General features: G+C 43.8%; 1 protein-coding gene across 1 annotated transcript; it reads right to left on the reverse strand.

Annotated features, from left to right (window-relative positions):
- Nucleotides 1–26,755: 26,755 nt before the first annotated feature.
- LOC144783247 (growth/differentiation factor 3-like) lies at nt 26,756–171,650 on the reverse strand. The gene is made up of 5 exons (XM_078662327.1): nt 171,463–171,650; nt 113,243–113,403; nt 95,717–95,791; nt 67,419–67,573; nt 26,756–29,990 (listed from the first exon to the last, which is right to left on the reverse strand). The coding sequence occupies exons 1-5, from the start codon at nt 171,648–171,650 to the stop codon at nt 29,877–29,879; spliced, it is 693 nt and encodes a 230-aa protein (XP_078518453.1). The 3' UTR covers nt 26,756–29,876.
- Between the last annotated feature and the right edge of the window lie 31,509 nt (nt 171,651–203,159).

The following is a 203,159-nucleotide window of genomic DNA, read 5'->3' on the forward strand; positions in this document are numbered from 1 at the left end:
CTGATACCTATGGATCAGATCCTGTTCGAGAGGACTGGAGATGTATTTGCATTGAGGGAGTTCTATGGGGATAGTGAGTTACTCTTCCTCCTTGTGACACTTCTCTTTTTATTGCCGCCTGGCTTAGAACAGCAATGATGCTCACTGAACAAATACCTAAAGAGCACCTACAAAAGGCCACACGCTCTACATATGGGCAATAATTACCGATACTTTCACATGGATCAGACTGAGTTTCTTCAGACACCTGATAATTTCTTTTGAAACCTGCATCTTCCGAGCTAAGACATGCAAGTCATGGTTATTCCAGACATTGCTATTTCTTTGGTTAGGAAGTGCAGGAAGAAATCCGTTTCTGCCTCATTCGCCATGGCCCTGAGAGCATTCCATAAGGTAAATGTGCGTGGCATGTCACTGACTGCTGAGAATTCTGAGTAACTATGCTATGTAGTGTCAAGAGTTGAAGTGCTGAGAGATGCAGGGCTCTATAGAATTAAAAACAGATCTGGACTCTTCAGTGTATTCAGACCGGCTCATGGCTTGCAGGATATTATGATACAGAGTTAAGTGAAGTATATCATCCTCCACTGAAGTAATTAACAATGTACATGAAAAAGATCTAACAGGAATCATCTCAAGCCATTTACAGCCTGTAAATTGAAGTGTACATCCCACTAAAAAATAAAATGGAGAACAGGTGTCATTTCTCTCTCAGCACCATAATGGAGTGACCTATACATATAAAAATAAAAGATACAAATATGAACAAACCTTAGTTGAGCAGTAGTTTTGTTTTTTTAATAAAAAAATACTATGGAGGATGACTTATGGGGCTGAACTAAATCAGAAGGTGTCTTTGCAAGTAGACCATAATGCGTTTGATACTTTGTAAAGATCAGGTAGATGAAAATGCCTATTTACATTAAAGGGCCAAAACTAGATTTTTGTTTTAGCGCTTTTACACTGATACAACCAACAGACAAAACGTCAGCAACAAAGAATATAATTGAATGATATAAAACATGGACCTTTATATAAAACAAAAAAGCCAAGTTTGAAACGTGTTAATTTGTTGATTGTCCTAAAAAGAATTCCTTGCCTGACAAGTCTTTCTATGTGTAGAAGTTGAAGAAAATAGTCCAACAAGTGGAACAGTGCAACACTCCCTGGTCTACACTTGCTCCCAACGAATGTAGGGCTTCAGACACGATTATGGAAGATCTATTCGCTGAAGGTCCTTAGTGTAACAGGTCCAAATGAACATAATTCATCCAATTTGCATTGGAAGATCAGGTCAAAAGTCCAGACCCGCTCCAACACTCCATATTTAAAAAGCAAATATATTACACAGTCCTTGAAATAAGATCCAGGTAGGAAGTCCAAAATGTGTGATCCTGGGACGCGGAAAGTTAGACGGATGATGATCATCACCCTTTTCTCTCTCCCTTTCTCTCCTTTCCTGCAAGACAGATGTTTTCCTGACGGGGTTGGTGGAAATTCATGGTCCGCAGCGACATTCTTGATTCATTTCAACTGAGCGAAGCATCAACCCTCTGCCTGGGTCGAGGTAGGCAAAGGGCGTCAATGAAGTTGTTACCGGACAGCAGTTCACCTAAAAAAAAAAGGAACAAGGGGTGAAATTAAAAGAAGATAACATATCAAAAGCAGATGTCCTTTCTTATGATTTTACAAAAGAGCTCAGTCTAAAAAGATTGACTTTTAACTCTTGGATCAGCATCTTAACCTAACAAATGTATCCTAAAAGAGAGATCGTTTTCCAGTCCTGATTTCAGCCTGAATTGTCTAAACAACTTGCTTAACTTGCACAGTTTTCCTTAACAACGCGTATCTTTGATATAGATAACATTCTTTTCAAGTTGGTTTTCCTAAAACTCAATAAGCTGTGACCTAACTGACACAACCATTTTCTGAATTGTTTTTTTACACTGATGATAGCAATATCTAATTAATAACACCAAAAGCTATTTAGATGCACACACTGCCTGAAACGTCATAGCTCTAAGCAACATAGGAAAGACACCTTTAAAAGGATACTGCACTTGAAAGGTTAGAAATGACACCTCTTTAAGGAAAACATGGATCTGGATTTTCACGCAATTTAGGCAAGACAAGAAATGGCAGAAGTAAATCTTTGCACATACAGAAATAGGAATTCAAAGATTAGTATGGGATAGAAAGCATGGTATGCCCAGAAGATGCTTCTGGATACCCAGTGCTGAGCTCTGGATTCCCCAGTGAGGGTGTTGATATCTCCCCCACTTGATGTTGAGCAGGAGTTCGCCCGCCACAAAAATGTCCTCCAACCTCACACAAGTGTTACATTCTTACATGCACAGAAATGTGTACTAGATATAACTAACATTCTGAACTCATCTCGAATCAGCAGCAGTAATGTGGAACATGTGCAGAGCTACACCGCTTGGCTTTGCTCAATGATATCCTTAGAGGACCCACAGCACTGATGACCTTCATGCTTTATCCCAATGCTCTCTTGTACTCTCACTAACCAGCAGCAGTTCTGGTATCATAAGGAGTAATTGCTGCTGAGAGTTTCCAACCCCCATCTCATGCAGTCACTTCGGAGTTAAAATAAGCAGCATGATGTTGACTCATTCTCAATTGAGTCACACCATAAATATCAGTATTACTAATAGAGGAATTAGGATCATAGAATATGTACTCCCCACCCCGATAACATATGTTCTGCTACAAGAGAGATATTCACCAAAGGAACAATTCTCATCAATGCTGTGTGCAACTCGTGCCCCTCTACAGAATGACAAGGTCAGTGGTCTGTGGAAATTATGCAAACCGTTAGTCGTGTGACGGATATTATCACTTCCTCTTCCTCATCATTCTTTGATTTAGCTAAACAATAAGGGTCTAGCACCATATACTATGGTAGCTGCCATAAGGATCTAATTCTATATACTACACTAATATAAATTTGGAGTATATGTCTCAGTTTACACAATAAGAATTACCTCATTCAAACTTTCAAGACACATAGGTGACCCTAGACATCACTCCTTAGCAAAAGAGGTTTTAAGTAGCTACAGTCTGTGCTAGTGCTTAAATTATCAAAGGGTTCTACTCTGGGGACAATTACCAACACCCTGAAGATAAAACAGCGTACTCCCACCCCTTCAAAAGAAAAAGATTGCTCAAAATATAAGTTGCAACTTATTGCACAGCAAGCAATCAATGAGGAAACAGATAAACGCAATCTCGTTTGCCTGCTTCCACAAGACCTTGACATGGCACCCAGTCAACATCAGAAAGACCGTCACAGAGGCCTTCGTCACCAGCAGGCTGGACTATGGGAACACACTTCTACATAGGAATCACCTCACAGCTCCTGAAGAGACTACAGACAATACAAAACATATCCTCCACCTCCTCAGATGGGCCTACATCACACCTCACCTCAAGAAGTTGCACTGGCTCCCGATTCAGGAATGAGGTCAAGTCAAGATGTTCATCCACGCATACAAAGCCATCATACATCAACAAACGCACTCCCTTCCACCAATCAACCAGACACCTACGATCTGCCTCCCTCTTCCTCGCAGACCGAGATCCGCCGAAGCAACAGTGAACGACACTCCTTCTCACACATGGTGACCAAAGCTTGGAACTACCTTCCCCTGCACCTCAGGATCACCCCATCGTTCCGGGAATTCAGGAAAGGACTCAAGACCTGGCTGTTTGAATGAACACATAGCCATGAGGCAGTTAGCTACTCCAGCCTCTTTAGGCCCTTACATGTGATTTGCCGAACTTTATAAATCCCTGATTGATTGATTAAAAACAATCAAGACTTTTTCCAGTTTTCACTATCTATTTTTTTGCATCGCCAAAAGAGAGTTCTGTTGCATCTGATGGAGTGAGGTGGAAAACCAAAATTTTGTATACACCTCATGAAGTCACTTTCTCATAACAGTAACATGAACTAATTGAGTGGTTTTGAAAATTAATCAACATAGAATAGAATGCACACACAAGAACACGTGGGAAACTAATTTGCGTATGTTGCAACAATAATCGAAGAACTAAGTGATGTTGTTATGTCTAAAAATGAATGCAGCAGCTATAAACTAACCAAAAGCGGCATGATTGTGCTTTCTGTTTGTTTATTTGTGGCAAAAACATGAAGACTGGTGAGTAAATCAAGCATATATGTTGCTTTATCTGCTAGGTAATAACTAACAGGGAAACCTTAGTCAGGGCCGTTTCTACCACTAGGCAAGACTAGGCGGCCGCCTAGGGCGGCAAAAGGGGGAGGGCGGCAAAAAATATGAGTTCATAATGATGGTAAATCAAAAATAAAATGTTTTCAGGATTACAAATAACCAAGTGCTATCAGCACATTATGCCAACCATCAGGGAAAGGTACGAGCTTGCCAAGGCTCAATTGATGGAATATGTACCGTGCTGGTGATTGCTGCTGTTTCTGATCAATGCTGCTATTTGCATACTTTTGTACAAAATGCTAATTGGTACGGCGGAGAGGCGGATATAAGGTGATAAATAAATCAGTGGAAAACATTTGTTCTCTAGGTTTCAGTTTCCGTAGTGCATTTACTGTTTATATAGATAGCTTTGGAGTCGGATTAGAAATACGAGCTATAAAACTCCAAAAAGTAATTAGCAAAATGAGTTCTCCATGATTTCTGTTTACCTGTTTTCTAAATATACACGGCACATCATTGTTTTCAATCAGATGAATTGGCAATCACATACACAACTTGATTACATATATTTATCATCCCTCCCTTTCACTGCGACACAACAACACACCAACAGTGAACAGGGCAAAAAGAGTTTCTAGGCTTATAGCTGGCAAGTTTTTTTTTTTAAATAAACTGACAGTTTTGTTATTTCTGATAAAATCTGCTTTATATGTCAAAATGCGTTCACAAAAATCTTTCCTTACATATAGTGTGGCCTAAATATTTTCTACAGAACTAGTGCCACGATGAGTTTGGTTTTCTATTTTCAACTTGAATGGGAAGATATTTTTGTAAACGGTCAGAACACAATATTTATGCCTGGAGATGTTTTTGTTGACATGTTCTAATGTATAATGCAGGCAATATTTGTTCCATGATGTTCATTCAGGCACCATACCCTTCCCTGAGATGTCCGCTATTGTGAAAACAGAGTGTGATGTGTCTGAAGAGTTCACAGCATTCATTCCAAGGTGTTTGCATTGTATAGGTTGAGTTATTTTGGATCTGATTTACCAAGATGTTGATGTGTGTAGGTGTGACTTACTCTTAGAGCTCTCATTGTTTACTCCTTTGTTCCAGATGAAAACCACGAATACTATTTGGTGCTAGAATAAGCCAACGTAAGACAGGAGTAGTATATGAGCATTTAACAGTACAATCGTTCTGCATTTGGCTCAATATTTGTTTCCCCCCCAAAAACAAAATGTGGGTGTAGATTAATGTTCCCTGTACCTACGTTTGCGTTTAAACGCACAAACAACCTAAAAGATGTGCTCATACACACAAGACCTAAGAACCAACAGATCAATACACAAAGGTCATTGTGGGATCTACCACCAGTTGTAGGACACCACCCCTGTGGATCTTGTTCAGTGAGTCCTTGCACCATGTCACAAAAGAGATGGGGTCACTTGGCATTGTAAGAAACATACAAACTTCAACACCCCTAACTGTATCTATGTATTAACTTGCCTATGTGGACTCCTATACGTGGGGATGACCACGAGGCCGGTAAAAACCCATATCACAGAACACAGGAGTAATTTCAGATGTCATAAAACTAACACCAAGATGACAACACATTTTGAACATCAGAAACATTCACCCAACTCAATCAGTTGGATCATTCTTGAAGCACACCCTGGTATAAACAAGAACTCACTGTTCCGCATCGAACAGAGATGGGTACCGAGACTAGCCTCTGACAAGGAGGGATTGAACAAAGAGATCCCTTGGAGCCTGTTGACTTGATCACCAGAGATCATGTTACACCATGTAACCAATCAACCACATCTGATTTCTCTAGCCTTCCAACCTGATATGGAGAATGGGGCATCTCCTCCTTGATAAAATGGAATCTTCACACCCACTGCTTTTATAAGGGACACGACATGCGTGAAGGTACCATCTAACATCTTCAATTGCCAGCACCGGGACATGACCAGATCTAGAGATGTTCCCACAACACACTCTGACCTGTATTACATTCTCAGTTGCACTTTATTAAAATAACATCTCAATGAGTGCACCCCCGACCCCCCTTTGTGAACTGCACATTGGAGTATTACTCTGCCCATGATGCACGTGAGACACTAACAAGAATAGATACCTAGCATCCAATCTTAAACACAATCCATTTGGCTTACTTTCCCGAGTACTTTGAACTTAAGACTACTATGACTCACGAGCTAATATACAGGGAACACACAGCGCGTACTTCTAATATGGGATCCACTGTTGTCAAGGGCAACACGCTAGCTCCCTGGAGCCAGAAAACGGAAGTTCTGCCTCCCCAACTAAGCATACCAGGGTAACTCATGAACAAACCGACATGGGATGATCAGTGTGTACTTCCAAGATGGCACCCAATGTGTTTTGGGTTGGCGCGCTGGCTCCTTGTAGCCAGTAACCAGAAGTCCCTCCTCCACAACATCGCAGACCGGAGGTATAACTACGCAACTCCGAGTACGAGCTGAGATCATCCGGGACCGGCAAGGTGTGGGGTAGGTGACCCGTAGCAGACACAGAGTACACTACGTAAGTACACAACGCTTGGGCTGTTTTTAACCGTTGCGGGATGGCCCTAATCCCTTCAACTCGACATAGTATCTGGTGGGTTAACGGCACCTGAAAGAGGGCGCCGTTTGGTTAGCTGTGGTGGGCGGTGAACTTCTTTACCCTACCCCGTCTAACATGACACTTTATTAGGAGACATCAAGCATGATGGACTACTGGTTATACCTGGACGGGAACAGAAGTGTGCTAGTCCTGGCCAGTGACGCACATGGACTCTTTTGTGGGAGCGTTTATTTATGCGATGACCTATGTGCTATTTGAAGCTCCGTGTGAGTTTTGGTGTCGGTTCTGTGGTGTGCCTGCTCCTCCCTACCTGACACTCATTGCTGGGGCCGGGTGGAGTTGAGGATGCATACTGTGTAGAGCCCCCCCCTTTGGACCTCGTGGCAGATATATGCAGGGGACACTTGCATCCACTTTCTAAGTTGCTGATTATTTGGGAAAGAGGGTCAATACCAATACGGGCCATCCCTCACTCCAGTCAGACTTGAGTAACTGCCTACAGGCTATTATACCCTGAATACTCATGAGTTTATTTCTTTATTTGATCTCCTGCTTCCATTTACTGTCTTTTTATTAGGACACTGTACAATCCAGTGTGTACATTTGCCGGTACACGTTGCTACACACTGCAGACCGAAACTGGGTGAGTTCTTAAACATGTGAGTACACACACAGCATTCCCAGCTATATATGTTGTTTTAGATTTATATTCCTCGCACATAAGCACAGACACTTTAGTGTGATGCATGCTTCCATGCACTTTGTTTGGAGTGCTGCACTAATGTATATACACTGTAAACTGTTGGATAATGACGTAGTAATCAGTTTGAGTTTTTCTCCTTTACAGGTGATATTGTAGATCTACAGGTACCACTTTTTAGGATGTTGTATCGGTGGTCACTTGAGTTTGACATTCTAGACCACCACCAAATGTGTAGATAGATCTTGCATAGTCCCTGAAGAATTGCTGTCCATTTGACATAGGGCAAGAAACATGTTAGTCTAATTTCAAAGCGCAATACCCTGTAACCTTAGAGCAGGGGCATGCACACTATTGTTTTTAATCAGGATAGGGGCCACATTCATTAAAATAGTTCTGAGTGGATCCCTAACTCCTGTTTTAACCTCACAATTTTCCACATCTACACTCACTACGACCCTCGCTCGCACTGCACCCAACGGCCAGGAAAAAAGATCTCCGCTAAAAGGCCCCATCAAGGGAGCCGATCGGGTATTGCAGCGCCTACCCGACGAGGAGCAGACCCAATGATGAAGCAAGACACCTTATCTTATTGGGTCTGTGAGGGTCCCTTTCTAAAAGGAGGATATCTTTCTCCTGCCATAGTGAGCACACTACGAGTGCTTGCTTCATTTACTACTCACCTGTACCACACAGTAGGAACGGCATACCACTTTGTTTTGGATTGCATTTGGGCTTGTATGCTGTACCTAGTCAAAATTGGCCCTTAGTCCCCCCCTTTCCTTGGAACTCCTGTAGATTAATGTTATCCTTCAAGTTCCTTCATACCAGGGGAACACAGTGATGGTAGTAAAAGGGAGGGGGCGGCATTTTCAATTCTCGCTAGGGCGGCAAAACACCTAGAAACGGCCCTGACCTTAGTAAGGGGAGGTAAACAGAAGGGTTATAATTCAACAATTAACGTTTGATTGTATTTGTTTCTATAATAGTTCCCGTTCTGGCCTACGAGGCGTAAAAAAAAATGGACGTTTCTGTGACTCCGAGATTAAAATACAGTACGCATGCGCATGGTGAAATGAACTGCAAATGAATATGAGCTGCCTGTGACTGTGTAGATTGGGTCAAGGACAGTGTGCCCTGAAAGTCCAGCTGAGTGCCAACAAAATGGACATCCGTGCTGAGAGACGTGGGAAAGAAGGCAAAAATTACAAGTTAAAGGACATGAGCGAAGCGAATATAATTTTTGCAAAGACCATTTTCATTGAGCTGATCATGCGGAAATTAAACAATAAGATGATGAGGTTATGCTCATCCACCCCTCGGATTGACCAATCAGAAATGTTAAAAGACACTGATAGTGGTCGGGGGAAAACATGGCGGCCGGCTAATCAGCGGGTCGCGGATGTCGGGATAGTGGTGGTGTCAGTCTAATGCGTGAGGCCGATTATCGACTGCTGGCGCTTGTACCTTGCGAGCGCTTACCTTGTGGGAATCACGGCGAGCTATCGGAGGATATTGGAAGCCGTTTGCCGGCTGAACACGGGAGACCTGCAGCAGCGGCAGCGGCGGATGGCGGAGAACGCAGAGCAACAACCCGCCGAGATTGAGATTGAGGGGGCGGAGTCGCGTTACCTGCCGGCTGGGAGTTGGGAGCGAGCGGCGCTGGGTGTCTGCAGAGGCCGCCGAGTGCTTGCAAAAATCGGCACTCCAACAAGTGGAGGAAGGGGCCGAGGGCTGGAAGCGGCTACGAGCAGCCTCGAGCTTAAGAGTGTATCGCAGCGGACTGTTGCAAGACAAGTAAGCAAGAGGGGGAAGGAGGGAGATAAGCCCACAGGATATCAACTGAGGAGCAAGAAGTGGGACAAAGAAAGTCTTGTGGGGATAAGTAAAAGTGTTAATACACAAGTGGAACAATCAAATAATATTGAGTCAGAGGAAAGTGCTTTCCCTAGTTCTACAACATATAAACTTAAGATCTCACCGTCAAAGGGGGGAAAGAAAAAAAGACAAAAGAAAGAGAAGGCTGTGTTTAAGACCCCTGTAGCTCCCTCACTTAACCTATATTTTAAGCCAGTTCCAAAAGTGTTGGTGCTGAAACCGGATTCTGTCTCCCAAAATAGGGCTGGCAAGGTAGTAGAGTCTGAGTATATGGAAGAACGTGAACAAGATTGGTCAGCTCTTTCAACACCTAACCCATTTCAGGTTTTGGATTTGGATATAGAGATGGAGGGGGACAAGGGAGGAAGTTGTGATGTAGAGCCACCTACGGAGCAGATAGTTCAATCTAACATACCAGTTATATTAAGTGAATCAGCTGAAAGCTCACCTATTGATGCTATGGAAGATAAGGCGGAAGAAGATATATTTACAAGGAGAGAAGAAAATTCTATGAATAAAGCTGAGTCGACTTTAAGACAGCAAGAGAGTTTTGCCTCAACAGATGTCTCTGTCATGGAACTTTTAAGAAAACTTGAACAAGATATCCATTTAGGATTCGAAGCCTCTAGAAAGAATCAAGAGCGCATTAGTGCTACATGTGTCCTGCTAGAGGATAAGATAGATAAACTAACGATACGTGCAGGAGAGATGGAATCTGCAATGAAAACTGTGCAGGGAAGAGTTCAGGATAATCGAAAGGAGATAGAGACTTTATATTCTCAAGATAGGCAAATGGATGATAGGTTAGAAAGGCTTGAAAATATGCAAAGGCGTAATAATCTAAAAATTCTTAAGCTTCCAGAAGGAAAAGAAGGGACAGACATAAAGACTTTCGTAGTGCAGTTACTGAAGAAAGAGCTAGCACTAGAAGAAGAGGAGGAAAGTTTGGCCCGTGATATACAACGAATACATCGAGATCCTTTTAGGTTGAATCCTGACCGGGCTAAGCCAAGGAAAATTTTGATTAATTTTGCGACCTACTCATTAAAAGAAAAAATTCTGTCACTGGCTTTAAAAAAAAAATCTATTGTAATAGATGGAGTACCAGTTGACATTAGGTCAGATCTGTCACCGGCCACAGCAAATAGGCAATGGGAGATGGGAAAGCGATTGACACCACTAAGGGAGATTGGAGCCACGGCTCAATTAAAATTTCCCGCCTTTCTAAAAGTTATGTGGCATAACAAAATGTATAATTTCCGTACTGTGGACGAGGTTGATGCTTTCTTGGATGTTATTCACGATGTAAAGAAATAGGAATATCGGCCATAACAATTTGTAAAAATAAGAGATACCACCACTAAGACATCCACAGGCCTAGGCCATGGGAGTAATGGTTGGGTTTTCCAGGGTGGGAAGTGAGTGTAGGGGATGGGGTGGGATAGGGGTAAGGGAGAAAAATATAAAAAATATTCCTCATGATCAGTCTTGCTGTGACTTAAACAGGAAGAAAAGATGGGCAGCATATGGCAAGCACGATGAGTATGATGAGTGGGGCCAGAGATAAGGAATTAAGGTTCCTCACATGGAACGTTAATGGGCTCCGAGTCAAATCTAGAAGACAGCTGATTCTGAAATACTTAGAAGACTCATCCGCACAGATCATCATCTTGCAAGAAACACATTTAACACAAAAGGAAAGTAAAGAGATATTTACCACTCAAAAATGGATTGCAAGCGCTTTTTTTACATCCCAAGATCTGGTTACGAAGGGGGTGGCTATTTTGATAAGAAAAGGATCTGACATAGTAGTCGAAAAAAGTGTAGTAGACAGTAGAGGAAGATGGGTGATTTGTAGTTTGAGACTTTCGAGTGAAGTGTTGACAGTGGTGGGTTACTACGGTCCGAATATAGATGATCCCACAGTCTTAGAGAAAGTTGAATTGGAGTTATTAGATTTTCCTGGTAAGGTAATTATGGCAGGGGATTTTAACACAGTATTGGATGGGAAGATGGATAGAGCGGGTAACAATAGAGCAATAATGAACACTAAAATGACTGCCAAAGTTAAGTCAATGATGGGGCAACTTGGACTTTGTGATATTTGGAGATGTAAATTTCCACAACTGTTAGGATTTACTTTTCATAACAAAAAATATAAACACAAATCACGGATAGATTTTTTTTTTTGGTTGATAATAGATTGAAAGGGAGAGTTACAGGGGTAGATCATGTAGGGGCGCATCTATCAGACCACTCTGGGGTGAGTTTAAATTTGAGTTTGGAAGGAGAAGAAGTTACCTCAGTTTGGAGATTAGATCGGACAATTTGAGGTGACCCAGAAATCTTAGAGATTCTCAAAGAAGAGATACAAGTATTTTTAGAAGTAAATGTAGGCTCAGCTAAGGATGATATAGTGTGGGAAACGTGTAAGGCATTTATGAGAGGTAGAATGGGAGCTCAGGGTGCGAAAAGGCGAAGACTGTATTATAGTCAGGTTTCAAAGTTAGAAAAAGAGATTCGAGAGTGCGAAATGAATCGGACTTCCCAGGATGCGACTACCTTAGATGGCCCTTGGGAGAGAACATTTTTGGAATTAAAGGTTCAGCTTACTGCGTTACTTGCACAGAGAGTTAAAGAGAGATGGGAAGCCAGTCAGCTGGCACATTTTTCATATGGAGAGGGATGTGGCAAGTTATTAGCTTGGAAAGCCAAGAAAGATGTTGTACGGAATCATATTAAAGAGATCAAGAAACCAGGCATAGATCACACTATAACAGAAAATAAATTGATTGTTAAAGCATTTCAGGAATATTTCACGAATGTTTATGCAGAAGATCTTTGTCCGGATAGGGTTGAGATGGAGACCTGGCTATCTTTAATAAAACCACTTTCAGATGGGGACATGTTAGGGCTTAATAAGGAAATTACTCAAGAGGAGCTGATGAAAGTTATCAAGGACAGCAAAAGGGGAAAAGCCCCTGGACCGGATGGTCTACCCGCAGAAGTCTACAAAGCTTTTGATAATACGTTGGTCCCCACTCTTTGTCACTTATATAATAAAATATTTAGGGGGGAAGAGAAAATCCCAAGCTCTTGGAATGAGGCAAACATTGTTTTAATACTCAAACCAGGGAAATCTCCCAAAAATATGGATGCGTACAGGCCGATTTCGCTTTTAAATTGCGACTATAAATTTTTCACAAAAATTTTGGCTGACAGGCTTAGTAAAATCATCCATAAATTGATACATGAAGATCAAAGAGGTTTTGTTAAAAAGAGGTATTTAAAAGACCTTACCCACTCTCTGATAGGCATGATAGATTTAGCTTCCAAGTATGATTATCCCTTGGCAGTGATAGCATTAGATGCTGCCAAGGCTTTTGATCGTGTTAATTTTGTTTATTTAAAAACTCTTTTGCAACATCTTAATTTAGGAGATAGATTTACACAATCTATTTTTTCACTATATTGTGCTCCGACTTCACGTGTACTTATAAATGGCACTCTTACATCCGCTATTAGGGTAATGCGGGGCACCCGGCAAGGATGCCCCTTATCACCTTTACTTTTCAATATATATATAGAACCCTTAGCCTGTAAAATCAGGGCTTCAGAAGCGATACCCCCTTTTGCTGTGATGAACTGGTCAAGGAAATTAGGTTTATATGCGGACGACATTATTGTTTATTCTACTAGTTTAGTTAGCTCTTTGGAAAATCTAGTAAAGATAACAAAGGATTTTGGTAGGATTTCTGGTTACCAGCTAAACCAAGAAAAGACCGAAATAATGACCTGGAATCTTAACACAAGAGGAGTAAAAACTACAGCAGAAATGAGATATCTTGGAGTTAGGATCACACAGAAGACTGAGGACTTGGCTAAAACTAATCTGGACAGAGTAAAAAAAGAGGTTGGTGATATGCTAAAGGGCTGGATGAACATACCTTTGTCAATATATGGGAGATCTAATCTTGTAAAGATGGTGATCATACCAAAAATTACTTTTTTGTTTGAAGCTATTCCGCTGTGTTTTAAAAAGGAATGGTTGGTAAAAATACAAAGTATGATAACTTCATTTATTTGGGCATCAAAAACCTCTCGAATTTCATGGAGGAAAATACGAAGAAGTATAAATAAAGGAGGATTGGCGGCTCCTGATTTACAAATATATGCATGGGCTTTTTGTTTGAAAAATTGCAGGATGTGGTTGGGTTCTCTTGTTCATTCTCAGATCGGCGAACTTTTTAAAATAATGCTGAAGATATCAGGTTATCATGAGTTTGGTTATTTATATAAGTTTGGAGACCCTAAGTTTTTCAAAAAAGTGAAACTCAAGACTCTGAAAGATTTGGCCGAGACTTGGTATAAAATAAGAAAAACAACTAAGATCCCTTATCTCAGTTATATGGCTCCGATATGGGAATCGCCGGGAGCTCCGACCTGGACAAGAGATGCGTTAGCTTTAAATTTGACAAAGGAGCCAGCCCTACAAAGATGGAGAGATTTATTTCAGGATGGAAAACTGATTCCCTGGAGTTTATGTCAACAAAACTGGGGCCCAGTTTTCTCAAAATACAAGTACTTGCAGATTCAAAGTTGGGCAAACCATGCAGGATCAGGGATTGGACAGGAAAACGATTTTGAATTAAAACTGGAGTTAACGGCTTTTAAGAAGGAGGTTGCTTGCTGGTATTGGCGAATATTGGAAATGGAGGATGGGATATTTGATCTACCTGAGACCCTGTGGAAGAATAGCTTGCCAAGGATTGCTACAGAAGACCAATGGCAAGTAACTATGAGCATGCTATATAGAATTGTTAAACCTGCCAATCTAAGGCGAAATGTTTTATTTACTATCCACAGGGCATACTGGTCCCCGTACAGGCTTTCTAAATTTAAAGAAGGAGGATTGGTGGAATGTCCAAAATGTAAAGCCCCAAATGTCGATGACTTACACATGTTCGTATCATGCCCGAATATCAAACAATTTTGGATTGACGTGAGTAACTCCCTCTCCAAATCATTGAGCCAACCCATTGAGGTAAGCCCTGAATTAATTATTTCTGGGAGATATGACTTACAAAATAGAGCTTTGGGTAACAATGTTAGACTTATTTTTTATGCTATGTTATTAGCACGTCGTGAGATATGTAAACTATGGGTTTCACCACTCAGTCCTACCTTATTGGACTGGGTATTAGCTATGAGATACATAGCAAAGTTAGATATGTTAGATTGTTCTAAAAGAAATAGAGGTTTTTGGATACCCTTCCTGCAAAATTTTGGTTAAAGTTATAGTTATGTTAAAAATCCAATGATTAAGCCCGAGCCTGTCTCGCTGGAATTTGGATTCGATATCGAGGAATAGAGATGGTGGAAGACACACATCTTGGGTCAGGTGGTCAAGGAGGAGTCTCGAGAGGGGATCAGACTCAAAAATATGTGTTGTCTACGCCCCATTACTCTAGACCAGCCTAAGAGACAACAACAGCCCAGAGGTTGGAAAGGATTAAGGATATGGGCGGCAAGACGGCAAATGAGGATAAAAAAAAAAAAGAAAAAGAAAAAAAAAAAAAAAAGACACTGATAGTTACTTTAGTAGATAGATTAAGTAGTGAAAAAGGGTATAAAAGAATATGTCCGGACTTAAGAAAAAAACTCTCTTCTTCGATATCCATCTGTGTATTCTGAAATGCTGTTGGAATGCTGAATTTTCCTGAGGCGTGAGAACTTTCAAATTGTTCTGAACTTTAACTTTACTTGAATGAATACGGAGTCTTGAGATGAGGTTAATAGCTAGAGAGAATAGGGAGATGAACTTTGGGAACTATTATGTCTTTTGCTAATATCCATGTCCTATAATCTCAATAATAATGTGCTTATTTCTGAGCTTTGAAATTAAATGAAATATAAACTTATGAGTTAAAATTCTTTCTTTTCCTCAAATCTATTTTGTATTAAACAGATTTATAAATGAATAAATACAGGTCATGCTAGAAGATTTTCTTTAAATAAAAATTAGATAAATGAAGAATTAAGCTGGTCTTGTTCATCCTTAGCCTAATTTTTTACTAGCAGATCCATTGACAAATAATGGTGGTGTGTCTGAATAAATTGTCTCATTGATAGAACCATGGTAAAAACAATTTAAACTGCAGATGTACATATTATAAATATTTAGCTTAATTTAGACACTCCGCTATGATCCAGCAGCTCTCCTTTGATTCACACCAATCAATGAAGTAGAGAGAAAGTGTGTATGAGTGACTCGCAGTGTTATGGGCCTCATTGATGAGTAAATGCATGATTATTACTTCAGGGAAAGGTGATGAGGTTTTAGAAGTTATTTCCGGAGTAGTGCTGCATCAGTAATTAACTTGGTAGCAGAGCATTGGTTGCTATAGAATTAGCTAGGATAATGTATAAAGCGATGTATACAGGATTTGATGTACAGAATTATGACTAACATCTGTTGAGTTTGTATTATGTTATATGTAGTCTGGAAAAGGCTTCCGGAAAGTGTGGGAAGCTGGTAACTCCGTCTGCAGGCAGAGGAAGTGTGGCAAGTGAAGTCGCACCTCGCATAGTCTGTTTCAAAAAGTAGTGGTATCGTCGTATATCACAAGTTTAGGGACTTTACGTGTGAAAGGATAAATGTACAGTCTACAAAATCTTAGCCTTCAAGTACAGGGATCATTGTGTATCCTATTTAAAACTTACTGCTGGGAGAGTAATAGAGCTTAACCCGAGCTTGAGAGAAGGGTAAGGTAGAGGGATGTGCTACTTTATCGGCGAGTTTAAAATTCTGTGGTAGAGAAGAGGTAAGCGCTGTTTACTGGTAATACAGAATACTTGTGCGTTTGAGAAAACTATCACTTTGGTTTAGCGAAGAGTCGAATGGAGTTGTTTTATGTAGTTACTAACCGATTCAGTTGTATAAAAGTGTAAATACGGCTTCTCGATAAACCTTGTAAAGGAGGGGTCAGTCGAAGCTGCAGAAGCCGGAGCAGAGCGGAGGGATTGGTCCTTGTGACCAAGTCAAAGTAAGGGCTGATTGGTGCATCAGTAAAGCAGCGAGACTATTGGTGAAGCACTAAGATAACGTATCTTGTTCTAATTGGTGCGATAGTGTGAACCGCGCTGTGATAGGCTGGTGTTACAAAGCAGTATCTGGAAGAGTGCGCAATCTTTTGAAAGACGGGAGATTATCAGAAAAATTGAGTTTTATTACGGAGAAGAAAAGGAGAAACCTTCATGGTTTAAGAAATTGAAAAATATATTCAAGAAAGGCAAGGCGATAGTATCAAGAGAGAGAAAATTACTCCCTCCGCCAAAAACGCCTGCTTCTTACATGTTATCGAAATATGGCTATCATACATGCATTTGGCTAGAAAATTGGGCTAGATATACCAATAATGATGGTGCGCTAGCATTTCCAGAAGTAGGATCTTTTAGTCTGGCAGTTTTGCGAAATTTGAGAGAAAAGACCTAGACCTACTCAATTTGAAGCACTAGTTGAGTGGGAAGATGAGATGCACGAGTTAGAGCGAGAGAGGTTGGAAAATCATCGAGTACCAAGAGGTAGATTACATGGATTATGGGGAGAAACACATGAAAGTAGAATGCAAAGTTGGAGAAATGCTGATATGTGTGATGGAATGTACCCAGTTAGATTGGCAGACGAAATAGAAGGGCGAAAATGCACAGAGAAAAGGAATAATGTGGAATCAGGAAGAAAAATGATGGAGGTGGTGTTCTCTTGTTCATTCTCAGATCGGCGAACTTTTTAAAATAATGCTGAAGATATCAGGTTATCATGAGTTTGGTTATTTATATAAGTTTGGAGACCCTAAGTTTTTCAAAAAAGTGAAACTCAAGACTCTGAAAGATTTGGCCGAGTAGTGCTGCATCAGTAATTAACTTGGTAGCAGAGCATTGGTTGCTATAGAATTAGCTAGGATAATGTATAAAGCGATGTATACAGGATTTGATGTACAGAATTATGACTAACATCTGTTGAGTTTGTATTATGTTATATGTAGTCTGGAAAAGGCTTCCGGAAAGTGTGGGAAGCTGGTAACTCTGTCTGCAGGCAGAGGAAGTGTGGCAAGTGAAGTCGCACCTCGCATAGTCTGTTTCAAAAAGTAGTGGTATCGTCGTATATCACAAGTTTAGGGACTTTACGTGTGAAAGGATAAATGTACAGTCTACAAAATCTTAGCCTTCAAGTACAGGGATCATTGTGTATCCTATTTAAAACTTACTGCTGGGAGAGTAATAGAGCTTAACCCGAGCTTGAGAGAAGGGTAAGGTAGAGGGATGTGCTACTTTATCGGCGAGTTTAAAATTCTGTGGTAGAGAAGAGGTAAGCGCTGTTTACTCGTAATACAGAATACTTGTGCGTTTGAGAAAACTATCACTTTGGTTTAGCGAAGAGTCGAATGGAGTTGTTTTATGTAGTTACTAACCGATTCAGTTGTATAAAAGTGTAAATACGGCTTCTCGATAAACCTTGTAAAGGAGGGGTCAGTCGAAGCTGCAGAAGCCGGAGCAGAGCGGAGGGATTGGTCCTTGTGACCAAGTCAAAGTAAGGGCTGATTGGTGCATCAGTAAAGCAGCGAGACTATTGGTGAAGCACTAAGATAACGTATCTTGTTCTAATTGGTGCGATAGTGTGAACCGCGCTGTGATAGGCTGGTGTTACAAAGCAGTATCTGGAAGAGTGCGCAATCTTTTGAAAGACGGGAGATTATCAGAAAAATTGAGTTTTATTACGGAGAAGAAAAGGAGAAACCTTCATGGTTTAAGAAATTGAAAAATATATTCAAGAAAGGCAAGGCGATAGTATCAAGAGAGAGAAAATTACTCCCTCCGCCAAAAACGCCTGCTTCTTACATGTTATCGAAATATGGCTATCATACATGCATTTGGCTAGAAAATTGGGCTAGATATACCAATAATGATGGTGCGCTAGCATTTCCAGAAGTAGGATCTTTTAGTCTGGCAGTTTTGCGAAATTTGAGAGAAAAGACCTAGACCTACTCAATTTGAAGCACTAGTTGAGTGGGAAGATGAGATGCACGAGTTAGAGCGAGAGAGGTTGGAAAATCATCGAGTACCAAGAGGTAGATTACATGGATTATGGGGAGAAACACATGAAAGTAGAATGCAAAGTTGGAGAAATGCTGATATGTGTGATGGAATGTACCCAGTTAGATTGGCAGACGAAATAGAAGGGCGAAAATGCACAGAGAAAAGGAATAATGTGGAATCAGGAAGAAAAATGATGGAGGTGGTGAATCAGAGGATACGGTGTTGGAGGAGATATTAAATAGGAGACCACCACCATATCATCGGGTTCTATATGGACCACTCCAAATGCTCCACCAGTAGAGGATAGATTTGCGGAAACCCCAAAACGATTTTAAAATTTTAGAGACCTTCCAGAAAGGGTAGACATGAGATATGATTCAAACACCCCAGTGGTAGAAACTAGAATTACCGGTACTCCTAAGCAAAATGATGACATCAGAAGAAGTGTAGCAAGAGTAGAGAGACGAATTGAAGAACACCAAAGTACTTCTGAATATATACGTTCTACAAATTAATTAACCGAAAGGATACAGGAAATTACTAAAAATATAGAAGCTGTACCAGTCCCAGTAACAATAGGTCCTGTAATTCCAGTGTTCGAAAATCAGAAAATAAAAGAACCAACTTTGACGATTCCTTTAAACCAGAGTTTGCAAAAAGTAAGAGAAAAGATGTATCCAGATTTGTCTGAAATTAGGCGAACAAGTAACATAATACCGCCTGACTTGACTTTTAATCAGAGCCTACCATACAAGTTTCCAACAGGAGCAGAATCTGATTCTGTGACACCCGAAAGAAATGTAGAGAAAATAGATTTAACACAAAGCCCAGTAGGACCATCAGAACAAGAATTAAGTGATTGGCCTAAAACTCTGAAAGTAAAAGAACATGAACCTAAAGTATTAGATGTGGCTAGACTAAAAGTTGATATGGAAGAATTAATTATTGGAACAATTGGAACAGGTAGGCTAAAAACATATCATGTGTAAAAGTATTACGTGGAAAGCAACATCTATACATGACCAATTGGAAGGATTAGCAAGTGAATTAGATATAGATTTTGTGAAGAATAAAACATTACAGAAACCCTAGAGAGTAGATTTTACAGAAAAGGACATTGAAAATATGAATACTGCAGGAAGATTAACCCAAATAAAGGAGCTAATTGTTTTACTAAGAGATGGGGAGATGTGGATAAATGGAAAGCAAAATGGGCAAAGAAAAGAGAAGAAGCGAGTGATAAATCTACATTAGTGTTTCCTGTGAGAGAAAAAGAGACAGTAGTAAATGAATTTCCTATGAGAGAAATACCGGGAGGAGGATATGTACATGTTCCTTGGACTAGACAGGACATATTATCATTTACTAAGGATTTCCCCAGATTAAGAGAAAAACCAGTAGAATGGTATCAACAGGTGGATCGATTTGTAACGGTTTCAAAGGTACTATGGGAATATCTAGATGGATTATTTGGCATAGTAGTACCAGCAGACCTATGGTCTGAGTGCAAAATAACAGTGAACTGGCCGAAAACTGAATATCCTCGAGACAAAGTGACAGGTGCTCCTTCGCCTGAAGTGATGGGAAAATATGAACACGTGATAGTGTTTTTGAAAAACAAAATTCCACCAAAAGAGACAGATTGGGTCAAAATTGACAGGACTTTGCAAGAATCGAAAGAATCTGTACATGTATTTTATGAAAGACTGTTGTTAGGGTTTAAGCAATATGGTGGATATGAGGAACTAAATTAAAAAGATATGAGTCATTTTGTGAATCGATTTGTGTTTGGATTAAGACCAGAAATAGGAGACATGATTAAGCCTAATTTGATGGGATGGCAATCATGTTCTGTAGATGAGGTATTGAGACCTGCAAAATACTGTAGTGATGAAATTGAAGTTAAGCAGAAAAATCTCAAAGAGAAAGCCATGTGGGCACAAGTGAAGGTATCAGAACATCAAGTGGCACAAATGGAAAACAAAAGTACAGATGGGAGTCAAGGAAAAATTAAGGGAAATTCCAATAAATCTAAATTAGTAGGGAACATAGAGGAGCTTAAGAAAAAGTATCCTTGTCATAATTGCGGCAGGATAGGGCATTGGAAGAAAGAGTGTAAGGGTCCACCAAGAGTTAATTCAAAAAATACATAATTGAATCTGCAGGTGCAGAATGAGGTGATTCAACAACCATCGCAACAGCAGCAGGTAGTTACTCAGCAAAACGTCAAGAAAGGAATGTAGTGCTATTCCTCAGGTAGAGATTGTGAAAGTCACTCGAGAACTAGGGCCCACTGTGTCTCTCTAGGATTTACAGAGGGAAATCCATTTGTTGGATTTTAATGCCCTCACACACCTTTGCAGGTGTCATGCTTCATCATATGGGCTGCTCCTTGTCGGGTCGGCGGTGCAATACCCAACGGGCTCACCTCAAAGAGGGGCACTTTATCGGAGATCTTTTATCCAACAGCCGTATTGTGAAGTGCGGGTATGGGGCCAGAAAAGTGTAGATGTAGTGGTGAGTCTAAAATGGGGCTGGGAGTACCTGAAAATATTTTTATTCTGGTGGGTCTCCAGCCTCAATTACAAGCAGTGTAACCGGCACTTATTAGGGTATAATGTCCCTTATTAATGTGTCAGTTATTGAGAATTAGTGATAACGGTCAACATGTTTCTCGCGTGTGCGTCAATTGACTCGCAAATCTTCAGGAGCATAAGGGAATGAACTATCTACACTAAACAAATTGTATATATGTTTAAAGGTTCATCTGTAACACAATGAAAACATTTCAAAAAGTGTCCATGTACCTGTGATGAACTGGATCTACCTAATAGTGTCAAGATTCCAGGCATCAACAGTACCCGGCAGTCCACACATCAGGTTTGTACTCCCATATAAGTAGAGGTTTTGAAGACCTGTGTGGAGATCTCTGACCTACCCACACTGCCTTGGACTCTGCAGTGTGGATACCCACACTGCCTCTGACTCGGCAGATTTTAAAGAAGTCATTAGAAAGTTTGAGCATGCCTGGAGAGTCTGTATTGGTTCAATATGTTGATGATCTGTTAGTGGCAATACTTAGGTCATAAGATTGCTAAAGGAACTAGGCAAGTCACTGCAGAAAGAATCAAAATGATACAAGGAATGCAACCACCAAAAATACAAAGACAAGTTAGAATGTTTTTAGGAATGGTGGGTTACTGTAGACAGTGGATTAGTGGATTTTCACTAATAGCAAAACCCTTGCAGAGACTAACCAAAGCAGACATCAGAGACCCTATTGTACTGAATAAGACTGAAATGGAAGCGTTTGAACAGCTAAAAACTAGTTTATGTGAAGCTCCAGCTTTAGGAATGCCTGATTATAAAAAAGAGTTTGAGCTGTATTGCAGTGAGCGAGAAGGATGTGCATTGTCAGTACTAATTCATAGAAAAGGAAAACTGAGGAAACCAATTGCGTATTTCTCAGCTGTTTTGGATCCAGTTGCAAAAGCCTTGCCAGGTTGTCTGAAAGCAGTAGCAGCTACAAGTGTGAGTTTGGAACAGAGTGAAGGAATAGTGATGGGATTTCCTGTGAGGGTATATGTACCTCATTCTGTGGAGATTCTCCTCAGTAGGACAAAAACACAGTACCTTACTAACAACAGAATGACAAAATATGAGAAAATAATTCTAGGTGCAGATAATGTGACAATTTCACGATGTGTGAATATAAATCCATCTACACTGTTACCTGATGCGATGGAAGCTGAATTTAAAAATGAGGTTGATCACAAATGTTTAGATGTTCTTGAGTACTGTACCAAACCAATACCTGAAATCAAGGATGAACCGTTGCCTGAATCTGATTATGTGATGTTTGTTGATGCTTTTTGCTTGAGAACAGAGGAGGGTGCTTTGAGTGCTGCATATGCTGTGTGTACAGTGGCAGATGTCCTGGAAGCATCTTGTCTGAAAGGAATTCATTCTGCTCAAATAGCAGAATTGATTGCTTTGATTCGAGCATGTGAACTAGGAAAATAAATAAGTTACCATAGTGACTGACAGTCACTATGGATTTTGGGTTGTCCATGACAACGGGCAATTGTGGTCCCAAAGAGGTTATTTAACTTCTGCAGGATCCCCCATCAGAAATGCTGAATTCGTGAAAATGTTGATTGATGCTATTCAGTTGCCTGATAAAATTGCAGTGGTAAAATGTGCTACACACAAGAAAGGAGATGACTACATCACTAGAGGCAATAGGTATGTCGATTTCATTGCAAAATACTGTGCCAGAAATCTTGCATCCATAAATCGGGACAGAAAAGAAGAACATGTTTCAAGCCCTTTAATGTTAACCACAGTAACTGAGACTTGGCATGAACTTCCCCATCTTTCCTGAAGTTGTGCATTGGGCTACTTATAGTCCGAGCCCCCAGCACTATTTGCACTGTAGATGGTGGGCCTACACTCCACGAGTGTTCCATGGGCTCGCTTCTAGCATTCCTGCTTGAGGCTCCTTTGCAATCCCTGGTCCGTCAACTGGTGGGTCCCCATGAAGGTAACTCTTCTGTTTCTTGGGCTTTCCTGGTTGCTCCAGATGTGCCCTGTCTCCCCTCCAAAGGGTGAGTCCCTTAGACCTTGCTGGTCTGAACCAAAGCCAATCTTTGTTTTCTGTGTGGGTTGCTGTTGCCATGGCTTGTTGGGTCCAATCTAGATACCGACACCACAGCACTCAACATCCTTTGTGGGGCAGCTCGAATCCAGCACCTGGTCATCAACGACACCTCCTGGTCCTCGTGGCTGAAGAGTCAAGCTTCACCTTCTTCACCTGAAATCACCCGCCATTGGTTGGAATCTTCTCCTCGCCTTCCTGTTCACTGGCTAGTGACTCAGACTCTCTCACCTCTGCTTTCAGGTTCTTCATATCTACGATCCACCCTTCGATCCACCCGGACACTTTTTACCTGGACGCCAGCAGCACTTTGCAGCAACTCTCCATTGAAATCGACGACGAAACCCGACACGAAAAGACACCTATGCACCCGGCTTCCCTGGGTGAGGTAAATTGAGTACTCTGGTACTCCCCTGGGTGATGAATCTAGAACCTCCTAGTTCTAAAGGGGTTTGTTCCTAGTCCTCTTCTAAGTGTCTTAAATCTGTAATTTTCCAACCGCGACTTTCCCCATAGAAGTTAATGGTGATTCACGGCTGTGTTTAGACACTGCACGCGTCCCCCGTGGGTCCCCTGTGTCACTATCTTGGGTGGTTCCTGGTGGCCCCAGCGGTTCTGAAGGCTCTAGGCCTTGTATCTATGTCAGTCGTGGTTCTTATACCACTTTCTTAGTATATGGTTTGTGACGTCCCTAGGGCTAATCATATATTGTGCTAATTTACTGTGTGCTAAATAAGTTTACTGAATGTACTTTTGCCTCTAGCCTCATAAAGAGACTAGAGGGATGTGTTTAGAATAAATACATATATTTTATATATATACCTGGTGTGGTTCTCCTTTCATTTGATCATTTCATGAGATTATAGACTGGTAAAACAAGCTGCTTTACATTCTTTCAAGACTTAGTCTGAAGGCTGCTCTCCACAGCTACCACTAGGATAGCTTTCTATAAGGTTGTCTTTAACCTACCATCAATAAGAGGTCGTTTGGACTGGTGCAAGGTGCCCACTAGAATAGTGGACGGCATATGCCAGGCCAACTTCTCACACTGCGGATAGCCTAGACGTAATTGGTGACCTGGAGAATGGCAAAGCGACTACGCAAGCTCACCTAGACTATTTCAACCGCCTCACGCCCAAGGGAGTGGATAAACTTATCTTGTCTACCAAGTCAAGATCCCCATTGGATGTATGACGTTACAACGCATACATTCACAACGCATACCATTACAACGAAACTTTTACAACGCAGGATCCATTACAACGCATGCAATTACAACGCAGCTGCTATTACAATGCATGCCATTACAACGTAAGTATGGGTAAGTATATATATTTTTTTAATTAATGGGAATTATAGTGTAGGGGTTAAAATTACTATTCTAACTCTAGGGGGGTGTAATAGTAGGGTAAGTGTTGGATAGTGTAGGGGTTAAAATTACTATTCTAACTCCAGGGGGGTGTAATAGTAGGGTAAGTGTTGGATGGGGTAGGGGTTACAATTTAATTAAATACTTACCCATACTTACGTTGTAATGGCATGCGTTGTAATAGCAGCTGCGTTGTAATGGCATGCGTTGTAATGGATCCTGCATTGTAAAAGTTTCGTTGTAATGGTAGTGCGTTGTTTTAGTTGCGTTGTAATGGATGTTTGCCTCCGCCTTGGACCCCTGCCCGGATATGGTTCTCCACTTGGTACCAAGTACCATAGCTGGCCACTTAGTACCTCTTCTAAATAATATTTTAAATGCCGGATCTTTCCCAAGCATCTGGAAAAAATCACTGGTACGGCCACCTTGAAAAAACATTTAACCCTCTAAGGTAAAAAATTATCAGCCAATTTCCTGTTTGCCGTTTCCTTTTAAAATTTTGGAAAAAGGACTCAACGAATATTTACTTGACTGATTGGAGTCAAATGATAAAATGGACCCGGAACAATATGGATTTCGGCCTCTACACAGCCTGGAGTCAGCCCACATTGTAGCCACCAAGGAGATTCGCATTCAGTTGGATGGAGGAGGGAAGGCAATACTTATCTTGTTAGACCTCTCAGCCGCATTCAACACGGTAAACCATCAAGTGCTTATTCGGCGCCGATCCAAAATGGGAATCACAGGTGCAGCCTCCAAGATATTAAGATCATTTTTAGCAAACAGAAAACAAACTGTTATGATGGGGGGACACAAATCACATCCTAATGCCCGTCATGCGAACTGCCCCAGGGATCTTCGTTATCCCCAGCCCTGTTCAATGGTTATGGTGCCCCTCTTGCTAAACTCGTACGCTCCCACGGTTTCACCGCTGTCTGTTATGCAAATGACACACAAATAGTGGTGTCATTATCATCAAATCCTAGTGACATGGCAAAAGAATTTAACAACTGTATGGTCCACATAATCAGTTGGATGCGCGACAACTGCTTGAAATTAAACACCGATAAAACAGATGTGCTACATTTTGGAAAAATCACTGAACTGAGGACTATAAGAAAAATCCAACCGTTTATCCCTATGGATCTAAGGAAAACAGTAATTGTGACCCTTATGCTATCAAGGATTGACTACTGTAATGCCCTTTATTTAGGTGCAAATTAAGGGGCATACGGAAAATTCAATCACTTCAAAATGCAGCAGCACGACTGTTACTTAAAATATACAAATTGAGGTCAGTGTCCAAAGGGTTCCGAGAGCTGCACTGGTTGCCGGTCCAGGCGAGGGTACAATTTAAGTCCTTGTGCATTGTCCACAAGACCCTTAATGGGACAGGAACTGCATACTTCAACAATCGAATCATATGGCACATCCCACAACGCAGTCTCCGATCATCGACTGCCTCTTTGTTGGTCATTCCCAGGGTGAAGACCGTAAAGTTCGGTAAAAGAAGCTTCTTCCATCTGGCCCCTAAACTGTGGAATATTCTGCCACTCAACCTGAGATGCCAAACCAACAGCCAACTGTTCAGGAAGGCGCGGAAAACTCGGTTGTTCACGCCCAATTCCTAACCTCAGTCTACCCCCTCTGCTCAGGCTATGACAGCTCCAGCGCTAAGACACATCGGCATAGATGCGCTTTACAAAATCTCTATTTCATTTCATTTTATTTCATAACAGGAGGACGTATAACCACTATACCCAAATAATTCAACTGTTGAACATTATTTTTAGGTTACGGAGCAAACTATGTTTTAATCTAATTGGTTTTAATGTTTTCATTTGATAATGTTTCTTGGGAAACCGGGGTATCAGAAGAACTATTTCATTGCATTATGTTGAAATACATATACATATATTTTATTCTCACCCAGAGTTTGCGTGTCTCTACACAGAGCAATGACAGGTTCTGAGTTTGTGTTTTTGCATAAGTGTATTAAAACAGCTAACTGCCTAGACAAAACTTCCATCACTAAGTGACCCGCAACACAAATAGGACTAAAGTAACCAAAATATCAGACTGAACAGTACCTTATTTATGCATATGATAATTCCCCTGCAATTATAAGCATAGAATAGCAATGCAAACATGAACACATGCACAACATATCAGAACTGTTCTGAAAAGAAGATACATTTCATATTTATTGCCACACATGAAACTCTTTTGCAAACAGAGTATATTTGATCCAAAATATTAGAATTACATATTTGTGTGAAAAATGTGATTTACACGAAAATATAATTATGTACAAAGTGGACAGATGTCCTCTTAAATATCAGGAAGAAACATTTTTGCATAAAGAAGAAATTTGTCCCAAAATATTGTGGTGTATATTGGCAGATATGAAAAATATGATAACTTCAAAATAATATCTTTGTACAAATACCATGTAATTCTTCACGAATAACAGCATGTGATTCTAGATAATGGTTCCGTCTTAATGTATGTCCTTTAAAGAGGATCTACTTGTCTCAACACAAACATGTGATACATAAGCAAACTGGATACAGTTTTAAGAAATACCAGGCACCAATTATCTTTTAAAAAATAGCAGGGATTTTGACAAAATGTCATCAGGAAATAGTCTCGAATTTGCTCCCAGATATTCTAATAAAATATTTCTGAATGCGGAATGCAGACTTATCGGTGTATTTTTTTCCCTTAAAATAGAATAAAGTTAAAATAACCTTTTGGCATGAATAGTTTTTTCACAGTGGCTGCATTTCACAAAATGGTATGAAATATTTATTGAAATCAGAAAATAATTTGCTAAATTATGGGCATAAAATGTTTCTGGATATTGGTAGAATCTTACATAAATAAAACGATGCCTGTTTTACATAGCTTAAATGACTTTTCCCCGACCTAGAACATAAACTGTTTAAACAAATAAACATGTAACAAAATTATTTTATACACAGGGTGGAAGAGTTCTCTCAGTTTCTAAATTTATTTTTGGTAACTGGACATATTAACTAGCCAATTTTAGTTTGAAAGGTTTATCCCAATGCATTGGATTGATCCCAAAATATAAAGTTGTTACGATTCTGAATGTATGTGGAATTTAAGCCAAAATATCAGTCTGACTTATTCACGCAACCAACTTGAATTAGTCTGACTATATGAGACAATATACAAATATGAAACTAAGATTATTGTGCCCAACTATTAGTATGAATCACAGCTGTACTAAGGGAAAATGTACTTATCCATACAATATTCATGTTTAACCCATATGCCCACTAAGGAAAGACTGTGCTGAGTGCATTAAGGTTGCTCTCATTAGAAGATGTTATATAACCAGATTGGAAGGCCCCTCACTATTGAACTCAGTAGGAGTTGAAGTCATGAGCTGCTCTTTCTTTGCTGATAGTTTGCACGTGTTTTGTTGCTAAGGTTAGTCCAAGAGTCAAACCTGTTTTTCACCTGCTGCACACTGCCATGCCTCCATGGCATGCCCATAGAGGGCAAATATAGGTTGAGAGGGCTGTCCTAAGCAGTATGGACCTACCGATGCGTCAAAGGTTGTGACCCTGTGGCAGATCATTCACGGCTTCGACTGTCAGCCGGCAGAGCTAGCAGCAAATTCTTCACTGAAAGCCATCTGCTATTCCTTCACCTTCAAATGAAGTATGGCAATCCTGAGCTTGATAGGGTGGGAGAAAAGTTGATTGATCGAAGTTCACCTGTCCCAACAAGCTCTACATGACCCCTATTGGTTTTTATTTACTACTTCCTGTGAACATTCTTATGGCAGGTCATGGAGTCTGTGGTTGTAGAAGACTGATACCTATGGATCAGATCCTGTTCGAGAGGACTGGAGATTTATTAGGATTGAGGGAGTTCCATGGGGATAGGGAGTTACTCTTCCTCCTTGTGACACTTCTCTTTTTATTGCCGCCTGGGTTAGAACAGCAATAATGCTCACTGAACGAATACCTAAAGAGCACCTACCCAAGGCCACACGCTCTTCATATGGGCAATAATTACCTATACTTTCACATGGATCAGACTGAGTTTCTTCAGACACCTATTAATGTCTTTTGAAACCTGCATCTTTCGAGCTAAGACATGCAAGTCATGGTTATTCCAGACATTGCTATTTCTTTGGTTAGGAAGTGCAGGAAGAAATCCGTTTCTGCCTCATTCGCCATGGCCCTGAGAGCATTCCATAAGGTAAATGTGCGTGGCATGTCACTGACTGCTGAGAATTCTGAGTAACTATGCTATGTAGTGTCAAGAGTTGAAGTGCTGAGAGATGCAGGGCTCTATAGAATTAAAAACAGATCTGGACTCTTCAGTGTATTCAGACCGGCTCATGGCTTGAAGGATATTATAATACTGAGTTAAGTGAAGTATATCATCCTCCACTGAAGTAATTAACAATGTATATGAAAAAGATCTAAAAGGAATCATCTCAAGCCATTTACAGCCTGTAAATTGAAGTGTACATCCCACTAAAAAATAAAATGGAGAACAGGTGTCATTTCTCTCTCAGCACCATAATGGAGTGACCTATACATATAAAAATAAAAGATACAAATATGAACAAACCTTAGTTGAGCAGTAGTTTTGTTTTTTTAATAAAAAAATACTATGGAGGATGACTTATGGGGCTGAACTAAATCAGAAGGTGTCTTTGCAAGTAGACCATAATGCGTTTGATACTTTGTAAAGATCAGGTAGATGAAAATGCCTATTTACATTAAAGGGCCAAAACTAGATTTTTGTTTTAGCGCTTTTACACTGATACAACCAACAGACAAAACGTCAGCAACAAAGAATATAACTGAATGATATAAAACATGGACCTTTATATAAAACAAAAAAGCCAAGTTTGAAACGTGTTAATTTGTTGATTGTCCTAAAAAGAATTCCTTGCCTGACAAGTCTTTCTATGTGTAGAAGTTGAAGAAAATAGTCCAACAAGTGGAACAGTGCAACACTCCCTGGTCTACACTTGCTCCCAACGAATGTAGGGCTTCAGACACGATTATGGAAGATCTATTCGCTGAAGGTCCTTAGTGTAACAGGTCCAAATGAACATAATTCATCCAATTTGCATTGGAAGATCAGGTCAAAAGTCCAGACCCGCTCCAACACTCCATATTTAAAAAGCAAATATATTACACAGTCCTTGAAATAAGATCCAGGTAGGAAGTCCAAAATGTGTGATCCTGGGACGCGGAAAGTTAGACGGATGATATCATCACCCTTTTCTCTCTCCCTTTCTCTCCTTTCCTGCAAGACAGATGTTTTCCTGACGGGGTTGGTGGAAATTCATGGTCCGCAGCGACATTCTTGATTCATTTCAACTGAGCGAAGCATCAACCCTCTGCCTGGGTCGAGGTAGGCAAAGGGCGTCAATGAAGTTGTTACCGGACAGCAGTTCACCTAAAAAAAAAAAGTAACAAGGGGTGAAATTAAAAGAAGATAACATATCAAAAGCAGATGTCCTTTCTTATGATTTTACAAAAGAGCTCAGTCTAAAAAGATTGACTTTTAACTCTTGGATCAGCATCTTAACCTAACAAATGTATCCTAAAAGAGAGATCGTTTTCCAGTCCTGATTTCAGCCTGAATTGTCTAAACAACTTGCTTAACTTGCACAGTTTTCCTTAACAACGCGTATCTTTGATATAGATAACATTCTTTTCAAGTTGGTTTTCCTAAAACTCAATAAGCTGTGACCTAACTGACACAACCATTTTCTGAATTGTTTTTTTACACTAATGATAGCAATATCTAATTAATAACACCAAAAGCTATTTAGATGCACACACTGCCTGAAACGTCATAGCTCTAAGCAACATAGGAAAGACACCTTTAAAAGGATACTGCACTTGAAATGTTAGAAATGACACATCTTTAAGGAAAACATGGATCTGGATTTTCACGCAATTTAGGCAAGACAAGAAATGGCAGAAGTAAATCTTTGCACATACAGAAATAGGAATTCAAAGATTAGTATGGGATAGAAAGCATGGTATGCCCAGAAGATGCTTCTGGATACCCAGTGCTGAGCTCTGGATTCCCCAGTGAGGGTGTTGATATCTCCCCCACTTGATGTTGAGCAGGAGTTCGCCCGCCACAAAAATGTCCTCCAACCTCACACAAGTGTTACATTCTTACATGCACAGAAATGTGTACTAGATATAACTAACATTCTGAACTCATCTCGAATCAGCAGCAGTAATGTGGAACATGTGCAGAGCTACACCGCTTGGCTTTGCTCAATGATATCCTTAGAGGACCCACAGCACTGATGACCTTCATGCTTTATCCCAATGCTCTCTTGTACTCTCACTAACCAGCAGCAGTTCTGGTATCATAAGGAGTAATTGCTGCTGAGAGTTTCCAACCCCCATCTCATGCAGTCACTTCGGAGTTAAAATAAGCAGCATGATGTTGACTCATGCTCAATTGAGTCACACCATAAATATCAGTATTACTAATAGAGGAATTAGGATCATAGAATATGTACTCCCCACCCCGATAACATATGTTCTGCTACAAGAGAGATATTCACCAAAGGAACAATTCTCATCAATGCTGTGTGCAACTCGTGCCCCTCTACAGAATGACAAGGTCAGTGGTCTGTGGAAATTATGCAAACCGTTAGTCGTGTGACGGATATTATCACTTCCTCTTCCTCATCATTCTTTGATTTAGCTAAACAATAAGGGTCTAGCACCATATACTATGGTAGCTGTCATAAGGATCTAATTCTATATACTACACTAATATAAATTTGGAGTATATGTCTCAGTTTACACAATAAGAATTACCTCATTCAAACTTTCAAGACACATAGGTGACCCTAGACATCACTCCTTAGCAAAAGAGGCTTTAAGTAGCTACAGTCTGTGCTAGTGCTTAAATTATCAAAGGGTTCTACTCTGGGGACAATTACCAACACCCTGAAGATAAAACAGCGTACTCCCACCCCTTCAAAAGAAAAAGATTGCTCAAAATATAAGTTGCAACTTATTGCACAACAAGCAATCAATGAGGAAACAGATAAACGCAATCTCGTTTGCCTGCTTCCACAAGACCTTGACATGGCACCCAGTCAACATCAGAAAGACCGTCACAGAGGCCTTCGTCACCAGCATGCTGGACTATGGGAACACACTTCTACATAGGAATCCCCTCACAGCTCCTGAAGAGACTACAGACGATACAAAACATATCCTCCACCTCCTCAGATGGGCCTACATCACACCTCACCTCAAGAAGCTGCACTGGCTCCCGATTCAGGAATGAGGTCAAGTCAAGATGTTCATCCACGCATACAAAGCCATCATACATCAACAAACGCACTCCCTTCCACCAATCAACCAGACACCTACGATCTGCCTCCCTCTTCCTCGCATACCGAGATCCGCCGAAGCAACAGTGAACGACACTCCTTCTCACACATGGTGACCAAAGCTTGGAACTACCTTCCCCTGCACCTCAGGATCACCCCATCGTTCCGGGAATTCAGGAAAGGACTCAAGACCTGGCTGTTTGAATGAACACATAGCCATGAGGCAGTTAGCTACTCCAGCCTCTTTAGGCCCTTACATGTGATTTGCCGAACTTTATAAATCCCTGATTGATTGATTAAAAACAATCAAGACTTTTTCCAGTTTTCACTATCTATTTTTTTGCATCGCCAAAAGAGAGTTCTGTTGCATCTGATGGAGTGAGGTGGAAAACCAAAATTTTGTATACACCTCATGAAGTCACTTTCTCATAACAGTAACATGAACTAATTGAGTGGTTTTGAAAATTAATCAACATAGAATAGAATGCACACACAAGAACACGTGGGAAACTAATTTGCGTATGTTGCAACAATAATCGAAGAACTAAGTGATGTTGTTATGTCTAAAAATGAATGCAGCAGCTATAAACTAACCAAAAGCGGCATGATTGTGCTTTCTGTTTGTTTATTTGTGGCAAAAACATGAAGACTGGTGAGTAAATCACGCATATATGTTGCTTTATCTGCTAGGTAATAACTAACAGGGAAACCTTAGTCAGGGCCGTTTCTACCACTAGGCAAGACTAGGCGGCCGCCTAGGGCGGCAAAAGGGGGAGGGCGGCAAAAAATATGAGTTCATAATGATGGTAAATCAAAAATAAAATGTTTTCAGGATTACAAATAACCAAGTGCTATCAGCACATTATGCCAACCATCAGGGAAAGGTACGAGCTTGCCAAGGCTCAATTGATGGAATATGTACCGTGCTGGTGATTGCTGCTGTTTCTGATCAATGCTGCTATTTGCATACTTTTGTACAAAATGCTAATTGGTACGGCGGAGAGGTGGATATAAGGTGATAAATAAATCAGTGGAAAACATTTGTTCTCTAGGTTTCAGTTTCCGTAGTGCATTTACTGTTTATATAGATAGCTTTGGAGTCGGATTAGAAATACGAGCTATAAAACTCCAAAAAGTAATTAGCAAAATGAGTTCTCCATGATTTCTGTTTACCTGTTTTCTAAATATACACGGCACATCATTGTTTTCAATCAGATGAATTGGCAATCACATACACAACTTGATTACATATATTTATCATCCCTCCCTTTCACTGCGACACAACAACACACCAACAGTGAACAGGGCAAAAAGAGTTACTAGGCTTATAGCTGGCAAGTTTTTTTTTTAAATAAACTGACAGTTTTGTTATTTCTGATAAAATCTGCTTTATATGTCAAAATGCGTTCACAAAAATCTTTCCTTACATATAGTGTGGCCTAAATATTTTCTACAGAACTAGTGCCACGATGAGTTTGGTTTTCTATTTTCAACTTGAATGGGAAGATATTTTTGTAAACGGTCAGAACACAATATTTATGCCTGGAGATGTTTTTGTTGACATGTTCTAATGTATAATGCAGGCAATATTTGTTCCATGATGTTCATTCAGGCACCATACCCTTCCCTGAGATGTCCGCTATTGTGAAAACAGAGTGTGATGTGTCTGAAGAGTTCACAGCATTCATTCCAAGGTGTTTGCAATGTATAGGTTGAGTTATTTTGGATCTGATTTGCCAAGATGTTGATGTGTGTAGGTGTGACTTACTCTTAGAGCTCTCCTTGTTTACTCCTTTGTTCCAGATGAAAACCACGAATACTATTTGGTGCTAGAATAAGCCAACGTAAGACAGGAGTAGTATATGAGCATTTAACAGTACAATCGTTCTGCATTTGGCTCAATATTTGTTTCCCCCCCAAAAACAAAATGTGGGTGTAGATTAATGTTCCCTGTACCTACGTTTGCGTTTAAACGCACAAACAGCCTAAAAGATGTGCTCATACACACAAGACCTAAGAACCAACAGATCAATACACAAAGGTCATTGTGGGATCTACCACCAGTTGTAGGACACCACCCCTGTGGATCTTGTTCAGTGAGTCCTTGCACCATGTCACAAAAGAGATGGGGTCACTTGGCATTGTAAGAAACATACAAACTTCAACACCCCTAACTGTATCTATGTATTAACTTGCCTATGTGGACTCCTATACGTGGGGATGACCACGAGGCCGGTAAAAACCCATATCACAGAACACAGGAGTAATTTCAGATGTCATAAAACTAACACCAAGATGACAACACATTTTGAACATCAGAAACATTCACCCAACTCAATCAGTTGGATCATTCTTGAAGCACACCCTGGTATAAACAAGAACTCACTGTTCCGCATCGAACAGAGATGGGTACCGAGACTAGCCTCTGACAAGGAGGGATTGAACAAAGAGATCCCTTGGAGCCTGTTGACTTGATCACCAGAGATCATGTTACACCATGTAACCAATCAACCACATCTGATTTCTCTAGCCTTCCAACCTGATATGGAGAATGGGGCATCTCCTCCTTGATAAAATGGAATCTTCACACCCACTGCTTTTATAAGGTACACGACATGCGTGAAGGTACCATCTAACATCTTCAATTGCCAGCACCGGGACATGACCAGATCTAGAGATGTTCCCACAACACACTCTGACCTGTATTACATTCTCAGTTGCACTTTATTAAAATAACATCTCAATGAGTGCACCCCCGACCCCCCTTTGTGAACTGCACATTGGAGTATTACTCTGCCCATGATGCACGTGAGACACTAACAAGAATAGATACCTAGCATCCAATCTTAAACACAATCCATTTGGCTTACTTTCCCGAGTACTTTGAACTTAAGACTACTATGACTCACGAGCTAATATACAGGGAACACACAGCGCGTACTTCTAATATGGGATCCACTGTTGTCAAGGGCAACACGCTAGCTCCCTGGAGCCAGAAAACGGAAGTTCTGCCTCCCCAACTAAGCATACCAGGGTAACTCTTGAACAAACCGACATGGGATGATCAGTGTGTACTTCCAAGATGGCACCCAATGTGTTTTGGGTTGGCGCGCTGGCTCCTTGTAGCCAGAAACCAGAAGTCCCTCCTCCACAACATCGCAGACCGGAGGTATAACTACGCAACTCCGAGTACGAGCTGAGATCATCCGGGACCGGCAAGGTGAGGGGTAGGTGACCCGTAGCAGACACAGAGTACACTACGTAAGTACACAACGCTTGGGCTGTTTTTAACCGTTGCGGGATGGCCCTAATCCCTTCAACTCGACATAGTATCTGGTGGGTTAACGGCACCTGAAAGAGGGCGCCGTTTGGTTAGCTGTGGTGGGCGGTGAACTTCTTTACCCTACCCCGTCTAACATGACACTTTATTAGGAGACATCAAGCATGATGGACTACTGGTTATACCCGGACGGGAACAGAAGTGTGCTAGTCCTGGCCAGTGACGCACATGGACTATTTTGTGGGAGCGTTTATTTATGCGATGACCTATGTGCTATTTGAAGCTCCGTGTGAGTTTTGGTGTTGGTTCTGTGGTGTGCCTGCTCCTCCCTACCTGACACTCATTGCTGGGGCCGGGTGGAGTTGAGGATGCATACTGTGTAGAGCCCCCCCCTTTGGACCTCGTGGCAGATATATGCAGGGGACACTTGCATCCACTTTCTAAGTTGCTGATTATTTGGGAAAGAGGGCCTATACCAATAGGGGCCATCCCTCACTCCAGTCAGACTTGAGTAACTGCCTACAGGCTATTATCCCCTGAATACTCATGAGTTTATTTCTTTATTTGATCTCCTGCTTCCATTTACTGTCTTTTTATTAGGACACTGTACAATCCAGTGTGTACATTTGCCGGTACACGTTGCTACACACTGCAGACCGAACCTGGGTGAGTTCTTAAACATGTGAGTACACACACAGCATTCCCAGCTATATATGTTGTTTTAGATTTATATTCCTCGCACATAAGCGCAGACACTTTAGTGTGATGCGTGCTTCCATGCACTTTGTTTGGAGTGCTGCACTAATGTATATACACTGTAAACTGTTGGATAATGACGTAGTAATCAGTTTGAGTTTTTCTCCTTTACAGGTGATATTGTAGATCTACAGGTACCACTTTTTAGGATGTTGTATCGGTGGTCACTTGAGTTTGACATTCTAGACCACCACCAAATGTGTAGATAGATCTTGCATAGTCCCTGAAGAATTGCTGTCCATTTGACATAGGGCAAGAAACATGTTAGTCTAATTTCAAAGCGCAATACCCTGTAACCTTAGAGCAGGGGCATGCACACTATTGTTTTTAATCAGGATAGGGGCCACATTCATTAAAATAGTTCTGAGTGGATCCCTAACTCCTGTTTTAACCTCACAATTTTCCACATCTACACTCACTACGACCCTCGCTCGCACTGCACCCAACGGCCAGGAAAAAAGATCTCCGCTAAAAGGCCCCATCAAGGGAGCCGATCGGGTATTGCAGCGCCTACCCGACGAGGAGCAGACCCAATGATGAAGCAAGACACCTTATCTTATTGGGTCTGTGAGGGTCCCTTTCTAAAAGGAGGATATCTTTCTCCTGCCATAGTGAGCACACTACGAGTGCTTGCTTCATTTACTACTCACCTGTACCACACAGTAGGAACGGCATACCACTTTGTTTTGGAATGCATTTGGGCTTGTATGCTGTACCTAGTCAAAATTGGCCCTTAGTCCCCCCCTTTCCTTGGAACTCCTGTAGATTAATGTTATCCTGCAAGTTCCTTCATACCAGGGGAACACAGTGATGGTAGTAAAAGGGAGGGGGCGGCATTTTCAATTCTCGCTAGGGCGGCAAAACACCTAGAAACGGCCCTGACCTTAGTAAGGGGGAGGTAAACAGAAGGGTTATAATTCAACAATTAACGTTTGATTGTATTTGTTTCTATAATAGTTCCCGTTCTGGCCTATGAGGCGTAAAACAAAATGGACGTTTCTGTGACTCCGAGATTGAAATACAGTACGCATGCGCATGGTGAAATGAACTGCAAATGAATATGAGCTGCCTGTGACTGTGTAGATTGGGTCAAGGACAGTGTGCCCTGAAAGTCCAGCTGAGTGCCAACAAAATGGACATCCGTGCTGAGAGACGTGGGAAAGAAGGCAAAAATTACAAGTTAAAGGACATGAGCGAAGCGAATATAATTTTTGCAAAGACCATTTTCATTGAGCTGATCATGCGGAAATTAAACAATAAGATGATGAGGTTATGCTCATCCACCCCTCGGATTGACCAATCAGAAATGTTAAAAGACACTGATAGTTACTTTAGTAGATAGATTAAGTAGTGAAAAAGGGTATAAAAGAATATGTCCGGACTTAAGAAAAAAACTCTCTTCTTCGATATCCATCTGTGTATTCTGAAATGCTGTTGGAATGCTGAATTTTCCTGAGGCGTGAGAACTTTCAAATTGTTCTGAACTTTAACTTTACTTGAATGAATACGGAGTCTTGAGATGAGGTTAATAGCTAGAGAGAATAGGTAGATGAACTTTGGGAACTATTATGTCTTTTGCTAATATCCATGTCCTATAATCTCAATAATAATGTGCTTATTTCTGAGCTTTGAAATTAAATGAAATATAAACTTATGAGTTAAAATTCTTTCTTTTCCTCAAATCTATTTTGTATTAAACAGATTTATAAATGAATAAATACAGGTCATGCTAGAAGATTTTCTTTAAATAAAAATTAGATAAATGAAGAATTAAGCTGGTCTTGTTCATCCTTAGCCTAATTTTTTACTAGCAGATCCATTGACAAATAATGGTGGTGTGTCTGAATAAATTGTCTCATTGATAGAACCATGGTAAAAACAATTTAAACTGCAGATGTACATATTATAAATATTTAGCTTAATTTAGACACTCCGCTATGATCCAGCAGCTCTCCTTTGATTCACACCAATCAATGAAGTAGAGAGAAAGTGTGTATGAGTGACTCGCAGTGTTATGGGCCTCACTGATGAGTAAATGCATGATTATTACTTCAGGGAAAGGTGATGAGGTTTTAGAAGTTATTTCCGGAGTAGTGCTGCATCAGTAATTAACTTGGTAGCAGAGCATTGGTTGCTATAGAATTAGCTAGGATAATGTATAAAGCGATGTATACAGGATTTGATGTACAGAATTATGACTAACATCTGTTGAGTTTGTATTATGTTATATGTAGTCTGGAAAAGGCTTCCGGAAAGTGTGGGAAGCTGGTAACTCTGTCTGCAGGCAGAGGAAGTGTGGCAAGTGAAGTCGCACCTCGCATAGTCTGTTTCAATAAGTAGTGGTATCGTCGTATATCACAAGTTTAGGGACTTTACGTGTGAAAGGATAAATGTACAGTCTACAAAATCTTAGCCTTCAAGTACAGGGATCATTGTGTATCCTATTTAAAACTTACTGCTGGGAGAGTAATAGAGCTTAACCCGAGCTTGAGAGAAGGGTAAGGTAGAGGGATGTGCTACTTTATCGGCGAGTTTAAAATTCTGTGGTAGAGAAGAGGTAAGCGCTGTTTACTGGTAATACAGAATACTTGTGCGTTTGAGAAAACTATCACTTTGGTTTAGCGAAGAGTCGAATGGAGTTGTTTTATGTAGTTACTAACCGATTCAGTTGTATAAAAGTGTAAATACGGCTTCTCGATAAACCTTGTAAAGGAGGGGTCAGTCGAAGCAGCAGAAGCCGGAGCAGAGCGGAGGGATTGGTCCTTGTGACCAAGTCAAAGTAAGGGCTGATTGGTGCATCAGTAAAGCAGCGAGACTATTGGTGAAGCACTAAGATAACGTATCTTGTTCTAATTGGTGCGATAGTGTGAACCGCGCTGTGATAGGCTGGTGTTACAAAGCAGTATCTGGAAGAGTGCGCAATCTTTTGAAAGACGGGAAATTATCAGAAAAATTGAGTTTTATTACGGAGAAGAAAAGGAGAAACCTTCATGGTTTAAGAAATTGAAAAATATATTCAAGAAAGGCAAGGCGATAGTATCAAGAGAGAGAAAATTACTCCCTCCGCCAAAAACGCCTGCTTCTTACATGTTATCGAAATATGGCTATCATACATGCATTTGGCTAGAAAATTGGGCTAGATATACCAATAATGATGGTGCGCTAGCATTTCCAGAAGTAGGATCTTTTAGTCTGGCAGTTTTGCGAAATTTGAGAGAAAAGACCTAGACCGACTCAATTTGAAGCACTAGTTGAGTGGGAAGATGAGATGCACGAGTTAGAGCGAGAGAGGTTGGAAAATCATCGAGTACCAAGAGGTAGATTACATGGATTATGGGGAGAAACACATGAAAGTAGAATGCAAAGTTGGAGAAATGCTGATATGTGTGATGGAATGTACCCAGTTAGATTGGCAGACGAAATAGAAGGGCGAAAATGCACAGAGAAAAGGAATAATGTGGAATCAGGAAGAAAAATGATGGAGGTGGTGAATCAGAGGATACGGTGTTGGAGGAGATATTAAATAGGAGACCACCACCATATCATCGGGTTCTATATGGACCACTCCAAATGCTCCACCAGTAGAGGATAGATTTGCGGAAACCCCAAAACGATTTTAAAATTTTAGAGACCTTCCAGAAAGGGTAGACATGAGATATGATTCAAACACCCCAGTGGTAGAAACTAGAATTACCGGTACTCCTAAGCAAAATGATGACATCAGAAGAAGTGTAGCAAGAGTAGAGAGACGAACTGAAGAACACCAAAGTACTTCTGAATATATACGTTCTACAAATTAATTAACCGAAAGGATACAGGAAATTACTAAAAATATAGAAGCTGTACCAGTCCCAGTAACAATAGGTCCTGTAATTCCAGTGTTCGAAAATCAGAAAATAAAAGAACCAACTTTGACGATTCCTTTAAACCAGAGTTTGCAAAAAGTAAGAGAAAAGATTTATCCAGATTTGTCTGAAATTAGGCGAACAAGTAACATAATACCGCCTGACTTGACTTTTAATCAGAGCCTACCATACAAGTTTCCAACAGGAGCAGAATCTGATTCTGCGACACCCGAAAGAAATGTAGAGAAAATAGATTTAACACAAAGCCCAGTAGGACCATCAGAACAAGAATTAAGTGATTGGCCTAAAACTCTGAAAGTAAAAGAACATGAACCTAAAGTATTAGATGTGGCTAGACTAAAAGTTGATATGGAAGAATTAATTATTGGAACAATTGGAACAGGTAGGCTAAAAACATATCATGTGTAAAAGTATTACGTGGAAAGCAACATCTATACATGACCAATTGGAAGGATTAGCAAGTGAATTAGATGTAGATTTTGTGAAGAATAAAACATTACAGAAACCCTACAGAGTAGATTTTACAGAAAAGGACATTGAAAATATGAATACTGCAGGAAGATTAACCCAAATAAAGGAGCTAATTGTTTTACTAAGAGATGGGGAGATGTGGATAAATGGTAGGCAAAATGGGCAAAGAAAAGAGAAGAAGCGAGTGATAAATCTACATTAGTGTTTCCTGTGAGAGAAAAAGAGACAGTAGTAAATGAATTTCCTATGAGAGAAATACCGGGAGGAGGATATGTACATGTTCCTTGGACTAGACAGGACATATTATCATTTACTAAGGATTTCCCCAGATTAAGAGAAAAACCAGTAGAATGGTATCAACAGGTGGATCGATTTGTAACGGTTTCAAAGGTACTATGGGAATATCTAGATGGATTATTTGGCATAGTAGTACCAGCAGACCTATGGTCTGAGTGCAAAATAACAGTGAACTGGCCGAAAACTGAATATCCTCGAGACAAAGTGACAGGTGCTCCTTCGCCTGAAGTGATGGGAAAATATGAACACGTGATAGTGTTTTTGAAAAACAAAATTCCACCAAAAGAGACAGATTGGGTCAAAATTGACAGGACTTTGCAAGAATCGAAAGAATCTGTACATGTATTTTATGAAAGACTGTTGTTAGTGTTTAAGCAATATGGTGGATATGAGGAACTAAATTAAAAAGATATGAGTCATTTTGTGAATCGATTTGTGTTTGGATTAAGACCAGAAATAGGAGACATGATTAAGCCTAATTTGATGGGATGGCAATCATGTTCTGTAGATGAGGTATTGAGACCTGCAAAATACTGTAGTGATGAAATTGAAGTTAAGCAGAAAAATCTCAAAGAGAAAGCCATGTGGGCACAAGTGAAGGTATCAGAACATCAAGTGGCACAAATGGAAAACAAAAGTACAGATGGGAGTCAAGGAAAAATTAAGGGAAATTCCAATAAATCTAAATTAGTAGGAAACATAGAGGAGCTTAAGAAAAAGTATCCTTGTCATAATTGCGGCAGGATAGGGCATTGGAAGAAAGAGTGTAAGTGTCCACCAAGAGTTAATTCAAAAAATACATAATTGAATCTGCAGGTGCAGAATGAGGTGATTCAACAACCATCGCAACAGCAGCAGGTAGTTACTCAGCAAAACGTCAAGAAAGGAATGTAGTGCTATTCCTCAGGTAGGGATTGTGAAAGTCACTCGAGAACTAGGGCCCACTGTGTCTCTCTAGGATTTACAGAGGGAAATCCATTTGTTGGATTTTAATGCCCTCACACACCCTTGCAGGTGTCATGCTTCATCATATGGGCTGCTCCTTGTCGGGTCGGCGGTGCAATACCCAACGGGCTCACCTCAAAGAGGGGCACTTTATCGGAGATCTTTTATCCAACAGCCGTATTGTGAAGTGCGGGTATGGGGCCAGAAAAGTGTAGATGTAGTGGTGAGTCTAAAATGGGGCTGGGAGTACCTGAAAATATTTTTATTCTGGTGGGTCTCCAGCCTCAATTACAAGCAGTGTAACCGGCACTTATTAGGGTATAATGTCCCTTATTAATGTGTCAGTTATTGAGAATTAGTGATAACGGTCAACATGTTTCTCGCGTGTGCGTCAATTGACTCGCAAATCTTCAGGAGCATAAGGGAATGAACTATCTACACTAAACAAATTGTATATATGTTTAAAGGTTCATCTGTAACACAATGAAAACATTTCAAAAAGTGTCCATGTACCTGTGATGAACTGGATCTACCTAATAGTGTCAAGATTCCAGGCATCAACAGTACCCGGCAGTCCACACATCAGGTTTGTACTCCCATATAAGTAGAGGTTTTGAAGACCTGTGTGGAGATCTCTGACCTACCCACACTGCCTTGGACTCTGCAGTGTGGATACCCACACTGCCTCTGACTCTGCAGATTTTAAAGAAGTCATTAGAAAGTTTGAGCATGCCTGGAGAGTCTGTATTGGTTCAATATGTTGATGATCTGTTAGTGGCAATACTTAGGTCATAAGATTGCTAAAGGAACTAGGCAAGTCACTGCAGAAAGAATCAAAATGATACAAGGAATGCAACCACCAAAAATACAAAGACAAGTTAGAATGTTTTTAGGAATGGTGGGTTACTGTAGACAGTGGATTAGTGGATTTTCACTAATAGCAAAACCCTTGCAGAGACTAACCAAAGCAGACATCAGAGACCCTATTGTACTGAATAAGACTGAAATGGAAGCGTTTGAACAGCTAAAAACTAGTTTATGTGAAGCTCCAGCTTTAGGAATGCCTGATTATAAAAAAGAGTTTGAGCTGTATTGCAGTGAGCGAGAAGGATGTGCATTGTCAGTACTAATTCAAAGACAAGGAAAACTGAGGAAACCAATTGCGTATTTCTCAGCTGTTTTGGATCCAGTTGCAAAAGCCTTGCCAGGTTGTCTGAAAGCAGTAGCAGCTACAAGTGTGAGTTTGGAATAGAGTGAAGGAATAGTGATGGGATTTCCTGTGAGGGTATATGTACCTCATTCTGTGGAGATTCTCCTCAGTAGGACAAAAACACAGTACCTTACTAACAACAGAATGACAAAATATGAGAAAATAATTCTAGGTGCAGATAATGTGACAATTTCACGATGTGTGAATATAAATCCATCTACACTGTTACCTGATGCGATGGAAGCTGAATTTAAAAATGAGGTTGATCACAAATGTTTAGATGTTCTTGAGTACTGTACCAAACCAATACCTGAAATCAAGGATGAACCGTTGCCTGAATCTGATTATGTGATGTTTGTTGATGCTTTTTGCTTGAGAACAGAGGAGGGTGCTTTGAGTGCTGCATATGCTGTGTGTACAGTGGCAGATGTCCTGGAAGCATCTTGTCTGAAAGGAATTCATTCTGCTCAAATAGCAGAATTGATTGCTTTGATTCGAGCATGTGAACTAGGAAAATAAATAAGTTACCATAGTGACTGACAGTCACTATGGATTTTGGGTTGTCCATGACTACGGGCAATTGTGGTCCCAAAGAGGTTATTTAACTTCTGCAGGATCCCCCATCAGAAATGCTGAATTTGTGAAAATGTTGATTGATGCTATTCAGTTGCCTGATAAAATTGCAGTGGTAAAATGTGCTGCACACAAGAAAGGAGATGACTACATCACTAGAGGCAATAGGTATGTCGATTTCATTGCAAAATACTGTGCCAGAAATCTTGCATCAATAAATCGGGACAGAAAAGAAGAACATGTTTCAAGCCCTTTAATGTTAACCACAGTAACTGAGACTTGGCATGAAGTGAGACAGATGCAGGAAGAAGCTAGTGAAGAGGAGAAAAACATTTGGCTAAAAGCAGGGTGTAGACAAAGGGAAGAAGATGGAATCTGGGTTTACAAAGATGAAAGACCAGTAATGCCTGATAACATGATTTCAAATATGGCCCAAATGTACCATGGTCAGGCTCATGTTCGGAGGGATGCCATGATCCAATTGTTCAGACATACATGGTATAATCCTAAGTTTAGGATGATCGCTGAAAGTCTGTGTCAGAGGTGTCTAGTGTGTCAACAGTTTAATCCAAGAAGAAAAACAGTTGTGAGCTTGGGAACCATAGGACAGGAGGGAGGTCCATTCACATGAATGCAATTGGATTTCATCAAACTGCCACCATGTAACAGACTCAGATATGTGCTTGTAATCATTTGCCTGTTCTCTCGGTGGGTAGAAGCGTTCCCCACCCGGAGAAATAATGGAGTAACTGTTGCAAAACTGCTTTTACGTGAGATCATACCACGATACGGTTTTCCAGTAACAATTGAAACGGATCGTGGGAGCCATTTTCACAATGAACTATTACAAATTATTTGTGAAGCACTGGACATTCGTCAGAAACTGCATTGCTTCGGGGGTAGTTGAACAAGTGAATGGAACAATAAAAAACAGAACTGCAAAAATGTGTTTGGCAACAGGACTGAAATGGCCGGACGCATTGCCACTTGTTCTAATGACCTTCAGGAGTATACCTGACAAAAAGACTGGACTGAGTCCACATGAGATTTTGATGGGCAGAGTGATGAGACAAGCATTTGTACCAGTTGATAAACTGTTAACTATTAATGATGACATCATACTGGATTACTGCAAAAACCTGTCTGACGTGGTAACTTCTGTGTTCCATCAGGTGGGAACTGAGTCAAACACGAAAGAGAAACATCCAGCTCATGATCGAGTTCCTGGAGATTGGGTTCGAATAAAGGTACACCGAAAAAGAAACTGCGTAGTGCCTCGCTGGCAAAGACCAAGACAGTTTATTTTGGTCAGCACGACTGCAGTTAAATGCGCTGGAGTAAAAAGATGGGTGCATGCCAGTCACACCATCCGTGTACCTGAGCCTGAAAATCCACAGGATTAAGGTGAAAGCACAGCTGATTCTGATTCTGAAGGAGAACCAGAGAGAAATCCAGATACTGAAGCTCGACAAGAACATCAACATCTGGAGGTATCGGATGCTAGTTTGCATCTGATTGAGAAGGTGAAACTGTTGAAATACCAAATTTTGAAGATCGACCTAAAAGTCAAGATTTGGTAACAACTGATACCAGTAAGGACATTGAACAATGTGGCGATAAAACTGGTAATCAAGAGAATACTGAAGTACAGCCAGAAAGCTCTGAAACATGAACCAAAATCCTGACACTGGAAAAGAGGAAAAAACTCACGACAAGGATGAGATTCCAAGTACCAAGTATGGAGATGTTCCTAACAGAGTGAAAGTGCTGGGTAAAGAGAAAACAGATTCTGAAAAAGAAACATACATTATAAAGTTCATCATAGATGAAACTGTTGAAGATACTGAAAGTGAAACTGATGACAGTGGAGATGAAACTCAATTAAGAAAAAGTTCAAGGAAAAGAACTTGGAGAGTGGAACATAACACTACAGAGCCAAAGACAAAAAGAGCTCGTAAAGGAGATAATTGGCCCAGAGAAAATAATGGACTGAAATTCAAACTGGTTAACAAAGCAAGAAAACCAGAAGATCAAGTAAATGAGATAAAAAGTCAGAAAGAGTTGTTGGGAAAGAGAATAGAGGTTGTTCAAAGGCCAAAAAGAGTGAGGAGACCATACCAGAAATATAAATCACCTGAATGGACATAGATGTTTTTGCCTCCTATTGAGGAAGTAAACAGCAGCCAAGAAAACCTAAATCGTCTAGGTCAAGGGAAAGAAAGTGAGTAAAAGAGACTCAAAGAAAGAAAAAGAAATATTTGATTTGAAATTGCAAAGCAAAGGCAAGACTTGAAACATTGGTATAAGAAAAACGCTATGAGCGTAAAGTGAAAGTCTATCAGAGACAAAAAATCTGAGTAGAGAATACTGTGAAAATCGCTGTGTAAAAAGAAATGGCAACTAATGATGTAACTACGAAATGTTCTATTTTTAGAAAATGGTATAGAATGTGGTTAATATGTACTGGACTATTAATGTTAGTATGGTTGATTTTAGCTATTATTATTCCCTTTAGAGAAAATGTTGAGAAAATGAAAACAAATGGGACTATGAATGGACGTAATAATGAATTAAAAACTGATAAAGTACATGTGTTTAAGCCAGAAATTCATCAAGATAAATCGATTAGCGATTTCTCAAAGAACACTTTTTCAAGGTTATTATCTGAGTATGTTAGAACCATGGACGCTAGTGATTGCTACGTCTGTGTGAAATTGCCAGCATGAGTGTCAGAGGGGGTGACCTACCACCATCTTCCGCTTACATATGGATTTACATGTAGTGTAATAGCAAGTTTGTTTTACAAAACAGGCAAATTAGAGTATTATTATTCAAATTCTGATGATGTTTTTGCAAAATTGGAAGTTATAAATGAAATGAACAAAGTTAAGCCTGCAAAAGTTATGGGAGAATTTTTCTTGGAAACTCAAGAATAAACTCATGATTATGCTTTTAGACATAATTTGACTTGTAAAATGAGAAATGAAGAAAAAGCATTTTTAGATATGGTTGAGGAGAGGAGAACTGTATATAGAAGAAATGAAAAAGTGAAGCATGCTAAATCTAAATATTGGGAATAAGAAGATGAAAAATTGGATGGACGAAATGTAAATGTGGCCATAAACATAGATACCCCATCATTAGGAAAATGTTGTATTCGTAGAGACAATACTGTATATGACAATTATTTTGTGGGAGCGAGTCAATGTGAAGATACTTATCGTATAATAGGGGGTTGGGGATTTAAAGGTGGTAATGACCCGTTGCCACTCTCGTTAATGGGGCGCTTGGCCATCGCAAAAATGGTGATGCTCCCACGAATGCTATATACTCTCCAGAACTCATTGTGCCCCCTCTCCCCGAGGGTCTTTAGAACCCTTAACACCCTGCTTACTTCCCTTTTGTGGGCGGGACGGCGCAGCAGAGTGGCCCTTAGCCCCGTCGTGCGCTCCTTTGAGGAGGGGGGATTGGAGGCCCCACGATTCGACCTCTAATATTACGCGGCACAGCTTCTCCCGGCAGCCAGATGGTTTGCAGGCATTGAGGGATGGGAGACGCAACTATTAGCGGACGCGCCACAACGCAGGAGCTCCAGCTGGCATTGATGCGGGGGTTGTGGGCTCCGGCGGACCCTCCATATGTGGTACGGCACGTGGCTAGCGTGTGGCAGCAGTTTGTGGAACGGGTACTGCGTTCGGCGCCGTTTCACAGGGAACTGCCAATTTGGATTTTGGCCCCTATGGTGGAAGTGGAGAACCATATGTCCCTCCGTGAATGGAGGGCAGGGGGCTGTGAGCTGCTCACGGATTTATACCCCTCGGAGAGCTTCCTCACTTATGAACAAGCGGAGGAATCTTTTGGTCTCGGCGGTGGGCATTTTCTTCAATACCAGGGCCTGCGTGCCATTGTGCGATCGGTGTGGCCGCAGTGTCCGGAGACACCCCAAACGACCCACACGCTTCATATCATATTGTCCTGTGGCAGGGGACGTAAATTGGTTACTTTATTGTACGCGGCAATGAAACGTGATTCAGCCCCCCCGGTCCCACCGTCATGGGTGGCCTGGGAGGAGGACCTGGGTATGCCCCTGGACCAGGGATGGCGGAAGCGTATAGGGGCCTTGATGAAGCGAGTGTCTTGCAATGCCCGCTTCAAGCTCATTCATTACAATTTCTTTCATTGCACCTATCTTACCCCGATAAAGATGAGCCGTTATTAGACAGACAGGCAGGATAACTGCCCCAGATGTGACACCGGGGAGGGGGGGGGGGGCGGGCTTTCTCCATATGGCCTGGGAGTGTTCGCAGGTGGGGAGCTTCTGGGTGGGGGTTGTGAGACGCATAGCGGCTACTACCGGTCTCCGAATTGAATTGTCCCCCTTGCACTGCATGCTGAGATTGGTACCCAAGCCCAGAAAAAGGAAACTTCTGTACAGGTTGTTGCAGTTGATGCTGGTATTGGCAAGGCGCAGGGTGGCTATTACGTGGATGGGACAAAGGGCTCCTGAGGTGGACACTTGGCTCAAAGATGTACGTGAGTGGGTACTCGCAGAGGAAACGCACATGCAACACACCAGAAAAGATGACAAATTGCAAGAGGACCTGTTGGCATGGCGTACAATGTGTATGGCAGGTTTTGGCATGGAGTCCCTCTCTGACTCGGAGGGGACCAGCGGCGAGTTATTCTCCTCGTCTGAATCGGGCCTAGAGGGGGAAGGTGAGGCCGACTTATGAGTGATTGATTGTGGGGTGCATGCTAATGGACTCGGCCTGAATTCCTCACGTGTTTTGTAATGTGCTGATGAATACACTGCTCTGTCGCATGGAGGTCCTTCCTCACGGTTGTGGTCTTGATCCAGGGAGTGCCATAATGAGTCCATCTATCTGTGCAATGCTGATTTAATTGACGCCTATGTGGGGGGAGGGGGATTTGACTGTTGTATGTTGCAAAAATTGGAAAAATAAAGTAAAAAAAAAAAAAAGGTGGTAATGACCCAGTTTTTCCTGGAATTTATTTCATTTGGGGGAACAACGCTTACTACAAGTTGCCTGATCATTGGTACGGGACCTGTTATGTAGGTCTGGTTTTTCCTAAAAAATTTCATGTAGATAGAGGTACTAATGGGATAAATGAGATATGTAAACTTTTAAGTCGTAGAAAAAAGAGGGAGTGTAATAGAAATAATAGGTGATGTTTTTGGAGCACCAGCAGTGGGGATATCTTTTAATGCAAACAAAATTCAGAAATTGTCAACGATAGTAGATCGTTTGTCAACAGACACTGCAGGTGGATTTTTAATGGTAAACACTGAACTTGCTGCTATGAGAGCTATGGTGATGCAAAATCGTCTTGCTCTTGATATCATTTTAGAAAAAGAGGGAGGAGTTTGTGGAATTTTGGAAGTACAACACTGTTGTACTTACATTCCAGATAAAAGTCAAAACATTGAGAGATATATTAAAAATATTACAGAATTGCACAAAGAAATTGAACCACTGGAGGTTGATGATGTCCTTGAATGACTTGGTAGAAGTTTTTTCAGCAGTTAAACATTAGTTACATGAAATAGGTGGTTCTATTATAGGTAAAGTATTAATTCCAGTAACAATAATAATAGGAGTGATTTTGATATTAAGATTATGTTGCGTGATTAGAAAGAGAGGAAATGTTAAAAGGTCAATAAAGAAGGTGATTAAAGAAAAACGAGAAAGAGAACGTGAAAAGGGTTATATAGAGATGGAAGAGTTTCAAGAGAAACTCTATCAAGACAGCAGAAAAATGGAAGATACTTGAGTATAATCAATACTAATCAAAAGAACTTGAAACATGTTAAGATAAAATTTGCAACATTTTGGGAGACATTTGGTGATAAATCACCAAAGGATGGAGTTGATGGAGCGAGGTGGAAAAACAAAATGTTGTATACCCCTCATGAAGTCACTTTCTCATAACAGTAACATGAACTAATCGTGTGATTTGAAAATGAATCAACATAGAATAGAATCCACACTCAAGTACACGTGGGAAACTAATTTGCTTATGTTGCAACTATAATCGAATAACTAAGTGATGTTGTGCTTTCTGTTTGTTTATTTGTGGCAAAAACATGAAGACTGGTGAGTAAATCACACATATATGTTGCTTTATCTGCTAGGTAATAACTAACAGGGATACCTTAGTAAGAGGGAGGCAAACAGAAGGGTTATAATTCAACAATTAACGTTTGATTGTGTTTGTTTCTATAATAGTTCCCGTTCTGGCCTATGAGGCCTAAAACAAAATGGACGTTTCTGTGACTCTGAGATTGAAATACAGTACGCATGCGCATGGTGAAATGAACTGCAAACGAATATGAGCTGCCTGTGCCTGTGTAGATTGGGTCAAGGACAGTGTGCCCTGAAATTCCAGCTGAGTGCCAACAAAATGGACATCCATGCTGAGAAACGTGGGAAATAAGGCAAAACTTACAAGTTAAGGACAAGAGCGAAGTGGATATAATAAGGACAAAGACCATTTTCATTGAGCTGATCATGCGGAAATTAAATAATAAGATGATGAGGTTATGCTCATCCACCCCTCGGATTGACCAATCAGAACTGTTAAAAGACACTGATAGTTTCTTTAGTAGATATATTAAGTAGGGGAAAAGGGTATAAAAGAGTGTGTCCGGACTTAAGAAAACAACTCTCTTCTTCGATTTCCATCTCTGTATCCTGACATGCTGTCGGAATGCTGAATTTTCCTGAGGCGTAAAAAACTTTGACATTTTTCATAAATTTTACTTTACTTGAATGAATACGGAGTCTTGAGATGAGGTTAATAGCTAATGAGAATAGGGAGATGAACTTTGGGAAATATTATGTATTTTGCTAATATCCATGTCCAATAATCTCAATAATAATGTGCTTATTTCTGAGCTTTGAAATGAAATGAAATATAAACGTATGAGTTAAAATTCTTTCTTTTCCTCAAATCTATTTTGTATTAAACTAATTTATAAATGAATAAATACAGGTCATGGCAGAAGATTTTCTTTAAATAAAAATTTGATAAATGAAGAATTAAGCTGATCTTGTCAATCCTTAGCCTAATTTTTTACTAGCAGATCCATTGACAAATAATGGTGGTGCGTCTGAATAAATCGTCTCGTTGATAGAACCATGGTAAAAACAATTTAAACTGCAGATGTACGTATTATAAATATTTAGCTTAATGTATGATCCAGCAGCTCTCCTTTGATTCACAACAATCCGTGAAGTAGAGAGAAAGTGTGTATGAGTGACTTGCAGTGTTATGGGCCCCACTGATGCGTAAATGCATGAATAATACTTCAGGGAAAGGTGAGGGGGTTTTAGAAGTTATTTCCGGAGTAGCGCTGCATCACATCCCAGTTCAATAAGTTCAGATCTCCTCTGGAAATACAAATCAGCCAGCAGCACTAATCACCAGGTTGCAGGTGATTTCCTCCGCATCCTGGATAAAGAAGAGATTTGCCTTCTAATCTCTATGTGTGTCTCCGTGGCATTTTACACAGTGGAGCATCCAGCTCTTCTAAGAATTGTAAAATATTGCTTTCTACAAAAGACTTGTTCTCAAATGATTTATTTATTTCCTCCCAACTGTGATCACCTAGTGAAAATATAGGACTATATTGCCAGACATTTACAACAGAATATGAATCTTTAAAGGGTGGATAATTTCTCAACATTACTATTGAGTCCTCAGGGAATGACCTGGAAATAACCATTCACCACTATTGAGAGAGGTATTCTGCTTTATATAAAGGTCATGGACAAACAATATGTCTTTGACCTCACTGACTGCCTAGATAATTAAGAGATGAATGTATCAACATTATCTGAAAATCTGCCTTTCAATGACAGAATTCACACTCCTCTCCTCCTCGTCTTCTGACACTTCAAAGCAGAAATGAATGTTACGGACCTTGGGCTCTCTCAAACTTGGGTCATGACTTTCAAATCACCAGGCTATATTCTGGGTAGTATGATGCAACTCGATCTACACATCAAAAATACAGTTGTGTTTACCCGATTTCAACTTCACTTGAGGAATAATACAAATTAGGTTTCAAAATCAGACTTCTACTAGAGGTTCATACCCTAGTTACCTTTTGCTTATATAATAGTAACTCTCTTCTAAAAGGCCTGCGAAAAACAACTGAGTAAGATGCGACTGCACAGCACCAGGACACCATGACTATCACAAGCTTTTGTTAGGCTTGGGACATAAAATTTGATGGGGCACTCCTAACCATTTGGCACAGCAAACTTGATCAAAACTATATCTTTCCAAAATTATTTCTACCATCATCCTTGACAATCCCTTAACTTTCCCAATCCTATGTCTGCCTTCTCTTTAGATGGACTTTCATATCTCCATTGACCACCTTTCTTTGCCTCTTGTAGTTCCTTAAACTTTTACAACTCAATCCACATCACTCGGCATTACCGTCAAGTGGTTCCTACATTGTCATGTTTGACACCTTCAGCCATTCCGGAGTATTTAGCTAATAACCATTTGTACCTTCAAACTTGCAGTTTTGCTCAGTATATGTATAAGCTTGAGAATCCCACTATGCAATGTGAATGAATGAATAAATGAATAAAACTTTATTTGTGGTTACTCAAAACCATTAAATAAGACACCACGCAACAATAAAACATTAATTGTCAAGCCAAGGGTAAGGGAGAAAGCTTAAAAGTTAGTGAAAACATAAATATAATTAAAAACTTGGTTCGTTAGTCCATTTCTACCAGTCTTGAAGGTTTAAGAATCATTGTTCCAGGATGGTGACCTATCTATGTGGGATCATCAGTTTCTGGCATGCCTGTTGGATAAATTTACTGAACACAGCCATGTCCTTCACTGTTTCCATTGTGAATAGATGGTAGACGGCCTCCTTTATAGATCTAATTCCGTGTCTAAGTAAAATTGGCTTTAAGTAAAGGTTGCGCTCAAAAGACAACCCCGGGCAGCAAAATAGGATATGTGCAAAACTCTCTTGTTTATATTTGCATAGGCGGCACTCCGACTGCCTTGTCGCAGGTAACCTTATGGGATAAAGTTCTTTAAGGGGGAGAGGATGTAATCTAAGCGCTAAGATCCTATTTACCGCTTGTTTGCCCACTGCTTGCGTAAGATGGGGTTTCGAAGTCTGTACTGTCTGCGGGAGTGTTAGGGAATCATGGAAGCCTTTTGCTTCCAATGCTTCCAAGTCAGTTGAGCGCGAACAAAGCCGAACCTGTCTTTTTGTCGCGCTTTTAATGGCAGCGTATTTAATTAACTCAGGGTCCCAATTATCCACTGCAAAATTCAAGGCGTCTTTGGCGGCGGCAAGGCTGTTTGACCACGGATTTCCTGCTTCCAGAAAAATATTCTTTATGATAGATTTCAGGGAATTCTCTGGTGCCGCTGTAGTGAGGTAAAAGTATTTGCTCATTAGGGCCAGTTTTTCTAATTTTCGTTGCCTCAGCCCAAATTCAAGCTGCACTAAGGTGTTTCTGGTGCAGGAAGGTAGATGGAATAGTTTTTTATAAGCCGAGCAATGTATTTTTTCCAAGGTGCTAGATAGTTTTCCCGGGAAAGCCTGCTGTGCGTAGTTCAATGACGGTATTAGCTTCGCCCTTACTACTCTTTGAATTGCTGTTGTTGTTGGGCTATGCAAATTTGCAGGCAGCTTCCCAAGGGCGTATGAGATGCGTTTCCCTTTTGCCCGTATTTTGTCCAGATGAACTCCCGGGCCCCCTGTCTCGCTTAGCCAAACTCCCAAGTAGTTGTATTGTTGTACACAGTCTAACGTCAGCCTTCCTATCCTTCATTTTGTCAGGTTTTTTTTTGGGAAAAGGCCCAAATATTATTATTTTTGATTTGGCTGCGTTCACAATCAGTTTGTTTTTTGCGTTGTAATTGTCCAACGACGTTAGCGCTTTTTGAAGCCCGGTTTTAGTATGATCTAATAATACCAGGTCGTCGGCATACTGTAATAATTGAATCTTGGTATGGGCAAGCCGAGGTGTTGCTAGTGATGCTCCTGTCAAAGCTTTTCCCATGTCTGCGGTGTATAGGTTGAATAACATCGGAGCTAAGACGCATCCTTGCTTCAGGCCGCGATTGGTGTCGATTTTTTCTGTGGCTGCTGTATTTGAGAGTTTGATTCTAACCCACGTTCCTGAGTATAGAGATATGATGGCTTTTAATAGAAGGGGGTCGATGTTCCAGCTTTCCAATTTTTGCCACAGAATGGAGCGGTCAACGCCATCAAAGGCCGCTGTGTAATCGATAAAACAGGCAAAAATGGGAAGAGATTTTCGTGCACCGCCTTGTGTGTTAGATATGAGAGAGCTATGATAATATCCACTGTGGAGGCTCCTGGTCTGAACCCAGTTTGGTAAAAGGTCAGAAGGCCCTCCTTGTTGACCCAGATTGAGAGGTCCGCTAGTAGGGTGCTTGCGTAGGCCTTTCCCTCAATATCAAGGAGAGCAATCATGCGGTAATTTTGTGGGTTAGATTTCGGCCCTCTCTTCTAAATGGGGTGCAGGAGCGACCCTCGCCAAGAGTCCGGGACGTTCCCCGTCATTCGGCATTCGGTATATAGTATCGTCAGGTTTTCAGTCCAGAAGTCTGTATCTTGCCTGAATAAGGAGCCTGGCAGGCCGTTGAGCCCTGGCGCCCCATTTGGTCTAATTTTTTTAGAATTGTGTTAACTAGCTTTTTTTCTGAAAGGGTCCCCTGGCTCATGTTTTTTGATAAGTTGATGGAGTTAGTCAATTGTATTGCATTGGCCAGGTCTGTACTCGGTACACTTAAACTGCCTTCCTCTTTGTACAAGGATTTCACATGGGCTGTCCAAGTGTCAGAGTCAATTGAGTTCTCCCTCTGTGAAATCCCTTGATTCAAGTTGTTAAGGTATTGCCAGAACTCTTGCGATTTGCTGGGGCTCAATAATCCAAAAATCTTTATCCATTTTGCTTCAATTTGCTCCCGTTTTTCGGCCCAAACTTGCTTCGAGTGTAATTTTACTTTTTCTTGAAGGAGTTTTTTGGCCTGGGTTGTTCCCGTTTTCAAGTAAACCCTCGTTTACTTCGTACTTGCTTCGCACTTTCTCTGATAGCGGGGATATGACCAAGGTTATGCTTAGGATATAGTTTGACTTTGTTTGTTTGGATTTTATTTGTTTTTCCTCCTTGTATATGTAATACTAGATTATGAGCAAGCTGATCCCATTCTTCGATTGTGCCCCTATATGTTTCCTTTAATGTACCATCCACCCATGCTTTTTTCCATTCATCAAACTTGTTCGTAGGAGCTGTGCCCCATTTGATCCTTCTCACCAAGATATACTGTTCGACACCGTTTGTTAAACCAAATTGATTTAAGGTATAGTGGTTGTCAGCTGTGGAGTTTAAAGTCGTTATTAAAGCTGCATGATCGCTTTCCTTGCGCTGTTCAACTTTATACCCTATCATTAGCTTCTGTAACCGACAGCTTAATAAGATGTAATCTATTGTGGTATGATTATTATACGTTGGCAGGCAGAGAATTCCTGGAGAGTTCTTTAGTAGTAAAGAATGAGCTGATGACAGTTGATAGGCAAGCAAAAGGGCGTTAAATGCTACCGTTGCGGGAGAATCGTTACATTTGGCTGACTTTACCCCGATGTTATGGGTATTGAAGTCCCCGAGCATTATCAATTCCATGTGGGCAAATTGTAGGAGGAGATTTTCAATATCGACTAGTAACTGGGAAAGTTTATCCTTTGCTCCCTGTCCATGTGGGTTGTAATAAACATTAATTAGCAATATGGTCAGTGGGCCTTTGCTTGATGATAGGCCTTTCAGAATGCCGGCCATGTACAAGTTTGATGTTGTTTTTATTTCCCGAATTTGTAGCTTCCGAGTGAGCCTGATGTATACTGAAATGCCTCCTGACGGTCTGCCAAAAATATTCTCCTTAACAGCTGGTTTATGATATTCCGCAAATCCCGTTATTGAAACTGGTTTGATGGCCCACGTTTCTTGTATACAGATTATGTCTATTCCTTCGTGGAACGGGGGGGTCGCCGGATATTGTAATAAACTTGCGACCCCAGCTACGTTCCAGGACATAATAGTCGTGTTCTGTCTGCCAATTATCTCCATTTTCTTTATGCCTAGTAAGTCTGCCTGCCGGTGCAGTGTACTATTCTTAATTTCGACGGTACCGTGGTTAGGAGTTGTGTATTAAGGCCCTGGGCACCCCAGTCTACAATAGGGTTGTTTTGTATTGAGCAACTCCGACTGCCTTTACCCGGATTTGTGGTGACTTTAATTAGCCCATCGCTTGTTAATTTACTATTTGTTCCACTGTTGCTCCCGTGTAATATGGAGACTGTTTTTAGGGGTGGATGTGGTAATTCCACTAAAGGCATCTTCCTTTGTGTGACAAGGGCCCTAAAGGCGTTTGGTTGCTTCGGGAAGACGTGTTTCAGCTGCATGGGGTATTTTGTCTCCGGCCGACTCATGATCGTTATGCCCCAGTCTTCCAATAGTTTCTTGTTTCTTTTTAATGTTAAAACCGTGTCTGGGTTGGAGAAGAGTAATTCTGTCGGTTCGTTGGTGTCGCCTGGGCCTTTAGTGAGAAAGGAAACAGTTTCAATATCTGTTGACTTTATGCTTTCTAGGCCTGGGATATTTGCAAAAAGTTTTAATATATTACTGCGATTAAGTATGTCCCATTTGCCCTGCGAAACGTATTCCAGGTGAAGGCATAATTTCAGATCATCCTGTGTGTAGGGACTCAGGGTCTTATGTGTCCCGTTTGTGGATGAGTCTTGGTGAGTTAGATCTTGTGGGATTTTCTGTGCCAAATTATTGGCATCATCCTTTACGTGACTTGTGGTGGCTGTAGACCAGTGGTTTATATTGCCCGATTTTGATGTCGGGGGAGGGGCTTCCCTTACTCCATGTGCTACAATCGTGGTGGAGTCCTCGGGGTCCCATAGACCTACGCCCTGGTTGACTTCCTTTATTGAGATTCTGGTTGTATTATGCCGGGCTTTATCCACCGCATTAGTCAGTGGGAGGCTCTCTAGGTATGGGGCCTGAAATCCTGGCAAGGTGTGGCTGTCAGCCTGAGTCATCTGTTCCTCGTGTTGGTTAGAGTGCCCGCTGATCCTAGCAGCGCTTCTATCCCAGGTTATGGGCCGTTGGCCTATTTCTTCATTTATATTGTCATCCCGGGGTGATTCAAGATTGGTTTTATCTGGGTTAATCGGCCAAATTACTTTTCCGTCTAGGGATGAAGGATTTTGAGGGGTGTTGGACTCTGAGTTGTTCTTTCTGTCAATGGAAGCCTCTTTGGTTTCCGGCAATAACCACATCCTAATTGAGCCATTTTGTTTGGCATTACATTTTCTTTGTTTGTTTAGCTTTTTTAGTTTTTTCTTATTCTTCCGAGATAAGTGGCCAGTGTCTTGGCTTGTGGCCTGTGAAGTATTTAAAATTTCTTGTTCTTTGACAATGGTACTGCATGCATCTGTAGTTGTTTCGGGCGCCCTGGTTCATTGCTCTAGCGTCACCCTTGTGGAGTCCTGCTGGAGTTCTTTGCCGGTGGGATGGAGGGCCGGCTGTATTCCAGGTAGGATGGATTCCTTGTTTATTAACTTCGGAATTTCGTTGCTCCTATGCCTGCTGGTTTCTGCCTTTAGGTCTTCAATTAATGTATTCATTATCCCAGGCAATTTTTCCAAGCTGCGCAGCACAGGACTGCACCCGCAATCGGTTGAGGTGTAACAGTGGTATTTGCCTGCGCATGCTGGATTAGGGAATTCAGATCTTCCAGTTTGGATTCTATGCCTTATATCAGGCCGGCAACTGTATGAAGGAGACTTATCTGGACATCCAGTTTATCGGCATGCATAATGGCAGCGTTTACCATTGAGGTCAAGACATCATTGATTAACACAAGGTGGTCATCCAGTTTAACCGACTGCCGCTCCGGTAAGTGATCCTCCCCCTGACCTTGTAGGCTGTGTCTGGTGGCATTATTATCAAGAGCAGGGCTACCTAAGTTTAGGTGGTGTGTTGCTGATGTTTGGAGTGGTTTTGCGTGTGCATTGAGGGTGAGAGTGTTGTTTGTGTTGTTGGTGAAACAGCCAAGGAATTTGGTGGGGGTGTTTAGCCATGCAATACTTGATGTTGTTGCACAAAGGATGTTGTGCTGGATAACTAAACACTTATAACGTCCCAAAGGCGAGACCTATTGGCTATGTCAATGCTTGTTTTACTGGGGGCGGACTGGCCATTAATTTCATTAGGCATTTCTCCCTAGAGCTAAAGCCGTTGAAGGCACAGCTATCCTAATGTATGGGCATGCTGGGCAGTTGCTGGAGACCCCACGAGCATAGGGGCCCCATGCAGATCAGAATTTAACAAAATGTTCAGTTGGACATTTTTATTCCTGAGAGTGGTTATGTATGCAGAGCCCAGTGCACTGTTTTGCCCCCGGGCCTATAATGCTGTTAAGACGGCCCTGGTTAAAGGCAGGTTTTTGCAGGCCAGTTGCCACTGGTAGTATATAGGCTATTCTCTCTAGCTCACTGTGGTTTGTTCTAGAAGTTGGGGCAGAGGGAGGTTAGCAAGGGTGGAAAGAAAGAGAGAGGATGGACAGAGATTAGAAAGAGAGAAGGAAGGAGAGAAACAGAGGATGGACAGAAAGAGGGGATGAAGGGAGTGATAGGAATTGGCACAGTGGAATTCTCTCCCTATGCTCACTTGTTCGGCACTAAGCGGGCTGGTTTGAACAATTTTGTCAGGGCGGCTTTTGATTCAAAGTCTGGTCCTGTTTCCCTCGAGCTCTGGGGTTACACAGAACAATGAAAATTATGTCCTCCCATGGCTGTTTTATTCGGAAGTAAAGTGATGTATTGAACTGTAACAACTTCAAAAGGTAGTGCCTGCAAAGTCATGTGACAGCCACCGGCTAAGCTCCTTTTTTCCTAGCCACACGGAAATAACAAGGTCATGGGCGGGACTTGTTATTGTCTTTTTAGAAAGCTATTCTTCTTCTACCATCCAGCTGTGTGAGCTAGAGTGTGAGGCCTTGTAAAAGCGTTGGAGCTGGGTAGATTAGTTGCAGCTATCCTTCATAGTGACTCATGACAGCAGTCCCAACTATGTTACCCTGATTTCGTGCAAAAGTATTGTAAATGTAAATTTGTTTTATAAAGTGCACAATTACCTAAAGGTGTCTTAATGCTAGCGGTAAATTGGCAGAAGTCAGTACAGAAAAATGGAGATCATTGAGCTTACCTAAGTGATTAAGCGAAGGGCCATGTTTTTAGCTGTTTCCTAAACTCAATCAATCAATCAATCAAGCAAATTTATATAGCGCGCTACTCACCCGGGAGGGTCTCAAGGCGCTGGGGGGGGAGAGGTCCGTTACTGCTCGAAAAGCCAGGTCTTGAGTTGCTTCCTGAAGGAGAGATGGTCCTGGGTCAGCCGTAGGTGGATGGGGAGGGAGTTCCATGTCTTGGCCGCCAGGTAGGAGAAGGATCTTCCTCCGGTGGTGGATCTGCGAATGCGTGGTACGATGGCGAGGGCGAGGCTGGTCGATCGCAGCTGGCGGGTGGGCGTGTAGAAGGTGAGGCGGTTGTTGAGGTACTTGGGGCCCATGTCGTGGAGAGCCTTGTGGGCGTGGGTGAGGAGTCTGAACGTGATCCTCTTGCTGACGGGGAGCCAGTGCAGGTCTCTCAGGTGGACGGAGATGTGGTTGTGGCGGGGAATGTCCAGGATGAGTCGTGCGGAGGCGTTCTGTATGCGCTGGAGTCTTTTCTGTAGTTTGGCAGTGGTTCCTGCGTAGAGGGTGTTCCCATAGTCCAGTCGGCTGGTGACGAGTGCCTGGGTGACCGTCTTCCTGGTTTCGGTGGGGATCCATCGGAAGATCTTACGGAGCATGCGCAGGGTATTGTGCATGTGCAGCATATTGGACTGGGATTTCAAAGTTAAAGGCAAGGAGTTCCAGTTTACCAGTGCCGACGGCGAAGGTTCTCCCACCCCAACTAGCTTTATTTATTCTGGGAACAGTTGCCAATCTGGCTGAACTGGATCTGATGATCCAATTGGGACAGTGCCATGGGAAGATTGTTTGAAAATATTCAGGCCCGGCTTGTGCAGGGCCTTGTGAACCAGACATAGTGCCTTAAACTTGAAACCTGTTCCTCGTTGGAAGGCAGTGTAGCCACTGCAACGCTTGAGCAAAAGAGGCAACTTCGGGGACTTTCAAAATCAATCTGGCTACTGCATTTTGCAGGGATTGGAGTTTTTTCACCAGTTGGTTTTGAGTGCCAAGGTAAAGGGCATTGCAGTAATCTGTCCTTGAGATGACGAGTGCCAATGTCACAGTTTTTTGTAGCTCCAAAGAAATGTACGGTAAGAACTTCTTTAACGTCTTGAGCAGGAAAAAGCATAACAAAGTAGTTTAGTTTATTTGCTCAGACAAACACACTTTTGTATAAAAAATTTACGACCACATTTTTGGCTTTTTGTGCAGGAGCAGGAAGGGGGCCAAGATCAGATGGCGACTGTTAGACCTGACACCCTTGGCGTGATTTTCCCCCATCTTTTTGCCTCTGTCTCCTGTATTTTTGATGCTGTGCTGGATTTCGTTTTTGCTGGTTTAGATGCTTTGGACACTCTGCCACTGCTGATCAGTGCCAGAGTGTAAGTGCTCCCTATGTAAATTGTCATATTGATTGGGTATACCTGATTGGCATATTTGTATCACCATGAAGTCCCTAGTAAAGTGCACTGTGTGTGCCAGGGCTGGTGATGACAGATGCTACTAGTGGGCCTGCAGCGCTGATTGCGCCACCCACATAAGTAGCCCTAAAATGGTGTCTCAGGCCTGCCACAGCAGTGCCTGTGTGCAGTCAGTGAACTGCCATGTCCGCCTGGCCAGTGTCCCCACTGGCTGGGCCTAACCCTTCCCTGTCTGTGCACATCAGTCACCCCTATGGAAGGCTCAAGGTACCCCCCTGGGCAGGGTGCAGTGTATGGGTAAGGTAGAGCATGTACTAGTGCAGATAACATGCTCTGGTAGTGAGCAGCAGCCATTTTGTGTGCTCACTGCTGCAAGGTTATCTTGCTCCATAGACTAACATGGGGGAGGCTGGTCCCAATGGATACCAGCCTATCTTCCCATAGGAACAAGATGGGACATTAGTGATTGATATCCCTGAACTCAGAATTTAATAACACATCTTTTAGGCAAGGTTGTTTTTACATTCTGTGTTTGAGAATAGTACTTTTAGAAAGTGGCTGTTCTCTTGTCTAACCTTTCTGTGTGCCTGGGCCTGCTTGTGGATTGACTGTCTGGTTTGAGGGTGACAGGGGCTGCAGAGCCCCCAGGAGGTTGTCTGAGTCAGCCCGTGGATGAAAGGCTGCATCTGCTGCCAGGGAAGTGGGAGGAGATAGCACCTGGGAGTGAATAGGGCTGTGCCTACCTGACCACAATGCTGGCTCCACCTCCCGCTGGGCGACTGTCACCTCTGTCCCTGACACTGAAAGAAAGAAGGAAGCCAGGAAAGCCCCAGTGCTCCAGCAACACCCAGAACTGGTTTAGACCGGGCTCAGGGCCCACTTGCACAAAGACTTCAAAGAACTTCAAAGACTTTTAGGGGTATAAGAGAAGGACCCCTGACAACAGAAAAGGAGATTCTACAATCAAGAGGAACCTTTGCTGGAAGAAGGACTGCTGAAGAACTAAAGGATGATTGCCTTGCTGTGTGCTCTAAGGGCTGACCTGTTCTGCTGACCAACTGAAGCTGAGGAGAAGAGGGACTTTGCTGTGTGCTGTGTCCCTGCTTGATTGAACTACAGAGACATTGCTGTGTGCTGTGTCTTTTAACTGAATCTCCAAGGGCCTGAGAAGAGCTGGCCTCCTGTCCTGGAACCCAGGGTCAAAAGGTTCCATTGCAACTGAACTACGCCAGGAAGATCGTGGTTTAACTTCTGCTGAGAGCGTGACTGGCAACTGTGGCCGTGGAGGAAGATCGCCCTGTTCATCGGCACGTTTTGGCAGAGGAGCAGAGGTTGGTTGTGCTTCCCTCCGTGATCTACTCCCCGGCAAGAGTGGTGGCTTCACGAGCACTCTGCCTGCCTCTGGCTCCGTAAAAATCACTTGCCGCCTGTTCACCGCCGCTGCCCGGGCTTGGAATCCTCAAAGCGACATCCTCAGCGACACGGAGCCGCGGCCGAGCAGTCGAAGGGTCGCGCTCCGATTGGTTGCCAGCAAGAGGCTTTCCCGAGGCGCCGCGCTGCCATTGGCGGGTTCCGGGAGGCTTGTCTGGCAAAGCCGCGAGGTGATTGGGCCATTTGAGTGAAGCCGCGAAGTCACGAGGGGGCTCGTCTGCAAGGCCGCGACGTGTTTGGGCATCACAAGTATCACCAGAAGCAGCCGCCGAGAGCCGTGTTTCAAGTGCCGAAGCCGGGGAAGAGGGACCCGACCTCGCCGAGGGAGCAACGCAGTGCTTCCTGCCCCTGGCCTGTTTGTCCCCGCTCGGAGCGCCGAGCTAGCTCCCCGCCGCTCCCTGAAGTGCTGAGAGCGGGCGGAGGGCTGCTGGGACCAGCCGGGGCTGGGAGCGAGTCTGTTCTGCTCGGCACGGGAGTGCTTGATATCATTGGTGAGGCGCGCTCGCATTGCTTGGGCGCAGTAGTTTGAAGAGCTGATTCGTGAGGTTAATTACACGCTGGCATTGCTTTGACAGCTCATTTAAAGAGCCGAATTGAGAACAAATCAGTATTATTATTTTCTTTTATATATATACTGGTTTACAGAGACTTGAGACTATCCTTATATATAAGAACTTCCTAAATTCAAGTACAACCATCAAGATTAAGTGCAACCTTTTACCAGAGAAGCAACTATAGTGTACTGTTGATTTTTATTGCTGCAACTAGATAAAGTTATATTTTTATAAATATACTTACCTGTGTGGTCTCAGTTTGTGGTGGATGGGGAGTCATTGTTTGTGTTAAGTGCATTTATTATACACATTGCCTTGGCGATAAGGATGTCTGCTAGAGCCAAGCTACCTAGAGGGTGAGCAGGGGTTATCTACTGTGTGTATTCCTTCACCCTGACTAGAAGCAAGGGTCCCTACTTGGTCTATGGTATTTACCTCTGCCAATTAGAGACCCCCAGATCTAACAGCGACCATGAAATGTTCCAAAAGGAGGTGTGATTCCCAAAGAGCAAAACCTCAGTTTTATCTGAGTTCAGCTTCAGGTAGTTTTCCTGCATCTACTTAGCTGCTTGAGAAATGCAGCAGAAGAAATGTATTCCTTCCTTTTCAATGTCAGTTGATATAGACACCACAATTTGCGTATCATCAGCAATAGGAAAAACAGCGAAGCCGTAACTGCGAATGAGATTTATCAGAGGAGTGATATTCTAATTGACCATCCCTGACCTACAAATCCCTTTGTGGAAAGGCTCTGCAATATCTGGCTCGCTCTCAGTCTCTGGACAGTGCAAGGATCCCAGCACAAAATAATCTACACTTCAAATTTCTCAAGTTCAAGAAGTAGCAAAGCATTAGACAACTCTTCTCTGGTGTTACCAAATTAACTCGAACTTTCTCCCCAGAACTGTGCCATGCCCCATAACTCTTGTATGGAAAAGTACTCCAGACTTTCTGTTCACACACACAAATATGAGACTTCAACTATCCGTGAATTTGTAGACCTTAGGGTGGCTTAATTCGCTGGTAACTGGAGATAAGCAACTTTCTTCTGAGTGTACTTGGGCCACAGCCAGCTGGATTTCCAATCTTCCACTGTCATTCCCATCCGCTTATATTTCCCAACACTACCATTGGATCCTCACTCTCAATGGGCAATTTCCATCCAACCTACAAATGCTGATGCCTTAGTTGCTTGCATTGTTCCCATCAGTGTGTTCTGAACGAGTTATATAATGTTTCATTGCCTCCATCTCACAGATTCTCCAGTCCACCTATACAGCGGCCATTGCATGATCGTAAGGTGGTTTGCACTTTTGCACACAATCTGAAGACATGCCTACCCAATCCCTTTCATATATGATGGGATTATACCCCAATAGGGGTCAGGTAGGGGAAGTCATGCTCTAGGCCCATCTGCAAGCACCACATTTGCCCTCTCCCCTCCACAGTACTGCACCTCAGCCCCATATTACCCGAGGCAGGTGTTGAGGTCCTACTCAAAGTTAGTTCTATCCACTATCATATGTACAATAGTTAGTTATAGATGCATGTGCAGACACTTACTCACTTGCATGGGCAGGGATCTCACTGTACCTCGCGCCGCATGCTTTGCAGAGGATGATTATATTCCGATCCAGCTTTGGAGTACTCAAGATCCACAGATGTCTTGTTATTTTACGTAAAATATTTAACACTTAAGGTTCATGTACCATGCTCATACACACTGCGGCTTATACTGATCTTCTTAAAATGTGTGAATAAAGTAAATAAAATAGCTTATGTACTCTCCAAGTCAGTGGTTGAAATTGATACATAGATGTGCAGTCACCCACTATCCCAGCACCTGTTTGCTACTGAGAAGTAGTTTAAGAAAACAAGAGCAACGAATGTTTTAGGGGTGGTCGGATTCACAGACCCTCTGTAGCATGTGTTCAGCATTGTGTTCCCTCTAAACCTGACTTGCATGTTTTTAGGCGTCCCCTTAATGAACTCCCAATGTTCCTTGTGCCCTGTCCTGTACTTTTGAGACGATCCCTAGTGAACTGAAAAGGACGTCTCTCACGTGAGTCCACGCTTGGCTTACTGATTCTGATTTGACCATGCCCCCTTTACCTAGCGTTCGCTCTTCGTGCTTCGTGGAAGCTACCGGAGGCTTTGTTTCCCGATTTCTTCCTGTTCAAGTTCCCGATATTGATTCCTGGCCATCGTTTTGGATAGAACTTCTTTACCTTGTTGTCTATTCCCTATTTCCCCTGACACCCTCTCCCTCTCACGAGGGGTGGCGTGTCTTGGCCCCGCAATCCTTCACTTCCGGGTTACGCATTATTCTGGGTTATGACTTTCTCATCTTTAACTGGCATTCCACTGTGTTCGTGAGTGTTGTCATATCGTGTGTGTATGTGTTCCGCTCCGTCTTTAGTTTACGAGCCGGACAGCACTTCCTCTTGTCTCGAGTGAGTCCGTAACATTCTGTCTATTTGAGAGCCCCGTACCACACTGTCTTTAGCTTAAGAGTTGGGCGGAGCTTCTCATTCGTGTTTGTGTTTTGTGTACACCCGTTACGCTCTGTCTTTAGTTTAAGAGCCGGACGTGGTTTGTGTACACCCGTTCCGCTCTGTCTTTAGTTTAAGAGCCGTACGTGGTTTGCTCAACTTATAGTCTAGTACGTTTCCTTCCCGCTCTATCTTTGGTGCATGAGCCGGTAGGAATTCCCCTGGTAGTGAGTGTTTACTTCACTTCTGTTGCTCTGGAAGCCGGGTGAAACTCATATTCTGCGTTAAAATCTAAACTACAACGCCGGCTAGCAGAACTACATTACCCGGCTCTCCTAGCGCGGCGCGGAGTAATGATGTCACACACCATGGTGACGCCGCCCGCGTAAACAATGAAAATGGTGCGTCCTCTTCCCGTCGGTACCTCCCCAACAGACAGCCCAGAGGGACGTCCGGGGTACCGACGGAGAGGTCAGTACTAAGCGTGCAGCGTGTGAGTTTTGCCTTTTTGTTTGTTGGGTTTATAGCATGTTAAAATGACCGACTGGTGTTTTCATTGACATAGCATTCAATGGGTCTAGCTTTCGCGAGCACACCGATTGAGTTGCGGAGTTACTGGACCCTAAAATCACTGTGACTGAAAAATCCAAACTCCAATTACATTTGAAAAAGTAACTGAAGTGAGTGCGTAATTAAAACCTCACTTTGCCTGAATAACTTGAACTCCAAATTTCCTTAAAAATGTAACTGCAGCGAGTGAATCGGCATTCCGTCATTAATTACGCTACTTAGATTATAAACGGAAGCAAGCGATTCTGTTACACACCGCTTACCCCGCTCCTAAGGGCTTCTATAGGCTGCATTTTAACTCAGTGAACTGTCACAAGAAACAGCTTTTGGTGACAATTTGGCCACTTTGTGAAATATGGAGAGCACTCTATACCGATTGGTTGGCTGTTTTAGACAGTGAAATCAGTACAGTTTAACGGTGTTGTATTTCTTGATTGTAAATACATGTTTATTCACCCGCCAGAGCGGTGCTCCATGTACCTGAGCTGAAGCCAGGTGAGGTGGGGCTATACCTTCCTGCCAATAAGGTGAGTGAGCAGGAAAATGCTATGACAAGGTTAAATGTCATTAGTGGCTGTCATCAGACTAGCCTAAGGTTGAAATCATATTATCTGTATGATTCTGGCTTATACTAATAATGCCATATATGTTCTTCTTTTGTTTCTTTCGTATGTATCTGGTACTCCACCTTGGATGATTGCACCATGAAGTTTGGAAGATGGTAACTGATCACGTTTAAGGTGATATTAAATTCATGTTGTTTTAGCAGTAGCATATAATGGTCCTGAAGAAGCAGCGGGAGACCACCTGGCTCCAACAATCTGCAGAAACATGTCGACCTAAAATACTCCCTAGTAGTTATTTTGTTATACTACTATTGCACTGATTTTTATGGTTTGGGATTGAAGGGGTATAGAATAAATGTTGTTTTCCCCAATCACTACCCAATTTTAATACTCATTCACTAATTCACTATTTTTGTTGCACTGCTACTCAGTCTTCCACAGACACCTAGTCCTCTTGAGTTTGTCATAGATTAGGCTAAAAAAATCTCAGCCAATCTATTGTGGAAATGTGACGGTCCCCAAATGATGAAGGGCGGTCTCGTGAGTTGACTGATGGGAACTCGTACATTCAGATGATGTCCCACTGAGTAGATTTTCCTATCCAGATACATACTTAAGTTTCATATAATTTGTGTTTTGACTTACTGCTATCTAGTGTTGGTGTTATTGACTAATTAGGGGTTATAGCAGTTTTTAAGTCAGTAAACCTCCCCTAGGGCCCTTCTCCCTCAGTGTTTTTTGAAACTCATATTCTCCCACGTTCTTGCAGTAGCCCCTTTTCTGTGTGAGTCCGCTGCTGCTGTCGGGGTACATAACTTTCCTGGCGTTATTTCCTCTCTGGAGTTTTCTGGTGACACTTCATTCAAGGTCTGACTCTCACTATCGTGGGGTAAGTGGAACTTCATGTTGAACACATGTATATAATTCTTGTTGTGTCATTGTAGTTTAGACGCACTGTGTATTTTTTGCAGCCTTCTCCTGTCTCCGTATCTGCAGCCACAACGTCCAGCTGGGGGAGAGTTGGTACACTCCTTGGATTATTCCCCCCACACTTTTTGGGAGCAGTTGGCATTGAGTGTGTATATATCCCACTCTTGTTGTTGCTTTTTGGAAGTGTGGAGGACTTTCATCTTTGCTTCTGTGGAACTTGGCCTCTCCCTATTAGGGGAATCGTGACAGAATGTCCATGTGAACATGGGTTTAAAGACTAAACTTGGAACAAGTGTTTACATGGAAGACATTTAAAGAACAGTATATTATAATAGGGTAATCCTGTATTGAAGCAATCAAGCTGGATAGTGTTCAGTAAGACAGAAGGATTTTGTTGTGAATTATTCTGAGCAAACAATCATTTAAAAGTCAACCATTGTTTCTCATACTCAATTCATCCGAATTGAATTTTATTTCTAACAATCATATAGAAACGCATAACACAGTCAGGTGAGTGGTGAGAGAGTTATTCAACAGAACCCCAAGTGAGAAAAACCATAACCGAACAAAGTAAGAGAAGTGATCAAATGTGTGACTATAAATGGTATACTGCTATACAGCAAAAGATAGCCAATGCTATTATATATAGTTAGCCACACCATGGGTAGAACCTGCTGTATGGTTAGATCTAAGGTCCGTCTTTAGATGGCGTTTTGACGCGGTGTGGGTTATGAGCGTCTCATCAGGGTTGAGAATAACCTGAGGAGAGATTTTTTCACTTCTCTTACTTCGTTAGGTAGCTTGCATGTTACCTGCTGTTCCTGATGCTGAAAGGTCGATGTGTCAACCCTGCAAATCTCTGGCTCAGTGGTGGAGGTGACGTTGACGCCTTCGCCACATGGGCAGCCCATGCAGTCTGTGAAGAAGAAGAGCTTGGGATGGATGACCCAGCTGTCCCAACCAAGATCTGCAAAACACATGACACAACATGGATTCGGTGTGAGGGAGGAGATCACTCACATATTCACTGTAGAAGGCTGGATTACTATATGGTGCTCACTTATGTAAGTGTAGCACCCTGTACTAATCTAGACACCCCTTATGGTGATTTTAGTGGTTTTAGACAACCTTAGAAAGCTCTCTAAGTGGTAGCTGTTGAGAGCACCCTACAGGCTTAGCCCAGAAGGAGTGTAAAGCAGCTTGTTTTACCAGCACTTAATCTTATGGTATAGGTTAAGTGAAAAAGAACCACACAGTGTAGTTATAAAAAATATGTATTTATTATTAACACTCACTAACACATTGCAATACCTCCTGCAAGGAGATACAATCACAATACAACCAATACTCTGTCAATAGAATACGTAAGCAGCCCAAATAACAGGGGGAGACCAAACCACATACTAAAATAGTGGAATGCAAAACACGTCTTAAGTTGAGACTGGACCCAGAAGACATAGAAGAGCCAAGGAACAACCCAAGCTGAGTATCTAGGAACCCCAGGGAAGTTGTGTGCAGAGTGGTCAATGCAATTTTAAAGAAGAACAACCCTTCCCAGCAGACCCTGAAGAAACCCATGGAAGATGGAAGGCTAGAGAGTCACCCCACCCATGGATACCCCAGGAACCAGGATACCTACACCAGAGAAGCCGTGTGCATAGGTGGAAAATGACATCGGAAACCGCTGTAGACCACAATGGAGGAGAAGGTAAAAGTGTCCAGTGCAACCCAAAGGTAGATTTAAGATGAGAGGTACCTTCGAACAGAGGGGACGGAGTCTATGCCACTCAGGTGTGACCAGGAGGCACGGAAGACAAATGCCCACCAATGTCGGGGATGCAGGAAGTTGATGGTGCCCTTGAAGTTTCAGCTGTACGGACCAGGCGAACCTGAGGAAGACCAGGAGCCATTCATGAGCTGTACCACGTCAGAAGTCAAGAGCCAAGGGGTAATTATCCGGCAGGAGCACCAACAAGTCTTGGCAGCGGCAATCAACACAGTTGTCAAAAAAGGTGCAGTGTCGGGACCAGCAAGGTCCAAGTTACTCACCACGAGCAGGTAAGTCAGAGTAGGGGAGCTCACTGGAGCCAAAGAAGACCCTCAAGACGACCCACAGGCTGGAGGCACAGGAGCCACAAGAGGACCTCAAGCAGTCCACCAAAGGATGAAGGCCCAGGGTTCAAAGGATGGGATGCAGGCAAAGATCTTGGCTGCAGGAGATTCTTGAGGATGGAGCTTCTTGGAACCCGAAGATCTTTGGAGGAGAGTCAACGGGCCTTGGCAACTGCAAGTCGACGTGGTGCACCGGGGTACTGCTCCAGCGATTTCAACGAGGAATACTGACTTCAAACTTGCTGTGAAGACAGGGCAGGCCTCGAGGTAGCTGCAGAACCACAGTACCTTGTTGAAGCTCAGCTACTCATTGCTTCTCTTCAGGCTGTCATTTCCCTTTTTTTATTTTAGTAAGCCATAGCCATTCAATAAACAATTACAGATGCTTTGTTTACATACAAGGGGCAATTCAGGAGGTATCATGATTATATATATATATATATATATATATATATATATATATATATATATATATATATATATATATATATGTATGTATGTATGTATGTATGTATGTATGTATGTATGTATGTATGTATATATATATATATATATATATATATATATATATATCTCCGCAAAAAACTCCTTCACAAGAAAAGAAGCAGAGACCCAGGAGGAAACGGTGGGAAGCCTTTTTTAATTTTTACAATGGCGAATGCATTTCGGCAGACTCCTGCCTTCTTCAGCGCCCAAAGCTTCCAAACGGTATTGCCACAAGCTGCTGGCAAGTCCCACCTTCTTATACTATGCAGTCATAGGCCCGCTCCACCCCCTGTAGATTGTTAGCACACCTGTGTGGAGTCCCGTAGGTGAAGGGAGACTCCATATCCCAGAATCCAGCATCATGGATCCTCGAAGGTGGTGCATGGGGGGACAAAGTGATGACAAATGTCAGTGCGGGGTGCAGGGAACAGCGCGTGCCCAGTGGAACAGAGGGATATAATATCCTGCTTTGGTATCCAAATTCAAAATTGCTTCCTCTGGTCCTCCATACTACCTCAGCCACGTATCCCAGGAGTCCTTTAAGCAGGGGCCAATGTAACAGTGTACATTTACCCAGCGAGAGATTAATAATCCCCCAACTGCCTTTCTTCCTCCCGGTGATCGCGGCGGGATCCTGACTGTCCAACAACATTGTAGAGAAAAGCGAACTGCAACAGTTCCATACCAGTACAGTCAGGTTCCCAGAGCGAGGCAGGGGTCTCTGTAATGCGTCTCTGGTTGACGCGACGAATATCCACAAGAAACTCCTTCATAAGAAAAGAAGCAGAGACCCAGGAGGAAACGTGGGAAGCCTTTTTTTAATTTTTTCAATGGCGAATGCATTTCGGCAGACTCTGGCCTTCTTCAGCGCCCAAAGCTTCCAAACGGTATTGCCACAAGCTGCTGGTAAGTCCCACCTCCTTATACTATGCAGACATAGGCCCGCTGCACCCCCTGTAGATTGTTAGCACACCTGTGTGGAGTCCCGTAGGTGAAGGGAGACTCCATATCCCAGATTCCAGCATCATGGATCCTCGAAGGTGGTGCATGGGGGGGACAAAGTGATGACAAATACATAATTACAGTACATAACACAATACGAAAAAAAGAAAGAAAATGAAAAAAAAACAAGATCATTGTATAATCAATCTGCCTCAGAGCAATTCTAGTTCATTCAGAAGAAAAGCCATTATAATATACATTTCTAGTCGCCAAACCTTAGAGCCAGCCAAATCTTGAATCCAATACATAGAAAGCACAACAATTATGCTATATCATGATTATTTAAAATATTCTGTGAGCGTCCCCCATATTTTTATGCCTAGCCTACGCTTATGGAGCCCTTTTAAGGCATACAAACTAAATTCTAAATTATATATTGCATAAAGTCTGCCCCTCCGCATTACAAAGGATGGTGGCTCTTTCTTCCTCCATAATGATGCAATACATAATCTAGCTACTGCTACAGAGATAAAAATAAGATATCTATATTGATATACCCCCGTTCCATTAATGAATCATCCAGTAGCCCCAACATCAATACCTTCAGGGTAATCACAATATGTTCCCCTGTCACCTCTGCCAAGAAGGCTTCCATTTTATGTATCAATTGCTTCAACTCTGGACAATCATAAAACATATGAATACTATTAGCTTACTCTATTCCACATCGCGTACAACTACCCTCATTTAGCCCCCCACTGTGCTATTTTGGCAGGTATATAATACAGATTAAATAGGGTTTTAAAATATTGTGATTTAAGGCTGGAGGATATCAGAAGTTTATCAGCCACCGCGATTGATTCCTGCAGGATATCCCCTTCCTGCTTCAATTTAATATTCCATTTTAAATTTTGTACTTCGAGGTCATCCCTTTGTAGTTCAATAAACCTTTGATATAGGTTGCCAGTCCTACCGTGCCTTCTCGATATCTCCAGTAAATTACTTTTCCTAGCTAAATTCATTACATTTACTCTTCTTGTTAGGTAGTCCCGTATTTGTAAGTATTTTAAAAAAATCAGCTTGATGGAGATTATATTTAGACACCAACGAGGAGTAGGCCTTGATAGCACCAATATTTCTTAAATCACCCAAGGTCATAAGACCCTTTCTCCGCCATCTAACCATCTAACCATGACAGACTAAGGGAGGTAAAGCTAGAGAAGATGTAGGTGTATGAAAATTAAGTTTACCAATCTTCAACATCTTACCAATCTGTTACCATGCTTTATAAGCAGCTTGGAGCACCTTAAATTGAGTTTTCTTGTAGTAACTGGGCTCTAAATTCTGTAGAAAGTTCCTCTCTGAGTTTGTGTCCAACAAAGTCTTATAAATATTTGGGGACTCTTCTACCTTTTCCTCCTCTTCTCCGATCAACAATAGGGGGGCGATTCACAGAACTAACTTAAGACAAAATCCTAAACTTACTACTTTTGGTATTTACAGAAGTTAGGATTTTGTCTTAAGTTTGTCTTAAGACAGACTTAAGACAGACTTGTTAGGATTTTGTCTTAAGTCTGTCTTAAGTCTGTCTTAAGACAAACTTAAGACAAATTCCTAACTTCTGTGAATACCAAAAGTAGTAAGTTTAGGATTTTGTCTTAAGTTAGTTCTGTGAATCGGGCCCTATGTCCATTTGTTGTAATAAACACACCCAATAGTAAAGCAAGAAATTTGGAACAGCTCAAGCTGTAATTTCCAGCATTTTACTCAAGTAACCTCCATTGCTCCTCAATTTGGATTTGAATACATACTCTTCACTGATAAACCCCTCCCCTATCCCCTGAATGTGTATCTGCCTACTCTAAATCCCATACAAAACAAAGAGCTTGTTGTCCCTCAGGCTCTACACCCTCTGTTCCCATAAACAATAGAATGTCCTTTTAATGTAGAATTTCTGTGTTTGGATGTATGACGGTACGACGCGGGCATTTACCACGCGTACCGTTACAACGCGTGTTTTACAACGCAAGTCGTTACCACGACTTGCGCTGTAGGGTGCGGACTTAGGAATAGTTTAATTTACTATTCGAACACCAGTCCCCGTGGATAGTAGGGAAGGTGTTGGAATAGTAAATTAACTATTCCTTGCCCTCGAGCGCCCTCCAGCGCAAGTCGTGGTTACGACTTGCGTTGTAAGAGGCGCGTCGTAATGGTAGCGCGGGGTAACATCCGCGTCGTAAAGGATGTTCCCCCTGTGTTTGGATCATAATTTAACCCCTGAAGTTATTTAGCTGTGTTAGCAGCTGCTGTATTGTGGAATTATTCAGACCTATGTCCATCTTATTCCGATCCATACACCAGATTTAACTGTGAAGGCTGCTCTGAGACCATCTACCCATAAGGCAGCTGATGCACATATACAGGCACTTTAATGGATGTAGGAATGCAAATGCCACTATTATGTGTTTCAGGCTCTGCGTATGCTTCCACCAGGCTGAAATTCCACACATAGCTGGCAAGTGGCACCATCACTTTGATGACACTTTCAGCGTATCTTGTGCATTTAAGAAGTAGTGCGTTGCATGCTGGGATATATATGCCCATGCTTAGTTTTGTGTTAAACGTAAAACTAGTAATTGTTTTAAGATTATTGTTATAAAAACTCAATAAACAAAGTTACAAAAAAACTACATGTCCCACAATGCATTGTACTGTAGGGTAAAAGACCAGGTCTGCGTAAAGTCTTAGCTTCATAGCTAATAATAATGCAGCATAAGTCAAGTGGACGATTCCTCCTATGCATGGGGGTGTGGGACGGCGATGCATTATGGACGCAGAGGCAACAAGCATTTACAATGCAACTGTCTCGCCTTCGCAAAAGTTAGAGCTATTGGCATTGTAAATGTCCTACTTTTTATTTAAGTGTGGGTTTTGGAAACAGATAAATAAATGGCATTGTCATTTACAAAGCTTATAGCTTAAGCTCTCGCAAATGCGAGACCTATTGCATATACACACACACAGAGCCACACACACAGAGAGCCACACACACATAGAGAGCCACACACACACACAGAGCTACACACACACAGAGCCACACACACACAGAGAGCCACACACACACACACACAGAGCCACACACAGAGACACACACACATAGAGCCACACACACACACAGAGCCACACACACACAGAGCCACACACACACACAGAGCCACACACACAAAGAGAGCCACACACACACAGAGCCACACACACAGATAGCCACACACACAGAGAGCCACACTCACAGAGAGCCACACACAGAGAGACACACACATACACAGAGAGCCACACACACACACACACAGAGCCACACACACACAGAGAGCCACACTCACACAGAGAGCCACACACACACACACACACACACACAGAGCCACACACACACACAGAGAGCCACACACACACAGAGCCACTCACACAGAGCCACACACACACAGACACACACACACAGAGCCACACACACAGAGAGCTACACACACACACACAGAGAGCCACACACACACAGAGCCACACACACACACACACAGAGCCACAGACACACATACACAGAGCCACACACACACACAGAGCCACACACACAGAGAGCCACACACACACACAGAGCCACAGACACACAGAGCCACACACACACAGAGCCACACACACATACAGAGCCACTCACACACAGAGCAACTCACACACACAGAGCCACTCACACACAGACACACACACACACACAGACAGACACACACAAACACACACACACACAGACACACACATCCGGGGGTTCCGCTAAGGACACTGAGGCGTTTATAAAGTCGATATTATTTCCGGGGTGCTCTCATTTCAGCAGGGGTGATACACACATGGAAACGTGCATCCGGCCCGGGATGGCCCCTCTAAATGGCCTCCGTTCACAGTGTCACTATAAGAAATGCCTATTATCCCTAGGCAGTCGGCGGTGGTGGTTTGTGTTAGTGGAAAGGTGTGCGGGCTGTTATGGTTCTCGAGGGCCTGCTGTGCCCCGAGTGAACACTCCGCCCGGCCTCTATGCCCAGCTCCTCCTGCAGGTCGCGGCTGGCCAGGGTGGCAGTGTCACAGGTCCCACCGCGCCCGGGATGCTGCGCCTCACTCCAGCCTCTTTGTTTGCTGGGAAGGCCTGCTCCTGGAGGCAGCTGAACGGGTCACAACTCAGCTGCGGTGACTAGTGCATGCTGGTACTGCCGCCTTAAATGTGGACGGTTCCGATGGCTGCAGAACCGTTGATTGTGTCACAGTGGGCCTAAAAAAGCATCTATCGGGGCTCGGTCACTGCCACCGTTGCGCGCAGTATGTCGTTGGTGTCTTACAAGCAATGTTCAACAGTGGTAGCACCAACACATACGTGAGGGTGTCTCCTTGGGCACTGATGTGTGGGTGCTGTATTTTACAGCTCTATTTCAATGATAAGTTATACGACAAAAAGTTTCAATGAATGTAGATGATTTTAATCTTCATTTTATACATCCAAGAGAGTGACAATACTTCTTGACTTCCAATATTGTATATCAAACGATTTGATGTTCATCAATTGAAAACAACATTTATTGATCATTCCCAATGCATTTCGGCATTGCCTTCATCAGGGGAATATCTATTGAAAAAATAAACATAGACTAAATTCACTAATGCGAACACGCCACTGCATTGTGTCCACCACCATGAGGGTACTAGTGCATATTGTGATTGATATAGGAGAGGGTATTTCCACCGTGTGGTTTATTTAAATGAAATAATCAGTCGGAACCGACGAAATTAGGGACAGACATAGGAAAACATGCTAAAAAAAAGTGCTCATATAAGTGCGCTATTGATGTTAAATAGTAAGATGTGACTACTCGGGGTGCGCTTAAGGAGTGCAGTTGGGTGACTAAGTATGTGTAGCCATACAGATAATAGCTTCGCGGTAAACCTGTTTGAGACGTAAGGAGGTACATTTAGCATGCAGTGACTTACAACTGCTACAAGGAAATAGGCTTACCGCATTAAAAAACGCTGCAACAATCTTTCTGAGATATCATCGGCGAGGACGCCACAGATACTTCCGTGTCCCGTAACAGAAACGTGTGACGTGTGTAGGCATATGGTGTGTGATTAAGTACGTGCCTTGCGTAAGCGAGTTAAAGGTGTATACACCATTATACGTGTGGACCTGATGTCCAATGTTCATGAAGAGTAAAGTAAAAAAATGGGTGTGAATAATAACGATCATTGGCTGTACATTATTAAAGCCTAAGGCTAATTACTGTAAGGAAACATAAACACAAGACCTCGCTGTGACTCTGACTTATGCACCCGACAGACTCCATAATATGTCCTGGCCTTCATGACTTGTTAGTCACCACTGCTGTCTGTTTCTTGCGTTTGTGACTTGACTTTTTAAACTGCCTTCGTGGACATACCAAATGAAGTGGCCAGTGAGCGAGAGCCATGCGTTAAACGTTGCACACTGGTGAGAAGTGAGCAGTGTGAGCAGCGCACATCATGTGCCTGCTGTTACTGACATCCGGGGAAAAACACGGACCGCCAGTGCAAGGGCACAAAACAGAGCCCATTTCGAGCCCCCCTTTAAAAAACTTGCTTTAGCTGCGTATATGTACTTATATCTTTCTATATATCGTCTTTCCTTCCTTTGTCCATCTAACAATCAGTCTAGACCTTTGAATCAATCCATCCACTCACCCCATTCGCAAATTCATTCATGCAGCTATGCGCCCAAACAAAATGCATTCATACATCCATTTGAAACTCATGGATTCAGCCACCAATCCATTTGCTTTATCAACCTGCCCAAACCCACCCACTCATCCATCCACCCATACCCACTCATCCATCCATCAATGTTCATACCAGTGCACTCATCCACCCATGCATCAGCCCATCCACGCGCTTTCTCAATATCCCTACATCTGCAGTTTAACCTCTCTCTCTCTCTCTCTCTCATCTCTAATCAAACCTGGTCTGTCTCAAGTTACTCCCTCTTGTTAGTTGTCTGTTTTCCCCTTGTATCAGTCATCCTTGTGACTGTTTGTTGTACATAGATAGGACTCGTTTCTTAGCCCTACTGCTATCATGGTTACTCGTGACTTGAAACCAAGGCTGCTCTTAGTACAATGTCTGAAACTTTGTTTTCTGTGACTCTCCGTGCAAGTCTGTGGGTGCCAGTGTTTGTACGTGTACCTTCTGTGTATTCAGTCGGTAGCTTTCTGAGTACGCATTCTTTGCGTTTCTTTATGGATGTGTCTGTATTTTTTGCAAGTGTGTACGCGTGGCGTCAGTGTTTGTCTTTGTGTGCGTGTGCTCCCCAGTTTGTGCTTGTAGCGTCTATGTGTGCTCCCTGTGTTTGCTTGTGTGCCTACGTGTCTACGCACATACAGTTGTCTACGGTTTATTGGTCAAAATAAATGTAATTATGTTCCATCAGAGAGACAGCCAATTTGAGGTTTTACGTGTAGTGTACTGACCATAAATAACATAAGCGTGCAGTATGTATGTGTGGCCTTCGCGGCCCATCCGCCTCCCCCGGAAGGAGAATGCGAAGGGCCCCTCACTTCTGACATGGAGTGCAGCTCGATCACAGAGTGGATGCAAGGCCTCCTGCAGCCTGAATGTGAGCGGACTCGGCACACACCCGTTCGGATCTGCCGGACCCGACCCACCTTCGCTCAGGCCTCCAGCGCAAGTCCCGTCCTTTTCAGACTGGGGGCGTGTTTTTGACTGTTGTTTACAGCCTAGAAAGAAAGTAAAAAAACACACACCCCCAATCCGAAAAGGACGGGCTTTAGATCGAAAGAAGAACGTCACTAGGACCTCTTCTCCAATGGCTGGCCACCGTTTAGGAGGCCAGCCAATGGAGAAGAGGGGCGGGGCTTAACCTCGCTAGTGATGTACACTCTACCCCATTAAGTCTCACCAGCAAGACTGCGCATGTGCGCAGTCTTTCGCAGGCCGAGACCTAAAAAGGACATTAGCAGGTACACTGACTGTGCGCCACAAACAGGGTGACCTCTGAAAGCAGGAATAAGAGACTGCATGGACCCCAAGACATCCCCCTGAAGACTGATGCATTCACTCAGCACTCAGATATCTGCCCTCTTTGTAAAGCAAGATGGTTGCTGCCTGCACTGTGAAAGAGAGCACCAGCTTCAAACAGCCTCTTCGACTTTCACTGATGCGCTGCCACAAGTTTGCAGCTGATCTCGGGACAGCGCATTATGCAAAAGTATGCACTGTTCCTGTATGGGCTAGGGCCACCTAGCTAAGGTGCATCGTCGCTGAAGCAGAGTCAGTACACCCTTTGCATAATGTGGCCCCAAGTGTCTAACTTGAGAATAGTGTTAAGGAGAATGGGCAGGGACTCAGAGGCTTGCACACCAGAGAGACTCCAACACGTAGAGCATCCCCAGGGACCAGATTAAGGCGGGATACCCCAGTAGAGAAGCGAGAATGGGAGCGATTCATAGCATTGACACACACGGGTGCAGAAGAGGGTCACAACGGAAGGCGCCGGCGCAGCATCACTATCCATGCCTGGAGTACCAGGGAGCTTACTAATCGAACTGAACAATACTCAAGGGGACACAGCAGTGCGGGGAGGGGGGTGGGGGTAGCTGTGGTTGATGCCTTATTGTTAGGGGCAATGGAGGGGGGTATATCCAATATACTTAGTACATAGCTAAGGGGAACACTATGATCATCCGAATGGACATTTACAGATGGGGCACAACGAGGGTACCAACAGAATCAGCATGTCAAATGTGTTTTATTGCCTACTCCCGTCCAATGTACACTGCTACCTTAAAGGAGTTTGAGGTAAGCTGCATAAAAGGCAATAAAGTTTGTTTAAAAAAAAACTTGAGAATAGTGAATGCAGGCACTTTAAGATGGCTAAAAGTTCACTACTGCAAGCAACGACCGTTAGTGAAGATACCCAAAGACTGTGGTAAGCAAAAACAAAAAGCCATGTCTGACCTCTCTCTAGTCTGGGCTGCTGCTGCCTGTCAGAGATACTGTGCTTTGCTTCTAATCTCTATGTTCGCTTCTTGGCCAATGGCTGGGTGAACCCCAAAGGCCAGCAGCCCAGATGAAAACCCCTCCAAGACAGCAAGTTCCCCCCTTCCTTGTCAGCCTTGTCATACAGCATCCCTTTCCCCCATAAATCATTCCAGGGACAACTGATTATGGTGCATAGAAAAGGCAGCAGTATTATTTTAGAACATGGATTACACATCTCGCAGCTTACTGGTTGGTCATTTGCAACCCATGCTCATTTTTGCATTACATTTATGCATGTGTCTCAGTGTTCTGCGGGGTCTAGGCATCCTTTGCTACCGACTCTGTGGGCAGCTGTTAGATCTGACCCGTACTGTAAGGGCCCTTCTGCTTGCCCTGGATCCCTTGCTGGCCGCTCGCCCTCTCCCGAGTGCCCCTGCCATGTGGCAATCCAAGGACACTGTGTGAGCAGCTCTTCTACTCTGTGGTTGTGTGCTGTCACTTGCTCACCATGTGTCCCTGCCGTGAGGCATCCCAAGGACACAGTGTGAGCAGCTCTTGTCCTGTCAATGGTTGCCTCTGTTCCTTGCTGACCGCACTACCCTGCTTGAAGGCCCCTTTTTGCAGGTGTCTCAGTGTTCTCCGGGGTATAGGCTTCCTTGCTACCCACTCTGTGGCTGGCCGTTAGGTCTGGCCCGGGCTGCAAGTACCGCTCCACTTGCCCTGAGCCCTTGCTAGCCGCTCGCCCGCTCACCGGTGCCCCTGCTGTGTGGCATTCCAAGGACACTGTGTAAGCAGGTCTTCTACTCTTTCTGTGGTTGTGTGCTGTCACTTCCTCACCCTGTGTCCCTGCCATGAGGCATCCCCTGTGTGAGCAGGTTTTCTACTCTTTCTGTGGTTGTGTGCTGTCACTTGCTCACCCTCTGTCCCTGCTGTGAGGCATCCCCTGTCCAAGCAGCTCTGCTACCTATGTTACTCTCCCCTTCGGGTATCTCTCTGGGCTGCCTCTACCATGCTGCTGACAGTTTACTTATTGGAGGCAGTTCCCCCCTCAGCTTCCCCCTTTTCATGTCACTCGTGAGAAACCCATCTGCTCCAGAACCCCAACAATATTGAGTAGGAACATATCCATGGGGCTGTCACTATGTGGAAAGATTGTGATCCAATCTCCCTAGGTGGGAAACCCGCCCTCTCTAGGGCCCTCCGCATTATTTCAATGAACTGAAAACTGCTGAGGCAGGACCTGTCCTTGTGCGTAAATAGCGGCCCCTGTGTTGGCCCGCCTTGCTCCATGTATTCCCGCATGAGGCAAACTGGGCAGCATGCCCTGTCCTCAATGCAGTTGATCCTTGTGTGTTTCCTTCTGCCTGCTTGGTCTGTTTTTGACCGACGCAGGTGAACCACCTTGTGTCTCCCCCATGTGGAGGTGTTCAATGAGCAGGCAAGCTGTCCCCAGGTCCCCCATTGCTAGCCCCACTGGCTTGCTGATTCTGTAAACCCCAAGGAAAGCTAGTGCGAATGGTGCCCTGAATAACACCAACTTGTGTTGCCCTGTATATATGCCTGCTAATGCCCCCGGTGACTTTTTAGGACCTGGAAACCGATGAGCCTCCTCCTGTCCCCAACTGTGAGCTGTAGCCTTTCATTGCCATCCGACAGAGGAAAGTTCCTGTAGGATCCCCCGATTGTTACTTTGGTTTAATAGGCAACCGCGCTCAGGTGTGTCTTTGCCCATGACCTGCTTCTTCCGCTCCGGAATGCCCAGTCAATTAATGCCGTCACCTCAACCGGACTGACGCCCCTCACCCCTTTCAAGCCTGTTATGTTACTGAAGACTTCCCTGCACTTATGATATCTCTTCTCTGTCTTGGGGGCCAGGGCGCTGTCCACCAGCCTCGTTATGCCGTTTCCACCAGTTCCCACAGTTCCCCTGGCACTGGCGTCATGCACTGGTCCACATGAGGTGCCAGTCTCTGAATTTGCCCCACTGAAAATGAGAAATTGTGTCAGCTATTGAGTTATCCAGACCTGCAATGTTTCTTGCCCCAATGGCTATTTTCACCCCCAGTTGGTAACCGACTAGGTGCCACAAGAGCCTCACCACCGCTGGGCACTTCGCTGTTCCCAGGTTGATTGCCTGGACAACTGCGTGGTTGTCTGACCAGAGCGTGATTTGCTTATTGGCTAGCTTGTATGTCCATATGGTAAAGGCCAATATAATGGGGAAGAGCTCTAGCAGCGTAATGTTGCCTGTGATCCAAGTGCTATCCCAGCTGTCTGGCCACTGTGCTGCTGCCCATGCGGTCCCCAGGATAGCCCCAAAGCCATGGCTGCCTGAAGCACATGAGGGGGCCTTGAAGTTGACCAAGAAAGTGTCCCCCTGCCCTAGGTTCTCTTTTACCCCTTGCGTAAGGCACACCCTGTGGTGTCTTTTTGACATCTCCTTGGTCAACCAGTCCAGTCACCTGGTGAAAGGTCGCACTTCAGGGACAACTCTGTTAGCGAAATTTAGTTTCCCCAGCAGCTGCTGCATTTCCCCGAGTGTTGCCTTCTTTCGCTGTTGTTACTGCCCTATGATTTGGTGCAGCTCGGTGACCTTTCCCGATGATAGCTTGCATGTCCCCTCCACCGAATCCAGCTCAATCCCCAGGAAAAATATCTTGGTGACTGGGCCCTGTTTTGTCTGGCGCTAGCAGGACTCCTAGTTCCTTTGCCAGCCCTTCAAATTGGTGGAGGAGGTTTGTGCATTTCCCCATTCCTGCCCTACCAGTGGAGAGGAAGTTGTCCAGGTAATGGACCTGTCCTCCTTCTGGGTGTCGCGTGCCCAACACCCATTCCAGGAGGCAGCTAAATGACTCAAAATAAGCACAAGATATGGGGCAACCCTTAGGGAGACATTTGTCATAATAGTAGCCCCCATCCTGTTGAAAGCATAGAAGGTGATAGCTCTCTGGAGTGCACACGCAGTAAGCGGAAAGCTGATTCAATATCTGTTTTGGCGAAAAGGGCCCCACTCCCTGCCCTTTTAATCAGCTTCATCGTCTAATGAGATGAATGCTACTGAGCAGCTGCCCTGCTCCAGCCAATCATTTATGGAATCCCATTGCTGGTGTGACAGGTGGTGTACGAGTCGGAATTTCCCTGCCTCCTTCTTTGGTACCACTCCTAAGGGAGAGACCATGAGATTCCCCACCTTCTGTCTGGCCGCCTCTAGGTTGTCCTGTATGGATTTCAGATTGCGGCTATGCTGCGGGCCTGCGGGCCCTTGTGAGGAATGGGAAAGCTGTAAGTGAACCCTTCCGCTAATTGTTTTTTGTTGTTGCGCTTCTCTCTGTTGTGTCCTGACGCTTGTGACTGTTTGCAGTGTGCAGCAGGGTGGGTGCCGTCACAGTTCCCACAGCTGTGCTTAAATCTGCATGCCTGACCCATTTGCATTTGTCCTTGTCGTATTTCCAGCACGTTGCTGAGCAGCCTTTCCCAACCTTTCCTCCTGGCTGGCCTCTGGCTTTGGGCCCTTGTCCCTGGCCCTTGTACTTCCCTTTGAACCCTAATAGATAAACATTGAGCTCCTGCACACCTAACCCCTCCCTGGCTGCCACCATGTCAGTTGGGAAGCCTTCTATGTCCTGATAGTCCCACTCTATCTTTGCCCATGTTTGCATCTTCTCCCTGAAACACTTGTACTGTAAACAAGCTTTCCCTGGTACTTCTGGTGTGCCTCGTGCACTTTTTGTTTGTGCAGGAACAACTCTACTGCGCTTTGTGAAAATATTTCTATGAAGATGCATGCCAGCGTCCTAAAGGCCTGCAGCCAAATTTCTACTGATTTCTCCATTCTGGCTTTGCCCCTGTCTCTCCTGTCCTCCTCCTTCTTATCCTCCACTGTCAAGTCTAAACTTGCCTGGTGCACTTTCAGTAAGGAAAATATACTGAAGTATTCCTTCTGCCAAAGTTGCTCCTTCACTGCTAGCGGTATGAGGTTAGCTAGCTCCATTAGATGGGTGGTGCTGGACGGGTCCCCTGGGGATGGGCGTTTGTATTGGCTGGCGGGCTTGCCAGCCCACCCTTCCCCTCCCCTACCACAACCCTTCCATCTAGACTCCCCGGTCACCTACGCGCCACCTAGATTGTTTGGGTTGGCCGCCCGCCGGCCTTTCCCCCGCTCCTTGCGCCCTTTGGGTTCTTCTGTGCTTACCCTGTTTGCTCCCTGGGTCCCTCCTTTTGCGGCACAGCCTGGCCACGCACCCCGCCATCCCAGGTCTATCTCGTCCCCAGGTGTGGACCCCCACCGTATTGCATGCCCGGCCTGAGCCATTGCCACCGGGGCATCCATAATGCTGGGTGTGGGTGCATATGCCCCCATGCTTTCCCTTGGAATTCACTTTCTCCCTGACCTCCCCTCTGGTGTGTTGCCCAGGGTGTCTGGAGTCCCATAGCCCCTGTCCTGCAAAGCTATTTACCCTGAGTTGCATGCCATAGTTGGCCATGTGCCCAGGCACCCCTGCAGAACCCAGGGCATGCCCCTGACCCTCATCAAGCCACCCGCCCCTTTTCCTAAGCGCTTGTTGCTCACCATGGTGGCCGCTGCGTTGGTGAGTGCCTCCATGGGGGCTACCGTCCTGGCTACAGGTCTCTCCTCACCCCTGCTGTAGCATTCCGTGTCAGTGCCATCGACCCCTTTCAGGGGCGTGGGGGGCCTGTTCCTGCCCCTTCCTGCCGACTTCTTGGTTTGGGGCTTGCAGCCAACCTCCTCTGCATCATGAGAGGGTACTGCATTGTTGTCCATGGCCTCCCTTGCCCGGCCTGGTGGCTGCTACCGTTCTGGCTGCATGACCCTTCCTCCGGGCCCTTGGGGGCCCGTTTGATACTTTGTGGATTTCTGCTTAGTGCCAATATCGGCACACTCCCCAGCCCTCCCACAGCAATAAATGTAATAAATAGACACAACACAATTTTGGTGGAGAAATTTGCTGCAGGTTCATTTGTATAACAATATGCCAACATGGTGGGTTAACTTACGGGCAATCCCAGGGCAGGCTGCCCCTCGCCGCCTGCCCACCTGATGAGCCATAAAAAACCCGGTGGCCCTAACCAACCGGTTTTGCCATTTTGGGGAAGGAGATAGCCCCTCCCTCCGGCGGACCGCCAGTCCACCCCTTACTCATGCCCCTCCCTGCTACAGGGGGCGGAGAGTTGCAGGCAACCCCCGGTTCCTCAGGTCCACAACTGCCCGTAGGACTAACGGGGTGCCGTCGCTCCTCCAGGATCCCACGCGAGGACCTCCCGGGGGATAATTGGCTTTAGCACCCTTACTGTGCTCCTGTAGAGGGTACCCTTCTGTACCTTACAGCCTTTGGATCGCCCTGTAACTCCACCTGCAGCACAAAGTAAAAAGGTTTAGTTGAAACACCCCCCATCGCCCGTGCGGTGGGTATGCGGTGGGGAGGGAAAACAGCATCTGGGCAGCCAAGCAGTAGGGGCACTGCCGACGAGAAACTGGAAAAGAGGGCACTCGGAGGGCGGGAGAGGTATAAGTACCTCTCCCCCTGCCCCCATCCTCCCGGAAGTGACGTCACAGGGGGACCCACTCGGGTACCCCAAACACTGCAATGCTGGCGAATGTGGCTCTAAGTGTGGCCGCTCTCTTAGGAGGGCCCCCTGCGTGGGCCCGGGGCGGCCTATCATAGTGCCAATATCGGCACACTCCCCAGCTCTCCCACAGCAATAAATGTAATAAATAGACACAACACAATTTTGGTGGAGAAAATTGCTGCAGGTTTATTTGCATAACAATATGCCAACATGGTGGGTTAACTTACGGGCGATCCCAGGGCAGGCCGCCCTCGCCGCCTGCCCACCTGATGAGCCATAAAACCCGGTGGCCCTAACCAACTGGTATTGTCAGTTTGGGGGAGGAGATAGCCCCTCCCTCCGGCGGACCGCCAGTCCACCCCTTACTCACGCCCCTTCCCGCTACGGGGGGCGGAGAGTTGCAGGCAACCCCCGGTTGCTCAGGTCCACAACCATCCGTAGGACTAACGGGGTGCCGTCGCTCCTCCAGGATCCCACGCGAGGACCTCCCTGAGGATAATTGGCTTTAGCACCCTTACTGTGCTCCTGTAGAGGGTACCCTTCTGTACCTTACAGCCTTTGGATCGCCCTGTAACTCTGCCACAGCACTGGGTGTGGCCCCGTCACCCCAGGGCCCCCCACCACTATAGACCTAGTTACCTACACCCTGCTGATTCCAAGGCCTCCCCCAGATCAAGCAAGAAAGGGGTCCATTCCCCCTTTGGACAGGTGTATCCCCTCTGGATCTAAACACCCTGTGGACTTGGCGTGCAGTAACCCATACCGACTAAAACCAAACCTCTATATTCTAAGACAACTTCCACCCTGCAAGATTGTCCGCTAAGGCTATAGGGCGGGAGAATTCCAATATGTTTAGTGATACTCGACTCCATGATACTTGATTTATTGACCTCAGACGAATGAAATGCGTAGTGGACCTACCAGGGTCTGAACCTGTGACCAGGAGGTCGAACACAAGTCCTAACAGTTCTGCCGCTCAACAGCCTGTGAACTTGAAACCCAGGGCCGCATTCTGGCCTCTAACCCTTACTTGGACGTGCCTGGCATCGCTTTATTAAGTTCCGTGGCCACCTAGTCACCGAACCCAGGGCCTCTAACCCTTACTTGGGCATGCCTGACATTGCTTTATTAATTTCCGTGGCCAACCTAGTCACAAATGGTAAAATGAGGGGCAGAAAGTTAAAAGACAACTGAGATGATCGTTAGCTAGACCCAATACGGAGTGATCCTATGAAATGAGGTCGGGACCACCACACCCCGCATGTGATACAGCCCAGGGTTCCTTTGCCATGCCTCCTACCCAGACCTTGGTATCACCATAAACTGCTGCAGTGAGCAGGCGGCAGGCACCCAATGGTACCTGTCAGTCCTAATTTACACCAACTCCTTGCCGCCTTGCGACACTCCCTGCTGCAGGAGTCTAGTTGAGACCCCTACTCGCCCCACCTGACCCGCAATGCTTGCACCGCTGAAGATGTGTGGTTACCCCTCATCGGGGTCGGTGGAACGTATAACATGTTCACTTGAATGTACAATATATGTGGTGTTGTGCCGGAGTAGGGGAATCAGAACCTAATAGTACCTGTGCCTAGGGCATGTGTTAATCTCCAAAACTGTAAATCTTGATAAATCACAACCTGTGCTGGAAGTCACTGTGACATCTGGCTTACGCATGGTGCTGCACCAATTGGCCCATTACATCAGCTTTACAAACCCAGGAGCAAGCCTGAGCTGGTTACCCCAGGTCCCTGCTGCACACGCCTTAACCCAAGGAGCTCTTCCCAACGGAGCCATCTGAATCCAACTTTGACGTTTGTCAAATGAAGCGGACCAGGCCTCTTTAAGGCTAAAAGGATGGCCTGGGCCGAAGGCAAATGGTCACCCATGATCTTGACTTACTGAGTGAAACAACATTATTAAACCACCTAGTCAAATATAGCACAGGAGAACTCGTTGCTGAAAGATCTGTGTAGGGCCATAGCTGCGCTTACGGAAGTCCAGCCTTGACTTCCTCACGTCGAGTGTTTAAACAAGGTACACAATGAACAATAGCGTTGCCAGTGACTATATGGACAGGCCCTTTCCCCTGCTGTGTGCAAACCCCATAGTGTGTCACAAGTACTGATCTTCGGAGAAATCTGGACAAGTCCCCTAGGCACTTCCCAATGAGTACCATACAAGTCCTCTGCCCAACAACACATGTTGTTACTCCTCCTGTCACCTATGAGCTGAGGCCGGTAGTCGCATAAGGTAATTAAGCACAACTGGGGCTGATGTGTAAAGGTGTCATGGTAATTACAAAACCTCTATACTTAACAATACATCTACTCTCCCCTACAAGAGGTCTGAACTGGGTTGTCACCTTGTGAATACATACAGAAACACCACTGTGGAATGACCGGAACAGCACACTCTCCACAGGCAACAGTTAACGTCACAACAATGGGACAACAGTTACCTAGCACCTGGGCTGTGCATGCAGGCGTCCGCGACACAAGCCAATGATTCGCATGACTTAACCAATCTAGCACTGAAAATGCCCCCACGCGTCCTATCCTTGACTCGTATCACCAGTCGATAATGACATAGTGATGGACTTGCGATTGACTTCAAGGACATGTCGAACAACTTTGATCTATCTGCTGGAAACCATTGAGCCATACCCCTGAGCGGTGTTAGCGAGTAAAGACAAAATGCATTCATGTACACAACCATGTCTCATGACCCTGTTGGTATAATGCAAGCTCCGACAAGACGTAGCTGCAATAAAATCTAATTACCAATATGCATAATAAGCGTTCCATGACACCGACAATGCCAGGCATCGACAACATTTCCAAGCATTTCCACAGGTGAATCGCCTATAGAGCTGAAGCCTGGCCCGCCCCCTTTCCTCCACGGCCGTGTCTCCCAAACCCTCAGATGTGGTGGAGCCGCGACAGTGGAAATCAGGACACCTCTCTCATGCTCAAGGGGGCCCAAACCTCCTTGCTGTTGGAGATTAGAATGGGCGCCCAGTGCGCCCGTGTCCTGTCTGACGACACGCGCCGCCACCCCATGGCGGCCACAGAAGCCAAAATCAATCAGCAGATCACACGGTAGAGGTATGAAAAACAGGACTGCATGTCACGTCCAATTATTGACAAGAAATGGGGGACCAACCCTGAGCCATTACTCGAAACCATCACACAGCGGTGCACACGTTCTGGAAGGCAAGGGGCACTGTGTATAAGAGGTACCCTGAAATACCGTCCTAACTTAACAACTAGTGTGCAGCAGCATGTGCTGTACAGGAACACGCGCTAGTAAACTGTACTCATTAGCAAATACTATCCGCGTGACAAAAGATGGGGAGTGGGGTGGGGAAGGGCCCTAGCCATATATGCTGAACTGACCATCCCACGAATCCCTATGGAGAGAATAGACATGTCAGAATACCCACTGTTTCCCCTGTGTCTGGGTTGCCTCAATGACTCCAACATCTCGAGCTACTCTGCCACCACCCCGATCACAGTACTTACTTACAAAGGCACGGTGTCGGACTTTTGAGCTTTGGTGCGTTCGAGTGACAATACGTAATTCTGCGTGCGTGAAAAAGGTAGACTGTTAACAAAAAGCCCCAGGCGCGTCTTGGGACCCCTCCCCGGGGTGTCCAGCACCCGGCACCCCCAAGAGCACTTAATAAGGAACATCATTCAGGCTCCGAGCTCAGAGCACTCCCTGACCATTCCTGCTTCCGTTCCCACCTGTCCTTCTCAGAGTGGTGCCTGTGTACTTGACCTGATAGTCCTGAAATTGGAAAAAAGGTTACACTCCATTGCTGACCCAGAACCCCATACACTAGGCCCAGTGTGTTCTTCCCCTGTACCTGCTCCTAGCCCTGGCAGGCCAGGCTGCTAGGCGTCGATTGACCATCATAGAACAAAACCTGTGCGTTTCTGGAAGAGAGACAAGTCCATTAAAACAGCCCATACCAGCATTGACAGGTAAGCATATTGCTAACTCGATTGCCAGGATCATAGCCCCTTACTTGAGCACCAGTTGCTGTACAAAAGAACACATTCCCATATTGCACAGGGGATGCATGATTTTCCCCGATAAACCAGTTGTTTAAAAGAAAACTCATTTCAATTATGGCACAGGGGATGCATGATTTGCCCACACTCAGCTGTTGCTTTCCAAGAGAACGCACCAATTATTGCCCAGGAAATAAACATTCAATTATTGCACAGGAGATACCTGCTTCAGACTCACCAGTTGAATACAATTGTATTACGCCCAAGGGGTGGAACCTGAGCATGCCCCCCAGGCGAGGCGCAAGGAGAACGGAACGTTCGTGTCCCCTCCCCCCGTTGCATAAAAGGAGTTTGAAAAATTTACCGCATTAGTCTACCATGACAGCAATGGCAGGATTTGAACCACTGTCTTGTGAGAGCCCCCAACACCATAGGCACAAGACTTACCCTTGAGCTATATCTCTGTGGTTACCGTTATATTTCGCGAATGGGGGGGAACCTGTGCTCTCCCGCGCGAGGCGCACGAAGAACAAAACATTTGGGCGCCCCCCCAAGCACCGGCCGGCAGGGAAGAGATGTGAGTAGCGTGGTGCTCCAGCGCGGTTCCTGCAATTGAAACATTAAACATCCATTAGAAGCCCTGCCGCCCCTCATAAACAAATATGGATTCTATGCAATGGGACAGGGTCCAACAATGCCCCCACACACTTGCCTCTTAAACATGTCACGGTCGTTAGCAGTAACGGCGTGGGCAGGTAGGTATAAACACAGGCACTGGTGACAACAACGCTTGTTGGTACGGTTTACGGCGCCATAGCTGGGCTTCTAGCTCCTCCAAAATTGAAGTGCCATAAAGTCGTGTGGGTGCTGAGCCGTGGCAGTACATTGTGTAAGAGGCCTAGACCCCCAAAGAATGTCAAAGGCATATGGGTGCTGGGCATGACGGAATAGACATTACTTGCTGAAAAGTAATTCCTTAAAGTATAAAACTTTGCGCAAACTCCCCCGGAGGTCTCAGAGTGCTTTTCAATCGCACCAGTCACATTAGAGGCACACATTCAATGTATTCAATTGATGTGAATCGTACGATGTTTGCGCCTCACACCGGACTGGAACCTGGGTCCCCTGCTTCAGAAATGGTCAACCTAGCCGTTGAGCTCCCCTCGAAGCATCGAAAGAAAACGCTACTCTCCCAAGCTTTACAGGCGATGAGGATGGAGGCCTAGCCCCATAAGAGAGCCGCGCCACAAATTTCTGCCAGGTACAGTGGGTCCGGGTGCGAGAACACAACAGCATCTGACGCGCCCTCTAAGGCCACGCTATGGCCTACCTACGTAGAAAATAGCTTTTACAAAGCAGCTCCTCATCTTTAATTAATGAATTCAAGCCCAGATTAGTACCTCGAGTGGACATGCCGGTGTTCACAAACATATAAAACAAGGAGAGGAATGCGGCACAGAGGCTGCATCAGACAACCGGTCCATAGAATCCTGACAGCAATCACAGGCAACCGGAAATGGGAAAAGGGTGGCAGTGGAGCAGCCCCATGTAAACCACTTTACAGTACTTCTCACCAACATCACTATAACGTAGAATTAGAAAAATAATAGACGTTTAGTAATCGGGAGGGGCGGCGAAAACGGGAGGGGACATGCAGTCGTCATTGTAAAAATTCAAGGTCACACAAGCACCCAACGAAGCAAGAATGCAGTCCTCGTGCGCAACCACGCAAACGCTCTGCAGACCCCAGAAGTGGCAGCAAGAAACCCACGAGCATCCAGCCTTTGACCCGCGTCCCCGCAACCCTCACAGCACGAACAGGAAAAAGAGCACAGATGGAATTCATCGACATCAGTGCGTCTCAGTGTGAAGCTCCAGAGTGGGGACCCGTTGGGGCAGGCCAACAATAGACGCCCCCACGCACCGCCGGAGCCGCTGCTGGGGTCTCCGCCCCACAAGCAAGGATGCAGAGGAAGCGGCAAGACATGCGGGCCACTCGTCACAAATGACGCGCTCCAGACGTGGCCTGCCCTGAAAACCAGGGAAACGCTCCATGCGCTTTCCTTCCAGAGGGCAGCAGCACTACACGCGCGCCACCACGGACACCACTCGAATCGCATCACTACACAAGCGCCGATCCGAGCACGTGCCAGCCAGTGGGATCAAAGGCAAACACATGTCGAAACCCCCAACCACACCTGCGACGCAGATCCCGCAACGAACTGAAACAATCACCACATCAAAAATTACAAAACGCAATCCCTCCCGAAATCGTGCCGCCAGAACCTCGACACACTGAGCCATGTTGATTCCGGGATCGAACCAGGGACCCCAGATGCTCACCCAATGCTCTCCATCGTTGAGTGGACAGCGTCGGGATGCACCTCGCCTCGGCCGAAACCCACCGGACCACCAATGCTTCACCAGTGAGCCGCCCTCGGAGGCCCAGACCGGCCCTCCCCTGCTCCTGCGTGTGCAACCGCCCCGCAAGGTCCCGCGCTGCCCCCCAAGGGCACACACAACATGCAGGCGAAAGCGCCTCCCCTGAGCTCGCACACCCCCCCTGGCAAAACGCGCCATGGCCCCCGTACAACCTGGACTGCCCAGGGGCGGGGTGTGGGGGTCGCCGAGCTGCACTCACTACAAACACGATGCAAAACGCGGACCAGCGAAGATGAGCAGAACAGGACCACACAGACGGCGTGTCCCATCAAGCTGAAGGCCTCTCGGGCCCGAAAACAGCATCCGGGTAGCCAAGCAGTAGGGGCACTGCTGACAAGAAACTGGAAAAGAGGGCGCTCGGAGGTTGGGAGAGGTATAAGTACATCTCCCCCCCCATCCTCCCGAAAGTGACATCACAGGGGGACCCACTCGGGTACCCCAAACACTGCAATGCTGGCGAATGTGCCATCTTGTGGCATTAAGGGTGGCCACCCTCTTAGGAGGGCCCCCTGCGTGGGCCCGGGGCAGCCTATCATTCTCTCAGATGGCAGCTCCTCCATGATGCGTAACATGTGCCGATCCATCCAGTCTTTCTCTTTCAGTGCGACCAGTGCCCTTGCCTTTTCCAGCAACAGCTGTAGGTCGCCGTCGAGCTCTGGATCAGAATCCTGCTTCTGCCGGCTCAGTCCTTCTGCCGTGTGTTGAGGCCTCTGTTAGTGCCTTGCTGTGGCCTGCTTATCTGGTCGAACCTCGGCTCATGCCCCCACCGGACCGTGGAAATCTCTGGGCTCGGCAGACTCGGCTCGATGCTGACGTTCTTTCTTGCTCCCCCGGCGGTGGGACCACGCAGCCTGGAGACAAAGGGGGTTAGGGCGTGGTCTGTCTCCGTACACCGCACTCCCGCAAACCGCCTTGCCCTCTGGAACAACAAAGGTCCTCGCTGGTGCGGTCGCTCTCCAGTGATCCCGCGCTGCGGCCCCCAACAGACTCCGATGGACGGCTGGACAGGAAGGCGGGGCGTGAGGTTGTCCTTCCGGCAGTTCCGTTTTTCGATGTCGTCCAATGTCTTCTTCTGAGGCGATAGTGTTTCATGTGGTCAAAAGGAGGGCCCGTACCCCATTTTAACCTCTTTGACCGCTTAGACCCCTACTCAGTAAATGGGCGGCTTGGTCTGACAATGGGCACCCAATCCCAGTGCGCCCCCCTTTCTCAGGCTTTTCTCTGGGTGCTCCCACCTCCAGGAGGTGTTCCACATGGGCCCCTGCTGGGTCCGGCTTCGTCTTCCCGGCCCATGTCTCGACTTGAACTCCATGCCCACAAAGGATGAGAAAGACGTTCCTCCGTCAGTCAGGGCCCCCAGAAGAAATATAATTCTCTCCTTGTCAGCAGAGCTGTATGCCTGAATGCTGGACAATTCATAGTGCCTGAGGAAGCATCTCTAGTACTACTAGGGCTTTGCCCCACATCAAAACAAAAAAGCGATTCATAAATAAATGTTAAAGTTACTTCGTGCAACAAGCATACCACCTAATTTCTTTTTGACTGACCACAAAGTTGGGCTTGACATGCCCCCCTCCTTCCTTCTTTCTATACCCACCCAATTCCTGCACTCCGTTATATCGGATTATATTGCAGCCTTTATCTCCCTCCTGCAGGTGCTGCTTTTTAGGTCTCGGCCTGCGTAGGCTGCGCTTGCGCAGTCTCGCTGGCGAGATTTTATGTTTTAGAGCATGGAACTTAAACCTGCCCCTCTTCTCCATTGGCTGGCTTCCTAAACGGAGGCCAGCCATTGGAGAAGAGGTTTGTCGTTCCATTTAAGCCCCGTCTTTTTTGGATTGAGGGGTTTGTTTTTTAGTTTCTTTCTCTCCTCTTCCCATTGGCTGGAATTTTACATTCCAGCCATTTTACATTCCAGCCAATGGGAAGAAGAGAGAAAGAAAAACACGCCCCCAGTTTGAAAACCACGGGGCATTTTGGAGATCCATTTCTGGTCTGTGAGCGGAGAGGGCGGTGCAGAGACTGCTAGCTCCGACTGAGTGACCCGTCTGACTTTCTAACAGTAACACTCACTGACTGCTGCCGGTTATAGGAGCTCTGCAGATGTTACGCCTGTGCCTCCCAGCTACTCCTCTGGCGGACTGACCTGCAGGTGACCTCTCTCGTGCTGCTCCTAATACCGCTCACTGTGGTTGTGCTGCTGCTTGTGTTGGTCTGATGCGGTGCGGCATGAATTCTCTTCCCCAGCTCGTTTCCAGGTTCTTTATTCCTACGTTTGGAACTTCTTCAGGTATCCTTATAGTAGTGGCCATTTAATATTCAGCTTTGCTGCACAGGCAAAGTCATCCGATGTCACGAATGCGTCACCCAAAACTTTGTGGCGCGTAGCGTTTCAAGGGAAGTCGGTGTAAAGCGGCAGCCATCTTGGGAGGGTGATTTTGTCTCATAGCAGTTATTGTGCACAGTCTCCAGGTAATGTTCTTTTTTTGTAGGAAATTATGTGGCTAAAACAATGTTAATATGCCGTCACAGTGGAATATTTATTTCTTATTATAGTAAAATAGGCATATCATTGCTCCATTTTCCACGGGATCATGTTACTACCCCTTTACTGTATTATTTTGTGGACTAAAGAGTAATGGTGTGTTTAAGGCGAATAAAAATATAGGGGGGCTAGGTCCTGGACACGCAGATTCGCATGTTTTTTTCACGTACAGTATTGCGTTTTTAAAGAACTGGTTAGTAATTAACGGAGCCATCAGTTGTCAGGGGAACCATTAGTGTGGTGCTTTGCAGTCCAGGAACATAAACAAAATTGGGTAGCGTGCATTATAAACCGACATTATTCAGGTAAGACGAAAAATAACCAGAGTTGTCCCTTTCACGGATTTCTAGTTCCACGCTGTTTCTCGTGAGGTGCAGACCATGCCAAATATTATATTTGTAAAGAGAATTCACTCGAATAAAAGATAACTGCTTGGTCGTTGTTTCAAAAGCTGCTGACTTTGCAACTGGCTAATCAGGTTCGAATTCAGCCTTCTTGGATCAAATATATGCGATTGTAGGTAAATCACTAACTCTCCTCATTCCTAAAAACAAAGTAACATATCATGGCTCTCACAAATAGTTCTGTAATACCCTCACGACAGTTTAGAAATGTAAACTGCCCAAAAAATGTATAAATGTGCTCACTGTCGCGTTCCCTGGTGTTTTCATGCATAGTGCGGGAGTAGGTTTAATGTTTCGTTTTGAATTTTTATTTTCTTCCTGCAGCACCCATTATTTTCTGTTAGGTTACGCAGACTTGAAATTTTGTTTTCTGTTTAATAGGCGCTGGTCGAGTGCCTGCGAAAGTATGTGACATGTTAACCGAATCATGGAGTCTACTAATGCTGTGTGTGGGGCTCTCTGTGTGTGTGGGGCTCTGTGTGTGTGGGGGGCTCTGTGTGTGTGTGGCTCTGTGTGTGTGGGGGGGCTCTGTGTGTGTGGGGGGCTCTGTGTGTGGGGGGGGGCTCTGTGTGTGTGTGTGTGGGGGGGCTCTCTGTGTATGTGTGTGTGGGGGGCTCTGTGTGTGTGTGTGTGTGTGTGGCTCTGTGTGTGCGTGTGTGTGGGACTCTCTGTGGGTGTGTGGGGGCTGTGTGTGTGAGGCTCTCTGTGTGTGTGGGGGGGGGCTCTCTGTGGGTGTGAGGGGCTCTCTGTGTGTGTAGGGGATCTATGTGTGTGTGGGGGGCTCTCTGTGTGTGGGGGGCTCTGTGTGTGGGGGGCTGTGTGTATATGTGGGGGGGCTCTGTGTGTGTGGGGGGGCTCTGTGTGTGTGGGGGGCTCTGTGTGTGGGGGGGGCTCTGTGTGTGTGAGTGGGGCTCTGTGTGTGTGTGGCTCTGTGTGTGGCTCTGTGTGTGTGGGGGGCTCTGTGTGTGGCTCTGTGTGTGTGTGTGGCTCTGTGTGTTTGTGTGGCTCTGTGGGTGTGTCTGTGTGTGTGTGGCTCTCTGTGTGTGTGTCTGTTTGTGTGTGTATGTGGCTCTGTGTGTGTGTGTGTGTATGTGTGGCTCTGTGTGTGTGTGTGTATGTGTGTGGCTCTGTGTGTGTGTGTGTGTGTTGGGCTCTGTGTGTGTGTGTGGCTCTGTGTCTGTGTGTGGGGCTACTCACACTTTACTCAATCTCTACTACTCTCCAATACTCTCAATTCACACTCTACTAATCACACTCTAATACACCCTCTAACTATTCTCTACTACATACAAGTCACACACATCACAACTCACTCAATTAAACTATCCACAATGTTATACTCGCTCTCTACTACTGTACTACTCTCTACTACACTCTAATACTCAAAAGTACTAACTAACTACTGCTCTCTAATATATACTCTATTTTAAAAGTAATTCACTACTCACTCTACTAAATAGATATACTACTCCATATACTATCTACGACTCACTAAACTAAATCTAATTCTATATAGTACTTTTCATTACTCACTACTACTCTGTCTCTACTACTCGCTAACTCCTACAGCTCTCTACACACTATCTAGTACTCTCTCTATACTACTCTCTACTAATCTACACTACTCACTAACTACTATTGCCTACAACTCACTCCTACTCTACTCTATTCAAGTATACTCTCAATTAATAAACTAGTCACTCTCTACTAACTATTAATCACTGCTAATACTCTCTACTACTCTCTAATGCTCACCTATTGCCATTGTAAATGACAATACCATTTATTTATGTTTTTTTAAAAAACAAAAAATGAAAAAAATGCCATTTGTAATGCCAATAGCTCTAACTTTAACAAAGACGAGACCATTGCATTGTAAATGCTTGTTCCTATCGTGACGGTTCAGCCGTCTTTCTTTTACTTCGTCTTTCCGATCTACGTGTTTTTCCTCTCTTGTGCTTGGCAAATATCTGATGTGGAAAAATAAGTACCGGTCCCCAGAAATAAGTGCTGATGGCCTGCACTGGCTCAAATAAAGCACTAAATAAAATACACTATTTTTTCAAAGATTTCTTGGGGAGGAGTATCACCTCTCAACCTGCCTTGCAGGGTGTACAACATTTGCCAGGGCTGCTTTTGATTCCAAGTTGAGATGTTTGTGAGTTTGAAGAATTCAACAACCACCAAGGCAGAAAAGGAGAAATGTACCTGAGTGCCTACAAGACCACCCATATTTCTGTCTTTCCCTGTTTTCTAAACATTCAAGAAAAATAAAAAATAAACGTATCGAAATTGATTTGGACCTACAACTGTGGTTGTCATTTCTACAGTTGCCCTAAGTTTTTGCTGCAAAAATTAAAATATTTCTGTGAAGTTCACATTTTTTGCAACGAAGGTGCGCTGTTTCTACATGCCTGCTAGATCCCAGGTACTTCATTTCTTTGGATAAATAGTATATTAAGAAGTTATTTCTAAAGTGAAATACAATCATCTCCTTCAGGAATTATTTAACATTTTACCATTTATCGTGACTTGGTAGGATACCTCCGTGCAGTTCAGTTTTCTAGTCAGTAATGCCTCATCTGAAGAAATATCTGCAAAAAAAGAAATCATTGCTTAATGTTACATATATAGTGTATACATTCTGTCAGACCTCATATTATTTATGTATGACAAAATTCATGCAGCTCTAAATTTCTGGATCAACTGTCCCTCAAAGCGGCATCCCCATCCATACAGCCCATCAGTTTGTCTACTTATTTGATTATTATTTGTCAGGCCTGGGGTAGTTAAAGACAATTACAATATCGGAATGCTGAATGCTCCACTGAAGACAATAGAGTGCTCTGGGCTTCTAATGGCTGGTAGAAGCCCGGAGAGCAACATTCCAATGTTTGTTCACAGCTGTTGCTGTGAAGAAAGGCCTCAAGCAGCCCGAGAGGATTTCAACACCCTTGGGCTCCATGAGGCCTTTGTTTTACAAATTAGAAAATTATGCCCTCTAGGTGTGGAATGTTGTAATAGCCTTAGAGTCCTCCATAGTGGGCTGTACTGTCCATTGAAGATCCGCTCCCTTGTTAAAGGCCCGATCCGAGGACCTTTAATACTGGAGCGGGCCCTTATACGTCGGTAGAGCCTACTACGCCTGGCTCTAAGACTAAATTAGGCAATCTTTGTGACAAATATTGGCCTTGGAACCAGCGATGCTAGTTACAATTGCACGATCACTGAACTGTCAAGTACAGCACACATACAAAGTTATAACAGTGTTAAACAATGTCAAAGCATAGCATTTTGGTTAGGAAGAGTACAAAACCTATGCTTGACATAAGGAACAACCCCTTACCCTATGGTGCAAGGGTTCATGGGGCACAAGGCAGCCAAACGTGTACCAGTAATCGGAATTGAGAAATTGCCCCATATGCTAGTAATATGGACCGTTCAGCTCTTTCCCTTTGTACCACTTTTTCAAAATTTCCCCTGTTGTATTGTGGCCTTGACTTTCAGGGGATTGTGAAGCTGAACATTCAAGTCTCGTTGTCTGCGGGCTGTATGACGCAGAACATTTAGTTCAACTAGCAAAAGTATCACTTAGTAACTATATTGTCCAAGCACTCTTTATTCTTTTAGGTAAATGAAATAACTTTTCATTTACATTAAGAAAATGCACTTAGTAACTTCAGGACGTCTTGTGTCAAAGCGGCAAACTTACTGAAAAAAACTTGTTATAAGGTGGTCCCTAATATGGTGACCCGTAGCAAACAGTTTTTAGGAAGTGGAGAATTCCTGCATGCCATCCATTCACATTGTTAAAGTATTGTAAGTATATAGGATTGGTCATTTCAATAACTCTTCTGGAAAGAGAAATGTTAAAGGGTTTTGTTTAGTTGAGGATTTTTTTTAACAATCAGAAGTTGAGAGCCTGGCTGAATTTGAGTTAGAGCAGCACCTCGGGTACGGTGCTCAAGCCCTTTTGTTTTTAGTTTCTTACAGATAACTCGTTTTTTATAGAAAAACGTGCCATATTAAATGAGGTTTCTGATACGCTGATGAAGTTATTTGTTAAGAACAGAATGCTGGATGTAGGGACTTGGTATGAAGCTCTAAAACAGAATATGAATTCAACTTTGATTCCTACCGTTTTTATATAAAATTAGTAAGAGCTGGTTGTAGAATAATGTTAGGAGAATGGCAGACTATAGCAGATATGGGGAATAAGGTTCCTTGAGCTGCAAAACGTTAAGAGAATGACTTTCCTTTCCGGATGATTAGCATATTATACTCCCAGTGCTCTCCACAGAATATACCCAGCAGAATAGGGTCAATGCTTTTTAGGTGTCAAACCAATGCTCCAGGGGATTGGCCCCATTCTTTCCTCAATTGTCCAGTATGCCACGGCTTTTGATATCAGATTTTATCAAGGCTTAAGCAAAATTCTTGGCTTGATTATTCAACCTGAAACTGCTCTAGCTTTGTTTGGATTTTCGTGAAATATCAATACACTATCCAGGCCTGGCCAATATTTTATTTCCATAGACATGGCAATTGCACGATCTTTGGTATTAAAATGTTGGAAATCAAAAGAATGTTCTACTATTGATTGATGGATAAGTAAATGTCTAGAATTATAATATTTGAACATTTATATGCTTTGCGGAATGAGAGTTTAGCAAGATTTCACACATTTTTTAGAGTTTCGACTTTGATGAGCACTTTGCACTTTAGCAGCCGAGTAAAAAATATTTTCTTCTAGAATCCATTTGACAAAATATTCTTGTCAGACGTGCCCTTTTACTACCGTGCCCTCTTGTAGAAGTAATGTTGAGTATGGGGAGTTTAGGTAGAATCTCAACGTTACTGTTTCTTTTAGAGAGTGTTTAGCCGGTCAGAATAAATATAAAACACTCTTTCCCCATGGTATGAGCACAATGCACTTTACTGAAATTACTTCTATCAGTAACGTATTAGTGATTGGGTGGCTCAATGTCCAATGTTTATATTAAAGGCACTTTATATGTATCTAGTATTATGTCCGTTCTACAGTATGAGGATTACTGAAGTTTGAGCATAACTCACGTATTTTGCACTATTTCAGGTCACCACTTTAATCAGCTTTGGGTTGGTTGATTCAGGATGCTAATGATTAATATATGTATAATATATGTAATGTAGTTTATTTTATTTAAAATATCTCCCAATGAAGCGAACTTGTTTCTTGTGAGTGTTCTCCTGCTCCTAGTTTAGACAGTTAATCCTATTGCATTGTACTTAATTGCCGTTCACACTTGCGGGTCATAGTTACATGTTTTCAAAGTCTAACGGCACCGTACAGTCGCACAGCACTTTAAACCAACGTTGGTTGTAAGCACAAACATGCACTTTGAAAGGATATTCAAGACCGCAGCTTAACTAGATAGTTGCTTACTGCCTAGCTCTCCCTGATGTACATGCACCTTAGACCCCTTAAAGAGCACAATGCTCGTATGTAGTTTTAAAACCATGTACGGTGACTATTTCCTGTGTTGCCTATTGAATTATAAATAAGACATGTTTTTTAATATCATGTGTGCAAAGGTTTTAATTAATCATGCATAATAAAGAAATTCTAATTTACCATCCTATTACGAAATGGAGATCAGTTTTTAATTGTAATCTGAACACCTAGGTAGTGGGGTCAATGACTTGTGCCGTCCTATATTATCCTATATTCTCCTGTTTACCTGATTGTATTTTGATATGTTTTATGTATGTTATTATTATCCTACCATGTTTGTACTATTATACTGCTCCCACTATCTCTGTTCACCCCTTCTGCCCTCTCTCCGTTGTGAAGCGCTCTGATATCTGTAAGGATCTTGTTCGCGCTATATAAAACTTTGAATAAATATTAATAAATGTTAATGTCTCCGTTTTATGCAATTTTTTCTGATGCTCTTGATTTAGTATATGTATTGTCTGGTTACTGGTCTATGCTGCTCTGTATAAATCAAAAAACAATTTATATATATGACCCATTCCCATCCAACCAGTCAACAGGAGAACTATCAGACTTCTATGGGGCACTTCAGGGGATGAGCAGGTAGCTGATTTTTGTGTTTAAGGTGTGCAGCTTTTGCCCTGTAGTTGACAAGAGTCAATGTTAACCTATTCCTCCTCCCAGACCACATTATAACCTTCTGGAAATGTCTTGGTCCAGGCCAGGTAAGCACGAAGAATCCGACCTGCTCGATTCAGTGAAAGACACAAACACTTGGATTTAAATGATTACTGGAGGGTGGGTGGAAAAGAGAAAGTAGTGCATGGGGCAAACAAGGCCAAGAGAGACAGAAGCACAGACCTTCCCCATTCCCTGTGGAGTGCCCTACATCTATAGGGGCCACATACATACTGTGAAGACCATGACCCAAGGGCACCACCACCTCCTCTGCTTCCAGGCATTCCCATGTACACTGCATACAATAAGAAGGGCTAGTTATCACACAACATGCGTCTACACTGATTAACTAGGGATGTACAACATGACTTTTAGGTAGCTGATCTAAACCGCGAGAAGGGTCATGGCCTAGTCATGTGAACAGCAGTCACCATGTACTCTGTTGATGAGCAACATATAGAAACACACAGATGACTTGTTGGGATTTGTGACACAGTCTCTTACACAAGAAATCATAACCAGGTCGGTAAAAATGAGAAAAGAAATAGCAGGCTGTCGCATGTACTTTAGCCCCTACACTGTTGTACATACTTTCTTGCCACAATGTTCTTTCAACATATTCTGCCAAGAAATACAAAACGGTCTTTGACCAAAACATTTTGCTTTCAGCTATGACAACTTACCATCTCAGCTCTCCTGTTTATACACCTTCTCTGTAAAGGCCAATCTGTGTTCAGGAAATTGTGAGAGCAGTACATTTGTTTATGAGACATAGATTGTTAATCTTTTTCTCGTGTTATTTTTCCGCAAGATCCTTCCTGTTCTGTTTTCTGCCCCCTCCACCCTTCCTTCTTCTTCACCTATCTCTCCATTCTTTCTACTTTGCATCTTGTTTTTCTTCTTTGTGCTCATTTGAAATTGTTACCACTATCTGCTGTGTCCTCTGCCTCTCAACGCACGGTCTCAGCTGAGGTACTGGCAAGACTGCTTCATATGCCGACTCCCTGTAGTGGTGGCAAACCATGGCATTTCCATAGTGTACCAACGTTGATTATTGTTGGACCACCATAGCTGCCAAGGTTTCAGATTGCAAAGTGTGAAATTTTCATAATTTCAGTGTCATTATGAGTGACATTTCAATGACTATGAGTGACACTTTCTCGCACGCAAAATCAAGCAATGAAGACCAGAAAAACATATAAATATCAAGAATTGTATCCATTTAAGCAACGAGGCACTCTAAGAAGATGTTACAACTGCTGGAGAACACCAGAAACTGACGCATCGAGTGCCCTTCTAAGCTGATTGTTAAACAAAACGAGGACTCACTGTGATCTGCACCACTCTCATTGAGAGTGTGCACCGCGCCACTGCGAACAAAAGAATGCTTCTGTGGATTTCAGCAAAGTCAGTTATTGTTGTAAGGTCAGGTTATCTGTTGAGAAACCGGCGATGTGTGCCTGTCACAAATTTTGAGCAAGTGTAACGCTTTAACTTCTTCCGTTCTGACAAACCTAAAAAAAGCATTATCTTTCTTGATACTCGGCTGCTGTAAATCTAAAAAGCAACATCACTTTTAATAAGAGTACCGATTGTCTAACGGTGTCAGAGGTTATAAGTTATGTTTTATTTTACACTTACTTCTTGAGCCAGGCGACGAGCGGAGACGGTCCGGCTGCAACAGGCGCCTTCCCCCCAGGCTGCTACACACTGTCACAGCTACAGGCAGCAGCCCGGCCCGAGTCGGTTAACCCCTAGGCCACGGCACTATAATTATAACACTATGCATAGAGCACCTCCTAGCAGGCCGAAAGTGGCGAGCTCCTGGGTCAGGACGGCGGGCGAGGCAGGGCCGGCTCTAGGCTCATGGTGGCCCTGGGCAAGGAGCGTAGGTAGGGGGCCCGGAAGAGGGGGTCCGGGCGGGGCGGAGCGCGCAGGCCAGTAAAGAGGGGAGGGGGTCAGGGTGTTTAGAAGTGGAACAGAGCCGGAGGCCGCCAATTCCCTGCCAGGGGCCACCACGCAAATATGTATCCATCCTCAGAGGATTAATATATTAAGGATATATATTGGCGTGGTGGCCCCTGGGGTTTGGTGGCCCTGTGCAGGTGCACAGCTTGCACATGCCTAGAGCCGGCCCTGGTGCCGCGAGGCCACTAACGCTGGTAGGCCCAGGTGAGCTTCACAGAAGCTGAGGCACGCCTGCGGTCGTCCGAGCGGCAGGGTACTCCTCACCTCAGCTTAGCCGGACCTTTTGTAATAATCCTCCGATCCTGTATCTCTGCCTCTGCTATTAGACTGTGCGTGCGGTCCGTCCACTGAAAGTCGGTGTTTGCGCCCATGATCGAGGAGGCACTAAAAAAGAATTATTGCGTGGCGGGCTTTGGCAAACTAATAAAACGCAACTACTGCTTGCCCTGCTGCGCGCCCAGAGACAGTTATGATACATTGTTATTTGCAATCACGTGACCTTATGCGCATGCGTGGAAACGCGGTGGGGGTGTAAAGCCAGATGGGGTGGCTCTATTGATAGTACACCGGCACGCAGCAGCTGTGATAATAATGAATGCTGCAGCAATGAGCCACCAGGTCGGCGCATATTCCTGAGCTGCCATTAATCAATAGACTCACTTTGCACACTACTGCAATCGCAAAGTCTGCCAGAGAAGCATGCGATCCATCCGGGGTGCTGCTTGCTGAATGTGTTTGGCCAGGGCGTTACTTCCTTGCACCGGCGGTGGTGTCAAGGAAGCACTACAAATGCGTGACTTTACGGTTTAGTGCGGTAATGCGGACCACCCCTCAAAAATGCGTTAGGATCACGCCCATTGCGTGACACTTGGCAGGGCTGGACCACATATTTCACCATGGTCTCTTTGCACCTTTCCTTTAATTGATTTAGAATTTTCCTTTTTTGGTTAAAACAGTTTTAGCTTTATAAATAACTAGTGTATCTTTTTTAAGTTAATTTTGGTTTTAATAAACGTGGGTGTTTTATCGGATGCTTAGTATGAGGGTTCCGCGTGTTACTAGTGTACATTTAACTCCAGTGATTTTTTGAGTTTTATATAGTATGCTGGCACATCATAGTACATGTGCTTAGGGACAATAGGTGCGAGATAAGTCAGGACTTGTTTCAGGAGCTGGTAGTGCACAGATGTTTTCGTTTTTTTGGAAAACAATGCTTTACTACAAGTCGGGACCAGTAGAATTTTGTTCTTTGGCTTCTGATCTATGTGTGTGTAAGTGAAAAAGTGAGGCAAGAGAATGAGCGAGAAAAACAGGGAGGGAGAAACTGAAAAGTCAGGGACCTAGATGTGCCAAAACAAACGTTTGCAAACACAAAGAGATGATGGACGGAGTGCTGAAACTTTCCAGACACTCACCCCCCAGAATATTTTGGATCAGTGTTAAATCCATCATCATTCGTTAACTCACTTCGCCACCCCAGGTCAGGCCCAGCCATATGCCAATCGGTCTTGAACTGGGATGGCAAAGTGAGCTAAAGAACGTTGATGGATTAAACCCAGATCTGTGACTGGGGTGACTGTCTCAAAATTGTCAGTGCTCCGTCCATCATCTCCTTGTGTTTGATTTGCTCACCCTAAATTGGGAGGTTATGCCCAGATGTGGGTCCCTTGCTCACTTTACCACTGGATTCAAGCTAGCCTGGCTGATGAGGGGTGAAATTCCAAAACCGGTCCCAGGATGCTTGCTTCCAGTCCAGGGAAGACCTGGCTTGGCTCTGTACAGTCTGGACTGCTCCCATGAGGAACAGGGTTAAGACTGATTTGCATATGGCTGGGTCTGAACTGTGCCGCAAAGTGAGCTAAAGAACGATGATGGATTAAACCCAGATCTGTGTCTGGGAGTGAGTGTCCGAAAAGTTTCAGTGCTCCATCCATCATCTCCTTGTGTTTCCTTTGTTCGCCCAAATTTGGCAGGGTGTGCCCAGATATGGGTCCCTTGTTCACTTTGCCACTGGATTCAAGCTAGCCTAGCTGATGATGGGTGAAACCCCAAAACCCATCCCAGGATGCTTGATTCCCGTCCAGGAAAGCCATGGCTTGGCAGTTCGGGCTGGACTGTTCCCATGAGGCACAGGGTCAAGACTGATTTGCATATAGCTGGGTCTGAACTGAGGTGGCGAAGTGAGCTAAAGAACAATGATGGATTCAATCCAGATCTGTGACTGGCAGTGATTGTCTGAAAAGTTTCAGTGCTCCGTCCATCTTCTCCTTGTGTTTGCTCAAAACAAAAGTTTGAGCACTGCACAGATGTTTTCGTTTTTTTGGAAAACAATGCTTTACTACAAGTCGGGACCAGTAGAATTTTGTTCTTTGGCTTCTGATCCTTTTTGGGGATCTACTCATTAGTATTTTAGCATTCACTGTAGCTTAATTGGAAAGAAAACAGGGCAGCTTTGGGGCTGAACTGTGCATGATCCCATTGGGCAGAAGAGAGAGGCGGGTGCAGCAGTGGCAGCTCCTCCGTTAAGGCGAAGGAGCGTCACCCCACTGCTCTGTGAGCAGTAGTTAAAGAAAACTAAAAAGAGAATAACTAGTGTTATTATCATTTTAGTTTTCCTTTCCTGGTGCTGGGTGGGGTGGCGCTGGGCTGCCAGAGCAGGGCAGGGGAGGAGTGGTTTGTCCACACCAAGGTGCACAATGACGCTTTGACCGGCCCTCCCGGGCCAAACTGGCATGCACACTTTGCATGTTCTGCACACAGGCTGCATTACAGCCTGGGTGCCGAACATGCCCCAAGCTCCCATTCCCTACCTGAGTGCCGATCCAAGGCGCTCAGACCAATCACAGCGCTGCATTGCAGCGTTGTGATTGGCTAGGAAAGTCAGGAGCCTGTTCCTGCTTCCAGGAGCGAGAGGCGGGGTAGAGTGGACAGAGAGGTGGCGGACGGCCAGGTGGCTGGCCTGAAGGTAAGTGGGGGGTTTTGTGTGTTTGTTTTCATTTACAACCCTCCTTATCCCCGTGCCCTGCCCTGTCAAGCCTGGTAAGTAGAGGCCGCCACTGGGCTGCAGTCCTGCTTCAACCATTCCTGTTCTTTAGCCAGGTCCCACCAAAACACTTCAGTGGGCTAGACAGCAGTCCCCAGTATTGCAGCTTTTGGAGAAATGTCTGATTGTCTGCCTGGCCAGTACGGCTATGGACTAATTGAAAGGTAAGTGTCTCTTCATTGGTCTGGTATGGTAGGTTTAAGATTATGAGATATTTGAGTTGAGGAGTATTCGGGAAGGCTGAGTTATTTGAAGAGAGATGAGTCTCCTTCGGCAGTAACATCTACTGTGCTCTCGAAGCCTTGAAAAAGGTATTGGTCAAGGAGCTATGAGAGGACTCCCTTAATAGAGGGGCTAGATACCATGAAGCAGTGTTTAGCACGGTATACAACCTTTACCACGCATTTTTTACCACGCACTACCATTACAACGCGGTTTTTACCACGCATACCATTACAACGCATTGCGCTGGGGGGCGCTCTAGGATAGGGAATAGGTTAATTTACTATCCAATAACCTTCCCTAGTGTCCACGGGGACTGGAGTTGGAATAGTAAATTAAACTATTCACTATCCAGCACCCCAAAGCGCTATGCGTTGTAATGGTATGCGTGGTAAAAACCGCGTTGTAATGGTATGCGTGGTAAAAGTATGCGTTGTAACGTCATACATCCGTTTAGCACCTATGACCTAAATCATGGAGAACCAGGAATCTTCTCAATTCACACACGATCATCAGAACACAAACATTGTGACTTTTATCTGGATGTAGACTGTAGGGGGTTGTATCAGACTATCATTGTCAGAATATTGTCTGTCACCAATATTTTGTCCTACATAGCATGTACAAAAATATCACCCTATTGGAGTTAATAAAAAAATCTACCCGACTGAGATAATAATTTTTAGGACGTGATATTTATGTCAGATGATATTTCTGTAGTTGATATTCTCACAAACAACCAACTGTAGGGGACACTAAAACCAGTGAAACCCACAGCAGTTAATGACACTGATTCAATTATTTTCTTTCGTCATATTCCTCCAATGGCCTGTTTCCAACTAAGGCTCCTTTGGAGCATGAGAAACCTCATCCCTGCACACAACCTTAAACTTGTTGTCCAGGCACTTGTTATCACCAGACTAGACTACGGATTTGCGCTCCTTTCAGGCATTCCCAAAGTTCATCTAAGTCCTCTCAGAGCAGTCCTACATAAGGCGGCCCGCTTCGTTACAGGACACAAGAAATTCAACCACATCTCCCCCATTCTATCCTCCCTTCAGTGACTCCCCATAGAAGTGAGTGCTCCTTTTAAAACTGCCTGTCTCACTTCTAAGGCTATGCACTCCTCGTTAACCACGTACCACAGAGGAAAACAGAAAATCTCAGGAGCCGACCATGAACCAAGAAACGCTAAACTGCTCCTCCTCGAATTTGCCGCCCTCTCACACGAGTGACACATGAAACAATCGTTCTTGGGAAGCACCACAAGATTAAGACACTGTCTCTCGCCGAGGCTCCATCAGACCACATGTCATGTCCCCTTCAAAAAGACCTCAAAGCCCTTCTCTTGGAACAACACCTGGCCTAACTTCTTCCCACTTTTCTTCATGCTTCTGCCAAGTGTGGGCCAATCTCAACCAGCACGAACACTGGTTGTCCAGCTAACGGTGCTATGCCACCTGCTTGTCACTGCTGTGCCTTACAATTGTAGCATCGTGCTACAAAGAAATACAGACACTGCTTGCTGTTTAACTGGAGCTTTATTGTACACTTCCAGTGTCTTCCCTGTCCCTACTCTAACTGTCGGTTCCTGTGCCCGGCTCCTCCTGTTCCTGCTCCTCCCATAACTCGGCCCATAACCACTAGACTACCTCACACAATTCTACATCTCCCCCTTTCTTAACAAAGTGAGCTTAATGTCCTCAGTGTTCGCAGTTCTTCAATCCACCACACAGGTTGGCGGACAGCCTGTTCTTCAAGCCTCAGTAGTGTCGAATCAGTGGTGGGCTTGGCTTTGGTCAATCTTTCCGGTGTCTTGATCAGGGCATTCTTGACCACTTTGCGTGTAAACTGTTTACTCTAACAGTCTGCAGTCCTCATGTGTCCTTCTGGTGGTGTAACTACGGTTAGTTCAGATGCTCGATCTCTTTCATGAGTGGATAATGTTCTCCTCTTCCGAGCGCCCGCATCTACTTTTATTTCCTTTTGTCCTGTCTGGCCAAGGGCAACACTGCCCTCCAATTCAGGGTCATGTATACCAGACAGTACGGTGCTAATTGATGAGACTGTCTTGGCTTGATTCGGTAACTCATTCGCCGCATCTACTTTCACTTCCTTTTGTCTGGTCCGGTCGAGAGCAACACTGCCCTCCAATTCAGGGTCATGTATGCCAGACAGTACAGTGTTATCTGATGAGACTGTCTTGGTTTGGTTCGATAACTCATTCACGGCCTCGGGTTGTCTGGCGAACTCGTGAGCTCTCTGTGCATAGGCATGTTTTTCTCTCATCTGATAATCTCTCTCTACTGACACGTCCGGCTTTCCTTGCGGAATGACTGGCTGGTCCCTTCCCATCCGGTGACTAAGGTCCACTGTCTCTGTTTTCCTTTTGTAGGTCCTTTGAGTCAGCCTCGCGGACCCCTTCAGGGGTGACGGTGTCTGATCTGTGTCTGGATATACTTGTGACTGACATGACAGGTTGTCCTGTGGAGTGACTGAGTATTCAGAGACCTTGGTGTGTGACATGTTGCTCTTGACGGGAAGGATGTCCTTTGGTTCCGTGGTGTGGTCGGGTGGTTGACGCCATGTCTGTTGTCGGGACCATGACTTGTTCGACTCATGGGATTGAACAGGCGTGCTTTCTGGTTCAGAGAAGTCCCTTGTCGACTTCCAGGATCGGACAGACGCGCTCTCTGAATCAGAGGAGGTCCTGGCCATACCCCTTTTAAAGGATCGGACAGACGTGCTCTCTGAACCAGAGGAGTTCCTGGCCATAGACGTGCTTTCTGGGTCAGAGAAGTCTTTTGTCGACTTCCAGGATCGGATAGATGTGCACTCCGCGTCAGAGAGATCCTTCTTCCCATTCCTTCTCAAACGTTTCTTTGAAACTGTCTTGGGTAATGGATTTTTGAATTCCGTAGTCCGTGACAAATTGCTCTTTCCTTTTGAATTGTCTTTGAGATGCTTCTCCGTGTGCCTTTGTTGGAACATCTTCAATGCTGTCTCATTTGGGAGGTTGTTTGATGATCCCGTGCTTGTTCCTTGTGCTTGATCCCAAGCTTTTGCCTCTTTGTCCTTCTCGCCTAAAGTTAACAATTTCCTCTCCGTTTCTTTGTTGTCGCGGGAGCCATGGATGCATGGATCTTTTCTGGTTCGTTGCTGTGGAGTATCAGTCCGTCTTGTGTGACCTGTTTCTCCTTCACACTTGTTTGATGCTCTAACACCTCTGATCTGGGGGTGATGTGTTCTCCTGCCAGATGTTTCCTTGGACTCGTCTTCACTGCTTGGCGACTGATGTTCCTGGGCCGACTTCCGGTGTTGACCAGTGCTACCCCTTCTTCTATGGTTTGTCTTTCTCTCCCACTTGTTGTGCAGGATGCCCTCTTGTCCAGGAGTGCGATCTGTCCCACTTGACGCTCTTTCCTCATCAGAGTACTGTGTGTCATACTTTGAATGACTCCTTGAGGAACTCCTGGGGGGTGAATAACTCCTTGGAATTGTCTTTTGGATGGTTGACTCTGAGTCATCTGACTCTGAGTAATCCTTGGTTGACTTTGAGTAGTCGGACGCTGAGGAATCTGACTCTGAGTAATCCTTGTCACTTTCTTTGTCACTGTATTTTTCCCGTTGTCTTTTTGCTGGTCTGCCTTCCCTCTCTCTCCTTTCAGTTCTGTTTGTTTTCTGAGTTCTATCTTCCCAGGTATCTTGATGGTTTGCTCTCAGGTGCACGTCCTTCCATCCGTCTCTTGCTTTGATTTGCATTCCAATTTCGGCCTTCTTGATGATTTCCTTTAACGACCAATGCCCTTGCAGGATCTTGCTCTTTGTGTCAGGGTTTGTGCAACCTTCAACTATCCGAAGTCGAACCGCATCCTCATTTGTAAAAGTGTTGAAGTGGCAGCCTCGTACCAGACTTTGCAACCGAGTGATGAAATTTGGCAACGGTTCGCCTGGTTCCTGCTGTGCTGTATTGAAAACCATGCGATTATGATCCACATCTGTCTGTGCGTTGAGATGGGCACAGAGCTCCCTTTGGAGTCTTTTATAGATTTCTGTATCCTCTTTGGAAAATGTCCTGATTGGGCATCGGCCCTCAGGACCCACCAGATGGAGGAGTAGTATCAGACATTTTCTCTCTCTTTGCTCACCATTGGCTTTTAAGAAATCTTCCAAGGCTTCAAGCCACCAGTGTCGTTTGAGATCCGAGATCCAATCATCAGTCTGCACCGCTGGGGGCGGTACTTCAATGTATGGAGTGACCCGCTGTGCTACGTCTCTTCCCGCCATGAGAGAGGGAGATTCTGGTCAAGGTCTTTGGTCTGGTCGTTTGCTTAGAAATTGATAGTCTTTGTAACCATCACAGTATGCGCCGGTGAATGAACTTGGATGGTTCTACTCTCTCCGGGGTCCTCTGTAGGACTGCCCTCCTCTGGGTCTTCTGCAGTTCTGCCCAGCAGCTCTTCTCCCTTCGGCGCTCTTCGGTTTGTGCTCAGCGTCGTCTTTATCTGTCTCTTGCATTTGCTTATGCTTGTTCCATTGTGCTGTTGTCTTTGCTTGGTCCTTGTGTTCGCTTGTGCTTCTTTTATTTTACAGACACGTGTTACTTCATTACATTCGCCACTGCGCATTCGCTTGCGTTTCTCAATGTTCGCGTTTCCACCCGTGCTGACATTTGTTTTTGTCAATGCATGTTTGTTAAGTCACTCTTGTGGTTGCTCGTGCTTGTTAGTTGATTCACTCTCGTGTTTGCATGTGCTTATTCTGTTTTGGTTGCCAAGACTTGTTCATTGTTGTTCACGCGCCGTTATCCACGCTTATTTATTTGCCTTACCAATGCCTATTTCTTGGCATTTACCAGTGCTTGTTTATCTGCACATACCAAGGCTTGTTGACTTGCATGTACCAATGCTTGTTTATTTGCATGCACCAATGCTTGTTTATTTGCATGTACCAATGCTTGCTTGCTTGTCTTTGCCAATGTTTGTTTGGTCTTCGCCAATGCTTGTTTTATTTGCACATACCAATGTTTGTTTATTTGCCTGTACCAATGCTTGTTTATTTGCATGCACCAATGCTTGTTTATTTGCATGTACCAATGCTTGCTTGCTTGTCTTTGCCAATGTTTGTTTGGTCTTCGCCAATGCTTGTTTTATTTGCATATACCAATGTTTGTTTATTTGCATGCACCAATGCTTGTTTGTCTCCTCTCGCCACTGCTTGTTTATTTGCTTTTGGCAGTGCTTGTTTCTTTCTGTTCGCCAGTGCTTGTTTATTTGCTTTTGACAGTGCTTGTTTCGTTCTATACGCCAATGCTTGTTTGTTTGTTTCCTTACAGTTATCAATGCTTGTTGACTTTCCTTTGCCAATGCTTGATGATTTCTTGACGTTGCCTGACCTCAAGATGGCCGCTCATGGATCACACAGGGTATGTCCTTAAAACCTGCCTGACTCAAAGATGGCCGCCGTAGTTGTCTGCAGGCACTACTTTCTCTCTCTGCACTTAACCCGATTCTTCGCACAGGACTCACCGGCAGTTGCTCCCAGGGTCAGCATACTCCAGATTTGGCTCCCTCTGGTCAATGCTACAGTCAGGTGAGGTTGGGGTGGGCTCCCGCCTTACTTTGCAGGGTCCTTCGGCGGCGGCGTGCCAAAACCCACGCATCCGGCGTGAGGTTTTCCGACGTCGGGCTTCAATTTCACCGCGCTCAGCAGCGCATGGCAGTAGACCTTCGTGGGGACAGTCCACACCAGGATTCACTCTTCTTCGGCCACAGCAGTCATCAGGTGAGGTTGGGGTGGGCTCCCAGCCCACTTTCTCAGTTCCCGCTCTTCTGCGCCGACAGCGCGCCAAACCTCACGCATCGGGCGTGAGGTTTTCCGACCTCCGACGGCACCCGGGCTCTAATTGTAGCGCGCTCAGCGGCGCTTGCTGGCAGTACGTCACGGACGATGTCCGCTGCTCTGGGGGCACTTCTTCTTTGTTCTTGGGCACAACACAGGGTCGGAGTGGGCTCCCGATCTCTGTACACGGACCACTCACCCCAGGCACACGCTTCCAGCGTGAGACGCGTTTTAACGCGATTAGCTTCTTGACTGTCGAGCGATTCAGTGCTCGTTTCTGCGGCCCCTCTCGGCTCCCTCGCAGACTCTGGAGGGGCAGGTTCAACAGCTGCTGGCCTCGTCCTTCTGGCGGCAGCGTGGCTCTACTCGGCAGCGTTTTCCTCTACGCTGCTCGGGACAGGGTGTTCTTTCAGGGTGTTGCAGACAGTGAGTTTAGGATCCCATCCTCGTCGCCAGTTGTAGCATCGTGCTACAAAAAAATACAGACACTGCTTGCTGTTTAACTGGAGCTTTATTGTACACTTCGAGTGTCTTCCCTGTCCCTACTCTAACTGCCGGTTCCTGTGCCCGGCTCCTCCTGTTCCTGCTCCTCCCATAACTCCGCCCCCCAACCACTAGACTACCTCACACAATTCTACAACAATGAATACATGTGAAACGATCTACTTCATATGGAGACCAATCTAGTGCTCGTTCAACCTTTAATGTGGCATGTATTTCTTCTATTTGGTATTGATACGTGCTGTGTAAAACACTCCATTGTACCACCTGCTTGTCACTGCTATGCTTCACATTGAAAACGTATAAAGCGCTATACCTCATGGGGAGGATAACCAAGGTTTTCTCTCCACGATTAATGTTACATGTCTATCTTCTATTTATTATTGATACATTCTGCTTTATTGAAAAGGGCCATGTCTGTGCTATATTAAATCACAAAAATAAAATAAATAAACTACAATTCCACAGCAGCATTCAGTGTGACAGGGCACTGTCTGGGGCTCAGCGGCGTCACTCGGGTTGGTGTCACCCAGTGCCCTAACTCCTGGTGTCACCCCCTCACGATTTGCCCCATGGACCTCGTCCGAATCCACCAGAGTCTCGGCATAACTTAATACTGCTTATGACAGGAATTATGCGCCAGGAGACGGCCAAATTGTGCAGCCGGTTTGAGCAAATTATGTGGTAAAAAGAATAATTATGCGACATGATGCGGCACATTTTTTAAAACAATCACTTATTTAAGATTTTTTTTAACTTGGTGACACTGGGAATTGGTCGCACCTCAATACCAGTTTAACACCCAGATATGGCAATAAGCAACAGAAAGGTGACCAGTCCCGTTGTATAAAGTGTCTTTCAGCGCGCAGCAACACTTGTTGCATTTTTAACATCTTTTGAACCGTTTGAGCTAGAAATGTAAAAACTGGGGGGTATAATCTTCAGATTATAGATTATGCGTCAAACTAATTATACATAAATCGCGCGTCCGCACAAACCCACAATTCCAGTGGCCATGCCTAGATGCTAACATGTCCTATTAGAGTATGGTGCATGTACCTGCCCTAATATGTCATGATGTGAATTCATCAGCGTCAACAGGTACAGTTTGCAGTCTGATCTGATAACATTTTAAAGGTCTCTGATCTCTGACCCCAGGAAGATATTCTGCAATAACCGCAAGAGACCGGTGTTGTGTTGTAAACAACTTTGCAATATTTTATGAGGTAAGCATGTCCCGTTCCACAGCTCTGCGTCGGCAGTTACGTAAACGTGGAGAGTGTATATATATGTGCATGAAGCATCTTTTATCCAGGGTGCACGCGCAGTCACCAGGGACTCCATCTTGTGCACAGCTAGCCTTGCTCACCGCAGGTGCCACACCTTGCCAGCGGGCCCTTGTGCACGCCATCTGCGGCTACGCCTTTGCCGTCCAGGTAAGAGGTGTACTACTTTCGGTGAAATAGGGGGGTTAGCTAATGCATAGGGAGGGATTCGGAAGCAGCTACGCCCTCCAGTGGCTGCTACTTTCAGATCTAGCTAAAGGGACACTAGGCTGGCTGGGCGCTCAGGGGACCTGGGCAGCCAGTGCGCGGATCTGTTTTTGACATTATTTTTACAGTTTAGTTGCCGTTTCGGACCGCTCAGCCTTTCATCCTTCTGAGGATGATAAAATAAGTAGTGCAGTGCATGTGTGCATGTAAGGTTCAATTGAAATGTGCTCCAGTAGTTAATTTGAGAGGCGGTGCGTTGCAGGGATGGTGCCCAATCACGCCTGATGTGATGCGTGATACTTGGCAGGCCTGTCACGGTGTCACCTCATGCGATGGTGTCACCCGGTATGGTCCGCACCCCCCCCCCCCCCTAGTGACGCCACTGCTGGGGCTTTTGGCTTCTTTATGACGATTTCTCTTGGAAGGGATAGACATATGAACTGCAGGTGTCTTAAAAAAAGATTTGTTTCAAAATGTCTGATATACTTTTTATACATTGAATTATGACGTACTATTTAAAGGTTACATTTGTTTATGTTTCGCCATTAAAAGTGATAAAATGGGGCACACATCCAAATATATTTATATATAAAATAGGTAACTTCTTTCTGAATAGAAATTTTGGTCATGTTCTATTAAAACAGCACAGGTCAGAGAGGAATACTGGTAATGTCCATTCTAATATTGCAATTCTGCTAGAAGCTCAGGGACTGATAGCCATAGAAAGAAGTGCTGCTACAATCCTACTAAAGTATATAGCCCTGCTCAGAACCTATAAGTTCACAGAGAAACCACCTCCTGCAGCAGAAAGTTTAACACTTACTTGGATTCTGGGAGCTTTGTTTTCCCGCCAAAAGCATGAGGTGATGGCTCCAGAGCTGTCTCACTGCTGCCGCCCGCCCAGCAGGAATGTTTGGTTCCACCTCCAGCCCCATTGCCTGCAACATCTTCCTGCGTATGTCCAACAGCAACCGCGCCCTGCAGCTTCAAACGAGACAAAAGGGAAGTGACTGAGCAGTATGTTAGTTATTCTGATATATTTACTCCTTTTAGTAATGTATACAGCGCTCAAGCCCCATTTAAACTACCCATATGGAACCAAAATTACAAAAAAAGAAATTTGAAGGAAAACTTCAATATTACAATAATGGTAAAATAAAATCTTCTGCTCAACAGCAAGCTATAATTGCTTCCAGGGATAAATAAAGAAACCTCAAGTGGCTTCATGGCATGTGTGATACCTTAGTCACTCTTGTTTTTTTTTTATTCAATACCACACCTGTTGTTGGACTTGCTGTTTTAATGTAAGCATTTTAAATATAGACTCAATTCAATTATTTTATTATGATTTGGAATTCTGAGGAATTCCACATAAAATACAAATAAAACAACATTTCATTCAAATCGCAATAGTTAAAAACAGGAAAAGGTACAACATGAATTTTTCTAGGTTACACCCGAGAGTACATCATCACTTATCTTCAATAGACTCTACACTCTGGAGGACGACAGAGGACAGCCTCTAAACCACAAAGAGATACATATTCAATTTTCCTTAATTGCATAATTCTCATGTAGTCAAATTCTCTTTTCTTCAATAAGTTCATCACTACAGTCGGCTACAACATTTAAGATAAAAATACCATTACCATCCAATATACACATAACAATTTTCATAAATCATTTTAGGAAGGTGATCGTGAAATGGAAGTAGCAGCAAGTATATTTATAAGGTGCCAAATAAAGTGCTAATGCAATACAAAAGTGCTAGTGCATTAATACCCTATTCTAGGACTTTTCTCACAAATAATTACCCAGGAGCTATGCTTCTAAGGAATTGCGCTTTGTTGATTAACTATCTTACAGGAGTGCTTGAACACAGTAGAAATAAGCATTGATTTTCGTATTTAATGACTAATTACAGTGCTTAAAGTGCATAACAAAGTGCCAATACACGAGAACACATCACACAGTACTATAAAGGTATGAGGATTACCTACGACTAAAAAACTATTTTTTTAATATACATTCAAAAATTCTTTAAAAAAGCGAAATTTTTTAAAACAAATCAGTTCAGATGGTGGGAGCAGAAGAAAATTACGGGCCTGTTCTGCTGTTGCGATTTTATACTGTAAAAAAACATGCCTTAAATATTTGCGGCGTATTGAAAGAAGTGCTGGGCACACAATCAAAACATGGACAGCTGGAAGCTAAAGAAACAAGCATTGGCATAAGCAGTAGGTCTCGCCTTTGGGACCTATTAAGTGTTTAGTCAGAGTTATTGATTTTGCTTGCATCAAGTAGCGGTGGAGATCGCACTCTGGGGAGGACATTACCTGATTAAAGGACGCTGCCTGATAGACGCTGCATCTTGCCGCACCCGCTTCGCGGGTGCCGCTTCGCGGGTGCCGCTTCGCGCCGTGGGACCCTCTGAAGTGCTACTTTGCTCCTTGGGCTCTGGTGCTGTGAACTGCGGGGGGAGAAGGTGCGGGCTACCTGAACGCCGCAGGGACTCGGTTGCCCAGGAGTCCCTGCGAGACCTCTACACCTGGTCTGCGTTCACTGATTGGCCCCACCCCCCGGTCAGTACGTACTACAAACTCTGCTGACCGTTAAGCCCAAGTGGGAGCCTTGTTTGCATCAAGTAGCGGTGGAGATCGCACTCTGGGGAGGACATTACCTGATTAAAGGACGCTACCTGATAGACGCTGCATCTTGCCGCACCCGCTTCGCGGGTGCCGCTTCGCGCCGTGGGACCCTCTGAAGTGCTACTTTGCTCCTTGGGCTCTGGTGCTGTGAACTGCGGGGGGAGAAGGTGCGGGCTACCTGAACGCCACAGGGACTCGGTTGCTCAGGAGTCCCTGCGAGACCTCTACACCTGGTCTGCGTTCACTGATTGGCCCCACCCCCCCGGTCAGTACGCGGTCTACTTAATCGACCTAGGATCCCGCTGCGCGGGAGCGCGCGGGTGCGCCGGGCGAAGCCCGGGCAAAGGGCTGGCCCTCTGTGGCCCTCAGAGGCCAGAGGAGGCTGGCCCCCCCCCTTTTCTGAAGACGAACCCACGTTCAGGATTCCTTTATTTTTGCTACATTCTACATTCCAGTAAGCAGACTCATTGAAGTACTCTGTTCTTGGTAAATGCATACTTACTGACCGGTTCGATATAATTTACTCTTTTCTTTGGTAACCAAGATGACGTCTCTCCCCAAGGACAAAACATCATTCCCAGGAGGGGTAAATCAAGGAACACTTGACAACTATGTCATTAGGACTACCATAGGAACGGACAGAGAAAATGCACTTGCAGAGCGACGGGCCGATAGACGCCGCTCTATTGAACTTATTAAGAATAAGCGCTCTTCTCTGGGCCCAATACAGTTAGCCTTATCACCGCTTCCCGCCACACCCTGTGAGAATGAGGGTTGTGAGGTTTCCCTTAATGATAGTATCCCGTTACTTTTCCAAGACAGAACCTCGCCATTAGTTGTAAATAATGACCCGGTCATTAATATGTTAGCGTCTTTTTGTAACTCAACTCCAGAGCTAGAGGTCCTGCCAGATACTTTGTCACCACCAGCAGAGCCAACCCCAAAAACAAAGATTTCTCTAAAAACTCCCGAATTCAAGGACCACCCCCAAAAAAAAGGAGGAAAAGGCGGAATGCTCCACAGATAAATAAGTTTAGCCATACTAATTTTGGGAATGCAGTATGTTCTTCATCTAATGCACCCACTTCACCTGCAAAAGTTATTCCACCTGGTTTCCCAATACAAGATCCATCTAGCATTGATCTAATTGGTAGTATGGAACAACTAATTAAATCGCTTATATTCCCAGTAATAGAGAGGCTAAAAGGAGTAGCCGAACAACTGGGACATTTAGAACAGGCAATTGGGGAAATTAAAGGAGTAATTAAATATCTACCAAAGCCCATACCAGCTCCCCCAATTCTTGCACTACCCCCAACTGTTGTCATCCAGAAAGCATCAAAAATTGCTAATCAAGCTACATCAAAGCCATTGGAACCAATGCCCTCTAAAACAACAGTGGCTAATGCGAAAAGTGTAGATAAAGAGCATCATATAGGCGGAAAACCAAATATTCCAGGTAAATCCAATACCCCAGAAAATGCTCCAAAACCGAATGATCATGGAAACATGGCTAGGGTATTTCCACCTAAGAGGCGTACAGTAGAACTTCCTCCGGAAGCTGTTCCGTATGTGGTGGTCTTTACCGGAGTGCCAGTCCTAGAGGAGGGTGGCAGAGAAGATCAGCACCAGTTGAAAAATAAAGCTATGTTCTGGCTTAGACAGAATCGCCCGTTACCACCAGAAATAAATGGAGAAATTTTATTCGCCAGGCGTCTTTCCTGGTTGGGACAAAGAATAAAGGACATAACGGGTGACATCATTATAGTAAATTTCAGGGATGGTAGGGCTGTTAGTCATATTGTGAACTGGTTTCCGCAAGATGGTAGTAGTGGAATTGTTGTGCGTGACTTGACCTACTTTTGCCCTAGAGGGCTAATGGACCCTCTAACAAATCTAAGGCCCCTGTTTCAAAATAACATTGGGCCTCCATTTAGAAGTCAGAACGTTTGTTCTAGGCCCCTATATCGAACACAGGAAAGTCACTTGAGGCCGTTTTTTCAACATCAGGTTGACTACTCTATACCCGTTTATAACCGCTATGCGGCCTTAACGGGCATGGAGGGAGTTAATTGACTTCTTCCTGGGGGCACAGGAAATGATGTTGCGGGTAGTTCCCAAAGGGTATTTTCCATGACTACAGAACCTGCTTCTAATAGTAACGTATTTGTCCTTCAGCCAAAACATACATGTTCTCAGGACACAGTGATTAATCACCGGGGCAATATCAATAAATACCAAGTTCCCTCAGTGAGGCAGCTAGCAGTAGGGGAAAGTGGTGTTGCCAAGCAGACAGACAGTTTTAATTTACCTATTGGGGAAGTACAGCAGAGTTCTGATAATAGTGGCATTTCAATTGATTTACATGGAGATTTAGAACTAAAAGTGGAGGTACGAGTGGGAAGTGATCCTTCCAATAGGGAAGTTAGTCGCTTAATGTTTTGGAATGTGCCAGGGCTTAGATCCAAAATATTAAATCCTACGTGGTTAAAAACAATAGAAGAGTTCGGCATCCTATGCTTTCAGGAGACATGGGCCTTAGAACCTTTCCATCTCTCCGGCTACAAAACTCTGTTTACATCAGCAGTAGGGGTCCATCATGGCAGGGCTAAAGGGGGATTGTCGGTTTTCATATCTAATTATTTAAACTGCCAGAAGATCCAATTATTCTCATGTAATCCTTACTACCAGTTAGTACGGATAGATGCAAATAAGGAATTGTGTCTTTTAATTATACATTTTTATAACAACATTCCTCTTGCAGACTTGGAATCAATACTTAAAAAGTTGGGCAATGACGTGAGCAAAGAAACAGACAATAATGCTAAAGATGTATGGGTTGTTTGGGGGGGAGACTTCAACTGTACTATGTGTAAGAAAAGCCGGAAAGGTGTATGTGGTATCATGCTGGACCAAGACATTGATTTAACACACTTTGAGCACTCCACCTGTGGAGACCTGCTAAACGATATTGTTCACTCTGAAGATCTAGGGTAAGCAAATGAAATTGGTCAATTAGAGCTCCCCTTCGCCCCTACCGTTTATTGGCAGGGGCGTATTATCCACAATAGATTTTATAATAACTTCTCTTAGGCATAGGCATATGGTCAAAAGGTGCTGGATCCTCCATACTGCATTATTTTATTTTCTTTATTTATTTTGAAAGTTTTATATAGCGCGAACAAGATCTTTGCAGATATCAGAGCGCTTTACAAAGTAGGGAATACCAACAAAAGAATGAGTAACAGGTCATTAAGTATATGGACATTATAGGTAGTAAGTGGGATGGGTAGGTACGTGAGGGAACATAAAAGCACAGGTAAATCAATACTGCATGTAGATGGTCAGGTAAGTGAATCAATAATACAGTTAAAGCACATGGTCGTAGGGATCAATCAGAATAATACATGAAAAACACATAATCGCAGGGATCGAGCAGAATAATACAGGAAAAAGACATAGTCGTAGAGGTCGAGGAGAAGAATACAGATCGGTGCAGAGACTTTGCAGATTCATGTTAATAGATCAAGTGTATTCGGCCATGAGAATAGCTTTTACTTCCTTCTTAAAAAGTGTGACGGAGGGGATGAGCCTGATTTCAGGAGGGAGTGAGTTCCAGATCCTGGGTGCCATTCCTGAGAAAGAGCGTTTATACGTCTTTTCCTTCAGGAATATTTGAGGTTTTAACAGGAGATTGTTTATGCCTCTGGTGTATCTAGAGCCGCCAGAGATTGACAGTTTCTGGGTGAGGTATCCGGGAGAGCTCAGGTGTACAGCCTTGTGTGTCAAGCATGCGATTTTCAGATGTATTCTGGCTTCAAAAGGCAGCCAGTTCAAGGATTTCAAGTCAGGGGAGATATGCGAGTGTTTTTTTGACCCAGTGATAAGTCTCGCTGCAGCGTTTAGAGAGGCTCTTAGGGGTGCAGTGGTGGTTAACGGGAGACCGCAGAGGGCGAGGCTGCCGTATTCAATTCGCGGAATTACTAGTGCTTGTACTGCAGTTTGGAAGTCTTTGGCTGGTAAGAAGGGTTTGAGTTTCCTCAGGGTATTGATTTGGAAGTTCGCTCCCTTAGTAGCCTTGCTGATATGATGCTGCATGTTGAGATTGGAGTCGAGAGTTATGCCTAGAGATTTTGCTGAGTCCACGATGGTGGGTAGGACATTGACTGCAGTTAGCTGTTTAAGCCATGTTTGAGTGGTAGAGATCTTCGCGGGGGGTGAGATCAGAAGGAACTCTGTTTTCAGAGCGTTGAGTTTGAGATGATTATTGGCAAGCCAGGATTGGGTGCTTCTGATCGTTGAGTTCAGGAGTAAAATGTCATTGGGGGATTGTAGTTTGAGATATAATTGGGTGTCATCTGCGTACATGTGAAAAAGAACATTGGATGCTTGTAGCAAGGTGGTGAGAGGTTCCATAACTAGGTGGAACAAAGTTGGTGATAAGGAGGATCCTTGGGGGACACCTAACGAAACAGGTATTGGCGAGGACATCAGGTTGTTACTCTTGAATTTCTGCGACCTGTTGTGTAGGAAGGAGGTGAACCACTTGAGAACCGTCCCAGATAGACCCATTCTTGTGTTCAGAAGTTCGAGTAAGTTCTCATGTTTAACAGTGTCGAATGCTGAGGAGAGATCAAGAAGGATGAGGAGGCAGGTATCGTTTTGATCCAGCATTTGTAGGGCGTCGTCAATTATGTGAGTCATAGCAGTTTCAGTACTGTGTCCTGCTCGGAAGCCTGATTGATGAGTGTTAAGGATATCAAACTGATCAATGTGTTTAGTTAGCTGTAGTTGTGCGCATTTTTCCAATAGTTTGGCGAGAGTGGGAATATTGGTAATGGGACGGTAGTTGTTTAGGTCGGATGGGTCGGCCGTAGGTTTCTTTAGTAAGGGTGTGACTTGTCCGACTTTGAGGGAGTCAGGGATTGTTCCTTGTTGGGGCGAGCTGTTGATAATTTTAGTCCATAGTGGAAGGAGCCATGGAGTGAAATCTTTGACAGCGTTGGCAGGGAGGGGATCCGTGAGGTGATTAGAAGGTTTCAAGGTGCTGAGCAGTTTGCCTATTTCTTCTTCGGAGTAGGTGTCAAAGGATGACCATGTGGCATTGTTTTTTAGCTCGGTGGGTGTTATGCAGTTGGGTGTGGTGTAGAGGCTTGCGTCAATGCGGAGATCACTCTTAATGTTATCAGTTTTTTGGGTAAAGAAAGCGGCAAAGTCTTCACAGGAGGGTGCCTTGCCCACAGTACTGAGAGGTTGGGGTTGTTCCTTGGCTTGTGTTCTGATTAGCTCGAACAGTTTTCTTGGACGTATTTTTGCTTGATCGAGCTGGAGGCTGAAGAAGTTTGCTTTTGAGCGCTTTATTTTCCTGAAGTAGGCGTTTCTCTTTTTCTTCAGGGTTTTCAGGTGCAGTGCAGAGGGAGCTGTTCTCCAGGTGCGCTCTGCCATTCGCATGGCTCGTCTATCTTCATTGAGACTCCCGTCGTACAATGGATTGGAGATTTTAGCGGAAACTCTTTTTAGCTGCATGGGAGCAGCCTCATTAATTATTGAGGTCATGGCGTTGAGATAGTGGTCAGTCAAGGATTGAACATCTGTTGCGCCCGTGGGAGGGAGCAGGAGGTCGCGGCTGTTCGGGGGTAGGGAGTATGTGTTGAGTTTTTTCAAGTCTCTTTTCCATATTTTAGGTCTGGAGGATTGAGTCATGTTGAGTTTGACTTTTTCACTGATGAAGAATGTGACGATATGATGGTCTGACCAGTCACAAGGTTGGATAGACTCAAGTTGAATAGCGTCCTCTTTGGCGATGATAAGGTCGAGGATAGAACCTTTCTCATGGGTCGGACTGTTGCATAATTGTGTGAGGTCCAGGGCGTTGAGGAAATTTTTAAGACTATTTACCACCGCATCATTGTGATCATTCCAGTGGAGGTTGAAGTCACCAAGGTATATTTGGGTGAGCTGTCGTCCGGCGTTAGTTGAAATCATGTCCATGATTTGTTGGGCAAAGGTGAGGTTATCTCTGGGTGGGTGGTAAATGCCATGAAGAGAGCTTATCGGTTTACCCTCACTGATAATATCGAGGCAGATGTATTCGCAGGAAGTTAAGGAGGCTAGGGAAGGTGCGGAGACTTTCAGGACCGAAAGGTTGTTCCTGTATATGCATGCAATTCCACCGCCTATCTTGCCAGACCTGTCAAGCCTAATGATGTGGTAGTTGGGGGGAACCAGAATGTCCATTATAGGTGTAGAAGAATCGGTTAGCCAGGTTTCAGTTAAGATGATTAGGTCAAGGTCCAATGATAGAATGAGATCGGCAATGGCAGAGGAGTGCTTAGAAGCTGATCTGCAGTTGAGGAGAGTGCATTTGAGATGGGGTGTGTTAGGGGAGGTAGAGGGTACTAGAGAGAGGGGGACTTTTCTAAGGTTATTCGGGACAGATATTCTGTTGTTTAGTGTGGAGGGTCTACTGGGATTTGAGTGTATCGTGGGGATGGGGAGGTGCGTGGCGGGGATGGGGAGGTGCGTGACATTAAGCATACAATAATATTTATTCCTTTTGACACTTGTTTGTCCAATGAGAAAGCCCTGGGGTACAATCCTTGCCTTGCTCTTGATAAGGCATCTCACTTTAACCTCACTGTTTGCAAAAAGTGAGTGCACTTCTACCTGGTTATGCAGAAGATATCTGCAGAGCAACACTCTGGACAAGGCAGCATGTCTGGAAAAAACTGTCTTCACTGGTGGCTGTGCCTAGAATAACACGCAGTTCTAACAGAACAAAATTTCAGTTATGCCATTGGGTCAGAATCCTATTTAAATAATGACAGAGTTCAAGACGGGCGTGCAGTTCTAAATTTCAGCCACATCAATGATTTCTGGGAGGACAGACCTCTTTATTCGGGTTCTGTAATATTCAAGCATAAGTAGACTAAGAAAGCTTTTAGTAGTAATGGCATAATATTTTAGTTTGACAGATAGGAAAGAAAATCTATACTGAACAACAGAAGGAACCACTCTAGTAAAGTAGCTGCATTTATACATAATGTATAAAGTTTTGCTGCAGTGTTTTGAGTACAATGCAAGACAGGATTGCGGGACGTCAAAGTTTTCAGTATAAAATATTTGAAACGTGGCTATAGTAACAAGAAACACAACAATTGCATCATGTGAGAATGGTCTAAGAATTCCTTGCTAGATTGTGAGCATGGTATAAGAATTCCTTGCTAGATTCCGAGAACTTTGCCGCATATATAACCTACATCTACAGTTCCTTTGCGGACACCAATATTTATGGAGATCATAAACCCGTTCCGGGGAAAGGGCGTAGAAAAGACATCCATGCATAAAGTTTCTGATATTAGCATGGTAAGGCAAAATGGTTATGTTCTTAAATGGGATAGGGTGGTTCCAAATGACTTTTTGTGTACCTTGCTAACTAATTGCTTGCCTAGTTTTCTGACCGTTCTAGATGAGAGTGTTGGTAGTCAGGAGATCCTTAAACAGTTTAAGGTCATTGCTTGTCAAATTAAGGACAACCTATGGGTGGCCTCTAAATCATGTAAAAAAAAGCCGGGAAAATGGTTTGATACCACCTGCACAAAGGCTCACTCTGAGCTCAAGAAAGCGCTACATGTTGTCCCCCGTGATCTTACATTGGTCAGGGAGGCGCGGAGATCTTATCAGTGCACACTGAAAAGAGGAAGTTGGCAATTAAAACGGAGGCCTGGGAGACACTTTGCGAGGCTTCACAGAGTAAGGATGTTTGTGCTTTCTGGAAAGCAGTGAATGCCCCTTTCTTTGGTGCAGATAAAGCACGTGTTGAAATTGCCATTACCGAGGACTCTTGGGTGGATCACTATTCTAGTCTGTATAGTACTTTAACTGATGGACAGAATCCTCCGTTGCGGTCAATAATGCAGCAGCAGGGGGAAATTAAAGCTAAGGACTTAGAATTAAATGTTACCTTAAAAGAAGTAACTGAGAGTCTTAAAAGCAACACAGGGCGGTAAAGCCCCAGGTCCGGATGGCATACCTCCCGATTTGTTTAAAAATAACATCGATTTATGGGGCCCATTTTTGGTGCAACTGTTTAATGCATCCTTAAAGACGAGCCTACTTCCATCATGGTTTATGTCAGTTATAGTGCCTATTTTTAAAAAAGGGGACAGGCAAAATCCCACGTGCTATCGACCTATCTCCTTATTAGATAGCACTGTAAAAATTCTAGGGAGAGTAATATTAGGTAGGCTGCAAAAATGGGCGGAAGATAATTGTATTATTAGTGACCTCCAATATGGGTTTCAAAAGGGGGTGGGAACAGTTGATCAGGGTCTGAATTTATTTATCCTTCAACAGAAATATATTAAGGCACGGCAGGAAGCTATTTATTTTACTTTCGTTGACTTGACGTCAGCGTTTGACTGTGTTTCACACAGCAAGTTATGTGCCATTATGGAATTCCTCGGTGTAGAGGGAAGTATAATTTCCTTTTTTAAGGAATTGTACTCAGGCGCTATCGCAACAGTGCGATATGGAAAAAATGGTGACTGTACTAGATTATTTGATGTAGGGCATGGGGTACGCCAGGGTTGCGTCCTAGCGCCATTTTTATTCTTGGTATATATTAATGGATTAGAGGATGCCCTGGTGGAAACAACTTGTGATATACCAAGGGTAGCCAAAAGACCGATCCCTGCGTTACTATACGCAGATGATGCGGTCTTAATGGCTCGCACGCCAGTGGCCTTACAACTCCTTATAACATCTTTTAATACATTTCTGACAAACTTGGATTTGCAAATCAATTGTTCTAAAACATTCACCATGAATTGTGGCCCTGGTTCTATTAGAAAAAGGAGGCCGATGATCATTAATGCCAGTCCTCTAGACTTTACCTCTACCTTTTCATATCTTGGCATTTTATTTCATGAAGCAGGGACCTGGGCAGATGCCATAAAAGCAAGGAAAGTCCTGCTCTGCAAATCCATCACAGCCCTTACATTTTTTTCTAAAAAGATGGGGAAAAAAAACTACTGTAGAACTTCTGCGAATTTTTAATGCCACTTGCGTCTCTATTGCCGTCTATGGTGCTGGGCTCTGGGGGTACGACAATGTAAAATCTATTCAGGTTGTAGAAAATAAATTCTTGAGATTCATCTTGGCTGTACCTGAGAGTGTCTCAAGTTACATTTGTCATATGGAACTCGGCCAACCCCACATTGAAGATGCAATTAGAGTCCAACCAGTACTGCTGTAGCATAGGGCTTGGACCAATGATGGGTGTGTACTGAATCGTGCTATTTTAAGGGATGGATTAAGCTTGGATTAGGTGAGCAGGATAAGGTGGTTTACTTATATCAGGGACTTTCTTGGAGACATTGGCTGTATGAGTTACTATGATGATCCTTTGTCTATGTGTAATATTATGAGGAAGTCACTAAAAATAAAATGTATGAAACGCCTGGAAGGCATTAGAATGACAGCGGAAAATAAGAAAAAGTCTGTAGTAGCCCATCAATTCGTACTAATGCAGGGTAAAATTCAACCATATTTAACCCTTTCCATGTCTGAACACTCGCGATTCATTTTGACCGGTTTTAGGTTAAGTATTCTTTTTAGGGTTTTAAGTTTCCCCTGTGATGTATTTGCTATGGGTACTGTATCGATCCCCCTATTCCTGACCCTTGTCTGGTTAATAAGTAACTAGCAGCCATTCAACGGCGCAAAAACCCGTTATCTGATTAAGCCACACCACGGCACAGAAGCGCGTTATCTGATTAAGTCATAACGCATGCCATCTAATTAGGCAAGCGATATTCCTCCAGCCCCCTGATAGGCATACGGAGTTCTCAAAACAAATCAAACCTACAGCGACCTGGGAAATCCCCGCAGCCATTGTTTTGAGTTCTCCGAGAACTTCAGTAAAGAATGTGCTAACGATCAGTTCGTATGACATCCTTATTGACGTATTTATGTCCATCCTTACGTCAATCTCGGCACCTTTCAGGTATAAATATTACCGACATTGCCTTAAGCAAACACACGCGGTGGTGACGAGATTGGAGCAGCGAGACTTGCCGAGGAGCCCAGCTGAGAGCGAAGCCCACAGACGCTGCCCCTCCTTCCTGACGCGCTGAGAGAGAGACGCTGCTTTTCTCCTGCCGAGAAATCCAGCTCCGGCGCTTCCAAGCAGCCCTCGCAGGCAGCTGGAATATCAAGACCTGGGATAAGAGATACCAGCCCTCAAACCTTCTAGATCCCAGGTACAGAACTGAATAACCCCTTGCAGAGAATTCTTGAGTCAGTCCCTTGGCAAAACAAACTTAACTTAAACTGCTACTTATCTACTCCCGCCCACGTATTAGGCTTAGGTCAGGTACACTGGGGTAGGCGTGGTTAGAAGCACCAGTTGAGTACGATTAGTCAATGTATGTATGTATGTATATATTTTATCCATTTTAAATATCATATGGCTTAGAAACCATATCAATGCTTTTACAGTATTATTTTATAATTCTGTCTTTACTGTATGCACTTTACTTAACTATAAGTATTGCAATAATAGCGATCCATTTCTCTTGTACGAGAAAAGAGACTGATCAATAAATAACATCTTTTATTGAACACGCCCATCTCTTCCTTTCTCTACAATCTGGTGAAACTAAGAATGCACTGAACTGACTGAGTAAAATAAGTTGTCTTTTGTTTTCACACGACTCTAGAGATATACTCTTGATTAGGGGAGAGCAAAGTTGTCATGTTCTATGGTTGTCAGAAACTAAATCCCTTCTTGTCTATCCAGGGAGGTTCAAATCCTCCTTGTCTATTCGAGAAAGTTTCTAGTGAACTCTGAGCTAGCTGGCAAACACAAAACTTTAAGTCTAATATCGTCGGTAGAAGATCTAGTTAACCTCTGCCCTAGGTCTATACTATTGAAGATATTATTCCAATGCGCAGAGCCTATTGGGATAATAGGAACTACACTACATGGCGCCCAACGTTTGGATAGGCGATAAAACTAACGCAAGACACTAGAGTAACTCAGTCGTGCTTTTTCACACAGAGCCCCTTTTTCCCCATAATACTCCAAAGACGTCTGGAGTGGGTGAAAGGTCATATCCGCCAAACTTCGCAGGAGGAGACTCCTATGTATGGTTCTTGGTTTATTCAACGTTGAAGGATACACTGTTCCAAAATATTGTGCATCTAATCTTTGTTTCCATAAAAAACCTGATCTGCAAATAAACAAAATCTTCCTGACAGTAAAATGTCAGACAGTGAAGTAGAAAGGGAGACAGTCAGATTAGCAACTGAACTCCTAGCAGCTGATACTACTATGCAGGAAAATGACCCGGATATAATACTCATCCCGGTCAACATAAGAAAATCTATAACTTTAAAACTTATAGAAAATGGGCTGACATCGAGAGGTGGTACAGTCATATTCGTAATTGAGGCACACGAATGTCGGCAGACAGAAGTATTCTATTCATGGATAAACTTTCCAGCAGCAAACGCTGTAACAAAGGTCTTCCACTATTACAAAACAGAGGAACCTCCTAATGAGTACATTCCTTTCGAGGAGGTGGAAATACCACTCAAATTCCAAGAGCACCTGCTCTTATTTAATGGCGCCCTAAAACATAATAATCACATCACCAGGCTCGGTCCACTAGGTAGACCAGGAGCAACGTGGCCGGTCCTAGCCGGATACACACCACATCCAGACATTGAAGAAATGCCTGCAGCAGATCTTTTAGCACAGCTAAAACAATTAATAAAAATACATAGACAATTAGTCCAATATGTAATGCGGACTTCAACAGTCCAACCAGCAATTAAAATTCCACAGCTGACCCCTCATCAGGGGAACACAAATAAAATTACACCACAGAACATACAGTCCTGTCTAGGTAAAGTACCCACAAAACGGGAACAAATTCCATTCTGGTTAGCACAAAAAATCACTCAAATTGAGGCGGTGTTTCCAGATACCACCCCTGTTGAGAAACACAGGATTCTGACTATCTGTCTTCCAATGGGAATCGCACCACATGTGGAGGACTGTGACACTTGGGGAACAGTCTTTGCTTCCATTTACACAAAAACACATGGTGTACCATCCATGTCAGTAATACCAGATGTGCTAAAACAAATTCAAGATGAATACGGTCCAGAACCCGCTTTAACTCTCGGTATGAAATTACTGAAAGACTTCAAGCAGGTCTCGGCAATATTATTAGCCAACATAAAGGGAGAAGCAGCAAATGTGGCGATCCGCCAGAGGTTAAAAGAGACAAATATAGCAGACCAACCATCTGAAATTGCCAGAATTATAGAAAAATCCTATGAAGAACTAGGAAGAGATAGTTTGGGTGGAATACCGGTGAAACCCCAACTAATTGAAAGTCCTGAAAAGGTATTTATTAAAAATAATCTGAACACTCAAAAAAAGAGCTGGGATGGAAATAAACAATCCAATCCTAAAGGAAAAAGATTCCAGTCCATAGGAAGGTCTCCTCGGCGGAGAGAAAGATCTCCTGACCAAGGACGCAAGTCTCCCCAAAGAGAGGCCTCTGTGAAAAGATACAACCTTAGAAATAGGGATAATATAAAAAAACCTGATAAATATCAAGATATTGATACACGTCCCTCTCAATCTTTTCAGACTTCCTCGAAGAAATCGGAAAGAAGAGGACGATCAGAACACAGGGAAGAGCACGTCAAGTCCAAAGACAAGGAACCTGCTCATCAAAATAAAAAATTACAATTTCCAAAGAAGAAGGTAGCCAGTATTAAAGTAATAAATCATGCCGAGAATACTGGGGACACAGCTGAAAAACGGAGAATGGGCTCAGACAATGCTAGACAGCGCAGCAGAAGTGAGCATAGCTCGCAAAGTCCTTATGAATCATCTGGAGACAGTGGACACGAATGAATACATTCAAGTGGAAACTGCAGATACCAGAGTTAGCAAACCTCATAAAATATATGAAATAACATTGCGTATAGAGGGGGATAAGACTAGAAAAATAAGGGGTCTATTTTGGGATAATCTCTCCAAGGGCTCTGACATCCTTCTAGCTGAACGAGACTGGCCACCCGAGTTTGTCAGGGAGTGCCCACATGGCGAAGAAATAATTATGCCTGCCTTCTCAAATCATATTCCAATTCATAAAAAATATACACTTGCAAGAAAGTGGGCAGTAGCTCAAGCCCCTGCCTTATATAAAAATCATGTGGGATGGGATGAGGACTCTCCTCCTCACAAAATCCAGTTAAAATCACAACCTACTGCACAGAGGCAGTACCCAATTAAGCAAGAAGCTAAAAAACAGGTAAAAGAGATCCTAGATCAACTTGAATACCAGGGGGTGATTGAAACTTGCACCTCACAAATGAATAATCCTTTGTTTCCTGTCTCCAAACCAGACAATTCATATTGTCTTGTTTTGGATTACAGACATCTTAATTCATGTTGCAAAACCTTTGCAGTACAAAACTCGCATAGTGCTGCACTAATGAATAACATAGTGCGCAAAAAGTACAAAACAACGTTAGACATCTCTAATGGATTCTTTTGTCAAAATATAGCACCAGAGAGCAGATATTTGACGGCGTTCTCAGTAAATGGCTCGCAAAAAAATGTCTGTAGTTTACCCCAGGGGCACAAGAACAGCCCAGGGTTATTCTCAGCGAGAGTAACAGAGTTACTACAAACATATGATGACGAGGCATTATCTTATGTCGACGACATCTATCTAACAGATGATGACTTGGATACTCACTTGAAGCGAGTGAACACCATAATACTTGGGTTCGCAGCAGAGGGTTACAAATTCAACTTTAAAAAGTCAAGAATTGCCCATCTAACAGTCCTGTTTTTAGGATATGAACTTTCAAGTGAAGGCAAAAGCCTGGCTGACAATTTCCTAGAGAAATGTGCTGTAATCCAAGCACCTAAAACATTAAAAAACTTACAATCAATTCTAGGCTTCCTGAATTTCGGAAGAACTTACATTATAAATTATGCAGAGACAGTTAAACCTCTCTATGGTCTAATAAAACCAGATTTTAAAAGAATCAACTGGACTCAAAAACACACAGAAATTTTGAGATCTTTACAAACAGACATGTTAGTTAAAACAAAATTACAAACACGTGATAACACACGCAACCTTGTGATTCGAGTCATCCCAGGAAGATGCGGATTCACATACCTGACCTCTAATGAGGGAGAAAAGGTACCAATTGCATACAAATCACACTTGTACACAGAAGCTGAAAAGAAGTTCAGTGTTAAAGAAAACATTGTTCATGCAGTTCAAACGGCTATAGCAAGAGAAAAAGACAAAGCTGACGGTAGACGTATCACAGTCAGAACAGCAGAATCAGCCTTTGAGGCATTAACAACCCCATGTAATTTACCAACCACAGCATTGAATCCATAGTGGATACAATGGGTAAATTCAATTACTACAGAGAAAGTATACTACTATTTTGATCCAGAATTGAAAGAACTAGAATATCTAGATTATGAAAAAACATACCCTCTGCCAATCGACATTCTGCCTTTACGACAGTACGCCTGTATAATTTATACAGACGGCCATGCTCAACCCTCAGTTTGGGGAGAACAAGCATACAACCCCACATGTGAAGTTACAAAAGAAGTGTGGCGCGGAGGTAAACTAAGACCTCTATTGACAAAAACACACTCAGTGGAGAATAATTCAGAACAACAAACTGAAATTATAGCGTTAAAAATGGCGCTAGATAATGCCGATCGCGAATTCCCGACACTTATAGTGTGCGATTCGCATTACTGCGTCACATCATACAATAACGATTTACAGAAATGGATTCAGAATGGTTACAAAGATGACACAGGTGCCACAATAAAGCAGAAAGCGCTTTGGGAACAAGTAGTTCTTTTAAAGAAAGAACTACCAAAAACTCACGTGATACATTCAGTGAGTCATCGGCGTGATGGCGTTCACGTTGCAGGGAATTCATTGGCTGAGACAGCCACAGCGGTTGCAACTAAATCGGCTTCCGTAGCTACAAAAAAGCGTACAGTAAAATACATTGACGGTGAAACAGTGCTGGCGGTGAGAACATCATCAAAAGGTGACTGCTCAGCGCTACTGATCAATTACCCACTCAACTATACATACATAATCGATGCAAACTCCGTTCCTTTTGCTCGAATCCCTGGAGTGGGGGACAGAGTAATTCCAAACATGGACAGGAGAGGCTTATTAATCGCAGACGCACATATGGGCGAGGGTCTTAGACACCTCAAGCTAAAAGATTCCCTAGAAGAATTACAATCAGTGTACTGGTGGCCAGGCATGAGTCTGCATCATCACATTTTTGCAAAAAACTGCCAAGACTGTAACAGAGATCGCAGTGGCGAGCGAGGAGGACTATTGCCATGGCATTTCGCTCCAGATAAACAACAACAATAAGAAAGTACCCATCATGAAAAAAAGCGTCATATTAACATAAAAAGACTAATTTTCACTTATAATGTAGACCCCAGCGCTCGGCTGACGTCTGGACTGTTATAAAAAGATTTGCGAGTCTATAATGGCATATACGCTAGGAGCATGCTACGTTTTGACTAATATTTTCCCTTTAGCCCTCAAGCTTATGGGGAAGCATGGCCAAATGAGCATTGCATAGCGGGACTCTTCTCACTTCCTTCCTGAGGGATACGGGATGGTGTAAAGAAAAAACCAAGGCATAAAGCTATCTATAACGGAAAAGGTATTAGGTTCGGGAGCTGGGTGGGTCAAACATTTAATAAGTGTCCAACGTAGTCTAAATAACCTGCCAAGAAATTCTCTGAAAGGATTCAGTCCGTACGAACTATTGTTCGGGACTAGAATGATGATCCAAGATCTTGATAGTCAGACTTCAGTGGTTAAAGATAGATGCTTTGATATCAAAGATCGTTTGGCTATTTTACAGGACTTAAATGAAACAAGGAAAGACCTGAGCAACATAAAGTTGAAACAGCAGCCAACAACAACTGAAGAGAAACCACCTGTCCCAGCAAGGCCTGTCTGGATTTCAAAAGTCGGGGATCTAGTCAGAGAAAAGATCGCGGTAAAGAAGGAATTTGGGCCTTCTTACAGAAAAGCAGTTCCTGTCTTGTCTGTCAACGGGACAAGATCAGTAGTACTACCGCCCCTTGCTGGCAAAAAGGAGAACCGAGTTGTATCCATCGACCTGGTAAAACCACAATCATGTGGCCGATAACAAACAGTAGGCCAAGTGGACTCCCAAGAAGTAGTAGAACACCAAAGTTTGCTACGAATACAGAGGTTCAAACTGAGAGACTAATCACATTCGAAAACTCTACAGTAAATCAACAAGGACTATGCAACAAAGCAATGGAACTTAAACCTCTTAAAACCCAAATAAAAACATTTAGCCAAGACACACCGATCTACAATGAAGTAACAAATGACTATGCTGATGAAACAAAGCAAACTCCAAAAGCAAAAAGTAATCCAGAAGCAATTGGAACAATTGACAGAACAGCATCCGGCTACTTCATCAACTTCGATGATTTCTCTGAAGATCTGAGTGAATCTGAGAAACAGCCATCAACAAAAACTTTTAAAGATAAAGCTAAGGAACTTTTTCAACAACTGAAAGAAACTTATCTGATTTCTCCATGGATTGAAATTTGGGTGGCATTAGGTGCATTTATCCTCATACTTTGGCTCATCATGGTACTATGCTTGGGACATTTCATTGAGGGAAAATATGCAACAATGGACACAGCAAGCCAGAAAATCAACTTGGTCCTTAAACCACACACATCTTCACACGTCGAGAAAAGAGAACTTTCTTCAGTCAACTTCACAGCCACCCTATACCCGGCGGGGTAGCATGGGACAATACTGATTATGAAATCTATGGTCCGGTTGAAATCCTGAAGTATCCACACCAATTCAAGATCTCATTGAGTGACTTTGTAAAACCAAGCACATTTGCTGATGATTGGGACTTTGAAAGTATTAATGATATGATGTCTGACCTAGTGATGTCTGCTAAATTTACAGAACATGATTATTTGCAGGGTTCGTCTAATTATGATCAGATGTTCTGCTACAACCACTATGGTAACTATTATCTACATAAATCTGCACAACCTAGAAATGTTTTAAATTATAACCAATGGGAACATTGTGCTACTCCTCCAAAAGGTAGCTCGAAAACATTTTATGATAAATATTCATACTTTTCAGGGTTTAACACAAGTAAAGCAGAAACATTTTATTTCAAATTGTCAAATAAGACAGGTATGAAGACCATGCTTACAAACACAAAATTGATATATTCAGATTCATTTTTTGAGCAAATTAATACATTTGGTTTTGATTTCTGGAACAATAATATTGAAGCAAAAACTATTTGGGGTACAAGAGATTGGCAAGTACAAGGTATAGATTCATTGTTTAGAGCCTGCATGATCCCAGAACAAATTATATTTTTGAATGACACTATTCAACAAACTACCTGTCTTGGCATAGCCAAAATCAAAGATTTAAACAAACCGTCTATTCCAAAGCCAACAGTGAACAGTATAGATGTTGAGATAGACGTAAACCATATATTAAACCAAAACAGAACACATCCTGAATGGAAACAATGGTTGATCTGGCCCACAGATACAAATAACTGTCAAGACAGATTCCTGAACAAAATACAGGGGTTCACATTGACCAGGCCAGACCCTAGATATTCCCAAAGACAACATCCAGGGATAGTAACCACCTACAGTGTGGGCAAGCTCTGCCTTCAATGGCTACAAACATCCACACTGGCAGAAATTAAGCAACACCTAACTTTACTTACAGAAGGTGCTGACTTGCGTGATTTCATTATGGGACCACGCAAACAGCGTCAAAAACGTTTCATAGCGGCCTCTATATATGCAGCATATAACGAAGCCTGGAAAGAAGCTCAAATTGAGACAGCAGAGAAAATACGGGAAATTGACCGTATTAATTTGGAAAAATCACTTTCTGTGGTGGACAATGGGTTAATGACTCTGTCCTCCAGAATATATTCTCTGGACAGCATTGTGTCTTCAGCAATCGATATAATATCGCAAGACTTACTGATGTTACAACACGGTCAGTCGCAATTGCGTTCTATTGTACAGCTTGGCTGGACGTTACAAAATCTGCGTTCAGGCTATGTGCCTTGGCGTTTAATCAACACAACGTCATTATTTAATATCTTTAACCTTACTGATAAACAAATCTGTATGGCACAAAAGGGTGCTGATTATACAATCCTGAGCATTGAGAAACTCGAGAGATTGCCATTGACAATGTCAGAATGACCTGTCATTGAATGGATAATACATGGGATAATTAATATTCCGATATCAACTTTCAGGTTTCAATACTGCCAAAAATATATACAGGCAGGCCAGTATGAAAGGTTGGGTAAAGGGTACATTAAGTCAACATGGAACTTGCCCTATACACACGCATGTGTCAGTAATAAAGGCCAGAAAGTGTTTCTTAGTGGCAATAATTGTGCAAGGTCACTAAGCGGTACACTTCTGTGTCAGGGTATTAGTTTGCATGGAGCCTGTGAAGGGACTTCAAATAACCTTTCATGTTACCAGCTAGGCACACCTGCAACACAAATAGAACCATTCTTTAGGAGGCTCTCGAACGGGAGTTACATTCTAATAGTAGATCGCAGATGTTGTAGTTTGCTGCCCGGAAAACCTTATCTCATAACTGTGACTAAGAAGGTCATGTGCTGTGAACGAGTATTGCTCCCTAACGATTCTCCAGACAGGGAGGCAAGGTTATGGCCCAGCTTGAAAATTGCTTCTATTCGAATTGATACCTTAAGCAGAATGAAGACAGTTCTCCTACAGACGCCGACCAGGCTAACGTCATCTAAAGAAACGTATGATCTCCAAGTTGCAAGGACAACGGCAGAGATTCATTCATTGTTATCAACTAATTCCCCCATACATTTCACAGAAATACTGAACGAAATCTTAAATATTTCTGATACCAGTGGTGTCTCAAGTGTATTTAAGACAGTGTTTTCAGGAGCTTTAACACCATTCAAAGCCATCCTGGGTATTTTTCCTGATTTTGTCCATTCCATTTTTGGCGGACTTCCTCTCCTATTGGGACTAGTGGCAGGCATCCTATTTTTGATCCTGTTGCTTCGCTATGGCAAACCGTGTCACAGACAAGACACCAGCGACGATGGAAGAAACGATACTAGCCATGCGCTACAGGGACCGCATAACTAAAGTCCTTGGACTAGCCCGGCTGAGAGACCTCAACATGACTTGGTTTCTTTCATTTAGACCCTTGTGGCAACGTTGTGTTATGCCTGTATTAAGGTGCTTGTTATGCGGCGAAGAATGCGTGTTGGACACCCGTCTGACACTACAATCGGATGTGCCAATGGACGCAGAAACATTGTTGGGTCCGGTAACGGCTCATGCATTGTGCTGTCCCCAGCGGCTACCAATCCTGATGACGGCATTCGTGGAGGCTTCACCACTACGATTAAGGGGTAGTGAAGTACAAGATGAAAGCAGCATCGATCAGGTACGACCTTCTGTCAGCTATGCTGGTCATAACATCAATGAAGGCAATCATGCTCAAGAATGCATGGTAACAACTTTTTCCGAGTTAGTGGAACTTTCGTAAGAAACTGTTGACAGTTTTTTCAACAGTCTAAATGATATGATGTTTTCACCCGAGCAGAAAGAATGACTTTGAGCAAGCTAGCACACGGCGTTCCTCACATCCTGAATTTGGCCTTCAAACTTTAAAAAGCGATATGGGAATTTTTTCTCATCAGTTTTTCAGACAGCGGGAACAATTTTTTTCCAATCCAAAATATTTACAAAATTTTGGGACACTTATCTTCTGCTTAAGGTAGAACTATTCTTAGAGAACTAAATTTCTATTATTGGATACTCTAGAGACTTTAGCTACCCTCTAGCATGTTCATAAGTATTTTATGCTTTGTGATGGAATGGTCTCGCAATTTTTCTTCTGTATTAAGAGCCATTTCATGTGTAAATTTCGCGTTTTCATTTATGCTGATTTAGAAATATGCGTAACAGATTTTTCATTGCTTGAGTGCATATAGTGACTATTGGCATCTTTTTCGTGTATTTCACATTTCCAGTTTTCGAAATACATATGATTGTATTTTGGGGTGGTACGGTATACACATACACTACTAGTTTTTTTACTATGCCTAGATTTGTAAATATGGACATAGATTACGTGGAGTGGGTGTGATGTATTTCCTATGGGTACTGTATCGATCCCCCTATTCCTGACCCTTGTCTGGTTAATAAGTAACTAGCAGCCATTCAACGGCGCAAAAACCCGTTATCTGATTAAGCCACACCACGGAGCAGAAGCGCGTTATCTGATTAAGTCATAACGCATGCCATCTAATTAGGCAAGCGATATTCCTCCAGCCCCCTGATAGGCATACGGAGTTCTCAAAACAAATCAAACCTACAGCGACCTGGGAAATCCCCGCAGCCATTGTTTTGATTTCACCGAGAACATCAGTAAAGAATGTGCTAACGATCAGTTCGTATGACATCCTTATTGACGTATTTATGTCCATCCTTACGTCAATCTCGGCACCTTTCAGGTATAAATATTACCGACATTGCCTTAAGCAAACACACGCGGTGGTGACGAGATTGGAGCAGTGAGACTTGCCGAGGAGCCCAGCTGAGAGCGAAGCCCACAGACGCTGCCCCTCCTTCCTGACGCGCTGAGAGAGAGACGCTGCTTTTCTCCTGCCGAGAAATCCAGCTCCGGCGCTTCCAAGCAGCCCTCGCAGGCAGCTGGAATATCAAGACCTGGGATAAGAGATACCAGCCCTCAAACCTTCTAGATCCCAGGTACAGAACTGAATAACCCCTTGCAGAGAATTCTTGAGTCAGTCCCTTGGCAAAACAAACTTAACTTAAACTGCTACTTATCTACTCCCGCCCACGTATTAGGCTTAGGTCAGGTACACTGGGGTAGGCGTGGTTAGAAGCACCAGTTGAGTACGATTAGTCAATGTATGTATGTATGTATATATTTTATCCATTTTAAATATCATATGGCTTAGAAACCATATCAATGCTTTTACAGTATCATTTTATAATTCTATCTTTACTGTATGCACTTTACTTAACTATAAGTATTGCAATAATAGCGATCCATTTCTCTTGTACGAGAAAAGAGACTGATCAATAAATAACATCTTTTATTGAACACGCCCATCTCTTCCTTTCTCTACAATCTGGTGAAACTAAGAATGCACTGAACTGACTGAGTAAAATAAGTTGTCTTTTGTTTTCACACGACTCTAGAGATATACTCTTGATTAGGGGAGAGCAAAGTTGTCATGTTCTATGGTTGTCAGAAACTAAATCCTTTCTTGTCTATCCAGGGAGGTTCAAATCCTCCTTGTCTATTCGAGAAAGTTTCTAGTGAACTCTGAGCTAGCTGGCAAACACAAAACTTTAAGTCTAATATCGTCGGTAGAAGACCTAGTTAACCTCTGCCCTAGGTCTATACTATTGAAGATATTATTCCAATGCGCAGAGCCTATTGGGATAATAGGAACTACACTACACCCCGTAATGAACTGCCGGTCTCGTAACTTAATTAAATGCCCTTGTGACGACTTATCAGAACAGTCTGACATCCACATCCTTTTATTCTGTAAATATTATACTTTACCCCGGAAAAGATAGATTGTACCGATTTTAAAGGAAATGAATGTTAGACGTTGTCGCGCCGCCTTCTGAGAACTCCAGAAATTAGATGTTATTTTTATTGTAGCTTCCATTTCGGAATATTTTAGTAATGTTTTTAGATTACGTAAATCAATATGCACTTGAATTCAATGTACGTTGTATTTAAATCTACAGTATATTGTACCCATATCTGCACAGCCAATAACCTTGTGGTTTTAATTATCTCTTTTAATAATAATGATGATGTAGCATTATGAATTGTTTTATGTACTTTTATGGTTACTACCTTTTTAACCGAATAAAGTCAATTCAATTGAATTGAATTCAATTGAATTGAATTGATTTTGCCAATGTCTTTAAGCTATGTTGTAAGGCAATGAGGTTGCTGTACAGCATGTTGAAAGGTTATAGTAAAACGTGTTAAGCATTTTTGTTATCTTATTATAACCAAGAAGACATTATGTACAACTAAATGACCCTAATAAACAAGCATTGAATGCAATAGGTTTCCCATTTGCTTGAGTTGCAGGTGTTGGCATTATATATGACATTGTTTTTTACCTGTGTGTTATGGCGTGAATGTATGGGGTGTGTTGTGTTATTATGTGGGTTGTACTAGTTAGTTGTAATGTTAAATGGTGTGGAGTGGATTTGTGTAGAGGAATTATGTGGCATGGTTTTCAGTGAAAATATGTGGATAGTAATTATGTGGTATTGAGTGTACTGGAATTAAGTGGAGTGGGATTGTGTGTTATGTAGTGTAATTATATGTTATTACATTTTGTCTTTTGGAGTGGTAAGTAGTGGAGTTTAATTAAATGTATTAGTTGATGTAGCATGTTTTGTATTTTTCCAATGTTTATCTGATAGTAAACATTCTGGACATTTGTTTACAAATTGATCCACATAAGAATCCATGCTTAGCCACCAGTAATATTTTCTTATTAACTTTTTAGTTCCTGGCATACCAGGATGACCTATATGTGCTTTTTTAATCAAACCATCAATAAGATTCTTTGGCGGCACAAAAAGTCCACTTCTTGTCACAATATCATTTTCTATACTTAACTCTGAAGATACTTGGTGGAACGGAACCAAATTTTTCTCTAAACTTCTTAATGGTAGCCACCCATTTGTAATATATTTTTCAACTTTGATAAGTACATCATCATTCTTGTAACTGATAGAGCAAGATTTCGCATCGCGACTTGCTCGATTCATGAACCTCGACTTGTCATAACCTCATAACAAACGTACGTTATTATTAATATCTTTATTTTGGATACGCATGAAAGGTAGCGAAGCTTGCCTATGTGTTCTACTAATACGATTAATCCTTGTCCTTAAAATGGCCGCTGCTTGCCTTTTCGTTCCTGCGCATGCGTGAGGCATAGTCAGCTGACATGACGCCGTCAGAATTCGAGAGGGTGAAGGGGCGCATGCGTAATGGCAACAACGTGCTGAAGCTTTGTGCTGCTGCTCCTGTAATGTTATTCGTTGCACTTATTCACTAATGCATAGTATATTTTTATAATGATGAAACTAAAGTACGAACTTATAACATGTAATACATTCATTTATTTCTATGTATTAATTTGTTTTCGCTTACTTTTCATGTATCCTCGGCACTGAGGGGTGATGAGGGCTGGGGAGTCCATCTTGGAGGGTACTTCTGCGCAGAATCAATCGATGGTGCGGTGGCATTGAAACCAAGCCAAAGAAGGTTGATGCCAGAGCCTGCCTGGGAACGTGCACCTTCACCCAGCAAGAGCATCATGATTGTGTTCTATTGTATCAAATTGTATTCTTTCCATTGTATTCTCTGCGACTTCTCGTGGGAACCCCAATCTTGCTAGGCGGCACCCTAGGATGCTAAGTAAGGCTTGTAATAGTCTGTTCTGATTGGTGTGTTAACCAAATCCTACCTTAGGACCAATCGAAATTTGGGGATTCTGACACTTTGCAACATTGGGGGGTGGTACCCTGTCCCAAAACAGTATATCTAGCCTAGGTTCACCTAGGGAAATTGTCCGACTTGTCTGAATAGCTGACCTGTCACTGATCCAACGCACTCAATAGGTGACTTGAAGATACAGAGCGCTGCGGAGCACTCTGTCCGAATTTGACCATAGACTAAGGTTTTACTAAACCTTAAAGTGCTGGCGGAGCACTTTGCTGGGAGTTCGCTAACCCAATCGGGGTTCTGATCGATAGCTGCAGAGAGGGTGGAGCGCAGGCGTTGCTTCCGAACTGCGGGTGCTGGTCGTGTCCTGGTGGTCCTGATCCTAATCTGAGGGTTTCCTGTCCTGTCCTGGGTGTCCATTCTGCACCTGCTGTCCATTGAGGGGTATCCTTCCTTGAGGGTTTCCTGTCCTTAACTGACCCGTGGCCAGGGTTTGGTTTTTCACACCAGTCTAGGTAAATATTGCTCCGAATCTCTTGAAACTGCACCTTTCTATTTTTCTGTCTTTGCTTCAATAAAGACATATCTTTGCATATGATAAGTTTTCCATGCTTTCCGCAACTCATTGCATCTCATGAAACGTATGCATTTATTTCATAGCATGTTCCTATGTTGCCCTTCCTTTTACGAGTTATTTTTCCCATTTACAGTTTATAACTTGTTTGATGTGTTCTATAAATTTTCTCACTAAACTGAATGAAGAGATTTTCTGAAATTATAGCGTGTCCTATTTTTCACGTTAACCGAACTGTTTAGATTTCTAAGTTTTCCCATTCCATAGCTTAAATGATACTTTCCCTAGTTATTTCTTCATCACCCATGTCCACTCTTACATGGATTAGTTTACTAGCTTAGCAGGTTCCCAGTCGCATTTCTCTTGAATCCAAAATGTTTTGTTATCTTGCTTACTGACTATCTGCTCAATGTAAGTTGGATTTTCACACTGATTGAACTTTAGATAAAACTTTATAAAACTTCTAGTTGTCCGTGGTCATTTTATGAAAGTAAAGTCATTTATTGAAGAGTATATTATTTTGGCTGCCTTTCCTTTTACAGCTAGCTCCCTGATCCATGGTGGTCATAGGTAACCGTAACGGTGGATGGTAAGTCGGGTACACTAGAAATAATCGAAAGGAATCCCACAATTATTGGTAGCAGATTGTGGCGTCATCCGATCAATGTATATGGTGATTTGAAATATATGGGCCCGAAGCCGGAAGTGGCGAAATTATTGGTCGGGTGACCCGCGATCTCTAGCAGTAATTTTCTGGTAGCAGAGTTATGGTTAGGGAATAGTTAAAGGTTAGGCAGGACTAGTTAGTCTAGCTAAGTCGGAAGCTGCTAGTATTGATGCTGCTATAAGAGCAAGCACTTCAGGAGATCTGATCAGTCACTTGAAATGTTTGCTTTGAAAAATTATGAAATGTTTTAAACAGTTTTTTTTATTATTGTACTGATATATGTATTAAACCATTCGTTCGTAATTGTTAAATGTTTTGTTGGGAATCCCCGGGGAATTGAATAGCGAATGGTGAATAGAATCCATTCGCGTTGAGGTCACCTGCTCTAAGGAAGGTTGGTGCAGGTTAGGCAGAACTGGAAGCGCTAACTAGGGTTTTTTCCGAATGCATGTTTGAATAAATGTTAGTAACGAGGTTCATTGGCAAAATTCCCATTGTGGCATAAACCTATTTAGGGTCACATCGGAAGAGTAGCAGGTTCATCGGAGCTTGGGTGAAAGCAAAGGGGCTCGCTGGGGAAACCTTAGTCTCGGATATATCCCGGTAAAGTGGATGAATCTAGGGGAGTAACAGGTTCTCCGATGCTAGAGTGAAGGGTAGGCAGAGAAGATCTATCCGTAGTAAGTGAAAAGTAAATGGAAGTAGTTTACTTGCAGTGAAAAATTTCTTTCTATTTTAGACACTTGAGCACGGTGGCGAATGTGTAATTGTTGTAAAATAACCAAGCACTAAGCACTTTAGAAAGAAAGAAAGTTTCCGTTACCTTGTGAAGGAGGGAGTCAGTCGCGAAGCCGCTCTGACGTCACTCCGTGCCGCGCTGGGATTGGTAGACGCAGCGGGCTTGTAGCAGAGCTGGAATTGTAAAGGAGGGGTGAGCACCGAAACGTGAGAACTGTCTCACGAAAGGGCCGCGCACCCATTGGCCGAAATTATTTGAACTCGTGCACCTTATTGGTCGCACGGAATTACAAGACGACTTCTGATTGGAAGTAATTTTGTAAACAAAGTTAAGCGTAGGAATCGTATGTGGCATTCGTACAGACCGCATACTAGACCCGATCCGAGAGATTTGGGATATCAGAGAGATCAGTTTAAAGGCATAAAGCACCACATTATGTACGGAAACAAACGAAAGTTGTCCCTTGTAAATAAAGTAAAGAATTATTTCAAGAAAGATAAGCAGATTAAAACTAGAGAAGGTGTTGTAATTCCACCACCAAATACTCCCGCATCTTTCATGATGTTCGATAAAGGGTATAATACCTGTGTATGGTTGGAAAATTGGGCGGAATACACGAAAGATGACGGAGTATTGGCTTTTCCGTTAGAGGGTACCTTTAACAGCAGGATTCTATTTAATTTGAGAACCCGAATGAATGATTTGCATCCCAGACCTAGGTTAACACAGTATGAAGCACTAGAGGAATGGGAGATTGAGGCTTTTGAAAGGGACAAGCCCCGATTGGATAAAGGATTGACAAAATTTTATCCAAAACTAAAGCAAGAAGCCCGAGCCCAAAAGATGAAACAGTGGAGGCAGAGTATGATTGTTGAAGGACTATTTCCCATGATGCCAGCAGAAGATCCTCCTGGGGGGGGGGAAAGGACAGAGAAATCCAAACACTGGGGGCCCCTCGGAGAATCAGATGACGAATTGTTAGATGACATATGCATGAGAAGTCCGCCTCCTTATAATGAAGGACACCGACCTTCAAGTGCAGGGGATATTCCCCGGAGACCTCTACAAAGGGAAGAGGTCAGGTCCGCAAGTGTAGGAGGGGGTTATCTAATTCCTCCTTATACTGAGAGTCTAGGACCCGTAGAAACCAGAAGTATTTACCCCAGAAGACCCGTAGGTGGGGAGATGGGATATTCACGGGAAGGAGATTTTAGCTCTCGTCCCCCCTATGGAGGTGAGGTGAGGTCCTTAGGTTCAGGAATGCCATTATTACAGCCCCAGGATGAGGAAGATCCGAGAATTTTAGGCACAGGAAGTTTGTTCCAAAAACCTAATTATGGCGGAGGACCGAGTGAGGCACATCCCACTGCCCCGAGTTATGCTCCCACTCTAACCCCGCAGGTGTTACATGACAAATCTTTGGACAGGTTATTAGAAGAGAAAGAGCGAGAAGCGCTAGCAAAGCAGAGAGCTGAGATAATACAGAAAATGTCACAGCTAAATACAAGTCCTGAAGCCTTGACGATCCCAGTAACTATCGGACCGGTGGTTCCGTTGTACGGGGACCGTCAAGGGAGTCCGAAAACTCCAGTAATTACTCCTGTCATTGCACCGACCAGACCAGAACCCTTAATTGTAGATGACCAGACAAGTGAGTGCGAGTCGGAGGTCTCGCTGCTAGATCTGCCCGTTAGAAATGCCGGAAAAAGGATGCCGAAAAGACATAATCCTTTTAATGCGAGGGAAATTCAAATGGAATCGACCTCAGGTACTAAGAGTGTCACATTGGTGACTCCTGAAGAGATCGAAAGATGGAGTCAAGAATTTGAAAAACAAGCGTCCCCAACGAAACCTTTAGATCTCTACAAGCTGAGAATAGAAATAGAAGAATTGATGGCAGGAAACGTAGGATTAGATAGATTAAATACCTACTCCGAAGACGAAATGCTGTTTATCTGCAAGAGTCTCACCCGAAATACTAGAGTACTTCATGAAAAGCTGACAGACACTGCTGCTAGCATGGGAATAGATATTTCAAAATCGAAACCTCTGCAGAAACCATACAGAGCAGATTTCTCAGACAAGGATTTGGAAAACTTGAATGTTTCAGGGAAAAAAGCACAGGTCAAAGAACTATTGACAGTATTACAAAAATGGGGAGATGTGGAAGGATGGAAAGCCAGATGGGCCAAGAAAAAGGATGAGGCCAGGTCTAGGCAGGCAACTCCTGAATTTGTTCTAAAGGAAGCTGACAAACCAGAACAGTTATGCCCTCTGCGCGAAGTACCAGGTGGAAAATATGTACACGTTCCATGGTCCAGACAGGATATTGTACCCTTTACTAATGATTTTCCGAAATTACGAGAAAAGCCCGTGGATTGGTATAGGCAGGTAGAAAGATTCGTAAAGGTGCAAAAATGCCTGTGGAAGGACCTGGATGGGTTCTTCGACATAGTGGTCCCTGTAGATCTGTGGACCGAGTGTAAAATAGCCATAGCTTGGCCTAGTGAGGAATACCCGAGAGATGAAAAAACAGGGGAACCATCGAAGGAAGTAATGAGAAAATATGAACAGGTAATTCAATATCTCAAAGAAAAGGTGCCCGCAAAGGAAACTGATTGGACCAAGATAGATAGAACCACGCAAGAAAGAGACAAGACAGTGCATTCCTTTTATGAAAGGCTGTTGCAGGTGTTCAAAACATACAGTGGTATAGATAACATCGAGATGAAGGATATGACACACTTTATTTACAGGTTTGTAAACGGTTTAAGGCCCGAAATCTGTCAATGGATAAAGGATAATAAAATCTGTTGGCATACTAAAAAGATAGATGAGGTCCTACGGTACGCAAAGTACTGTGAGGACGAGATGGCAGAAAAGAAAAAGGCTCTCAAGGAAAAGGTTATGTGGGCTCAAGTAAAGCTCGCAGAACAACAGGAAAAGCAGTTAAACAAGATGAACAAAACTACCCCGAACCAAAGCACTGGGGGTGGGGGTGGAGGAAAGCCTAGACCGAAAATGAGTAGAGAGGAAGCTAAGAAGAAATTTCCTTGCCATCAGTGCGGGGAAATTGGACACTGGAGAGACGAGTGTCCCTATTTACAAGATGATAATGCCCAAACACCTGATTTAATTCCACAGACGCAGAATGAAAAACAAAGAAAGACCCAGCAGCAGGTAAAAACGATCCAAGTGCCCAGAGCGCCAAAACCTATTTTTAAGGGAAAATCACCACAGGGTGATGACGTAGAAATCTGGGGAGGAAATGAAAATAGAAATACAGCAACTTCGCAGTATTTACTGAATGACACTTTCTTCTGTGACAACCAGTACTGACGGGGCCTGAGAGGGGAGGACGAGGAGTGCGTACTTGGCGCCTCCTTGCCGGTAGACCAGTCAGGGCCATACATTGAAGGAAAGGTTGATGGAAATGATGTCACCTTTCTGTTGGACACTGGTGCTACCCGTTCTACTGTAAGAACAGTGGACGTTCCAAACCTACCCCTCTCGGGAGAAGCAATCCAAGTAGTGGGTGTATCTAATCAACTGATTAGTACACCTGTTACCGAGCCCATGGAGATCTCAATTGGAAATTTTAAACAAATGCACAGATTTGTTGTCTGTGATACCAGTCCGGTAAACTTACTGGGACGTGATTTGCTGTGCAAAATGAACTGTACTATCTTTTGCACACCAAAGGGCGTCGAAATTCAAACCCCAGATGAAGACGGTATCTACAAGCTAATGTTAATTAGACCTGACTCAGAAAAAAAACGAATGACTATACAAGACTTACCTGAAGAACTCCAACAGACAGTGAAACCAGAAGTGTGGGACTTTACAGGAAAGGATGTAGGATTAATGAAAAACGTAGACCCCATACAAATAGCCATGAGAGAGAATGCAGTGTACCCCAATACCAAGCCTTACAGAATGAGTGCAGAAGTGAGAGCAGGTGTTGCTATTGAAATACAGAAATTGCTAGAAGCAAACATAATACAGGAAGTGATGAGTAGCCCGTGTAACTCACCCATTATGGGCATCAAAAAGCCTAATGGCAAGTACAGAGTAGTTCAGGACCTGAGAAAGGTAAACAAGATAGTGGTTCCCTGCTGCCCTATTGTCCCGAACCCAGCAGTGATCCTATATCAGATCCCCTGGGATGCTGAATGGTTCACTGTGATAGACCTATGTCATGCATTCTTTTCGATTCCTTTGCATCCAGACAGCAAATTTCTTTTCTCATTTGCTTTCAACAGTCACGTGTATGTCTGGAATAGGGTCCCCCAGGGGTACACAGAGAGCCCCTCTATCTTTAATCAGATCTTGAAAAAATGTCTTGAAACTTTGTTCTTACCTGGAAAGTCCGTTTTGGTCCAGTACATTGACGACCTATTGGTGGAGTCTAAAAGTCATAGGGACTGTGTGGTTGACACCATTGCCCTACTGAATCACCTGAGTGAAAAAGGACATAAAGTGGACCCTGAGAAATTACAGTTCTGTTCGAAATCAGTGAAATATTTGGGACACCAGATAGAAAAAGGCATCAGAAAAGTTACCTCAGAGAGAGTCAGAATAATTCAAAATATGCAGTTACCCCGTACTCAGAAAGAAATCAGAATGTTCCTGGGAGTTGTAGGTTACTGCAGGCAATGGATTGTGGGATTCGCAGTTCTTGCGAAGCCCTTGATTCAAATGACAAAGAAGGGAGCGAAAGACCCAGTGGAATGGAATGACGAGAGCTTGACCGCTTTCACAAAGTTGCGTAATTGTCTGTGTACAGCTCCTGCTCTAGGGATGCCTGATTACTCCAAGGAGTTTGACCTATTCTGTGACACTCGTGACAATTGTGCATTGTCAGTCCTGACTCAAGAGCATGGTTTGACCAGAAGGCCTGTGGCATATTTCTCTGCCACTTTGGATCCAGTGGCTGCTGGATTACCTGGATGTCTGAAAGCAGTAGCTGCAACATGCACCAATTTAGAACAGAGTGAGTCCATTATCATGGGACATCCTGTAACTGTGTATGTTCCACATGCAGTTGTGATTCTATTGACCCGAACCAAAACTCAGTATCTCACCCCTAGTCGGCTGACTAAATATGAGAGGATTCTCATGGGTGCTGCAAACATTGTCATCACCAGATGCAATATTTTAAACCCCGCCACTCTACTCCCCGAATCAATGGTAATGGAAGATAAGGGAAATGATGAGCATGACTGCATTGATCTGACTGAGTTCAGTACTAAACCTCGCCCAGACATTAAAGAAACTCCTTTGCCTGTACACGACGAGGAATGGTTTGTGGATGGTTCGTGCCTGAGGCATGAACTGGGGGGCCTAAGTGCTGCCTATGCTGTGGTAACGTTAACGAAAATTGAAGAAGCATCCTATTTATTTGGAGTAAAGTCTGCACAAGTAGCTGAATTGATCGCTCTGATTAGAGCTTGCAAATTGGGAAAAGACAAAAGAATAACAGTGTATACTGACAGCCAGTACTGTTATGGGGTGGTGCATGACTTTGGTCAGTTATGGCTACAAAGAGAATTCCTGACTTCATCACGTACCCCCATTCGAAATGGAAAAGTGGTTCAAGACCTTTTAGAGGCAATCCAGTTACCAAAGGAAGTGGCAGTGGTCAAGTGTATTGCTCATAAGAAAGGCCTTGACCCTGTATCTTTGGGAAACGATTTTGCTGATCGAGTGGCAAAACAATGCGCCATGGAACAGATGCGAATAAATCCGAAGCGGGGTGGGACTGGAAGCAGCTGCCAACTTAGGATGTTTGAAGAAGTGCCTACATGGGATGAAGTGAGAGAATGGCAGCATGTGACGCCCTGGGAGGAGAAAGAGAAGTGGAAGGAAGAAGGTTGTAGACCAAGACGTGAGGATGGTGTCATTGTGGGCCCGAATGGTATGGCTGTGTTACCCAGACAACTACTTGCCCCAATGGCCAGACTGATACATGAAGGATCACACATTGGAAGGGATGCCATGGTTCTGGTATTTCAACAGACTTGGTACAACAAGAAGTTCAGGAAGGTAGCAGAGTCCCTTTGCCAGAGGTGCTTGCCATGTCAGCAGTTCAACGCTGGCAAGAGAACAGAAGTTGAGCTGATGAAAATTGGGAGATCAGGGGGTCCCTTTGTGAGAATACAAATAGATTTCATTACCATGCCCCGTTGTGAGGGAAAACGATATGTCCTTGTCATTGTCTGCCTATTTTCAAAGTGGGTGGAAGCTTACCCTGCCACACAATGCGACGCCATAACAGTAGCCAAGTTATTGCTGAGAGAGCTAGTACCGAGGTTCGGGGTTCCAGTCTTTATTGACTCAGATAGAGGCAAACATTTCCAGAATGAAATCTTGGCTCAGCTCTGCAAAGCATTTGGGATCACACACAAACTGCACTGTGCATATCATCCAGAGGCTTCTGGAGTGGTAGAACAAATAAATGGCACCATCAAGAATAGATTGGCAAAAATATGTGATTCTACTGGCCTAAACTGGATAAATGCCATGCCTCTTGTTCTGATGGGACTCAGAAGCATTCCAGATCGGAGAACAGGCCTGAGCCCCCATGAGATCTTGATGGGAAGAGTGATGAGACAAGCATGGGTACCAGGATACAAACTGTTAAGCATTTCTGATGATTTGGTACTTGAATACTGCAAGCAACTGGGTGACCAAGTGCGTTCTATCTCTCGCCAGATTGGGGCAGACGCCGTCGCCAACCCGACAACACCAGTTCACAAATTGGTTCCTGGTGACTGGGTTAAAATAAAGAAGCACACTCGTTCAAGTTGCCTTGCACCAAGGTGGGGGAAAAAGCGGCAAGTAATCCTGGTAACGACGACTGCTGTAAAGTGCGCCGGCGTTCCCAAGTGGATCCATGCCAGCCATACCCAGAAGGTGATACCTGACGAAGAGCCTGGAGCAGAAGGTTGTCCAGCTGAGGGGTCTACAGAGTTGGTCCTGAAGTAGCTGACGACAGACGACCGAGCACCAGCCCAGTGGAAGGTCCCGTAAACGTTGGCCTGGAGGTAGCTGATGACGCATGGCCAAGCACCAGTACTGCTAAACATCCAACAGAGACTGGTCCAGAAGTAGCTGATGACGAGCTGCCGGAAATCTGGCCAGAGGATTGGATACCCATAGTCGATCTCTCTGGAGACCCACTCAGAACGAGAGAGCGAATAAGAGAAGACAGAGAGTGGAATAGAGAGGTCAAGCAAGGCACAGGCGAAGACCCTCAGATCATTGAGATTCACATCAAGTCTGAGGACGAAGAAGAAGGTCAGACAGGGACAGATCAGGTGATTGACACACCTCCACTGACTCCTGAAATTGAAAAGGGACAGACTAGACATAGTGTAATAGTTCGAGCAGAAGAAAATCAAGGGATCGAAGTGCTTGAACAGGATCAGAGAGAACTAGAAGAACGTGTTCAGGACACAGAATCAGAGACATTTGAAAGCCAAACGCAAAGTCAACCTCAACAAGGCCAGCTTAGTGACCAGGCAGAAGAAATAGATACAAGACCTGGGACTAGTCAGGCAGGAAGGGAAGAAACAGAAAACGAAGCGCCGCAGACAAGTGAAAATAAAAGAGTATTAGGAGAAAGCTCGATCGCAGTGCCAGCCAAAAGACTAAAGAAAAAGAAGAACATTGAGCCAAGGTATGTTAAAAGACTGAAATTAAGAATAAAAACAGTCCAAGAGAAACTTGCAGATCTAAGAAGAAGTCTCCGAATTGCAGAAATACCTGAAGATAGCTCCAAGAGAAGGAGTGAGCGAATAAAAAGACAAAACGAAAAATATCAGGACCCAGAGTGGACCTACTTAATCTTGGAAAATTTTGAGGAACTTGATATCACTGACGAAAGTGACGGAGAACCGGTTGCTGAGTACTCTGAAGAAGAGGAAGACAAGCTCACTTGAGGTCGCACAGAGTAAGCTACCTGTGTAAACTTACAAAGAGGGGTTGAGAAACTTCTTCTGAGCCAAAATGTCTGAGTCAAGAACGAATGGAAGGCCTAGTTGCAGTGGTTGCAAAACATGCTGCAAAGTATGTATATGTAGTATAATTATAGTTATATTCGTTTGGATAGGACTAACAGTGTTCATTCCCTTTATGGTCAGTAAAAATACTAATATTTCCCCTACTCAGATTACTGACACTGAAGAACTGACAACACGAAGTGTAGAAAGACGTGAGAAAGCACTCAAACAGACAAAACGAGACTTAGATGCATCAGATGAGGAAGGACTACATTACCACGGAGTTAGGAATCAGACACATTCAAATGTTTTCGCAAACTTATTAGTACACTATGTAGAGACTATGGAAATAGAGGATTGCTATGTCTGCATGAAGCTACCTACCTCTGTAGCTGAAGGCGTGACATACCATCACTTGCCCCTGACATATGGAATTTCCTGTAGTATTTTAGCAAGCTTATTTTACAAAAGAGGACCGTTACAGTACTATTACTCTAACAATGACGTAATCTTTTCTGAACTTCCCATTCGGGGAAATCTGAATCCTGTACATACCAAAAGTGACGTAATACGTTATATGGGAGACTACTTTTTGACTATAGGCAATATAGACATAGCTGAAGCACATAGAGACAACTTGACCTGTTCATTGCATGAACAAGAGAAAATATTTTTAAACATGGCAGAGAAGAGAAGGGAGAGTTTCCAAAGAAAGGCTAATGACAAAAGGCAGAAAACACCTAAATGGGCTGAGAACATGGAAAGCACCTCAACGGGTGGGGCGGGACCTGCCCTGTTGCTGGATTTCGAGAAGAAAGGGAAACTCTGTCTTCACCGCGAGAAGACTGATTATTATAATAACATTTTCATTGGTTCCAGTCAATGTGAACACAATTACAAGGTAATTGGAGGTTGGGGTTTCAAAAATGGGTCAGAGCCTGTGTTTCCTGGAATTTATTATATATGTGGAGACAAGGCTTATTTCAAATTGCCGGATCACTGGTATGGAAGCTGCTACTTTGGCATTGTTTTCCTAAAAATATACCATGTGAATGAAATTGCTGGAAGCAATGAAAACACTAATGGCTTAGTGCGTAGTAAAAGAGAAAGTGTAGGTGAAATAATGGGTAGTATTTTTAGTGCACTGATACCTGGAGTGGGAGTGGTTCTGAACACTCACAGAATTTGCAAATTGTCCACAGTAGTGGATGTGCTGTCTACTGACACAGCTCATGGATTTCTGCTGGTCAATACCGAAATGGTTGCAATCAGATCAATGGTTTTGCAGGACAGACTTGCTCTTGACACCTTATTGGCAAAAGAGGGCGGAGTCTGCCGGATGTTGAAGGCGCAACATTGTTGCACTTATATTCCGGACAAGAGCGTGCAGCTCAAAAGATATGTGAAAAACATTACTAATTTGGAAAGGGAACTCAAACCACTCGAGGTTGACAGTGCCTGGAGGAGACTAGTTGATGGTCTCTCAAATGTAGGTCATTGGTTTGCTAACTTAGGTAGAAGCTTATTGTTCAAAGTACTGATGCCAATTGGAATTATAGGTCTTATCCTATTTTTCATATTCGTCTGTTGCAAATGCCGAAGGCATACTAAAAAGTATCAGGTGAATGCAAGAGGAGTGAAACGGAATGCGGATGAGCTTGAATTGGAGGAAATAAATAATCAGATTTACAAAAGGGTGAAAAATTCTCACCCTACCAAAAATGAGAAGGAAAAACTGAATCGCATGTTGGAAGAGATAGAGTTGTACAAAGTGTGAAAGAAAAGTTGGCATCTGGTTCCATTTATGTGTGATGATAGTAAATATCATCAAAGAGGGGATTGATAGAGCAAGATTTCGCATCGCGACTTGCTCGATTCATGAACCTCGACTTGTCATAACCTCATAACAAACGTACGTTATTATTAATATCTTTATTTTGGATACGCATGAAAGGTAGCGAAGCTTGCCTATGTGTTCTACTAATACGATTAATCCTTGTCCTTAAAATGGCCGCTGCTTGCCTTTTCGTTCCTGCGCATGCGTGAGGCATAGTCAGCTGACATGACGCAGTCAGAATTCGAGAGGGAGAAGGGGCGCATGCGTAATGGCAATAACGTGCTGAAGCTTTGTGCTGCTGCTCCTGTAATGTTATTCGTTGCACTTATTCACTAATGCATAGTATATTTTTATAATGATGAAACTAAAGTACGAACTTATAACATGTAATACATTCATTTATTTCTATGTATTACTTTGTTTTCGCTTACTTTTCATGTATCCTCGGCACTGAGGGGTGATGAGGGCTGGGGAGTCCATCTTGGAGGGTACTTCTGCGCAGAATCAATCAATGGTGCGGTGGCATTGAAACCAAGCCAAAGAAGGTTGATGCCAGAGCCTGCCTGGGAACGTGCACCTTCACCCAGCAAGAGCATCATGATTGTGTTCTATTGTATCAAATTGTATTCTTTCCATTGTATTCTCTGCGACTTCTCGTGGGAACCCCAATCTTGCTAGGCGGCACCCTAGGATGCTAAGTAAGGCTTGTAATAGTCTGTTCTGATTGGTGTGTTAACCAAATCCTACCTTAGGACCAATCGAAATTTGGGGATTCTGACACTTTGCAACATTGGGGGGTGGTACCCTGTCACAAAACAGTATATCTAGCCTAGGTTCACCTAGGGAAATTGTCCGACTTGTCTGAATAGCTGACCTGTCACTGACCCAACGCACTCAATAGGTGACTTGAAGATACAGAGCGCTGCGGAGCACTCTGTCCGAATTTGACCATAGACTAAGGTTTTACTAAACCTTAAAGTGCTGGCGGAGCACTTTGCTGGGAGTTCGCTAACCCAATCGGGGTTTTGATCGATAGCTGCAGAGAGGGTGGAGCGCAGGCGTTGCTTCCGAACTGCGGGTGCTGGTCGTGTCCTGGTGGTCCTGATCCTAATCTGAGGGTTTCCTGTCCTGTCCTGGGTGTCCATTCTGCACCTGCTGTCCATTGAGGGGTATCCTTCCTTGAGGGTTTCCTGTCCTTAACTGACCCGTGGCCAGGGTTTGGTTTTTCACACCAGTCTAGGTAAATATTGCTCCGAATCTCTTGAAACTGCACCTTTCTATTTTTCTGCCTTTGCTTCAATAAAGACATATCTTTGCATATGATAAGTTTTCCATGCTTTCCGCAACTCATTGCATCTCATGAAACGTATGCATTTATTTCATAGCATGTTCCTATGTTGCCCTTCCTTTTACGAGTTATTTTTCCCATTTACAGTTTATAACTTGTTTGATGTGTTCTATAAATTTTCTCACTAAACTGAATGAAGAGATTTTCTGAAATTATAGCGTGTCCTATTTTTCACGTTAACCGAACTGTTTAGATTTCTAAGTTTTCCCATTCCATAGCTTAAATGATACTTGCCCTAGTTATTTCTTCATCACCCATGTCCACTCTTACATGGATTAGTTTACTAGCTTAGCAGGTTCCCAGTCGCATTTCTCTTGAATCCAAAATGTTTTGTTATCTTGCTTACTGACTATCTGCTCAATGTAAGTTGGATTTTCACACTGATTGAACTTTAGATAAAACTTTATAAAACTTCTAGTTGTCCGTGGTCATTTTATGAAAGTAAAGTCATTTATTGAAAAGTATATTATTTTTGCTGCCTTTCCTTTTACAGCTAGCTCCCTGATCCATGGTGGTCATAGGTACCCGTAACAGTGGATGGTAAGTCGGGTACACTAGAAATAATCGAAAGGAATCCCACAATTATTGGTAGCAGATTGTGGCGTCATCCGATCAATGTATATGGTGATTTGAAATATATGGGCCCGAAGCCAGAAGTGGCGAAATTATTGGTTGGGTGACCCGCGATCTCTAGCATGCCCATTGAATTCTGCGAAGCATCTATAGCTGATACAACAACACATTCCTCATCATTAAATTCAGACTTTGCCATTGTCTTGTCAACTGGCAATCTAGATAAGCAATCTTCTCTAAAGTACGCTCCACCAGATATGTGCTTAACTTCAAAGTTATGTTCCTGCAACCTAGAAATGATTCTTACTAATCTTGAAGATGCTAAACCAGTTCCATTTCCATTCAATAAAAATATTAAAGGTTTATGATCTGTTAAAAGATCAAAATGACTGCCCCATAAATAACCTGTGAACTTCTCTACAGCCCATGAGCATGCTAATGCCTCCAACTCTATGGTACTATAATTTGATTCTGCCTTGCTTAACGTTCTCATTTTCAGAAAACATGCCCATTGAATTCTGCGAAGCATCTATAGCTGATACAACAACACATTCCTCATCATTAAATTCAGACTTTGCCATTGTCTTGTCAACTGGCAATCTAGATAAGCAATCTTCTCTAAAGTACGCTCCACCAGATATGTGCTTAACTTCAAAGTTATATTCCTGCAACCTAGAAATGATTCTTACTAATCTTGAAGATGCTAAACCAGTTCCATTTCCATTCAATAAAAATATTAGAGGTTTATGATCTGTTAAAAGATCAAAATGACTGCCCCATAAATAACCTGTGAACTTCTCTACAGCCCATGAGCATGCTAATGCCTCCAACTCTATGGTACTATAATTTGATTCTGCCTTGCTTAACGTTCTTGAAATAAATGCAATGGTGTTTTCTTTCCCTTTTACATTTTGAGTCAGAGCTCCACAAAGTCCTGCTGAACTTGCATCCACACTATGGGCCTCATTATGATGGAGGATTTTCCGCCTCCTCCGGGCCGGCGGAAGCCACCTCCGGCCCGGAGGAGGCGGAAAATCCTCTGCGGACTCACTAAAGACCCACCGCCGCATTACGATGGCTGGTGGGTCTTGGTTTCTGTCCGCCGCTTTTCCGCCGCGGTCGGATTACAACCGCGGCGGAAAAGCTCTCATTTGGCTGGCAGTGTCTATCAGACACCGCCAGCCGAATTAGGATGCATTTCTAAACATGCTTTTCCGCGGCGGTTTTTCCGCCGTGGAAAAGCATGTGTACTTTTGATTTTGGGGGCCCGTTGCAGGCCCCCAGGGTGTTGGCGGGTGGGGGGTGCACATGGGGGGTACCTATGGTACCCCCCAGCATTTACATGCACAAAGCAGCAGGCACCGCGCGGTGCCTGCCGCTTTGTGCATGTAAATGTTAAACATGCACTTTTAACATTGCGGCGGGTGCTGCTTGAAGTAGCACCCTCCGCAATGTTAAATATCCAGGATGTGACCGCCAGGGTGGCGGTCACATCCTAATCGCACATGAGGGAACGCCGCAGCCCATGCGGACGTTCCCTCATCCTCTGGGGTCGCGGACGGACGCAAGTCCGTCCGCAATCCTAATGAGGCCCTAACTGTGCATTTTACCCCATATGTATAATATTGTAAAGCTGGAGCATGTTTAATCATCTCTTTTATATTTTAAAAGCTCCATCGTGTTCAATTCTCCAATCAAATTTCTCATTCTTTCGAGTCAAACACCTAAGTGGCTCAACAGCAAATGCATAACCATGCACAAAACGTGCATAGTACTCACTGAGTCCTAAAAAGGACCTAAGTGAGTCTTTATCTACTGGTGCAGGTGCTTTTATTATCGAATCAATGAGATTTTGTTTTGGTTTTATACCTTATTTTGTAATAGAATGTCCTAAATACTCCAATTCGTTCACTAAAAAATTACACTTATCTTTTGACACTGTCATACCTCTTTTATGCAAAATACTAAGAACTTTATCAAGAATTTTATTATGCACTTCAATGCCTTTTCCAAAGAGGAGAATGTCATCTTGGAATGCTTGTACCCCTTTGATGTCTCCAAATAATGAGTCCATTAGCTTCTGAAAAACACTAGTGCAGAAGCTAATACAAATGGGAGTCTCATGTATTTGAAGGCACCAAAGAGTGTTACAAAGGTAGTGAGCTCTTGAGATTTTTCTGAAAGAACAACCTGATGGTAGGCTGATTTTAAGTCTATAAGCGAAAAATGTGTAGATTCCCCAATGGCCATTAACATTTCTTGGATAAGAGGTAACGGGTGGCAATCCACCAAAATGTTCTTATTTAATTAGCGTAAATCATCACACATGCGCAATTTTCTTTTTTTTTTTAGCCGAAACCCACTCAGAAGAATCAGTGGGTTTGATGATCCCATCCTTACATACATTTTCTAAGTATTCTTTCAATTCCTGCCTAATACTAAGTGGAACATTTCAAACCTTGTGCTTCACAGGTGATGCACTATCTTTTATCTTGATCTCATGCACAACTCCTTTCACGCATCCTATCTTGTCCTTAAAAACTTCTTTATACTTATCTAAAATACCATCTAAATCACATGAAATATTATTGTCAATGCACAAATCAACTGATGAAATAGGAATATCCCCAAGAATGATTGGAGTATCACTACATGGTTTTAGCATTATTCCCATTTTTCCTAAATCACGCCAACCAATTATATCTCTTCCCCTTTTTGCTACATAAACTTTAGTTGTTATTGCTCTACCCAAAAGTTCTACCTTTCCATTAAAATATCCTACTATATCAATTTCTTGTCCTTCAAACACTTTAGGATTAACATCTGTATTGAAAAGTTCATTCGAGAAACAATTTTTGTAATATGTATTGTCATCCAAAATAGTTATTGGCGATCCCGAATCAGCCATTACCTCTAATTTGACATTTTCTATTGTAGCTTCACCTAGAGGTGCCTTGAATGAAACATCAGAATAATTATATTCACATTAACTACAAGATTATTGATATCATCTTGCAACTCTTCTATTACATTTACACTTGTGTGAGATACATTTCTGTTTTTAAAATTGGTTTTGCATGAACTTTCAAAATGTCCAACTTTTTTTACATTTTGCACATCTTTTCCCATGTGCTGGACAAATAGGATTATTTCCAATATGCCTTTTTGATCCACATCGATAACATATCAAATTTTTCTTAATATTGATATTTCCTCTGCCTTTGCTATTTTCCTGTGCTTTAGATTTGCTTGTGACAGCACAAATTGAATCAGAATTATTCTCAGATCCAGATATAACTTTCGCTGAGACTGATGATCTTTCTATTCCAATAGCAATGTCAATTACTTCATTCAATGTGGGGTTTCTACATGCCAAAAGACGTTCCTGAACTTTTTTTGAGAAACAGTGAAAAACGAGCTGATCTCGTAGATATATATCAAGCATTTCTCCAAGTTCACATTTAGATGCTAAAATGCATAAGTTCGAAACATAATCTTCAATACTTTCATCAGCTAACTGCTTCCTTTTGTTAAAACTGTGTCTTTCTACCATTATATTTGGCTGTTCATAGAACCTCTTTTCTAATCTTTTTACTGATTCTGTGTAATCATCCCACCGTATAAATTGTCCAGGAGGCAGTTCACTTTCAGGTATATTATCAAAAATGCCTCTACCTGCATCTCCTAACAAACCATAAAGTACAGCTTTTTTTCTGACATTTGAATATTCTTTTCCATCTATAGCAATAATATAGCTTTCAAAAGATTTGAACCACTGTTGCAATCTAACAGGTGGTTTTCCTGCATTCTGCAGAAATGGATTCATTTGATAAGGCTGAATCTGGTATGCCATACTTATTTTAAAATATAGTTCTTTAAATATTCACAAAACAAGTTGTTAAACAAATTTCTCTCACCTCTAAAATACGAAGTTTAACTTATCCTTCCTTTAAATTTCGAAATTTCGCATAAATCTCTTTTCTTATATAAATATTCGTCTTTAATAATCCAAGGCTTTTTTAAATGTGACCTTTTTGAGTTAAACGCGCCTTTGTTAACTGATCTTCTGTGTATCGGTAGGGTTGCTAAGCTGTTGCTATGATAAACAAAATCTAATATGGCCGCCGTGTCGGGTCATGTTGCATGACCTAGCGTAATGATGAATTGAATCTTCTTGCGCACTAATTGCTTCCAGTGCGTCTTAGCGTGATGACGATTTGTCACGCATACTTGTTCTCGAGCACTGCACTCCTCTCGTGCTGCGCATACAGAATCCTCTTGCACATTCAAAACGCAACACGCGGCAACTGTCAAACCTGCGGTCTTCAGAAACAAATATAAGGTAAATAAATCTTACCCTATGTTTCTCGTCCACTGCGTTTTTCTTTAGTTGCCTCGTTATTTTCAGTTCTTCATTATTTATTTAAATTCCTGATCTTAATCCTCGGTGGGTTTCGTAAATATAAACTCCTTAAAAATCCCAATACATCGTCGCCATATTTATGTTGTAAGGAGTACAACCTAAGTCTTTTGAGTTGAATCGAAAAGGAGTTTAATTGTAAAATAAGTTCAAAAGGTATTAACCCACAAGAAAGGAAAGATCCGGACGCGATGCTGTCGAGTCCGGTGTTCAAATCATAATGACCCGACAGCAACGCATCTGGACTAGAACATAGAATATAGAATACAGACTACCGAATATACACGAGCAATTGAAGATATACAGATAAAACACACGCCTTCTGCGCCCACTCGCCACAGCCCCTGTCAAGCGTCCCAGCGACAGCGCATGTGCACGTTACCTAGACTCCCATGTCTCACTGCACGCTCTCCTGTGCTGAAGAGACCCGGGAAACGATTCAAACGTGAAGCTGTGAAGTCACTGGAACTGTTTACAGTACAAGTCAATGCAGGAATTTGGGCAAGTAGCTGTCGGGAAATGCGTGCTTTCACAGTCGCAAAGATAAATTATGGCGTGTTCTCAGGCCACAAGTCCTAAAACGAGGCTTCAGCTGGACATGAATTCCACGACTAGGCGGCGAAGCCCAGACTGGGAGGAGGGACCAGCGCACTGAGCTTTACAAGAATAAAAACAAGCAAAAGCACGGCACGTTGCGTGTAACCTGAGCCGCCAGGAATTCAGCTGCCATCTGTACGCCGCTGATCGCTCCCGAGAGCCAAATGACATGGGAGTGAACGTTTAGAGAAAAGGCGGGACATGCACCCTTCTTTGGCCATTTGCGTGCTATCATTATTGAAAGCCGGATGCAAAGGCCAATGAAAGTATGGGAGTTGCCAGACCCACATGGAGAAGTCTCGCTGAAGTTTGGAGTGCTCACAAGAAGCCTCCCATAGAGCAGCGCATGCGCGCTGAGCTAGACTCGACCTAACGAGTATTAAGAGGGATAACATTATGCACTTTGTCTTGGTGCTAATTTTCATTGTGATGCTATATGCATCATTACATAACACAAGTTTGCAATTTTGCTTTATTTCTTTTGGATAAAAATAACCACATCACAATGGTACTTATTAGGGCTCCAACAAATTAGCAACACTTGTGCTCCATTTTACTGAAGAGTTGCATGGACCCTGCTGTGATGCAAATCAGAACAAATGGCAGATTTGCTCAACTTTCCGGTGGTAAAGGTTTTTAGTGCAAAAAACCTTGGCCTTTGCTTTGTGTCAAAATCGGTTTGCACGGCAACCAAAACCTCCCAAAAGTTTTTAATTTTTGCAAAGGGAGGCATATCTGGGGCAGACCAGTGCAAACCTCTCAGGGTTTTCAGCAAAGCCAAATCAACTAAAATAACCTGATATGGGTTTCCATTAAATACTTACGCCATGTGAAACCATGTACACACAAAGGGACAAGCAGTATATCAGGATATCTTCTTATATGTAGAATGTGATTTAGATGATATCGCACATCTAACATAGCTCAGCTGCGTCCGGATGTCAGAATTAATACCGGAGGGAGTGCACTGCATACAAATCACAAGCTAGACTGCACTGGCTTCCCTTTGTGCTATAGTGCAAAAGTGCGATACAAAACATGCTTTATGTTCATGTGACCAAGACCATTTCTATTTCTGGTACTGTACACTTTCTTACCATTTACACAAGGCAGCGTAGCAATTTCAAACTCGGTACTGCACTATTACGTAAAGGATAGAAAATATAGGTATAGGTATGTTTATGTGATTCTGCGTACTTTTTTTTGACTGGCCTAGATGTGCTTTTATATATGATGTCCACGCTATACAGACAATTCACATGCTTTTTTTTTACTGCAAACATACTTATCATAGAATAAAAGTCATAACTTAGGCACAAGAAACATATGCAAGACTCATGTTCACTTAGGTGCTTAATGTGTCTAATGTCCAAAAAGAGCACATACATTATGTACACATAAAATCTAAATGGTTGGGAAATATCAACAGACCCTGCAGACTGTTAAAGGCGAGATCATGATCTGGATACTCACTATAAAAAAAACAGCAAAAAAAGGAAAACAGGTTTAACTGTTTTGCACTTTAAGAAAAAAATCAGACTTGACTATTCACCAAACAAACACTAGATTTGTTCATGGATTCCATAATTTCAAAGTCATTTTGGTTCAACTTGGTGCAAATCAAGAATTTTACATGGGCAAATATGATGCAAATAATGTGAATCCTTTTAGTATTATCTCTCAGAAAAGTACTACTCCCTATTTGGGAGGTGCACAAAAGCAATTTTAAGAGAAATATATAATTTCTTTTTCCAGGTGGCAGTCCTGAAAAGAGAGTAAGGCAGTAGTCTTCAACATTTATCTGTATTTTCCCTTATTACGTTTTCTTGTACCTCTCTAATTTTCATTCATACTGTTTCCTGATTTTCACCATCAGGGTTCAAACTAATATCCTTAGTTTCTGTAATAAACCACCCAATCTTCTTATTTTTTTTTAACTGTTCGTCCCTTCCTCATGCTCACATTTAAAAGGTAGCTGTGTGGTATCCTCAGCATTCACCAGGTTCCATGTATTAGATTCTGCATTGCTAAGGCGAAGACTTGGTGGGCAGCTGGAGAAGAAATTATGAAGCAGGCTATGGTCCTCATGATTAGAACTTAATAAAGCTGGTTAATATCGACCTTCTTCCGGCTCCCTTACTATATTTTGGCGACGGTTGGAAAAGCCCTTTCAGGATCTCAACGGATAGTATCCATCTTTTTTCCCCTTATTTTTCCCTATGTTAACTTGACATGAGGAAGAGGGAATGCGCCATTGGCATCATGTCACACATCTGATCCAATGTGCTTGGATGCTGGCGACATTGGAACAATTTCACTGACGACAATCGGGTAAAATGTTTGGGGTGGTTTTGTGCCACTTAATTTACCGGCGGCTGTGCAAGCTTAATTTCCCTTGCTCTGTCTAGCCTCGTGAGTGTAACTGGGCACCTCTCTAGTGTGTCAATCCCCCACGCCTTCTCACACGTGAGGAGCAGAGCAAAGTGTATGCACACTTATCTCGAGGAACTATTTCTTCATTCAATGTCTTTGGCAGTCATCTTACTTTGGGCTGCAGTCCATTCCACCATGACTGTGAGGAGTGACATCTACATGTGACTTTTTTTTGGCAGCCATCTTGCAACGGGAAAAGTCCCCTAAGTTTTATCTTCCATCAAAGGCTGACATTTTGCTTTGGGCAAGATTATGTGATCTAATTTTTTGTGGAAAAGAACTTCTCTTGTCTGTTATGGCAACTTTCACTAACAGTGGTCAAATTGCAATGGCACATTTTGCACTTGTACTCATTTTTCATCCATATGGACGTTTGCCTACTGACAAATAGGGGGCTCTTTAATTGATTTTCAGGGACTTGTGTGCTTTCTCAGGTATTAATACCCGAGACCACCCTCCAACACCGGTATTCAATTTATATCAAATACGGTGTTAACTTCTTAATTATTTATTTATTCTGGGTTTAAAACTGGTATGTGTAGACAATTACTATGTAGAATGCCAATGATTCTCCTTTCTTTGTATGTTCCACTGGGGAACTGGTTCTTCATTGGTCTAAGTAGCATTTTTTTTCAACCATTATGCTAGGGTCTGCTATACTTCTTTGAGTGCAGAAAGAAAAACGTATTTATTGATGCAATGTTTGGGACCAGAGGGGCAAGAGGTTTTTGAACATTTACCAGATTTGTCAGTTAAAGATGCAAAAGGTTTAAATGAATTTGAGATTTGCATAAAGACGTTGGACATAAATTATCCTCCCAAGGTGAGTATGTTGTTGGTCATTATCCACTTCATAATATCACAGAGATGTTGTGTTGTCTGGGTGATGCCAAGTATATCATAATATAACAGAGATGTTGTGTTGTCTGGGTGATGCCAAGTATTTTTCCTCTCTTGATTTAACATTTGTGTACCATCAGATTAAGCTGCATCCTTTGTCACAAGAAATGACGTCCTTTATTAGGCAGTTTGGAACCTTTAAGTAAGTGAGGATGCCCTTCGGGTTGATTTCAGCCTGGTCAGTCTTTCAAAGGACCATGGATGGGGTATTAAAGGGTATTCACGGGGTCAAAATGTATCAAGATTATATTTTGGTTTATGGAAACAGTGTTGAAGAGCATGATTTGAGATTACATGAGTTTCTCCGGAGAACAGAGTTTAGTGGTCTCACCGTTAAATTGGAGAAATGTAAATTTAAGGTCTCCAACATTGAGCACTTACGTCATCTTATCTCCACTGATGGGATACAACCAAAAAAGGATCTTGTGAATATGATTAGTGACATGCCTAGCCCTTCTAATAAAGAGGAATTGGTAAAGTTTCAGGGAATGGCAGAATATTATAGTAAATTCATTCAAAATGTTGTAGATACGACTAGGAATATGAGAGAGCTGTTTAAAAAGGGAAAGGATTTTGTTTGAGATGTGTTGTGTGAAGATGGGTATGTGTGCTTGAAATCTTATTTGAAAGAAGCTACATGTTCGAGTAATTTTGAGCCTGGGAAAAAATAAATGTTAAAGACAGATGCTAGCTCTACGGGTTAAGGACCTGTGCTCTTGCAGATAGTTGGTGGTCAAGAAAGGTGCATATTGTTCGTTTCAAGAGCTTTACGGGGTGCAGAGTTAAATTGCTCCATGATTGAGGAGGAGGCTATAGCTGTTTATTGGGCTGTGAGAAAGTTAAGGAAATTGTTGTGGAAGAGGGTTTTTAAAGTCAAAACTAATTACAAGCCCTTGAAGGAGATGTTTATGAGAAAAGGCATTGACTCTGTTTCTAGTAGGAAACGTAAATGAGTGGTAGCAAGGATGCGTTGTTGTTAAGAGGTGATAAGTTGGTGCCTCCTGCATGTTTGAGACAGCGAATAATTTTTGACGCCAATGAAAGTCACTTTGGCATTTCCAAAACCAAAGAGAGAATGTTTAGTAATTATTAGTGGCTAGGTATGGATTTAATGATTGAAAGAAGGGTCAGGAGTTGTGGTAAGTATATGACTAGTGATAGAATTTTGAAGTGTAGGACTCAACCAATGGGTTTTCGCAGGTAACCTTCTGGTCCATGGGCGGAAATAGCGATGGATATTGTGGGGCCCATACGGTAATCTAGCATAGATCGATATATCTTGAGTTGCCCTGACATGTACTCTCGGTGGCCAGAGGTGAAAATTGTGAATTCCATTGCAACCTGTGATGTCATTTGTTTCCGGAGTGAGCTGTTAGACAGAGAAGGTTTTCCTTTCACTTTGTTGATGGATAACAGAGTGCAACTCACTTCGAAAGGAATAGAATAATTTTTGCCTAACAAAGGAATTGTACATAGAAGATCTTCTCTTTATCATCCCGAAGCCAACGCAATGTTAGCAAGGTTTAACAAAGTTTGGAAATAAACTATTTAACATCTTGCCTGCTAAGGCAATTCCCGCTGGGTGCTGAAAAGCTTTGAAAGCCATTGTTCATGACAAGGTCAGCTCGTCATAAGCACAGGTCCAGTAAACTGCATGACGAGCTGACCTTCTCATTAGCATGGAAGTGGTTAGCACAGTACTTTGTAGTAAGAGTTGGATGGAGGAGTTGAAGGACAAAGTGAGGGTGTATAGGTGAATCCTTATTTCATAACTAGTGTTACTCCTTTTGAACTATTTAAAGGGATGATACCCAACAGTGTAGTGTGTCCAAGTTGTGTTAATGAAAGGAGAGGTTGTGTTGGAAAACAAATGGCGAATAAGGCTGTGGTGCTAGATAGAGAGGAGGGTAAGATGCTTAAGAGGAAATGTGAGATCAATGATTGGAAAAGAGTTAAAAAGATGGACGTACTGGTTAATGATTGGGTCAAGATTCAGCAACACTATGTAAGGGATTAAGGTTTTTAAGAATGCTGTTAAAACACAAGATAATAGAATTTGGAATTTAAGTGGATCTGTTAAGTGTCCTTTACTTGTGATTCTTGTAAAACTGGTGGGAAGAATTTTCTTGAAGGTTCCCTGGATTCTCAGACATTGGTGATGAAAAGACATCAGGAGGGAAGAAGGCCTTTGTATTTGAAAGACTACTGTGTGCAATTTCATTCATTTTTGGGCTATCTCTGTATTTTATCTTGTATTACTTGTATGCTCGTATCTTAGTTTATATGTAGGGTTTTATTTTTTGTTTATGTGTTTTTTTCTTAATAATTGTGTGTGGTGTGTGTGAGGTGAAGGTGTGTGTGTGCCAGCATTCACCAGTCTCCATGTTCTAGTTTCAGGAATGCTGTGGCAAAGTCTTGGTGGGCGGTTGGAGAAGATAAGACAAAGCTTTGCTTAGCTCCTGATGATTTGAACTTAATAAAGCCCATTAATAGCTACCTTTGCCCACCTCCATTAGAGAATGTGGCCCAATGGCCAGAGCTGCCGACTTCGAAGCTAGAAACCCAGGTGCGGGTCTTGGCATCAGCTCAACATCTTGTGATTCTGGGCAAATCACTTAATCTTACTGTGCCTATACACAGCGCCTGGATACCCTCACGGGTGATAAGCTGCGCTATACAAAATCGTGTTTCATTTCATTATTACTGTCGCCTACTCCCATTTTCTTCCAATGTTCTCTGATTGTTTTTTTATTGAATCTATGTTCTTCATTTAATGTACATATTTTACTTTTGTTTGGAAACTTATTCGAAAGTAATTAAAATAATGCTATCGTTCTGTGAACTACATAAATTTAGGTATGCACATTTTGGCTTTCCTAATCTACAACATCAATCAAATTTAAAGTGAATTAATAAAAATGCGTTTGTTACCAACAGGGGTAATTTAAGATATAGATTAACATTTTCACATTTCCCTGAACATGTGTGCATCTTCTTGCTTGCGGCTTGTTTTTCTGCTTGTATTGCGTTTTGCCTGTTATAGTATGACTTCATGGACTTGCACTGTTCATATAGAACTATTTTTCATGTGAATGAACTTTATTAATTTTCAAATAACATTTTGGAAGCAGATTCTATTTATATTGAATAGTGTGAAAAATGTATTTTAATATTTAAACTACGGAGGAAACATTTGGAAGTAGCACACTAGTAATAGATTCCAGATACACTATGTTGTCTCCAATGTAGTTTTTACTTCGAAAACTCTGTTTCAGGTGCAACACAGGGATACCTAATACAAGTATTGTCCCACAAAAGGAGTGATCTATTTGAGTCCGCCAGCTGATGCTCGGCAGGCAGATAGCAGGATGCCATTGTGGCTGCACATTTGCCAACTTTTTTTTTTTTTTGCCCAGAGAGAAACGCTCAGGAGAGCCACAACGGTTAAGAAAATAACTTTGAAATGAGTTCATACTGAGCCACACATCATTATTTTTGCTCTCTAAAACACCGATCTTTTTCTATATACTGTGATGATCCTCTTAAAGTACATCAATCGCAGCGGTCCAGTCCCTGTTTAGGGTTGAGTTTGTTTGCATCCTCTAACAATGCTTGCTTTTCCTGGATGTGTGTGTTTGTAGTTTGTTTTTTTATGGCTCTTGTATAGCGCATACGCTGAATCGAGCCACTCATACATGCAAACACTTAAAATCAGGAAAGTGGGCAGTGCTTGAAATGGACAAATAGAAGTGCAGGTCCCTGCTTGTTTCTGAGAAGTGCTGCTGGTACTCTCCAAGTAAATGTATTACGTTTTTTTGACGTTCAAGTTCTCTGTGCCAGATTCCCTGCTTGTTTCTGAGAAGTGAAGGTACTCTCCAAGTAAATGTATTACGTTTTTCTTGACAAGTGCAGGTATTCTACCTCTCAAGATAAAAAAATGCCGGGACTCAGTACCAGACAGGACCGGCCCATTTAAAGCACTATTAGTGGGAAATTTTGAGAAAAAAAATTTGGGGGAATGTATTTTCCCTCATTGACTTCTTTTTGAAGCAAAGGTAATTTCCGGTGGAGACAGCTAAAATTAAGCAATTTTTGGCTTCAAAAATCGTGAGTCTCCTGCCTGCAACGGGTCTATTGAAATGTTGGTCACTTCTAAGTGTCTGGGTGATTTCAGGGTAGGCCTTGAAGGACGTACGTGTTCCTCAAAGTGTAGGTCATTAGATCATAAACATGTGCACACCTCATACTCTTCCAATCATTGGCCTCTTTTCAGAGCAATGTTCACTTGCATGGAAGTAATGAGAAAATGCAGAGGTAAATGGTACAGAATGAAGAGCTGGAGTAAAAGATTCACTCCAAAGCTACTTCATCCACAGAACATAGACATTTTTAATTTGCAGTCTCGTATTTTCAGAATAATGCATTTTCAATTCTAATTATCCACATGGTGCAGTTATGTATTTATATGATACTGTTAATGAGCAGCGGCAAAGCAAATAGGTCTGGTTAATTTTAGGAGCATGTACATTGCTCTACGATCTATCAGGATGCAATTAAAGAAAACGCAGTGAGGCACAGAATACGTTTCAAGTGGCACTCTATCAAAAGAACAGGATTCTACTTCAAATATTTTAAGTCGCGCAATTAATTTAACAGGCTCACCCTTTAAAACAGATTCCTAGTTAGGTTTCTTTGGCCATGGTCCTTCTGGAGCCCTACCCCCACAATCCTGTTCCACCCCACTTAAAGCACTGAAGATGGGAAGGAAAAGGGGCAACCTAGATTCATCAACATGCATCGTTAAAATAAAAATTTACTTTTAATTTTCTGACTGTGCTGTGCACAGGGAAGGGCCCTGCTAGTGGTTTGCACCAACAGTAAATTAAGCTTGCCAATAAACTGTGGTCCTATGTTGTCTTTTATTAAAGTCCTTAACTTTGCAAATGAAAAGTTCTAATCTGATTCTCCGCAAAGACTGCAAGAACCCTCAAAGTAATTCAAGGCAGCCATGCAGTTCTTGTTTACATTTCACTCATTTTAGGTCATGTTGCACGGTATGCTCCCCTAGACTGTAGGAGTATTTCCTTTTCTCTGATGAGTTTCTGTAGTTTTTTTGGCTTCTCTCCAGGAAGAGAGGGAAATGGAATTGGTTACATATAGGCCAATGGTCCCTCCCCATTCCTGTGTGTTCCCTCCTCATTCCGCTCTCCACTATGTTAGGGAGATCAGATGGAGTATGTGCCGACTGCACCACTGAGAACTCTGGGGGCAGAATGAAGGTAAAATATGGGCACGTTGAAATTATGATTCTATGGAAAATACTGCAGGTACACAGATATGAAAGTACAGAGAGCACCCAAAAGAAATGCATAGTGTGATGTTTAGGGGTATTGTTGCGCAGGGCACCATCACCCCTAAAGCTGAAACCTGATCAACAGCCTCAAACACTCTGCATTCAGTCAAAACCAACTGAAAATTCCTTGATGATATCACAAACCTCCTGTGGTTCTAGGTGGTGCTAGAATGCCGATTCTCCTAATGTAATGAATAGAGAATCAAGATTTCATTAAAGACACGGAGGCTAACATTATGCACTACATCCTTTAATGCCACTCTGGCAGCACCTTACAAGAATCTTACAACAACAAAATAACTCTAGAACCAGAACCATGTAGTCCATAAACATCCCCTTCACTGAACAATCCTCCTCTTTTGATGCAGTGAATCATCTTCCTCCCTCTGCATTTTCTTCTTCCTGCTATCTACCTTGCCCTGGTCTTAAACCTCTTCCTTCCTGGTTATTTTGTGGGTTAAATATACCGAACCCGTCACCAATATTTTACTTTCTGCATATACCTTGTACCAGAAAATCATCTTATAGCATTAATACTCAACTTGTGTTAAATTACACATCTTGCATGTATCCAAATCTGAACAGTCACTTGCAAGATCTTCCCCGGAACTTCACTTTCCTTTTATTCCTCCATCTTTTTCCCTTTGAGGGTTGGGCAGGGCAGGATAATGTTAGCCTCCGTGTCTTTAATGAAATCTTGATTCTCTGTTCATTACATTAAGAGAATCGCCATTTCATTTCAACACTGGATCCTTCCATTCTGCATGTTGAAAGCCCTTCTACACTACATTTGAGGCATGCTTTATTAATCGAAAATAATGCTTTGTCCAATTAACTGCTTCCACCAACCACGCACAAGACAAATACAACTTACTCACCATAGCCCCTCGCAATGAATGCAACTTGAACATGGTCACATTAATACCTCCTTCTTTCATGACATCTCTCACCCAATAGTTGCTGTGCTCACAGCACCATAGGGTTTCACATAAGATATCAATTATTGACTTTCTCCATGTTCCCTAAATTCCAAAACTCTGTTCTCATACTGAGTCATACAATCCACCACAAACAGCTTCTTTTCATATGGATCTCTCAGATAATAAATGTACTCTGATATAGTCTTCATTCTCGTCCAAATCTCAAAATACATCCAGTCCGGACTGTTAACCTTGTTACCTTGTTACCTACCTCTAACGCTTTCACATCCGAAACTCTTCTGCATAAAAACAAAAACAGTAAAGCTGGTAATTTCTCAAAAAGTCTTTTCAGATCCAAGTATGTATTTGCAGGCCATGTCAAAAACAATGACAAAACCACATTGACATCCCACAACACATTATAATGTGCCTTAGGTGGTCTTCTTAACCTCATACTCTCTTTAGAACTCAGCATACTAAAAATGTATCACCTCCACTATAGGAGCCTCCACAGGATCCAGACTCCTTTCCAGTTCTTCTCCTAGTTCTTGGTACCCTGGACTCCTCAAGCAACTCTGCAATCCAATTCAAAAGTACATTGAAACAGCGTAATCTCCTAACACCCTCCAAGCACCTTGCTCTGTATCAAAGGTTGATCTTCTTCTGTATTCTTCAGTAAACCTTCCTTTACTGGAATCAAAAAAGCAATCACTGTTGGGAACCAAACCTGAAACACCCAAACAGTATCACCAACACTATCTGACATCTCTATTCTCTCAACTTCAAGAGCACACTCTGGATAATTGCGAAAGAAGCAAATGCATAGGCTCTCCTCCTCCTCTTCCATACCTGCCAAAATGTGTCTACCGCTGATGCCATAGGGTTCGGCATCCAGCTGTAATAATTCGCTATCTGGTAAGTTAGTCAACTCACAAACATATCCACCTCCAATGGACCCCAAACTCTGTCTATCCTGCAAAAACAACTCTGCCTTAACTTCTAGTCGCTGTAATTCCTCAAATGTCAAAAATTTCAATCTGCTGTCAAATTCTAAACTCCTGGTAGCCTTTACTGCGATCTTGTGCTCTAGGCAAAAATCACAAAACTGATTTCACAACTCTGCCAATCCTCTGGATCTGGTTCCACCAATCTGTTGATATATGCAAAAGCCGAAACATTGTCTATCTTTATCAACACAGATTGATCTTCTAAACTTCTCCTGAAACTTTTCAGCACATACAACACAACTGTCAACTCTAAGCATTTTATGACATAACTTCTATTCCTATTCTCTTCAGTATCTGAAGAATCTCCTTCTTTATCATCCCTATCTTCCTCTCTCTGGTAGCTGTAACTTACTCTCTACTTTATCTACCTGGGAACCCAAAAACACCATAGTCAGTGAAGATAGTAATACTGATTTTTCTTCGTTCACCAAAAACCTTCAACATTTCAACATCCTCAACACTTGTGTCAACACCTTCCTCAGTTCTTCCATATCCTGTGACATTAAAAGAATGTTGTCTAAGTAAACAATCATGCAAATTCCCTTTTCTCGGAAATATGACATGACCACTCACATCACCTTCGTAAAACACCAAGGTGCAGAAGATAGGCCAAATGGAAGGCAATAATTCATAAAGATGTTTTTTCCATCTGATTCGTAAATATTTGTGACTCACTTTTTGTTTGGAACTGTGAAATATGCATCTTTTAGATCCAATTTCACTAGCCAATCCCCCATCAATAAATCTCTCAGATAATGGATTCCTTTCATCTTGAAATGTCTGTATATCAAAAAGTTGTTAAGCTCTCTAAAATTATGCTAGGCCTCCATCATTTGTCCTTCTTCTTGACAAAAAATATATTGCTTACAAAGCACCTTGCTGTCTCTTCTATGTGCTATAGCTAACCTTTCCGAATGAACATCTCTTTCTCTGAATCCACTATTGCCTTTATCTCCCATTGCACTCTTACTTGCTGAGGACATTCCACAACTCTATAGCATTCCGTTGTATTGTTTCTAACACCCAAGGATCCTATGTTAACTTTTCCCATTCTCTTTTGAAATGTCTCAAACATCCTCCCACTCTTGATAGCGTAGAACCAAAAATAATCTCTGTACTCACTTTGACCTCTGATTTTTGACTTGCTTCGTCCACACGAAAACCTCCCTCTGCCTTGTCTGGCCATCCTTCCTCCGCCTGGCTAAAAGCCTGAAGAAGACTAGAATCCTCTTCCTTTATATTAGTTGCTCCATAGTATATTGTTATTTATGTTATTTATTTGACAATTTATTTGTAGCGCTGGCTAGATCCAAAGGTATCATAGCAGTTTACATAAGGAAAAAGAGAGTTGCAAGTTACAAAATTTCACATAACAGAATGATTACAAAGTCAAGACAGGAGTTACTAGCGAACACAAAAGTCAAGACCCAAAAAGACCAGGAGAGCTGGATGTTCATAGGGGGGAGACAGTAGCGGGGAAAAACGACGAGACATATGTCCGAAGTCCGGCAGGGTAGGTGACGGCCATAGCAGTGCGCCGGAGCCAATGTCCCCTATAGCTGTCGGTGCAGCTCCACTGGGAATCGGCCATGTGGTTCGGGTTCTGCCAGGTTAGAATGAAAATCATGAAGCGACCGAAAGTCTTGAGTCCAGAAATGGGAGGGTGGAGATGATGAGGATGGCATGATAGGAAAGGGTATGTAGCTTGGCTGCCATCTTACAGTAGCTTCATTCCTGCATGTTGCTCCTCTTCTATACGGCAGGCACCAAGTCAGGGTCACGCATGTCTCATCTTGGGCGCCATGTTGTAGTCAGGCAGGGCTTATTTAGATGTCTGCACTGTCATCTTAGCCCCCAAGCCCCTACGATTCAATTAAACAAGAATTTGCCCCACAGGCTAACCTCTTCCGTGCAGGGGGGCCGCTAGCAATGGCAGTCTGTATTCCCCGCTGGCCGTGGTCACGAGGACTCAGGCGGGTGCTATCAGCCACGCATTCAATCCGCTCGTGCAGAGCACTCACTTCTTCTCCACTTCTTACGGACGTTATTTTCCTTCAGCCAAGGGGGTCCACACTGCTGATCATGAGGAGCGGCGGCCGCCACAGCAGACTCAAACGAATGTGCCAGCTTCTGTGATGGCAGTCATTTCCCAATGATTGCGGGCAGGCAGGTCCTCCGCGATGGTAGTCATTCCACCAATGGGGGATAAATCGGCATGCTGTACCTTGGGGAGGGAACGGAGGCTCCGTAGATAGTCAGAACTGGATCCAGCGGTATCGTGGCTCCTATCAAATGAACTCCGGGTGCAGGCTCAAAAATTCTCCAAGCGCCATTTTAGTTTACGGTCGCCTTGTCTCATGAGTATTTTGCCTTGTTTCTTGGCTCAGCAGTGATTAATGGAGGTGAAGTTGGGTTCTGTGAGAGCCGAAAACATTCGTATTTCAGGGATTGTGCTTCTGGTGGATTTTAAGTGCCGTGGTATGCCGCTACGGCTTTTTTGCAAGGGCTAACTGCAGAGCATCAGCTCCAAGCAGCCATCATATTTTAGCTTCAAAGGTAAATCAATATTGTACTGGGACCTTTGTATCCTATGGTCCCCTCCTTTTGGCTGTGCCAAAAACACCACTTCCAAACCCCTTCCTCATATTTCCTTGTGCCTTATCCATGCCGGTACAAGTGTTAACATATTTCCTAATAGTCTTTACCAGACCATCACCGAAGAGCAACCCCTAAGCCTCCTCACTTGATTTCTTCTGTGCCATGTTCCCCAATTTGGGACTTATCTTGATCAGGATTGCCCTTCTTCTCTCTGCCAGCAAGCAAGCATTAGTCCTCCCTAACATGGCCACAGCTTTCTGGCTCCATCCTCTAAGCAACTCTAAATCAACTGGCTTCTCATTGACATATGCCTCCTCGACCATATTCAAAATCCTGACCAAGGGGCCCATGACGTCCAAAACCTTATCTTGGCAAATTTGTAAGTAGTGTTCCAGACCCTTTCTTGGATCCCTGCCTAAACAGTCCAAAAAAACGAATTAGTTCTGGATCCAAAGTTGGTGTATTGCACACCTTCTCCTCATTGACTTACCTTGATCACCCTGCCCTCATCACTTTCCTCATCTCCATATATAGGGGTTTGCGAATCCACTCTTTAATGAATTTCACCATGTGATCCATAGATAACCAGTGATAACTTAGTGGATGTCTAATATTTAACGGAGAAAACATCTCTCCACCAAATAGATATCTAATTGCCACAGATGAGCATGCCACCTCAAGATTGTTACACTCGTCATTAAACTTGTCATCTTGATGTAAATCTAAAACATACTCATCGAATTCCTTCTCATTCTCCAGGCTAGACATATGACCAATCTCCCCATCAAATTCCTCTTCCTCCTGTGTGCCGCCAAGGACACCTAATCTCTGCTTGCCACCAAGGACACCAAAACTCCGCGTGCCACCAAGGACACCTTTCTTAGTAATGGCATTCAAGCCATCTTTCCCTCTTTTCGACATCATAATATCTTCCACATGTCTTGTCTTCCTTGATTTTGTTTTTCCTATATCACTTCTCCTACCCTCTTACTCTGATAGAGAATAGAATTACTCCACAGACTCCCAATCCTTTCTTGTCCTACTCTTCAAAATACTGTCCATGGCCTCTTCTACTTGGTGCCTCATCTCATGTTGTATCAATCTCTTGACCACTTCTTCATTGATCATAGTGCCAGTTATTTGAAACCTACTGCCCTTCTCAGGATCCATATCCATCCCAAAAGGCACAAAACTATTTCTTACCACCAAATAGACCTAACCTATTCTCCTAAACAGCTCAGAGGCCCAAGCTCAGTGGCAACCAACCTTCTCCTGATACTACAACAACTCTCAATTTATACGTTAAGATTAACGACTCCTGAACTGAAATTCACGGTAGCGCGCACCACTTTAAACCCTAACAACCACTTCCCAATTCAAAATATTGGCTTCTGTCTGGCGAGAGGATCCACGGTATTTCAGTAGCTCACTCTGCCCATGCGTGTAGTGTCGTCAAGGAACAGACGTCATTCACGTGCGCCTACCGCACTCCCCTCGTCTTGAGCACACCTTCTATGCTGTTCCAACATGGAAACCCAGCGTGTCCCAGCCGGGAAGCCGCTTGCCATGAGCAGTATCTCGTGCAGCTCCATCAACTGCCAGTAAAAAGTCTTTTCGTTTTTTAAAAACAAACCTCACTATGCCTCATTGCTATACTCACTCTAACCCCTAATTCCTGTGTTCAGAACAATTATTCCTCACAAATCCTGTCACTCGATACCAAAACTGTCTTCTCTAGTTACCCTCTTCAAACCCTGACTTTACCCACACTTATTAACAATAATAGAAATGAGAACTCACTTCCATAAATTAGAAGCTTAGGTTCCAAACATATATAATCATTCATTCCATACTTCTCAATAATACACTGTAATAAAAGATCTATTTCAGGCAGGCTCTGATTAAAAGAAGCTTCAGGCTGTGCTTTGTTTTAAGCAGAAAAAAAAACGAGCAGCAGTAAACCTGTCTATAATGAGCTATCACTAACATCCTTTATCACTTATATCTGGCTGGGAGTATGTCATAAGGGAAGGGATTCCAAATATTCTGAAAACCTCCTGTAGTGTCTTGGTAACTACAAATGACACAAACTCTGGACCAAGGCTCACGTCTTTGTTTCACCTCTGCTGTGTCCCACGATCTCCCCACAACTGCCCATCCCCGGGCGTAAATCCTCCTCTTTCTTTCCCTGCCCCGTCCAGTTCCCTCGCTGCACTGGTCCTAGCGCCCAGTACTTCTCACCTCATTACATCTCCCCCTTCTTGACAAAATGAGCTAGTTAATCAACTTATAAGCAGATAACAAAAACAAACAAAACATGTGACATAGTTACAGTTCTTCAATCAGACGACTCGGTCTTTTAATGTCTCGCCGTGGTCGTAGACGGACGTCTTGTTCATCCGGCTCTCTTCCACTAGGGACCACCATTGACGGCTGGTCACTCTCTTCCGTCCCATCAGGACCTGTTCCTCCATTGACATGACCAGTCAGCAGTTCCTTGACTTTAGGGCTGCACTTTTGAAAATGCGTCACATTCCTGGTGACTCTCTTACCCTCAGATTCAACAGTAATTAAGGTCCCTTTCTGTCTGGTGACTACCAACGGAGTCTCATGATAACGACAGTCTGTTTTCTTTTGCTGTTCTTGTTTAACTAGCACCCAATCGCCTTCCTGAATGGACGAGGGTGCAGCTCTCCGAAGATGATCAGCATAAGCCTTCATTTTCTCCTTTTTGAGTTGGTCAATGGCGGCTATGTCGTCATATTCAGAATCTTGAGATGCCTCTCCGTTAGTCCAGTCAACCATGGGTATTCTGGTGTGCACCGACCGGCCCAGCATTAGGGTCAATGGGCACTTGCCAGTGGCGGAATGAGGTGTGTTCCTGTAAGCTCGCAAGACTTCATTTAGGGCCACTTGTATCTCTTTCCGATACAGTTCAGCTTGTTGAATGGCTTTCTTTAACGTGGACATAAATCGTTCCACCATGCAGTTGGCTTGCGGCCACAGTGGTGTGATTTTGCGATGCCTGAAGTTGAGATGCTTGGCAAATTCCGTGAAGTCTTGACTGTTGAACGGAGGTCCATTATCGCTCTTCACGATTTTCGGAATACCCAAGCGGCGAACACTTCATCCAGAACAGGGATTGTGCTGGACGCTTTTGTTGACAAAATGAGTTGTGCAATGGGAAAACGTGAGTACTCATCCATGATGACTAGGATGTATTGTCCGGATTTAAATGGCCCAAAGAAGTCTACGGCAACATGCTGCCAGACACCCTCCGGCAGCTGGGACATTTGCAGTGGTGCAGGAGGATCAGGTCGACTGACCAGTTGGCATTGAGGACAGTCTTTCAACGTGAGCTCTACCAATTTGTCCAGCAATGGTAACCAGACCCGTTCCCTCAGTGCTCTCTTGGTAGCCACAATGCCTCGGTGGCCTTCATGTGCCAGATTGATGACTCCTTGGCGTAAATGTTTCGGGATGACTATTCGATTGTCTCGGAGGATCAAGCCATTGGACGCTATTGACATTTCCTCCTTTACATGCTTAAAAGATGCCAGTTTGTGCATGTCAATCAGACTATTTGGGTTGTTGTCGTCTAGGTGTCTCCAGTCATTGTTCTGTATACGACACTTTACATCTTGCAGATTGACATCTTCATGAGTGGCATCCCAGATGGCTTCAAGCGGGACTGCAGGCGGTCTGGCCTGATCCACTACAAAACGTATGTATTCCTCGGCTACTGAAGGTCTGCATTTGGTTGTCTCTTTGGGGTGCCTTGACATGTAGTCAGCAGGATTTGCCGCCTTTCCGGGCTTTTGCACAATTGTATATGTGTATTCTTGGAGACGTAGACCCCAGCGTTCTATTCTCGGTGGCATTTTGGCTCACGGTTTGCCAAAAATGGTGATGAGGGCCTGATGGTCTGTAATTAGTGTAAAATGTTTTCCGTATATGAAAATGTGAAACTGTTCACAGGCCCAGACGTCAGCCAGGCTCTCCTTCTCTGGCTGTGAGTATGCTTTCTCTGTATCAGTCAGACTCCTGCTCGCATATGCAATTATGTACCGTTGGTCACTTTTGGTATCATATTGAGCTAGGATAGCTCCCAATCCTACGGGACTGGTGTCAACTGTGATTTCCGTCTTTTTCTTCTGATCAAAATAGGCCATGTTGTCTGCTGATTCCACGGCTGCTTTAATTTCTTTAAATGCTTGTTCGCATCTCGCAGACCACTGGAAGGGATGACCTTGTTTTGTGAGTTTCCTCAGGGGATAGCTGATGGTTGCATAGTCCTGGATATACTGAGCACAGTAGCTAGCCATCCCTAAAAAGGAACGAACATCTCCGGTGTCGCGAGGGTTGGGAGTGTCATTCAGGGCTGCCACTTTGTCTGGATTTGGTCTCATTCCCGCATGGGAGAAGTTTTGGCCAAAGAACTTCAAAGTTGACTTGTGGAACTCACACTTTTCTTTATTTAGCGTGAGGTTGGCTTCCATTAGTGCATGGCAGACTCGTTATAGTGCGGTGTCGTGTTCTTGTGTCGTGGACCCATAAACCAGGATGTCATCACTGTAGTTTAGGGCATTGGGGATGTGATGAATAGTTTTCCTAACGGCTTCTTGAAAAATTTCAGCAGCAGAAGACACTCCAAAACGAAGTCTTTTTTACCTAAAAAGACCGATTTGTGTTGAAAAAGTCGTAATGTAACGAGACTGTTCATGTAGTTCCAGTTGGTGATAACCTTTATTGAGGTCTAATGTGTAGAATATCTTTGCTCCGTTGAGTGATGCAATCATATCGCTGATATGTGGTCCGGGGTGTCTTTCTCTTTCAATGGCAACGTTGGGAGCCCTCATATCAACACACAGACGGACTTGGTCAGGATTACCTTTCTTCGGCACGACCACTACTGGGGAAACCCACGGTGTAGGTCCATCTGTCCTTTCTATTATGTCAGCTTTGAGCAGATCGTGTAGCTCCCTTTCTACTCCTTGTTGGAGGTGAAAGGGGATTCTTCTGTGGTGTTGAGCGACCGGAGTTACTTGTTCGTTTATATGTAACCGAATTTGACCATGAGCCATCTTTCCCAGTCCAGTGAATAATTTGGGGAATTTTTGAATAATATCAAGTTCATCATCAACCTTGTACAGGATGTCCACTAGCCTCAGTCGCTCAGCAGTAGGAAGACTCAGAAGGCAGTCGGCCTCTGGCCCTTCAATGACATGAATGTAGGCAGGTATCGTGCGATCTTGGTATGTGAGGTGAGTTGAGAATTTTCCGAGACAGGGAAGTGGCTTTTTGAACATCCAGGTGTAGACCCTCACATGAGCTGGACTGAGCTGTGGTGGTGACTTCATCCTCCGATATTCTGCCACTGGTATGTAGTTAAGAGAGGCCCCACTATCCATCACAAATTTGGTCCAGTGAGTGCCGGTCCAGATGCTGAGCCGAGGGTATTTCTTCAATCTGTCTGGGTCAGCAACCATGCATATGTATTCATCACTGTCCTGCGAGATAGGTGACAGTGACCTTAATTCTTGTGAAGGCAAGCGCCGAGATCGATAACTTCTGCGAGATTGGCAGCTGGAGAGGGATGATCCCCTCGACGAGTCTCTGTGGTCTTGTACCGCTTTGGCGTGATGACGCGTGCTCGATGGTCGAGATTGCCTTTCCTGGTCTCTCTGTTTGTCTTTCCTAGAAGTTCCACATACGTTCTCAAAGTGATTCTCCCCCCGACACTTTCTGCATTTTTGACCCATGGCGGGGCAATTATCCGTGTGAGGAAAATCATAACCACATCGATAGCATTTAAGATGGCGTTCTTGTCGTCTGTTGTTTCTACTTGAGCTGTGACGTCGACGGTTTGCAGGTTGTTGTTGCCTTTTGGACCAAGATGACCTCTGCCTCGCCAAAGAGTATCTGCGTGTGTTACGAGATTGAAGCCTAAAGGCTTGTTCACTCTTTTCACTTCTCCCTGCTTCCATCCTTTTGGCATGTTCTTCAGCCTGATCATTCACTCGTGTCATTTCTTCGATTTCGTCCATTGAGTAACTTTTCTTTAGCAACTTCCGCCGTAATGATTCGGACTGGCAGCCTTCAATGATTCTCATACGCAGAGCATCCTCAGCTGAAAATGTGTCAAATTCACAATAACGGGCTAGCCGTCGGAGACGTTTGATGAAGACACTCATGGGTTCTGTCTTCTCTTGAGAGGCCAAGTTGAACGTATATCTTTCATAGTCGACGTTTCTTTTGTGAAGAAACTTCCTGTTTAGTGCTTCACACACAACGGCATATGATGCTGCAACAGCCGCTGGGAGTTCCTTTATGATCTGACCAACGTCCTTACCGATAAGGTTGCGCAGTGCTATCAGTTTCTGTGTTTCTTCAGTTACATGCAACCCTTTCAGAAAGTCTTCAAAGTCTTCAAACCACTTTTTCCATCGAAGACCCATGCCTCCCCCTGATTCCGGGACTAATGGCTCGGGTGGGCGCAGAAACGATACTCCCAGCACCCCCATGGGTCCAGTGTTAGCTGGCGCTTGAGCTTGTCTTGAGGATGGTGACCCCGACATCCTGGGCTCAATGACAATACTCCGTTTGCTACTATAACTGGAAATAGTGCGATTGCAATGCTGAGTCACTTCCCGCCAGTCAGCGTGTGGGGTTGTCCCAGATTATTCAGAGTTGCTGCATGCGCAGATCATACCACACAGTTTCTTTAATGGGTACTACCCAAGATACGATTATTCTGACTGGCACCCTTGCAGTCTTGACGTAAAAGTCACTTTGCACTTGACTTTGCCACGGTTTGATGAATTTTCAATGAAATGCCTGATTCTAAGATACTGACTGGCACCCTTGCAATCCTGAAGCAAAAGTCACATTGCACTTGAATTTGCCAAGGTTTGATGTATTTTCCATGAAGCAAAAGTCACTTTGCACTTGAATTTGCCAAGGTTTGATGTATTTTCCATGAAATGCTTGACTCCAAGATGGCCGCCAGGGGTCCTTCACAGGGGATTGGTGGAGGTGCCTGACTCCAAGATGGCCGCTAACGAAGTCTCACGCTGCACGAGACTTGGGCCTCCTCCCCTCCACGGGAGCGCTGTAATCACAGGGACCACCACAACACCGCCAGAGACTCACCGACGGCAGAGCATTCGCTGCACGAGGACGACGAAGACTGGAAGCCTCCTGCACAAGGCGTCGGGCAGCACACGCGTCTGGGGTGGGCTCCCAGCACGCATCGACACACCTCCCGGCGGAGCGTTTCTTACACTCTACGCAGCCGGGGCTTACCGGCAACAGCAGAACACGCCGGGACAGATGTGGCCAGAGTGGGCTCCCGGACCGCAGCAGGACAGCGCACCAGGGCAGATGCGGCCGGAGTCGGCTCCCGGACCGCCAAGGGCAGCAATCTATTCCCGCCACTCGAACTGCGACAACCACAGCAGCGCCGGGGCACAAGTCAGGTAAGCGCTTCTTGTTCCGCGCAGATCATGCATGCTACGCATGGGACGTGGCCCCCTCGTCGCCAGTTGTAGTGTTTTGGTGACTACAAATGACACAAACTCTGGACCAAGGCGCACATCTTTATTTCACCTCTGCTGTGTCCCACGGTCTCCCCACAACTGCCCATCCCCGGGCGTTACTCCTCCTCTTCCTTTCCCTGCCCCGTCCAGTTCCCTCGCTGCGCTGGTCCTAGACCTGGAGGACACCTCCAACACAACGCTGAAGTGAATGGAAAAAGTGGAGTGAGTGCTCAAACAAGTGGCTTATAAAAATTAAGATCTCGAAGTCAGATCTCGCTGGAATAATATCCGTATTGCAGGCATCGCAGAGACCACCAACATGGCACGCCCAGAGATCTATGTGGAGCAACTACTAACAGAGCTATTTGAACGCTCCAGCTCCTCTACTACATTCGCGATGAAAAAGGCGGACCACTCACTGGGCCCCCGACCGCCAGAGGGCACTCTGCCATGCTACATAATATCACACCTTGTCAAATACAGGGACCGAGACACTGCTCTTCGGCTGCGGTGGGAAAAAGGCCCTTTCGGGCACCAAGGCACTACCATCTCACTTTTCCTATAGTAAAAGAAGCAAGACGGAAATGTAATGGTGTCAAGACTGCCTTACGCAAGTTCTACATTCGCTACATCATGCTTTACACGGCTTTTCTTTAGATGAACTGATATCTCCACTTAAATCCATCCAGATCTGGAGTAGTTACCTATTTGCGCCTTTACATAACTATGTATTCCAGACTCCATCCATGGTCAGAGGAGTAATTGTTTTCCATTTTTCTGAAGAACTAGGTGAGTAGCACTTTGGTCTACCCCCATTTAAAATATCACTTGCCATAGACACACCTTTATAATGATACCCCTTCTTTATATTTAGGCTGTCACAAAGTGCACCCCTTGTTGTCCAGAAGAAGACCCTATGTGATGCCCTTGTAATAGTACATACATCACAGTCAAAATGTCGACATATAACCTACTCATGTCCTTAGTCGCTGTAACCATAATAAGTTGAAATTGCAGGTTATGGTGGAACTTTCTAACTGGACAGAGAGTTCCCTATTTATTTTGCTATACATGTACTTATATATTGTTTGTCAATATATCACTTTTGATCACTATACGGCACACCAGTCACTGATTAACTGTTTGTTTTTGTACATGCTATTTTATGTTGTGTTTCGTATGATAGCCTCTTTTCACCAAACAAATTATATAAATACAACTGTAAATATTACAAGAAATATCTTTGTGGTGTGTTCAGTGCTATGTTTTGACTAGAAAGTAAAAGGAATGATGGTATATTCACACAATTATGACTTAAGAAAGAATTGACTTTACCCAACAGAACTTTCGGTAGACAATATAAACAATACCCAGGTTCTGGGGGCGTGGCCGACAGCCGGCGGGAATGGTCGCTAGCTAGAGCGACTCCCGGCCGTTTCCGACGATCCGCTGCACCGATCCGTGCACAGATCGGGATTCCCTTCTCTGCTGGAGGGAACCTCAAGAGAAACCGTGTACGCCCGCAGTGGCGAAGTGCTGGCCTGATCGGAGCTCGTTGACGACCGCTGTGCCGAAGGAGAGGAGCTCCCCCCTGGTCCCGCAAGATGGCGGCCATCCCTGCGATCCGTCAGACCTCCTAGACTGCGCCTGCTGGGGAAGGCTGGACCCGGACAGTGCAGGGCTTCCGCCCTACTTTGGTGTCGCCCACAAGACCTGCCGGCTGCCTGCAGAGACGCGGCAGACCCCTCGGGCGGACCTTGCGGCGGCCTCCGGCCCGAGAGGAGAGATGCGGTAAGGGGCCCTTCCGGACGGGGAGTGAGGTACGTGACTCCCCGGCTTCGAGGCCTGCCGCAAACGGATCCCCAGACGCTCGGCTCTCCCGCTGCTGGGGCAGACCACATACAGTCCCCGACCACTTGCCTTGTCCTCCGGGGGAGGAGTTTCCGCTGCCGCCTGCCTGCCGGGGCTCGTCACACACGACGTTCCGACCCTGATGTACTCCTTGCACCAAGGCGCACTGGTGAAGACTTAAGGGGAGGAACAACTACCTAGCTGACACATCGTGGACGGCGCCTGCCTGGGGCCGCGGTGATTGGACCCCAGGGGCCTTGTTTCTCCTGGTTCATGCTGGCCCCACACCGGACCTGCACAGCTAGATCGGCCCTGACTTTGTGGAGTCCTCCGGAGGCTTTGCGTGGGACTCACGGCCCTGGGGGCGTATTGACCCCGTCTGCCTGCGCGCCACGCCTGTTCCACCGACTGACCCTTTCCTGAATTGGCGGCGGACCTCCGAGCTGTCCACCAGTACCTGGCGCAGACTTTCACCGCTTGAGGGGTGGCTCTCCTCTGCGAGAGCCACCTTCAACGCGCCGCCACGCCGCGGAGTGGACCTGGTCTTTCCTGGAGTCGCCCCGCGGGCCCCGCCGGCCTTCCAGGGTTGACTCAGGTGCAGTGTGTCGATCCATTGCCGGGGGGCGACCTGAGGCTTTGTGCCCACGCTTGGAGTTCACGGCCGGTGCTGATCGGCCCCAGGGGTGCGATATCGTGTGCTCCTGATCCGCTCCGTCGCCACAGTGTAGTGCTGACCCTCATCTTCATCGTTTCCCTCTGTTGTGACCTCCTGGAATCGGTGTCCCACTGCCCGGGGGAGATGGCGTCCGGCAAGGGGTCACAGGGCCCTACTCAGAGGCAGATCACTAAGAACTCCTGGGGTGCCAGAGGTGACAACAAAGATGCGGCCCCCTCGAGTGACCCGAAGCTCGCTTCCCCCACTCAGTGGTCAAAGACACTTACCCTCGAAGATGTAATGGAGGCCATTGCCGGAGTTCGCTCCTCTCTAGAAACCCGCATTGACTCAGTGAACATCGAGGTGACCCTCTTGCGCGCCGACTTGCGTAAAATGGACACTAAAGTGAAAGACGTAGAGGTCAAAACGGCAGCTTTGATTGATGACACCTCCACTCTTCAACAGCAAGTCGCTCAGCTCCAGAAGCAACAGAAACAGATGAGCGAGCAACTCGACGACTAAGAAGGGAGGGCGAGACGAAACAATATTCGCATCTTGGGAGTTCCGGAGACTGGAGGTGCCCTCGGCCGACTTGTTCGTGGAGTCCTTGGTCACAACCCACCTTAAACCGAAAAACCTCTCAAATTACTTCTCCATTGAAAGAGCGCATAGGGTCCCGGGCGGCGCACCTAAGACGGGTGCCCCCCCTCGCCCCATCATCGCGAGGGTCTTTAACTTTAGAGACCGGGATGCCATCCTGCAGGCCGCCCGCTCTGGGCCGCCCTTCTTCTGGAAAATGCCCGTATCTCCATGTTTCCGGACTTCACGGTTAGGGTGCAGGCGAGGCGGCGCAGCTTCTTGGAGGTCAAGAGAGCACTGCGAGACAAGGGCGTCAAATACTCCATGCTGTTCCCGGCGAAACTACGCGTTGAAAGCGATGGGAAGACCTGGTTCTTTTTCTCGCCGGAGGAAGTATGGGACTGGTTGGAGGGGTGGAGCAGAGTTGGCAGCTCTCCACGACACCGTACTGTACGGGACGACCCCACGGGAGATGACCCCCCGCCTGAAAGCCAGGATCTCTTCTCGGGGCCTCTCGAAGATGCGGAATGACATGCCCCCGCCACGGGGGCCTGGCTGAACAATGTCTGGGCCCTTGCCGTCTGAAAGTCCGGGAACTTGTTAGACTGTCCGAGGGGGCGGGCCTCCTCTTTCTGCACTGACCTGGTTCCTGGGATCTGCTTTTCCGGCCGGGTTCGGGCCACACCAGCTACCTAACAAGTAACTACCGCTTCTAAGTCGGACGAGCGGCGCTGCCTGCTCACTTGCTAACCCCAAAATGAGTGGGAGGGCGACAGGCACTCTGCCGAGTTGGGGTGTGGATAGTTCTGAATCCGCGGGCAGGGAAGCAGGGTGGGGGGAAGGGGTGAGGGGTGGGGGGTATTGGCCCAGTTTTGTTGCTGTTATGTTGTTTACTTTTGTGTTCTGCAGAGCTTCCGATGGTCACTTACCATTGTTAACGTCTCCCTTTGCCTCCAGCAGACTGGTCCTTAGTCGCGTCCTCTTGTTTGCCCGGGGTCCGGTATTGTACAGCCTCACTCCCGGGCAGCCGTTTGGCCCCTGGGATCCACATGTCTTAACTATTTTCCAGCTTGATATGACCCCGACCTTAGGTCGTCCTGAGAGGCTCCTACCTAGGCGCCCTGCTAACTTGACTCTCCACCCTTACAGCTATGACTCACCAACTCTCTAGCTCCCTTACAGTCCTCACCTGGAATGTCAATGGTCTGGGTCACAAAATAAAACGAAGTGTGCTCCTCCCATTCATTAGACGCCACTCCCCTGACATAGTCCTGTTGCAGGAGACCCACCTGATTGGCAATACCTGCCAGGCGATGCAGAGGGGGGGGTACAAGCTTCTGATCCATGCAGGGTTTACTACTGGGTCCCGGGGCACCGGGATATTAGTTAAGAATTCTCTTGCACTCACCCACTCACGATGTTGGGCAGACCCCTTAGGCCGCATTGCAGTAGTGGAGGCCGTCTGGGAGGGGCGCCCGCCGAATATCGTGTTGACCTTAGTGCGCGACTCTCTTAAAGACCTGGGTACTCAACTGGTGGGCCTACCCCCGGGTACCCTAATGATGGGAGGGGACTTCAACACCACCATGTGCGATGACCTGGATCGTAGGCCCAAGAAAAGCTCACACGGCCAGACCTCTGAACTCGCTGACTTTACACAGGCCTTGGGATTAACGGACATTTGGCGCTTTCACTTTCCAGACACGCCATCCTTCACTCACTACTCTAACGCACACAATAGCATGTCAAGAATTGATTATTTCTTTTGCCTCAACGCCGACACAGGCCGCTTCATCCGTCCACGACACCTCCCACGCGGTATATCCGACCATTCACCACTGATGGTGGACTTAACATATAATCGTCAGGTAGTGAGGGGACCTATCATTATCAATCCCTGGCTCCTACGGATCCCCGACATTAGAGAAGCGTTGAGGGAACGTACAGAACTTTACTTCGAGGAAAACGTTGGCTCGGTGGACTCAGCGGTTACACTGTGGGAGGCCTACATAGCGGTGGTGAAAGGTGAAGCACTAGCCTTAAAAACGTGTCATCTGCGTAAACAGGCTGAGCTCATCTCGCAGGCGGAAACTGACCTCATTAACCTTGAGGTATCCCATAGTGCTGCGCCCACTGACTCCACCACGGCGCGTCTCCGTACCCAACAATTGATTTACAGAGCACTGGCCCAAGAACAGGCACAAGCGCGGCTGCTTCACACACGCCACCGGGTCTACGAATACGGAGACTGTGCAGGCAAGATGCTCGCATGGCTAGAGCGACACGACCAGGCAACGAGATGGGTACCATCCATAGCCGGCCCGGATAGGTCAGTGGTAGTTGACCCCCAGGACATTGCCGAGGTGTTTGCCGCTCACTTTGAACGGGTATACACCGCTAGCAACGTCTATTCCTCTGATGAATCCAGACAACTGCTGGAGGAGATGCGTCTCCCTGTCATCTCGGACTCGGATCGGCTCGCCTTGGACGCGGACCTATCCGCTGAGGAGCTTACATCAGCGCTATTCGCCGTAAACTCCGGAAAGGCTATGGGCCCAGACGGAGTTCCGGTCGAGTTTCTGAAGGGAATGGCCCCTGACATCATCCCCCATCTTCTGAATATGTTTACGGAAAGCCTGGAGCGGGGTGTGCTTCCCCTCGATCAAAGGTTGGCTTCCATTGCTGTCATTCTAAAACCTACCAAACCTCCCACTGCCTGTAGCTCCTATCGGCCGATCTCCCTGATCAGCACGGGAGCCACGGTTCTGGCTAAACTGCTAGTGTCCCGTCTCCTCTTGGTACTCCCTTCGCTGATACACGACGACCAGTCCGGTTTCCTGCCGGGCCGGAACATGGCGCTGAATCTCCGTAGGGTCCAGAGCGTGCTGAGCCGACGGCCCTCCCTTTCTCAGGACGCTGCCATATTGTCCCTCGACGCAGCAATGGCATTTGACTCGATTGAATGGTCCTACCTGTTCGAGGTCCTCCGCCGCTTTGGCTTTGGACCCACCTTTATTGCTTGGGTACGCCTCCTATATACAGACCTCTTTGGTCAGGTTCGGGTTAACAACTTCACGTCCAGAAAATTTCCTCTTCACCGGGGCACCAGGCAGGGCTGCCCCCTCTCTCCCCTGTTGTTCGCCCTTACCTTGGAGCCGAGGCCTGCGTTGGAGTGACGAGACCGTGGATAAAATCTCCCTTTATGCTGATGACATCCTGATTTACGTATCGTCCCCGCAGTCCTCCATTAACAGCCTGTTCCACATCCTTACTAACTTCGGTAAATACTCCGGCTATGCCATAAACTGGTCCAAATCGGTGCTGCACATGCTACATGGCCCGCCACCTCCCCTGCCTCGGGGCTTTTCCATTACGTTGGCCTCTGATGGCTTTACCTACCTAGGTATTTTCATTACTCCAGACTTTATGCAATTTTACGACCGTAATCTGCTGGGCCCTCTACGCAGGCTGCGTAGCGACGTTGCTCACTGGCGATCGCTTCCGCTCTCTTTCCTGGGTAGAGCGGCACTATTCAAAATGCTAGCGCTTCCTCGCTTTCTATACGTCCTACAGAACTGCCCTTTTCCCGTTCCAGACTCGTACTTCAAGACGGTGGAGAGTGAGCTCCGGGGGTTACTCTGGGATGGTGGTGCCGCTAGGATTGCTCTCTGTAAGTTGTTTCAGGGCTGGTATGATGGGGGAATAGCCCTCCCCAATCTTCGACTTTACTATTGGGCCTCCCAGCTTGTGGTGATCAACCGCTGGATACACGGTTCTCCTCTTAATCCAGCCTTCCTTTTGGACAGAGAACAACCAGGACATGAGGGCTACCTGGGGGCTCTATATAGTAAACCCTCTAAATCGAGATACATTGGGCCCATGGCTCACACAGTGCGAGTTTGGCACACAGCCAACAAAAAGCTGGGATGGGCTGATAAACTAACCAAGGCCTCGCCTCTATGGTCCGCTCAACAACTGGGATCTCTTTGCTCTTCCCATGGCTTCGACAGATGGGATACTATCGGGATCTCGGAGGTCGGAGACCTGGTTCATAAGAATAGACTGTTGACTTTTACCGACCTTCAAGCTAAATACGCCCTGGCATCCACTGAGTTTTTTAGGTATCTGCAAATTACACATGCCCTGCGTGACGCATTCCCGGACTTCACTTCTATACCCACCACCTCCCCTTTGGAAGACAGGCTCCTGTCAGAGCCTCTTCCGGAAAAGGCCGTCTCCCTAACTTACCGTAAACTCTGCAACAACATTCCCGATTCCTTCTTGCCGATGAGGGCCAAGTGGGAGATGGACCTGGGTCCCCTAGATGACGAGGACTGGAGATCGGCACTGATGTCTCCGAGAGAGTCAGCCATATGTCACAGGTTCCGGCTGATCCAACTAAAAATACTACACAGAGCGTATATATCGGCCCTTATATTAGCTAGGATAGGACGGAGACCAGACGCCCTATGCCTCCGTGGTTGCGGACTCCCTGGAGCCTTCTACCACGTCCTATGGGAGTGCCCTGTGATACAGCGGTTCTGGATGGCCGCGCAGTCTAAAATGTGCCGTTCCCTGGACAAGCCCCTACCCGAGTCGCCTAGGGAATGTATCCTTAACATCTGGGGGCCTAATGACCTAACTGCTCCGGAGATACAATGGGCGTCACTGGGGTTTCTGCTGGTTAAATGGTACATAGCTATGAGTTGGGGCTCCCCGGACGGACCGCTGGTGGTGGGCTGGGTGGCCGCAGTAGACCAATGCATGATAGCAGAGAAGACCGTGTATAAAATAAGGGGCTGCCCCAAGGTGTGGGACAAGAAATGGGGTCACTGGAACACTTACAGGGGTGAATTATGCGATTCTCCAACGGCGGAGCTGGCTATGTCCAAAAGATGCTCCTGAGACATTGTGTATGGGGTGAGGGGTTTGCGACTTGTCCTTACCGGGACCTTTCAATATCTATTTCCTACATAGGCATTTTTTCTTTCATTGTGTGGTGTATTTATAGGCCTAGTACGAAATGCCACGGCCGGTTAATGCTGGACCCTTACGCAGGTCTAATGATTTCCTGACGAGCTCTGCTAGTTTTTTCCTTTTCGTTTTGTGTTGTTTCTGTTTCAAACAAAATCAGTGGTGTGATTGCTTTATCTGTGTCCAACGGGGTTACCGACATTCACCCTATATTGATTTGCTAAATTGTGACGCCGTACGCCCTCAGGGTTGTGGACCGACAGGCTGTGTCTTTTATCTTAACCTGACTTTTGTTCTTTATTTTGTCGGTATGTTCACGGATGTGACTGTATTATGTATATTTTCATGCAACTACCACAATAAAAACATTTTTTTTTTTAAAACAATACCCAGGTTCTGAGGGATACAGGGTTACCCCGTTGACTATAATAGTATCAAATAAAAATCAAGCACTGGCAAAGCCAATAGGCAGACCCTGGAAGCCAGCCTTTCATACAAAAAATTAATAATAATTCTTTTGAAAAAGGTAACTGAAGCAAAAGTATTTTTATTGATGTTATAAAGCACATATTGCAATAGTAGACCCTGGCACTGACGGAACGACTTTGTGGATGTCCTCCTTATGAAAGTGCAGAATACCATCACCAACAGTGAAGTTAGCCAATCGCTGAAATGGGCTAACCCATTCCCCAATGCTGTATGCTAGAGTGGAAAGAATAAAAATATATATGATGCAAAAACAGGCCAATGGGTGAAGAGTTCTGGCTATAATTTCCTCTAGCTAAGTATATAAAAATGTGGTAAAATCTAATGGCCTTGGCTAACACTATCAATACTGTTTTGGCTATCGGCTGTCTTAGCTTGCAAAGTAAAGTCTTTCAGCTTAAACATTTCTGGCAAGAGTAAAATATTCACAGTCAGCTATGACAGCACAGAGACCAATGGTCATTGATTGCGTTACTTTTAGATTAATCTGTGGTTGCAAGGGGTGCTTGCACACTCTGGCCAGGTGTATAAATCTTTGTGTATGTTAGAGTTCGGCAAGCCAGGAAATGAAGTTCATGGGGTGTGCTGGGCCAAGGGTCTAGCTTGGCGGAAAGAGTCAAACCACGAGCTGAGTGATTATGAGAGTTGTGCAAAAGGTACAATTGACGGACAGAATGCAGAACAATGTCATACAGTCACTCCAGTACAGAGATCTGGGACTAAATCCATTGTTTTGTTGCTCACCATGCCATTCCAGTTTGGACCCAGCCATATGCAAATCAATCTTGATCCTGCGCCCAATGGGAACAATCCAGCCCGAACTGCTAGACCAGGTCCTCACTGGACTGGAAACAAGCATCCTAGGAAGGGTGACATACCCAGAAACCGGTCTCAGGATGCTTGTTTCCGGTACAGGGAGGACCTGGCCTGGCAGTTCGGTCAGGACTGTTCCCATAGGGTACAGGGTCAAGACTGATTTGCATATGGTTAGGTCCAAACTGGGGTGGCGTAGTGGGCAAAAGAACGATGGAGTTAACCCAGATCTTTTCACTGGGGGAGAATGTTTGCATTGTCAGCATTGCGTCCATCATTTGATTGACTGACCTGCCTGCAAAGGTATGTCTTGGGGGTCCATAGGGCTCCCTTTCCTCCTCCAGAAGGCTGCTCTCAGGGGGCGCACTGACAGTGCACCACCATTTAGGTGGCACACTGTCAGTGCGCCTCTTGAGAGCTTCTTTGCCTCTGCACCTGTGTCTGTAATACAGTGCGGGCACAGAAGTAAATGGGATCCCTCATTTGTATGGAGCACGTCCCCATGCAAATAAGGGAACGCCCCCTTGAAGATAGCGCTGGCGCTTTATGTGCAACATCGCTATTGGTATTACAGAAGGGGCTGCACAAGTCTCTGCTGCCCCTTCTGTAATGCCAAAGGGCCCCGGGAGGCACAAAGTGGGCACATACGCCCTGTGCGCCCCCCCCGGGGCACTTTGTATTATACGGTCCCAAATATTCGCTCCCAAACTCTTTCCCAGTACCTTCTCACTGGCAGGCACTCCCATATGGTATGGAGAAAGGTTCCTCTCTGTCTGCAACCCCACAAGCACAGGTCAGTATGGTAACTTGTGTAGGACTCTCTATGTAGCAGTTTTTACTTTCCACTCGTATACCACCTCTCAAGGGTAGCCGCAGGCCTCACCCCACTCATCATCCTCCAGTTTACCCTGGTCCAGTTTCCAGCTATGTCTGAGTGAGTTTAGTGGGGGGAGACTATAAGTTAGGAGTGTTGTGTAAATTAATGAGACAGCATGACTGTGCAAGGGAGAAACCAGTATCCTGTAATCAAGGGGAAATTCCCCGGTGGGTCCGCCGATTGAGGGGCATGCTTCTTAAGGATGTGTTGTATCTGCAAGTATCTCAGGTACTGACTGCCCGTCAGCTCATACTCAGCCCTCAGGTCTGCAAAGGAGATCAGATGACCTTCCTTCCAGATATCCCACAAAACCGAGACACCCATTGTGTCCCATTTTTTGTGGTCCTCTATCCCTGGAAGGACCCTCTGTCCCTCCGGCTCCCACAGTGGCATCAACAGTGTTATCTTCCCTTTCCAGCCTGTTGCTCTCACCGCCCTCCTGCAGGTGTCCACCACAACCGCCGTCTGCGACGGGAGCCCCTTCGTCCATCCCCTCCAATACAGGTGACGGAGATAACCCTCTGGGTCTAGGGTACTTCTGTCAGCCAGGAGGGATAGTCTCTTCTATCTGTCAGAAGAACTTTTCCAGAATTACATAGGGTGCATTTTGGAGGACATAAAGGAAGTCAAGGATATTATTTTGTACAGTGCCACCTTGCCCAGCAGCGACAACAGAAAATGTCTCAAGTGGCCTATGTCCTGCCTATTCACCACCCAAGTTCTCCCAAAACCACTCTCAATTGGCCGTAATATAAATGCCTAAGTACTTGAAGCCGGCTAACTCCTATTGGATTAGGAGATGTCCGTGATGTGGAAGGCAACCATCCGTCAGGGTGCATGTCCCAAAACCTGCAATATCTCACATATACGCCGAAAGGATTGAGGCGGATCTGCCAGATAAAGATAAATGCCATCACCGGAGAGAGAGCTCAAGTCCTTCCAATCCGGGTTCCATCTCAGTTCCCAGATTTGGGCCTTACTGCGGACCCAGATCGTAAGTGGCTCGTGGGCCAGTGCACACAGCAGAGGGTGATAATGGACATCCCTGTCGTGCTCCCCTTTCTATCTGTATTTCCTCTAACAGCTTGCCATTCTCTCTCCCCCTGGCCACAGGGTCCCAGTAGAGTAGTCTGACTCACCCCAGAAAATTCCAGGCAAATCCTATTTTCTCAAGTACCACCAGAAGGTAAGCCCACTCCAAGAAAACATATGCTTTTTTGGCGTCTAATAAAAAAAAATCACAGCCGGTTCCCCAATTCTCTCTCTGGGGCCAGGCAGCCAAAAAGACATCTACGGGGCATGAAGCCTGACTGGTCAGCCACCACCAGAGATCCACCACTTGCAACATGCAGATTGCGATGATCCGTGCTAGTACCTTTACCTCCATGTTGATCAGTGAAATAATAACATGGGGTCTACCTGCAGCTTCTCCTCCTTGTATATAGGCACATTCAGAGCTCGGTGGAGATCGTTGGGCAGTTTCCCTACCTGTCTGGCACTCCTGAACAATTCCCCCAAATGGGGCACTCTCTGTCTATGGAAACCCATAATAAAATTCAGTCAGGAAGCCGTTAGGGACTGGTGCCTTCCTTCTCTTTAGATGAGAAAGGGCCTCTGCTATATCTGAATCTGATATCTTAGCTTCTAGTAATACCTGAGCCTCTTCTCCTAGGGTGGGGGTGGGGAGTTCTTGTATAAAGTCCAGTAATTCCTATCACTATAAAGTCCAGTAATTCCTTCTAATTGCATGATGTGTGCGCCCTCTATACTTCTTGCAGGTGTGTCGCCATCTCTCACGATTAGCTCGCCGGATTCCCCGCCATCACTCCTTCACTCCCTCTCAATCTAGGTATTCATTTCTGTCCCTCCTCTCCCACCAGGCCAGGAGTTTCCCTGCCTTGTTTCCATGCTCGTAGACTCGCTCTTGTTTAGCCCGATGATAGGCCTTAGCTTCCTGCTGCACTAGGGTTCGATAGTCCATCTCCAAATCATGCCATTCCTGGTTCCTCCTCCTTTTGCATGCCTCTGACAAGACTAACCTGGAGTCGACCAACCCCTTATTGTCTTCAAAAGAGCTTTGAGAAGTCCCTGTCAGGCATTTCCGGGTGTCCCAGGCAACTAATTCCCACGGGTCTAGTCTGCATCCCGTCTTCAAGCTTCCCTGTTGCCTTTGGAATGCCCTGATCATGGGAAAGTGATCTGAGATACCTGTGCAGATAGTGAGCGTCACCGTACCAGCTGGTTTATTGCTGGTAGCCCAAAAGATAGTCCTACCTCGCTATCGACTAAATGGTATTGACTGTATACGAGTATTGTGTTTGGTCTGGGTGTTGTACCTATCACAAGTCTGCTAGCACCATTGCTCCCAAGAAGATTGCCAAGTGTGTATCGGTCTTGGATGCAGAATGGGTTGTGGTAACTTTATCCCCGTCTCCCTGGGTTTTCAAGTTGAGGTCTCCCCCTATTATCCTAAAGGTGTCCTGCATGGTAAATAGCCTATCACCCATTTTCCCAGCCCAGTCTTTTGCAGCCCAGAGGGAAGGTACTAGGATATGAGAGTCAGGGGGAACCCATTCTAGGTGACCACTACTGCGGTCCGGCATCCATCTGATGTCTTGCAACCTAGAAGGGAACTTTTTTTTAAGTATCAAGACACCCAACCCCTGGAGCCTGATGTGTACCCTGTGTGAACACCATTGTGTATTTTCCCTTGGTGAGGGAATCACATTTGTTGGTTGCCCAGTAGATGAGTGTCTTGCAGCAGGACTACGTCTGGGTCATGTCAGTTCAAAGTAAACCCTTAAAAGAAGTGGTGGCATCACCCCACAAGCATACAAGGACTGTTACATGCCATCAAGCAAGATAAAGCCAATTATTTTTTGCCACAAGAGGGCCTGAAGTTCCAGGAGCATGGAAAAAAACAAGCAAACTGCTGGAAGTAGATGAGGGGCATGGCACATGCATCAATACATAACTGAAACCAAAATGAAACAGGTGCAACACAGGAAACGAAGGAGGGTAAACTTAGGGCCTTCCACACATTTTCTCAAACTCTATATCTGGTGGAGGCTGCCATCTCCTCTGCTATCTACTCCTACCTTGTAACTGTAACAATCCCCAAGCTTGGCGCATTAGATACTGAGATACGGGATACCCCTCTCACAGAGGAATAGATTCTGAAAGCCACTGGCAGTTTAAAACTAGCTACAGCCCCAGGCCCATATGGCTTTACACTCGCTTTCCACAAAACCTTTATGGCCCAACTAGCCCACCATTGGCAGAAGTCTTTAGTAGCTGCTCCTTGGCCCATGAAGTATCAGTATCACTGACAGAAGTGACAATATCTGATATTTTTAAAACATGGCAAGGACACATCCATCTGTGGCTCCTGCCGCCCAAGCTCGCTTTTGAATAACGATACAGACACCAAGATATCTACTAAAGCCTTGATGAGCAGATTCGATCAAGTGATGCTATCCATAATGCATACAAAACAAACATGGTTTATCCAGGGAAGCAATACGAATGATAACCCAAAAAAGCCCTACATGTAACTGACCTTGGAGGGAAGCAAAAGATAGATACAACCTTTCTCTATCTAGATCTCGAAAAGGCACTTGACAGTGTGAATGAAGACAGTTTACTTAATTTGGAACATGATTCACAGGACAGATACTGGCAAATTATAAAACTCCCTAGGTCAGGGTCATTGTCCAACGTACAGAGTAGATCCAGAAGAGGATATATCAGGATTTCCCCCTCTCCCCACTACTCTTTGTCAATTGGAGTGGTGTGGCTCACTGGTTAGAGGCGGCAGACCCGTAAGCAGAGAACGGCCCGGGACCAGGGTTCAATTCCCGACGCGGCAGGGACGTGGACCAGGGTCAAAACGGACTCGATAATTCTCGCCTCGGTGCCTACTCTAACCAGGGAACACACTCGGCAACTCTGGGCATTAAGCTTGCCTCATCTCTACAACGGCCCCCCACAGACGCCGGGGATGCCTAGTTTCACCTTGGAGATACCCAGAAAGGGACCATCTCACATGGAAAACCAGGACGGGTTCCCCAGCGGTCTTCAGCGCCAGGATACTCCATGGAGTCGCAGTGTGCTTTATAAGTACACCTACATTTACCCCAGAACCCCTACTACAGAGAATCTACGATAAAAGATACGTTCGGAGCATACATTTCAGAACCAATACATTTGAGCTGCTGATGTTTGTGGGGGACCTATTGATGACACTTAAGGACCCAAAGTGTTCCCTTATGGAGCCACTGGGCTACTGGAAGATTTTGGGATTCTGAGTTAACCTCCACAAGTTAGTTTGTCTTAATCTGGTAGGAGGTACCACATAGATCATTTGCAGTGCTCTACCCTCTTTCACTAGACACGAAAGCACCTGAAATATTTAGGAATTTGGCTGACTCCTAATTTGCATTTTAGTGTCATTTAGAATTATGGACTCTTAATATGGAAAGTAGGGTCCGTATTGGCTATTGACACCACCATACACTGTCCTGGGTAGAGCGGATTGCGACCCTAAAAATGACATTGTTGCTCAAGATCCAATATGTTTCGCAGGCCCTCCCAATATTCGTGAAACAAAACATTTTCACTGCAGGACTCAATCAATATTTCCATTTGGGCTAATAAACTCTCAAGATTGAGCTGGAAACAATGCATCAAACATAGCTCGCAGGATGGTTGGGAATCTTTCATTTAGTTTAATACTTTCAAGTATTCCAACTTAGGTAGATAGAGGAATGGTTGAGAGAAGAAACTGACACATTGTGTTGCTATATCTGACAGAACCTAGCTGTTTGACCACTTGTGGAAGTTCCCAGGACACTCGTAAACAAAGTGGGCAGAAACTGTTTCCCCAGATATGAGGGTCATGCTAACAATATAAAAACAACTGACTCTCAAGATGCAACTAACAACCATCCCATTGCCTTGTACTTCACTTGTATGGAGGAAATAGGGTTGCTATAAATAGAGAGGCCTATTCTTGAGGGGTTTATTGGATCTTTCGAGGAAGTAAAAGCGATATATGGAGTCCATGAAATTGAACGCTTTCATTACAGCTCAGGCACTGGGTACTGCAACACGAAGTTAATGAGGGAGTAACTAGAAACCTTACTAAATCTGAGATATATGCAGAAAATGAATTACACCCAAACACCTCTGTTTCATGGATATGCACCATTCTAAATGCTAATCACAGATTAGACATATATTTATGGCATAAGAAGTATGAAAAGGAGCTTGGGATTAACCTAGACAAAAAACAATGAAAGGAAATCTTCATTAGGGTGAACAAGTATACTAGACATTCTGGGGAAGGAAACACATTTCAAAACATCATATAAACTGTGACTACACTCCATAGGAATCCATGAATTCATATTATAAGAAACTGCCTGAAGCTGGAGAGGTATTAGACGGATGTGCTGGAGGGCATCAGTCATGCGAAGTGGGACGAACTGAAAACAATTTTAGACTGACTGGCATCTCAGTTATTCCCCATATACTCTAACTGAGGCAAAAGCATCTCACAGCTACTCTTAGCAGCAAAAGAAATGACACTATCTAATTATACTATCTTCTTTGTGGCAAAGAGTTTAACACCAATGGTTAAACTGTGGCTTCAGACTATGGATGCTTTTGGGGTAAGAGAAATTGGCACATGGCTCATTAGGCTTTGACTGAGTTTTCCACAAGCAATGGACTCCAGTGCTCCAACACAAAAACCGCGATGTCAGAGGGCTGAGTTGTCCCAGGAGACCATGGGTCAGAATTATTATTTGTAGCTGAACAGAGTGCATTACCCACAGTTTGTTATATCCTAAGGTTTACATTCTTATGTGAATCAGCCTAGGTCCTCCTAGCTGCTCAGCCAGTGTGAGAGATGGTGACGGAATGTTGGTGTGACTGTGATGAATGGAATGCCTGGGTGCCTGTGTGGATGAGTGGTGACAGTTGGGGATGGGCTGAGAAGCTAGGCAGGCTGCTCCTGGTGGGGCTGGCATAGGATATATGAGAGCTGGGTTAAGAGCTGTTACATGGCTGAACCTTGTTTGATACCACTTGACATGGATTAATAAAGAAGACTTTAAGAACTTACAACCTGGCTACCAGTGTCTTCCTATACAAAGCACAACATATTTTTGGCCACGAGGATTGGATTATTGCTAGTTTGAAATGTAATATTGCTGTTTTTCCTTCCCAATTTGTCATTGTTTGATGGTTTATATCTAATTAATTTTAACAATTTTCATGAGGGAGGATGGGGAATTTTGATGCATGTTTTTAGTATGTCGTATTATGCCCATCTTTTCTTATTTGCTTTGTTCTCTCATTGGTGATGTTTTGAATTCATTTTCATCCCTTAGTTATGAACATTATCTCCTTTTGTGTATAGTTCCTTTCTTTAAAATTGTAAGTTTTGTTTCCATTTTAAAAGGAAAGGATAACGTTATATCCTAAGGTTTACATTCTTATGTGAATCAGCCTAGGTCCTCCTAGCTGCTCAGCCAGTGTGAGAGATGGTGACGGAATGTTGGTGTGACTGTGATGAATGGAATGCCTGGGTGCCTGTGTGGATGAGTGGTGACAGTTGGAGATGGGCTGAGCAGCTAGGCAGGCTGCTCCTGGTGGGGCTGGCATAGGATATATGAGAGCTGGGTTAAGAGCTGTTACATGGCTGAACCTTGTTTGATACCACTTGACATGGATTAATAAAGAAGACTTTAAGAACTTACAACCTGGCTACCAGTGTCTTCCTATACAAAGCACAACACAGTTGTGCTGCGTTACACAAATGGGAGAAAGAAGCACACAGCCTTGTTTATGTAAAATGGCTTACTTCTACTGTCATCCCCTGAGTTCTTGAAGGCTATTTAGTGTCACACATAACTGTTGTACCCACCCCAAGTGCAGAGGTATGTTCGTGCTGTCTAGCTTTGGATTTTTTTTTCCGGAAACATACCCTTTCAGTACAAATTCTGATACATTCCACAGATTGTATGTTTATTGCACAGTCCACGACACACATGCAAAGTGTGGACTATTTGAATAAAAATATTTCTCTTTGTTAACGCCTGCTTCAATGAGGTGTTATTTTTTTTTGCAAAGCTTGATCGAACTATCATAGTAGATCAGGTTTTATGTCATAAGCTAAGGGTACTTTGGCGTAACACCCAAGTTCCAAGAAAGTAATGCAAAGCAGTGCAAAGAAGCACAATGCACTATTTACGCTGAAAATTGCACCTTTCCTGGGAAAAATAACTTTTTACTTGAAGTTAAATACTCTTACAATGAAAAAGACAGAACAGTTTTTAGATGTCAATCTAGCACGGGGCGCACGGCCTGTTAAAAAAGCACTGACAAAAAGTTTCCGTGGTGCTACTGGGTGAGTGGAAAACCATATAACCACTCAAAGGTAAGGCCAGAAAACTGGCAAAACCCAACAAAATCAACATAGAAGTACCCTATGCACACACACAATATTGTTGTACACATAGGTGGTAGTACATAAAAATTCAAAGAAACAATATTTGCAGAGAAACAGTAACTATTCAAACAATTGGAAAAAGAAGAGGGTGACACACTCAGAAATAGACTTAGCCCGACAGTACCACATGGCACGAGCCCCATTGATTGGTTGTCTACACAGAGCATAGGGTTTTACAAATGTGGTTTCTGTGCGATGTGTCGATGGGCCAAACATGGCACCAAACAATTCTCTAATCCGAAAGGGGATACATTCACAATTGACACAAACATTAACTGTATGACCAAATACGTGGTATACATCATTGTATGTAACTGTGGCAAACAATATGTCGGAAGCACGATCCTACCCCTTAAGGACAGAATCTCGGGACACATGAGGGCAATACTGAAACATGACCCTAAATACCCCGCGGCACTGCACGTAGCAGGTTGTCAACAAACAGAAACAAAAAGAGCAGTTCGCTTTTTTGGCATTCACACAGTTAACATGGGAGTTAGAGGGGGCAACAGAGAACTCAAACTCAGATGTGCTGAAGCTATGTGGATAATGAGGATGCACGCGGTGGGACAGGGATTGAACTATGACTCGGAGCTTCAATTCTTTTTGGGAGACTAGCTGTTATATATCTCTGTCCACAACGCCTAAAAACAGTTACTCATGTTTGTATCATTTTACAAATATACCTTGTTACGCGTTCCATCCCAAAGGGTCGCTAACAGAACTCGACCAAGATATATCAGGAAGCCTATTCTTAGGCATTTTTTGTGTCTGACCATGTATGAAAAGTTTGCAAAGAATGCTTCGTTATGGATTGGTCGTATGTTGCGACTGAACGCACGTGTAAACTGCACGTGTAAATGCGCGTTTTCAGACTGTTAACTATGGAAGATTATCCATGCAACTATATGAGGATATGATTTTAAGTGATTAATGTTGACATGTATACTTTTGAATGGGATGTTTAACGCTAATACACCCACAGGGAATGACAGTACCTCTTCTCGTATTTGATAATGTTATTATAAGAGTGTAAATATTTCTGAACACATATGTCTCCATTATGATACAATGTAAGAGTGGTTAGAGAGACATCTTCATGCACAATTTTAAGATCGACTGAATGCGGGCATGTCTTAATTTACACACTATCACTTCACGAATAATCATCCTGACTGAGTGTTGGGGACTTTTCAACAATACTACTATATTTCCTTTTACTATTTTTTCTCTCCGTGATTAATAGGCAAAATACCAAGCACTTTATTCTTGCAAATATATTGAGGCCATTTTTTCAGACATGTCTATTTTTTCCGCACACGGGTCAATTATACGGGCCAGTGGTGTGCGGTTAGGGTGTTCTCTTTTGAAATCGGCAATTTTGAGAAATTACATGACTCACAAACGGGGTATGTTCAAAACGCCCGGTAGAGTGCAGTTATACTCACTTCCTGGTGAGGCGTCCATGAACGTGGATACACGCTCTAGTCCGTTTTTCGAGGTCACATGACAAGGAACTGACGTTTAAGGAGGCGGCTGTTTCCGGGTCACGTGTCCATTACCAGGAACACGGCGACCCGGGAGCAGCACCTCTGCGAAAACTGACAACGATACAAGTAAGCGTACTTACAGGCGATTGGCAATTACTGTATACCGCGATGTTATTGATACCATTCGGGCATTATCTGAGCCCTGCTTTTTTCTTTTGATTTGTCTAGATAACGAATCACGGAGGGGACAGAGCTCCCCTCGCCACATTCAATAGCGAGGTGAGTGGCTTTTCGCAACTAAAGGATATCACGTGATATGGTCCTTTACCCTGATACGAGATTATAATGGTATGACGCTTTGGCTACAGCACAACACGGTTTTTAGCATTAATATTTGATGTTTTTCAGACCACGAATAAAATTGGAGTTATCCGCTCCAAGTGGGACATACTGAAATGCTCCCGGGCGTAAGGCAGAAGCTATCATAGCTTCAAGGTAATTGATTACGATAGCTGAGCACTTGGCCATTCACGTGGTAGCTTATATAACCCTTATAGCCAGACGTTGTCCTAGATCCAACTCTGGATTGGGCTGCTTAAATACCACCGCATAGCAGGTTCCCCCATCCAATGTGTCTACAACTGTTCATAATGTCTCTTAGTGCACGGATTGACTGACACCATTGAATAACCCCTATGACTTTCAGTCATGATTACCCACGGTATAGCTTATAACTTATATATAGAGTTTTTCACCTTTTACTCGGCTTTAAAATTCTAAACCTGGAATAATTAAGATGGGGCCGGTGGACAGATATAGTATGGGCTTTTTCTGAGTATAAGTTCTATATAAATAGATAGACTATACATATTTTACGCTTCTCTGCAGATCTTGATTTCTCTTCTTCCTATTGTGTTTTCAGTCCCGACCTCATTTCCGTACTCAAATTTTAAGACGGTCTTGGGCCCTACCGGGTCAGAAATATCACCGGCCGAGCGGTGAGCTTGAGTTTATTATTTTACGCCCTGCTTTGATTTTACATAGCAAGTTTCTAGTGTTCTGACCAACCACTTGCCTTGTACATATAACTCACTCTTTAATTTTCTTTTCCCCCTTTTTGTTACCCTCCCTTTTCTTTTCTTTGCTTTACTTTTTTCTTCCAAGTATAATTTTGGTTCTCTACAGACCTTTGGCTTATACGCAGCTACCTAGAGGTATGTGTTGATATATGACTTTTTGGAAGACACACACCACTGAAGTGGTAAAAAGCACTAAGATCACCTGAATGTCTGCCTGGCATTATGCCCGATCGGATAGAAACTTTGTTCATTAAAAGATTCACTGCTCACCGCGCACGTTAACATTTATCTCGGGTGTTGTCCGTGCATGCTAGATCTTGGTGATCTTTCACAGTGTGCCAATACACACACACGCTGTGATGTGTCAATTCACGAAAAATCTAGAGTCCAGCACAATCACCTTAGTTGAACCACCAAAGTAAGTGCACTTTGCTTAAGATGTCTTTCGTTTACTAGCTCAGGATTTACAACCATTGGTCGATTCGATTCGATTCGATTCGATTCAAATAACTTTATTTCGATTCCTCAAGGAAATCATAAAAGTATACATCAATTTAAAAAAATACATGAACTGTAATGAAATCACAATACATTTCTATCTAATTCTATAGTAACATCATGATACATAATTACATAATTCTGATTTCCACAAATATATTCAGTAGCGGTTTCTGATTGCAAGAGCTGATCTAATAAAATTCAATACAGCATTACAGATATTTACAGTTGAAAGTGATAACAAAAATTCATAACCTTCTTTATAATAACACGTTCCGAGGGATAATAGTAATGGTCTGATGAAAGAATTTCTTGGGTCCTTATACAAAGTGCAAAAAAGAATAAGGTGCAGGGTATTTTGCGAAACCTTATTATTGCAGGGGCAACAAGGTAACTTCTCCCTCCAACCCCCCTGCTTTGGAAAAGCAAAAAGGAAGTGTAAGGTACCGAGGCGAAACCTTGTAAGATAGAAACGCCCTTGCGTATTCATAATGTATGTTAAGTAAAATGGTCGCACTAGTCTTCCCTGAACACGTAATACCTGTTCATTCTTTTTTAAGGAACCCAATTTAAGGCTATACGCTTTTTTTATAATTTCCTTAGTATCCTTATTAAGCATGTCAGGATTTCTAAACATAGTGTCTAACCCAATTTTATAGAAAGTATCCCTGACATATCGGAGCCATGGGATTTCCCCATAATGCTCAAGTTTGAGACAATCTAAAAGAATATCTTTTGTCAATTTCAAATCATCAGATTGCCAAACTTTAGACCATAATACTAAGGGTGCAATATGAATAGTATCACGTACAAACTCAATTCCAACCTCACCATGACAAAATATATTTGAAGTACCCGAAGGAACAGATAGTAAACGTTTTAGGAATTTATTCTCCATAATCTGTATCTTTTCACAATTCTGTGACCCCCAAACACCAGCACCATAGGTCATAGCAGAAACACATTTAGCTTTGTACAAAGATGTCATTTCAGCTATACGTCGTTGTCCTAACTTACTAGCGAAGCGAAAGAGAGCTTCAATTGACTGTGAAACCTTTTGAACTCGGGTTAACAACAACGGTTCCCAGTTCAGTTTTTTGTTAAAAAGGTTGCCCAGATAATTGAAGTTATCAACTTTCTCTATGTTAAAATCCCTCACCCTGAAATTGCGGACTTTGGCACTTTTTGAACCGCAAGTCATGGCAAAAGATTTAGTAAAATTGACCCCAAGATCTATTTCTCCCATAAACGCATCAAAGGCATTCAGACAGGTCTGCATGCTATTGGGGGTAAGGGTCATTAGGACAGTATCATCTGCATATGACAACATTGGGATTTTTTTACCATTAATCTTAGGAAAATCAGCACCAGTTTCCATCATAAAACTTTCTAAACCATTTGTATAAACCAGAAATAAAAAGGGAGCTAAAATACATCCCTGACGGACACCTTCAGTAGATAATATATGTCTAGTTTTTTCTCCTCCAGGACCATATCTAATCCTAACTGTTGTGGCGGTGTGTAACCTACGGAGCAGAGTTACCAAAGGCTCCTCAAACCCCATAGACTCCATCATACGCCACAATTTGTCCCTGCATACCGTATCAAATGCACTGGACAAGTCCATGAATGCCAAGTAAATAGGATTATTCTTGGCACCCATATACTTGCCCATAATCAGTGCTAGATTCAAGCATTGCTCAGTAGTTCCCTTCCCTCTTCTAAACCCATACTGTGATTCTACAATAATCCCAGATGATTCTGCCCAGGTTTCCAGACGAGCCAATATCACCCTACCCATTAGTTTACAGGAGGCATCTATTAATGATATTGGCCTATAGCAACGCGGGTCCGACTTATCCCCTTTTTTAAAAATAGGCACCACAACCGCCTCTTTCCATGAGGTCGGGATCTGCCCTAACCCTACTGCCTTAAAAACATTCAAAAGTAATAGGCACCAGACCTTCAGGTTATGTTTAAATAGGTCTAAGGGAATTGCATCGGGGCCGGGGGCCTTTAAAGCCGCCCCTTTAGTCAAAGCTAACTCCAGTTCCATAAGCGTTAGAGAATCGCTGAGTAGCTTTGCTGATTCCATATTAGAATCACCATATTCACCATCTCCCATGGTAGCAATTTGAAGTATTTCATTAGGGTTAAAGATTTTACTATAATGAGCTTCCCAGGAATTTTCAGGAATATGTACTCGAATTGTATTATCTTCCCCTGTTTTAAAAAAAAGGCCTATTTATTGTCTCCCAAAAAAGCCTATTGTCCCTTAGATCAACCGCTTTATCCAGGTCTTCCCATGCTTTAGTCCTCAAATCATTTTTCCTCTTTCTAATTGCCTCACTATATCTTTTCCTGGCCAGTCTAATCATATCTCTGTCACGTGGATCTCGGTGAAGGGCCTTTGTTAAATATGTTTGGGCAGATGAGCATTCTGCATCAAACCATTTAGGACCTTGATGTCGATTACTCCCCCCTGTCTTTACAAGACGTGAGGCAACATTTCTCAGTAGTGTTTCAAAACTTTTAATTGTATAAATTGGATCGGCTATAGGCGTCAGACAAGATTCTATCTGATCTGCGTTTTCCTTAAAAATGTCCGTTTCCAGTTGCTTTACATTTACTTTGTCCCACCTTAGGTTAAGACCCTTGTTTTGACTATATACTATCGGTTGTTCCGGGCACGATCTTTTTCCGAGAGCCAGATTAAAACTCAGGATTAGGGGATTATGGTCACTAGCTGGGTTCGCCTCAATTTTGAAATCCTTCAAGAAGTGAAAAAACTCCCTAGAGACCATAACAAAATCAATTGTACTCATTCTACCCCATGTGCCTTGAAAGGTAGGTATATTTGATGGGGCTGAAAAACTGGACACATCCAAGATACATAGATCATTATTCATGATGATACTATTTAGAGCTTCCCCTTGTTTGGAATGGGTAAAATGGGCCATAGGTTGGTCAGTTAGATCCAACAGACCACACACCCTGGACCCACTGAACTTACATAGCTCGCAATTAAAGTCACCTAACCATATAATTGAGAGAGGGAAGACACTGTTTGTCACCTTAGCAATCTCCTCCTGTAAATTATCAATAATTACAGTTTCATGGGGATCAAATATATTATAGTACCAATTAATGAGAAGAAGATTTTCTGGGAATAAATCCTTAATCATAAGTAATCGGTACCAAGGTGATTCCAACACTCTACTCACATATATTGATTTATGCCTTACAGAGATCGCTGTCATTAACCCACCCTTTGCTCTCCCTGATTGCGATGGTATTGCAGGGACATTAAACATTTGAAACCCATCCAAACTCTGATCCACAGTGCTCCATGTCTCCTGTAAGCAGGCTATGTCAAAAGAGTCGACATAATTTAACCAAACTGGATCCTCCAGTCTACGGCCAAGGCCCGCTATATTCCAAGAGATTAAACGGAAACCACTAAACTCCTCTCGGTTACCTACTTTTTCCTGTTGTGTTTTCATTATAGGATGGGCTGGGTCACACCCCTCTAGCATATTTCGTATAACATTATTTCCCACATCTAGTTCATGATAATTTTTTGTATCTCCAAGTATACATGTACCATCCCCACACCCCTTATCCAAGTGAAAATTAAGTTTTACTTTATCCAAGGGAGTAGGAATAGACTTATTATCCCAAACTGGTATTTTTGGTTGTAAAATTGGATTCAGTCAGTCGTTTAGATTCATAGGGGTCAGTGGATGGAACATATTTGATAAAGGAATATTCCAAAATTCTTTTGGATTTGTAGGAAAGTGGTTATTTGGCCCAGAATACACCTCAGGATGGCTTAACGAAGGAAAGAAATCAACATTTCTGTTAGAAATAGGTTGATTCCTAAAATGTTTCCGTTGATAAGGGAGATCCAACCCAGAGCCATTCCGAGATCCACTCGAGGGGAATAACATGTTTTCTGGATAAAAATATGTTAGGCTCCGGGTTGACACTCCCCCATTACTACTACACACAAACCAGTCACTTATATAAGATACCACCCTGTGATCCCGAAAGTTAACTATAACCAGATCACCC

Source organism: Lissotriton helveticus, chromosome 9, assembly GCF_964261635.1.
Source record: "Lissotriton helveticus chromosome 9, aLisHel1.1, whole genome shotgun sequence".
In the NCBI taxonomy this organism is placed as follows: domain Eukaryota; kingdom Metazoa; phylum Chordata; class Amphibia; order Caudata; family Salamandridae; genus Lissotriton; species Lissotriton helveticus.

Excerpts from the sequence above, each read along its gene's own strand:
- LOC144783247 (XM_078662327.1), bottom strand. The coding sequence starts at position 171,650 with ATGTCGAAAAGAGGGAAAGATGGCTTGAATGCCATTACTAAGAAAGGT. Across the intron at positions 113,404-171,462 it reads AATGAGAAGGAATTCGATGA|CTGCAGGGCGCGGTTGCTGT; the intron begins GTATGTTTTAGA and ends TCTCGTTTGAAG. Across the intron at positions 67,574-95,716 it reads CTACCAAGTCACGATAAATG|ATCTTGGTTGGGACAGCTGG; the intron begins GTAAAATGTTAA and ends TGTGTTTTGCAG.